This window comes from Petromyzon marinus, chromosome 25 (genome assembly GCF_048934315.1).
Source record: "Petromyzon marinus isolate PM22_M1 ecotype Great Lakes invasive population chromosome 25, UKy_Petmar_22M1.pri1.0, whole genome shotgun sequence".
Classification (NCBI taxonomy): Eukaryota; Metazoa; Chordata; class Hyperoartia; order Petromyzontiformes; family Petromyzontidae; genus Petromyzon; species Petromyzon marinus.
The window spans coordinates 2,002,610-2,290,967 of record NC_133691.1 but is presented as its reverse complement, the minus strand read 5'-3'; the positions used below and the strand labels follow the sequence as shown (position 1 = coordinate 2,290,967).

The 288,358-nt window shown below is 44.8% G+C and overlaps 1 protein-coding gene and 2 long non-coding RNA genes across 8 annotated transcripts; 1 reads left to right on the top strand and 2 right to left on the bottom strand.

Annotated features, from left to right (window-relative positions):
* Positions 1 to 91,026: 91,026 nt before the first annotated feature.
* LOC142929126 (uncharacterized) lies at positions 91,027 to 145,740 on the bottom strand. The gene is made up of 2 exons (XR_012945287.1): positions 144,716 to 145,740; positions 91,027 to 94,930 (listed from the first exon to the last, which is right to left on the bottom strand). It is a non-coding gene; the product is annotated as an uncharacterized LOC142929126 (long non-coding RNA).
* Positions 141,585 to 247,841, top strand: TSHZ1 (teashirt zinc finger homeobox 1). 4 transcript variants are annotated; one of them, XM_076069621.1, is made up of 6 exons: positions 141,585 to 142,826; positions 143,746 to 144,358; positions 147,385 to 147,483; positions 157,068 to 157,192; positions 197,047 to 200,698; positions 232,462 to 235,462. In XM_076069621.1, the coding sequence occupies exons 4-5, from the start codon at positions 157,153 to 157,155 to the stop codon at positions 200,691 to 200,693; spliced, it is 3,687 nt and encodes a 1,228-aa protein (XP_075925736.1). In that variant the 5' UTR covers positions 141,585 to 142,826; positions 143,746 to 144,358; positions 147,385 to 147,483; positions 157,068 to 157,152; the 3' UTR covers positions 200,694 to 200,698; positions 232,462 to 235,462. The 4 variants fall into 4 exon arrangements, 3 of the variants coding, with proteins under 3 accessions (XP_075925736.1, XP_032816631.2, XP_032816630.2); XM_032960740.2 differs by lacking the exon at positions 143,746 to 144,358; XM_032960739.2 differs by lacking the exons at positions 141,585 to 142,826; positions 143,746 to 144,358 and adding an exon at positions 145,869 to 146,566.
* A 3,540-nt stretch (positions 247,842 to 251,381) lies between these two features.
* Positions 251,382 to 273,242, bottom strand: LOC116945989 (uncharacterized). 3 transcript variants are annotated; one of them, XR_012945285.1, is made up of 5 exons: positions 271,899 to 273,242; positions 265,411 to 267,280; positions 263,461 to 264,951; positions 262,777 to 262,881; positions 251,382 to 254,395 (listed from the first exon to the last, which is right to left on the bottom strand). It is a non-coding gene; the product is annotated as an uncharacterized LOC116945989 (long non-coding RNA). The 3 variants fall into 3 exon arrangements; XR_012945286.1 differs by lacking the exon at positions 271,899 to 273,242 and adding an exon at positions 271,678 to 271,881; XR_012945284.1 differs by lacking the exon at positions 271,899 to 273,242 and adding an exon at positions 269,801 to 271,659.
* Between the last annotated feature and the right edge of the window lie 15,116 nt (positions 273,243 to 288,358).

Genomic DNA, 288,358 nt, shown 5'->3' with positions numbered 1-288,358 from the left:
TAATTCCTGCATTGCCCATAACGCCGCTGCCATCTCCGCCGTAGCATCATTACTGTTCGTTTGTAAATATCCTTTGTCCTTGAAATTGGCATTTCCTTCAGTTGAAATCAGTCTCTGTCAGTGAAGATCTATCTGGGGTCTGCTTGTCCCACGCCTGGGACAATGAACCGATAAATCTCTGTCACTGCCTTTTGTGTACAGTTTGCTCCTCCTTTTGTGCTGTGCTGCACACCGAGCATACACAAAGTGTTGGAGTAAAAAAAAAAGAGAAACTTGTAATAATTAAAGCTGTTTTTTTTGTCATTGTGGCATTCATTACATTAAGAGTTGGTTGCTTCAAGTCCCCACCCCTCCACCTTCAGTTTCTAAGAAATGCAACCATATGTGAAATACCTGAATAAAATTATCCTACTATAATTTAATGTATTTTTTCCCCTCTCCTTTTTAAAATGTTCAATTTAATTTTATTGAGGTCTCCACAAGACCTTCATTGTTTTTTTTTATTTTTTGCCGAAACTAAAATTGTTTGCAAAACGATATTGCCCTAATTTTTGCCAACATTCCTCCCAGAAGACTGTGGCTTTCATCAGAGTAAACACATGCCATACGTTTGATTAAGTGCAGCTTTGTCTTTTGCATTGCCGGGCCCCGGGATAATGTGCAGCAATTACGAGACCACACAACCGCGCTCAAACTTTCCAGCCAAGACCGCAATTCCGCGCCGTCCTGCGCTCCTTCAAGTGACTTTGAGGCCAGGCGGTTGAGGGGACGAGGTTTGTGCCTCGCCGCCAGAGTGAGAGAGATGAGGCTGTCAGGAGACAGCAAGCAGTGGCCGGTCGTTGAAAAACCCCCAGCAGAAGAGCCAACCGTACACCCCACTGCGTCGACCGTGATGTATCGTCATCCCACACATTTTTGGTTATCTAATCATACAAAAGTGCGGTCTCTTTAGTAAATAAATAAATACGCCGGAAAGGACTCTTGAGTTTATAAATAATGACGCAGATTTTTTGGAGTATTGCTTTAAAAAAATGATGTATAAAATACAGCGCCTATCTACCCCCTAAATGATGACCATGGTGTAACTCGCAGCTACTTTCAGCTGGACGGAAAGGTCACGCTCGCCACACCGATGGTGCTCCTTCAATTCCATTTTTGCAAGAGCCCTAATGCATCTCATCTGGCATGGAGGGCCACCTCTCTGCAACGTGCAGCCACAGTGCCGCATGTAGTCATTCCGAAGACGACCTATTTTACGTGCCTTCTGTGTTAAAACTGAACATTTGCATATGCCCCACGAAAATTGTAGTTTCAGTTTCTCACCCTGTGTGTTTTGCACGAGCACCGCATGATACTATACATTGGGTCGCCACGGTGCCGAGATGTTAACTACCTCGCCTGGTATACAAGAGGTCGTGGGTTCGATTCCAACCCTGAAGCCTGGTGTATATTTGGAGTTTGCGTGTCTCTCTCCCCATGGTCATGTGGATTTTTCTCCGGGTCCTCCAGTTTTTCCCTCCACATTTGAAATCAACATCACGTGTTTAGAGTATTGGGTTGCTATACATTTCTACGTGATAAGCCACTTCGTTGAGCTATCATTTGTGGCCAGGTCGCTTCTGAAGAAGAACTGTACAGCTCAGTGGGCCTTACCTGGTAAAATAAAAATCGTCGTTTTTCATCAGAATGGTGTTCATTCTAAGCTAACTGAATTGAGCAAGATAAAGGGATGAGTTGGGATGTGGTTTAGGGCATGGGGGGAGGGTTGGTTATATATTTAAATCATATTTATCTGTTGAAACCCCGAAATGAGTTAAAATGAAACTATTCCCAGCACTTTACTCGGCAGTGCATCACTTACAGCGGGAAGTGTCACGTCAGCAAACGCGTGGATGGAAATGATGGAGGGAAAGTGGATGATGGAGAGGGGGTGCCTCCTCTCCTACATCTGCTTGCTTGGACGTGAAGACAATCGTTATCGTTCGCAACGCCGCAGCACCGCCGCAAACAGGTGTAGATCACGTCTGTGCCACGCTGCGGAGAGATTTTCAGCGGGCTCTTCTGTCGGACGCCAAAATAGTCCTGCGCCATCTGGAGTCTGCCGCTCCTTGCCAGATCCTCACGTCGCCGAAGAGAAGAGAGAGAGAGACACACACACACGAAAAAAGTCCTCAGTCAAATGTAAATTAATTCTCCAAGACACGTCCATTAACGCTCTTGTACGCCGCGGAAGTTGTCAAAGAGCGAGGCTTGGCCCCCTTTATTTTTTACTCACAATAATTGTTTTCTCTCCCCTGCACTGCGAGACAGCAAAAGTGCAGTAAAGTGCAAAACTTTGGTGGGCCTCCGAGATCGGCGGTGAATGTAAGGGTCAGAAGATGGGAAGAGACAAGAAGGGGTTGGCGTGGGAAGAAGTGTTCCACGTTGTGAGAAATGTGATTCCTGGAAGGGAATTAGGGCAGGGTCCCCAACGAATCCCGCTGTCAGGTTTCATTCAATCCCACCTCCGTCGTAAAATGTTGAGAGGTCCTTTCTCCTACAGTTGTTGTGTGCGGGGCCCGATTTCTCACTTATGGAGGCTACCATTTTCATCATTATTTCCAAGCTGGCCGCTGAGTAATTCAACACCTTTTGGCATGATTAATCCAAATATCATTCACCCTAATTAATCATATCATCCTAATCAGCATGCAGCCAGTCTCTGCAGAGCACAGCTGGTTTAGTCTTGCAACGTCTCCTCAGTCTAAGGGAATACCCTTTGGGCTGCTTTGCTTTGAAAATCATGTTGTTTAAGTGAGCGGAGCCAAGCACTGAAAATATATATTTGAAAGTTTCATCAATATTGTACTTTGCAGTTTTAAAGTTGTTAAGCATTAAACACGGTTCAATTAGCAATTATCTGCAGTTGGTCCAATGTAGTATGGCGTACGGTATTGATATTGATATCAATAGGTGTCAAGAATTTAATAATGTGGTCTGCTTGGGATTTTTTTCTTTCTGATGCAGTTCAAATTGCTAAATGCAGAACGAGAAGCCTCTCTACCTGCTCTCTCACTGACACATCAACCCGCAACATTGGAGCTTTCGTTTTCCAGAATCGTCGAAAACATTTTAAACGCATCCGGCGGTTAAGAAAACAAAGCAATTGCAGAGGTCGGTGGGTTAAACGCATGAACACACTCCTCCTGTGTGGCTGCGTTTTGAGCACGGCGGACTTGAGGGCTAGCGATAGACTCACGCCGGTATCCACTTTCCCACGGGGGACTGTGTGCCCCCTTTTGTCTAGCCAGATGTTGGCAGTTACCCTCAGTTAGCAGGGGGCAAACTCGGGGTCTGTCACAGGCACCGAGTGTGAACATACTCGGCATTAGATCCACATGATCACCAAACCGCTCCTGCCCTCTCGTCAGTCCACGAGGGAATTGCGCTGCTTCGTTGCGTATCCACGACCGCCTGTGCAGCGGCGGCACTGTACAAACACCTTTGTTTGGCTCAAGTCTGTTTTTTTAGCATTGCGGTTGCATTCCGCGCAAAAGGTTGGGCCACCTAATCCAGAATTACACCGCTCGTCGATGTTAATTATCGTTAATATCGCGGCACAGACAGATGACCTTTTTGTGTGAGAAACACCGATTTCTTTTAAAGGCCTACAATTTTCCTAGAATTACAGGAGAAACGAAGATTGTTTCATTATATCTTTAAAATTTTTAACGTGCTTTTCTAGCACTGAATTATCAGAGTGTTTACACGCAGGCTTTGCAAATGTTTTCATTGTGCAGAGCGACGCGTCATTTTTCACGTGTGTTTGTGTGCGTTGTGGGCCTGTGTTTGGCAGCTGCGGTCGCAATTAAACAGCCAGGCAGCTTCAAACGGGGCAATCAATCACGCTGCTGGCTAATTTTCAAAAGGTCTGAGATTGAAATTATAAATCACACAACGTGAGCCAAGCAGGGCCGGTCGGCCTTCCACACAACCCACGGCAGAGCGACGTTTTTACAGGATCTGGCCGACAATACGAGAGTCTGTCGTCGTACCAGGAACGCAGCTGGTTAAAATGTGCCATATGGTAATTGTGAGATTTTGTATCCTTGCCAATTATGTGCGTTAGCATGCAAGGTAAATTACCGTAACTACATCTTCAGTCAAGAGCGGAGAGATCACGAAATCTGCCACGCTACTTAACAGCATCAGAGGCATGCTATCTTTAAGGAGCGTAGCGCAGGATTTTTATCTTGAAAAAGGGAAAATGAAACAGTACATTGCAATGCAAAAAAAAGAGGAAGGCAAATGTATAAACATATTTTGATAATTTATTTTCTCGATCAAACTTTGATTATGAGCCAAATATTTTAGGGTAAGGAAGTTATTCATAGTCCTCCTGAAAATGAGCTAACGATGCTGCTTGACGTGTGTGATTTTTGTCTTTTATTTTAATATAAATACAAATGTCATGAGCGTCGTCATGAAGTCCATCTGAAAACCTGCCCGCCAGCCTGTCTATCCGCATGTCTACTTGCCTGCCTGGCCCGCCTGGCCCGCCTGCCCTGCCTGGCCCGCCTGGCCTACCTGGCCCGCCTGCCCTGCCTGCCCGCCTAGTCTGCCTGGCCCGCCTAGTCTGCCTGGCCCGCCTAGTCTACCTGGCCCGCCTAGTCTGCCTGGCCCGCCTAGTCTGCCTGGCCCGCCTAGTCTGCCTGGCCCGCCTAGTCTGCCTTGGCCCGCCTGCCCTGTCTGCCTGCATGGGCCGCCTGCCCTGCCTACCCTGCCCGTGCGATCGCTGCGTCTCGCAACATGTGGAAATGGAAGCGTGCGGCGCTGAGACAGCACGGCAATCGAGTCAAGCCTCCAACTCAAAACCAGGAGGGACGTTCCATTTCATTTGGAGGTTTAGACATGCTAAATAAATAAAAGCAACATTAAAAAAAAATAAGAGAGGAGAGGAGGCCACGATACAGTTGACACACCAAAGTAATGAATAATCCAAGCGAATCCTCAGAAGAGTAACCAATATCAATCTGATAAAGCATTTTAAGTTATTTTCCCCAGGTCTCTGAGCCTGCCCGTGTTTGAGCGTGACACAGAGCGACAACGATGTCAGGGGAAATCTGTGCTGTCAGCCCAATGGTGTGTATGTCGGACTTGCGGTTGTAACGCGACATGACGGGACGTGGGACAGGCAGAGCTTAGTGTAAATATGTTTCTGATTTTGTGTCGCTCATGGGTTTTCGGGGCTCGGGGAAGGAGCGAGGAGGTTGAACTGTGTGGATTCTGTCACGCACACTCCTTTTGCCGTGTGTGTGTGTTTTGCCACACGGTTGCTAGGATCACTCATATTTTCGCGACGGCTGCAGTCGCTCGTTCTTAAATAAATATATTTTGGATTGTTTATGGGTGATATATAACCAAAGAGAAGTTGAGCTGCAGAAATAAACTTTTATTCCGAGTACTATTTTTGATTCCTGTTAGAATCGTTGTTTACGGAACTTGGCTTTCCAATGCAGGATATTTCTGATTTTACACGCATTTTTCTTAATAAGAATCAACTTGTCCAAACAAAGACTTTAAATTCTGCCAAACTACGGCAAAAACAAAAGCAATTAGTTGTTGCAATTGGAACGAGCCTTGTGTATGTGTGGTATTTTTAAAAAAAGACAATTCAAATAACGACTTAATACTTTTTCCGACGATACAAATGTGTGCAACGCGATCCCGTGACCCACCATATAGCAGGGGGGGGGGGGGTGGCAGTGACGCTTGAAACATCAAAATGGATTGGGGAGAGGAGCACAATTTGATGACAATGTCGACTGCGTATGGAGATAAGGAGGGGACTAAAGCAATTCCCGTGCGGCGCCAGCTGCCGCTAGCACACACGTGAGCTGAGCCCCATGCCCACCACCATCCAGTGTGTGGCACTGCTTCTTTTGCCCACCCCCCCCCCCCATAACTCGCTCCCCACCCACCCCCAATCTTCAAGCTCACGATGCCCACCGCTCCCCCCTCACCACCCGCTCCGCCCCCCTCCTCGACACGGGTAGACCGAGGGAACACGTGGCAGCCTCCTCCTGCCGGCCGGCTGACTCCAATCGCGTCTCCCACTGCCGATGAGGCGATAATGGCCTCGTTTGTGCAGCAATAGCGGGCGGAGTGGCCCTTCCCCATGTCGCCAACGCGCACACACCCCGACACTCACACAAAGACAAAGGTCACCCGTGTAGCCTTCACACACTTTTGGGGCAAGCGCTGTTAGCGAGCACCTCTGAAGGCCGGAACGGCACACGAGGGGGTGGGTGGCCAGCACCGCGCCCGACCGCCTTTGTCTCACCAGTGGCGATGTTTACACACCGCACCAGGTACTCATTTGAGGCCGAGTCGACCTAGGGGAGGCCCAGGACCGGTTCAGATAATCGTCACTTGTGTTGGCCGTAGAGCGGGAATTGAACCCGGGTCGCCGGGTTCGTAGCACAGCGTAGCGCTAACCGCTACACTATAGCTCCCCACTACACACGCACACACACCCACACACACACGCACCCACACACACACACACGCACCCACACGCACACACACGCACTCCATCCACCACGAAGCCAGCCGCTCTGCTCAACGTGCATAGTTGAGCTGCCGTTTCCCTAACCACTGTGGCTGCGCCTCAGCAATATATTTAAATGCGTTGAATTGTTTTTTAGCGTACAAACCACAATCGCGGGACCACCACCAAACTCGGCTGCGGCCCCGAGGTGCGGTGGTATATCGTAATAATATAAAGCTTAGCGTTGCGAACGGTTCTTTGGCCCGTTTCCACGAGGTGGTTACCCACGCATCGTGGAGGATGATTAAGCTCGGGAAATTGCGCTATGAGCACTGTATATTATTGATGTGTGTCTGGTTTATTTATCTCGTGAATGTTTTCAATGAGAAACAGGAACGCCTTTGAAGCTGGTGCCAACCGAGTTTGTACAAGCCGACCACGCCTTATTCTTGCTTCTCTCGGTAAAGTCACTTAGAAGGGAAAAAAATATAAAACAATCAAATAATAAGAAATATAAAACAATATTTTTATTATTTTATTGTTTTATATTTTTTTATTGTTTCCTTTCTACGTAATAAAAAATATTGTTTTATATTTTTATTATTTTATTGTTTCCCTTCTACGTGACTTTACCGAATGAACCAAGAATATGAATCCCTGCAGTCACGAAAGCCTTAAATCAAAATTCAACCACACCTTATTTTACAATCCTGCTTACGTGCTCATTATTATCACAAAAATGATTTGGCCATAATTAAGGAGCGTATGCTGCATTCGTAATGTATTATGCGCGTCGCTTGCTGATTTTTAGGCAACAAAACATGCACTGCAGGTAACAACAACGACAACAACAACGACGACAACAACAACGACAACGTTCGGTGATTGCAACATGAATTCAGTAATAAGTCGCTCTGATCTTTGCGCCAACAAATATCGCCGTGGTTTACGCGGAGACGGCGTTCGCGAACCGCAAATGTTGTCATGAAAAGTCTTTTTTTTTCCTTTCCCCATTTTACAAAAATCAATACACGGAACCACCACCCCAACGCTTGCCATGCCGTCACGGCAACGCTAAAGTCTTGACAGATGCGCTGCGATTTCCACAGCACTGAAACAGAACCCGGATAATTGCAATAATTAGAAGTTAATTCGATTACATCAAAGCAATCTTGTACAGTCATTCTCGGCTGTTGCAAGTTAATTATCCTTTGCAGTCCAGAGTTGCTTCAGCCCCTCTCCGTTTTCAAAAGTCTACTGCCACAGAGCGCTTCGCCTAGCAAAATTGGACTGCCTATGGTGAAAGCAATACGAATAGTAATTTTCAGCGCGTATTACCTTTTGGTCATCAGTATAGGTTACCCTATTATTTGTAACATAAAGTTTACTTATAAATCATTAAAACTGAGCCACGGGGTGCAGCGTTTGGCGGCTGACGGCTGAGCCAGGCAAGCCGTGCGTTCTACGCGAGTGTGTTCAGCATTACGTATAGTGTAAATGAAATGCAATGCATTGATACAATGGTCCTCTAAATTCCAGCGTGTAATGACGTGCGTGCAGAGAAGAAAATCTGGTAGCGTTTCCAGCCGCTGTGTGTGTGTGTTATAGAATTGGCACCAATTTTATCGCGCGGTCTTTGGACCATCACAATTCATGGAAAAGCAGAGCTCAGTCTTTCTTTTAATTTCGGCTTCATGTAAAGGCCCCGGCTTTGAGCTTTATCTGTCATGGTGATGAATCATATCTAGACCCCACCTTGGGTTATTTGCAATCTTCCAAAACATAATCTTCCGTTCCCCCTTTCACATCCTCCCCGCCTTCCCCCTCCTCCTCTTCCTCCTCATGTAAACTCCTGGCTTTTCCCACTGTGCTGATGAAGTGGATTGTACCAGTAATACATTCGCAGAGCCTTGATGCAGTTATTTGCGCACTGCACGATTACACTGGCGAGCTGAATTCGATTACCCAGCCATGGCTAATATCGGTCCTGGGCTCCTTCTTCACAAACCGATACTGACCAGCATGGTGAACTATGGTCCAACAACCCCCATGACCAAAAGGTATGGGAAGGCCTTCACCCACCAGTGGTTGTAAAAAAGTGTACGTACGTACGTTTAACATCTTTCGCACCATACGAAGCCAACCGTGCTAATCGGAGGTGCGGGGGAAGGATAGACAAACTAAACACAAAAAGCAGTGCTGAAGAAATTAGTTTTCGATTTATAAAAGTGGTGGAATTTATTATTGTTTATAAACTCTTACACATAGAAACATCGATGGGAAAAGAAGCTGCTTCACCAAGCTGCAGTGTGTACATTTCTTTGGCACGTGTCGTGACGGGTACTGCAAGATCCGACCGTGTCCATCCAGTGGTCGTTGAGCTGCATTGGCTTACGGTTGTCGAACGAATACGTGAAAGGTCGCACTCATTGCACACAAAGTGCTTGCCACAGATGAACCACAATACCTTGGTGATCTCGTCAAGGAACACAAACCATCACGCAAACTGCGGTCATCCTCGCAGCGGCTTTTGGCTATCCATTGGATAAAGACGGTCAGTGCATCGTGCGCTTTCAGATGCACTTCTGCGGCCGCCTGGAACGATCTTCATTCTGATATTAGGAAGCCACTGGAGCTACACACTTTTACATATAGATTGAAAACTCATTTATTTAGAACTGCTTTTTGTGTTTAGCTTGTTGTCGCATGGTTGGCTACGTATGGTGCGAAAGAAGTTCAACATACGAGCTATCTATGGGGAATGAAGCTATCATCGTTCCCTTAGTGGCCGCGGTTTATTTCTGGACGTCCATCACTTCCCACACAGTGGGCGCAATTTACGTAGCTTGTGTGGCCTTCGCTCTGACAACACTTGTTGGACAATATTGCAAATTCCACTTCTTGAAGTTTTGCGTGCGTAAACCGGCGCTCGTCGCGCCAATGTTCGCCCCATGACTGCGGATTGGCCCAGAGCGGTTGGGGTTAGACCGCGGCCTACGATGGTGGAAAGTCGCCGCAATTGTGCGGAGGTGTTCTGCCATTTGCTCGTCAATCACGAACCTGAGCGTGGCTTGTGCAGTGGGGCATTGACGGGGCATGGCAGACCAATCCTATACTCCGCACAAATTATCGCGGCTGTATTGACACCTCCCATGTACAAACTTTATTATCGCAATTTTCTCTTGGAGGATGGTTTCTATTTTTGGTAGTCTCAACGTTTCTTTGTAAAGTTGACAATTGGAGGCTCACACGCGCACGAAGATGACTGACATAACGTGATTGGAAGGCTGTGTCCGTTGGCGGGGCGAGCGTGCTGACATCATCACGTATGGCTGATCTTCCGGTTGGGCCTCCCTTGGCTACCGATTGGCTGTGAGATTTTCAGGGGGAATTGGGCCCCATCCATTCTGCATGGACGAATTGGAACTAAATCCTATGGAATCGCTCATGCCACAATTCCGCAAATGTGTGAAAACAAACTCCAAATGAGTTGAGCTCAATGTCTAGAAAAACACGTATCGAGAAACGGAGATAGGTGATGCTGTGAGTGTACACAGGATGTATTAGAACATAAACCATTACATCTCTTCCGCAACCCCCATTGACAGGTATGTAATTTTGCCGAGGCTACAATGGTGATCGTTTAACGCAGCTTGGTATGAAATAATATCGCACTCTGTGCAATAGTCTTATTAACAAATAAGAAGGTTTTGGGGAGTATAATCTGTTTTTGTTTGTTTGTTGTTAGTTGACCAATAAAGAAGAGACAATTTGGTTACAATCCTGCTGGGAGGAATCTGATACAGGATCAACAGTGCCACGTTATGTGACCTATTTTATATCTGGGCATTGATCCGTTTTTTTAATATTTTTATTTAAATCATTAGTTATCATGAAAAATGGTTGTGATATCCACGGAATTATTATTTTTTTCTCCATCGCCTTTTTCTTATTAATTTTTCAAATGAAATAAACCGTCTGCACGCCGAAGCTTGCACGGCGATGGTTTCATGGGTTTGGTAATGATACGGATTGTGCTCTGCGGTAGTGTGTTTGTGCACTGAGTGCAAAGCAGTTTGGGGAGCCAAGCAACGTTGTATTGAATTAAAAACAAACAAATAAGGAAAGCAAAACGTTTGTGTGAAAAAGACTGCGGAAAAATAAACGTCATTTGTCTTCGTTCTTTGAGTCCTATTGAGCACATCAAACATTGCACTCTAAGCCAGCACGATATTCCACGACTCAGATGATAAAGAAGGTTATGTTTAATAATTGGCAATTATAATGCCTCGCCCACTGCACTGTCGTAGGGTGCACCATGTGGTGTTCGATTGCTACGTTATATATATTTATATTTTTTCAGTCATCCTTCGCAAGATCCGTTGAATAATGTACGGACGTTTTATTTATGAATTTTTTTTTGACACGAGGCCACTTCCTGAAAAGTTGCGTTTGTAAGTAGAGAGCACTTTACGGGGTGAGCTGCCTTTGAAGGTGGCACCGCTGTAGAGACCGTGCACATGTCCCACCGTCACAGGTCATGCAACACGACTCGTCACCGGGACGGCGTCATCGTTAACCCTGGAAAAATATAATTCTCAGCGTCATTGGGTTGTTGTTGTTTTTTTGTTTCAGGACAAAAAAATACCAGCAAATAATCTACATTCAGGAGGTAGGCGTGTAGGTGGGTAGGTGGCGCGGTTGGGGGAGCAGGTAGCTGTGTGGTAGGAAGTTGGGTGGGTGTGTAGGTGGGTAGGTAGGTTGGTACATATATGTATGCAGGTAGGTAAATGGGTAGACAGACAGGCAGACAATCAGATACATGGGTAGTTGGGTTGGTTGGTGGCTAGGTTGGTATATATATACATGGGTATCCTTTATTTAACCACGTGAGGGACTCATTTGAGACATGTCTCATTTGTACCACACATTGTGGGTGTGATTCAGAGTTTATTCAAGGGGTTAAGACATCTACTACCTTCCCGTGCGCGACATGGCTTTCGTGATGGAGGGCATCTGCTTTGCAATGCCGAATGCATCTGTGCCATGCCTGAACATGCCATGTATCTTCGGCTGACATGCAGCTTATCAGAGAAGGCGGTCATCAGCACGCAGGGAATGCTGGCCACGCACAGCGTCCTCAAGATGTCAAGAGCTGGGTCACTTCTTCTCGCAGCGCTGGCCTTGTTAATGATCATGTCCACTTTCCAAAGGCAATTCGCGTGGTCCCAATTTGCGTAGCCTGTCTTTGAGTTCGTGTCGACTGATTTTTTTGTGTGTGCAGGTCCTTCAAGGAGACTTGAAATTCGACGTGGTTTGCATCTGCCGTGGTAATAATAATGATGCCCTTTATATATCTAGGGAATTATCATTTATTTGTTTTGTCAGGAAAGTCCTACAATGGGATGTGAGGCCAATGCCATGAAAATTGTTTAGCATGTGGGAAGAATGACCCTCCAAGATCCGTACAGACGGCTTTCAAAAAACAACTTGTACTGCCACCTCCTGCTCCCCCCCCCCCCCCCCCCCCATTACGACCTGCTGCATGGCTGTGGAGTTTAATGACCATCTTACAAATGTGAACATAACGCTTCTTCAGCGGTCGACTCAATGGCCACGTCTGGTCATGATGCCATGTAACGTTTTAACGTCTAGTACACGTGACACTGTGATTTCACATGGCCCAGCACCAGTACATTAATCAATATTGTACAGCCCGCCACAAAATATATTTGAAGAACCCTGGTGTAAATTGTTGCCAATGTGCAGATATCGATAATGCAATGTCCCTCCATTCTTCTGAGTTCCAGGACTGGTCCAGCTGGAGACCCTTGCGATTGAAGGTTGTACATCACTGGGCTAGAAGGTTCTCAGAAAATTAATGAGTTTAATTGCTAGTGTTGTTCATCTGTTCAATAAACGTCATCAGCGGCAGGCATTGTCAATCCACTGCTAGACGAATGCCTGCTCACACCTTGCCCGTCACATGTGTAGTTTTTGATGATACTTCACCGCTGTTGGTAATTGGCGGTTCAGCTATTACTTACAGTATATATCACCACTGAGCGATATTCGCTATGGTTAACATCGCTCAGATATCACACACCACTCAGTTCATCGCATAGTGTGCTCAACACTGAGCACCTGTTCTATCCCAGTTATTCCAAATTGCTGACATTTATTTATTTGATCACTACGTATATATGAAGCGCAGCATTGACGTTTGTTGGTGATATCGTGTAATCCATATTTGTGTTTGGGATACACCTGATTATGCTAGAAAATAATACTTATTTTTCATTTAGCGTGTACTATCACGTTAGATCATTGTGTTGGCCTATGAAAACCTTTGTTTTAAGCTAATATTATACGTGAAAATTTAGACTAGTGCGTACATTTTCCTGTAAAATCGGGATTTCCCGTTGATCAAGACGGCATTTTAATAGGTGAAATATCTTTGTAACGCTATGAATCATATTACCTGATTATGCTACGAACTAATACAGATTTTTGTTACATTGTGGAAAAGTTTAACCTTTACGCATATGATGTGTGTGTGTGTATATATACGCACACACACATACGATGTACATGTATATACACGTGTACAGTATCCAAGTGTAAATTTACTATCTGCATCCTAAACATTCAAGAAACTTTGGTTATTTAATATTTATTAAGCTGTCTTGGCTTCAGCTAAAGAAACATCCACAGAAAAGTAACTTCTTTCAATTAAGAGTAAAGGGTGGCAGATAAACGCATTGATCACCTTTTTGGCTCACGTGAAAGACTACACCGTTTCAAAATTATTCTGCCGTTCCAAATAATCTAGGTCAGCATTGGCTGGCAATGCCATGCATCTGTAGCACATTTTGTAAGATAACCCCCGAAATTCGTGGCACGATGGTGACCAATTAAAATCTATCACGCAATTTTCTATCATCCCAAAAATAGGAATTACCATGTATTGTAAAATAATATCCATTGGGGGGAGGGGGGTGGGGGAAGGAGGTCATTTGCAGGCATGCCATCGCAAAACACGTACACGTTGCGAGGCCATTTAAAATCATTCGACATCAATATAACGCTTTCTTGGAAGTTATTTTTATTACTTTATTATACATAAAGAATGAGCACTCCCTTTTAAAGCCGTAACATTAACATTATTGGACAGTTTAACAGTTCTTTTCCCTAAATTGAAGTTAAAACGCTTAATACCAGTGTAACAGTTTCTCACATCATTATAAATTCAGATGCACCTGATGCAGCACTGCCTTCATTTACTTTGGCCTTTACAATACAATTAATTGTCTTCACTGCATTCTGCATAATCTCTCTAATGAAACGGCATGATTTTAAGCACAAATGGCACCGGTCTGGCCGCTCTAACAGTAAGGCAATTGCACTGAAGCTCTATAAATTAAATAAGAGATTCCCTGTCTAATGCATTAGTCACTTGCGGTTATTCTGAATGCTAATGTCAACACTTTTACTTCTGCGGATAGCTTGCGACTTATTTTTTAATCCATTATTTCCACCCTCTCCCCCCAAAAAAGCCAAATGTTTGTTATATTGTTCACTTTTTACACCAACTTTAACAATAAGGTGCATTATTTTTTTCCTTGCCTTACGCCCAGTGTATCCGAGACAATGTCAGTTCTTCTTTTCCCTAATTGGATGGTTGTGACGGTGCGCCTTTGTCAAAAGATTCCCGCGTTTGACCAAGTAAAATATATACGTACCTGTATTTGACCTTGATTTTTTTTTTTAGCGAACGCGTTAGTTTTGCACAAGACAGCACCATCGTCAGCTGCATAACTGAATACCATAACTAAACGATGGCCTTAAAATCATTCTCACTTCACCAGGTAGGCAGAACTAATTGTGTTGGTTGGTGGGAGAGAAAACGAAATTAAACAAACCCTTGGTCCACGAAATTTGAGGTGAAAAAAATCTAAAATTTATTTCTAATTGACTTCAAGTTTTGTCAACAATTTCCGAGCAAATTCTCAATATTGTAAAACAAATTGTACAGGGGAAGGGGAACAACTGTCCACCTGTTATCATAATTAGCCACTTAATAACCTTGCCAATTGCTTTATTTTATATCATCAATAACTCATACGTAGGCTGCATGTGCGTGCGTGTGGGAAAGAAATAACATTATACGGCGAAATAAAACTCCGGTTATTGTTTTCGTGAAGTCTTATTAATCATTGTACGGACACCCAAACAAAAAAGCACTCAAGGTTTCATGCATTATTTAGAGGCTGTGCTGTTTCTCCAGATCTCGCTCAGGAGGCACACGGGCCCAGATACGCACTCGCCGGGGCACCACAATGGACAGAGCGCTCCCCTTTACGTTTACTTGTCGCGACTCACGCCAAGCCAAACTACGGGAAAGGAGACGTTTTGCGGTATGCGGTCGGACAGTCGCAGCCGAGCATCGCCGCATTCGTCCGTACGCATGCGTACAGGAGAACTCCCGGCAACAGTGATCGGAGGTGATGGCTTCCCAGCCAACTGCTCGGGCCTATCGTAGGACTTGTCACGCACGTTTACGGGCCGCCCTCTAATTCCACGTCCGTTCTAAGTGAGCGGCACGGGGACGCGGGAGTGGGTAATAGGTGTGGATTTATGACAAAAGGTATCTGTGCCCCAAGTACATGGGGGCTTCTACGGCCGCAACGCTTTGCGCTGCCAGCCGGAATTTTGGGTATTCTGAAGTTTTTCAATTGTTTGGACGTTTTAATCGTGTAACTTTGAGTTTTTGGAGTATATCTGAGAGGGAAGAAACTTATAACGGTTGGAATATACACTTATTCGAAGGTGATGGGGAATGAATCCTCCTGAAATATACGAAAATGTAATCCGTATTTATCTAATTATTTAATTAATTGATTTGAAAGATGTCTTTAATTATTCTTATCGGTCTATGGTTAGAAACCGAAGGATTCATATGCATTCCTATGCCAAGTTGGATTGATTTGAAAGAATTCCATTTTCGAATTGAACGGGCCAATCTGCTTCAATATTAATTTTGAATCAGAAATTAATCTCGCAGCATGTTTTTGTTGTTCGGTAAAAAAGTAAAAGTGAAAAAGAAACAATCTCCTCCCCCCCCCCCCCCCCTCTGCAATTGTGCAATAAGCTAGATTTAATATTCCTAAAGCCCTTTCTAAATGACTTTTATGAGATTTGTGTTAAGTTAGCTTGGGGCATTCTTCGGAAATTATTGGTATCTCCAAAAATTAAATACCTAAATCCCTGGAATTAAAGGGGCTGGAGGATTAACATATCGTGGAAGCTGACCTTTCCATCACAGCCTTCAAGGCAAGGTTTAATGAGATCATTCATTTAATTGTCATCTGTGTCTTCAAGGGAGCCTTCCCTAATGCTGAACATTATGCTATATTGATTGATTGATGGTTTAATATATTAATTTTCTCAAATTTGATTCTTCGAGATATTTTTTTAATACAATGATATGAAAGGAATATTTTTATGAATAAATGACACGCGTACAATTATACATTCAGTGGGCAGGGTTGCGGGTGGATTATTATCCCTTTTCCCGGCATCTTGCTGTGGCGTGCACGCATGTAACACAATGTTCCGCTTTACATGATGGTGCGTGGTCATTTTTATTCATTTCTGCTTACCATTATTAATCTCCACTGTCCCACGAAGCTCAGTTCACTCTCTTCAATCTATACACGTTTACGTGCAACCGACACTGTGAGCGGAATTTTCTTACGCAATTTATTCCTCCGGTGTTCAAACGAAAGACGGAGGAGGACAAAAACAGCAACAACCCCTAAACTCAAATTACTCCTAAAATAATAATAATCATATGCGGCTGATTACATTCATCATTTCGTGTTGCGCACATGCTCTAAACAATGACAACAAGACCTCAGACATAGTTTTGCTTTTGTTTTGACACGAAGCTCGGTTTTACTGGCACTGCTGTATGACCTGCAGGTCGCCACCAAACAAGTGATTGTGTGCGAGCCTTTACAACGATTTGCTATCAATCACGGCCGGTTCCTGCCAGCGTCCACGCTTGCTGTTGTGCCCTATTTGAAAAGGACGATCTCAGGGAACCATTGAACAAAGGAGATGCAGCAGCAGCTATAGAAGTAGTAATAATAATACGTAAATCACCATTCACTTTTGGGGGGGGTCCCTGCCTAACAGGGGTCAGCCGAACTATTATAAAGACTGCTGCTCAATCATTAAGTTCACGTGCATTCTGGTCCCCCTGCATGAGCAGGATTACACGCCCTAACGAGCACTCTATTGAGGCGACGCGATGGCGAGATTTTAACGTCCTCGCCCGGTACACAGCAGGTCGTGGGTTCGATCCCGACCTTGACGCCTGTCTGTTTGGAATTTGCGTGTCTCTCTCCCCGTTAGTCGTGTGGATTATTTGTTAACCTCCACTTTTAGGAACATGCGTTTAGAGAGTATTTGGCTGCAATAACTTTCTACATGATGATAAGCCACTTCGTTGAGCTATCAATTGTGGCCAAGTCGCTTCTGGAAAAGAGCTGTATAGCTCAGTGGGCCTTACCTGGTAAAATAAAACTTAGTTTAGTTTGTAGTTATAGTTTAATAGACGCCAGGTCGTCCATTACGCTGTAGTCACGATAACGTCAAACCTCACATCGCAAACTGAAGCCAGGTCGCCAATTTGCAATCACGGCGGCCGCAGCACTGTTCATAGGTTTGGCGCAATTTTCTAAATCAGCCGTCGGGTTTTTGTCAGAGAGTTCCCCGCGGTCTCAGATTCCCAGAGCCGCGATGCAACGAGAGGGCTCCGCTGGAAAACGCCGCGGTCATTCACAGGGGCCCTCTTGATTGGAATATTGAGCCCGGGCTGAGATCCTGCAGTGGCGCCGCCCCTTACCGGTGCTTAAGCGCGAGCAATCGAGCGTGAAGCTGTCCCTCTGCTCACCACTCGCGTCTCCTCGCGAGGTAGCGGATTTGTTCTGGACCGCGGCTATATTTTACCACCGGCGCGGCTCGCAAGCGATCGCCAGCCGCAAGCATTCGCCGGCTGAGCCGTGCCCTCGCTGTCTCCTCGCAGGCACCACGGTGCTCGGGAGTGCGTGCCCACGGCTTCCGAATGCGCCCGCAACTGGTGAAATAAATGAATGAAGTGCTTGCCTTTCTTCCACGGTCGTGATTAAACAATGTACGTTCGAGCAACATAGCAGCAGTGTGTTTGAGGCGGTGGGTTGGGTGGGTGGGGGGGTAGAAATGTTTCTCGTAACGTGACAATGCAAAAACTGGCAGAATAAGAGGCACCATCTGCTTCTCTGAAGAAAGAAATGCCTTTGATTTAAAGCTTTCGTGACTGCAGGGATTCATATTCTTGGTTCTTTCGGTAAAGTCACGTAGAAGGGAAAACAATAAAATAATAAAAATATAAAAATAAAATTATCACGATGTTTCGACTGCAACGCAAGCAATCATCATCAGGTGTGAAAACCACGGCAAGAAAATTTGAAAAAAGTGGCGCTTATTTTTAACGTTAGCACAACGGAGAGCGATTTGGCAGTTATTCAGATGGACGAGTCCATCTATGTTCGGAAAAGAGGAGGTGGGAGACGAAAATAATGGATGAGGTCTGAAAGCCACCATAAGCGTGAACAATCAATTAGGACCCGAAATGGTTTATCAAATCCTTCCAATGATTGCTAAGCCAGAATCTATCTCGATTGAAATTGTCTCTGTGTTTGTATATGTGGATAGCCTCATGAACGAATCTCTCATGGTAGCCAGATGGCTTGCAGAGAACCTCTGTCTTGGAGAAGTCAATATCATGTGAGCCTACTGAATTATAACAGTGATCTGCCACGGCCGAGGTGTTTGTCCTACCGTGTTTAAGGTCTGCTTTGTGTTCATGAATGCGGTCCGAGACATGTCGTTTGGTTTCTCCAATGTAACTACTACGACAGAGGCAACTTAGTTTGTAGACGCCAGGGTAATGTATGTCCGGAATCACATCTTTTACAGACGGAACCAGATCATGGATTTTATGTAATGTGTTGAATCGGACTTGGATCTTGTGTTTATTCAAGATTTTGGAGATCTTTTTTGTGATCCCCGCAATGTAGGGTAAAGTGATGGTTTCGAAAGGCTCCTCAAGAGGGTCCTTCTTCATAGTTGGAGTGATAGCTTTGCGGATTGTGTAGTCGGAGTAACCATTAGCCTTAAGAGCTTGGTGTACGTGCTTGAGTTCACTGGCTATGTGACAAGCTAAAATCAACTCCCCCACCTACAAACTGGCTCGTTTTCTGTCTGAAATCCTGCGGCCTTTCACTGGAAAAACTACCTCTGCGGTACAAAATTCTACTCACCTGGTATCGACAATCAAGGGTATTTCCCTGTCCCCAGACGACCTGCTTGTCAGTTTTGATGTAGTTCCCTTATTCACCAAAGTTCCTGTACCTGACACTATCGCAATCATTGAAGACAAGGACTAAACACTGAGGTACCCCCCTGGTGAGACACTGCTTAACTAATACATGCTTCACTTGGAATGGAACTTTCTACAAACAAACTGAGGGCACCCAATGGGCTCCCCCCTATCTCCAGTTATAGCTAACATTTTCATGGAGAAATTTGAGACTGACGCCATCCAGTCTGCCACTCTACGCCCAACCTTATGGAAGAGGTACGTGGATGACACTTTTGTCATCTGGCCACATGGCCGGCCTGCTCTAGACCAATTCTTCGACCACATCAATTCCATACACCCAGCCATCAGATTTACCATGGAAGTGGAAAAACATGGCAAGCTACCTTTTTTGGATGTCCTAATAAAAAAGAGACCTGATGGTTCAATGAGCCACTCTGTCTACAGGAAAGCTACCCATACGGATGCTTACCTGAAACCGGATTCCCACCACCATCCATCACAGAAGAATTCTCTCATCAAGACTCTGTATCATAGAGCCCAATGCATATCCGACCAGGAACACATAGGCAGTGAACTCAATCACGTACACTAAGCTCTTAAGGCTAATGGTTACTCCAACTACACAATCCGCAAAGCTATCACTCCAACCATGAAGAAGGACCCTCTTGAGGAGCCTTTCAAAACCATCACTTTACCCTACATTGCAGGGATCACACAAAAAATCTCCAAAATCTTGAATAAGCACAAGATCCAGGTCCGATTCAACACATTACATAAAATCCATGATCTGGTTCCGTCTGTAAAAGATGTGATTTCGGACATACAGTACCCTGGCGTCTACAAACTAAGTTGCCTCTGTCGTAGTAGTTACATTGGAGAAACCAAACGACATGTCTCGGACCGCATTCGTGAACACAAAGCAGACCTTAAACACGGTAGGACCAACACCTCGACCGTGGGAGATCACTGTTATAATTCAGTAGGCTCACATGACATTGACTTCTCTAAGACAGAGGTTATTTGCAAGCCATCTGGCTACCATGAGAGATTCGTTCATGAGGCTATCCACATATACAAACACAGAGACAATTTCAACCGAGAAGATGGATTCTGGCTTAGCAATCATTGGTAGGATTTGATAAACTATTTCGGGTCTTAATTGATTGTTCACGCTTACGGTGGCTTTCAGACCGCATCCATTGTTTTCGTCTCCCCATCCTCTTTTCCGAACATAGATGGACTCGTCCATCTGAATAAACTGCCAAATCGCTCTCCGTGGTGCTAACGTCAAAAATAACCGCCACTTTTTTAAAATTTTCTTGCTGTGGTTTTCACACCTGATGATGATTGCTTGCGTTGCAGTAGAAACGTCGTGAGAATTTTATTGTTTTATATTTTTATTATTTTATTGTTTTACCTTCTACGTGACTTCACCGAAAGAACCAAGAATATAAAAGAAATACCTCCAAAGCAGTGTTGAAAAGATGTTTTTTTCGCGAGGAGCTGCCGTGTGTAAAGGTTAGCGTGCCACGCGGCGAACTCAGCGACCCGACTTCGATTCCCGCTCACGGTCAACATTGGTGAGGAGCATCTGAACCAGTTCTGGCTATCCCCAAGGTTGACTCATCCTTAAATGAGTAAGCATCAGCACTGTTGTGCTGGCCACCCCCCTCCCCCCTCGTTTGTCCTGTTGGAATTATTACGTGCTCGCTAATAGCACTTGCTCCAACAGTCTGTGCAGGCTACGTGGGAGAATCTTTCTCTTTGTTGAGCACTTGCAGTAAGATGGTGCCTAACAATTTCCACGTGCATTACAGACTCCTTGCTGGGAGTGTAACGGCTGTTATCAGGCTCTGGCCATATTTAACTTTGCATTACCACTTTAATATAGTGCAAAAAACATATCATTAGAGCAAAATATGGAGACGTAAACTATTCAAAGTACCCCAGTAATGAAGATTCCAATTAGGGTTTGATCTATAACTAGTACGTGCACCCAAACTCATTATAATTGTATTTCTTCCTCTGATAGTGTTTACTTTTGATGGTAAACAAACCGCAGCACAAGTATTGCGTTTATTTTGCAATATGGTCCATCAACATAACAAGCGAAGAGATTTACCAAAGCCCGCAACTCACTACGTCCTATGCACGTTTCCACAATGCACAGTCGACTAAATTTTTACGTAACTAAAAGCAGCAAACACAAATGACTTAAGTTTAAAGATTGAAAGTTTAACGGACCAATATCCATTGATCATTGCATTATCTAGTTGTGTAAAAATGGCAGCTAAACCAGTGATGTTTATCACTATCCGATGCCTTATGTGTATGTGAGCCTTATGAAATATTAAACAATCTCAAATGATTTTTTTCTCTCTCCCCTCCTGCGTTATAGTATGACTGTACTCGCTGACTGCAAGGGGCATAATTAGTGTCCAAATGGCTTGCTTGATCAATGACCTGGCAAAAATACGTAGCTTTGCAGACAGGTGGACTTGGATTTTAATTAGACTCATTCATCCAATATGAACACACACACACACGAAGGGGGGGGGGGGGAAAGAAAAAAAATCCCCACAGCAAAAGAAATCTGCCCATTTCTTGAGACGAACTCCGGAGAAGAGAATTTGTAAAAGTGTATGTGTGTTTGTTAGCATTAACCGACGAGAGAGAGAGAGCCCAGCAGAGACAACACAAAAATCCATGCTCTGCACCAAACTGAGATTTTATTACACAAGGATTTATTTCCATGCGGCATACAGTTCAGATGATTACTTTTCTCCTACCCCCCCCCCCGCCGCCGTCCGCCTCCCCACGTGTAAAAAAAAAATCAATGTGCATTTTTCCTTGAGTCAAAAAAAAGTTTGTTTTCCACCATTCAATACCGTTATCGAATGCATTTCCTAAAAGAAAATTTTCTTCGTTTTTTTTTTGCCAAAAATAATTCGTGAATAAAAAACCTTTGGACGTGGCAGGAGAAAGGTGTAAACAATAAAAAGGTGCGGCCCTTGCAATTGCCTGCCCACGCCTCTGCTGGCGGAAGGGAGTCTCCCCAGTAGAGGGAGTTCCAGAGAGAGCCCCCTCTCTCGAGCCACGTACTTTGGCCTTCTCTTCCACACCGGCCAGATGTCTTTGAAGAGTTGGGAGTAAAAGCCGGCACTTCGCTCCACCACAAGCGACATTACCGATCGACCAATCTGTGACGTGCTGCTCGGGGGAACAGAGGTGGGGGAGACGTGGCAAGTGTGAAGGATTGGATGTCTTTGCCGTGGCGATGCCGTCCGTTGTTTTTTAAACGAAACCCTTTTGCCTAAACGTGGGATTATCATTAAACTGAAGTCGGAATAGATGCCATTAAGCAAATCACTTCAATGGCTGAACTTCAAACTGAGTTTTCTGCACATTTAATGGCGTTTAGCATCGCCTGGGTATTAAGTGAGGATGGAGGTGGCACGTGAGAGAACATAAACACGGCAGGAACGCTGCAAAGGAAATTGTGACATTACCGCGTTATTAGCTAAAGACCGGGGACAAGTTGTTTAATGGGTGGGCTTAATCGCGATTGTGTGGAGTCATTTCAAGGTCTCGGAAGAACACAGAGGCTGCGACATGCCAGTCTCAATTAGCCCTCCCCGCAGAGAGAAGGCAAAGCATGTTTAGTCTTTTGTGGGCCCCAGCCGTGCGATCTCATTTACCTACAACAACAAAAAGTATCCCCACGCATCGGTTCGCCAAGATCGCCCGCACACCCCCAGAGTTTCGGAGCAACCCCGGTCACACGCCACCGTAAAGCCCTCTCTCCACGGACCCACTCTCACTTGCGATTTGAGCGAGATTAGTGTGTGTGTGTGCGCGCGTATGTTCGTATTGTTCACTCCTTGATTATCACCATCGGCCGTGGTCAATCCACTGCTCGATGAAGACCTAATGCAAGCTGGGGCCATCTCTCACGACTTTTTCGATGGTGAACGTAAACCTGATTTCGTTGCTCCATCTCCACGGTGGACGTGGGGGCCGACGCTGCGAGATCGGACGCGCTTATGGCGATATGCGAGTAGGCACGTAGTGTGAAAATGATGCGCAAATGTAACATTTGGGCTAATGAGGCACGCATGAAAATGTACAAACGAGACGAAAAAAGAAAGACGTGAAAAAAGATTTCAACCGCACGAGAGGGTTAAAAAAAACACAACAGAGCAACCAAGAGGATCTTAAATCGATCGCATCCCCGGATTGTGACAATCGAATCCATCGGGGTGTGGGTGTGGTGCCGGTGTGTGGGCAGCGGTTTGTGGGCGACGAGGGACAAGTCCGTTGCGTGCACAATCTCAATACACGCGTGGATTCGAGAACATGGTCAGGTTGAATACATCTTCACGACTGTTCGGGAAAAGTAAGTTGGATTGGGCATAACGCGTCGTGAGAAGAGGTTGATGGCCGATGGTCAAAGAATAATGAGGGGGTCGTAAATAAAATAAGTCGGAAGAGCAATTTCTTGTCAGTCCAGTTCATGGAGACCAATTGATGGCGCTTGTGGGAGGCACCGTTTAGCTGCTCCGTTGAACTATCGGGAAAACGTCTAATGAGGAGACGGAGTGATGAAATCAGCTCGCAGGCACGAGCTAGTTGGATTATTGCCGTGCAGGACCATCAAAGATGACGGTGGATTGGAGAGGCCTTTATCCAGCAGCGGATTCATCACGGCTGATGACTGTGATGACTCCTGCACGGAATTAAAGTGTCTCCGCATCGCTCTCTCTCACAATCCTTTCACTGGGTCGACGCTGTTCTACGAACACATTGAAAATTGACACGTGCAAAGCATATATTGTTAGATGAAAAATGTAAACAATATCTCGAACATTTGCGCTTGCTTTCACGATTTTAAATCACTTTTTTTTAGAAAAAGGTTTATTTTTGATGTTTAACGTCACGACCAACTTAGACAAACTGACAATTATCCAAAAAATATTTATATAAGCACGCAGTGCAGCATATCAGAAATGCTGAAAATTTTATTTGGTTTGACTGGTTTACATCAAATTTTGCATTATTGTTTAAACTCTCGCTAATTTTAGTAAATTGTTACATGAAACGATTGCGATGCAGGCATACTTTCGAACTGCACCAATTTTTACAAAGCTTTAAGTATATGTATTTACTCAGCATGCCTACATACATACTACTTTTGTGTTCCCAATTTTCAAATGAATATGGCGTGCACACAAAATCAGGGGTTTGTTAACATTTAGGATGATTGGAATGCATATTTCGTTTCGGATTGATCTGGAAATGGCATCGCGTATTTTGTAATGTTGGTGCTTGACCCTTGACCCCCCCCTCCACCCCCGCACAAAAATCACACCGCCTGGCATCGGGTGACATGAACTCTGGCAGCAACGAAGACACGTGACGTCGTCACGCAATGCAAATTGTCACAAAAAAATCCAAAGAATAGCTCTGCGATCGTGCTTAAACGTACACAGATAAAAAAAAAATTCGGAATGTTTTATGTTATTTGATAACGCGTCCTCGATTAATGTCCCATTACATCAAGTTGAGTTGGTGGCAGACTAACTTGCAGGCCTGCAGTGTGTAAAAACACACACGTGACCAGTGGCAGCCTCTAACCAAATCTTACTCCACGTCATTATAATCCAACTCCGGTAGAACTGGAGAAGACGAGGGTGGAAAAAATTTAGTTACAGTGAAAATTTTAATGAAAGCGTGCAATGCAATTTCACGTGGTACTTAATTTCCAAACTAAACAACTGATACGATATTAACAACTTGCATAACCGTAATTACCACCCTCAAACCCACCCACGGAATAAATGCAATTATTTTGACCATGGATATAATGGACTGTTTCAATATAGATTTTGCACAATTAAACAAGGTCAAGAGGCTTTGCATATTAAGGAATTTTCAATTACATAAGGCTAACGGATCACTTACATGAATTTAGATCTACTGTATTTAACTACATTGAAATGTAAAAAAAGTAGACGTTGCAAAATTAACCCTTCACGGACTGCACTGTGGTCTGCGCTGAGTAACCGGAGGGCCTTGACACCAACAAATGTCAAGGATTATCTGCTTGTTATCCATTTGCCCTGGCTGACTGTTTAAGGTATTTTAGACTTTGAGAAAATACATTATTTATATCAAAAGCCCCAAGGCTATGATGTTTTCTATTAATGCACAGCTTAGACCCAGAGCTCTATTACAGTACCACACCATGACTTCCTAAATTTAATTGTTTCATTAGCATGTAATTTCTAATCTGCATGCTTATTGCCTAATCCATTTCCCACGTATAGCCAGATGATAGAGGAATTCAGGAGCGTGGTCTCTTGACTAATGCCTCCTCCTGCTGCTGCTGCTCCTCCCTTGCTCAGCTGTTGTCCCGCGAGCGAACGACAACTCCTGAAGAGCCCCCCCCCCTCTGCCCCCCTGGCCCCCCCTGCCCCCCCCCAATCTAAACCTCCCCGCTCGGTTTTCAGCGGCGACTTGTTAAGTACGGGCGGGGGTGCGGTGCTCACCGTGGGAGCCAAATTAACGGGTCAAAGATAAATTAACCAAAACCCTATTTATTTACCGCATGCCATAAATTAATAATTTTCCCCTAGCTAATTAGCTGCAAATGAATACAGCGCTCAATCCAATTAGCTCACGGCGGAGAAATTCGCGGGCGGCTTCCAGCGGTGCGGCGTCTCGCCGTGCTTTGCAGCGACTGCAAATGAGAAGCGAGCGTCAGGGCTGATGGCAAACGGCGTACGCGCAAAGCCTCCCCCTTTTGGGATTGTGAACTTGTTCTGCTGCCGACCGTATTGCACTCGGATACATCATTAGCGGAGCAAATATGTCGTAAATACCACTTAGTGTTACAAATTTGTTGTTGCGGATTGTCAACAACAACAACAAATGCGCACGTGAATACAAATAATGCAGCCGACTCCGATCCGCGTTCAGATCGGGGACGCGTTTCGCTGGTGAGTTTGGTCTCGCGGTTTTGGTTTTTTGCTCGCGCGTTGTCTCGCTCCCTCTCTCTCTCTGCGCAAAGCTCAGAGGCGGCAATCCAGGCGCAGTCTTACACCGGGTTCGGGCATTCACCGCACAATTAGCGGCGCTTTAGGAAACTGCTCCGGGGAGTATTGCCGAAAAGCCACGTGACCTGTGCAGTTAAACGCGAGGAAGAAAAATCGTGCACGCGCACGGCATGGATTACGTAACGCTTCCCCATGCGCGTTTATCCTCGGAGGTGTTTTTTTTAAACTATTCAATTATCAGCGCGGAAGCCGATGGGCAGTGGTCAGGGGGGGGAGGAACCACGTATTTTGCTTATTTTCAAAGAGTCCCGCTTGCTTTGCTTTGCCTTTCCAAGCTTTTGGGCAACACTTTAGTGAATCCGGCCTGTTTTGTCGAGGTTAAGTCCGTAAGCAGCGACACAACTTAACGCTAAAACTTCCGTTCGTATCGGATCATCATTACGCGAACAATTGTGACGCCACGTTACTGGCAGGCAGCCGGGCGGGCGGTCGTGCGGGCGGGCGGGCATTCGGACGGACGGACGGAGCTAATGCACGGACGCTTTGGACCTTAATTGGAAAGTGTTCGACGTAAACAAAACAACAATTGTTGCGAAACGTTTGAGAACTTGGCAAACGAGACTGCCGGCACCGCTTTTGTGGTCCTGCCGGCGAGAGCGAGCGAGGGCCCTCCCTCCCGCTTGCGCATGACACCACGACCCATCGCAGCGTCTCCGGCCATGCAGATGAAATAAGCATTATTATCTGCACCGCAACTTGCGGCAAATTCGTAAAACGCTACGGATGCTAATCCCGAGCTAATGTTGTTTACACCATATTGGTTTATTATGCATCCAATGTGTAATCAAACGACTTAACAATTATTGCGCAATTAGCGGCACTATAAAGCCGAACTAATATCGTCGGGCCAATACTGCACGCGCGAAAAGGGGGCCCGCTTTTGGCCCGTTTAATACATTCATATAAGTTTGTGCGCGCAGTTGTAAATCTAAACTATTGATGTATCGATTGAACTAATGCCAAGGCATATGACTTGTGGTTTACTGATACATCTCTGGGTCATTGTTAATGTGATGCTGCTAAAGGGCCTTCCGAGTAAAGTTTCGAATGAGCGAGTGATGAATGACTTGCAAGTAAATTTTCTAAATGAAAGCACGCGGTATGGGCACACGTGGACGACCAGACCAGTAATATGGGACAAAGTGGTTATTGTCTTCTTCCTCCTTCTCGAAACGATCATCGAGTCGAATGTCAACCCATACGCCGCTAACGCCAGGCAACTTTGTATAGTTTAATCGCAGGTGGGGGCTTATCAAATAGGAAATAGGAAACACGATGACGCATTGATTTATTGATCAGTGTCATTTATTGAATCTCGTGTACGTGCATCAAATAGTCAGTCGAAATGTATTCTTTATGAGGTCGGCCATATTTACGGTGATTTGACCATAGGTATATAATATCCACAATGTATATGGCGATGCTACATTTTGGCGATACAAAGCGAGTGAAACTGTACAAACAAGACGAAATGTGAGAAAATAAGAATGTAAGAATATAGTCTTTGGGTCTTTTGCTAAATAAAATAACAAAAAATAACAGAAAAACTACGACATTTCGATCGCAACACAAGCGGTCGTCATCAGGAAGAGGGGATTAGCTTCTAAGCTAAGAGGGGGTTTCTAAATCGTGTTGGTAGTGCTACAAAAAATACTCATTAACATAGTGGTAGTAGTGATACACTAGTATACTCATTGACCTAGTGGTGGTAGTGATACAATAGTAAACTAATTAAACCTAGTGGTAGTAGTGATACACTAGTATACTCATTAACTTAGTGGTAGTAGTGATACACTAGTAAACTCGTTAACCTAGTGGTGGTAGTGATACACTAGTATACTCATTAACCTAGTGGTGGTAGTGATACACTAGTATACTCATTAACCTAGTGGTAGTAGTGATACAGTAGTATACTCATTAACCTAGTGGTAGTAGTGATACACTAGTATACTCGTTAACCTAGTGGTGGTAGTGATACACTAGTATACTCATTAACCTAGTGGTGGTAGTGATACACTAGTATACTCATTAACCTAGTGGTAGTAGTGATACACTAGTATACTAATTAACCTAGTGGGAGTAGTGATACACTAGTATACTCATTAACCTAGTGGTAGTAGTGATACACTAGTATACTAATTAACCTAGTGGTAGTAGTGATACACTAGTATACGCAATAACCTAGTGGTAGTAGTGATACACTAGTATACTCATTTACCTAGTGGTAGTAGTGATACAATAGTATACTCATTAACCTAGTGGTGGTAGGATACACTAGTATACTCATTGACCTAGTGGTAGTAGTGATCCACTAGTATACTCATTGACCTAGTGGTAGTAGTGATCCACTAGTATACTTATTGACCTAGTGGTAGTAGTGATACACTAGTATAATCATTAACCTAGTGGTAGTAGTGATATACTAGTACACTCATTAACCCAGTGATAGTAGCCATACACTAGTATACTCATTAACCTAGTGGTAGTAGTGATACACTAGTATAATCATTAACCTAGTGGTAGTAGTGATATACTAGTATACTCATTAACCTAGTGGTAGTAGTGATACACTAGTATACTTATTGACCTAGTGGTAGTAGTGATACACTAGTATAATCATTAACCTAGTGGTAGTAGTGATATACTAGTATACTCATTAACCCAGTGATAGTAGTCATACACTAGTATACTCATTAACCTAGTGGTAATAGTGATACACTAGCATACTCATTAACCTAGTGGTAGTAGTGATACACTAGCATACTTATTAACCTAGTGGTAGTAGTGATACACTAGTATACTCATTAACCTAGTGGTGGTAGTGATATACTAGTATACTCATTAACCTAGTGGTGGTAGTGATACGCAAAAAAATACTCATTAACCTAGCGGTAGTAGTGATACACTAGTATATGCATTAACCTAGTGGTAGTAGGGATACACTAGTATACTCATTAACCTAGTGGTGGTAGTGATACACTAGAATACTCATTAACCTAGTGGTATTGGTGACACCCTAGTATACTCATTAACCTGATTGTGGTAGTTATACACTAGTATACTCATTGACCTAGTGGTAGTAGTGATACACTAGTATAATCATTGACCTAGTGGTAGTAGTGATATACTAGTATACTCATTAACCTAGTGATAGTAGTCATACACTAGTATACCCATTAACCTAGTGGTGGTAGTGATACATTAGTATACTCATTAACCTAGTGGTGGTAGTGATAGACTAGTAAACTCATTAACCTAGTGGTAGTAGTGATACACTAGTATACTCATTAACCTAGTGGTAGTAGTGATACAATATTCTACTCATTAACCTAGTGGTGGTAGTGATACACTAGTATACTCATTAACCTAGTTGTAGTAGTGATACACTAGTATACTCATTAACGTAGTTGTAGTAGTGATACACTAGTATACTCATTAACCTAGTGGTAGTAGTACTACACTAGTATACTCATTAACCTAGTGGTAGTAGTGATACACTAGTATACTCATTAACCTAGTGGTAGTAGTGATACACTAGTATACTCATTAACCTAGTGGTAGTAGTGATACACTAGTATACTCATTAACCTAGTGGTGGTAGTGATACACTAGTATACTCATTAACCTAGTGGTAGTAGTGATTCACTAGTATACTCATTAACCTAGTGGTGGTAGTGATACACTAGTATACTCGTTAACCTATTGGTAGTAGTGATACACTAGCATACTTATTAACCTAGTGGTAGTAGTGTTACACTAGTATACTCATTAACCTAGTGGTAGTAGTGATACACTAGTATACTCATTATCCTTGTGGTAGTAATTATATACTAGTATACTCATTAAACTAGTGGTAGTAATGATACACTAGTATACTCATTAACCTAGTGGCGTTAGTGATACACTAGTATACCCGTTAACCTAGTGGCGGTTGTGATACACTAGTATACTCATTAACCTATTGGTGGTAGTGATACACTAGTATACTCATTAACCTAGTGGTAGTAGTGATACACTAGTATACTCATTAACCTAGTGGTAGTAGTGATACACTAGTATACTCATTAACCTAGTGGTGGTAGTGATACACTAGTATACTCATGAACCTAGTGGTAGTAGTGATACACTAGTATACTCATTAACCTAGTGGTAGTAGTGATACACTAGTATACTCATTAACCTAGTGGTAGTAGTGATTCACTAGTATACTCATTAACCTAGTGGTGGTAGTGATACACTAGTATACTCGTTAACCTATTGGTAGCAGTGATACACTAGTTTACTCATTTTCCTAGTGGTAGTAGTGATACACTAGTATACTCATTAACCTAGTGGTAGTAGTGATACACTAGTATACTCATTAACCTAGTGGTAGTAGTGATACACTAGTATGCTCATTAACCTAGTGGTGGTAGTGATAGACTAGTATACTCGTTAACCTAGTGGCGTTAGTGATACACTAGTATACCCGTTAACCTAGTGGCGGTTGTGATACAATAGTATACTCGTTAACCTAGTGGTGGCAGTGATACACTAGTATGCTCGTTAACTTAGTAGTGGTAGTGATAGACTAGTATACTCGTTAACCTATTGGCGGTAGTGATACACTAGTATACTCGTTAACCTAGTGGCAGTAGTGATACACTAGTATACTCGTTAACCTAGTGGTAGTAGTGATAAACTAGAATACTCATTAACCTAGTGGTGGTAGTGATACCCCAGTATACTCGTTAACCTAGTGGTAGTAGTGATACACTAGTATACTCGTTAACCTAGAGGCAGTAGTGATACACTAGTATACTCATTAACCTAGTGGTAGTAGTGATACACTATACTCGTTAGCCTAGTGGTGGAAGTGATACACTAGTATTCTCATTAACCTAGTGGTAGTAGTGATACACTAGTATACTCATTAAACTAGTGGTGGTAGTGATACACTAGTATACTCTATGATTGAAATCTTTCGTGACTGCAGGGATTCATATTCTTGGTTCTTTCGGTAAGTCACGTAGAAGGGAAACAATAAAATAATAAATATATAAAACAATAAAATGATCACGACGTTTCGACTGCAACACAAGCAATTTTCATCAGGTGTGAAAACCACAACAAGAAAATTTGAAAAAAGTGGCAGTTATTTTTAACATTAGCACCACGGAGAGCGATTTGACAGTTTGTTCAGATGGATGAGTCCATCTATGTTCGGAAAAGAGGAGGGGGGAGACGAAAAATAATGGATGTGGTCTGAAAACTACCGTAAACGTGATCAATCAATTAAGACCCGAAATGGTTTATCAAACCCTTCCAATGATTGCTAAGCAAGAATCCATCTTCTCGGTTGAATTTGTCTCTGTGTTTGTATATGTGGATAGCCTCATGAACGAATGTCTCATGGTAGCCAGATGGCTTGCAAAGAACCTCTGTCTTGGAGAAGTCAATGTCATGTGAGCCTACTGAATTATAACAGTGATCTCCCACGGTCGAGGTGTTGGTCCTACCGTGTTTCAGGTCTGCTTTGTGTTCACGAATGCGGTCCGAGACATGTCATTTGGTTTCTCCAATGTAACTACTACCACAGAGGCAACTTAGGTTGTAGACGCCAGGGTACTGTATGTCCGGAATCACATATTTTACAGACGGAACCAGATCACGGATTTTACGTAATGTGTTGAATCGGACCTGGATCTTGTGTTTATTCAAGATTTTGGAGATATTTTTTGGGATCCCTGCAATGTAGGGTAAAGTGATGGTTTCGAAAGGCTCCTCAAGAGGGTCCTTCTTCATGGTTGGAGTGATAGCTTTGTGGATTGTGTAGTCGGAATAACCATTAGCCTTAAGAGCTTGGTGTACGTGCTTGAGTTCACTGGCTATGTGTTCCTGGTCGGATATGCATTGGGCTCTATGGTGCAGAGTGTTGATGAGGGAATTCTTCTGGGATGGATGGTGGTGGGAATCCGGTTTCAGATAAGTATCCGTATGGGTAGCTTTCCTGTAGACAGAGTGGCTCATTGAACCATCAGGTCTCTTTTTAATTAGGACATCCAAAAAAGGTAGCTTGGCATCTTTTTCGACTTCCATGATAAATCTGATGGCTGGGTGTATGGAATTGATGTGGTCGAAGAATTGGTCTAGAGCAGGCCGGCCATGTGGCCAGATGACAAAAGTGTCATCCACGTACCTCTTCCATAAGGTTGGGCGTAGAGTGGCAGTCTGGATGGCGTCAGTCTCAAATTTCTCCATGAAAATGTTGACTACAACCGGAGATAGGGGGGAGCCCATTGGGGTGTCCTCAGTTTGTTTGTAGAAAGTTCCATTCTAAGTGAAGTATGTATTGGTTAAGCAGTGTCTTACCAGGGGGGGGGGGGGGGTTCCTCAGTTTTTAATCCTTGATGAACCAAGTCTTCAATGATTGCGATGGTGTCAGGTACAGGAACATTGGTGAATAAGGAAACGAAATCAAAACTGACAAGCAGGTCGTCTGGGGACAGGGAAATACCCTTGATTGTCGATACCCGGTGAGTAGAATTTTGTACCGCAGAGGTGGTTTTTCCAGTGAAAGGCCGCATGATTTCAGACAGAAAACGAGCCAGTTTGTAGGTGGGGGAGTTGATAGTAGAGACGATGGGACGAAGGGGTGGATCTACTTTATGTGTTTTTGGTAAGCTGTATAATCTTGGTGGCCTGGCTGCAGAAGGTTTCAACGAGAACTGTTTGGTTTCATCAATTAATGCGGTTGAATCAGAATGATGTCGTTGGTTTTTATGACGAGGCTGTTGGTGGGATCTCTTTTTATTTTTGTATAGCTGCCATCATTGAGTAATTCTTGAATCTTGTTGTTACATTCTATTTTATCCATGATGACAGTGGCATTGCCCTTGTTGGCTGAGAGGATGACAATATCATCCCTCTTTTTAATTTATATAATTCAAAACGCTCATCTTTGCTGAGGTTGCTAGCTGGCATCTTAGCGTTTTTAAGGGTTGCAGCGATTTCAGATCTTGCTGTGTCTGCAGCGATGTGACCCAGGCCCATGAGAGCCACGTCTACTTGTGCAATGATATAATTAACTGCTATGTATTTAGGTGTGACTGCAAAGTTTAGCCCTTTAGCTAAAACGGATTTCAGACCATCGGAAATAGAACTGTTACTGCGATTAATTACGACTTTGTTAACATCTAGCTTTTTGGTGTGTGGGTCTGGTCTTTTGTTTGACAGGAGATTAAATTTGGAAATCAGGTTATCCTTACATTTGGTCGACATAGTGGCAGCTGAAGAGGCAGTCATATTGTCTACATGTTCCCAATCCGATGTGGACATTGTTGCCGTCAATAATAAGTGTGATTTGTAGAGTGTCTTGTCTAACTGATCTAGTTTGGTGCGTATAAGTCAAATTTTCTCTGAGATAATAGCTAAGCTAGTTCTGGAAATAATTCGTTTCGCATTAGGAGAAGGTACAGCAGCAGAGGTCAGTGTAAATGCGATTGGTATTACCCCAGAGTCGCGTCACCTCTTCAGAAAGGTGAGAGACTCGATCAGCTGAGCCTTCTTATCCCGGAGTTTGTTGAAGGATCTCAAAGTTATGTGGAAACCCTGCCCGTAGAGGCGGTTAAATTTTGATTTGAAGCTTTCGTGACGGCAGGGATTCATATTATTGGTTCTTTCGGTAAAGTCACGTAGAAGGGAAACAATAAAATAATAAAAATATAAAACAATAAGATTATCAGGACGTTTCGACTGCAACACAAGCAATCATCATCAGGTGACTTTACCGAAAGAACCAAGAATACTAGTAAACTCGTTAACCTAGTGGTGGTAGTGATACACTAGTATAATCATTGACCTAGTGGTGGTAGTGATACACTAGTATACTCATTAACCTAGTGGTGGTAGTGATACACTAGTATACTCATTAACCTAGTGGTAGTAGTGATACACTAGTATACTCATTAACCTAGTGGTAGTAGTGATATACTAGTATACTCATTAACCTAGTGGTAGTAGTGATACACTAGTATACTCGTTAACCTAGTGGTGGTAGTGATACACTAGTATACTCATTAACGTAGTGGTTTTAGTGATACACTAGTATACGCATTAACCTAGTGGTGGTAGTGATACACTAGTATACTCATTAACTTAGTGGTAGTAATGATACACTTGTTTACTCGTTAACCTAGTGGTAGTAGTGATACACTAGTATACTCATTAACCTAGTGGTAGTAGTGATGCACTAGTATACTCATTAACCTAGTGGTAGTAGTGATACACTAGTATACTCATTAACCTAGTGGTAGTAGTGATACACTAGTAAACTCATTAACCTAGTGGTAGTAGTGATACACTACTATACTCATTAACCTAGTTGTAGTAGTGATACACTAGTATACTCATTAACCTAGTGGTGGTAGTGATACACTAGTATACTCATTAACCTAGTGGTGGTAGTGATACACTAGTATACTCATTAACCTAGTGTTAGTAGTGATACACTAGTATACTCATTAACCTAGTGGTGGTAGTGATACACTAGTATACTCGTGAACCTAGTGGTGGTAGTGATACACTAGTATACTCATTAACCTAGTGGTGGTAGTGATACACTAGTATACTCATTAACCTAGTGGTAGTAGTGATACACTAGTATACTCATTAACCTAGTAGTGGTAGTTATACACTAGTATACTCGTTGATTTAGTGGCAGTAGTGATACACTAGTATACTCATTAACCTAGTGGTAGTAGTTATACACTAGTATACTCATTAACCTAGTGGTCGTAGTGCTACACTAGTATACTCGTTAACCTAGTGGCGTTAGTGATACACTAGTATACTCAGTAACCTAGTAGTGGTAGTGATATACTAGTATACTCATTAACCTAGTGGTGGTAGTGATACACTAGTATACTCGTTAACCTAGTGGCGTTAGTGATACACTAGTATACTCATTAACCTAGTGGTGGTAGTGATATACTAGTATACTCGTTAACCTAGTGGTGGTAGTGATACACTAGTATATTCATTAACCTAGTGTTAGTAGTGATACACTAGTATGCTCATTAACATAGTGGTGGTAGTTATACACTAGTATACTCGTTGACTTAGTGGCAGTAGTGATACACTAGTATACTCATTAACCTAGTGGTAGTAGTGATACACTAGTATACTCGTTAACCTAGTGGTGGTAGTGATACACTAGTATACTCATTAACCTAGTGGTAGTAGTGATATACTAGTATACTCGTTAACCTAGTGGTAGTATTGATACACTAGTATGCTCATTAACATAGTGGTGGTAGTTATACACTAGTATACTCATTAACCTAGTGGTAGTAGTGATACACTAGTATACTCATTCTCCTAGTGGTAGTTGTGATACACTAGTTTACTCATTAACCTAATGGTAATAGTGATACACTAGTATACTCATTAACCTAGTGGTGGTAGTGATACACTAGTATACTCGTTAACCTGGTGGTGGTAGTGATACACTAGTATACTCATTAACCTAGTGGTAGTAGTGATACACTAGTATACTCATTAACCTAGTGGTCGTAGTGCTACACTAGTATACTCATTAACCTAGTGGTAGTAGTGATACACTAGTATACTCATTAACCTAGTGGTGGTAGTGATACACTAGTATACTCATTAACCTAGTGGTGGTAGTGATATACTAGTATACTCGTTAACCTAGTGGTGGTAGTGATACACTAGTATATTCATTAACCTAGTGGTAGTAGTCATACACTAGTATGCTCATTAACATAGTGGTGGTAGTTATACACTAGTATACTCGTTGACTTAGTGGCAGTAGTGATACACTAGTATACTCATTAACCTAGTGGTAGTAGTGATACACTAGTATACTCGTTAACCTAGTGGTGGTAGTGATACACTAGTATACTCATTAACCTAGTGGTAGTAGTGATATACTAGTATACTCGTTAACCTAGTGGTAGTATTGATACACTAGTATGCTCATTAACATAGTGGTGGTAGTTATACACTAGTATACTCATTAACCTAGTGGTAGTAGTGATACACTAGTATACTCATTCTCCTAGTGGTAGTTGTGATACACTAGTTTACTCATTAACCTAATGGTAATAGTGATACACTAGTATACTCATTAACCTAGTGGTGGTAGTGATACACTAGTATACTCGTTAACCTGGTGGTGGTAGTGATACACTAGTATACTCATTAACCTAGTGGTAGTAGTGATACACTAGTATACTCATTAACCTAGTGGTCGTAGTGCTACACTAGTATACTCATTAACCTAGTGGTAGTAGTGATACACTAGTATACTCATTAACCTAGTGGTGGTAGTGATACACTAGTATACTCATTAACCTAGTGGTAGTAGTGATATACTAGTATACTCATTAACCTAGTGGTGGTAGTGATACACTAGTATACTCATTAACCTAGTGGTAGTAGTGATACACTAGTATACTCGTTAACCTAGTGGTGGTAGTGATACACTAGTATACTCATTAACCTAGTGGTAGTAGTGCTACATAAGCATGCTTACAAAAACAAATCATAACTTGGCCGCTAAGCATGTATGTAAGTATGTTGAGCTTAAATTTCGATTTAAAGCTTTGGTGACTGCAAGGATTCATCTTCTTTGTCGTCCCGACAGGTCTGTTCCTTTCACCTGAAGACGGCCTCTTGCGTTGCGGCCGAAACGTCGTGAGAACTTTATTGTGTCATTTTATTATTTCATTCTCATTCTACGTGACTTTACCGAAAGAACGAAAGAAGATGTATGTTGAGCTTCTTTTGCGCCGTATGCAGCCAACCGTGTTAATTGAAGGTGCGGGAACGTAGGTTGAAGCCTGGTTAGTCTTTGGATGTGTGACCGCCACGGCCTGCGAAGTTTTTGTTGTAGATGTGCGGCTGGATGTTATAGCCAGGAGATAGCAGCGCTATAGATGTCACCCTCTCGTTTTGGGTGGTGGGTTTTCTCCAGGTTTTCCGATCAACCGAAATGCTCACTGATGGAATTGGCCAAAACATCCCAGTGCAGACCCCTGAAAAGGTCCTGAGACTCAACTCATTAAAGCATCTTTGTGCGTATATCTGGCAACATTATGATTATTATTATCATCATTGCTAGTGGACCATCCGTTGTTATGCAAAGGAAAATAAGAGACAGCTGTAACATCCATGCTCTTCTCACGATGCTGTACTGGGAGCGCGAACAATAATTTGCTTGTTTAATTAAAACAAATGTACGAAGATAATTTGCATTGTAAGGTTTTTTTAAAGTACATTTTCTAGGATTTGAAAAACATTCTGGCAAGATAATTACATTAATATTGCCCGTGTCAATCTTCTGAGTCCGTTAATCTAGCCTCTTCGTGTCACTATCTATTAAATGTCTTCCGACATTCTTCTGCCGTTTCAACCCAATGTCAGATGTATTCGTTACAAAGAAAAATACCATTTAGCCAGTTACCCAGCTAGATTCGGTGGCAACAGCCCGCAGCCTTTAACAATAGAGTTGTTGATGAGCTGGACAGGAGCCCAGCCAGCAATCAGCCAGGAAGTTCGAGGCATAGATTATGTCCAACAGGAGTATGGATTATTATTTGGAGCGTGGCCACAAATAATGCACACGACTTGAAAAACACGCGCGGTCACTTTTTGTTCGGTGATTCTTCATCACACAATAAACTCTTGTTGATTACTCTTTTTTAAGGCAGTGCTAATGATAACCGTTTAACAGTCGTAGGGTATTTTCAGCCCATGCATGACATATTTGTCTATGCGAAATGACGTACTGCGCTTCCATCAAGTCAGTGTGCTCCTCACCCTTTAGTGAGGTGTAAAATACGTTTTTAATCGAGGCATTTAACCTCTTTTGTCGCGACAAAATATAGGTTTTTCGTTGGGTTTTTCTTATTTTGACGGGGACATCCAATAAGACAAAAGTTCCTGTCTTGAAAGCAAGTGCCTTCACAAGAACAGCTAATCTTAGAGTTCTATCATCTATTGCATCTTTAATGCTACTTTGCAAATGTGGAACGTAAAGTTTCCGCTTTATCTAAAAATAAAGGTTACTGACCAGATAACCCTAATGCAGAGTGAAAACGATGGCTGAAAGCCATTAAACATTTTAAAGCTCGCAAAAAGTATTTCTGCCTTCCCTCTGTGAGTAGAGTAAGGGGTTTTTTCCCCTCATGTTGCCAAGGGTCTCTGTATCAACAGAGGAATTAAACTTTGAAATAATCAAAGTCGAAATAATTTATTGCTCAAATGAGCATTGAGAAGGTACTTATCTCACTTTTACAGCCCTGAGCCGGTGGGGGAAATTCCATATTCCTATGGCGGAGGGTAATTATTTTCATTGGACAACTATTGTTGAATTCCCACGAAGCAGTACTAATTTTATTGACCAAGAAAGATGATGTCCTGAGTCAAACCCCAACCAGGATTTGAACTCGCAACTTATCGATTGCGGGCTGTTCGTTCTACTGCTGAGCTACTCTGCCGGTTTTTGATAATAATATCTGATGAAGTGTTCAATAGTTATTTCAAAGGACATTTTCAATGCTTATGGATATGATTTTAAATCAAACGATCATTATTGTAATTGTCGTTATTATACAGTCGCCCTCCCCTCTATTAAATTAGTGAATACACACAGTGATGTTCACTCAATCTGTGCACGCGTTTACAAAACATGATGTGCTAAAATTAAAGCTACATGAATGCTTTGAAGTGTAAATTAAAATGTATCTCCCTAAGAGGCCATCTCCATGGAGCTCACGCGTGCTCTCTCTCTCTCGACGTCAGGTAGCTCAGCTGTCAGGGTGATTAAACAGGGCCGCTCAAACGGGGCCACTCAACCGCTGGGCGGAGCGCTTGCCACCGGGCGAGAACCGTCCCGAAGTGGAGCGAGGATTTGGCAAATCTCCAAGCCACGCAAAGTGTCCGCCCGTGTCGCGCGATCTTGGCCCGCGCCGTGGGGTGTCGCCATGCACAGCCGCGCTGCCACGTGCGAGCGAGCGCACAGGACACCCGCTCAAGCTGCCGCGATTGTGCCGCACGGCTCTCCGATGTGTATTGTTTGGTTTTTTTAACGGCGAGGAGTCCGACGTTTCGCTCCGCGTGCCGGGAGCTCACTCCTTGACGGTGGCCATACGAGCGAAATAAAACCCGAAAAGCACAGCAGAGTGCCCCGCCGCTTGTTCGTCGGTTCCACCGACGCGATGTTGGACTCGGATCGTCCTGGTCGGGACTGCTCTCGCCCGTCAGTGAGGGTCACAGTTGGTGGGGGTCTCCGTAGCCATCAGGGGGCCCCGCGTGATGCCCAGGGCTACGTTGAAACACTTCTCAAAGGTGGCAGGCAGGAAGCGACCCATCACCGGATCAACGTGGAGCCGCGTGGGAGGTCCTTTGAGTCACTCCTGGTCCCTAATGTTACTGGGGGATAAACAACTTTTTCAAAAAGGTCCAATAGGTTGCATAATGCAATTGCATTTAATTTTGTTCAAACATTTATGAAAAAAAGATCACGACGGATGAATAGAGGTGTGGACGCTTTGATGTGTAAATGTTCACGCTGGCTGGTGGCAATGTTGCAGTACTGTTTGGAGTCAAGAGAGTGCAGCACGCTCTTTGAGAATGTGTCCAGGAACAGTGAGTAAACTTCAGGGACACACAGGCAACTGAGTGAACACTTTGTCCTTTATAAACCAACGTGGAATCATTGTCATGGGCGAACGCATTTACATTGAGATGCAAAACCAAGTCGGTGAATTCCTGCTAGAATTAGCGTTGAGACAGTGCTCATCTCCCGTTTACAGCCCAGAGCCACTGGTGTAAATTCCACATTCCTATGGCAGGGGTAAGGGTTTTTTTTCCACAGAACAACCACTGTTGACTTCCCGACAAAGTGGTACCCAATGTAATGACCCCGAAAGGATGATGGGCTGAGTCCTCCCCTAACTAGAATTGTAACTCGCAGCCTTCCCATTGCGAGCCGCTCTCTCGTGTTATACAGATAGCAGTCATTCATTTTCATTATTATTTTATAACAATACATTTAACTTCCAGATACACTTATGCCCACAGCATAAAACTTCAACGTGATATTGTGTGTATTACCGTGTATCATCTAAACATGCAATTATAGATTGCATTTTCTCATAATACTAATTCCTTTCCCCTCGATGCATGCAACACTTTGTGAATATACGAATCCATTACTTACAATGTACCCCACAATTGCATGCAAACAATGTTCTAATATTACACAAATTATTTGGCGATGCTGCGTTGGCAGCGGTTGCACAAGCACAGACAATTAAAAAAAACCTCAACACATTAATCAATAAGCCTGTGGCCTTAAAAGGAAAGGCGTATAATAGGCGATGGGCTCGGCCTGTTGACCTGCTTCATAGCGCATGTTACATCCAAGATAATGGAGTGAACGAAATTGTATGAATCAGATAGAAAATGTATAAACAATACAAATGAAACGGCAGAATTAACCAATACTTAAATTGAATCATGACCCCTGAATTGTGATCATTCATCACTTTGCTAGGTAAGTAAAACGAGTTTATGCGTAGAAAGGTCGTGTCCATCATAGGGGTTATTTGACCATACTTTACCACACTGCTCAGGGATAGGGGCAGGGATGATGGAAGGGTCGCCACTGATGTTCAGATATTACTCGCCACTGATGTTCAGATATCACTCGCCACTGATGTCCAGATGTCACTCGCCACTGATGTCCAGATGTCACTCGCCACTGATGTTCAGATATCACTCGCCACTGATGTTCAGATGTCACTCACCACTGATGTCCAGATGTCACTCGCCACTGATGTTCAGATAGCGCTCATCACTGGTAGTTATCTGTAGCCGGGAATTGAACTTAGGTTGAGTGGGTTCATGGTGACATGCCTAGCAAGCAACCAAATATATATATTTCTCAGGCCTCGCTTGTTAACGGGACGAGTTATTTCAGTGGGCTCTCGCGTGGCTTAGAGGATTGGATCAATTGATAGATCTGGACAATGACCAGTTAATTGAAAATATACACGATATGCCACGGCGAGGTTTGTCCTGTACGCTTTATTTACCTTCATTGATCAGTCGAGTACGGCTGTTCATTTGGAGAGCACCACCACTCGTTACGTAGCTGCTATCCCATCAATGTCCTCGCTGCTCCGCGTAATTCACCGTGCAAACGACACACGACTGAAGTGTAAATAAAGGGTACATTAGCGGTGGTGGTGGTGGTGGACACGAGCTAACGACCATTAGCAAAGTAAAGTTACAACGCGGTGCAACGTTGCGTATCCTACTCGCTAAGGACCAATTGTGAGAGGCGGATATGTGGAAAGGTCAGATATGTGAGCATCTATAGAAAATGACAGTTTTACCGTGCACAAACACTGCATTGAGTGTGGGGGGGGGTTAATTGGTTATGGCGGATATGCGACATTGTACTCTGATAATAATAATAACAGCAATAATATGCCAATTACTTACTCAGCAGAGCCTGACGGACTTCTTAATACTTCCTTTCAGGTGGTGCCCGTGTTGGGATGTTTGACCAACGGCATTCGTGAATGTTTGATATGCAACAACCCCGACATCGCCTACCACGAATACAACCAAATGAAACTCAAAGCCCCGCACAGACGGATTTTCAATGCACGGCCCCACTCCAGCGAGCGGATTAAAATCTACGTGTGGCCCGAACCCACAGATGTGCGAGGTCACGTCCTGACACGTCCTGACATCTCCATCCCTCGCAGACCCGGGCACTCAATGACGCGTGCTGTGCACCAGTGGTCCACTCATTCGGGCACTGACCAGGCTCCACGTTTTCATCCCCTGCTTAGCTGCTGAGATATGACAAGATCGCTTGCACCTCCAGGTCAATCCGGTCGTTGTTCATTGAGCATAGTTGATCGCAGATAAGCAAAATGTAATGACTGTGCTACAAACTAATTTGAAGCCAACTCTGAGCAGAATGCAACGCTGCTGTTTACACCGATTCCGTCTACCTCCGTACAGTCCACTATTAAAGCACCTAAGCATTGCTATCGGATTAACGGGGCATTCGTTTTCACCGTGCTCACGCTATTTCAATGAAGCCATTTGTATATGTTAGCGGACGCCATTGTGTTTCAATTGGTAAAATAATGAAATAGTCATGAAACACTTTGTAATAACAGTGCTTGTAACAATGGGCTCATCCTGCATGGATGCGCACACAGGCGCGCGCGCGCGCATGCACGAACGAACGCGCGCGCGCGCGTGCGTTCGTTCGTTTTTGACTGCGGAGAAACCTAGAATTTAAAATAAGTAGCTCTGTCAGGATTGCCGCTAACACACCCGGCCGTGAATGTTTAGGTGAAAGTGCAGACGTGAGTGATCCACGATATGTGTCTCTGTGAAAACCACGCTCAGGCCGGGGGGGGGGGGGGGGGGGGGGAGGGTGCCTGCGAGCACCCGAAACAGCGTCCGTGGTAGTGCGTGAGGTTTCCACCCCCGTACGCTTTACGGCACTCCGAGTTCATCTTCTGGGTCCGATTACGTCACGCACGTGCTGGGAGAGCTTTGAGGTTTTTTTTAAATAAACCAATTCTTTAAAAAAAAAACCATTCTATTTAAACAAAAGATGTTTCTCACCTACCACCACATCACACTAAATGCACCTCATCTTATCAGATTCTCCGACGCTGAGTGGGTTTAAGCCCGGTTAGTACTTGCATGGGAGGCTGTCTAGGAATAGCAGGTGCTGAAAACTTCGGCTGCCACGTGGCCAGGCGACGGCTGGTACAGCAGTGGATTATTGAATACATCTGTGCAAAGCTTTGAGTGTTATCCCCTCCTCCACGTACTTCCGAATTGGCACAAACATCCCCAATGCAAGACCCTTCTGAAAAAGTCTTGAGACTCAGTCACATATTTTCACGTCAATAAGGCAATAAAGCGTGTGACCGAATCACCCGTAAGGAGCCCGATTCGGGCAGATCTCTACAGCTAAGCAGGTTTAAGCCTGGAGAGTAATTAGATTGGGTGGTGACCACAGTGCACAGATTGTCTTTGGGATTCGGGTTACGTTGTAGGAAGCACAACAGGGCAATACGGCGACATCCAAAAAGCGTACTGTACTTCTACGCTTCCACATATGAGCTTCCCTCCCTCACCAACCCGCACTGACCAGCGTGGTGAAGCATGGCAGAGTAATCCCCCTTGACCCGCACGGCTTGGGCAGGCCTTCGTCCAGCAGCCGATTGACCTATCAAAGGTGTGTGGTGCGTGAGTCTGTACAATATGACGAAACATAACACCATTTGTGTGAAAAGGGCAGCACGCCAAATCCCAAAGACATCATTGTTTTCATCATCATCATCAATGTTTACCTTCTCTGAGTGAGCAATGCCGCAATGCTGAGTTATCGAGATGCTCTGATTCGCAGTCTTTTATTATTTTGCCACGAGAATGCTCATCCCAAAGAGAGCATAGGAACGTCAGTTAAAAAACAGCATGGTCACTCGTGCCTACCGTACAAATCTACACCTACCTGTCCCAGCCGCTCCATATGAACCTCAGCAGGTGAATGTTATAACATTGGGCAAAATAACTAAAAACTTAACCAAAACTAACCTATTTTTAATGTTACCAGGTAAGGCCCACTGAGCTACATAGCTTTTTTCAGACGCGACCTGGCCACAAATGATAGCTCAATGAAGTGGCTTATCGTGTGGAAATTTATAGCAGCCAAATACTTAAAACGCGTGTTTCTAAATAAGTAGGGAAAACAGGAGGACACGGAGAAAAATCCACACGACCACGGGGAAAACACGCAAACTTCAAATATAACCCACGACCTGCTGTATACCAGGCGATGTCGTTAACATCTCACCACCCTTGGTACGCACAGCAAAAGGAATGGTGAAGCCATCAAAGCATATAAACTATACAAGTGCATTCCTCTACCCGCATGCTCTGCATCGCAAAATAAAATGTAATGTCCTATTTAAAATAAATTAATAAATTCATAATGCACCCGTGTTGATTTTTATTCCTGAGCGCATTCGAGGGTGGCCCAGTTGGGTGTTAATGTGTCTGATCTCTTAACCCCAACACCAGAGAAATGGAGAAAAAGACATCACCATCACACCATGCTGCCTCCATTTCACTCTAAATATGTTAGACTTTTCCCAGAGTGATGGAATGGTTGTGGGTATTGAATTTGTACACAACATGCCAATTTATTGTTATTCAGATTGGGTTGAAAACCTGGTGGATTGTTATGTTTTTTCTAGTTCTCGAATTCACCACTGGTAATTTCAGGGGTCCCTAACAATAATTATTTGCATTGCCACGATTCAGACATAAAGAATCTGTCAAAAAAAATGTTTTTTTTTTAATCATCTCATTCGTATTGTTTTTCACTGCTTTGTCTCATTCAATTCGTAACGCCCATACTTTCCGTCAAGCGCTATTGCTGAGCGAATGCCGCTAATGCCGATTCCCAGGCAGTGCCTGTGCTTACTTGCACAGTGTGTGTAGTTTGTCAGTTATCCTAAAACTAGCATTGTGCCTGTAGAAATTCGCGCACCCGGTGATTCAACGAATTGTCACAATATGGAGCGGTGAATTGGTTCAAGACTCGGCCCTTTTCTGTTGAGTTATTTTTCTCCCTGTCTAATTTGAATTGTTCATAATGTTTTCGCCTGATTTGTATTGTGTTGTTATGAACATAAATGCAATGATTTACATATACGTTGCATAAATTATACGTCATTGAATCTCGCCAGCATGATTTGATGCATTTATAATGTCCGAAAATGTTTTAATCGACGAGTTGATATACGCCTAATAAATGGGTATGTTTTTGTGATGTAAAACCATCCCAATAATTAACACCTTTCCAACATATGTTTGCCTGAATTTTGATGTTATTTTAAATGGCTGCATTTCAGTATCTCTGAAACTGATTATTTAAAAAATAACAAAATGGGGCCTCGTCTCTCATGAATATATTCTGATATTTTTCCTAAAGTTTCACACACATGCAGGTTAGCACAAACACCTACTAAACATATTTTAACAAAAGCCAGTTATATATAAGCGATAACTCCCATCGCAGCGATATCTGGCAGAATGGCCTCGACCAGATGTATCTCTCAGATGGCCCTTCTAGATGGTATTTTGACCCTGCTTCTCGACGCTGGAAGAACACCCACACTTTAGCCCACCACACGTGGCCTGCAAATCCACTAACTGCCATTCCCATTTATACTGCAGGATAGAGGTGGGGGGGGCGGGGGGGGATTTAGGAAACCTGCCCCCCCCCTCCCCCCCCCATTGTTTCAGCTGCCGCGCTGGGAGATCGCCGAACAGGCGAAGTCTGGATTGTGAATCGCGTGTGCCGATCGTTAAACGATGGCAGCCCTCCCAGCCACTGGTACACGTGGGGTATTTCAGTCGGTCCAGGGCAAGGGCTTTTTGTTTGTGGGGTTCATTAAGATTCAGTCAAAGTGATCCAAGGCGGGTTTTTTTTTCTTCTTCCTATTTAATTTTTTAAACACCAACGTCAGATGGGGGCCAACAGAGGTGAATGAATAGTGGCCGCATGACTCGGTATTTACACTAAGTGATTTATATTACATGGTGGGGTTACATTTGTCTAGGTCAACATGCGCCTCTATATAATTAAAACAATCACAACCCGGGGTTCAGATGGCCCCCCAGTGAAACACTTTCGGCTGCATTGGTGCATGCGTTTAAAAACTAAAAAAAAGATCATCAAGTCAGGTTCCATAACCATAACGGTTACTCTGACAAATAGCATGCGAATGTAAACCCAACCCAATTATATCTTGGTTCTTCCTGCACGCACAAATAGTAATGTTTGTTCCGTGCCAGTAGCACTTATCATACAGGCTGTCCATAAAGGCATCATCCATTATGAAATAAGTACAAATAAGGCTGCAGTTTGACCGGCATAGTTATTTTTTTTGTCCCCTGAACAATTTGAGTGATCTTCAACAACCCATAAACAGAACCATTGGAAACGATCACATCTTAGATCCTTATGAACACCGGGTATTCTCTGAAATCTCGAAATGACACATCTCACCAGCGCCGTGGCAGACGCCCGGTTCTTTTTCCGGAGCGAAAGTCATCCCATAAAACCCTTTGCAATACTAAACGTAAGTGCATATTTAGTTGTATTAAGCTAGCTTGAAATTACCGTTTAACCATAATTCTTTCATGGTGAACGATACCTTTAGGGACAGCCTGTAACGAAATCGTCTTTGCGAATTTTTTTTATAACAAAGCACCAGGTGTGTGTGCTGTGACCAAAATGGGGAGCGGTGGTGTAGCGGTTAGCGCTACGCTGCGATCCGAGTTCGATTCCCGCTCACGACCAACACCAGTGACGATTATCTGAACCGGTCCTGTGCCTCCCCTAGGTCGGCACAGCCTCAAATGAGTACCTGGTGCGGTGTGTAAACATCGCCACTGGGGAGACAAAGGCGGCCGGGCGTGGTGCTGGCCACCCACCGCTTCGTGTGCCGTTCCAACCTTCATATGGTGCTACTCGCTGACAGCGCTTGCCCCAACAGTTCGCCGAGGCTACACGGGGGATCTTTCCCTTGTCGTGGTGCGACCACGATAATGTCGCAACGCGAACATTCCCCGCTCGTTCGCCCGCGTGCGTCCCGCGCGCGACACCCCCGCGTCCCAGTGCGGCTCTCGATCCCAATGCGTCCTTGCTCACCCGTGCACGCGATGGCACGACGGGCGCTGCACGACGCCGCCGCCACACATTTTGCGACCGCCGTTTGGTGGAGGGAGCCCCCCCCAACCCCCCCCAACCCCCCCCCCCCCCCCACGTGACGTCGCGTCGCGAGCCACCGACCGTCTCGCATGAATATTTCAAAATCCGCGCATATTTATTTTCACAGAAGTCATATATACTCATTAACCTCCCCAACCCCCTCCGCCACCGCCACAAAATGTATATTTTAAGCCAATTTGCAGGAAGGTAATTTTTTCCTTAATACTAGCATTGAAAATGAAAATTTCGTGAGCTAATTACTCATGTTTGATGTGAGTCAAATATGAAAAATAACACAATATATCATGGCACACTTAATACTAATTTAGATATCTGTGTTGTGATCTGCATTGTTTAGTGCCTGCATTTATGATAGATTTAGCAAATATATCTCATAGTTTGCATTGATAATAATAATACTGTCATATGAGATCCAAAGTATTAATAATATCACTTGGAAAAGAAAAAAGTTAATTCGACAAGTGTCTATTATATTTTAGTCGAGGGAGATTCGAGACAGATCTGTGACTGAAAATGTTCCCACTTTGTTTCCATTACGCAAGCACGCACATACGTTCGTATTTTTCTTTCATCGTGGTATTCTTGATGGGGTGGAGTGGTGACGCAGTGGTTAGAGTACCCTGATGAGAACCGGATTTCTGGCCACAGCTGACACCAGCGGCAAAGGATATCTGAACCAGTCCTGGACCCCACCTTCGCCAATCTGCAATGACCAGCATGGTGAAGTATGGTCAAACAACTCCCGTGACTGACATGGCCTTCTTCTAGTAGGGGATTGACAAATGGCTGAAACTTTTTGTTGATGACTAATGCAATTAACGGGCTTAAATTTCAAAATATGTTTATATTTACAAAACAACAATTGCTTTTTGGCGAAAATGAATAACGACAATTGTTAATTCGTTATATGATTAAACATTTCATAATAGTTTAATAAAATATAGAATTAATATAACCTAATATTAAAAACGATATAATACTTGCAGTCGCTTGCAATGTATGCTTTTATATACATTATATGCGTACACGCATAAACGCGTATATTTCTCCTGCTTTATAATGCATTCACCATTACAAAAAAAAAACAAAGACCTTTTAATTAAATTGCTTCAAAATAAACGTAACATTGCAGTAGCCGGTCCGGTATAATCAGACATTTTTTTTCTTCATGAAAGCATTTGCATGGACTTGTGCAACCCAAACGTAAGTGCATTTACTTTATGCGCAAGGCAGACTTAATTTGTGATGACAGCGAAATGCGCCTGCCCCCTTTAATTTGGCACTCAGAAAACACGTTGAGAATTCTTAATAATCTGTCGCTGCCAGGACGCGGTCGGTGAGATTGCCGCGAGGCACGAGGCCACGGGCGCATGGTCCGCTCTGACGCCCCATCTGTATTGCGGGAGTGTAATAAGCCCACCTATCTCCTGCCTACCACACCTTTTAAACGACAAAAAAATAGATGCCAATACCGCTGTAATGTAACGGATCGCACAATTAGAATAGAAATTCAGAGGCTGCCGGTTCGATTCCGATCTCCCGGCCAGGCAGTTTTAACAATGGGGCACGATTCTTACATGTCCCTTCGTTGACCCATAAGTAGAATTGGGTGCACCGCGTTTAGCCAATCGACAGGTTCGCGTGAGATGGGGTAGAGTTTGGGTACTACAACAACAACAACCGCCGTTCGCCACTATGTGGCGGTAATGTCACCAAGGCGCTTATGCCAAGCTAGGTGCGCCTTGAGGACGCGAGAAGTGTCGAACGCTTGCTGGCAGGAGGTCACTGGACAGACCCAGGTGCCATGGGTTGGCTAACCGAGATCACTGACAAAGTACGGTTACTCCCACCTCTTGAAAACTATCTGACCAGTTAAGATAAATAGACCAAAATGCCCTCTAGAGGGGATGTCTATAGCTCCCTCTAGGGCTGACTTTGCGAGAAGAATTCCAGGGCTGCGTCCCTCTTACCTTTTTTTAAAAATAGAGTAATCACCCTGCCACACCTTTTTAAAAAAAATCTACCAATGCTGCTGTCTTGTATTCTTAACTCAGAAAGGGCGGGCACGTGCTTTAGATTTCCAGCGGCCGCACGTAACGTTGTGAATTTAGAAATGACTTTTACCGATCACTTCTGCTCCATCTAAAAGTGAAATTTAAACTCTGACCAGGCCTTAGGCACTCCTCTTAAGGAAAATGTGGCATGTGGCATCGTTGCTGTATGTCTTGTGAAAGTAATCTTTGTGTGAATATAAAAAGTTCCAAAAACCCTCTTTCCCATCGTAGAATTGTCGTCAATTTGATAATCACGAACGAGGGGACATTTGCTTCTATCTTGAGGGAACATTTCAAACGATCATTCTAGTTAATTTGTACGATGGTAGAAAATCAAAGCTTATATTGGTACTATTAACGTTACTGTGGCATTTTGAAAGGAAAACAATGGTAAACCTAATTATTTTCACCTCAAAACGTATTTACCCAGCATAATTTTGTTTTCCCACCAATGAAACAACTCTTCAGATTGATTCAATGGCGATAAGTTTCATTGCAATGTGCAACAAAACAGAACGTCCTACTTTTGTTTTAATCATAGCATTAATTATCCACAGTGCAGCCCAAACAATAAGAAACGCATTTAAAATAATGCGGTATTCCTTTTTTTTTTGCACACCGCTGCGTTACAGACTGATTTGCCAGCTTTATGCCTTTTCAAATCAACCTATTCAATTTCTTACATCAACGAAAGATAAAATCAATGGGACATCCCTTAGCCTGCGTAATAAAAGAAAAATAATTTTTTGCTAGCGTGCAATAAAAACTGATAGGAAACCTAGCAGGCGGTACGGATGAATAGCTCTCATTGAGCAGAGTAACCGCACATGAAGGGCAGTCTATGACCAGCTGTTTGGAGGAGGAGGTCACCAGGTATCCCTGCGCTGGCACGCGGGACACCTGGCACGACCCTAGGATAATCGCGCCACCAGGTTGCCTCGGCGGGCTACCGCAAATTAACGCGTTTGATCGCACTTCATAAGCAGGGGGGGGCGGGGGGGGTGTACAGCAATGACATTTTTGGAAGTGGCGACTTGAAGGCAATCCATTTGCTGCAAGGAGAAGGTGTCGCTAATAAAGGTAGCCGGGATGAAGATGACAAAGTCGCCGGCGGCCTAACAATGCACACCGTTGCGACTTTGCTGTCTCGTCCATGTAAACAAGGGCTTTAAGTGCTTTTCATTAGAGGATATACAACATACCGTGGCAGCTAATAGCCAGAGAGCATCATCCACTAAGTGATGGTTGGCAGGCACGTCCACTTGTTAAGTGCTGTTGGGAAAGGCAGCTGCATTAAATTCCTAAAGCCCAAAATAATGTATGGCGACATCACGGCGACACATCTATGGGCCCAGACACAATATTTGACTTTTTAGGTGACACCTGTGATGGGAAAAAAACACACGTGGGATATACCAACATCTTTTAATCGAGAATCAAGTTCAATTATGCGATTGTCGCATTTAACAAGTGTGTTTTCACGTGATCCCCTCGTACGAACTACCTGCAGAAAATGGTATCACCAAATGTTTGAGAGCATTACACAGTCGCAAAGTCTGTGCTGACCCCTGAACTATCGGGGGCTTATAGCGAACGATGAGGAAAGTGTGCAAAGCAATTCTCGTGTAAATTAGTTCAATTTGCGTTCATTAGGCACAACTGTAGAGACCACAAACTGACTCTATTAGCCATCGCAGTTATTGGCATTGAGCTGCCATTGGGAGCGTGCGCATTAATGAGGGGTTAGCCTTGGAACGGTTCGTAACACGGATTCCACGCGGAGGTAGGAACAAGATCTGTTACTGAGGTCAAAAGCTAACAAAACCCCTTTAGGAAAATGGACCACATAACTCTTTATTGCTTACACATGTACATCTTAATAAAAAATTTAAAAAAACCCCGTGCGTGGCATAAAATTGGATTTTTTTTCTGCAAATACTACAGAACGGCGAATCTTTCCGTGGTGGCAATTCAACGTCTGGGCCCTCTCCTCTCTCCAAGTCTGGGCCCTCTCCAAGTCTGGGCCCTCTCCAAGGCTGGCTCACGGGGGGGGCAAGAGCGCAGAGAAGCCGTGGGATCACGAAACCCCCTCGTTAAAAACAAATGGTAGGGCCCACAATTAATGTCCTGCACCTGTGCCTCTTGGTGAGAAGTCCGTCGTGGCTCGCGCAGGTGTCGACACGCTGTGCGTCGTTACGCTCTCTCTGTTGCTGGAGATGTTTCTATTTTGTCCCATTCGTAGCCCCGCGACTTGCCCATGACTCCACTGCGGAAAAAAATAGTTTCAGCTGGGTATTGATGGACCCTTATGTGGTAGTAATAATAATAAACATAATAACTGGGGTATGAGACCCCCTTGTCGGATGATTTATCTCAGGTTGCAGACTATGGGTGTGTGCGTGTGCATCACTCTCTCTTGAGCGCTCAGGATACTCAAAGTTCAGGTTACTGCCCCAACTGGAAGTTGGGTGATAAAATCAAATGGACATTGGTTTAAAGTTGCAGGCACAAAGTTACTGTGTCGAAAAAGCTATGCAATGAACAAAAAATCAATTAAAAGTGATGACATTTTTGTGACTGTCACTGGGATAAAAGGAAGATTTTGATATTCATGCCAAATGTCCTTCTTCCTGAAATATTGATATTTGTGGAAGTATTGAACATCCTGGGGGGAAATGTGTGGCTTTGGGTGGGATGATGCCCAGTTTGCATTGTTTACACTGTGAACTCGTTCCACATCAGTGAGACGATTCAGTTGTTATTAATAAGTTAATAATAATTATAGATGCGGCCCTTTGTAAATCCACTGCTGGATTAAGTCGTCCCCACATCATGACAGTCATGGGGGGGGGGGGGGTTGACCATACTTCACCACACTGGACCGTGTGATGTATTCACGTGACATGTGAATAATTCAGGCAGCAACAGCCACCACCACTCTGCTTACAATTAGTGCTGTATCAACAGTGAGCACAGTGATTCACTCCTCACGGCGATTCAATGAATTCTCATACATTGTGTTCACAACTTGATTCAAGAATAGATTTTCGTCTGATTTTGACTGCCTTGTTTGTATCATTACTCTGTTTTTTCTGCCACGTTACTCAAATGTAACATTAGCGAGTAATTTCCACACATAATGTGCATAATTCTTAAGTAATCCATCATCACACATACAATCCAATGGATGTATTTTGAGCGTAAAAATAAATTTCATTGTTCTAAATCGATGCGTTATTGGACGCCAAAGCACACGCAATGCTCCGGAACACGGAATATTCTTCGTCACGCTTGCTGAAGAAGTCTAGAGAGCTTCCATTCTTCTCGGTGACATTTAAAATCCCTGTTCATCATCATCAACAGCAGCCACAGTCAGTCCGCAGCTGGATGAAGGCATCCGCAAGGCAGCCGCAAGTCACCAACGATGCCCGTTATATTGTTTCAATCAGCCTCGTTTTCTATTAATAGCCAGAGCCACGTGTTGTTGGTTTTTCTTCATAACGCACGTGCGAGTGGAATGGTTACACTATAGTTGGCACACTACGATCCGACCCACTAGTGATTCGATTCCTCGCCACAGGGTTGATATCAGCGGTGAACGATATATGAACGAGTCCTGGGTCACTCCCTCCCACCCCCAACAGCATCAACCGACCCTGACCAGCGCCACGACGTCCGGTCAAACGACCTCCGGGGTCAGGGGAGGCCTTAATCCAGCAGTGGCTTGATAGAAGGCCTGTCAATTATGTACGATGTATTATTCACATCGGTGATGTGTACAGGCCTCTGGGTCTCAACCGTCATCGTCTATGCTCTCGCACACACACGCGTGGAATGATGAAGACATTATACCCAGGGACACGCACCGGACACTTTGCATGCATGAGGCACAGCTGTATGGTGCATGTAAATGGCTACTACTCAGTAATAGCTGTTACATTATGATGTTGGTATATCATTTTGGCATCATGAGCTAATAATGAAATGCCGTGATGATGGTCTCCAATTCTTTGGAAAAGGAAAGTGCCGGAGTGGTTCTTACGTGCGTTTGCATGCTCGTGCGTATGTGCCTAAAGTATAAGGTGATCACTAACATCACTTTCCCCAACAGTCTGTTCAGGCTATACGGGGGATCTTTGTCTTTGCCTAAATTATAGAAAATTTCGAAAGAAGTTACGCTAAAATATCCACTTTTATTTTACAAATATGGTTACGTACCGTGCCGTGTCGTTTGCTTCAGTGTTTTATGTTAGATATCATTACATCATGAAGTTCGATCAACAAGTACAAATAATTGTTTGAGGCGATACAAATGCGAAACAGGGAAAAAAAAGTATACCTATGGAAATTTACTGCAGGCATTATTATTGGGATCTAATTATGAAATGAAAATGTGAGCAAGAGCAGAACAGCATATTTGTGGAAAATATAATTGAACGTAACATATCACTGTCCCTGGAGAAGAAATGCCTCAATCGGTGCGCATCGCCCGTTGCTACACAGATCAGAAACAAGGGCACTGACAGAGAAAATGGAACGCACTTTGGAAAGTGTGAACACAAGCATTTAGGGGTGCAAGTATGAGGGAACGAAAGCGAATGAAAGACATCAACTTGCCTGTCAAGGGAAGTCAGTGGACCTGGGCCAGGGTTTATGGTCAGCGTATGAGACTGGCGATGGTCTGGCGGCCGAAAGAGAGAACTCCTCTGAAAGGTTTACCACTGCAGAGACGGGAGTGACTAAATAAGCGCAAGTGTGGCAGTGCCATGGATCAAAGCAATCGCAATACCACAATGAATAGCAGTGTTGTTAAGATTTTATTTTATCCAGCAGTAGATAATGGTCGTTGTAGACGATGGTGATTTATAAATCTGCGACGTTGTACAACCAAACACGACCACCAGGAAGACACTTCAAGTTAAGTGTTGAATGTGCATGGTGCAGCCAAGGAATGGAACGTGTCCAAGAGAGCACTACACGGAGGAGATGGAGCGGTGAAATTTCCTCGTATGCAGGTTGCTAGGTGGTTGTTACATCACAGTATCGTGAGAGATAGCAGCAGCTAGAGGAGACCTTCATTCAGCAGTAGATCGACCATGGCTGATGATGATCATTATGATATCCAAAGTGCATTCAGGTTCAGAATAAAGTTACACGTGGATCTTCTTTGGTTCTTTCGGTAAAGTCACGTAGAATGAGAATAAAATAATAAATTGATAAAATAAAATAACACAATAATATTCTCACGACGTTTCGGCCACAACACAAGCGGCCTTCATCAGGTGAAGGGACGAGACTGTCTGGTAGCGCTGGTAGCGCTGTCCTACCAGACAGTCTCGTCCCTTCACCTGATGAAGGCCGCTTGTGTTGTGGCCGAAACGTCGTGAGAATATTATTGTGTTATTTTATTTTATCAATTTATTATTTTATTCTCATTCTATGTGACTTTACCGAAAGAACCAAAGAAGATGAATCATTGCAGTCACGAAAGCTTTAAATCGAAAAATTACACGTGGATTTTCAATTCTGCCAGGTTCCATATTGAACTATATGGCTATATATATAGAGCTACATATCTCTGTTTCAGAAGCGACTTGGCCACTAATGATAGCTTAACGAAGTGGCTTACCATGTGGAAATGTATAGCAACCACATACTCTAAAGGCATCTTTCTAGATGTGGAGGGAAACACCGAAGGTCCCGGAGAAAGATCCACACGATCACGGGGAGAACACGCAAACTTCACATGTACAGGCGTCAGGGTTGGGATCGAACTCATGACCTCCTGAATACTATTAAACTATTTTAAAATAGTTTATTTTTTTATTGTTTACAGGTAAGGCTCACTGAGCTATATATCACTTTTTCAGAAGCGATTGGCAACAAATAATAGCTCAACAAAGTGGATAAGCATGTCCAAATTTATAGCAGCCAAATACTCTCAATGCAGGTTTCTTAATGTGAAGGGGAAAAACCGGACGACCCGGAGAAAAATCCATGCTACCACAGAGAGAGACACACGAACTCCAAATATACAGCAGGCGTCAGGGTCAGGATCGAACCCACGACCTCCTGTATACCAGGCTATGTAGTTAACATCTCGCAACTCATTACGATGCAGAAACCCAGCTCTGCCTGGAAGCTCACAAGAACGCAGCTTCAAGGCTTAGCCCCCCTCTCCCGCCCCCCACCCCAATACCCCTCGCTAGCCCTCATCCCCCGAGGGCCCGATTAACATCAAGTGGCCGTGAGCCAACGTGCTGGGACTCAAAAGAAAAAAACGGAGAGAAAAGTTAAAAATGCATCCTTACCTGTTGTTAATGGCCGAGGGAAATAAAATAGCGAGAGGATTTTTTTTATACTGAAACAAAAAAACTTCCCTACCCCCCACCCCTCCCACCACTTTAAAATGATTTCCTCTAATCTGGGCTCATTAAATGGCGAGCGTATTAATTAACATTCAGACCGTTATTATTTATAGGGCTACCGCAGGAAACTGATGTCTAAATAATGAGATTTCAGGAAGTCGGCCACTTGCGTGAGGGTGATTAAGAGGCAGCACCTGCGTCAAATCACGGGGACATTGAAACAAGCGAACACCGTGGCCAGTCAGTAGGTCTCCTGAGTTGGGTCACACTCCGAATGCGTCCCCATCCAAGCCCCTCCCACCCTCCTCCCATCCCCCTCCCAACCCCTCCAACTCCCCTACTACCCACCTCCCACTCCCCTCCACCCCCTCCAAGCCCCTCCAACCCCCCTCCAACCCCCCTCCCACCCCCTCCAACCCCCCTCCAACCCCCCACCCACCCCCTCCCTCCCCCTCCAACCCCCCTCCAACCCCCCTCCAACCCCCCTCCCACCCCCTCCCTCCCCTCCCACCCCCTCCAACCCCCCTCCCACCCCCTCCCTCCCCCTCCAACCCCTCTCCAACCCCCCTCCCACCCCCTCCCATCCCCTCCCACCCCCTCCCTCCCCCTCCAACCCCCTCCAACCCCCCTCCCACCCCCTTCCACCCCTCCCACCCCCTCCAACCCCCTCCAACCCCCCTCCAACCACCCTCCCACTCCCTCCCACCCCCTCCCACACCCCTCGCACTCCCCTCCACCCCCCGTCCTACCCCCTCCCTCCAACCCCCCTCTCAACCCCTTCCCACCCCCTCCCACCCCCCTCCACCCCCTCCCACTCCCACCAACCCCCTCCAACCACCCTCCCACTCCCTCCCTCCCTCCCACTCCAACCCCCCTCCCACCCCCCTCCAATCCCCTCCAATCCCTCTCCCACCCCTCTCTCCCCCTCTAATCCCCCTCCCACCCCCTCCCTCCATCCCCCCTCCCACCCCCTCCAACTCCCCTCCTACCCCCTCCCACCCCCTCCAATCCCCCTCCCACCCCCCTCCCACCCCCTCCCTCCAACCCCCCTCCCACCCCCTCCCTCACTCTCCAACTCCCTCCAACCCCCCTCCCACCCCCCTCCCACCCTCTCCAATCCCCCTCCCACCCCCTCCCTCACTCTCCAACTCCCTCCAACCCCCCTCCCACCCCCCTCCCACCCCCTCCAATCCCCCTCCCACCTCCCTCCCACCCCCCTCCCACCCCCTCCCTCCAACCCCCCTCCCACCCCCTCCCTCACTCTCCAACTCCCTCCCACCCCCTCCCACCCTCTCCAATCCCCCTCCCACCCCCTCCAATCCCACTCCCACCCCCCTCCCACCCCCTCCCACCCCCTCCCACCCCCCTTCCACCCCCTTCCACCCCCTCCCACCCCCTCCCACCGCCAACCCCCTTAGCCCGAAGATGCAGCCGGCAAATCCTCGTCACGTTTCCCGTGGTCGGGCCGTAGAAGAGCCGTGCAAGCAATAATTTATACTTGCTGCAAAATACTATTTTTATCTGTTTCGCAAAAAAAGATGATTTGTTATTCAATAAATGCGGGAGATGGACATCTTAAAAAAGTGAACATTCACCTGTAGTCGAGGGTACAAAGAGAGGTTTGCCGTGGTGTATGTATGTATGTTGAACTTCTTTCACTCCGTACGTAGCCAACCGTGGTCAAAGGAGGTGCCGGGGAAGGACAACAAACTGAACACAAAAAGCACTTCTAAAAGTAATTTCTCAATCTAGATTGAAAAGTGCGTAGCTCTCGTGGCTTGCGAATATCCGAAGGAAGAGCGTTCCAGATGGTCGCAGAAGCGCATCTGAAAGCGCATCTGAAAGCGCACGATGCAGTGACCGTGTGATGGTTTATGCTCCTTGATTAAACTATATTCGGTCATGCAAGAGCCTGTAAAGTACAGTACTAGATAGCAAAGACATCTTGCCACATCTCTTTGGACCCAAGGCTGCACGTTCTGGTTAATTTAGTCCTGGGCAGTTCTGCGAGCTACTGCTATTCGTCCAAGGTCCGCTGCTCTTCATCCTTTCACAGAAAATGCTTATGCAAACTATTAATTCTACTTTTCTTATTTCTGGGTGGTATTGAGCTTCATTCTGGCCCAAATGGAAATAGCTCGTATAATTCTGTAGATTTTTCTGGCAGGAAAGGTGTTGGTGTTCTACATGTCAACATCAGAGGGCTTATGATTAAATTAAGTCAACTAAAACTAGAAGTGGCAAATCTTGACCCGGACATTTTTTGCCTAACAGAAACATTTCTCACTCCTGCCGTCAATGACTTGCAGATTGCGATTGACAACTACAACCTTTTTCGGCTTGACCGAGGATCTTAAAGAGGTGGAATTGCAATCTATGTTCGTAATACTATTGCATGTTCACTAGCTCACTCCTTGTTTAAAAATGTTGCTTTGAAGGTCTGGCTCTCAAAATAACTCTCCCAAATAATCAACAGATATTGGTAGTGTGCTGCTATCGACCGCCTAGTGGAAAGGATGTTGAAGCTGCATCTGCACTGAGAGAGCTTTTTGGGGGCCTCCCTAAAGGTGAAATAGTTTTAGTGGGTGAGCTAAATTGGAATTGGCTAAACCCGCCGGCCGTGGCCACAAATTTTGCAGATGAATTTAATCTGTTTCAATTAATAAATGTCCCCACAAGACCAAACCTCAAGTTAGGACGTCAAGCAGAGTCATCTCTGCTTGACGTCCTATTGACAAATGCCCCTCACAATTTCACACTGACTGGTGTTCTGGGTAATAACCTTAGTGATCACTCCTTAATTTTTGGGGTGAGATCATCAGCCAGACCCAAGCCCCCCCTAAATTGGTTGAGAAGCACTCTATGAGACACTTCAGCACTCAGGCATTTACTAATGATGTGCTTCACTCGGATATTGACAAGGTCTGTGATATCTCCAACCTGACTATGGCTTGGGAGACCTTCAGGTACACGTTTTTCCAATTCTTAACAAACATGCTCAGGTTTTTTTATTTAAAACTAAAGGCAACCGCCCACCATGGTTTGATCCTTTGATTACAAAGCTCATGAAAGCTAGGGACAAGGCTTGGGCATGTGCTCAGAAAAGTAATTTGGTCAATGACTGGCTAGAATACAGGATTTTAAGGAATAGATGCGTCAAAAAAATACGGCATGCAAAAAAATGCCTACTTTTCCTCCACTCTCCTGGAATCACATGTAAATGCCAGGATTTTCTGAAAAACAATCAAATGTATCGAAAAGGCATCCAAAACAGAAAATCTGCCCGTTGAGCCTAATCGAAATGGGGAATATTTTTCAGATCCCAAAAAAATAGTTGACAATTTGAACCTTCATTTTTCTGAAACTGGTAATATTTTTGATAATGTATTGGGAGTCACCCCTGCTCATGCAAATTCCTACACCCCTGTCCAAACATTAAACGAATTTAGTTTCCAGCCAATCCACGAAAGTAATGTTCTGAAACAACTGTCCTACCTCAAATGGTCCTCCTCTACTGGAGCATATAGTAGTCCCGTCTTTGCTCTACAAACTGTTGGTCACCTAATATACAAACCTATAGCAAATATTTCCAACCTGTCCATCAAAGAAGCATCAGTTCCTCTAGAATGGAAACATTCCTATGTCCGTCCACCTCACAAAGGAGGCCCTAAAGATGATCCAAATAACTACCGACCTATCTCAATTTTGTACCCGTTGATGAAATTTTTAAAAAAATTATTGACCTACCAAATTAGCAGTTTCCTGTCCACCAACAATCTACTAAATCCAAAACAATCTGGGTTCCGAAAAAAATACAGCACCACATCTGCTGCATTAGACTCTCTGAATCACATTTACAGTAGCCTTGATAATAAGCAGTACTGTGCCTGTCTTTTTCTAGACCTGTCCAAAGCTTTTGATACAGTAGACCACAACACCGAAAACGCAGTAAAATGGTTACAAAATTACCTCTTTTCTCGCACCCAAACTGTATTCACAGATGGTTGGAGGTCAAACAGTCTTAAGATATGTTTTTTTGTATTCTTAGCTCTTTCGGTAAAGTCACGTTAAAAGGAAACAATAAAATAATAAAATATATATAAAACAATTAAAATTCTCACGACGTTTCGACCATAACACAAACGGTCGTCATCAGGTGATGACGACCGTTTGTGTTATGGTCGAAACGTAGTTTGTTATGATCAAAACGTCGTTTGTGTTATGGTCGAAACATCGTGAGAATTTGTATGGTTTAATATATATTTTATTATTTTATTGTTTCCCTTCAACGTGACTTTACCGAAAGAGCTAAGAATATGAATTACTGCAGTCACGGAAGCTTTAAATCAAAATTTAAGTCTTAAGATAACAAAACGGGTTCCACAGGGTTCCATTCTCGGCCCCCTTTTGTTCTCTATTTATGTCAATGACTTGGGCACTGACCTGGATCATTCCAGGGTAAATCTTTTTGCAGATGACACGATACTGATAACTGCTGGTCGCTCTCCGGATGACGTGATTGCTAAGCTACAGGGTGATTTCAACAAACTACAACATCAGCTAGTTGCTCTTAAACTAGTCCTGAATACCTCCAAAACCAAGGCTTCTCACCAGGACTAAAGCAGGAAGTTATTTTTCCCCAATTACATTCCTTAAATAATGATCAAATAGAGCAAGTCAAGATCTATAAGTATATTGGGGTCATTCTGGATTAAAAACTGAATTTTGAAGATGACATTGATTATATTGGTAAAAAGACAAAAAATTAATTGGTTTCCTGTATCGACACAAGCACTGCTTCCCCCCAATGTTCCGTTTGGAATTGATAAAATCTACCATACTGCCTCTACTTGACTACTGTGACATCGTGTATAAATCAGCCCCAAGTACTGTACTGAAGAAGCTTGATTCCATCTGTCACTCGGCCTTAAGATTTACATTGAACTGCCCATATAGGACTCACCACTGTGATCTCTACATTGGGTAAAACTTAACATATCTTAATGTTCGACGGCTTGTGCACCAGATCTTATTTATTCACGATGTACTTACAAAAAAATCCGCAGACTACCTGCTGGATCTCCTCTCTGTTTCAAAGAACAAATTTGACCTCAGGTCTTCGCTCATTTACCAGCTTCACATTCCCTATTGCCGTACAAAAACTGGAGGAAGGGCCTTTGCCATTGATGCCCCCAGGGTCTGGAATGCTATTGCCAATAAACTGCAACTTGAATCGCTACCAATGAGATCTTCTCTCAAAACTGCTCTAGAGGAGTTGTACACCCCTAGCTGCCACTGCTATTCATTGGCGTAAAATTAAATAAAATGTTTCGCTCCGGATGACGCTGCAAAGTATTATCTGTATTTTGATTTAGCGTGCTGATGTTAAAGGTGCTTTGAAAAATTTGATACTCCGACTGATGCTTCTGTGGAGTAACTCATGCAGCCAGCTATGGCTCTAGGATTTGGTGTTACATGTTATTTATGTAGTTTATTGTAAAAATCCGGTCACAGTCCCTGTGATCACTGTTACGTTGCAATTATGGCTTTATTTTTGGTGATTTCGAAAAGATTTTTGGTTTGGACATTTTGTTTTGTTGTAGTACGGAGTTAGACTGAAGGCCTTAATCTAAGTTTTCTTGTGGTTGTTGTTGTTGTTGTTTGACATGCATCCCACTGGGATTTTTTGCACACAGCGTTGGTGTACGGTGCTTTTTTCAGGAATATTTTGCTGGTTTTTTTCATGGATTTTCTGTTTGCACAGTCACATAGTCACTTTAAGATGTTTTTCTTGTTCGTGTTTTTGTTTTTTTTGTTTGTTGTGGTTGCACCCGATTCAAGAGCCGAATGGCTTACAGGGCTATATCTTAATAAATAAATTTTTAAAAACCTGTGATTTCGGAAGTGGATTTATAACGTTTTCATCAAAGCTGGGATGGTGTTGATGTATTGAGTTTCATAAGTGAGCCATATTTTCTAAAACTACAGATAATTATCTTCAAAATAATACCCCATATGTATTATTAGGGTGAGTTTAAATGTTTATCATGTGAGACCAACTGAAAATTACTATTTGAGTTGAGTTTCAGTTTATTTGATTTGGTAGTCAGTTGCTCAGCTATTTTACAAGGGAGATCCGTGGTGCATGACCACAGCACCAACACAACAAAGACATCAACATTGCATGGATGAGGAGTTACGACACTAATGTACAACAGCACTTTGACAGTTTAACACGTAGTAGGACTTTCGCGACCAATATTAACAGTTATGAAAGGTTTTTGGGTTAGATCGCGTTCACGACACATGTGTATTTAAGCAATCTAACCCCAAAAAATATTTTATGACGGAGGACTTTGATAATCTACAACTTCAACCTAATGCCCTAAAACTGGTCCTCAACACAATAAGACCGACGTTTCGTTACGATCCAGCTGTCCCTAAACCTGTCTCACCAACTGTTCACGTTGTGTCTCTGGCCATCACGCCCTCGTGAGCAGGTTGATGACTTTAAGCATCGAGGCATTATCCTGGACTCGAAACTGTCCTTCAATGACCACATGGCCAACAAAATACAGAAACAAACGCTGTATTCTACCTCGACTCCATGTGAATAGAGTTAAAGCCACCACCCTGCCCATTTTTTTATTATTGTGACACCATCTACCGTTGACCTTCTGAATTAAAATGTATCATTCCATTATGCCACTCCGCTCTCCGTTTTGCTCTTGACACCCCCTGTAGAACTCATCTTCTCGACCTGTACATCAACAACTCAAATATTATGTCCCCCCTGGAAATCCAGAGAGACCATCACTGAGCTGTCTTCATCCTAAAGGTCCTCTTAATCAAATCTGCCAATTACCTAAAGTGCCACTCAGTCCCTTTAAGTCCCTCCCCTGGCTTCAGAAGTGTCTCCTTATTCCTACAAAAATGTCGATTTACTAAAACTACGTTTGGTTAAACAAAAAAGTATTTCCGCATTGCTGCTCCATGTTTTCGGAATTCCCTTGCCACTCATCTACAGCTCTCCCGTTTTACTTCCCCATTTAAACCAAAACACGGAGCATACGTGCGCCTATATCTAACTTTCGTCTGGCACCTCTTGCTCTCACATGTTTGCACCGGTTTTGTTTTTCGATTTGCATGTGTTTACGCCACGCTTAGACTTTACTATTGGGCTTCCTTTCACGTGTAACTAACTTTCCCTGGAACATCTTGCACTGTTGTTGCATTGGCGTGCGTTTTGTTTACGACATTAAATATTTAGTTTGTTGTGCAATATTACTTAAGGATCCTGTACTCATTATCTGCATTGATCATGTTGTTGTCTTTGTTGTGTTGCTGCTGTGATCACGAACCACGGATCTCCTTTGGAAAATAGACGGGCAACTGGCTAAACGGGATCATGCGTGGAACAACTAAAATTCGCTTAAACTTAAACAAAGAGGTATTTTACGGTTGTTAACGAAACACAAGCAAATAAAAAAAAATCAGTGCAAATATAATATGAGTGAGAGGCGCCATAAAAAGTTAGGTACTGCTGCAAGTAAGCTTTACATTTTTACCTAACAGTGACATAAACGTACGCGAATCGAAACGTGCCCAGAGTAAAAGTATTTGAAATCGAACGCGTTCTGTAAATGATGAGAAACTCCACCACAGCAGGAGAAAGCGTGCAGGCTCCAAGCAAACAGAAACAACAACGCGCACACGTGTGCTACTCGTAGAGAGTGGGTATGCATGGCTCCCACCATGCCTCGTACGCACGCCATGTGAACGCCACATTGAATGTACATTACACGTGCAATAAACTCAGACTTGTCTGTTCCACTGCTGCCTGAAGGGACGGCCACGCTTGTAACACTTCTGAGTTGGTGGTCTGAAACAATCACATGGCTCTAGGAAGCTGGTTGTCTGGACAAGGCTGAGCGCATTGTCCATACAATTTGGTAAACATGAATTGCGCGCAAGGCACGATGGAATTCGTGCCTTCCTGCTGTTCGTGCAGCACGCATTTGTGTGCCGCTCTTCCTGCTGTGCAAGCGAGTGTAAGGCAGTGTTGTGATAAGGCATTAGCAGCAGACCTCGCTTGGAAATAGCGCTTGACGGAAAGTCTCCGTATCGTCAGTTGAATCAGCACTCTGTTACTTGTAAGTTGCTATCACCAAGTCAGGAGGGGGAAAAATTCGTGTAATTGAAGATTACACGTATGCCCTGTATTGGGTTTGTGCGGGGAAGGCAATGACCTCTTACAAAGCTGATCACTACTGTCCACATTCGTGGCACATTCGCGAGCCCTGCGTTAAATTTAAGCTGTATTCTGCTCATTTCAAAATATGCTTTCTTAATTGCCCTTAATAGTTAAGAAACATATAATTTGATCTCTTTAAAATATTTTTTTTGTTTAACAATACTTATGGACATAAGATTTGGGAAACTATATGATGGGCCACGACAAGGAATTTAGATTTATTTTAAGTCTAACTTTGTTCGCTATGATAAATATTGTTTTTTTGTATTAATTTGTCAAACATTAACCAAATTAGGAAATCTTCTTGGTTCTTTCGGTAAAGTCATGTAGAAGGGAAATAATAAAATAATACAAAGAAAACATAATAAATCGAAAATTAGGAAATGTTCGGAACAGCGACACAGAGGTCGAAAGGGTTTAATTATTGACAATAAACCATTTTTGTTATAATTTACATCTTTAACAAAAAAATGACAAGTACTAAAATAATTTCGCCTGTATAAACTTGGCAATGATTGTGAGAAATACTTGAAATTCATTGAGGCGCAGTTTCTCTCAGGTTTGATGCTTATATTAGACTGCATGCAACATTTCAAATAACGTACTTTTCACAGTTCATAAAATATTGCTTTTTTTTTTTAGTGAACTATACACGATAGAAGAAATAATTTTGTGTATATATACTCTCTATGTAATGTTATTAAGTTGCTGCTTCAGTCAACTTATGCATAAACTCATACATTAATTATAGTGATAATTAATTTACTCCCCTTTGTCAATCCACTGCTTGATGAAGGCTTCCCAATGCCACGCGTGTCATGAGAGTTATTTGACCATACAACACCACAATGGTTAGTGCGGGTTGGTGAAGGTGATGCCCAGGACCAGTTCAGATATCACTCACCACCAATATTAACCATGGCTGGGAATTAAACTCAGGTCGCCGTGTTAATAGTGCAGTGTGATATCCATCGCTCAACCTCCTGAATATATAACAGATTTAATAAAAAAATATATTAATAGGGCTTTCTTTTCAACTGTATTCAGTATTTACTGCAGAAGGCCAGTCAAGAAAAAATGCCAATATAATCCATTCCTCTGAATGACAATACAATAAATTTTATTCTGTCTTTTTAAACTTAACCTGTTATATATATTACAGATATTTTTTGTTCATCTAAAGAACTCGCCTATAGTGTCGGTAGTATATCGGGAAGAACCTCTTAACCCCATGTGTAATGATGGAGCAATGATGACCCGATATGACCTAACTGTGTAATGGCACATTTATCGGCCGTCCTAACGTAAATGTGCATATTGTTTAGGTCATCACAGGTTCTGTGAAATATTATATTGCCAAAGATCTCACGAGCGAAGAAGCAGTAATATTAGTCTTTGCAGGGTCATCCAAAATTCGCCTTCAAGATCAGGATGTGTCTGCAACAAAGCATGAGTTATGGAGGGCATTTCAGACCCTTTGGCCTAGCGTCACTGCCTCATTGTCCACTTATCTCCAAGCTTGACCCTCAATGTGCCCTACATTACAGTAGTCCTGCAATACAATATCAACACCGCTCATTCAAACGGCACTACGAAATGCCCATTTGCTCAAATAAAGCAGGCTTCGGTTTTGTCTATGAAACCCATCAAGGGCTGCACGTTGCTGAACTTTTGAAGGCAAATTGATATTTAAAAATGAAATAAAGTCAAGGCCTTTCTTACTGGAGTCATCCACGGAGTGGTCATTGTAATAATAATACGGTGCAATAATATCATCATACTTAGCGTTTTGTGCTCGAAAGCCAGCCCGTGTAAAAGGAACTTGCAGGGGATTGTGCTTCGAAGGATAAATAAATAAAACGTCCGTGTAAATAAATAAATATAACATAAAAGACATCAACTTTAAAATTGATGCGAATCAATTTAGGTTTTACCCGGAGAAAATGTGACATGTAATACAACACAATACCCCCAGGGGTAGCGTTTGCAGGGCTGGTGGTGGTGGTGGTGGGTGGGGGGTTGCGGGTGTGGCAGGCGGATGAGATGGGGGGGAGGGGAGGAGGGAGTGGAGGGAGGGAGGGAGGGGGTCGAGGAGGCGAGCTCGGGGTGAAGGGTGGTCTCTGTGGTGGTGGGGGGGATGCAGTGGTGTGAACATTGTGGCATAGATACAGAACCGTGCCCTGCCTGCTGACCCCAGACAAGTGGTAAACAAAGCTACATTTGTGCGGAAAAGAGCAGAATAAAAAAATATATATCTGAGCAGCTATCAAACGATTGGCAGTACTATACAAACTCATTACAGCACATTGCTTTCTGCGTTGCAAAGGGCCCCATAGTTTAGATGGAACGCTCTTGCCAATAACATCTGGTGACCCAACAGTTTTTGTTTCAAAAGCCTGACTGCTGATGAGATTCAAAGAACCAGTCAAGACTGGTCGAGAGTTTGCGCCCTTAATAAATGTTGTTAGATAATATTGGTCTGGAAAGTCAATAAGCCAATGGGCTAAAATAATATTTTTATTATAAAAAAAGTGTGTAGACAAAACAAGATTTCTGCTTATATATGCAGTGTGATAGTTCTTGTGGCAGAATGCAGTTCTATTTAGGATTGTAGTACCAAAGTTGTTAACATTTTAGCAATTAAGCTCGGCTGTCTTTATGCTTCGTTTTGGTTAACATAATGGCCCATTGTAGATGCCCTTTTATTGCTGTGTTTTGACTCTCAAGTCTCTCTGGTCTTTTAGGACAATTCATGTCCATTTTCTTTTATGGTCAATTTTGCCACCAGTAACCAGTTCTATATCTCCCACAGGAACCTCTCTGCTTCCCCATTACTCCCCACCACTGCTCCAGCCAACAAGGTGTTTCTTGTTTGGGCATGCTGGAGTGTGCATACATAGCATTCATTAATTACTGTCGTTTATTTGACACTGTGTGGCCGGGATGTGGGCGGGCGGGCGGGCGGGTGGGCGCTTTCACCCCTTGAACAATTCCAACTTGTTGGCTTGTGGCTGCGTCTGTAACACAAAAATATGCAGCTGTCTGCTGCATCAATTTATTTCCGTGCGTTTTTTACCTTAAACCACCAGGGAAGGTCAACCTGTGTAGGCCCCACCCCTTCCTCTTCATGCCCTACCCTCTTATTCCTTAGGCCCCAGCCCTTCCTGATTCAACCCCATTGTCTCTTCGTCTTTCGGATCTGCGCCTTTCCTGTTCAGGAACCGCCCCTTCTTATTTAGGCCACGCCTCTTGTTGTATAGGCACCACCCCTCCTTCGGACACAGGGTGGCGCTGGTTTTGGTATGTACCGTGTGTATGTTGAACTTCCTTCGCACCGTACGCAGCCAACCGTGCTAATCGGAGGTGCTGGTAGTGGTGGCGGTCGTGGAAGGTGGGGAGAGCGTCGTGCTGAGCGGCGGCAGTAGGTAGGGTTGGGGCGACTTCACAACGAACAGAATCCCTCTTGCAGCTAAATATTAATTTCAATTGTGAGACAATTAATTCATTTGGAAATCTCACAGAGTAATGCACCCCCCCCCCCCCCCACCCCGTATCAGATCATGGCTACAGGAGAGATATTTCACGAAACTCGTCCAAAAAAATCCTTCAGGTCGAATCTTTCTCGATTACACAGTGAGGGTAACAAGTTTCCATAACTCTGAAATGGGATTGTTTGTTGCATGACAGTTGAACTCATAGTTAAATTAGTTCAAATATATATTAATGATGGGGGTTTTGTGCATTTATACTGGATTCTCCAATATAAATAAATATTCAGATTCGGACTTAGAACCTTGCGTAATTATGGGTGGCTGCAACCTGGATTCAAACCCAGGATCTCAGCGATGCTGGCTTTCCACTCTGAAATCTGGCCACATCATTATACATATTTTGAAAAACAGTTGCTGAATACAAGCCCAAATCCTGCAATGATACGCGGCAAGAAATGAAAATTACTTTTAACCAAATACAGCTTTCCAGCATAATCATTGGCCCCACAGAAACCACATTGCCGAGAAATGGAGCTTGAGTTGAGAACATAGATTTAGAGCACTTTCCCGCAACCTCAATCAGACATCCACACAGGGCACAGCCCTTTCGAGTCGCCTGTAGAAGGAGCAGTGTCATAGCCGTCAAGTGTGCTTGTGGTGCATCTACAACGGGGCCCATGGGCCAGAGAGGCCTGGTGACTGGAATGACGAGAGGGAGTCGTGGTGACGAGACGTTAACTAACTCGCCTGGTACACAGGAGGTCGTAGGTTCCATCCCAACCCTGACGCCTCCTGTATATTTGGAGTTTGCATGTTCTCCCCGTGGTCATGTGGAATTTTCACCAGGTCCTCTGGTATTTTCCTCCACATTTAGAAACACCCCTTCATTGTATTTGGCTGCTGTAAATGTCCACGTGATGATAAGCCATTTCGTTGAGCTGTCAATTGTGGCCAGGTTGCTTCTGAAAAAAAAGTGCGCCTTACCTGGTAAATTAAAAAATAGTTTAGTTTTAGAATGTGAATGGAGGTGGGGGGATGCCCCCATTTAATTCCGCGTACCATGGCCCATACAAACCACCTCCGATGAGCACTGTTGCCAACGTCGGGTGCTAAAAAAGTTCAACATACATACATATAACCACGGCACGCCACTTAGTAGGAGGCAGTTGTTGTCCCCTGGGATGCATCAATACAAGACATATTTTCTTTGACACCTTTCACCCATCTAACTGTACACAAATTAACTACGATAGACAAACTATTGGGCTGCACGTTGTGAAACGTTATTGATCACATTCTCACATTGACCAGAGATGGGCACATGCGCATTTACGGTTAGAAAATCATGAGTGCCACATACATAAAAGCAAATGATGATGAAGTTCCGTAAATTAGAGCACGGTTGACTACGTACGATCTGAAAAAAAGTTAAACATACATACGTGGTGGCTTGATCAGCTTGATGCCAATAAATCTCACGTTTTTTGTGTTTGTGTGTTGGCTTGGGGAGGTCTCGATCCAGCAGTAGATTTACCATGGCTGATAATGATGATGATGAGGCTATTTTATTGTACGGGTACAATTTAAAAAATACCTACAATGCATTCTGGAACATAACGTAATCATCTTATATATGATAGCAATGCAGCACAAATCAACTCGATTATCCATAAGGAAGAGATGACCAAGACAAAACCGATACGTGGGTAATACAAAACATACGTGAATTCGTCTATAAAGCGTATTTATGTTTGTTTATTTTTTGTATCTAGATAGAGGTGGTGTGAAGATGCATAGATTGCGTCATCTTGTCCCATGGCTTATTTCAAGTCATCAGTGCCCTTGCCGCTGACTCTCGATGAGCGAGTAGCAGCTACTAATGTCGCTAAACAGTTCAACAGGGAGGGCAACCATGGTTATATCGCAACCTGGAGACACCGGACTTCTCAACCATTTATTAAGTCAACGAAAGTGCACGTGCCACATAATCATTGACGGCGCCGCTGTACGTTGGTACGGAGCCAATCGTCGCGTCCCCCTGGTCTTTCAAGCAGACCGCTTACAGCTAAAAACAGAGCTGACTCGATCAATATTGTGGTAAGAGAATATATTTTAACAAAAATCCCACGCCTGTTTATTTTCTAAGGAGAAGATAATTATACCGATGCATTTGGCTCACTCCCTTTCCATGAAGCTGTATTGTTTGCAATCGCAGTAGACGCAGCATTCACTTCTCAATCGGAAATGGCTTCCTTCAGCCCTTCAGCCGCATGAACCCAGCGTCCTGCCATCGTCAGGCCCCTCGTATCGGCAAACAAAACGTTATCGAACGATCGCAACGTATTAATGCTTGCTTATTGACAGTTGTGGTGAGACCTCATATTTCTATCCTCCTAACCCTCCCCCTTCTCCTCCCCACCCCCTCCTCCTCCTCCTCCGACGTCAGGGTTGTGCCGGGTGTCTCCCCAATTGCACGCTTCGAGGATGATGATGATGATGATTTTGTTTTTGGAAATCAAAGTCCAGGGGACCCCGCCCAACTATGCCATCAGCTCATGGACGGCCTTAGAGAAAGGTGTCTTGCGCATTGGGGCCAAAGAGCAGCAATCGTGAGCTGATGGTGGTTGGTGGGAGGGGGGGGTGGGGTGATGTAGTCACAGGGATGAAGGGAGGAGGTTGCGGAGATGGGTGGGTGCAGGGGGGTGGGTGCAGGGGGGCAGGAGACTGGAAAGCACACGGTTGGGGAGGCGAGAGTTGTCCGGCCATAAAACGAATGACTCCAGCCCGGACCAGACAGCCAAATCAATGACTGGCCCCCTGCCACCCAAACAGAGTCCCCCTCTCCGGCGTGCACTCTCACTCGCGCGTCTCGTGGGCGGGAATGTGGTGTAGTGAGCGCGGATCACGAAACGCAACATTGTCATTTTGAGGTCACGGGCTTCGAACGTCTTATCACTGTGCCGCGTTGCTGCACTTCTCGCGTGAGATTTTTTGTCGTCGCTGTTTGTTGCCTGCAACTTCTTTTTTTTCGAGCCCTACGTAGGCACGTGTCTGCTGGCCCATGCGTGCCCTCGCCTTTCTGGTCAGGATATAAGAGAAATGAAATCAAGGAATACGAAATGTGCGTTCAATATTTTTTAATGTAATACAAACAGGCTTTTTGGGGTCAAGTGTTGTTAGCGAGCACCTATGAAGGACGGCAACGGCAGACGAGGGGGTGGGTGGCCAGCAACACGCCCGGACGCCTTTGTCTCCCCACTTACGATGTCTACACATCGCACCAGGTACCCGTTTGAGGCTAAGTCGACCTAGGGTTGGCACAGGACCTGTTCAGATAATCGTCACTGGTGTTGACCGTGAGCGGGTATCGAACTCGAGTGGCCGTGTTTGTAGCGCAGCGTAGCTCTGTGTGCCTGTTACTGCAATGTAACAGGCACACACACACAACACAGATGGTTTACAGGCGGTGGCACAGTGGTTGGCGGACTGCACCGTGAACGCAGTGATCTGGCCACGACTTACATCAGTGGCGAATAATATATGTGAACCATTCCCTGGCCGGTGCCCCCTTCACCAACCCGGACTGATGAAGTATGGTCAAACAAACCACATGACTGACACAGCCTTAGAGGGGCTGTACGTGTATATATTTTAAACATTATTAGTTACACCGCTTTGTTAAGCCGCAGCAAAATGAGGGCCTCCCCACTCACCATGCCCGTCATGAGGATTGCTTGACCATACCTGGCCACGCTGGTCAACGTGGGTCGACTTAGCGGGCTGTACGCACGCATATTCGTCGTATTTTTTTTGTTGTTGTTGACAATTAAGCGACGATACACCCGTGCAGCAGTGCCGGTGATTTTTCGATGTTTCGTTGTTTTTTCTTCTTCACAATAAGTCAACGCGGACAGCACGGTGATCGGGTGATCAGCGACGTGGCCGGGGAAGGCGTCGCTTTGGCTCGCACGCGGCTCTCCTAGAGACGTTCCAGCACCAGAGCAGCAGCAGCAGCAGCATCCTGATGATGCTGCTGCTGCTGCTGTGCATCAGTGAGATTAGCGCGGTGTAAAAAAAAAATAAACAGCTGGGGGAACATGTGGGAACATCAGCTTCACACAGCAGGTGGCTCGACGGGAGGAGGAGGTGAGAGTAGGAGGGGGGGGGGGGGGAAAGAAGTGGGCAAGCTCCCTAACGGAGGGAGAGAGAGGGGGGGCACCCCCCCCCATCCCACCCATATACAGTGTATGTGAGAGAATTAGAATTTTGGAAGAGAGAGGGTGGATCTTGGCTAATTTCCGACATAACCAGCAGCTGTTAACGCAGCTGCCACATTCCAAATCTGCAGTCATTAAGCCCTATGGGTTTGTTATGAACCCACTGTTATATATATTAAGAAAGTATGCGTGCGTGCCTGTGTGTGTAAGTGGGGAGCGGTGGTGTAGCGGTTAGATCGCTGCACCACGAGCCAGGCGACCCGAGTTCGATTCCCGCTCACGGCCAACACCGGTGATGGTTATCTGAACCTGTCATGGGCCTCCCCCTAGGTCGACTCAGTTTCAAATAAGTACCTGGTGTGGTGTGTAAACATCACCACTGGGGAGACAAAGGCGGTCAGGCGTGGCGCTGGCCACTCACACCCTTGTGTGCCGTGCCGGCCTTCATCGGTGCTCGCTAACAGCACTTGCCCCAACATTCTGTTAGGCTTTCCGGGAGATCTTTGTTTGTGTAAGTGTGGGAGCGGTAGTGCCGGGCACTTGCACTACGGAACCAGGCAACGTGAGTTAGATTCCCGTTAAGGGCCAACGTCAGTGACAAATATCTGAACCAGTTCTGGGCCTCCCCTAGGTCGACTCAGACGAGTTCCAATTGTGGTGTGTAAACATTAGCACTGGGGAGACAAAGGGGGTCGGTCGTGGTATTATGGTCATATTATCCAATAGAGTGGTGCGCTGACCTTATTATGTGCTCGTGAACAGAATTTGCTCCAACAGCCTCTAGGCTATGCAGGGAATATTTGCCATTGTATGTTATGGATATGTATGTTAATACATATGGTATATCATCTACAAAAGCTAAAAGGCAACTATGCATTGGTTGTACGACTAATCACTCACGTTTTAGTTTTAGTGGGAACACTTCCAGTGCATGATATAGAAGGATTTCCACGACGCATTCCACATACACAACTTGCTCCTTTCATGGCTACATCTAAAAACTGTGGCACAAATATATTTGCACCATTATCTAGAGAAAGTACGCCTACTTCAGTATGTACGAAATATTATTCCAGTAAACATTCGTGTACTTACTTTACAATTAGCGTCTTATCTCACCCCCTGCCTTTAAATTCATCCGAATATCCTCACCCAAGTCCTTCTAAAATTAATATCCATTACATCTTTATGAAATCCACCCACATGGTCCTATAACAATTGAAAAGCCTAGAGCAAGCTGTTTAATTTTTATTATTTACATACACCAGGCTGCCACGAGACATTTGAACTCAGTTTTACACAGTAGGAAACACAATCTGCTGAGGTCGAACAAAGTAGTGCTCAGCATAATGACGTTTCATTCCAATTCTCTTAACTGTGTAGCACGATGTAATTATGGTTAATGGTGCTTCCGATCTAATCAAAAGCATTAGCTCTGATGGAATTTCTGTAGTTATTACAGACATGTTTAAATGAGGCCATTTGGATGAAAAATCACGCTGCGGTGTAAATTCCAGTCGCTGCGGTTTAATGATTTGTGGAGCTCGAGGAATTGTCTCCTTCCCACCAGGTTCAACATCACACAAACCACAACATCACGGCGAGAAGAAGAGCTTAATGCTCTTTTTTTTAAAGCTTGCATCTGTCTGTTAAGCAAGATCAATTAAAACTACTGGAGTGATTTTAATCAAATTTGCTTTGTAAAAGTTCTCCTCCGCAGCTACGAACCATCAAAGAAATGTAAATCACCTTATGTGAAGTCTACAATGAAGTTTAATTTTAAACAAATTCAGACTTTTAAAATAATAAAAAAAAACACAGGAACTGTTTTTAGTCCGTATGTGCTCCTGCACGCACACACACACACACACGGTGAATTTTTCTCTTCAGGAAACGGATTTTCCCCTCAAATCACATAGCATCCCGATTTGCAAACTATAAACGACTTGAACAATCTCTCTCTTTTTTCATGAAATTCAAACATAATAGCCACATTTTATGTTTACATTTCAATAACAATGTTGTTTAGCCGGCCAAGACGACTGAGCTCTAAGCTATTTTTCACGTGACAGCTCATCGAAGTGGCTTCTATCATCATAGCACGTGGGAATTTCTAGGAGCAGCCACAGCACGTCAACGGCGCACCCGGAGAGAAATCTAAGCGAACGCGTGGAAGAACTTGCAGAACTCCAAATATCAAAAAAAATGGCATCGTCAGGGTCGGGATCGAACCCGCGAGATTCCCTCCTGCATAGCAGGAGGGAGATACGGTCGTGAGTTTGGGCTGTTCATTGAAGTAGTTATCGAGAGTCACACGGCGTTCGTTTTACTTCGGGCGGCGAGCGGGGGGGGTTGGTGGTTGTCAACGAGAGTGCACGCAACCACATGGCACGCGCACGTGCTCAATTAAATACTTCCTCTCATGGAAACAGGGCAATTAAATGTGTGCATAACCACTGTACCCAAGCGCGCAGTGTACAGAGGAGCCAAGAGGGCTGGGAAAGTGCTGCGGGGAGAAGGTGTAACACGCGGCAGTGGCGATGATAATGATGATGAAGTCGGGGAGGTGCCCAGGGAAGGATCGGGAAAGGTGGCTGGAGAAAAAAAAAGGTAAGCAAATAGACCCTTTTGAGGAGTCGCTCTCAAGGGGAATGCAACCTCAGTTCGATTCCCAGCCATGGCTAACACGAGTGAGCGAGCGATACCTGAACCGGTCCCGTCCTCTCCTTTGTCTCCCTCCCCCACGTTTACAGCCCTTGCGTGACTGACCACGTGCATGGGGAGGTCTTCATCCAGCAGTGGTTTGACGGCGTCCTGTAAACTATGAGTAATCATTAAGGGAAGCGTTTATTTTTTATATATAAATGAACCTCAACAGCGGGTAATTGAGCTGTTGCACAATCATCAGAAGAACCCAGCAGACATTATGCATGCGCGCGTGTAGTGCATGAATTCAATTCTATTTTCTGTGAACGTGCAAATGATTGCGCCCGTACAATAAATAACAATAAAGCGAAACGTCGTAATCTCGCTGCAGGGCGGCGGTGGGGGTGGAGAGAAAAAAATAAACAGCGTGTCTTTGTGCTAAATGTCCATAAGGTGATATTGATTTTCGTTAGGAATCGTTAATAGCCCAGACTAAATTCAAGTGGACAGTTCTGCCCTCGAACCGAGAAAGGCGTGACCTAATAAAGGACTGCCCGGGAGCGGGGCTTGGCTGTTCCCCGTTGACGGCTGATTGGTGGCGCTTCCGTGAAATAAATGAGTCAGCGAGTGTTGCCTAATCACTCACTCTCATGCAAACACTCGCGCGTGCGTGCGCGCGCGCGTTGGAGGGACCGCGACGACACGGGCCAGCCATGCCCTCCCTCTCTCCCACGTCACACGCCGCCGGGCATTTGCATGCCGTCAGGCTGATTAATATTAGAAAACAAACAGCAAGGCTGATATTACATGTGCGCACGCGTGTGTGTGCGCGCGCGCGTAAGAGATGTGTATTTCTGTTGTTTTGGAAGGAGGCGTGGGGGGTGTATGTTGCCGTGTTATTTAACCCGTTGTTAATAACTAACAGATAGCCGCAGAGAAACATATCACGTGGATTTTTTTTTGTGTCTTATGCCACTACGTGTATGTGGATGGACGATGCCTGCCGCGGTGGTGTAAATGGTTATCACACGGGACTCGCAATACAAAGAGGTCACCGCCGGTTCGATCTCCCTGTGTGGCAGTTTCAAACGATGGACAGGTTTCTGACATTCCCCACCGCCATCCTGCCGCCTCTGGCACCCAGCAGTATAAACGGACACATCACACATTCGCACGATCGATCGGCAGGTGGCATATGGTTTGGGTACCCAACCTCGTCTAAAGTGTGTACGTCCGGCCAGCGTGGAAGAGGAGAACGCAATCTCCTCCAGAGGGGTTCTCGAGCTCCCATCAGTAGGGAACCTTTTAGGGGACCTTCTGCCCTGCTGTGGCGTGAGCAAGGAGATTCAGGACCGCACTTTGACGTCGAATATCTGCAATGTACTAACACGTGGACGTGCGTGTTCATGTGTGTGTGGCGGTGGTGGCCGTGCCACCCCCTCGTGCGCTGTGCCTGAATTAATAGATAATCACGAACTGCACTTGCTCCAAGAGTCTCTGTAGGCTCCCGTGGGGAATAATTGCCTGTATGTGTACGTAGCATTCAGTGTTAGTTGTAGGCACTTCAGGCCAGGTTCTCCAACGTCCTTGGGTGTTGCGCCAAAATAAGAGCTGTGCTAAATGTCAACTTTATGGAGATATGGTCAACATAAAAAAAAACATTCTGAACTCATTACACCGGCTTCTAACAGACGCGCACAAAGAGAGGATTGCTGGTGCCAGGGCTTAATTTATCACTAAATAGTTTCCGGGGTCATCGCTGGACTGGAGTAGGAACGTGACTAGCGGACACAGCCATAGGTATTGTGGACGTGGCGTGCCCTGTTCACAAATGTTTTCTGTGTCACGAGACCCAGAGCGACCCTGGTTGAAATTATTAACCATGACTCACGTAATTGTTATTTATATTTTTATATATTTAAACTGTGACGTACTTTTAAATGTGGGACGTGGCCTGCGAAAATGTCTGCCGGCTCTTGCCAGCAATGTCACAGCGTCTTCAGAATCCAGATCGGAGTGAACAAAAATCCATTGGAAATCCTCTGACAGGCGTCCACGGAGAGGAGGAGGGAGGTTCTAACCATTGCTCCTGTGCAAATTGGCTCAGTGGCAAGGACACACACTGTGCGATGGCGTTTGGATCGGAAACATTGACACGGACCAAAAGGATGGAACAAACACGCTGGGCTGAAATAAAAAAAAACGTGCAAAGAATCGCGTGAATTATGCGCACGCCTTGGAATTGCACGGAGCCGCAGAAAAAGAAACACGTGGGATCGGAGAACATTACGCAAGCTAGACAACTCGTATTGACCTCGGGAAAAGTGAGTGGGATTTGGCAGAAGAGGTCACGAGAACGGATAATGGCCACAGGAGTTCGAGACTAACAATAGGGGTGACAGTCTGAAGGAGTTCAACATTCCCGGAAAGGATTGTGCAGCAGAGATGAAGCTATGAGATGAGCTCGTGGACAGGAAGTTCCACGGCATTAGTAGGACTTCATTGGCTGATTATGGTATGTATGTTGAACTTCTTTCGCACCGTACGTAGCCAACCGTGCTAATGATGATGATGTGTGTGTGCATGCGCAACGCAGAAGGGATATATACACGTTTTAGTTCACTCTGTTTAAAACAAACATATCACCTCTAGAGTATGGGGGCATCTACAATGTCACAGTTTTTGTTTTTCGCTACTTCACTGTCTCCGTTTGGACAGATTTGAGTTTTGGCTGTCGACGGGGCCGGGGGAAGAAGAAAAAAAATCTGAAAGCTTTCCAAAAATAATAGGGAAGAAACCCACAGCAAGCGATGTTTTTTCCTGAGGTCTGACTGTTTAAAGCGGCATTCCCTTCGCGACGTTTATTCTCTTGCCCGAAAGTACTGTACGGTAATAGCTAATTGTTTTGATTCTATGAAATGGAGGAAGGAAAAAGTTAATCTGGAACAAAGCTCATGCAAGAGCAGCCTCCAAAGTTATTTGCCCTCAAGGCAATGCATTTGGTCATGCACTGTCTCAGCGTGGTTCTGATTAGTACGGAAACAGTAAATTATCGTTTCTTAAAGAAAGCCGGCAAAACGGTTTCAATTCCACGATTTTTGTCCTACATGTGCCTGTTGTTTTAATACCGCGGTTTAATAAATAAATATACGACCGCACAAAGGGAAAAAATAAATAAATGCAAAAGCCACAATCGTGTAACGGGGAGACATCTGCAACATACACGTTGACTGACACATCCGTCACAAGCGAGGCCTGTGCATCACTACCCGTTCCTCGCCACGTTTTTGTTTGAACATGAAAGCCCCGGTTCTTCTTCTTCACCTTTGTAGTTGTTGTTGTTGTCGTCTTATTATTCATATTTTGTTTTGAAATTTCAGAAACCTTTTGTCAGCATCATCACGACGCCTGCCTGGCGCGAGTGAGACGCGTTAGTGTCTCCGTGTCAGCCTATTGATCATTGTCCCCAATCTTTCCCCGTGTGCTGTTTACCCCTCTGGCCCTAAAGATTATTGCGGCAAATTATCCCTTGATGCAATGGCTTTTTACAAGGTCGTGTTTTGGTAAGAAGTGGGGGGGGGGTTTCTGTAATGAGGTGACTAAAGCTGCTATGCGAGAAACTGTCGCGTTCAGTTGGGGCACTTCCACACTGTAATTTGCGGTGCTTCCTCCTTCGACTCCTCCCCCATTTGTTTTAAACCACGAGAGAGAAAAATGACACCTTGTGTTGAAAGAACAAAGACAAAGATCCCCCGTACAGCCTGAACAGACTGTTGGGGCAAGTGCTGTTAGCGAACACCTTATGAAGGCCGGCACGGCACACGAGCGGATGGGTGGGTGGCCAGCACCACGGCCGGCGCACCAGGTACTCGTTTGAGGCTGAGTCGAACTAGGGGAGGCCCAGGACCGGTTTAGATAGTCGTCACTGGTGTTGGCCGTGAGCAGCAATCCACCTCGGGTCGCCAGGTTCGTAGCGCAGCTCGCTAACCGCTACACTACCGCTTGAAAGAACGCACACGCGCGCACACACACACGCACCAGCTCATTGTCTACTTTTCCAAACGAGGATAATCTTATCTTCGAGTCCAATAATGTTCATTGGGCTCTTTTGAGGTGTAAAATAAGGGTCTCACGGAATGTTGGCAGAAATTTACCATTTAATTGATGCAACAGCAGTAAAAGTCCTAACAAATCGGATCAGAATAAGAGGCCGAAATAAATGTATCAACTTTCGAAGGTCTACAGTGTAATACAACGTCATTTACAATTAGAATTGGATCGCGCTTTGTGCACCATTTCAAACGAAAATTTGTAGCTTTGCTGCGCGACGCTCGTTTACCATAATCATTATTTTTTTCAAATGTACAGCCCCCTGTCCATCCACTACTGGATGAAGGCCTCCCCACCACCGTGATGCTCGTGATTGCGTGCCTATACTTTGGCAGGCTGATCATGGCATCTCTTTTACATCCTTATAACAGCTACCAAAGATAACAAGGGAGAGCCAATGGTGGTATGATGGGTTACACGCACGCATCTAAAAAACGCGTTCGCTTGATTCTCCAATCGCAAGCGGTGTCCCGGCAAAGCTTCTTGAGCGCAGTGAAGAAAGCGGAGCGGTGGACCTAGAGGGTTTGCCTTTCCGAAGTTTGATTAGCCGTTCGGTATGAAAGTAAGTCTACTCAAGTGCCGTAAGTTATTGAATAACCTCTCGCCCGCTACTCCGGTGTCGTCTCGTTTCTCCACCACTTACCCTGCCCATCAGACGGCGCCGACTGCAAAGCCATCCCAAACTCGCCCACACCTCCCCCGGTGGGACCCATACAGATTTATTCTGAACCCAAATGGAAAGTCAGAGACATGAAATATGGTGGCGAGTGGAGTGACAGTGATAAAGTGGCCCAACCTTAAATTAATCTGGCCGAGTTGAGAGCTGTCAGGGGCAGGGAGACTATAACTAATGTTGCATGTTGTGCTCGCCTCCCCGGTCCTGTCAAAGACGCCGTCCTTTTCGGGGGCTCCTCGCTGCGCCTCCATCCCAGGACGTGATCACACAATGCACGCGGTGCGTGTGTGGGGGGGTCTCGCGCACGCTGTGCAGGCCGTGTGCCTTCAACAGAGGACGGCCGAGAAACTGAACGGCAACAACTTTCATAAATCTCAACGCGCGCCCCTAAAAGAGTTTTTCGTCTGCCACGAACGCTTGGGCAGCTGCGGATTTTCTCATTCGCGGCGGCTCACGACAGCAAAGAACAACGTTGGGTTGTTGTTGTTGTTGTTGACGCCTACACACCAACAAAGAACAACGTTGGGTTGTTGTTGTTGTTCCCTTGCTCTGTCCACCGTGTGGGACAATAGCGGGACAGACTTTTCTTGTTGAAAGCATGTTTAACAAACAAACAAACAAAAACCCACACAGCTTGTGGACACAACATCAACATTCTAATTAAGTGCAGCTTTAATATTTTTTGAATGGTTTCAATTTCACCCCCCCCCCACGCCCCCTCCCCCCACTGTACTCCGCTGCTGTTTCCCATCAGCGTTCGTCCCGCCGCTGTCTGATGTCGTGCGGCATGCAGCAAGGTGGGGAGGGAACGGGATCAGCGTTTCCCAAGTAACGCGAGAGAGTCTGAAGCAGCGCGAACGTCTCGCCAGGCAGGGGCGTCGCTTAAGGCCATCACAACACTCACGGACTGCCACGTGTCCGCGCGCTGGCGTGCGGTGGCCAATTTGAAGGGCTCGCTCGCGCGAGTCACGGCATAACGAAACATCGTAGCCAAATGTTTGCTTTACTTTACAGGCCACACACGGGACACAGGCAGTCTGAAAAAAAAATACATTAATGCAAGTAGCTAATGAGCTCTGCAATCAGTCCCTGATGTGTTATATTTTCCCTGATATCCTGCGCAGGCTATTAGCGGTACAGTTCCTCAGCTCATGAAAACGGAACAAGTTTCAGCAATGACTTTAATTGCTGAGGGGTTCAGCCTTTACTCCCTACCCCCCCGTACTAATCACTTAAATTCAATTCCAATTACCTGTATGAGGTTGAAAACAAGTCGGAGTGTTCTTTACCTCCCCCACTTCGTGTAAAATTGTCTTCCCCATTTACAAACAAACGCAGGGCTCAGAAGCAGCCTCTCACACGAGACGAAATAATGATTGGAAGTAAAACAAAAGTGATGCCAGTGGACGAATGTTCCGGTCGTCCACTCACTGTGGGAGTTTACGTGTCAGCCGAAACCCTTTTAAAAGCCTATAAAAATTGATAGCCGGGCTTGCATGGTCATGAACTCAAATACTGTATATAATTTGATTTTGCTGAGAATGGGGCAAGGTTTGAATGCATTGCCATTCCTTTATCAGCTTAAGGTCAAGACCGAGAAAGATAAAAAAAACTCCTTCCTTTTACTCCCCCCTCCCCTCGATCCGCGAACCAGAAAACAACAACCCACCACCACCGCCACCACCACCACCGCCACCACCACCACCGCCACCACCACCGCCACCACCACCGCCACCACCACCGCCACCACCACCTCCACCACCACCACCACCACCACCACCCGCTCAGATGTGCACAAATCCTACATCTGGCGTTTTGAGCAGAGCCGCGTTATTACAGGGGGATTTATGTTTCAGCCCGACGTGATTAAATCACATTTATGACATGCCAGGGTGGGGCACCATATGCACTCCCAGGGCTTCGGGATCTCAGAAACAAGCAACCGACTCAGTTCCCATCTGGAGATGGGCTGCCCTGCCAGTTTCCCCTCCCTCACCACGCTGCTCCCCCCCCCCCCCACCGCGAGCTGTTAGCTACCTCGCCTGGTATACAGGAGGTCGTGGGTTTGATCCTGACCTTGGCGTCTGCTGCTGTATATTTGGAGTTTGCGTGTCACTCTCTCTCCCCGTGGTCGCATGGATGTTTCTCCGGGTCCTCCGGTCTTTCCCCTCCACAGTTTTTGAATCAACGCGCTTTCAGAGTATTTGGCTGCAGCAAACGTCCACGTGGTGATAAGCCACTTCGTTGAGCTATCATTTGTGATGGCCAGGTCGCTTCTGAAAAAGAGCTACATAGCTCAGTGGGCCTTGCCTGGTAAAATAAAAATAGTAGGAAGTTAAATCCTTTGCCCCCCCCACCTTCACGCATCGTTCGAGTGCAAATTCTGCCCGCTATCGCCCTTGTCAAATGCCCCATTAACATTGTTTAGTTTTACAAATATGCATCCCAATTTCGAAAAAATAATAGCAATAATAATGCATTTTTTGTTTTGTGCCGCGCGCGTGTGCATGCGTGCGTGTGTATTGTCTGTGTGCGTGCCTCGCTTTGTTTTCGTTTGTAGGTATTTACTGTGACCTCTGCAAGGTCAAGTTGCACTGCCTTGTTCCAAAATGGTTTTAATTCCTGTCGACAGTTAGTTTTTTTTTGTGTTATTTTGAAGAAGTGCTGTGTAATGCGAATGGACGCAATCTAACATTTGCAAACGTTTCCCAAACGCACTGTGTAGGTGAAGGTGGGTTTTCTGTGGGCACTACGAACTTCCTCCACACACTAAACCACCCACCCCCCCTCCCAAAAGGGAAATGGTCACGTATTATAATCAACATGACTCTCCTGATATATATCAATATCACGGGACTAAACCATACGAAATGTACCAAATGTTGTCAGATCTCGGAAGCTAAGCTTGTTTGAGCCTGGTTCATTCTTTCGGGGACCTGCCAGGGCTTGCCATACGTTGTAGACGTGGGGCTGTGAGGCGTGGCCAGGGGATGGTTGTGCTGACTGTCACCTCTCGGTCACATTTCTCTGGCTCCTCTAGACTCCTCTTTACATCCGTACGTGTGTACGTTGAACTTCTTTCGCACCGTGCGTAGCCAACCACGCTAATCGGAGGTGCGGATTTATATAACGATTCCACTCACTAACAGTATTAGTTAATCATCTCGATGCAGGACCCTCATAAAAAATATGTTTAAGACTCTCCAGTAAGGCTTTCGTGCGTACGTAATTGACATGATTCTCATGATAATTACCGTGAGGCCTTCCTGGGTAAGCAAACAAGTTTTTATTCATCAACATAACCAACGGTGACGATCAATCCCCCCGCCGAAGGAAGTCTTGCCCATGTCGTCGCCATCCCCCACACTCTTTGCAATCCGTCTCGCGCGTGCACGTGAGATAATCCCATCGCTCCATCTCCTCGGTATTTATCCTCACAGCCATGCGCCCTCCTTCGTCTGCCATTCAATCGCCAGTCTCACCCATCAGCCATCATCACTATTAGCCATGTGTCCTGCTTAGGCGCACTTACATTTCTGAACACAAATGAGTAATGATGAGTTTACATCGACAGCATTGTTGTACGTGTGCACGTTCAACAGTTTTGCGATGAAAACAACGGGAACATTCCTTGCGTAGGACATACAAGACTGCCGAGACCGCTGCTGCTTCAAACAAGTCGCACGGTATACAGATTTGTCCAAGCGGTGATGTTATCGGCTGACCCATTTGATTCTATCCCAGCCGCTCGCTCCAGCGAGCAAGGAATTCCAACAAATCGCCCCCAGGGCCCACTCTCCAGCAGCCCTCCTTCTTTTATATCGATGGCACGGCACTTATCGGCATCTTGGAAACTCCGAAAGGAGCATACGCAATGTTCTCAACATCAGCGACAACCGTGGTATCTTTTATGTCCGAGTACCGATCGTCCGATGCATGATAGAGGGAAAAGTAACTCGGAATGTAATGTTTGCCTGTTCAAGATGAAGGGAAACATAATTCTGCCTGATTAATAGATCTACATTTTTTTGCGACACAGCCTATTTGCAGCCCCGTCTGGCTTGAGTGGCATGCACCCACTGAAAATCCATTTGTTAATCCACTGCTGGATGAAGACTTAGCCACTTAGTCTCAGTCGTAGGGGTTGTTTGACCATACTTTACCACTCTGGTCAGTGCTGGTTGGTTGAAGTGAGGATAAGGGCAGAGGACTGATTCAGATATCACACGGAACTTATCTTAGCCGTGGCTGGGAATTGAACTCGGGTCGCTGTGTTTATAGCGCAGTTCGCACGCACACACACACACACCTATAGCATAACACATCCTCATAGGCAGGACAATTGGTGAAAGTGGAAAATAACGCCTTTATGTAAACACAAGTGTTTATGGGTAAATAATTAAGTTGACGTGCATGTCAGGGTGTTTGTTTATTTCTGAGTCTGCCCACAGTGGCGGACGGCTTGAGAATTCAAGAAGACATTTTAACGGTATTTAGCAACGAGATACAGGCAGATCAAATCTACCCGGAGACGACGCTTTCACAAACACCCTGTGGGATCCCCATGGAAACTCGTGGCAATTTGGGAAAATGACAATGGAAAATTGTTCAATTCACTGCGGGGCACCATGGGACATTTATTTAAAGGCGTATACGGGGTCAAAAGGTAACGTGTCAAGGTTGACAAAATATCGTTTTTTTTTTAAGGCAATGAAGTGTATATACGCATTCAATTGTTTTTAGCTATACATTTGAAAATGCTTGCAGGATTTGTATACATTTATATTTTAAACCCCCGATAAATATATACGTTCCTTTTTTTACTATAGTACAAGATCTGGCTTAAGTTTGTGCATGTAGTAAAAAAAATCACAGGAGTTGTAAATAATATTATACTTGTTCTTTAAGTTAATTTTATTTCAAAAATATGTATGGAAAAAATACAAAACGATTCCATGACTGGCAATTAAATGTAAATGAAAACAGACATTTGTGACTGACGCAATGTAATATAAAATAGGGGCGGGGGGGGCGTTTGGAAGTCGGCGGGGGGGGGGGGTCGGGGAGTGTGGGGGGGGCAGATGGAGTGGGGGGATGGGGGGCGGGGGGTTGCCCTTTGTAGCAATAAATCTTGGAATTGAAATGGCCAGTAAATGAAATAAACGTATATCAAATAGAGCCACACATGCATCAGCACGCACTGTGTGTACGTGCTCGCCGGAGAACCACGTTACACATGTTCATCGCTTCCTCTCTCCGGGATACCCTGAAGCGTTGCTCTGGGAGCATTAGGCAAGGAAAGGGCATCATTATGCATTACAGAGCCGTACGACTAAGGGGAAGTGACATCATCGCTTGCTAAACAACTCTGTAGACCCTGGGAGATTCCCAGAGCTCTTTCTGCATACTTCCCAAGCACAGGCAAAGGGGTTTAAAAAAAAAACAATTGGCTAAAGCGTAAAAAAATACCGCTCGCAATTCGCTTCGGGAGCGATTGCGCGTGAATGCAGTGTATTGCGATTATACGTGTATATCTGGGTCTATTATCATGCAGTCGTACATCATGTGTTTCACCATATGAGAATGATAGGTTTGTGTGAATGATAGCTATTCATATTCATCGGAAACATCCCCTATTCACCGCATGCAAATATACGAATGCACACGCACCGTAACATTAAGGTACACAAATAACAAATATTATTTTCTCATGAGTATATGTATAGAAATATAATTCTACCTTTATTAACACGTAGTCTTTCGTGACCAATATCATCCGTAAAACAGTTTTTTCGGGTTAGATGGCGTGTTTACGTGTATTTACGCGATCTCACCCAAAAACGTGCATTATGGATAATTGTACCTGTTCCACAGTAGGTAATGGCAATGTCAATCTACTGCTGGATGAAGGACTCCCCACTCTTACCGGTCGTGGGGGTTGTTTGACCATACTTCACCACGCTGATCAAGAGGGTACCCAGGACTAAGTTCAGATGTCACTCCCCCACTGATATTAGCAGTGGCTGAGAATCAAATTCAGGTCACCAGGGTCAGAACACGGTGTGCTAAGCACTGCACCGCCACTCCGCCCCTGTTCGAGTGCATTGTAATGAAGCTGCATCATCTGTGGTCATGCATTTATCTCATTTGAGCTCATTCCTCACGACTTCAAAAGGCTAATGACTCAACGCCAGAGGTCTAAAAAAAAAACCGTACATATATACGAAACGTACACTTTTACCGCATTTGGCTCCATCTTCAGGTGCAATAATTGATTCGTCGGGAATTGAGTTGCCAACAGAGGTTTGACAGAAACAGACTTTTCATTGCCCACAAGAGACGCCACAGATGGTACGCGAGACTGGCGTGTACTGTGGGTCTGGCAATGGATGTTGTGCAGTCTGGCCGAACGCGCTTGGTGCCACGCTTTCACACGAATCCATAGTCGGCTCGCGCTGCCGTGATAATGTAGCGCTATGCGTGATGTCGGTGCTTTATTTTTTTTCTACTTGGAGGATGCGGCTTTTGTGCAGATGCTTGAGAGGGCCCTTTATTCATCTTATGCTTGACGGCAGTCCCACTCGAGCAGAATAAACTGGAATGAAAGTCCAACTAAATACACCACGATTACCATGCAAACAGTGTGGCTGGCTTTCGGAATTCGCGACACGTGACTTAAAGAGGTTGGAACGTGACATTGTACCCTCTCCTGAAGGTAGACGTACAGGTGGAGCACCGCAATTCCCCGCCTGCGCACTGTTGACAGAAGGGTTTTCGCTGAGGCTCGACAGCCCCTACAGAGGCTATTTTGGCCTACTCTTCCACGCTGACTAGAGGTCTTGAGAGAGGTGGGAGTGCCCACATTTGACCCCCGCCACACGCGACCTTCCAATGCGATTCACTGTGGTTGTACCCACTGATATCGCCGAGTCGATAGAGGCTGGGGTGTGAGCCAGGAAACGGGGGGGGGGGGGGGAGTTTGATAAACGTAACCACGGTTTGCGACCACCGTGCCGGGAGATCGAACCAGCGACCGCTGGATTGCAAGTCGAGCGTGGTGACCGCTACCTACTATACCCTCGGCTATGTTTTTTTGCAAATAAAGGAAGGGGAAAACAACTCTGATGAAAGGTTTATTGAAAAGGAAAATTCCAACCGATTTAGTGCCGATGCAACATTCCCACTCCACTCATTTTAATGTTCAATTTTTGGCTAAGCAGATTTCCATCTCCTGCATTTAAAGGAGGCATTTGTTACAGTCGAAAAAAGAATATCAGGGGAACGATTGTTATATGATATGTTAAACCGTATCACAGATTAGCACACACAATTCATCTCTCTGTCGCCCACGCTCTGCAGTGAGTGCTGGGAGTCTCCCGAACGCGTGCATGTCTTTTTGGGATCCGTAGCGCATCTCCCAGATTTATGGGGTGAAGGATGTGGTCCGACAACCCTCGCAGTGGGAGAGAGAAAGGGGACAGAGTTACAGCGAATGCACAGCCGCCTCCCCTATCCCAGATGCATCACTTCCCCTGGTTCTCAGCAGGTACAGACTTACGACGGTTCTTAGTGCTTCCCGGCTTTGCATCCAGATCCGTCATTTTCATGTAGTCTCTGCGGGGGAGCAACAACACTGGGCCCTTTTTTGTCCCTGGCCGTACACATCGTCGCAGCTAGTGACATGTCATAAAGGAGAAGACAAAACTGAGCCACCTACGGTCCGGAAAGGCCATCCTTTAGACCAACCAGGGGCAGACAATTTGACCACAGAACTCATAAGTGTAATTTAGCACCCTGTCTGGCCAAAATACACCGGCAAACAAAATAAAAACAAAACTAAATATATAACCTTTAAAAAGTGTGTTTCTATCGAGAGAAAAAAATATCCTCATGCTCTGAAACAACTACCTTTCAGCACAGATCGGATCAGCAAATATTTCTTTCCACTTCCTATGTATGTATGCACGTATGTGTTTGTGCGGAGCAGCGGTGGCGTAGTGTGGTGAGTGCAGCTGTGGCGTGAATCTGAGTTCAATTCCTGGCTACGGCTAACGTTAGTTGGCGAGTAATATATTAACTATTATTTAGACCTCAGCTAGGTTGACTCAGCCTTCAAAGAGTATCCGGTGCAATGCGTAACCTCAGCACCGAGGACATGAAGGTAGTCGAGTGTGGTGCTAGCCATACCATCCCCTTAATTAGGGGCTTGCAAACAACGCATGCCCCGTCAGTCTGTGAAGGCTTTGCGGATATCTGAATGCATATGTATACATGTGGGGAGCTGTGGCTTTGTGTACTGCTCTATAAGAACGCGGCCACCTGAGCATATTCCCCGGCCGTGGCTAACATCAGTGGCGAGTGATCTTTGAACCGTAGGTCGGCTCAGCCTTAAATGAGTACCTGGTGGCTGTGTGCAAAAACGTGAGCTCTGGGAATAAAAAGGCAGTCAGGCGTGGTGCTGTCCATCACCACTCAATCAGCTGACATGTCAGCCCTAACACGCGCTCGCTAACAACACTTGCTCTGGCAAGTGCCGTATGGCTGGCTACAGGGCTGGTCATTGACTCACTGTGTGTGTGTGTATATATATGTAAATGCGTGTAAATCCGCACGTTTATTTAATTATTTATTCCGCGTATTCTGTTGCACCAAAGGTGATGCTGACACAAAGTTAGAGCACAAAATAAGAGCTCCCGGGAGTTGTCCATGAATGATTGATCCGAAGTTGAGTGGTCGTGCTGCGTTCCATCGTTCCTCTCGCTGCTCAGTCCGCTGCGTGAAGCGTAGAGCGGATCTGGGGTTACCTGTGCCTCACATTTTGCCGCACCTTGGTGGCGATGGAACTGAGTCCCCCCTTTTAATGGCAAGAGACACCACTCGACTGGGAAGGGTGGGGGAGGGGGATGTCGCGCGCGTGTTTGTATCTCTCGAGTACGGACGTGAAGAGTGGGGAGCGGCAGCGTCGTGGTCAGCGTGCCGCGCTACGAACCAGCGGAACAGAGTTACCGACCACAGTTAACGTCAGTGGCGAATATTTGAACCGGTCATGAGCCTTCAGTGAGTGCTTGGCGTGGTGTGTGAACATACGTGAAGACAGGCGGTCGGGCGCTGGGGCTGGCCACACCACCCCTCAAGCTCCGAGACGGCCTTAATAGGTGCTCGCTAACAACACCAGCCCCGGAAGTCGTCGTGTATATACGTGAAGGACAGCCAACAGGTTCTGAGGCCGTTCATGTTAAAAGCACCGATACTTTTACGCTGCCGATGATAAAACCCAAGCAACCACGAACATCATTCGACTCACATTCTTAGAAATTAAGCAGGTGCATCTCCTTCATGCTAAATCGTTCTTTCAAAAACACGTTTTAGAGTATCACTCACACATACCGTACGTACAATTATCAACGTTTAAAGGGCTGGGGGATGGGGCATTGTGATATTTAATTAGTCCCTGTAGTCTCCCTCTAATAGCCACCCTCTGGTTAGGACACACATTGGTTAGGACACACATTGGTTAGGACACATTGGTTAGGACACATTGGTTAGGACACACATTGGTTAGGACACATTGGTTAAGACACATTGCTAGGACACATTGGTTAGGACACACATTGGTTAGGACACATTGGTTAGGACACATTGGTTAGGACACATTGGTTAGGACACATTGGTTAGGACACATTGTTCAGGACACACATTGGTTAGGACACTCATTGTTTAGAACACACATTGGTTAAGACACATTGTTTAGGACACATTGGTTAGGACACACATTGGTTAGGACACTCATTGTTTAGAACACACATTGGTTAAGACACATTGGTTAGGACACACATTGGTTAAGACACATTGGTTAGGACACACATTAGTTAGGACACACATTGGTTAAGACACATTGGTTAGGACACACATTAGTTAGGACACACATTGGTTAGGACACACATTGGTTAGGACACACATTGGTTAGGACACTCATTGTTTGGAACACACATTGGTTAAGACACATTGGTTAGGACACATTAGTTAGGACACACATTGGTTAGGACACATTGGTTAGGACACACATTGGTTAGGACACATTGGTTAGAGCAGATTGGTTAAGACACATTTGTTAGGACACATTAGTTGGCTGTTACAGTGGATAGCAGTCACACCGATGGTGACATAGTGCCGACAGCAACGGACCGAGAGTTGGAACCAAGATGCACCTGGAGAGAACACCAAGCCTCGTGTTTTTTTTTTCAAATCGAAGGGGGGGGGGGCCCTTCCGTTGAAGACTCTCAGTACGCGGGCCTCTGGCTGTGGGCTTCCCACACCTCTCGTGTGTCCGCACGGTCTCGAAGACAGTGCACACGCGACAATCGCTGCGAGGCACTAATACATCATTACAGAGACACCTTGTGCTCTCTTAAGACGGCTCTGGGTTTGCCTCGCCTTCCGCGACGTTTCCTTTGTTCATGCACTTTTCTGTCGTGAGAACGAGTTGTTGTTGTTGTTAATGACACAGAGATAGAGAGAGAGAGCGCTTGCTGACTTGATGTTACCTTGTGTTGTGTCCGAGACAAATTATTTAAACACAGCAGCAATTAGTTTTAATTAATTGTATATATGTATAAAAAATATAATAGTCTTTAAATGTTTCTTATCAATCTATTCCTGCGGTTATAGATTAATAAAACATTGGCAATTAATCCATGTAACCTTCGGATACTTTCACAATGCAAGCTGATATGGCTTAGCATCAGACGCAACTTGACACGCCTGTACATCTTGTAGGCATGCGTATTTCACCGCATTTGTACAATACACGAGACCGTTTTACAATAGACATGTTTTGAATGTACAGCAGTAATAGTATTGGGGATAATTGGTGGCATATTGGTCTCTGAACCCGGTGACCCGAGTGGAATTCCCGACCACAGCTAACATTAGTGGTGAGCGATATTTGAGCTAGTGCTAGCCCTGTCTTTACCAGTGCTGACCAGCATGGTCAAGTATGGTCACACAACCCCTGTGACTGCTGTGCTGTGACGAGGCCTTCATCCAACAGTGGATAGGAATAGGGTTGGAAGTTATCATTATTGATGAGTCTGTTTGTACACGTCATGAATCAAATATTTGGAAGGGTACAGTTTGAAAAGGATGTGAGAATACTTCCATCTTCATGGTGGTCAACCTTGCCGGTGCTTTCCCTCCTTTGGCTGGCATTCTGTCACAAAAGAGAGCAGAGATATTGTCAGCTGTCTAAACCCTTTCCCCTTCGGAGACGTCTGTAAGGTTCCAGAGAGGGGTGTCCCGTCCACAGCTGAATCTCGGAACGTGCAAGCGGTTAGCGTTAATGTCATTTGGAGAGGCGTCGCAGCGCCATTGTTTTTTAAAAACATTGCACTCACCGCAGAGAACTGTAGCGACACGACCGCATTCTGTGATAGCTGCTGCCAAGCTGTGCCACACGCCCTGCTCCTACGTGGGTTCTTTGTGTAAACTTCAGTTTTTGTTCAAGTTTATTTTATGTGGGGGTGGGGGGGGGGAGCATCGGGGGTCAAAATTGAGCGACAAAAATCATCTCACGTGTAGGAGAGATATGGATTGTAGCATCGATGGCGACGGCTTGGTGGGACCGTCACACTGAAGTAGATAGATCAGGGAAGATGATGATAATTTTGTTAAATAATGACAATGGATGTAATGGCATGCTGCCACGACATCAGGGGTCAGCACACTGAACTTGCAATCTTCAGGTCTCCGGCATTGAAACAATGCACAAGTTTATTAAATCACCCACCCCCTACTGCCCCTTACCTACAGTTAATTGATGGGCAGGTGACGCTGTGGTCGGGTAAAGTGTGGGGCATTCCCACCTCTTCCAAAGATGTCTGGCCCGTGCATTTGGTCTACACGTGGAAGTGTGGGCCCTATAGAGTGGCTCTCAAGCACTCTTCTTAGTCGAGGCCCTTCCAGCAAGCAGTAGCGTGAGCAGGCAATTGCAGGGCTGCACCTTTACCCAATGGACATAATCACATGGAAGTGACTTACGTGGGGCACACATGTCACGTAAGCGCTTTGTTTTGAACGGGAACGTGATAAACTCAACAGGTGTGTGGGTCAATCTTGATTTGAAGCTTTCGTGACTGCAGGAATCCATACTCGGTAAAGTCACGTAGGTATAAAATAAAATTACGTATTATTTTATACCTACGTGACTTTACCGAAAGAACCAAAGAGTATGTATGCGGGTGTCTCGTATGAAGTATAGAGGAACATGACATTCGCTCACGAGGAGTAGTTCAAAGTTTCTGTTTTATTATTATTTTGGTTTATTTATTTTTTACACCAAGAAAATGCACTCTCCCCTGAGGCAGGCTGGTAATCTATCTAGTGAACCAAACAATGTCAAGGTTATTGGCAAAAGAGACTCATAATGTCAGCATTTTCTTTACTTTTTTCTCATAAACACTTGAGTGGGTGGCTGTTTGCCTCCTGACAAATACGCGGTACTTGTATTTCATTATCTCGTGAGCACTTTCTAATCATTTCAATGTAGCACATTTGTCTGTACTGTTAAACATTTGTTTATAAATGTATTTAATTGGGTATTTATTTAATATTTTCTAGCTGCCTACAATAACGTAGTTTCATTTCAAAATGGGCACACAGTAATACATAAAGTTCCCAGAAATTGTGCGACAAGAGCAGAGCATTTGTTTTGCTTAGGGATGCTGGTCAAAAGGTAAGAAAACGCTGCCGTTATGTCAAATATTGTTGAAAAAAAAATACTCCATCCTTCTTCATATCAAATAAATCACGGAACACATACAGCAGCAATATGCATTAGTGTAGAGCAATTGTTATTAGGTTTGGCAGAAGGGAATGATTGATATACACTTATACATCATACAACAGAAAACAGGGGTAAGAGAGGACAGGCAGCAGACCAAAGGCACCATCTTATAAGTCCTATCAGAACAAGGTGCCTTTCTAGAATTTCATTTATTCAAGAACGCCAAATGCCTAAATGAGTTGCTGATTAAAACGAAAAGAACGTGCCGAATTGTGTGCCTCGGGATTATGTATAACTACACATATGTTGTATGTAATTACATCCGGGTAGACCAGTAAATTTGATTGTGTGTAGTTGATTCTTGAGCTGGCTGAGTGCTGAGTTGTGCAACTGCTGAGATCCTGCGTTAAAATCAAGTCAGCCATCCGTGATTAAACCAGGTGCTCAGGTGTAACAAGCTGATGGTCTCAGCCTTGTTACCAATTACTGCACACACACAACACTTCAGATAATTATATTTGGTTTTGCACTTTGCTTAAATTCCATCTCTGAAAATGACAAATATCCATTTGACTGCCATGTAACAAATTATCTCATAGCAGAGTGTGTGAGAAAGTGCGACCACCCCCTTCTATCAGGTATAACATGGCCACTGGAAATACTTTTCAGAAGTCCTGTGAAAAATATTTTCCGTATTAATTTTCTGACACACAGTGTGCGCGTAAACTGCCGTGCAAGATTTCCCCATGGATTATATCGTTTTTGTTCCTCAGGACGTGACGCTGATAGCACAATTGGAATAACTTTGGGAATAACAAAAAAAATTACCCAAATGTTGTTTTAATGAATTCTGGTCACCTGCATTAGTATTGGCAATGACTCAGTGCAAAGTGTTTGGAACATGCGGGCGTGCACGCAAGGCTCAGCAATATGTTACCATTGGATATCAGCTAGTTTACAAGAGAGGGCATGCAAAATGTTTTGCCTCTATCCTTGCACCGTGCGCACATTTTGGAATGCTGCGCCCAAACAGAGGCATTCTCAGTCACGAGTGAGTCGTCTGATTTCTGTGCTACACAAACAGGCTCCCACACATACCAGTCTTAATGGCTTAACTGTTTTACAAACTTAAATATAATCACTTTGTTAATAGCCGTAGATAGCGCTCGTTTGAGAGTTGTTCTGGGGTTGTTGTTTTTTTGTTTTTGTTTGAAACTCAGAAGGCACAATGCACTTTGAAACGAGTCGAAGACATGGGTGACGCTGGAGTGAGCTGGCTTCAACCTTGCGTAGAAAGGCAAATGGGGCTGCAATTGATCGCGCTCGAACAATGTGACGCCTGGTGCTGTGATTTCCTTCTCAAGCGGAGAGGGGGGAGAGGGGAACGAAAGCATCGTCTCAATTGTGGCCGTGGTAAAGAACGATCTCCGTTCATCCTATAAGGGCCCACTGCCCGTTGTACGCATACACACAGCAGGTACGGATGCAACGCATCAGGCAACTCCTGATACCATCGAATGGATTACCAGACTCAACATACAGCTAGAAAGTAGTGCCAGTTGCTTTTCGAAGCCATACGAAGGAAAGAAAGAAATGCACGTAGCCACGAGGATATATTCAAGAACAACCACCGCCGTTACCAATACGTACATTTACATTTTAATGTACATGACCTTAACCAGACATTTGTTTTAATTTTAATTATGATTTCTAGTTTTGGTGTGTATAAATATTTAGTTGATTCTCATTATATTCACCTCCAGCTTTAAATCACTGAATAATAATAAATCACGGTCATTTGTAAAACCACTCCTGGACAAAGGCCTCTCTGTGCCATGTTGGTCACGGGGGTTGTTTGACCATGCTTTACCAAGCTGTTCGATGCAATTTGGTGAAGGATGGGTGGCACTCAGGACCAATTCATCGTACGTGGCCGTAGAGGAGTGTACAGTACGTCTGGGTTTGGGCATGAGGACACATTGCTAAGAGCTGTTGATGTCTCCTGCTCTGTTGGTGATGAAACGTTTAGCCAAAGGAGGGAACATCTCCCTGGAGGATGACCATCGCAGAGATGGAATATTCTCATTTCCTTTTCAAACTACACTATTCCATCTAATTACACATAACAGGACAATATAATTTGTATGTATGAAGTGTAGAAATAAACGTATTAATAATAATTTACACCCCTATGGCAATCCACTGCTGGGAATTGCAGGATTTGGGAAGGCCGAGTGGGCTGTGACCGATTCAGGCATCGTTCACCACTGATGTTAACTGTGGCTGGAAATCATCGGGTTCATAGTGCATTGTGCAAACTGGTGCTACTGAAATTATATGCAGTCTTTTATTCAACTTTGATTGAAAGACAGAAATCGAACATTTACACTCCAGATAAACCGGTGGGAGGAAAAAAATGGGTTAATACCACAGTTGTACAAATGTATCCATGATATTTTAACATATTTAGGCATCCAAATGTTACGTTGCATTGGCACGGCCAATATTTTCCATTAGTGTGCATTTACCGAGGTGATGGAGAGTCATAATTATCAGAAATCGTATGACCGTTGTAAATTTTTACAAGAATTGTAATTGTTATGCATTAATATCAATTAGAATTGAAATATATTTGTTTAAAGAGGGAGGGGCAGTAAAGTGTGTGTGCGTTAAAGAGCAGCGTGGGACAGATAGCAGATAAAGGGGGTCTTTTTGAAGAAAAGATCCTCACGCAAAAATTGTCGAGCATATTTAAAAGCATTATTCATGGCCACATTCTATTGTATTACTGTTACGTGCGGCTAAGTTTTGACAGTGCAAAGTCCCGATCGTTACAACTTAGCGCAGAGCTGTTTATGCTTCCCCAGAAGCATGCGTGCCGATACCACCACAGCTAGCCCCTGTACCCCAACAAATGTGAAAGGGTTTATTACGTGAACAGCTTCACGACTTTACTGAACATTATCGCGGCATATATGAAACGCAGGCATGTCACCATTGTATGTTATGCGTTTATAAAAAAAAAAATTTGACGTGAGCACGTGCGCGTGTGTGATTATAGACACACGCACGTGCTCACGTGTTGTATATCACATCCTCTCATAACGAGAACATTTTCACTTGTGATTAAGTTTTCCGCAGGAGGAAAATAAAAAGGCATTTGTTTTCAAACGTCTGGGCTGACAGTTCTGGAATCGGGTGATGGCAAAATATTGACTGCTATTAGGGCCGTTCTGCTCGTAACAAACGCAATAATTTAATGCGATTCAGGAATTTCATTATCAGGAATCCCATCCGTAATGGCAACGGTCGTCGTTGGCAGTTGTGGGGGTCACCGCACGTTTTGTTTCCCGCTCAGCAAAGCCGAGCGCCGACTTTCGCCGCACTCGTTCCACCCGGTGTTGCCTGGAAAGGGAAAATGTATCCCACTGTTATTCCTCTCCCTCTCTCTCCTTCTTCTCTCCTGCCGTCGATGGCCGGGGCTCTCTTGCCATTGTCAGCCTTGCCTCTCTCTTCGCAGTCAATAGACTCGATAAGCAGCTGGCCCACCCCAGAGATTTATCGGCATCAAACGGATTTTATATCAACAGCCATTATTGCGCCCGTCGCGTTTTGAAATGCAAATTTTCTCGTGCCCGGCTGCGGCGGCTGTGGCAAGAGAGGCTCCTTGCTTGAAACACCGAGTAATGCAGAGACATAAATACGTGTGTAAATAATTCCATATTATGCATGCTTACAGGGAGTGTGTGGGGGGCAGGAAGAGCGACGGTGGGGGGGGGAGCCAGATGCTGCCTTCAGCGCGGTGCGAGATAGATTTAAAGCCGAACTTGTTTATCAGCCATTCCATCAAAAATAACCGTGAACGAGGTGAGAGATTAAACCAAAACAGCTTTTTGACTCAGGCGAATGCCCATATTAGGTCAATTGATTTTTTTTGTGTGTGCATTGTTTTTCAGCGACAGTGCCTTGATGCCCGTGGCTGGCAGTGCCTATTTACGTATTTCTGCTTTTTTTTGTTTTTTTTGCATTGTGTCTCGCAGGATAAAATTAATTGTGTTTCATTACGAGCGCGCACGTGATTGGTGCATTATGGAACAGTCTATGGTTTCAGCCTTAAAAGGTCATTACGGGGGATTAAATGTCTCGTGCTGAAAGAGCACACAATACAACACACTGCATTTTACACAATGAAATTCATAATATGTATTACACGCCTACCTCATCATCATCAATATCATAACCTATTTTACCAGCAAACGGTGTGCAGGGAATAACAGATGCTCCTTATAACTACTGTGTGTTTATGGCAATGGATCCCTTTCACTCTGCGCCTCTTACGCTTGTTCGAAACGCCTCCTCTTGCTTGTACGAGCTCAGATAATTCCCCCTTGCAAGATCTTTTTTTGTTTGTATTTGCTTTCCGTAGTGACCTCGTTCCTGTGTCTCTATAAGCTCGGGGGTTTGCAATGTCTATTCGCAACATGCCACACGCACGGGCGTCATCCTTTAAGAATGTTATCAATGTGCTTTGCGAGCACAAATTGTCCAAGCGACCGAACCTAGTTATCTATTTGTACGCCGACTCGCCGACGTGCAACGTATTCGCGGTGAATTTCGCTGAAGAATTGATGGTTGAGGAATTCTTATTAATTTTTCTCTCCCCTCGGTGATTCGGCCCCACGTCAATATTAATGGGAGAGAGTGGTTGAGTACCAACAACACGAACACGATGTTCTTAAATTATTGGCTTAAAGCTTTTCGTGACCGCGGGAATTCATATACCTTGGGTCTTTCGGTAAAGTCACGAGGATAATAGGTTCAAAGAAAATAGCAAACAAAAAAACTACGACGTTCGATCGCAATACAAGCGGTCTTCATCAGGAATTCTTCATGATGACGCCCTTTTGTGTTGCGATCGAAACGTCGTAGTTTTGTTATTTTTCTTGTACCGAAAGACCCAAAGAACACGATGTCCTTGCCAAGTTACGCCCCGTCCGCCGCTGCAGAGGCTGGCAATTAAAATCTAATTTGAGGCGATCGCCTCTTAACGAAGCGTCGAGCCACAAGGTGGCACTGTTCGCTGTTTGCCGCGAGCTGTCGCCTCGAAACTACAACGGCACGAGAGAGTTAGAGGAGGAGTTAGAGAGAGTGAGTTAGAGAGAGTGAGAGTGTGAGAGTGAGAGAGTTAGAGAGAGAGAGAGTTAGAGAGAGTGAGCGTGTGAGAGTGAGAGAGTTAGAGAGAGAGTTAGAGAGAGTGTTAGAGAGAGAGTTAGAGAGAGAGTTAGAGAGAGAGTTAGAGAGAGTGAGAGTGTGAGAAAGAGTTAGAGAGAGTTAGAGAGTGTGAGGGAGAGTAAGAGAGAGTTAGAAAGAGAGTTAGAGAGAGTGAGGGAGAGTAAGAGAGAGTGAGAGAGAGTGAGGGAGAGTAAGAGAGAGTGAGAGAGAGTGAGGGAGAGTAAGAGAGAGTAAGAGAGAGTAAGAGAGAGTGAGAGAATAAGAGAGAGAGTTAGAGAGAGTTAGAGAGAGTTAGAGAGTTAGAGAGAGTGAGGGAGAGTAAGAGAGAGTTAGAGAGAGAGAGTTAGAGAGAGAGAGTGAGGGAGTGAGGGAGAGTAAGAGAGAGTTAGAGAGAGAGAGAGTGAGAGTGAGGGAGAGAGAGGGAGAGTGTTAGAGAGAGTGAGGGAGAGTGAGAGAGAGTGAGGGAGAGTGAGGGAGAGAGTGAGGGAGTGAGTGAGGGAGAGTGAGAGAGTGAGGGAGGGAGAGAGTGTGGGAGAGAGTGAGGGAGAGTAAGAGAGAGTTAGAGAAAGAAAGTTAGAGAGAGAGTGAGAGAGAGAGTGAGAGTGAGGGAGAGAGAGGGAGAGAGTGAGGGGAGAGTGAGGGAGAGTGAGAGAGAGTGAGAGTGAGGGAGAGAGAAAGAGAGTGAGGGAGAGAGAGTGAGGGAGAGTGAGAGAGAGAGTGAGGGAGAGTGAGGGAGAGAGTGAGGGAGAGAGGGAGAGAGTGAGGGAGAGAGAGAGAGTGAGGGAGAGTGAGAGAGAGAGAGAGTGAGAGAGAAGAGTGAGGGAGATTGAGAGAGAGTGAGGGAGAGTGAGGGAGAGAGTGAGGGAGAGAGAGTGAGGGAGAGTGAGGGAGAGAGTGAGAGAGAGTGAGTGAGAGTGAGGGAGAGTGAGAGAGAGGGAGAGTAAGAGAGAGTTAGAGAGAGAGAGAGTGAGAGTGAGGAGAGAGAGAGGGAGAGTGTTAGAGAGAGTGAGGGAGAGTGAAAGAGAGTGAGGGAGAGTGAGGGAGAGAGTGAGGGAGTGAGTGAGGGAGAGTGAGAGAGTGAGGGAGGGAGAGAGTGTGGGAGAGAGTGAGGGAGAGTAAGAGAGAGTTAGAGAAAGAAAGTTAGAGAGAGAGTGAGAGAGAGAGTGAGAGTGAGGGAGAGAGAGGGAGAGTGTTAGAGAGAGTGAGGGAGAGTGAGAGAGAGAGGGAGAGTGAGGGAGAGAGTGAGCGAGGGAGTGAGGGAGAATGAGAGAGTGAGGGAGGGAGAGAGAGTGGGAGAGAGTGAGGGAGAGTGAGAGAGTGATTGAGAGAGTGATTGAGAGAGTGAGAGAGAGTGAGGGAGAGTGAGAGAGAGTGAGAGAGAGTGAGAGAGGGTGAGGGGGAGAGTGAGGGAGAGTGAGAGAGAGTGAGAGAGAGAGTGAGGGAGAGAGAAAGAGAGTGAGGGAGAGAGAGTGAGGGAGAGTGAGAGAGAGAGTGAGGGAGAGTGAGGGAGAGAGTGAGGGAGAGAGGGAGAGAGTGAGGGAGAGAGAGAGAGTGAGGGAGAATGAGAGAGAGAGAGTGAGAGAGAGTGAGGGAGAGTGAGAGAGAGTGAGGGAGAGTGAGGGAGAGAGTGAGGGAGAGAGAGTGAGGGAGAGAGTGAGAGAGAGTGAGAGAGAGTGAGGGAGAGTGAGAGAGAGTGAGGAACAGAGAGAGTGAGGGAGAGTGAGAGAGAGAAAGTGAGGGAGAGAGTGAGGGAGAGAGTGAGGGGGAGAGTGAGGGAGAGAGTGAGGGAGAGAGTGAGGGAGTGAGTGAGAGAGATAGAGAGTGAGGGAGAGTGAGGGAGAGTGAGAGAGAGAGTGATGGAGAGAGTGAGAGAGAGTGCAGTCGCTCCGGGTGGCTGCCTGGATCCTGGCCGAAGCCAAGGGGGCCTTCTCAGCGGCAGCGGGGAGAACGCCCCCCATCGGCGTTGGAGATGACGAGGCCCCTCTCGGTCCCCCTCCACCGGAACTCTCAGTCATGCCACTGCATCGCCAATGCCGACAAACGAAGGCGGATCACAACCTGTGTCGGCTGGAAGACATTGCGGAGGTGGTGTTCGCAAATGTAAAGTGGAAGGTGCTCTACTCCTACATGGTCCGGTTCCACCAACAGGACACCCTGAGGAGCCACAAGGACCATGCCTGGAGGAGAGCCCTGCCCTGCGTCTCTCCGGAGAGGCCTCGCTGGAGGCAACTCCACTCCAGCCCCACGTACAACCGCATCGGCGACCTCGGCTGGAGCATCGCCCACGGCACCGTCACCACCAACGCCTCTCTGGCGCGCTTCACCGACACGTCCTCAGAGTGCCGGTTCTGCGGTAAAGTGGAGACGGTGGCGCACCAATACGTGGAGTGCAAGAGCCTGGACTCGCTGTTCAAGGTCCTGAGAAACATCCTGCTAAGGTTCAGCCTCCACTTCTCCCCGACGGTCCTCATCTTTGGATACCCGAAGGGCGACGGACCCCAACATCTTCAGGGGCTGGTCAACGTGCTCTTCGGCTACGCCAAGCTCGCCATATACAGGGCAAGGAAGGTGGCCCTGGAGGGGCAACGTCCGGCCAGCATCCTGGGCATCTTCCGCGCTCTGGTCGGAGCCAGGGTGTGTGGGCCGGAGTTCCGCCACGCGCGGCTGACCCACGCCGTGCCGGCCTTCAAGGAGCAGTGGGCGCTGGAGGAGGCCGTGGGCTCAGTGGAAGATGACGGAGAGCTCTGCATGCAGATCTAAGCTACCCGCCGTCGGAGGCCGTTTGACTGTGGGAAGGGCTGCGTGCAGATGCAGCACTTGTCGTTTAAAAGAAAACATTTAGTTGGGTCTTTCATAAAAATGGGGATTACATAAAGCAAAGCATTAAAAACCCGAAATGATGAACGAAGCAAAGTGCCGACTACACCGAGCATCTTCTTGTTTCCTCTGATCGTTAAAACAGAGAGAGTGAGGGAGAGTGAGGGGGTGAGGGGGAGAGTGAGAGAGTTAGGGAGAGAGTGAGGGGGAGAGTGAGGGGGAGTGTGAGGGGGAGAGGGAGAGAGAGAGGGGGAGAGTGAGGGGGAGAGTGAGGGGGAGAGTGAGGGGGTGAGGGGGAGAGTGAGAGAGTGAGGGAGAGAGTGAGGGGGAGAGTGAGGGGGAGAGTGAGGGAGAGAGTGAGGGAGAGAGTGAGGGGGAGAGAGAGAGGGAGAGTGAGGGAGAGAGTGAGGGAGAGAGTGAGGGGGAGAGTGAGAGAGTGAGGGGGAGAGTGAGGGAGAGAGTGAGGGGGAGAGTGAGGGGGAGAGGGAGAGAGAGAGGGGGAGAGTGAGGGGGAGAATGAGGGGGAGAGTGAGGGAGAGAGTGAGGGAGAGAGAGAGTGAGAGAGTGAGGGGGAGAGTGAGGGAGAGAGTGAGGGGGAGAGTGAGGGGGAGAGTGAGGGGGAGAGTGAGGGAGAGAGTGAGGGAGAGAGTGAGGGGGAGAGTGAGGGGGAGAGTGAGGGGGAGAGTGAGGGAGAGAGTGAGGGAGAGAGTGAGGGGGAGAGGGAGAGAGAGAGTGAGGGAGAGAGGGAGAGAGAGAGGGAGAGAGAGAGTGAGAGAGTGAGGGGGAGAGTGAGGGGGAGAGTGAGGGAGAGAGTGAGGGGGAGAGTGAGGGGGAGAGGGAGAGAGTGAGGGGGAGAGTGAGGGGGAGAGTGAGGGAGAGAGTGAGAGTGTGAGAGGGAGAGAGAGAGTGAGAGAGTGAGGGAGAGAGTGAGGGGGAGAGGGAGGGAGAGAGAGAGGGAGAGAGTGAGGGAGAGAGAGTGTGAGGGAGAGTGTGAGGGAGAGTGTGAGGGAGAGTGAGAGAGAGTGAGGGAGAGAGTGAGGGAGTGAGAAAGTGAGAGAGAGAGAGTGAATGAGGGAGCCATCGCAACGAAGAACTTTTCAGTTGTTCGCCATCGATGCATCGCGGCACAACGCATTTAAAATTCCGCGCGCTTCGTAAGGAAATGTACACGGCACCTTTTTAAGGTATCGTCAAAGCCTCAAGGAAAGCACGTTTTATGTTGATTTTTTTTATTGTACGTCCTTAATAAATAAAGCGAACACAGTAATAATGCATTTTTTTTGTTTTAACACAGAAGCCAAATATGCATTGAATATGTGCATATTGGGGGCACGGATACAAGCTTTGAGAACAAAATACTAAACATACGCGCACCCATTACCTTTATTTTCTTACCTCGGTGTGGTGACCTCCTTTATCTGTGTGGTAGCCTTCATCTGTCTACCATTCCCTCTGTTATGTAATTACCGCACAGATTACCGTGACCTATTAGCATCGCGTTTTCACTAATCGAGCCGCCCGTCATACACAATGCACGCGCGTGTGTCTTTATAATTAGTAATAAACAACTATTTTGGGTAGAGGTAACACAACCGCGAAGGCATGGCCATTCCACACCTAATGCGTCTCCAATGAGACACGTGTACACATCAAAACGTCACTTACAAACCAAGACCGCTGTGTCTGGAGACACGCACGGCCACACGTCTAAGGACAAAGATATCAACATGTTCTCACTTCTCTTGACAGGTGACAGCTCCTCACTCTTAGCAGAAGCCTTGGAACACGCGCTCCCTTCAGACATCCAATCCATTAGGCCGCTAATAGTAAGCTCAAGCACACGGATTCTTTCTTTGTACCATAAAACAACTCGCAAATACGACTAAAAGGATCACGGTTTGTAATGGATATCTGAGAGCACCCGAAGACAGTGTTAGGGCTACAACAGGAGCTGTATCTATCATAGGCGTTTATATCCTGTATATACACACACATATATAAATACATGCACGGTATATCTCAATGTCCTTTATACAAATGAGCACACGTTGACATGCATAATCTCTCATCCAAGTTAATCCCTGGCAACTGTAGTTATGCAGGTACTGGTGTGTGCTTTTTTTTCGTTGCTTTTTTTTGTCGTGTATGATATTTTTTTATGCGGTAGTTGAAGTGCCGGTAACACACTGGTCCTGCTCTTGCAAAATCAGTGGCACCGGTTTCTGAGTGTCCACTTTGTCGCAGACGCATGTCCGCACAGAAATTACCACACTGTGGCAGAAATCAAATAGTCGACTCTGCATGCTTGGTCCAGTGGCAAGTGCACTAACCATTAGGCTATCCAGTCACCTAATATATAGTGATTTCTGCTATATAGACAAGTTTGCCCTCTAGAACAATGTGTTTCTTGCAAGCAACACACACAAAACCACATGAAGCTTTTTTTTTAGGCGGCCTTCACAATTGCATGGTCATGTCGGCACGGAACCACGCGGTCTGCCGTCATCATAATAATCGTCGTTATCATTTTCTACGAAATAGCAATGATACAGTCTGTGTCTGGTTTAAGTCGACGGTGCCGTCTGCTCCATTGCTCAGGCATGGCGAATTGAATATACGTGAAAGCAGAATTCTATACGTGAAATCATTAGTCGCTTTAATAATAATGATGATGTTGTTCTTTGCACTTGAAAGCCTCAGTGAGCAATAGGGCCTAATAAATAATACACACGTGTATTCACGTTGAACTTCTTTCGCACCGTACGTAGCTAACCGTGCAAGGGATTACTCTCAATGTCCCACCCAGACACATCTCAATAATCTACTGCTGTACTGCCACTTCTGCGGGCCACCCCACGGCCCAGGCATACAACACGTGGTATTCCCAGGTGGTCTCCCATCCAAGTATTAATCAGACTCGACCCGGCTTAGCCTTCGAAGATCTGACGAGTTCTGGCACATTCAGGCTGACTTAACTGGCCCTGCCTAATAAAGGTTATAAGCAATCACTAGTAAGGACAGCATTGTTTTCACAAGTCAGAACTGTGTCTCACTACAGTGATTCGGAAATTACTCCTGTTCACTACTGGAGCAGCTCCAGGATTTCGCACGCACATTGTAAAGATGTGGGCAATCATTGGTGTAATCATAAAGTAAGTGGCTCGTACTTGGGCGGCATAGTATATGAACCAATTAGGACTTTAATTAAGATAGAAATAATTTGTCCACCTTTCTTGATAAGGGAGAAATGCTCGTAAAATTATACCGTATCGGATGTATTCAGACAAACGGACTATTTCAAAAACGTTCGGAGGGCGATGGTGCATTCAGCCTCGTGTATGTGTCAAACCGTTTCGTTATTCAACAGGCTGAATGTTGGCACAGTGGTAACACTCGTGCCCCACAAGAGCCTGGGTTTGATTTCTGACTACGGCGCCCGTCAATGTGGAGTTGGTATGTTCTCCCCATGTTTTGCACGGGTTTCCTCTGGGTTCTCTCGTTTCCTCGAGATTAAAAAAACTCATGCAAAATATAACTGGTATTGGCCAAACATTCCGATGCTGAAAAATCTCTTGCAAATTACTCAATTGAGATGACACATATACCAACATTGCCCGCTACTGTGAATGCTTGCACCACTTTCCCGAAATGAAGTCTTGAGACTCGCTGAAGCTCTTCTGGGTAAGCAAGTATAATCAGAATAATATTCATTAAATGAGCAATAATTTCTAAAACTATACTTACATTTAAAATTACATTTTAGATACCTTCTTTTTTGCTGATTTTGACTGCGAGGTTGCCTTGTTTGTAGAACCTCCCTGCGATAGAACAGGGCCATTTTCACTCCTATTACCTGCAACTACAGCCGTGCCAATATTCTTCTGCAAGAACCGTACGATGTACGCTTTTCTAGAAAGGCTGTCGATCATTGAACAATCGAGTGATATCAACTAATTCTAGATTTAAAGCTTTCGTGACTGCAAGGGTCCATACTCTTTGGTTCTATTCGGTAAAGTCACGTAGGTAAAAAATAAAACAACAAAAATCACGACTTTCGGCCACAACACAACTAAAGTTTCGCGTGCACATCTGAATCGGATGAATGTCGCGTGGCTGTAGAGGGAAGCGACCTAAGAACCTGCACTCGGATTTCTGGTACAAGTTACATCTGTCCATTCAGCGATGAATCAAACTGTAGCAGGTGGAGGAATCACAATGACCTGCCGCTTATATATGTATGTATGTTAAACGTCTTTCTCACCGCACGTAGCCAACCGTGCAAGGGGAAGTTGATACTTCATCTAACACCGGGTTTGGCCAGTGGATGTAACCAGACTGTGCAAGTATGTTACTGCGAGGAGATTGTTGCGACTGACCGGTGCATTCTAGGGTGACCCTCCATAGTTACTGCAACGACAAAACGCTACTCCCTACCAAAAGACGCCTTCGCCAATGCTCTTTGAGCTATTCCCGCGAGCACTCCATGCATTCATAAGGGAAAGGGCACACAAGCACACAACTGAACGGTGGTGGTGGTGGTAACAACAAAAAAACCGCGGGGCGATGTTTTTACGTCTCCCTCACTTGCTGCGCTAGGGAGAGAGACGTGCGGCAAAGGGGAAACATCAGCTCAGCGCCGTGCGCGTGCGTGTTCGTGCGCACGTGTGCATGTGTGTCCACAACAATTCGCTCTATAGCATCACCCTGTCGCCATTATGAGGCGGCTGTGGCCCACATCTCATAGTGTGAATGCTGTGGCAACGTTGAAGACCGCATCAATTATGGTCTTTAATGACAAAAGTGCTATTTGCAGCAGTTTGATGAAAACCTACTGAGCACTTAGCACAAGAGGTGCATGTAGGTCAGCGATAATCATGGAGGCAATTGCAGGGGTCCATGCGATCTCGTGGTGTGGCACATCTCTCCTTGAACCCAAAGGTCAAGGGTTTGAGGCTTTGCGGTGGTTAAAGGTTGACCAGCATGTTCTATCGGAGGGAGGTGAGGAAAGGGGGGTGGGGTACATAAAAAAAATACAAAAATTCAACAGCAAAAAAAATTGGCTTCACATGTCCACTCCACTGCTGCTGCCGCCTACTGTGATGTGGCCAAGAGCGCCTGTCATGCAAACAACGCACGCAGTTTGCCGTGACCGTGCCCTTTTTAAACTAAAACTAAACTATGAGGCCCATTGAGCTATACAGCTCTTTCTCAGAAGCGAGCTGGCCACTAATGATAGCACGGTTGGCTATTTACGATGCAAAATAAGTTCAACATACATACAGACAATTGGCTTATCATGTGTAAATGTATAGCAGCCAGATACTCCCAATGCATTTTTTTTTAAATATGTAGGGAAAAACTGGAGGACCCCGAGAAAAATCCACGCAAACACGGTTAGAACATGCAAACTCCAAATATACAGCAGACGTCGGGGTCGGGATCGAACCCACGATCTCCTCCATAGCAGGCGAGGTAGTTAACATCTCACGACATTGCCTTTTTACAAAATCCTTCCGCACACTCACGCGCACGCATCTCGCTCGCAGTCGGGCAATCACTTAGATAACAAAATGTCCCGTAATGGATGGGTGGGATCCTCAAATATCGAGCAACTTGAACAATCTACAGCGGTCTGCTGCCAACTTGGACAGTCGCGAACTTTAATCTGAAATGCTTACCCGTAACACAGCCCAGCTTTAGGTCACTTACTACGGATTGGTATTTCTCAAACCGCCGCCCTGTCTTCGTTTAACAAGGAGCAATTTATGAGCAACCCTCCTTCTTCTGCCGCGCGAGCCAAGCCGCGTTGGTTGTTTGGAGCGCCTCGCTTTCTTTTGGTCTTGAAAACCAGAAGTATTGCTCATTCTGTTGGACGACACTGAGACAGCGCTACTAAAGATTGGTAAATGGCATTAGACCTTTAAAAAAAAACAACAACAACGGTGCAGTGGGACCTTTTTGGGTATTTCAGTTTCAAAATGTTATATGGGCAATAGGATTTCTTTTTCCTTGCTCTTTTGGGAGAGTGGGGAGGGTGGTGTGATGGAAAGAGTAGTCATCTTGCTTGCCAGAGCTCTGCCTGCCTTTCCAATCGGGTAAGTGGATGGATTGGATTTATGGACGAACAGATATCGAGACATACGTGCATACAAGCTGTACCCTAGTGTGTAGGTGAGTGCGTACATGTGGGCACGGGGAGCGGTGGTGCAGTGGTTACGCAACCTGCGACCCGAGTTCGAATCCCAACCGCGTCTAACGTCAGTGGTGAGCGATATCTGAACCGGTCCTGGTCCTCGATGTGGTCGGCTCAGCCTTTAATGAGTACCCTGTGCGATGTGGATGAATCAGCACTGGGGAGGTGAAGGTGGCCGAGCGTGATGCTGGCCACACCTCAACCGCCACCTCGTGCACTGTGCCAGCCTTAATAGGTGCTCGCTAACAGTACCCTCCGCAACAGTCTGTAAAAAAAGGGTATCTGTCATGATATATTGGCGGTGATGGTATAGTAGAAGCGAGTGCATTGCAATACAATGCCGTGTTCAATTCCTGGCAATGCACATCACCAATGGCAATTGGTGTTTGAACTCGCTCTTGACCTTCTTTGGATTTACTTTGCCTAAAATAAGCATCTCTGCATCAGCGCCGAGGACACACAGAGAGAGATAGAGAGCTTGGCATGGCTCTTCGCATGCTCCTCCGGCCTTAATAGGTGCTCACCAACAGCCCTCGGCAGTTTATAACACGAAAGCCAGGTCTTCGACGCGTGTACACACACCGTTAAATACAACAATGTGTTCACTTGCTTCAAATAAAAAAAATAGCAAATAGAGCGAGAATCGAGTCGTTTGTTTAATAGTCTCGTGTGTGCTTGTCTGAGAGCGCTAATGGTGCAGTGTTTGCATTTGCTCGAAGCCGGTCAGCCGCGGGGGTCATGCTGGGAGGAACAGCTGGAAGAGTGGCCTCTGAATTGCGGGACGCCTCTCCGCCTTCGCACCTGCACGCCGTAGCAAGAACTGGGGCCACACGCCGCTGTGGGCGTCTGAATACCGACACCGACAGTCGTACACACGGCCAAGAGACGCTCACTCAATGTTGTGCCCCTGGCCAGCACACACACACACACATTCGTACAGCACACGTGCAAGTCATTCACACAGTCGGCACACGTGCACTCATTCACACAGTCGGCACACGTGGATTCATTCACACAGTCGGCACACGTGGATTCATTCACACAGTCGGCACACGTGGATTAATTCACACAGTCGACACACGTGGATTAATTCACACAGTCGGCACACGTGCACTCATTCACACAGCCGGCAAAACGTGGATTCATTCACACAGCCGGCAAACGTGGATTCATTCACACAGTCGGCACACGTGGATTCATTCACACAGTCGGCACACGTGGATTCATTCACACAGTCGGCACACGTGGATTCATTCACACAGTCGGCAAACGTGCATTCATTCACACAGTCGGCACACGTGGATTCATTCAAACAGTCGGCAAACATGCATTCATTCACACAGCCGGCACACGTGGATTCATTCACACAGTCAGCACACGTAGATTCATTTACACAGTCGGCAAATGTGCATTCATTCACACAGTCGGCACACGTGGATTCATTCACACAATCGGCACACGTGGATTCATTCACACAGTCGGCACACGTGCATTCATTCACACAGTCGGCAAAACGTGGATTCATTCACACAGTCGGCACACGTGGATTCATTCATACAGTCGGCACACGTGGATTCATTCACACAGTCGGCACACGTGGATTCATTCACACAGTCGGCAAACGTGCATTCATTCACACAGCCGGCACACGTGGATTCATCCACACAGTCAGCACACGTAGATTCATTCACACAGTCGGCACACGTGCACTCATTCACACAGTCGGCACACGTGGATTCATTCACACAGTCGGCACACGTGGATTCATTCACACAGTCGGCACACGTGGATTAATTCACACAGTCGGCACACGTGCACTCATTCACACAGCCGGCAAAACGTGGATTCATTCACACAGCCGGCAAACGTGGATTCATTCACACAGTCGGCACACGTGGATTCATTCACACAGCCGGCACACGTGCATTCATTCACACAGCCGGCACACGTGCATTCATTCACACAGCCGGCACACGTTGATTCATTCACACAGTCGGCAAACGTGCATTCATTCACACAGTCGGCACACGTGCATTCATTCACACAGCCGGCAAACGTGGATTCATTCACACAGTCGGCAAACATGCAATCATTTACATCGTCGACACACAGACATTCACACAGTTTGCACTCATGCACCCTTCACACGACACGCACACGGTACGCACACACAGCGCATACACACGCACACACACTTACACACGCACACACATACACACACACATACACACACACACACTTACACACACATACGCACACACACCGCATACACACGCACACACACTTACACACGCACACACATACACACACACATACACACACACACTTACACACACATACGCACACACACACGCACACACACATACACACGCACACACACTTACACATGCACACACACTTACACACGCACACACACTTACACACACGCACACACATATACACACACACGTGTCGGATATCCCTAGCGTCCACTGTGCGGCAGCGACCCTGCCGAGCGGTCAGTGGGGAAACAAGGCGTGGATTCGTGGATTCAAATCTATTGTTACGTTCACTGCTCACCCGAATATTCGTGCATTTGAGAAAGATTTGCATTGGGGACATTACGTGCAAAGTTCATGCCGAAGTTATGTTTGTGGTGATGATAATAATAAGTAATTGACAGCTGTTACATTGAACCGACAATGCACTGGTAGATGCTGGCCTTCCCACACCGTGTCGAAGATGGGGTTTGTTTGGCCATACTTCACCACGCTGGTGAGTTTGTCTTGGTGTACGGAGTGCCCAGGAATGGTGCGGTTATTACTCGCCACCTAAGTTAGCTATGGCTGGGAATCCAGAACAGGTCACCAGGCTCACAGCGAAGCGCACTAACCAAAGCGCCACCACTCTCGCTAAACTTTTGTAAGAATTCACAGAAAAAAGGTGCTAGTATCACCAGTGCTGACTGCAGGTGGCACACTGTGATAAACAAACATCAACCTATTATTGGTTCTTTCGGTAAAGTCACGTCGAAGGGAAACAATGAAATAATAAAAATATAAAACAATAAAATTCTCACGACGTTTCGACTGCAACACAAGCAATCATCATCAGGTGTGAAAACCACAGCAATACATTTTCAAGTCACCTGATGTGACTTTACCGAAATAACCAAGAATATGAATCCTTGCAGTCACGAAAGTTTCAAATCAAAATTTAAACATCAAACTATTAAACAACTGGCCTTTGATTTAATCATACCCAATTAAAATAATAATAATACTGCCACCCCACAGTTGTGTATTGATGTATACCTAAAACTTAGTTTCCCATTGTTGTGACATCATTAAAACACACTTTTGGTTTACACAATGTACATGCAAAATGAGAGAGAGGGAAAAACAATACTAACAGACGGTAATTTTTTTACTGAATTAATGGATACTTGAATCGAGGCGTGACTCAAAATCGCGACACTGCTCAGTCACTGGGTGGGAGGGGGTGAGGAGTGAATCATTGCATCCGTGTATTTATTTATTTATGTATTTCCCCACCTCTTTGACGATCACCGTATTTACTTGCTCAGCATCTTCGTGCGAGGCAGCTGCTGTCAAGCGTCGTGCGTGCGCTCAACAAGAGAGTCTTACTTTTAGTTGGCCGCGGTCTAATTGGACGGAACAAACTCTGCCTGACCCCCCCCCTGTCTCTGCACATTTACCTGAACTAAACGCTGCGCACCTGCCGCACGCGCCAGGTGCGCAGCGTTCGGTTTGAATGAATCCGCAAAGACAAGGGTGTCCGCAGCAGCGCACTTTCTCCCAATCGGGGCGCAGAGGGAGATTGGAGCCTCTGCAGTGGTTGGGCCAGTGCACAAGCACGCGTGGGGAAGGGAGCCCAGGGGCTGTCCAGGTCTCGGTGGGGTGTTTACCATATCCAATTGGACAAGACAACCATCTCGAACCGATTGCGTACCCCCACAGGATGCCAGCGCAAGGAGTTGGGGGGGGGAGTTCAAATCGTGAACCTTGAGACTCGGCAGGCCAAGCGCAACTGCTTGGCTCACAAAACCACGCTGCGAAATGTTAAGGAAGCGGAATACGTACGTGGTCGAGTGTGTGTTGAACTTCTTTCGCACTGTACGTAGCTAACCGTGCTCATCGGAGGCCCATGGTCGCATGGACTTTGTGTTTGGGGTGAAACGGCGGCGCGGCGGTTAGCAACGCACTGCTCTCTACGTATCTGGTGGAATTATTTGAGTACTCAGCCACGGCTTACATCGCGAGCATCTGAAATTTGATGCGCTCCCAGGCGCCCCCTCCCCCACCCACTCCTCAACTTTCACCAGCCAGCACTGACCAGCGTGGTAAAGTATGGTTTAACAAAAGCCATGATCGACATGGTGTGAAGGAAGATTTCATCCAGCTATGTAGCATCTATGTTTATGACGTTAATTTCTATTGGGCGTGTTATTATCACGATGTATTGTTGAGCGTGTGACGTGAATATTAGAATAACATATTCGTTTTTCGTTCTACTCCAGGCTCAGTGCGATGACCTCATGGTCATCGCCTGCTTAAGAAGTCTTTGAAGCGGATGTTTCTGTTTATGTTTTAACATTTTACATTAGGATACAATTAACATCATAACGGGCGCGCCATCTCCATTCCTTCGCGACCTATTATTAAATGCCTGTAATTAAGCATATAACAGCGATCTTTCTTACTTGGGAGAATATATATGATTATTGCATTAATCGAGTTGATTTGCCAATTTGTTGTATTGATCCTCACAAAACCCTTTGCACCCAATAATTGGCCTTACATTACCAAGCGAGGCGATCAGTAATGCTCAATAAAGCGACACGAAACAAACTAATTTCAGGGACAAATCTCCATTTGGCCGTCGACTACATTAATTGAATTAAGCAACAAAGAAACAAGTAACAACAACAACAACTAAAACCCCACAGCACCGCAATTTTTCTTTGGCCACCGAATCCGACTGCGAATCACTTGGTCGAGGGTCGCCCCTTTGCGGTTCTCAAGGAAGCGGAGTGGACCAGGGGGGGCGTACCGCTCACCTCTCGACCCACGTGTCCGAGTCGGCGTGCCGGTGACTCCACGCTACGTGGCCGCCTGCCCGCTCCGCGCTGGGAGTGTTAGCGGGAGACAGCCCCCCCTCCCCCACCCACTCCCCCCCCAAAAAAAACATTTTTAGTTGACGTGTCCGAGTGCTAATCAAATTTTTTTTTATTTTTTTGTAGTTCCTGGAAAAAAAGAAGCGTTGTCTGAATAACCGCAACTGTATGATGCTCCTGCCGGGACTTACAGTGCACAAATCTAGCCGTGCACTGTTGTAGCAGAGGACATGAGACTGATTAAATTAGCTGATATTAGCGTGAAAAATATCTCTTAAAAACCTTGTTATGGGGCTAGGACACGCCCGCACTTAATCCGAAACAGCGAAACAATTTTACCGTATAAGTAGTTGCTTTGACAAGCTGTTTACATTAGGGGCATATGCAACCCTGTTTGGTTGCTTAGTTATTTCATTTTATCTCTTTTTTTTTACAATCCGTTTGGCACATTCTACAAAGTAGCATAGTCTGCTTTAAGATGGCACGTTTATATTAATGCTTCGCGATTTCTATGCTAAAAGACTAGATTTCTTTTCATTTTTAATGTACCGGATTGAGAGGTGTCTTCAAGCTCAGCGATCCGTTAATGGCCGTGTCACTCTCACCCGGCGACAAATAAGGGGAGAAATTAACAGCTGTCACAGCGTGATGTGTTAATTTCCTGCCAGGTTCACACCGGCCAATTACATGTCTGGTTAAAAAAAAAAGTCGCGTGGCTTTGAGTAATTAGGCACGAGAGAGTGGGGAGAGAAACAAGGAGAGGGATGAGCCCGGCTGAGAGGGAGCAATCGAGAGATAGCAGAAGAGGGAAAAAAATTGAATCGTGCAAAAGGATGTAAGTTTCACACACACACACAAAACACAAATGAGAATACACGGGGAAGAGGAATTGGGTAACGTGTGAGAGGGATGCAAAAGATGGCATCAGCTTTCAGCGCATACACAGGACAGAGAAGAAAATGCGCAGCCTCTGATGAGATGGCCTTTACTTTAATTTCACTAAATTAAAAATGCATATTAACACGGGCACCGGAGGAGCCGTTCAACGTTTGACCCCTAATTTATATTTTCTCATAAAGGATGGCCGCGCTTTGGCAAAATGGCCTCGCTAAGCCGTTTCCTCCTACCGTCTGTAATCTAATAATAATGCCTTTGTTTTACCAGTGTCAATAGTCATTTATCACAGCCCCCCTCCGAGAGATGTGGCTCGAGGCCCAGGATGAGCCCCGGCTCAAGGAAGCCGCAAAGAAGAAATTCCGCCCGGTCCTCCTCGTCACCTCGTTACAGAGGACGCCCCACAGGTTACCGACGCGGGCTTGGAAGCAAAGCGGCTGAGCACGAGGGGCAGAGCCTCCCCAGCCTGGGAAGAAGCCCCCCCCCCCCGCCCCCCCACAAGGGAGTTCGTGGGGGACGCGGCTGCTGCTGCTGCTGCTGCGTTCTCTGCCCTACCTCCCCACCCGTCTCCCTCGCCTTGCCTTATCTCTGTTGATGCTGGTAGCTGTGTCTTACATTACAAGCGTGAACCCACGGGTCTCGCTCTACACTCACAGCTCCTCTCCAAAATTCTGGCAGATCATACCCTAGGGGGGGAAAGGACTACTGTAAACTTGAGGACTCTCGGTGTCAGCGCATTTCACTTAGACATTTTTTCTTCTTTCCTGCTGTATAATAAATGGTACGGCAAGCAGAGAAAATAAAACTGTGGCGGAGCTGAGAAATGACGAATAATTTGAGGTACAATTTTTTTTTTATATATGAAGGAAAATAATCCAGAAACTGATAGATCACTTGGAACTCGGACAACCAAACAATGCGTCTAATTTGCGCTCGCATGCCTTCACCATTCTCACCTGCGACGTCCACGAGAGCCACAGACCTGTGAGAGAATGCCGCTATCTACTCGGAGTGTGCGCTGGGCTACATTTGTCCAGCCTCGGAGGCATCTTCACTGCAGGTTATTCCTACAGGGCTTCTTCACACACACCACACACCACACCGGTTGTTACGTTCGCCGTACTGCTTTCCTCTCGGGTCAATGGGAAGAAACGCCCACTGCGCATTTAGAGGGCCAGATAAGGAATAGTCGCGTGGCATTAATATATAACAATTTGGAATGTCCAGTCGATAAAGGAAACACAAATATAGTTTTCGTGCACATTATTATCCAGCGTTTGAATTGCTAAACCAGCGCAGCAAAATTATAATTAAACACAAAAGGACATTAATACAATATTTATTAAATATATTTTTTTACAAATGCTGGAGTTTTTTTCATGAGGGATGGGTGGAGGGGGCAATGTAGCGGTTAATGAGCTGCGCTACGAACCCGGCGACCCGAGTTCCATTCCCGCTCACGGCCAACACCAGTGACGACTATCTGAACCTGTCCCGGATACTCCCCTAGGTCGACTCAGCCTCAAATGAGTACCTGGTGCGGTGTGTAAACATTGCCACAAGGGAGACAAAGGCGGTCGGGCGTGGTGCTGGCCACCCACTCCGTCGCGTGCCGTTCTGGCCTTCACAGGGTGCTACTCGCTAACAGCACTTGCCCCAATAGTCTGTTGAGGCTGCACGGGGGACCTTTGTCTCTGGGGAAAGGGGTGCGAGGGCCGGGGGTGGCAAGGGGTGAACGGGGGACAGGGTGTGGAAGGGAGGCAAAGTGGAGGGGTGGTTTGTGACCGTGAGCATTAATAAAACAGTTGTGGAAATGATCAATTTGTCTTTGTTTACCCCAAGTGGACGTTAAAACCTGCATGTGGTGTTTGGGTTAGTCTGTGCCCACTGACCTTTCTGACTGGTGAACCGTAAGTAGAACAAGCCGGGTAAAGTAACTAATGAAACGTGCCCCTGTGGCATCTTGCTGTAATAAATTTTTCATAAAATGTTGCCTGGAGCGACTCAGCCGAAGCAACACATGTAGTGCTGGCCGATGACTGCAGCCAAGTCTGAGACGGCAGGAGGGTTGAAGGAGGAAGGAGCGCGTGCGGGTGGGAGGGGGTTTGGCTGGCTGGGGAGAGAACAAGACAAAGGGAGGGGGGTGGGGGGGGGCAGGAGGGGGGCGGGGCTTGATTGGGGGGGGGCACTTTTTATAGCAGTTCCAACTTGCAGCTTTCCTAAATGTTTCTCCCTTCTTGCAGGTGTTTTTTTTATTCATACATGCCAAAATAATTTGCCTTCCAAAGTCAAGCGCCTCTCATGTGGCTAACATAATCAGCGTCCACAATCAATAGGATAGTATTTCATTATTTCGCTAACTACACTTAAGCTGGGCTTAAACTTAAAATTTTTGTTTGGGCAATCCATGCTGCAAATGAAATTTGTGAATGGCAGAATTTGTACTCCGGATTACTTTCGACTACATTGCGATGCTTGTAAAGGGTAGCAGCAGCCGTTCAAAAAATTGGCCTAGCGTACAACATATGGGTTGTGTGTGGACTAAGGACCTTTATTAACCTGCCGGTCCAAAATCTGCCAAATTTCAATATCCTCGGGGCATTTCTACTCTGATTCGGAGAATCATTCAATGAAAAAAAGTGCAACATGCCATATTTCATAACTGGAATTTCCTGAAAAAGTGGTCTGCGACCTTTTACAGATGTGAATAAAACATAACTTGTGGGCGTGCGTGAATGTATGGGTATGTTTTGTTGTGATGCGCAGGGAAAATTTGCATTGTATTGAATTGCGTTCGAGGTATAACCGTTCAATTCATGAGCCATTAGCCATGAAGCGAACACGCTGTCAATGAGATGTTTCATCAGAGCTGTGTGTCGTGTGTGAACGTTTTAAACAAACAAATACACATAATAAACATGCTAATGCCAAGCGTTGCATGGTAGCTTTATGCAGACATGGTCGGTTTGAGTTATAATTTTGTTGGCTAACGCAACACTTGCTAGGCTTGGCTACCACGTCACGCGTTGAGGCACGTAGGGGAAGCATGCATTATAAGCATGCGCGATGACGGTGATATTCGATAACGCGACTGTGGAACAGAGTAACCAATCCATACCGTGGCTACGCGCAGTGTGCTGCACAATAGTGCCGCCCCGTACCGAAGCGATCTGCGACTTGAGGAATTGGTGTTTTCTAAGCCGCATCGGAAATCCACGTCGCGATTCGCTGCATTCGTGAACGCCGCGGTGTGGATTTTTTTTGGTTGGGCCCACACCCCACGAAAAACAGAGAGAGAGAGAGAGGTGCTGAACAACCGTCTGATGGCCACACTGCCGGGGACGTGGAGTTTTGAGTCGCGTCTGAGCCAGTGGCCCTCCCTTCCCGGCAAGCCACCCTGAAAGGTTACAGTGCTCCCGGTACTCTGCTCCTCTGCCGTTCCCAATGCCCGTTGCGGGGAAAGGGAAAAAAAATAGCCGCCCAGTGCCTTTTTTTGTTTGGTCTGTCAGGCAGCCTTCGTGATTAATGGGTTTGACAAACCCGCGCTCACGGGATATTATCTGGTCGTCAGCGAGCCAGGAGGCAGCACTCGGCGCATTCGCTGTGTACATTTTACGCCCCAAACTAAATCACTCACACAAAAGGGAGGGCTTTAATTGAAACCGGTGGATTTAAGCCCCAAGCTAAAACGCCTGCAGCTAGACACGTTTTATTTTTTTTAATTAAACGATGTTCGCAATTTACAACTCATCTCTATCGGGTTGCGAGTGACCAAACCGAGCCGAAGTCAAACTTTGTGAGCGTTAACAAGCAATATAACAATATATAGTGAGCAATAGAGCTTATACACGGAGTGTATGTGCACTAGCTTATCATTATGAATCGCTTTATGGACCACCAACTTAGTGACTTGCTTACGACTCGGCGTTACCCCCCCCCCCCCACGGCGCGATCCTAAACGTATCGTCGTATTCAAACGTGGCGCTGCATTGGTAATTCGGCGTTGTGCTGCAATGCAAATTAAGCGTCGTACGCAGAAAGTGACAGCCGTGTGGACCGATGCACGACAGGCAAACATCGCCCAAAAAAACTGGTTGCATGTTAAATACAGGGCAACATTTGTTTAGCTTAAGCGTCACTGAAGTCCATAATGATGCATGCATTTCCGGACAAAGATGTGTTTTTTTTTCTCTCCATTATTATTCATGGTTATGTAAATATGTATAATAGTAATTATAATTACGTACATGGCCTTTGTCAATGCACTGCTGATTTAAGGCCTCCCACGATGAAGACGTATCTGTGTTCTTTTGCTCTCTACAACATTGGCTATCTGTACCAAATAAGAATAATACTGAATTAAAGATAACGCTATTACTTAGCCGACAGCAGTAAACGCAACACGCAATTTGATTGAACAATAAACGCGCCCCGTGTCATCCCAGGCACCATGTTTGTTGTTGTTGTTGTGTGCCGTTATTTATTTACTTCTTCCCAAAGACTATTTCCTCAACAACTATGGGGGTAATGCCAGCGTTTAATAGAAACGGGTCAGACCCAGGTAGGCCCATTTTGTCATGTTTATCTGTTTATACGGCATGGTGTTTGGATAGAGGCAAGCAGTTTCGCATTGCATCCCGACGCCAAGAGACAGGGCGCGGGAAGATTTATAACGCTGACCGCTTCTCCGTGGTGGAAGCTAATGACACAGACAGTAATATCATTGATTTGTACGAGTAGCCCGCACCGGCCATTTATCACAATTTATGCTGGGAGTTTGGTGCGTGAGGAGGGAAACGTCCAGCGGGGCGGAGATTGATTGGGAAGTGCGCGGCGCGCGCGCGCTTTCACCGCGCGCGCGGGCGTGCGGCGGGATGGCAGCCTGCAGAGCTGTAATGGGGCAGTCCCTATCAGGGGCACGGAGATGGATGGAGTGTCAGGTGGCGAGGAACGGGGCAAAACAGCGACGGGTCTATCATAAACCAGCCCCCCCCCCCCGAATCCCGCCCCCACTCTGTCTCACAACTGCGCCCCCCCCCTTCCCGCCCATCGGCCACCTCCTTGAGGACAGCAAACTGGGTTCCTTTCCTTGAGTGTACAGTGTGGGGTTGCCACCTGCCCAGGTTGCCCCAGGATTCTCCTCTTTTGGTGGTAATACAAATGGGGGGGGGGGGGGGCATGTGATACTCCTGCGTTGGCGGTGCTGAGAACTATTAACAAAAAAACGCTTCTCATCGGTCATTAACACTGCCCTCAAAGTATTCCAGTAAAACCTTGGATTGCGAGTAACTTGGTCTGCGAGTGTTTTGCAAGACGAGCAAAATTTTTAAATGAGTATTCATTTGATAAACGAGCGAGTTCTTGCAATACGAGTAGTACGTATACGCTTTGTCTGCCGAGCGTCACGTGATCACAACTGATATACGAGTGCTTTGATATACGAGTGCTTTGGATTACAAACACGTTTCCGGAACGAATTATGCTCGCAATCCAAGGTTTTACTGTATATATGAACTCGGGGTTGTTCCATAGTTCCATTAATTTAGGAATAGCCCTGTGAACCATTCGGCTCTTGAATCGGGTGCAACCGCAACAAACAAAAACACAAAAACATGAACAAGAGAACATCTTAAAGAGTTCGGGGGTGCCTGCGGCGCCCCTCACAACCATTTGCGGCCTTCGGCCAGGAAAGTCACAAAAACATTGCACACGAACGAAGCGTTCACGCAAGCACCCGATGCCCCGTTTTTAAGTCTTAAAATGAAACATCTTTGAATTGTATTATGTTTTGAATTAGATAATTGCATTTCTTCATTAAAAGCTTATATAATTGAAAAGGACATTTCGTGTGAATTTTCTCTCGTCGTTAAGTAGATGGCCTTGCTGTGGGGGTTCGGTTCGATGCGGACTTTCACCTGTTTGGGATTGCGGGATCGAGATAATGCGACACAGAGCAGCCGGCCGTGCGAGAAGACCGCCGTCTGCAGATCGATTCCAACGTCATCGAACGTCTGACCCTGCGCCTACGTCGTTCATGCAGGGGGAGCGTGTAGGTTTGCAGCGCCCCCTGCATGAAAACGACTGAAAGTGCAGCGTTCATCACAGATAGATAAAGTTGCGCGCTTATATAAGAGTATGATAATAGGTGACGTTCCATGTAATGGCCCTTCGTGCTGTGCAGAAAGGTCACATCTGTTCTTGGTAAGGTAGCCCATCCAGGGAAATCTGTAAGTCCCTCCCAGGACATTAAAAGTCCCAGTTTTTTTTCCAGTTGTGCAATAATACATCGCTCAAAATATGCGTTTGCTTATAGTTCTCCCCATCTTCTGGTGCTGTGAGATAGTATTGTTCTTCTCCGCATGATATGTCCCGTGGTTGTGGTTGTTGTTGTTGCACGCCGGACATGGTGACGCTAAAAGTATCCTAGTTGCGCAGAGCAAACGTTGGAGACCGCGGGACGACGGAGGCAGCGAGCGCAGCAACGCCATTGCCGCAATGACGCCCGTGGCGTGGAGCTCTGAGAAGCCCTCCCCGAAGAAGCTGCCATATTCTCGGGAGCGCAACGGAACAACCGACCGGCCCAACAACGGTAAACTAACCACCGGTGGCACGCTCGAAGGTCCACGAGGAATCGCGTGCGAAAAAATGAACCCAGCGAGCGTCTTAGAGTTTGGTCACAGCAAACAGCCAGATTGTGATCGGAACCACATCGAAGTCACCTTACACCATAGCTGGTCGCTCGAACAACAACAACAACAAGGGCTTTTGTTGGTACGAGGCGCAATTTTTATTTGTTGTGTTTGACCCAGGGGAGCAGTCGGCTGGCACAGAACGGCCTTTTCAAGCAGTCTGAAATGCTGTCCATTGACAGTGGAATGAAGTGTGGCTCAGTGGCACCAAAAGCACCGTGGACCAGGCGGTGCAACACCCTCTCGCCCGCCAAAGTGACACTCGGGCATATGCACAGCACATGCAAATTCTCACATTTTGTCCGCGACGGAATTGCTTTACCTGCAGGCAGGAATGTGTACGGCGTCTATGGAGCTAAGCGCGGCAATTTCGTAGCTACAGCTGGAGACGCGATGGGATGGCAATGTGGACTGAGAGGAGCGCGATTTATTCATTTGTTGCTTCAATGTCGAGATACGGATTAGGCGCCGGTTTGTAAGAAGGGACGAGGAAAAATTCGACACCTTTCATAAAAGCCTCGTCGTCATCGCGTTCTTAAATTCAAATGCCAGGAACACGTTTCAAGCGATGAGCTATGTAATAGATCAGAACGGACACCACTTAGTGCAATAATTCAGAGGGGCCGACTTTGTTGGGTAGGTCGTGTCTCTGGAATTCAGATAAAAGGCTCTTGAAGGTCGCATTGGTCAGTGAACTAGAAGAAAGGGGGGGGGGGGGGGGGTAGTGTGGCTCGCAGTGTGAATGTGATGTTCTCATGATGATGAGTTGAGAAAACGGAGCTTGTCTTTTAAGTGATTTTTTTTCAAACTATACACGTTATATAAGCACAACCAGTCGTGATTAGTTCTAACACACTCTCACTTCAAGCAGTCGCTAAGTTGCAGTTATAAGAATGCAGTTATAATGTTCATGGTGATAACGATCGTCATGGTGATTACGATGATATTTCAGCTTAAAGAGTCTATAGTGGTGTATACGTTGTACCGGTAAAGGGCAAAAGTTCGAAAGTCAGAAAAGGTGCAACCAGGGATGTTACAGGGGTTCCTATCTTTGTACGAAGACAGCCACGGGATCGAGTGAAGCATGCTTAAATGTATTCCACTATGAATGACGGCACAACAGACACAATCCAGAGGGCAATGCTGTGGGCAGCGCCTGCTGTCGTTGATGAAAAAACAGATGGGCTTTCAGTGCATGAGAACCATTCAGCAAAGAAATGGTTCTGTCTAGCTTGTACCCTGACCACCAATGCACGTTTGGAAATGTGGATGTGATGATTATTTGCCAACATGTATTATTGTACCCCTTACAAAAGCCCCAGATTCCATTCAAGAGGGCAACAGCATTATGACGGTTTATAGCAACCTTCCATCCGAAGACACATGATGTAGTACAGTGTTACAATCAATATCTTTTTGTGCCGCATTTTTGTTGACATTGCATGATTTTTTTTTAATTCCATGACAAGCATTATCATCCATTGTTCACGGCATCAATAGTTTTACCCATGTTCGGTTTATGAAAAAATGTGTGCATTAAAATCAAGTTGCGTTATTAATTTATAATTTCACTAACAGCCCATCACAACCAATCTGTGCAACTGCAAAAAATATATATATTGGGATGCATATATTACTGTTCGGTGTTATGACAGCATGTGAAACACATGTCTTTGCAGTTATTCTGCATGGAAAGTTGTTAGAGCAATTATTCGTTATTGCTTAACTGTGTCTAATTAACACTGTGAGGTCATGGCTAGGTCAGCACTAATAGTGAACTAACATGACACCCAACACAATCACACGCTAATGCTTGTACTTTATAAGGTCAGGGGAAATATAAAACTCGGCGGATACAAAGTGTATCACTAGAAAACACGGCATCATTAATATGCCCATTTCGCACATCATCTGCATTTTGCCGTTTGTAATGGTAAACAGCATGAGGCTTGTTTTATGTTCTCTGGCAACTGTCCTATGGTGTCATGCAGTCGGAGGGTGCTCAATAGAAACACATCCGAAACGTGAGAACACAAAATTAAAACAAGAAGTGTAAAAATTAGCAAATAGCATGCACCAGTCGTATATTGTGGTTCAGATGATTAATGCCTAATGGTTATATTACTACGATTCAATACCATGGACCTGTTAACACCACTGAAAGGTTGAGTGGTTAAACAAAATATAAAGAATTAAATACATGTAAAAAAATGAAATTAAAAGTCTTAATTAAAAATTGTACCCATTTAATAATTTCCACTTGTAATTTTCTGACGAATAATCTCACCATTCTTGCGTGTGTGCCTCCTTGGTAAGGTATTTGAAATAGCCAATAAGAAAATGTTAAAATATATTAAATGGATGTAACCTGAGCATTAAGATGTAATGGTCGGAATCTTTCCTTTAAGACTGCTGAATATCTGCTCCTCTTGTTTTTGTTCCGTACGGTGCCACAGGCATGCCATTTATATGCTGTCAAATTGTGGGGCTGCATACAATTGACATTACTGAATGAGCCCTGTTGTGTGAAATCTGGTTAGAAGCTTGGGAGGCTGGCAATTATAATTTCCAGCTATATTAAAAAAGGCGATAACTCTCAACACAAGCAGGTGGCCAGCTATTATCCTACTTTTATCACAACTTCTGCTCCTCTGGTGCAGAGTGTCACGATGTGGGACAATTTTTTTACCAAATTGCTTTAAGCACATGGGTGATAATGACGAAGTTGCATGACAAGAGCATGGCTCCAGGTATGCGAATACGACTGAGGGCAGTGTCATCATTGCGCATTGCCAGAAGCAAACGAAGGTATGGGACATGATTTTTTTTTCAATTTGAATATCATCATAAGTCATGGTCAATCCACTGCTGGATGAAGGCCTGCAAAGGCTGCCACCAACTCACACAATCCTATCATCCAACAATCCACCTGGCATCTGCTCACGAACCGATTTCATTGGTCCACCTCTCTCGGCAGACGTCCTTTTTCATTTTCTGCTAATCATTACTGTTGTTATATTAGACAGAAAAAACACATGTAGATTAGGGTATATATATAAAAACATACCAAAACATATATTAATCACGATTTCCATGAAGCAACCCAAGATATACCTGCCGTACTGACAATCAATCGAGTAACGGATGAAAACAAAACGCCGCTTTGTTGAGAATTATCCGCGTTTGCATGTAGCAGGAAGCCTAATGTTGTTCCAATTTAACAAGGGGCTCTTCTCTTTAAATGGGCCACACACACACGATGTATATATATAAGCAGAGCTCACTGACTTCCTCCCACCGCCTCTCTTGCCTCGTACCCTTTCTAGTGGAAATTTCCAGTCCAAAGTTAGAGAACATCCCTATCAATCTTCGTGTCGTCTATCTCAGCAGGTTCTTTCGAGCATCGCAATTTGCAGTTAGCGCCGCGCGTCCAATTTGCATACGAAGGAGATCCGGCCGTGGCATTTCTGGAGTGCGAGGGATCGACAGAGATGGAGGGGCAACGAGAGAGAGGGGGGGGGGATGGACTAGAGGGGGGGGGGGTGGAGGAGGAGGAGGGGGAAAAGTTGACCCGAAAAGTTGCAAATCAGCAGTAGGAAGCATGAGCTAATGAGCTAATGGCAGACATGAGTGGTCAAAGCATTTGCAATCATTTTAATTTATGAGATATCGCCACCCGCTTCGACTTCATTTCTCTCCCTTTCCCCGTGACTGCAGCTTGCAGTAAATTAACACGCACCCGGTTATTGTGGGCCTCGCTCCTGCTCTCGCAAGAGGGGGGGGGGTTTTCCAGCATGATGCCCTGGACAGGGCTCGTATTTCACGCCGACATTTATTTGTCCACAAAATGGCCGGGATTTATTGGCAAAATCTTTGAAAAATTCCACATGACCTGATGCATTAATTACTGGCTAGTAAAGAGTTTTGCATGGCTGGGAAAGGCAGCGAGGGATCGTTTGAAATGCACTGGAAACTAAACTGCAGATAAGAAAGTCATAAAATCAATACATCAGCGCTTAAGAGGACTGTATATATATCTGCAGCCCTAAAATTGCTAAGTGCTTCTTCATAACTGGTTTGCCATAAAATTCAACATAAAGTACAATGTCTTTTTTTACATTATTTCAAAAATCAAAATTTACAGACCAATGCATTTACCATAAGTAAGTGTCACAGTTTAAATCATGGGGCATACAAATGTAATTTAAATTCATGTCGTTGCTTGCAACTTTCTTTGATTAAATTTACATCTGACAAAAGAATATCTAAAGATATGCCTGCAACCCGAAACAATATCTCTTTGTAAAAAGTTGAAGTTGAAATTTGATTAAACGCACGTGAAAACATAATGTTGTCTTCAGGCTACAATTTGTTGCTCATCTCAACAGAAACTCGAATATTATTATTGAAGCAAACAGTTTAATGTTCATTTTAAGGAATAAACTACGTGATTTATCAACACATATGAATATTTCAAAAGTGAATCATGTACGTATAAAGCCGGTATCTTGTGCACATATGCATAATCGTATATACTTGTTACCCGGAGACTCTTGGAAGTTTAATATTTTTAGGGACTGTAAAAGTTTGTAAATCTAGAGGAAGCGATTTGCCTGTGACTTGCCCGTTTAAAGAATTCTAAGAGAAGTGGAAAAAAAATGCACTTAAGTAAGCGTGTTATATCAGGACGTAGTCACGAACACCCACTCTAAATAAAGACCCAGTCACTCAGAGCGATTCAATCTAACAATCATAGGTGCACAGATTTGTCCGCGGCACAGCGCACCGTATTGAATGAGCACGAGGTCGCGTCTAAGAGACGTCGTGGAGGATAGAGGAGAGAAGATTACGGCAACATTTTTAGCGCTCCTACGTCACCGTTACAAAATCCCACGAAGGTGAATTCCTGCCGAGATTAAATATCCCGAAAACACGTTTGGTGACACAGCGAGACGAAGTTGTACATCAGCTAACCGGCGTGAAGTTAAAGCATTTCAATTTCACTCGTGCTCTCAAATTGAGCTCAATTCTGCTCTGTGCTCGTGACGAGGCAGCGGCGAGTCCGTCTCGCGGTATGCTCACCAATTACGATCCCGATTACTCTAAACAGAGAACGCTGTGCTACACATTATCCCGGATAAACAACATACGACCGTGTCATGAAAATCCACGCACCGACCGTGCTCGTAACACACGCTCTGTGTATTTTATCAAGCATCATAGCATCTTCTTGAAAATTAGCAGTGAGCGACATTCATGGAACGCATACAAACTATTACAGATAAGCACAACCAGCTTCTGGATATATGTGATATATATACATACACACTAATAAAATCGGTCCTTAATAGTCACCTAATGGGAGATGGTAGAGTGTGTTTGAAAAGCTGTTGATGGTATGTTTAAGTAAGGGCCATCAGTAACAAGATAATCCTGGCTCGCCTTCCAAACAAGAAAGCTGCAATACCACCGCATATGACAGCTTGTATTGTTATAAAGTCTTTTTCACATCTCACATTAGTTATTACCTAACATCTTTTGTGTAACAGTATTACAGTGTAAGCATCCATAATTTTTTTCCCCTTCATCTTTGAACCGAAGCAGCCACTTCAATATATTGTTCAAACGGTATCATTAACATTACAGTAGGTGATTATTTTTAAGCTTGTGTAGGGACCTGTAATTTGGTTGTTAATTCTGACAGAATTTTAACATTTAATGTTCCTGCTTATTGTTTAAAGTGAGATTTCTAGGTTCAATAAGAGCTGTTTCCGAATACATATATTTTTTTTGCATAAAAAATACAAAGAATACAGCTTGGGTTACTCGCATGCATGCTGGGGATTATTTTTTTCATCAGAAAATATCCATAATTATTTCAAGAAGGTAAAAACCTTTGCCTGTCTAGCACTATAAACACCACCACCACTCCCTTCTCCTACCCTCGTCTTCACCTCGCCAACATCAACCACGGGGTTCTTTCCTCCAAATGACCCGATCTCTGAATGTTTCTGATGAAGAAAAAAGGCAATTGTGGAAGCTCTCCTCCTTTGCCATTATGGCTTTTGATCTAAATTGTCAGTGTAAAAAAAAATGTGAAGGATAGCATCATAATAATGAATTAATAATGAATTAAAAGTAGCAAAAAATTTAGAGAAATGTTAATGTGCTTCTGGGGTGGCTGAATTATCTCAGGGTGTGCTCGTGCTCCAGCTGAATTTGTTTAATAGTCTGATGCCTGTTCAGCCACCAACAACAGTACCCCCAGTGATGCACGCATCTTCTTTACGACATTCCTAACAAAAGTTGGGATGTCACAAAAGTTATGGGGAGTGGTGGCACATTGGCTAGTGCACTGCACTATAAAACCACCAGTCTGAGTAAAATTTCGTGCCACAGCTCTTGACAGTGGCGAGTGATATCTTGATATCCAAGCCTAATATCAAATCTATTTATTTTTTGTGACTTGCAATATCTTTTCTCTATTTTGCAGTCGCATCGTTTATTGTTGTAACATTCTGACCCGCCCCTACTGGACATCTATGAAAAAGAGCTTTATAGCTCATCGGATTACTCATCCAGTCTAAATAAAGATTCTGATTCTGAAGCACGTCCTTTGGTCCCCCCCCCCACCCCTCGTTGCAACCCCACCACATTGAGCAGCATGATGAAGTATGGTCAAACATCCCCCACGACCGATAGAGCACAGGGAGGCCTTGGTCCAGCAGCGGGTTGATAAAGACATTATCTGTTCTCGGCCTTTGTTACTCCCGATGTACAACACGTGTTTAAAATAGCGTTCATTTAAATTAAACGGCTGAAAATTTGCGGAAAGGTATGCCCGGGTAGATTTCCCCGAAATGTTTTTTAAATAACGTCTTGCCGATGGGTCGCACAAGCCGAGCGTGAGAATTCACGTTGATCAGCCAAGGCTACGTAAACAAATGGTTGCCTTGATGGCCCTGGGTCTTGGCGTGTAGCGGGCGAGTGGCCAGACAATCGCAGAGCCGGACCTTTGTTCTATTATCACCTTACACGTGTGTGTGTGTGTCCTGTATACATATCAGTGTGTGAAAAGGTCTCAGACACGGGCCGTTGGGCAGTGGCCTGTGACATTTCATTGTGCACCGATGGAAAAAAAGATGTGCAACATCAGCATGTAACAAGTTAGCCAAGACGGAGGGCCTTGCGAAAAGCTGAAACGTTTGGCACTACTGTGCGTTTTTTAAGGATACTATCTTGTTTTGATTTGGTGCGGGCACGCATTTAATAAACCTGTTTAAGGCACAAAAGCGGTCCATTGAAAGATGTGTATATATTTCTTAAATTAAAACAAGATGCTTTTGCCTACTTTACATGTATTGCCATATATCAATTTTCTGAAATGTTTGCATTGATAAAATATGTTTCTTTGAACATATATATTACTTTATTATTTTACATTGTGCTTCATTGGTACAATATATATTACAGTGGCCCAGGCTGGCTGTATAAATATATTAACTTCTGTATAAGTTTGAGCGAATCTGCGCTCAACATTTCTAAATATATTTAGTTAATTGCAGCTCTAGACATGGCTACTCACCAACATCCCACTGTACGCTAGTGAGCTCCAATTTCCGGATAGTTACATACTGCCATATAATACCTACTGTAAACAACCGCAAAGGAAGTTTTAATTTAAAAAATGCCACAATCATAGTATAACCCACAAGATGCATTTCCTTTTAGACAGTACGAGGTAATGACAGCTACAGATTTTATGCCCTCCGGACTGTATAAAAAGTCAGCCTTAGCAGCGATACCCATCATGCAACACAGAGATAGCAACACAGAGAAGCATTTACCCTGATTTCTAAATGTTTACGTTCCCCCCCCCCCCCCCCATTGATTTAATTAAAAAGATTGCCATGAAAACAAAGCATGTTTCCTTAATATATATTTCAAATGTTAGCTAAACGTGTTTATTGTGGTGGAGTTGCCTTTATATTTGTGGCTTAATTTTTGTTCTTTGATAGAGGCAATCAACGGATAGGTTTCAGACACAAAAAAATCATCAAAGACATTGTGTGTGTAATTAAGATATTATTATTGAATATATTAACTTTGATGTTGAATTAGCTAAAGTTAAAAGGAGTAATGTTAATTGCTTAAGGCTTGAGGCAAAACTACTGGCAATGTGGAGTTATGAAGAGAAGGCCCAAAGAGACGAGGCAGTGTCCGCACAACTTATTCCGGTGTTCCACACCATGTTACAGAGACGTTTCGACATTTGCATGAAGTTGTTTGTTACTAATGGTGGGGTTGGTTCCCCACCACCCGCGCCCCACAATGTATTTTTTCAAAATGTGGCATTTCCGCTCCGTTTGAGGCAAAGCGTTATCAATGTATTACTTATTCCTGAACTCCGCTCTCCGATTTTTTTTTAATATATCTCGCTCATCCTCTGCCATTTCGTCGATCGGCAGGGGTCATGTGTGTGTGCGCGTGCGTGCGTGCGGTGGGAGTCAGGGTGGCGTAGTTGTGGCCAATTCCCAGCGCGCTCTCCTGCGATGTGAGGAGGGCCCCTTTGCCATCAGCAATGGCCACGAGAAAGCAAGATTTGCAGGCCTGCACCTTTGCCTTTTTTACCGCATGCTCTTTTGACAAAATGTGGCATTTCCGTTCCATTTGATGGCAACGCATTATATATTTATTTGATTGTTATCATGAACTTGTTTTTTATATAACTCCTCTGCCCAGTGTCTCAATTGTACAATGTCTTGTTTGTCATGAATCACATGTGTTCCTCTAGTCTGTTTAGCTCATGTCAAGGGTGCTTACAAAAATATGATTACTGTGACCGTGTCTTTTTTCATATGCGCAGATGTAGGTTGGCATGCACCAGCGTCACCGCGGTGGGTCGTGGTTAGTGAGATAAGTGTACGACACTATACACCCCAGTCACCTGAGTTTAATTCTCGTCCACGGCTAACACCAGTGGCGAGCGATATCTGAACCGGTCCTGGAACCCTCTTTCACCAGCCCGCACTTATCAATCAGAATCAGAATATTTATTTATACTGGAGGAATCCGATGAGCTATCAAGCACTTTTTCACAGATGTCCAGTTCGGGGCGGGTTAGAACGTTACAACGACAAACAGGACAAAAACACGATAGGAGTGCAAAGTATAGAAAAGATAAACAAATAGCTTTGGAAAAATATATACAAATAAAACTAAACAATTTTTTTTTATCTTACCAGGTAAAGGCCACTGAGGTATTAACTTACGTTTCAGGAGTGACCTGGCCACAAATGGTAGCATAGCAAAGTGGCGTATCACGTGGTAATTTACAGCAGCAGAATCGTCTCAACGCATGTTTCTAAATGTGGAGGGAAACCCCGGAGGGCCTGGAGGACAAAATCGACGCGACCACGGGGAAGGCACAGCGAAGTATGGCCAAACAACCCACGTGACCGAGAGGTGTGGGGGAGACCTTCATCCAGCAAGTGCTCTCTCTGTGTGCTGTGAAGAAGGGTCATTGCCTGAAACGTCGCCTGTTGTCCACTTGTTTCTCTTTTTCAGACAGTGCTATCGACGAATGTGTTGATCTTCATTTGGTGTTGTTTGTGCACTACTGCCAATGCAGTAGCAGCACGAAATAATTCATTTAACACCGAGCATGAATGTAGGCTACATTGTGGGTGGATTTGACCACATGTCACATGTTGCCTCTGTAATGCAGTTCATCGGAACCAGAAGCGCGTATAATTCATCATATGGAATGCGGAGCTCAAAAAAGATATCATGTTTAAAAAGAATCCCAGTTCTGTACATTGTTATAAAATGTCAAATATGCACCCCTTTTAAGGTTAACTCTCTGGTCCCGTTATACATTAAACAACAGGGAATACATGATTTCCTGTATAACAAGGGGAAAGAATGGGAATACTTTGTAGAACGTCAGTTCTTACTGTTCGCTTTAAGTCCCTGGTTGGTGAGGAGCATTGCACCTAGGCACATTTAAGACACGTTACTTACAGATACGAGAGAGAAAGGATGGCTCGTTTTCTACACGCGGTCCACCTCTCTGCAAATCAGGTTGAGCACTGGCTTTGTGCAAAGACTTTGACTTCCGAATTCTTAAGTTTCATCCGCGAGCATGTAACTTGGTGTGCGAGCGATCGGACTTCATTTCCACGCGAGTTCTGTCCCCGCTCTGCTCTCAAGTGCGACTTTATGTGCACGAAAATTTGCGGTTTTGGGTGAAAGAAAACTCGTCGGAGGAGACCAGGCGGCACAGAGATTGAAGTGCTAAGCGGACCCCACTGAGAATCCTAGGTTGAAAATCCAGAAAATCCACCGATGCCTACACCGGGTCCTCACAAGCCTCGTGAGTCGATGGTCACAGGCCAGACAACAATGGTTGCTTACACACACACAAAATCACGTTGATTTAGGTTATGCTTTTAATTTGGACAAATTCCAACTCTGAAGAGTAATAAATACGGTATTGGTTTGACTCTCATGCGAAGAACATTACTCTGAGTGGCAGAATGGATGGGAAAGTGCTGCCCCCTCACCGTGTGGAACAGAGGTCACACTTGGAGGTAGAATGCAGAGCTGGATCGGTGATTTCCACTTATCTGGGAAGGGTCGGGGTGCTCTGTGAGCGTTCTCAAAGGACGCGTCTCATGACATGACACCGGACAAAGGCGGTCACCGCATCGCGCTGCGCTTTCAGATGCGCTTCTGCGGCCGTCTGGAACGCTCTTCCTTCCGATATTAGGAAGCCATGGGAGCTATGCACTTTTAAATCTAGATTGAAAACTAATTTATTTAAAACTGCTTTTTTGTGTTTAGTTTGTTGCCCTTCCCACGCACCTCCGATTAGGACGGCTGGCTGCGTACCGTGCGAAAGAAGTTCAACAAAGATAGACTGAAAGTACAATTGGAATAACACTTGGAGAGATTAAAATCTCTTCAAAGCGCCCACGTAAATCTCCACACTTAAACATTCTCAGCATTTGCTGTTTGCTAATATTTAGTTTCTTTGTTCTTTTTTTCCCAATTATGATTGCATTCAAACCTCCTCCTGGGCACGAGAGGCCTTTCTTGGTGTTGTTGCTGCAAGTCGCGCGTGTACGTCGCTGAACTTGATCACGAATCCCATTCACAGGCGCGCATTTGCGCTGTACAATGGCGGGCGATAACGCGCGCGCATTTCACGATCACGGCGACGACGAGGTGACGATGATGACGGCCGAGGTGACGATGTTGACGAGAGCGCCGGCGGAGAGAGTCCTCAGGGCCCGCACGCACGTGCACATCTCTGCGATAGCACCGATTATATTGGGCCGTAGTATAACAACCGCCAATCCCAGTGCAATAATCGGAGCGCCCGTGCATAAAATTATAATAGTTTTAATTTAAAGAACACTTCAGATTCTGCACTGTTTAATATTTAGACAGCCTTTCTGCAGTTTGAGCCGACTTAACCTTGATGGCAGAATCCTGGTAAAAGTGTGACTGAAAATGTTGGGGGAGGGGGTGAAATAAAACCTCTCAAGATGAAATCAAAAGCACAGCTCATTTAGTCTAACGAGAGCAGAATATAATTAGTGATACAAATGTTGAATCTAAGTACCATACTGAACACATGCATTAAATGGCGCATCTATAAAAACACACACAATGACGAAGAAGAAGCATCCTGCGTACAGAGACTGTGAGGCCATGTGGCTTTCATGAGCACCGATGAATGTCGGCACAACCAACGTGCAGGAGCGGTATGGCCAACACCATGCCCGGGGCCACCTTTGTCTCCCCTGTGCTGACGTTTATACATCCCGCACCCTGTTAAGGCCGAATCGACCGAGGGGAGTCCCAGAACCGGCGATGTTAGCCGTGGAATCAAACTGGCGTATCGCTGGGTTTGCAGAGCAGTGGCGCTAAGCACCCACCACACCGGCACTCCCCACAAAGATGCCCCGTGCAGCTTGCACGGCCCGTTGTGGCAAGTGCCATCAGGGAGCTCCCCACGGAACACACAACACGCACAGACATCATTATCAATGCTACCTGCCGTAAACCCTATGAAGCAATGACAATGGGGCACTTTGGGGGTGGCGGTTTCTTAAACTGGGTAACCCGGGGGGGGGGGGGTGCCTCTGATTTTCAAACAATGCGTCGCAATATTGCGAATCAAAGAACGGCTGAGTGTCGAGTGTTGTGGACATTCAGGCGAGGCCCGTTTCAATTTGCGAGGCGTGTTGTGCTTCACCATGTCGGCTGTTTACATTTTTCGGCTAAAGGAGGGAAACCGCGAGACAAAAACATCTTCCCCAAACACCGAGAAGAGCCGAGTGCGCGAGGACTGACACCAACCTTGACAATAATGACTCCGTTGGGGGTCTATGCCCATAATAAATGAGGCACACTGCTGGCAAAGCATCGACGGACATCTAGTGTCCTTGTGTACGTTGTACAGTGTCCTATCCTGCGTACGTGTATGTAAACTATTTTAGCGGTTTGCGTACCGTAATGCGATCTTAGCGACCTAAGGCTGGATTTCTAGCCAAGATGCACAGCGCCACGTGGCAAGTGATATGTAAAACTGACTTCATACATCTGCTACGGTTGATACGTCCTCGAAGGACAGCATGGTGCTGAAAATCGGCAATCCCGATTAAGAGACAAACCAGCAGCGTGTGCGCACATTTTGAGAACATGGTTTTTACAAATTTCCGACCAAGTGAGTGCTTAATCAGTGTTATCTGGTTCCATTATTTCAACAAGGTGGGAATCTTATCAGCACGATGTCTTTATGGAGGGTACCTCCATTGCCCCATCTGAGAATTTACAGAACAATAGCCCCGATGGAGGTAATTGCACCAAAGCAGGAGGATGACAGAGACCTTGGGGCTCATGTGGCCACTACCGTAAATGTATCGCCAATTGCAATGATTATGATTGGGTTATCGTAGAGAATGCAATTGACACTAAAAGGAGCGCCTCTAAAATCAACAGTAAAATATATGCATCTATGTTTTTTTGTGACCAACACTATTAATATACGTAACTCAATGGTCACCGGAAAGACACTGTCCAGTGCAGCAAACCTTTTGATGTAGCATTCAAACGAGCGCTTTCATGAGTCTAAGATGTTCTCTGGAAGCATTGTCGGTCTTTGGGGGAAACATTGCATTACATTTTTACCTTAAGTGCGCGATAACGGGTTTTTTTTTTGCACGTGAGTATTTTAGCATGCATAGATTGTAACACGCAGATGGGTTGTTTTGTATTTTCACACACGGAAAACTTCATGGAAATAATAAAATCATATAAATGCATACTCAAGCATATGCACAGGATTGACTGCATGTGTAACCGTGTTGCAGCCTGTATACACAGCATCTCGCGCGCGCACACAAGCACGCAAGCATGCAATTCACTGTTAGCCGTTCGAAATTAAGTAGTTACGGTGGATACATTGTTTACATCCGCACTTTCATTGCAGCATACTGCATCCTTTGTTGTAACTTTTTAAACACTCCATTAAGGCATGTAGTTTCCATTACCATAAGCGGCAGCATTCCCATTAACTCCGTTAACAAGCGATACCGCATTCTACAATGGGCAATATCAATTACAATAAACAATTAGACCCTAATTACCTGATGTCAGCATCGCAGGCTTGGTAAACAAACACGCTGCCACACATGCCACGCACCAAAACTGGGGAAGGCCACTTAATTAAATATAAGAGAGAAGCGTTTTAATGAGCGATGCAGAGCCACCGCTAAGCCCGGAGACGTGATTTTTTCAGCGGCGGTGATGTTCATTCGTACACAAGCGCCGCCGTGATGACTAGGCAGGAGTAAATGAGGTATTTTTTTTTATGTAGATTTAAAGTTATGTCGCTCACGTTTGGATAATTGTGCCGTTGATTTCTCTTGGAAATGCCAGGGTGTCAACCCAGCATAATTAGGCACTGGCTGCAGACTTGCTGCTTCTTAATGGCGGATGGAAATTAGTGCTCTGCATCATCCTTAAAACTCATTAAAAAAGAGCGATTTCGGCCGAAATTCAACGCCCGATTCGTTAAAAAAAAAGAAACGTAATAAACTTTAAAATGAATGCCGATCTTAATTAAAGCAATCAAATATGCCAGGTTTTTTTTTTGGTTAAAAAGGGGCTCAGAGGGTTTTCCGATGCGAGTTGCCTTTCTCCACCTCGAAGATTTCGCCACAGCAATAAAGGCTCCAAATCACAAGGGATGTTGTTAGTGTTCAGAAGCCATTATTAAAATGAAGCCAAATTTATGGATGACACTTTGCAACAATTAATCAGAAAGTGTTGATTAATGAAGTTACTTCATTATCCTGGGCGAAGCTCAGGAGCTGGGAGAGCCATCCAACGGATTATTAGGATGTTTGTCTTGATTAATGTGCTGAGGATGCGCCTGACGCACGCGAAACTTCTTCATTATGCAAAGAAATCATAAATTTTGAATGAGTCCACAGCACAGATAACTTTCCCCCCACCCCTATATATATTTTTAAAGGGGATAGTACATGAGGGAGGAAGAGAAAGGTTCTGCATCACAGGTTAACTAAACATATTGGAGGATTTGCAATCAAGAAGGTGGGGAACGGGGATTTGAGAAGTGACCCCATCATTTGCATTATGCGGCTGGGTGATTAATTAGTTTGTTCTGGGGCTCAATTAAAAGGTTCGGAGTCAGGCTTGTGGATTGCGGAGTGGGGCCACATGGCTACAGTGAGACAAATAGACGTATAAACCCCAATCTTGTGAAATGTGCTCACACACATTGCTGCACTCCGTACGGATGGTTTCATTTGTTTCATTTGCCTGTAAATGGACACAAGGCAGTTCCTCCCTCCGCCGTTGTTAAATTAGATATTTTCTTGCAAAATATATTTCAATTTATCAGCATTATTTCCTGAAAGAAATTCCAATTAGCGATGTGTTCTTTAACAACCGCAATGGGCTTGTTCGTGCGCACAGGCCGCGGGTTTATAATTTTCGTAACGCAAGTTATTTGATGCTTATTCAGAGTGCAGTTAATGCGAAATATAAACTAGAGAGCACTGACCAAACATTAAAATGAATGTTGTTGTAGAAAGCACACTTTAATTGTGCATAGTACATTGCAGATAATCAATTGTTGCGTTATACTTGAATAATGCCAAATGCACGTTCGTTATTTTTTTCTCTCTCTCTCTGTATTTGGTGGTGCGCTTATTACACTACATTGGAAAATATACACAGTGCATTTTTTACATTATTCCGAGTGAATAGTGTTTTGTTATGAATACATTGCCGTGTATATTTTAGCAAAATGCCATTGTTTTATATGTAGTAAAATAAAATAATCTTTTTTTACTAATTAGACGAATATGTTAAATACGTTAAGTAAAAATATTTCTGATTACAAAAAACCGCCACTTTCTTTTGAGAACACCTTGACATTTTCCATTTTTAAATTTTCATTTTCGTAAAAAATAGATGTAAAAATAATTTGAAGCGGCAGAAACACACCAACGGGCATTTCGCCCTAAAAACGTGGCAAAAGACCTTCTGTAAAGGAAGAGGTTTATACCTCTCCGTGCCACACAGCTGAATCGTACAGTACACACCACAAATATTTTTTTAAAGCGGGTTGCGTAGTTTTCCACAACCGCTGCAACAAATACAGTAATTTTAATTTGGCCCCATGTTGCTGATTAGCCTTAGGGCAAGGACCGTTTCCCAAACATTCCTAGTAAGGCGGAAAGCCACGTACATTTTGTGTAATGTTCTGGAACTGCCCATTGCCTCCCCATTACTTTTGCACACTGTACTTGACCAAATCATTGCTTTCATTCAACAAAACAAGGTCAACACGCAAGCGTATGTTGGAAGAATGAAGAAAAGAAGGAATTAAAAAAAAAACGACAGCTCGCAGTCATTGTGAAATTTCCCAAAAATATATTTATCCATATACTCGTGTTGTGTTGCGTAAAATACAACAATTGATTATTTGCTTCACATGCCATCTTGGCTTATCGAATCGCAGCGTGTCGGCGTGCGTGCACGTGCGTGGGTGATAATGGTCACGTTTGGAGTGTCGTTGAGCAGCCCCTATTAAACAACATCGCTCTACGATTCCCACTGGCAATCGGCGGTGCCCTTGTAGCTGATGTGCCCCACCATAAACTATAAATGGGCATACAATGAGCACCTGTAATGGTGTTCCCGACACGAGCGGTCGGGCTACAGAGACGCACACCCGGGCACGATGGCGGATGCAACGCCAACGCTTCGTGTTTTTCTTGGCTGGAGTGCATGTTCGCTGCAACCTAACAAGTATCTGATGGAACACTCCAACTAAGTTGAAAGACAATATCCAGTAAACATGGAAGGATGGGCCAATGCGAGGCCACAACTCACAATTATCCTGGGTTATGGGGGCAGGGGGTTGGTCCCGTATGAAACACAAATTCAGATCATGCAAAACATCTACATTTGACTTAAACCATTTATTGTTGACCTAGAACAGGGGCGAAGATGAATGCGTATGTGTTTATTGTCTCTCTTCCCTTAGGTTTCTGGTCACAAAGTCACATTTTGGTCTTGAGAGTACTTCAGTACTCATTTGGTACATCCTAAACCTTCATCCAACTGGTTTCTGGCCCTTAAAGGAACTTTTCTTGCGTATCTGGATTCTAAATAATGACAATGCCTAACAGGTGGGCCTCTAAGAGGCTGCCATCTCTGACGCTGAAGCCCTCACGTGGCTAGCAGACCTTGACATTGGCATTTAGCTACTGAACATATCGCCATACGCAACTGAATAAAATTGTCTCTTTTAAAATGATCAATTTACTTACCAACTCGTTTGCTGTTATTGTGACATGGAGTCACTGACTCTCTACAAGTGAGGAGCAGCTAATATTTATGAGCGAGCACGGTTAATCCACAACTCGGATAATTCACTTATGGATTGTCGTGAGTTCGATGCATATGATGCGTTCAGTCCAACAACGTAGTTACGGCTTTGAAATAAAATTAATTATATATTTCTAATTATTTTAATTCATTCCTATGCTCCTTCTTCCATTAAACCTGCATCGCTTAAACAAATTCCATCAAAGCAATTTCTTTTACCACAAAACATTATTGCAATAATGAAATATTAATAATGCATTTGACTGTTTAAAATTCACTTCCCACAAAAAAATTACATATATATGTTTTGATGAAAAAGCACTATCTGAGCCGAGTAAAGAGCTGCTTTTTACAGGGCCTTTTTAACGTTTCCCAAGGCTGTAGTTCCCCATCTGGTCTCACATTCCAGAAGGCTGGGCCGAGCGCAGTTATTTTAATTGTAACAGATTTTCCCTCCAACGCTACGCCACAGCCACAGGAGAGAGGACAGCTGGAGGCCTACACAACACAAGTACCAGAAGCCCAACGTGGAGGCCGTACCGCCTGGCCTAATGGCCGCCGGCGACTTGGGAGATTCAATTTCGAAACGACGTCTCTCGCAGCATGAAACCCCAACGCAAACCACGGCTCACTTGCCCTTCGTTCTTTTGCGCGAGCGTCGACCGACGACGCCAGTGCTGGCATCGCGTGCCCACTTAGTAGCACAAAATGTCATGGGCAGAATTGAACGACGGTGGCCAACCTCGCGTGGCCACGTACCAGATCTTGGTTTCCCCCCCCCCCCTTCCTCCACGACAGTAATGCTCCAAAACTAAATGCTCCGTGAATTTGTGCCACAATATTTAATTCCGTGGCCTACTAATTACAATGATAAATAAACAACATCTACAGAAATGTAGCATATGCTTCTTCATTAACACAACAAACACATTTTTTTCACTTGGGAGGGTTTTGTTTAGAGTGCTGTAATTCTTTTGACTCTACGCTTAATTGTTATTTTCTTTTGCTGAAAAAAAATCTGAGATGTGAAGCCATAAATGTAAAAAAAATACTGAGATATTTTTTTTACACTTATGGCTTCACATATGCATGCATTTGCGTGCGATTTCCGCGTAAACCTACACAAAATGACTATTTTATCCTAAAAAGACTGAAACGATGTGCGGTGCACCACCGACACGATAATGTTCATCGGTGCGCGCGACGTTAAGCGGCTTCACACGCGACCCTCTCCATGAGACGACAAAATGATTTCATCACCAATGACGACGTTCCCCTTGCAGGGGTCCCACACACACATTTTTTTTTACACATTTTTGGCCGTAAATTGTGACTGCGGGTTAGCTCGACCATTTGGGCAGACTGGAAAGATATCAAAGAACCCCTGTGAATGTGTAAAGTTAAAACGATGGGCCATGAAACGGCAGGGTTCTGACGCCAGTGGTGGGGACGGTGAGGTTTTATACATTTTTCGAGGGGTGGAACCGTGGAGGTGGCGGTGTGTGCTTAAGAGGGGACTGTGGGAGCAGTGAGAACACGGGTAAAATAGCACTCCGATGTATAAAGCACACAAATAAGCGTCACCGATTTCCTAGCTAAAATGAGGCGGCGCATAGCTCCTGTTTAGGGCGCAGAGTCAGCGGCAGAGACATTGCACATCCGTGTAGCGGCAACGATTCTATCCGTAGATTAACCAACGCCAAGTTCCCCACAAAGCGGTACCCATCTTATGGAACCCAGGGGCATGATGGGCTGAGTTGATCCTCAACCAGGGTTTTACCTTGCAGCCTTTAAATTGCAAGCCACTTGCTCTACCGCTGAGCCACCAGGCCCGTGTGTCCATCCACTTTTCTATGAAAGCCATGCTGTGCTGGTTACGGCAAGTTGTTGATAATTATATTAGGACGGCTGGCTACGTACGGTGCGAAGGAAGTTCAACGTACGTATCCACATACAGTCGGTGCGGTTTGGTGAAGGGGACGGCCAGGAAAGGTTCGGATATGACACGCCACCGATGTTAGCCTTGACCGGGAATCGAAATCAGGTCGCTTAGGTTCACGGCGCAGGGCGATAACCATTGTGCCGCCGCGATGAAAATTCTGGCATTGCACGGCGGCAAGCTGTGCTTACAGTGGAAACATTATACGACGCATTGCAATGGGTGCTCAGGTGCAGCGCCGTTCGTAAACTCTCTTTGGGCCCAAAGGTGTGATCTGCCACCCTCTTTTTTCTCGTTAATTCCATTCACCAGATGGCACCAACACAGGTAATTGAAAAGTGTCCTTATACCTTTGTATTGGCAATTATGTCATCGTTGTTCATCTAAACTTAGTCCACGAGTGACCATTCTCAGATATCATTAATTGCAGGATGATCACGGATAAATACAATAAATATAGATGATCATAAATGAGTGGCTGATGACATTCCTAATTGTGTTTAAGAATGGCTATGAAGCCCTTCTACGGTCAGGTATATGTTTATCACGAGAAAAATATGAAACCCACAAGTAAAATATACCGGGCCCCCGTAAAAAGAGGTTGATTGGTATTACTCTTAGGGTTGGCTCAGCTTAATGTTCTAAATTGTATTTAATCCTGTGATAAACACTTTCGACTATAAATACAAACAAATTACCTCCCATGGAATGCAACGCTGAAGCCAATTGAAAGTAGGCAAACACACTACCAGTTACTATTGCATAGAGTATACATTTTTTGGTCATGTTAGCATATTTTCATGCCATATGCTTCAACACATTTATTATTCAGACGTAAAAGTTGGTGCCATTTGGTAACTTTGCAGAATTATCGGAATACGGAGCCGTTGCTGCGCTGAAGTGGAGAGAGTGTGGAAACATTAACGGATCAAACATTCCATAAGTTTGAGATGCATGTGTGACTGTACTCCACCAATAACATATATACAGTGTTCTTCACTGATTTTCAGAGGGGGGCAACTTTCGCCGATAAGACATCATCAGTGTGAGGGCCGCTACACCGTCTGTAAAGGGGGTTCTCACATTTGTGATTTGTTGGGGGGCCGCACTAAAGGCCATCAGGGGCTGCCAGTGGCCCGCGGGCCTTGCCATGAAGAACGCCGCTCTGTTCTGTGATGCACCTGGCAGCATATCTTCTGAAAGTCCTTGAAAGCTTTTTAAGGAAACTTGCATCGCTGACCTCCAGTAAAAAGGTAAAACTGTAGTCCTACTTTTACTTGATTATGCCACTGCTGGAAAAATGGCCTACACTCGAGAAAGCGCTCGAGAGTATTTGGTCTCCTCTTCTACATTGACCAGGCATCTTATGAAACAAGTCTCACTCTGTGGATGAGATGCAGAAAGTCAAAACCGAAACAGAATTTCCTTGCTTAAACCCATTTCTGCTTAATATTATTGGCTTGGAAAGCCAATGACAGATAAACTATATTTTTTATTTATTTAGGTTAAACATTTGCATTTATATGTGGAGAGACCGAATAGAGTCCTGCTTCTATTGTGTAAGGGTAGAGGCATTGGCACAAATAAACAGAGGCTGGAAAACTCTTGAGTGGCGACTTTAGTTGCAAGTACCTGCGGACGTACCTGAACATCCAGGATTGGATCATTGTACATGGCTCTGTGTGTCTGCATGTAAGTTTCTTTGTAAGAATATTGATCTGTAGGCGAGTCTGTGTGCTACAATGTTTGTCTCTGGGGGGGAGGGGGGGGTCTCAATATGGGTTGGTGACCCTGGCCCTGCGGTAGCCCGTTCGCCACTTGTTGCAGAGGTTCGCAGTTCAAACTTGACAGGCTGCGCCGGTGGTTAGTACTGTCGATGTATTAACCATCGCTAAATGTTCTGAACGCTTCACAGTGGACGTTATTGATCACCTGAGATCGTCAAAAATGTATACAATATATAATTGCGTGCCGGCATCATGATCCTAATTGACCAAATTCAAAACAATACCTACAAAATACTCAGCTACAAATCGCGACATCATCCATCCACTGCGAGACTGCTGCAGATGGCGTCCGTGAAACGCAACGCCTTTGCGATAAAAGAACGAAACGGATACCAAATGTATGATTTATAATTATTTGAGTGTAGTGGTGACTTCACTTGTGGTGTGTGTATGTATGCTGAACTTCTGTTGAACTTCTTTCGCACCATACTTAGCCAACTGTGCTAGTCGGAGATGGGGTGTGTGCATGTCACTACATATCTAAGATTGATCTAAAACTATCAACCAAACTATTTTTTTTTTCATTTTACCAGATAAGGCCCACTGAGCTATATAGCTCTTTTGCAGAAATGACCTGGCCACAAATGATATCTCAACGAAGTGGATTATCACGTGGAAATGTATAGCAGTCAAATACTCGAAACGCGTGTTTCTAAATTAGGAGGGAAAAACCGGAGGACCCGGAGAAAAATCCACGCGACCACGGGGGGAGAGACACGCAAACTCCAAATATACAGCAGGCGTCAGGGTCGGAATCGGACCCACGACCTCCTGTATACCAGGCGAGGTAGTTAACATCTTGCCACCGTGGCGAGGACTGTTCTTGCTCGTGTACCCCATCGCCACCAGATCCTTAAACTCTTTTGCTTCTCTGTTAACTCTGTTGTTGGCCTTGACAAAGAGCTGCTTGGCTCAATGGATCTTATCCGACATAAACGGACGGACTGATTTGTACATCACAGTAATGCGAGATTCCACTTTCATAAGAGGTTATCAAAAAGTTTCAGAGTACGGTATGTAAACATAAAAACCGCACATGTTACATTATAATTTTAGGAAGTAAATAGTAACACGTGTCCAGGTATTATTCCGTTCCTCGATTTGAACACAGAGATGGGGGATTCAGGGTAGCCCAAACGTCAAAGTTGGTTCAACTTGTATTTTTAATCTCATTCACTGTAACGTTTTGTACATCTTTGATATACAAGCCAAAGTTTTTTTTTCAATCTTATTCCCACTGGACTAACGCACTGACTTTGATAAGCAATGGCTAATTATAAAGGTCTTGGTCTCAATTAGAATTTTCACCTAATAACTCATGAATCTTTTGACCTATCTTTGCCCCCCTCCCCCCCCCCGTTGCCTGCCCCCCATCCCACAATTGTGAATGTAAAAAATAAACAACATGCGTAGATCTGATTGCTGTTGCACCATTGGACGAGACACCACTTTGGGTGAGTGTCCCAATGACACTCCACTCCGTCGGTGTTTCACTGCAGTTGCTCTTCAATAGAGGCTCTGAATTGTGACTGTTTTGCCCGTGTGTTAAGTTATTTAAAACAATTATATTCTTTCAGATAATTTGTTTATGTAAATATATATGCTAAATAAATGGCTTCCCTACGTGTCGATGCGGTGCAAATGTTGTGCACCTTGTTACACAGCGCCGACATTCGTCGTGCCGCTCAAGTCGTGTGTGTGAAGCGAGATTCATTGACTTGCTGCTAATGTACCCGTTATTGCCGTTATGCACTTGATATGTAAAATAATATACAGTATATATATACACTTGCAATGTTTTAAAACATGTAATCATAACACACACGCACACTTTTTTTGTGTTTAACGCTGATACTAAAAATCCCACAATGGGGACCTCTAGATATAAATTCGCCGCATTTACAATTCGGGTTGTGCATCGAGACCAAGTTGTGTTGATGTAACTGCGTACTGTATCTCCAATCAGCTACCGTGTACACTAATTAGGAGAGCGGCTACTGCCCGACACAGACTTGTTTGATGTATACAAAGCAAGCCAATGTGAGCTGCCTATTGTGATCATTACTTTTCCGTTCGACACTTTTACACAGCTAGCAAATTAGGATTTGCTTAAATAACTTGATTGTAGGCCTTTGGTTTATTGAAACAAAGTTGATCTGTGAGAGCACTAAGAGACGTTGCCTGTCCTTAACGTACATAGGGCAGCCCGGCCAAGTAATTTGAAATGTAATTAATGGAATTGTTTCATGTATGGTGCCGCTATGATAATCGAGTGAGACAATTTGAGATGTATTGGTCAGCACTATCTATTACCCATTACCATCAACATTACTCCCGTTATCATGGCCGTCGTGACTTCATCATCATCATCTTTAGTACAACCATCATTAACCATTAATCTACCAACGTTACTATCTCCACTCTCGTCATCTCTGTTATCATAACCACACTCATCAGCATTGCTATCGTCCCAATTACCTGTGTCATTAACGATACAATCACCGCCGTTATTACAATCGCCAAATTAAAACGCATTATCTTTGGGCACCATCGTCGTTATCGCCATGGCCATCGTTAACCAGAGACGCTACCACGTTTTTCACGAGTGAAATCGCGTGTGTTGCTATACACTCTGTACATACCACCGTTTAGATTCAGACTGTTTTGTGTTGCTGTTACATTGTAATGTATTCACGATATTGTACTGTGTATATGCACCCCACCGGCAGTACATTCAGATATGCCCGTGCACTCAAGACGACTGAGCGGGTGCCGCGTGCGTAACAGCGTTCCTAGGCGGGACGCGGTCGCGCGCGAGACGAATCGTGCGGCATCATCTCGTGAAAGGTGTCGGTGATGAACTCCCGCAGCTGCGGCAGTCGACGTGCCCCTAACACGACCGCACAATGAACCATTCGCCTGCGTTTCTTACCTGCAATGTGTCGAACGGGCGGCGACGACATTGCGAAGAAGCGTTACGATGCCAGCTATTGCCATCACGGCGAATGTTAAGTGGACTCGTTTATAACAAGGCGGTGGAACTCTCGCCCAGTAAGTCACTCTACACGCCACCGCATACGGAGAGTTAGCAGGCTGCGGGATATCGCGTGAATGTCGGTGCTAATAACGTTGTTCGAAAGCGTGGCATATTGTCCGACTCCCCTTCTAAATCCGTATTCCGGTGCTGTCGGCTTGGGGAGGCCTTCACCCGGCAGTGGATCGACCCTGGGCCGAGAGATCGTGATGATGAAAACGATTGACGCTTGGAGATGATTGACGCCAAAGCGTCATCGCGATACGGGGCTCGGGTGGTGGGTGACGACTGCGGTCACCACCTGTGTGCCGCCTCGAACTTCCACCGCGGAGATGGGAAGAGAGGTCCGGTGCGCGGGCGGGGGCGAGCGATGCAGGTGGCAACACAAACATCTCTGCCAACGGATTCTTGTGGGCAGAGGCGACAATTCCACCGCGCACCATTGCGACCTCACGGCGTGCGAGCGCGCGCGCGCGCGCAAAGCCTGGCGGGTCACGCTTTGCGCTGACAAGAGCCGTCGACTTTCTCAGAGCGCCGGCGCACGTGGTTCAGTTCAGTTCATCTGTTAGGTATAGCCCTGTGAGCCATTCGGCTCTCGACTCGGGTGCAACAGCAACAAACAAAAAACATGAACAAGGAACATCTTAAAGTGACTACGGACAAAAGTGAGTGGTGTCCCCCCCCCCCCCCCCACGTCTCTCTCTCTCTCTACCAGGTTAGACAAAAGCGTCGTGACCGTTCGTCGCTACGCCGTACTGTTTGATTGACGCATCGCATAGTGTGTGAAGAGGAAGCAAAAGTTAGTTTTTTTTTGTTACGTATATGCATCATTTCGTATGGGTTTGTTGTTGTAGCTCATCTTGGCGAATATATTTGCGGAAGGATTTACGATCGTAAGTGCAAAAGGAATAGTAAGGAATAACAATTATTTAAGGCGTTATCGCAGTAATCTGTGATAGTCTGTCGTCAATCCACTGCTTGATGAAGGTCCCCCCCTCGCCGTGTCGGTCATGTGGGTGTTGTTTAGCCATACATCACCTCGCTGGTCACTGTGGCTTGGTGAAGGGGGCTGCCAGAATACAGGATGAGTTATCGCTCGGCACGGATGTTAATTATCCGTGGACGGGAATCGAACCCAGTTTGCTGGGTTCATAGCGCAACGCCGCCCTAATTAGTTGCACGCGTGTAAGCAAATACACGCGCGCGTAATGCATTATTCAGGGCGATAACGAGTAATTACCGTGTGCGTCACGTTTTCATCTGGTTTAGATACTGGCAGGTGAGGAATGCACATTTTTAAAGAAAGGTTCGGTGCGTGAAACGTCTCAAGACTGGTCGTGGCAAGGGCTCGGTACGCGGCGCGCGTGTTACAAACAAGCGCGCGGGCCAGTCGCGGAGAACACATGCTGAATGGCACCCGGAACCCACACGCAGCCTCGAAACTTCACGAAAATCCGCGGAGGATGTTGACAACTCCCTCGATTTTCATTGTGGGTCCGCGGTTGGCCCTATTTCATCGTCAGGTTCGATCGTTAATGCCTTCTTTGTGCTTTTGATAATTACGTGAAATGTGTTTTTTTGTAGATCTTTGCTTGCAACTCCCAAGACCAAGTTGAGCTTTATATTACACCATGGCGCGCGCGTGCGTGCTGTTAAAAGTCGGATCTATCACAAGCGGTACGGAGGAGTGCGGAAGAGCAATTCACTAAGGAGCAAGATATTCACTTAGTACACATTACGAACCCGAGGTCCCCGCGTGTGTGTGTATATATATAGATGCACAGCCGACAGTCTACTGCTTTGAAAATAAAACTATGACTCCAAACGCGCGGTACCGCGCAAAAAAAATAAAAGCAAAGAACGCCGCATGCCCCCTAGGTACGTGTGTTTCCATCACGGGGCGGTGGAGCAGCATTGCGTGATCAGATGTCACGTTTCCAGTCCGCCCTTCAGCAATAGCGCAGCAATAGAGCACATGCGTTTACATGTAGCTTTTGACCTCAGGTCAAGTGTCAACTGCGTCTTGTGTGTTTCTCCCGCAGTGGCGGCGCTTTGATTATATTAAGCGGTTAGGGGGGGGGGAGTGCGCCCATACCGCGTGCATTGAGAGGAGCAAAGGCTGCTTGCTGGAAAGCCGAGCGCTGCTGGAGCTATACGAGGAAGGGGGTTTGAGATGTTTTGGATTTACGAAAGTCAGGTGCGTTGGTTGATTGGTTGTTGCTTGCGTGTGCAATGTATTTTTTCGCACTTATACGAGTGTTGTTGTTGCTGCCCTATCGTGGTAAAGTTTGAGCGGTATGTACTTAATTAGTGCAGGTTCACGATGACATTTTCCTCTCTCACATTATGCGAGTGTTCGCGGATTTATATTAAACACACATAGGCACGAAAAGACGCAATTGATACGGTGGTTATTTATTTACACAAATAAAACCTTAAGTTACGCATAGCGAGCAAATTACATTTGCATAGCAGTTGTGACAATTATTTTTCCAAAAATATATATGTATATAACATTTCGCGTTCCAAATTGTTTGCAAATAACTTTACTTACCGGAATCCAACAATGAAGGCGGCTCATCATTACGGGATGCGCATTGTCCGCGTCGCGGGTATAATTGTGCATTAATTACGCTCGAAGGTTGCCTTTTTTTACGGTGAAAACAACAGCAGAAAAACGAGCTAATTTCCAAACGCCTAATGATCTGAAATTCTAAAATTGCTCTCCGCATGAGTGTAATCTTACAAGCATTTAAAACAAAAAAAAACGGACGTGCGTTCCTGTGTGCGTCCTGTTAACGTGCAACGGCATCTACCGAACGCGGCGCTTGCCACGGGGATGTCCCCTGTGCGGATGTCGCGTTGCCGGACAATTGTGGGCCTGGGTGGAGGAGAGAAAAAAACATCTTCAAACGCAACTCGTCACCGAATGATATTTCGCGGACAGCCAGGCATCTCTCGAGTTAATCTTTCCTAAGACTCGTGCCTTTTTGCAGCAGCAGCCTACTTCAAGCGAAATGATCAAAGATCGAGGTTGCGTTCGTGCGCAATTCTTTGACGCATTTTTTGTCGTTGTTTGTTGTTTACAAGGGGAACGGTAAAAAGTGGTAGGGGGGAAAAAAATAAGCGCCCGATAAAACTTGTTTCTGAACGTCGGGGATTACCATTAAAATGCGTGTTCTCCCAGGCTGCTCACTCGCGGAATTGTCGATGACCCGGGCTATTGATTGAACCCGAATGAATAATGTGTGTGTGGGGGGTAAGCGTGTTAGTGGTGGTATTCGTGAAATGCAAGACGCAGCGTTAACAATGTATATACCGTTATGGGCGTTTAGACACCACCAAAAAAGGATTACAGTACAATGTTTTAAAAGTACGGTGTTAATCGTTAATCCTTACGAAACTTCTAATAATTCTTATTGAGTACCGGGAAAGTCGCGACGCCACGAAGCAGCTGCACACATTTTTTTTGTTTGTTAAGCACCGATGCTCAGGGTAAGTCGACGTTCCTGCACCATGCAGTGATTGTAACGGTACCTGCAAGGCACTTCATCCGTGCGGTCCGACTGCAGGAGCGACTGAAATCCCAACAACGTCGCTAAGTACACAATTGCACACTTCCCAACGTTGCCGCAAACGTTTACGCAAACAATGATGAAAAGCGTGAATGAATGAAGGAAACTAAATCAAAGCAATATTTGGGGCGCTACCGTGCCACTCTCCCGCCCCTCCCTCCTTACACCCTCCCCGCCCCCTACAATGAAAATAGACTGCGTAAGACATCATTTGCATATCATATTCACATACCTTTAAACTATTTTGCCCGCTGTTTTAAAACAAACTTCTACGTGTATGATATTGTATTAACGTTTTAGTGTAATGCATGTAAAACAAACAAACAACAACAACAACCACGCACCCATATGCTGCAGATATTCCTTACGCGCTATTCCAAAGCAAGCAGGATGTTTAGACTCGCGCCGATGTCGCTCTTAAAACTCGCGTAGAGAGAGAGAGAAAATAACAATGACGCATTCAAGTTGTTATCTCTGTTAACACGTGCACCCCGTTTCGACTTCAAGCGCCGCATTAAAACTGTCCCTGGAAAACAAAGAACTCAGGAAAGAGCAACACGTTCTGGAGACCCGTGGGCCATTCAGTTCGCGAGCTTAACCCTGCTTTAAAAGTCATTTGCTGGAAAAGAAGAAGAAAAAACGCACACACGGGGGTGGGGGGGGGCAAGTGAAATTAATTCGATGCCTTCATTTAAAAAAAGCAAGCGAAGATAGGAGGGTGTGTGACACAGGTGTGGTGATTAGGGCTGGGGTAGGAAACACATCTCCGCCCGGTCCACTCGGAGACACACTTCGTAGCGGAGGCGCGCGGCTGACCTCCGCTCGGCACGGTGAGTGCCGAGACCCCCCCTCCCTCCCTCCCTTGCTCCCTGGGCTCAAATGGGCGCGTCGGTTCCTGTGTGAGATGGATGGATGGACACATGTTTCAACCCCCCCACCACACCACCACCACCACACCACCACCACCTCTCTCGCCACCTCCCTCCACCTCCACCACCCCTCCACCGCCGCCGCCGCCCCCACCACAACCCCGACTCGCCCCCGCCTCTCATCCCCTCTCTACCGTCCCCCAGCCATCGCCGGTGCCGACGTCTTAGTCGGCCGTCGTCGTCGTCTTCTTCTTCATCTTCTTGTTTCTTGCGAGCCCAACAACTGTCGGGCGTGAAGCGCAGCCGCCGGACCCAGCAGCAGCGGCGGCGGCAGCGGCGTCGGCAGCGTCGAGCGCACGGCACGCGCGGAGTTCGCAGCTCCCCGTCGTCGGCGCTGCGCTAACAGACAGCGCGCGCAACGCCGCTCCTCGCACGGAACGCTTTAAATAATAATAATTAATAGTAGCTGTAGTAGCGGCAGTAGCGGCGGCAGTAGTAGTCGTAATAGTAATAGGAGTAGCTGGGGGGAAGAGGAGGAGGGGGGGGAAACCCGGGGCGATCAACGGCAGCACTTTGCGTCTGAAGAATCCAAAGTTATTTCCTCTCTCCGCCGCGTTCTGTTGCTTTGATTGAGGTGGTGGTGGTGGGTAGCGCTGTTGTTGGAGGAGGAGGAGGAGGTGGTGGGGGTGGTAGCATTCTTTTTTGTTGTTGTTGTTGGTCACCCTTCTCTCGACACCCTCCGCTCTCGACGCCTGGGCTCACGGCGTGGCTCTCGCCAGGCATGTTGAGCTGTAAGGTCACAGCGACTGCTGCCGCGAGCGCGCAAGTGGAGGCCGCCTGCACGTCCGTCGCGACTCCCGTCGCCTCTTCACCCTAAGGTATAACACGAGACCTTCCTGACTCTCCTCCTTCTCCTTCTTGTCCCTGTTCGTCTTCTTAATTCGGGCGATACGCTTCGATGTACTGCTCGTGCAACCAGCCGGCCCGGTCGCTCAGCCGGTCGGTCGGTCAGTCGGCGTGCCGGTCAGCCGGTCGGTCGGTCAGTCGGCTTGCTGGACGGTCGGTCGGTCGGTCAGCCAGCCAGTCGGTCAGCCAGCCGGTCAGCCGGTCAGTCGATCAGCCAGTCAGCCGGTCAGTCGATCAGCCAGTCAGCCGGTCAGACAACGAAAGAGGCGTTGATCGGTTACTCAACCAACCAGACAGTCGCTGTCGGCCGGTCAGCCGGTCGATTGATCCCAGCCAGCCAAGCTCGCCGACTGGCCAGTCCGCTTGCTTGCGAGTGCACGAGCAGCGCCGTTGGTGCAGTATTGTTGTTGTTATTGTTGTTGTTATTGTTGTTGTTATATACCCCGCGCTGCAACGACTTGCAAAGTGGGGTGCAGCGTGCGGTGGCGAAGCGTGCTCCGAACTTGGCTGTTCTGCAGGCGCGTGTGTGTGTGTACGTATGTGTGTGTACGTGTGCGTGTACGTGTGTGTGTGTACGTGTGTGTACGTGTGTGTGTACGTGTGCGTGTACGTGTGTGTACGTGTGTGTGTACGTGTGTGTACGTGTGTGTGTACTGTGTACGTATGTGTACGTGCTGTGTATGTCCTGACGTAGGTTTCGAATAGCCATACTTCAGTGAGTAGGGATGATATAGCCTATGTTGGTGTTGGTGCTTGGGATATCCTGAGCACTTACAAAACATCAACCGCTACGATATCTTCCACATTCGAGTAGTCAAAATATATCTTGGCGATCACGCGAGTTTCCGTAGAGTACACAGACTCATAGAGTACACAGACTCATAGAGCCTCGCTGCATCGCACATTCTCTTCTTACTCTCAGCCGATTCGGAACAAGGCAATGCCGAATGATAGTGATGAGACGCTCCATCCGCATAGCGGCATATCCGTGCGTACCTTCATGTTGCCGTCTCGCTGCTGTTAGTATTTAGTAATTAGCTATCATTATACTCGCGCTTACGTGTCCCATACGCACGTCCGCCGGGGAGACGGAACGATGAGATCAGCTTGCGTCCACGTGCTTGGTGAATTGTCGGTAACAGCTTGGGGAGGACTTCCTCCAGCAGTGGATTCATCATGCCTACTGCTGCTGCTGCTGACGATGAACCAAAAACGTGAGAGATAGAACACCCGAATACCAGCTCCATAGGTTAACATACAAGTTTTATCGCCGTTCAGTACTCATTGATGTTTTAAGAACAGCCCACACTGCATTAGTGGGTAGGAAGGGCAATCAATGGTCTACACACGAGATGATGCTACGCCAGGGCTCGCTGGCAATCGCAGCGAGCCAGTTGCGTGCGTACCGTGCCCCCTTGCATGGTCAGAGATCGTCATCATCGTCACCACCACCATCATCATCAACAAGGGCTATTGTCAATACACTGTCGGATGAAGGCCTTCCCAAGCGCTCGTCATTTCTCACGAGCCCACGACGTAGACAATCCACCTAATAACACTCAAACCGAGCAGATTTCATCGCCATACAGCAATTCGGTGGGCGTCTTATCTCGGACAAGCTCCATTCCTGGACTGCCATTCCGCAGTGAAACTCGGCCATCGTCCCTCTTCCAGGTGACGTTCGTCAGGCCAAGGCCACTTCACCTTTCTCAACAGTTGAGGATAATGTGCGGGGACTTGGCACGTGAACATAGCATCAGTCGCATTCGCTCGGCGGTAATAAATTAGCGGAGAGGATTGCGTATTTCTTAAAAAGCACAGAGCGCTGCTTCCAATTGCGAGAATTGCGCACCACCTTGCCAGCGTGCGCTGGCAACGATCGTAATCGCGTACAGATGTCCGTAATGTCCGAGGTAAGCGCAAGGCGAGTTTATTTCCCCCCCGGTCTCGTTACAATTGTACGGTGCCCTTTAACCAAGGCCAGTTGTAGTGACTTAAGGGACGAGTGGAAATCCGCCTCCACCGTGAAGTTTAAACACAAGCGTTCCCGCACTTCCAAAACACCTGAAAACCGCGCACAATGCATGCGCCACGCCGATATGGGCCCTTTTGGTAGACACCGCTCCACCACAAGCGGCCCCCATTGACCAGCTGATAATTATTAATCTTTAATTGTGAAACGGCATTGTCATGCTAATTAGCCTAACAACTGGGGGGGGGGGTCCATTGAACCAAAAAACCCATTCATTAAAATCGCGATACTCCTACAACTACGTGCCCCAAGAAGCGTGCCCCGAAAGAACGATGAATAAATTGAATTATTACGAGCGTTTGTTGCGCTTTAATCTACGCACAGAGCAAGGGCTATTTAACCTGAACATTAAGACTTTCTTTTAGCGAACGTTATGCTGTGTTGTCTGTGTGCAATATATTTAATTGTTACGCGGTATAATTTGGCGTTCTCTTAAAAGTTGTTATTGATATGCCGCGTTTAATTGATTATTAGGCTATAATTAAATCCGTATTTTGTCGAAACAAGTGTGGTAGTTGCTGCTGCCGTGCATGATCGTATACAGCGGCGACGCATAAATTACATTAATGGGATTTTATCGCACGTTCATAATTACGCCGGGCATGTTTACCAACTTTTAATTCATTGCAAATATAATTTGGCACATTGTGATATAGAGAATTGCCTACGCTAATTTAGGGGCTTACACAATTCAGCCTGTACAAATTCGTCTTAAGATCCGCTATAATTCCCTTCCACCGTTATCCATCCCAGGGACAACCGCGCATTCGCAAATGTCCAATTAATGTCGATTTGATCGCGTATTGAATGACTCGAGGAATATCCACACGTGTACATATCCGACGTGCGTTGTAGTAATACGTCTACACGTTTCAAGAGGCGCATCCTTCCGCTAATTATCACTGGCACACATTGTTGACCATACAGTTAGTTAGCAAAGCCTGGCACAGGAAGGTGTGCCTTATAAAGTCATGAAATACGTTATATTGATGGACCTGGTAAACGCCAGGATAACCCAGAGGCTTCACCGGACTCTGAGCGTCTTTAAAGTGTTGCATTTAAAAAAATTACGCAATGAACGGAAAATCCGCAAGTGTTACTGGAGTTGAGACGTCATATAGCGATTTATATTATTAGGGATGTTTAAGGTCGGTAGTTAGCGTGTGTGTACTTAAGGGTACGAGTACATTGGACTTAATACACACCTTTTAGACAAGCAATAACGAACTGCTGTAAGGAACCGTTTCTGTTGTTATTATTATCATTTACAATTTTAATAAGATAGTAATTTACATTGAACAAGTCAGATTCGGTCACGTGTATGTCGGTGAGTCATTTTGAATGAGCTCACATACCAGCTAATTGGCGTATTAAAAGTTACACACCGCATATATAAAATAGTCCTTGACGTATCGGTAAAGTTACATTTATAGGCAATTTAGCTATGTACAATTTAAATGCCGAGAAAGCTTCACCAATGTATAATGCAGTATTTATAAAATCTGTTGCAACTTCAACTAACTCGTCTTAAGGATGATCGGACATGTAGGCCTTAACTAGATTTTTTGAAAAACACAACAGTGGGGTGGGAAAAAAACCAACAACAGTTGTTTAGCAATTACATTCGCGTTCGGAACTTTAGGCATGGGTAGCAATTGTTCATAAGAGTCAGTTAACAGGTGAGTTTCGCAGCAGGCGAGCGAGTGATTTGACATCAACACCTGAACTCCATGTGCACGTGCGTGCGTGCTCATTGAAGTTCGTTCTTGTTTGTCCGTGCGTGTTGTGTGTTGTGTGCTTTGATCTCAAAACCGCATTTTCCTAAAACCTTAGACCCTACATCAAAAATTGATTTTGTATACCGTAAGGCAATGTTCATTACCAACGGAGTGCGTTGGGTTTTAAAAACATAAATACTCCGGGCTTGCAGACAACTGGCATCCAAATAATTACATTAAACTGTTGTTATTGTTTAATTGTGTACACTTGTGTGCTGTGATTACGCGTGTTGGCTCGTTATTTTCATTATTGCTCACGTTACACAGTGCCCTGCGCACGATGCTTCGACTTTACATGCCCTGGCGTGTTAGCGTGTCTGCACCTCTTGGTTGTGCGCGTTCATGTGTGTTCATGCGTGTATTCCCAGGGATGTCATGTACTAATGAACACATTACGGCTCGTGCACTGTATTCCACGCACATGTACACGTGCGTTCAATAAACGTAGCGACGCCTCGCATCCCGCTGATGACAATTGCACGCATATACGGACAGGCTCAGGTCACACACACACACAACACACACGCTGAAGAACGACCGATCAGAGCCACACATACTTTCTAAAACGAGCACCGCCATATTTCTCAAAAAATACAAAGCTGTGTACACGCATGCCACTTCGATACATGCATTTATATGACGTACAAATCGATACATACCACGCACACGTGTCTACCTAGACACACCGGAGGAACGTGCATATATGTCATCACTGAATACATAGCAAACCCCCCACCCCACCACCACTCACACACATGCAAGAATAGCTACGTGTGTATACGCAGGGATGACAGGCAAAGACCACCCGTATAGGCAACCAAACCCATGAATCTCAAGTGTTGTTAGCGAGCACCTATTAAGGCAGCTACGGCACACACCGCACCAGTCAGGGAGCATTCGACCGAAGGGAGAAAGAGGAATCCCTGAGCCGTTCGGATACCACCGCCACTGCCGTGGTCCAGAATCGAACCCTGAGAGGTCTGGTTCTCAGCGCACAACACACACTATTGACACACAACACACACTACACACACAACACACTATAGACACATAACACACACTATAGACACACAACACACACTATAGACACACAACACACTATAAACACACACTATAGACACACAACACACTATAGACACATAACACACTACACTATAGACACACAACACACACTATAGACAAACACACACTATAGAGACACAACACACTATAGACACACACAACACACTATAGACACAACACACACTACACACACACACTATAGACACACACAACACACACTATAGACACACAACACACTATAGACACACACAACACACTATAGACACAACACACACTACACACACACAACACACACTATAGACACACACAACACACACTATAGACACACAACACACACTACACATACACAACACACTATAGACACACAACACACACTATAGACACACAACACACTCTATAGACACACAACACACACTACACACAACACACACTATAGACACACAACACACACTACACACACACTATAGACACACAACACACACTACACACACACAACACGCACTATAGATACACACAACACACACTACATACACACAACACACACTACATACACACAACACACACTATAGACACAACACACTATAGACACACAACACACTCTATAGACACACAACACACACTACACACACACAACACACTATAGACACATAACACACACTACACACACACAACACACACTATAGAGACACAACACACACTATAGACTCACAACACACACTATAGACACACAACACACACTATAGACACACAACACACACTACACACACAACACACACTATAGACACACAACACACACTACACACACACAACACACACTATAGACAAACAACACACTACACACACACACAACACGCACTATAGACACACACAACACGCACTATAGACACACAACACACACTATAGACACATAACACACACTACACACACAACACACACTATAGACACACAACACACACTATAGACACACAACACACACAACACACACTATAGACACACAACACACACTACACACACACAACACACACTACACACCCACAACACACACTATAGACACACAACGTACACTACACACACACAACGTACACTATAGACACACAACACACACTATAGACACACAACACACACTATAGACACAACACACACTATAGACACACAACACACACTATAGACACACAACACACACTATAGACACACAGCTCACACTACACACACACAACACACACTATAGACACACAACACACACTATAGACACAACACACACTATAGACACACAGCACACACACAACACACACTATAGACACACAACACACACTATAGACACACAACACACACTATAGACGCAACACACACAACACACACTATAGACACACACTATAGACACACAACGTACACTATAGACACACAGCGTACACTATAGACACACAACACACACTATAGACACACAACACACTATAGACACACAACACACACTACAGACACACAACACACACTATAGACACACAACACACTATAGACACACAACGTACACTACACACACACAACACACTATAGACACACAACACACACTATAGACACACAACATACACTACACACACACAACGTACACTATAGACACACAACACACTATAGACATACAACACACACTATAGACACACAACACACACTATAGACACACAACACACACTATAGACACAACACACACTATAGACACACACCGCACACTATAGACACACACCGTACACTATAGACACGCAACACACACTATAGACACACAACACACACTATAGACACACAATGCACACTATAGACACACAACACACACTATAGACACAACGTACACTATAGACACACAACACACACTATAGACACAACGTACACTATAGACACACAACACACACTATAGACACACAACACACACTATAGACACACAACACACTATAGACACAACACACACTACAGACACACAACACACACACAGACACACAACACACTATAGACACAACAAACACTACAGACACACAACACACACTATAGACACACAACGCACACTATAGACACAACGCACTATAGACACAACACACACTACAGACACACAGCACACACTATAGACACAACACACACACTATAGACACACAACACACACTATAAACACACAACACACACTATAGACACACAACACACACTACAGACACACAACACACACTATAGACACACAACACACACTATAGACACACAACGTACACTATAGACACAACACACACTACAGACACAACGCACACTATAGACACAACGCACACTACAGACACACACTATAGATACAACACACACTATAGACACAACACACACTATAGACACAACACACTATAGACACAACGCACACTATAGACACACAACACACACTATAGACACAACACACACTATAGACACACAACACACTATAGACACAACACACACTTTAGACATAACACACACTATAGACACAACACACACTATAGACAACACACTATAGACACACAACACACACTATAGACAACACACACTATAGACACACAACACACACTATAGGCACACAACACACACTATAGACACACAACACACACTATAGACACACAACACACACTATAGACACACAACACACACTATAGACACACAACACACACTATAGACATAACACACACTATAGACACAACACACTATAGACACACAACACACACTATAGACACAACACACACTATAGACACAACACACTATAGACACACAACACACACTATAGACAACGCAAATTCATTGCCTTGTATTATAACGCATACACAGCCAACGCACACAACATACACTACAGAATATACAACAAACATCACACACACATTGTGGCTATAACGTGAATAAAAAACGCAACACACTGGAAACACTACATACATACCCCAGACACAAAATAGCCCAGTATTAATTGTAACTATCACATGACCAAAACAACACAATACGATACACATCAACACACACACCAACGTGCACTAACAAACACAAGACGTACTGTATTATCACGCGTACACAAAACACACACTCAACGCACATCACATAGACACCATACTATAGACACAACACGGTACGCATTAGCACATGTACACAACAAACCACAGCACGCACACACACACGCACACGACAGACACAAATACTCTTCTCTGGCGCGCGTGCGTGCGTGCGTGCGTCCGTCACTGCCACCATCACCATCACATTGCCCCATCACCACCACCACCTCCACTCTCTCTCTCTCCCCACCCTCCTCCTCCCCCCACCGCTCCTCCTCCTCCTCCCTCCCTCCACACACGAACCATGACGATGATCTCGCAGCTCGGCTACTCGCTCCTGGGCCGCGTCTGCCCCCGGGTTGCGAGCGTCGCGGCGTTGGGGAACCGAGAGGCGCTCGGGACGCATCGCGCACGCCGCTTCGACACACACGCACACACACACGCCGCTTCGACACACACACACGCCGCTTCGACACACACACACGCCGCTTCGACACGCACACACGCCGCTTCGACACACACGCACACACACACCCGCCGCTTCGACACACACACACGCCGCTTCGACACACACACGCCGCTTCGACACACACACGCCGCTTCGACACACACACACTTCGATACACACGCTTCGACACACACACGCCGCTTCGACACACACACACGCACCTTGACACACACACGCACCTTGACACACACACGCGCGCCTCGCTCTCTCTCTCTCGCACTCCACACTCACTCTCGGCACTCTCTCACACTCGCTCGCTCACTCACTCCTTCTTCCTCGCTGCCTGTCTTCTTGCACCACTCTACGCTGTACAAGTGTTTCCATCCGCCTCTACCGTGTGTGTGTGTGTGTGTCTTGTACACGTGTGTGTCTTGTACACGTGCGCGCTACACCGCCTCTTCTGTGTGTGCGCGTGTGCCTCTTGACTAGCACACAGACCAGATACCTGCTCGTCCTCTTTTTTTTGATAGACGACAAGACACGACTCTGACATAAATAACACGCATACGGGACGGACGTGAATGGTGTGTAACACTACCTAACGTGCACGGTACAGACACGTAGATACACACACACACACACGCGCACACACGCGTACCTACACACACAGCACGCACGTCCGAACAAACACACATGACACACACGCACGCACGCGTTCATACGCGGCGCGTGTGTACTGTACACCTGCTCACATATACACATTGACACACGCATGTAGGCACGCACACGCGTACTGACACACCGACGGAAGGCTACACACACACACCACCATACACAGACGCGCACACATCATTGACATTATTACAGTCGTAACACGCGGGCACAGGGAACGGACAAGGGTGGGCAGGGGGGGGGGGGGTTAAGAGGACATCGCTCCGCTGGCTTTTATTTTGTTCTCTCATCATCCTTCCTGCTCCTCTCTTACGTCCGTGTTGCTCTTTATTTGTTTGTTTTGCTTCTTGCTGGCTTGGCTGCGTTTGTTGACTGCGGCGGCGGCGGCGGTGGCGGGGGGGGTGGACGGGACGGGTGTCGCTCCGACTCGGTGCGGGGTTGGATTTTTTGGGGGGGCCATTGGGGAGCAGGAGGAGGTGTGGGGGGGTGCCGGCTGCCCCTGTTGTCGCACGCCTTCCTGGAGCCCCTCTGTATGCAGACGGGGAGAGCGGGAGGCAGGGAGTGCTGCTCCTCGTTCGGCCTCCGTGGCTGCTCTTCTTCTTCCTCCGACACTTTCGCCCACGATGCCGCGCCGCAAGCAGCAAGCGCCCCGCCGTGTAGCAGGTACAGCGCTCCTGCCACACCACATCACGGCCTCACCACCCTTCTCTTCACCCCCCTTCTCTTCACCCCCCCACTATAGTCTCATTCTTCTGTACACACACACACACAGCCGTCATCACGAGCCAACCCGCCCAGTGCACTCTGAACGTCCTCCTTCGTCTTTGCCCCCCCCCCCCCCATACAACACACAGACACTACATAGCCAGCATTGGTCGCCAGCACCTCCTACCCCCCCTCCCATCTCAATACATAAACACTCCCAAGCGCCACCCCCCCCCCCCCCCAATCAACACAACTTTCTCATCCTCCTCCTCCCCCCTCTTGGTTCCCACTGCTGTTAGCCCCCCTCCTCTCTTCTTCTATTCTTCCTTAACACCCCCCCCCCCCCCCCCACATTGTATCTCTCCCCCCTACCACCCTCCCAACTTGTTCATAGATACGCACACACATTACATAGATACTTACGTTACATAGATACATACATTATATAGATACACACATACATTCGATAGGCATTAATGGTAGCCCCCCTCCAAATTTAATTTATCCCAGGAGGCCCCCCCCAGCCCCACTAAATCGACACATCCCTGCACCTCCTCCTCGCCTTAGCCCCTCACCTCGATCTTGATTACCCACCTCATCTCTCCCACCCTCCTCCAATGCCTCATGCACACCCACATACATTACATAACCATCATTAACACCCCCCCCCCCCCCAATCTAAATGTTTCCTTTCAGCCCCCCAGCCTCCCTTTCACCATCTCTCCTCCAATCTGCCCAACTCTGCACCTCGTCGCGTTGTGTTTGCACGTTTCACTGTTGAGTAGTAGCCCAGCACGTGAACGTAGGCACCACGTTCATGTGGTATACTCTGTTGCAGTGTTGCACACCGCGAGTGTGAACACCACGACACTTTATGTGGATAGCACAGTTGGGACGAGTATGCAGGATTGTTGTATGTGTGTGTGTGCGTGTGAACATTGTGTGCGTATAATTACATGCATGTGTAATAGGCGTGCAATATATGCGTGTTTCGTGTGCATATTAATACCGTCTATAGCATTTGTCTATGATAGTACAAATGCACAATTTAGTGTGTGTGTGCAGTAGAGTCTCGCATATGGGGATATATATGAGACATAGAATTAATTTATTATTTTCTCAAACAGTTACATAATTTTCTGTTCTCTTCTGCTTTGGGAGTGCAATATTACGGCTATTGTTGTCGTCGTCGTCCTCACGATATAATTACTTTAAACCGCCCTCTCAGGCCGGATGTATTAAAAGCAAGGGCAAAAGAAGATTTTTTTTTATTTAAAAAAATGTCAGGTCGTCTGTCACAGTCGATTACTTTCTGCCTTGTTTGAACGCGCCTTCGTGGTTTCTCTGCTCCTTTTATATTTAGGGGAAAAGTGTAAGCTTTATATTATTCTTATTTGTGGTGGGGGGTGGGGTGGTTGATGCCAGGGTGAGATGGTGGGGAAGCAAGGCCGGAGTGATGGGGGAGAGAGCCCCGGAGAAGTCTAAAAAATAGGGGGCAGTGTTTTTAAACCGTGTGCAGCTGCCGCTTGGAACGGGCTTTTATAGACAATTGCCATCCTTGATTTGATGCGTGATTGATTGCCTGTCATCTGGCGAGCTTTGATCTATTCATTCCTGATAAACATCAATAAATCACTCGCCATGGCAACGCACATTGCCGTGACGTCACCCCCCAGGCCCTCTATCCCCCGTGCCGCAAAAAACTCACTTTGTGGGTCCGGCCGCCGCTTGCTTCACAGTCTGCCTCTCACATCTCGTGCTCAAACACAAAACTTAATGCCGCCTTAATAGAGGGAAACGGGGACCTGCCCGCTCGGAGAAAATAAGCCCGTCACAACGACTTTGTCTCAATTCTGATTTAATTGTCCGCCGTCTGACAGGCACATTCATCAACAGCTTAATGGTCAATCAAAAGTTGGCAGACTGAGTGTTCTCATTCTTTTCCCATGGACTGATTTGGCATACTTTATCAAAATGCCTCCGTGCTTAATGGGCGTGAGGACTTGACGGCTGACTGATCAGCTATTTTGCAAAGATAAAAATTAACAGATTCCCCCCACCACCTCGCACCCACTCCCCCCCCGACACACACACCTCCTTGTTGCATGCTATAGTTTGCTGAACCATGAACTTAAAGCAGTTATTTATGAAAAGCTGGGCAAACCACTGGATATAATAAAATTGGAGTGACTTTCTGTGGAATGTCAACTTTTTTTTATGCCTTTTGCATTTCTCTCACCCACCCACAGCTGCAATGTGTAACATTTATGACTGAAGCTTTGACTGTTCGGAGTGATGACACATTGATTGCTTGGCAGCAGCAAATGGTGGGGGAAGCTAGAAGAGAGAAAGATAGGCTGTCAACTAACAGACAAAGACCAGGCTTGTCAAAGAAACCTTTTAAAAATCCTAATTAAGCACAATTTGTTTCCTCTTGGTTTATAAACCACTGCATCGTGTTCCGTGCGTGAGTAATTAAATACACTATATGCATGGTATATAATTAAAATAAGAAGGGAGGAAGAGAGAGAGAGAGAGAAATGGTGGGTTATGACTGACAGAATGACCACAGAGTGGTTGTGGAGACTACCTCATTAGAGCTTGCCTAATTAGCCGCTTGTATGATGGATTTGTGATGGGCGCGGGAGCGATGGCGGATAGGTCCAGCGGGCTGTCACACGGCAGAATTAGTTTTGCAGCCAGTTTGATGTAATCAAGTTGATATTATGCAGTCTCGGCGGGCCAGAGTGGCGCATTAACTTGATTTTCCAGTGCAGGTGACAAATGAGCTCGTGTACCTGGGTAATCGTGTCAGAGGGGACAGTATTGGCGCCGTGGCTTTTAAAAAACACAGCAGCGACGAAAACCGCTCAAATAATATTGTCAAAAACAAGAAATGGGTTCAACCATCACCAGTGGTCTGGCTTTGGTGTGTGTGGTTTTTTTTTACACGTCTCAGATTTTCGTGCAAGATGTTTAAAACTTTAAATACCTCGTGCGTGAAACCATTAAAGTGTGGCGGGCTGGGGGGGGCTCTCTAAATCGAGGACACTGTGAAGTGCTTGTACTCTGCTGCCCGTCTCGTCCGGGCTGTGTTGTGTCTCTGTGCTCGTCAAAAGAATGTGTGTTTTTGTGAAGGCCTGCGAACACGCCGCGGCAACAGAAACACTCTCGCTGCCGGGCCCCCCCCCCCCGAGTTAAAATCCGTACTATCAGCATCGGCCGGCGATGTTCTGCTGAGTGGGCAGACTCGGGTCAAGACTCGCTGACCGTGCCCCCCCCCACCACCACCACTCATTGTGAGACACATCTCGGTGGCCAGTGCCAGAATGACCAATATTAATATTGTACGTGCTTTTTCGCTGGTTCCCCCTCTCCTCCTCCTCCAGTCCTGTATCAATTGTTCTGCCATGAAAGAGAAAAGAAGGGAAAGCTGTGTAAACATGTTCTAACAAGTGTTGTGCACTGTGGAGGCTTTTCTTTCTTTAACATGCTTTCAGACATTTATTTTTGCCAATGTTTTTATTTTATTTTGGTGACATTTTTTTTAAGTTTCATAATAAGACTGCGGCTGTCCTGTGTGCAACATGGGCTGGATGAAGAAAAAAACATGATTAACATTTATGTGAGCAAACTAAAAATGGTAGGGGGCCACTTATTTTAATAAAAGCATTGGAATTACTGATTTAAAACTGTTTAGACAATGAGGGGAGTTTGGTTACACAAATGCACATGCATGTCAGTCTCCTCAGCAAACATACTTTATTTATATATTTCGGCATTAATAACATGTTTGTAATAAGTAACATGCCGAAAGGAACCTTGTGGCTATTAAGCAAGGACATTTTAACATATGGCAATTTATTTCATCAATCATTTAATTAGTGATGTATGACATTTTAAAACTATTTTATCGAACGGGCAAATTTTATATTTATATATTATAGATATTTACTTAGACCTCAAACAATTATACTGCCATGCATTTATAATGATTGCCAGCTCAAAGTAAAGTATAATTGTGTAGACCAAGTGGATGGCAATTGTCAAAGCCCCATAACTTTCTAGTGAACAATGTACAATTAAAAATAGGGGATTTTGTTGTCTAAGTAGTATATAAGTTGAAGGTACATTCAAAGGCCCTTCTGAAGTGTTCCTGGCCATTGGCCCAAAACAGTGGGTGCTAAATAGTCGTCTTTTGCCATCAACAATGACGTTTTTTGGTCCGCAAAAAAACAAAATTTATCCAAATAAACTATCCCCAACGTTTCTTTCGTGGCTAGTCACACGGTCAAACAATCCCCATGACTGACACGGTACGACGAGGCCTTCCATCTCGCAGGGCTCTAAACTACTGTTTGTTATTGGGAATCTTGTGTTCCCGTAGCATTCAACTCCTAAATGTTTTGAGGCGGGCCCATAAGCCTGTGTATGCATAAGTGCATCGCCAAATTGTGTTCACGCTGCAGGCAGATCTCTCATTGTGAACCTTTACACTGGAGCACACTGTCAGACAAAGTTAGAAGGGGGAAAAAAGAAACAAGAGTCGTTGATGTGGCAACAGATCTCGTCTCAAACCATTTTATTAAACTCTGCTGACTCCACTCCTGATCCCCTTTCCACAGTTAAACTTGGTCACGGAGATGGCTCGCCCAGGCAGATGTCTGACAACATGATTAGTTATGGCCTCTCTCAGCTTCTGTACCAGCCGCCACTTTTTTGGCTGTACACAAGGAAAAAAAAGAAAAAGTTCAGCATTTTGGCCGTTTTCTTGCGATACATCAAACGCCGCGCATTTTCTAAAGGGGGCCCTCTCGCTTAGCAGCTGCGCATTGCTTACGTAAGCCTGACAGATGTCAATTAAGAGCAAAGGCTGGTTTTTATCTGGCGCTGCAGATGTCAGGGAGCCAATGAAATAACACTTTACCCTTGTCATTCCACGCAGGCTTTGTCCCCCAAAGCAGTAATACGTGCAGGCGCAAGGAAAATCGATAGCTGATATACGAGCAATTATTTTGGCCATTGATTTATGAATCTGAAATGTTCTTCCCTTTATGATCGTTTGATACTGATTAAAGGCGGCCAAGGCTGTCAGGACCGCACAGCAGCTTTGTGCGCCGCGTAGACTTGCACTTGAGCTATGGGCAGAGACGCTCACACAAAGGAAACACGGAGGGTCAATGGCAACAGAGAGAGGGAGGGAGGGGGAGAAAAACCGATCATCTCAGCCGCAGTAACAATACGGGGACGTGTCGGGTACAGTACAGCAACAGGCTCGCCGTGTAACTGATTCAGGGGGTTTCTTCCCTCCCCAAAGCACCGCCTGTGATCTGGGGTTTGTTTTATTAAGTGGGAGGCAGGGCTGTGTGAGAGTGCCTCACCAAACAACTCCCTTTCATGTGTGATTATGAATAATTAATCTGCATTGTCCGTGTGCATGTTATCAATTATGAGGCTCTGAGCTAGTCACCTGCACCAGCTGTTTTCGGTGGGATGGAGGGAGAGAGGAGAGGGGGAGGCTGGGATGAAGATGGAAGTCGCCGTTATCTCAACTGCTGGGATCAATGCTTGTTGTTTAAGCCTTGTGAGCACGCTGAGACAAAACAAGTGCACGCAATTTTTGTGGCAATTAACATTTTTGGTTCGGTAATTTTTTAAATAAGTTAATTCTTTCCCGTTCGTGGCGGGGTAACTGGTAATGCGGCATGCATGTATACATTGCCTCTGTTCATTCATATGCCGTATGTATACTTGAAATCGATGGGGTTTTGGAGATCGATAATGAACTAAAACCGTGATGTATTGAAATGTATTGATTACAGTTTGTACAGTGGTCTCCATTGTGAAATACTTAATAATAATATAGTTACCTGGTGCGTTTTAATTGGAAGTAAATGTACGTATTCGATGCTAAGTCAAAACGAAGGAAACCCTGTAAGTCCGTTTAGCGTACATTTTTTTAAATTTGTAACGGCGACGTACTTTACGGCAATTTAAGAATGGGAAAGAAAAAAAACAATTGGACATTATACAAAATCATATTTTAGGAAGTGTTATTGCCAGCTGAGCTTTAACCTGCCGCAATGTACGATTTCCGGCAGCGATTCACCATTTTGGAAATTTCATTGGTCCACACGTGGTGCATTGAGCCTAAATTAAAACTAATAAAAGAGGGCACTAATTTTAGTTGCGACGTTTAAACATGATGTGTTCCGTAGTGCCCGCATGCATATATGCATTATGCATCATAATAAAGGGTGCCGTATTGCCGGAGTACTGGATATAAACCCGCCAACAGTTTTACCTATCAATAATTAACACTTAGCTTGATTTATTTTTAGTAATATCAGTGTAATTTGATATTACTATGATATTGTTTGTTGTCCTTCCCCCGCACCTCCAATTAGCACGGTGCAAACAAAAAAGTTTCAACATATATGCAACGTACAAATGTAATCATTAGGTTCTATCCCTGATAAATACTCTAGAAGCAGCGGCGGCTGTCTCATTGAACTTGGCACAGGATAATTGCAGCATATATTATACGACATGCATGTTGCTTGCTATGACATTTGGATCAGAAACGTGGACACTGACAAAGAATATGGAACAAAATCTGAAAAGTGTGCAATAACATTATGGAGAGGTGCATGCTTGGAATTCTGCTGAGAGAGGGAAGAGCAACGCATAGTTTAGGGAACAAATGCAATTTATGAGTGGCATGTGTCTTATGCAAAAATACATTTTCACTACCACAGTGCAGCTTTCTAAACATTTAAAGCACGTTTTCAGAGTTAGGGCCTAAAGTAGGCCCAAAGAATGAACTTTTAGACAGGCACAACAAGATGCCCTGTACATTTTTCTTTCGAATGCATTGGATCAAATTATCATGACCGATTATAATAATTATTATCCTACCAATAGCTCTGCCTTGTGTTTCAACAATTTCATTTCTTTAAAAGTACACTTTTCCTATAAATTGACCAGGCTCAGACCGCCAACAACCTATCCTGCCGTAAACTCGAGATTGAATCACATTCCCTTAAATTGTTTTCCCCTTTCTTCCTTGAAAACAGTTATTGTACAGTCCTACAGCTGTGGACACGTCCTCCGTTCTATTAATCTCTCATTTAATTCGACGATCAACATTTCTTCCATCGTGGTTGCCTAAAATGTTCAAAGCCCTTAGTTCTGACATTGTTTGTGCCACCATGGCCATTGCTTCACTAACCGATCCGTAGGGTTCAACCGGTGCACATTTATCACGTAGGGTTTTCACAGCTGCTCGTGATCCAATTCTCATCTTCCGGGGTTAGCCATATCTTTTCTCGAGGTTCTTGCCACGCACTACTGGTGGGCATGTTCAGGAGTTGATGAGCGAAATATCGTGGCGCTTTAACGTTACACGCCACTGACGTCATTGTGCGGTGGCGGCGCGTTCGCCACTCGTTGCAGAGGTTTGTGGGTTCGAATCTAGCGGCCGCCCCCCAATTTAATATCACGGGCGTTAAAGATCTCCTGACTACCCCCCTCCCCCCGCCTTCTTGTTACGTGATCGGTGCTCTGTACCAGGCTCGTGTTGAGTTGAAATACAAAAAAACTATCCCCTGCCGTTATCCGCACGAGTAGGTTGTATGCCTGCGTCAGGGTCCAAATATATAAAATAAAACTACATGCAAATTACTCAATTGGGATTATACATAGCATTAATTACCCCCTCATGGGAGACTAATACCCTAGGTCACTCTTGCAAATAAACCAATCCTGGTCTCTTTGAGTTCTCACCTGGTTAACCAAAATAAACGTGAAACTTAATTTAGGCATTGGTGGTCAGAACATTTCGGGGAGAGTAAAGTGGGTAAGGGCACAGGACACACTGCGGACAGCAATGGTGGTCGATGTCCAAGACCGGTGATGAAATGGCAGCTGAAAGAGAGAACGTGCTCAAAAGGCTGGCCACCACAGAGATGGAGTCGTGAGATCCGTTGTTGCGCAGAAGTGAGATGTATTATGGCATTACAGTACCGTGAGAGATGGCGATGGTGTGGGGAGGTCTACCTCTAACAGTGGATGGACGGTGGCTGATGGTGGTGGTGGTGATGATGACAGAACATAGGTATGATCAGTTGTACCCGAAAGAAGTCTAACCAGCTGAAATGTTTACTGCTACCATTCTTCTTCTCGTGATGTTTTTTTAAAATCTGTTTACATTCGTGTCATACACACATAGTGGGTTACCTATTAAGGGTAATGTTTGAAAGATTCCCTGAGCATTATTTTAACGTTCACATCAGCACTGTTGACGGTCTGACTCTCGTTGGCTGTAGGAAATGTGGTATCGGCACCGGTTTGCTTCGCCGAAGCCGAGAACATTTACATTGATCTCCACACGACAGTCCCCATTTACAGTACCTCAAACTGTAATGTTAATACCGAGATTAGGGGCTTCTATAGTCATTTTTCGAGACATGCAAGAATCACTTATGGATTTTATTGAGCATTACCTGGTGTTCAAAAGGGCTGTTATCTTGTCATAGCCGGGTAATGAGCTCACCATTGCATCCCATGCTGTGTTGATAATAAAAGCTAATTTATAAATAGTAAAAATGACTTATAATTCCCATTCTGCTCATCATCATTTCTGAGGCCAGGCATGGCCTCATGAGGCAGTGACCACCTGCTGTGGGCAGCACTCGTGCTCTTCAACCTGAGCGCCTTTCATTTTTTGAACTTACCAGGGCTTCCTATTTTCATGAATATTTGAATATTAACACTTGTTTTAATAATTTAATGATTTTTTTTGGGTTGCACTTTGTTGCCAAAGAATCTACACTCTGGCACTTACACCTACATATGAAACATTTTTTTTGTGTGTGTCAGGAATCTGTTGATAATGTGGATTACTTTTCAGTGCATAAAAAATAACACATTTTTTTTTGACATTGTAAATGTAGTGTACACCTAACGCGGCTTAAAAGCAACTTGACACATGCAACAAGCGACTGCCAAAAAGGTCATGTAGACCTGACCAAATGTAGAAAGTGATACCTTGTAAAATTCAAACGTTTTTGTGGAGTTCGTTACGCCAGTATCGCCCGCACCGGTTCATGTAATGTATATAAATGTGTCTGATGTACCGAAGAAGTGTTGTTTACACCTTCAATTTAGATGAGAGTTGCCTTTTTTTCTCTCGTTCTCTTGATAATATCGATCTGGCTTGTGTTTGCATCTTTCTGGACTCATTTCTATTTTGAGAGCATACAAATAAAATATCCTTTCACAGTGAGGCCGTTATCGGCAGCTGATTTAATATGCTGCCTTCTGTATTAATGCCACTGAGCTCTCATATCCTCTTCTCCCCACATGGCATCCCATAAGCCCCCCTGTTTATCCCCATCTCTTTGGCATGTCCGCTGTTGGCAAGAAAACTTAGGCTAGTAAGGGACCGGATGGGAGGGGGGGCATGCTTGTGATGAGACACTGAAGGGTGGGAATAAGCCAGAAAGCCTTAGCCACGTCAATTAATCAGCGTAATCACTGACAGCTGGTAATGGCCGTTGAATCATTAACTGAGCAGCACATATAACAACCCTTTGGTGCAATCCAGCTTGGGTTGTTTTGCCCTGTGCGCTACTGCCGAAAAAAACAAACGTTTTTTTTTAAACAATGCAGCCATAACAAAAGTTTTGTTATGTCGATGGTCGAAAAATAATTCGAAGCGATGTACACACGTCGAAATTCGATGGAAGATCGCATTCACCATTTATGTTTTTGTTTAATTTATGTTTATTTATTTTATTATTTTTCTCCCTCCCTTTTGCCTTTGTGTGGATTAAAGATTTATCATGCCCTCGCTGAGAGCCAGGAATGCAGCCTAGGGCGAGTTTTAGTAAGAATGGCACCCATCCATCATCCGGAAGAGACATGTTTTTGATGGCACAAGAAGGGGGGGGGGGAGCCATGACAGCTAGTTTTTACACGCAACGAGGCAGACTCAGTTAACGCCCTTCAAAACATGCACCTCCATTAAACGGCCTTTTCCCAAGCAGATTTGTGTGTGTGTTTCACTCTAAATACCAAACTTTGGCCCGACCTTTTATTTCAAGAGCAACTGATCTCAGTCCAGTAGGCGCTGTCATTGGTGATGAATGTTTTTGATCGTTAGGTCTGATAAACATGTGCTTAATGAGATTTTCTTGGCCTCCATATTTGGCCAGATTGTGAAGCCTTTGCTGCAATTATTGACAGATGTCTTTTCTTTGCCGCACGGATTATTTCGCAAATCTCCCCTCTAGTTGGAGAACAGCTGCTTCCCACAATAGTAAGCTACAGTGAAAAGGAGATTTTAGTTACACAGGACGTGCCAGCTTAAAGCAGCGCTTACAAAGAAACCATCCTTTATGATTTTTGGTCTCGACACAGCCCATACTGGTGAACACGAGTACAGCAAAAAAGCTTAGGTCCTGTTTGACACAGTTCTCATTGCATTAGGAGAATGAACACACCGATACGTTGAACTGCTTGTAATATATTTCTATCCATCTGTCCCTGCATGTGTACAGTATATATTATTAATATATTAAACGTTTAGTGCAGTGTTTCTTTGGCCAATGTGCGTGCATGAGTGCTTGCTACCATCCATCTATATTCCAAAAGCAGATGAAGAATTAGAAAGTTTACAGTTGACAGTAAAAAAAAGTCCCACAGCCTTCCCAGACCCTCTGCATAGAAATCCCCCCATAATTCCTTTCTCAGGGACTCGTGAAAAGTGGTTCCTGATGGAGGTTGGGCTCGTTCCTTTTTCTGTGCCAAACAGTCTGTTTCCTTTTCAGCCAAGTAATTTATCAAGCGACCCGCCCGTCTCCACTGTCTCTTCCTGACAGAATGACGCGTGTCATTTATCAAACTGGTCCCCGGCACAGTTTCGACATGAAAAGCCAGCGCGAGTCACGGAATGTTCTGGCTGCGACTTTACCCCCACCTTGCGACCCCCCCCCCCCACTCCACACACATTTTCGGCCCCCACCCACCTACCCAAAGCAGCTAGGCCCTTTCCACTCCAACTTCTGTTTGGTGTCAGAAGCTTGTTTTGGTAGGGGGTGGCCAGAGGGATGGAGGGAGTGGTTTCGAAGTGTGTGTGTGGGGGGGGGGGGTCTGCCTGGTTAGTTGTGGTGGTGAAGGGGGGGGGGGTACACGGTGGAGCTTGCGTGCTTTGGGTAATAAAAAAACCCCGATCTGTCATCCGTCGCAAACGTCTCTCAGGAAGTTGGGTGGGAGATGACATGTATCATTCACAGGCGGGGTTCACTTTAAGGAGGGGGAGGGGAGGGCTTTGTCGGTGGGAGGATGGGGGGGGGGGTGCAAATGAGCGGCCTAGCCTTTCAGTATCGCATGGTCTGAATCAACATTATCGAAGATGGATGTGTCTTAAAAAAGGGCTCGATGATGGATATCAGCCGTATGGCGCCATTTATCATCCTGAACATTATTTAGACTTATTGTATAAAGCTGTAACTTGAGATTTGGATGAGCTGGGGAGAGCTGGGTAGTGGAGTAAGGGGAGGGGGAGCGGCGGGTACTGGGGGTGGACGTTCAAACTGTGATGAATGGGCACGCATTCTGTGCATTAGTTACCGGATGGCGATTGGCTACTTCCCCGCCAACTTATTCCAAGAAAAACAATGTTGTACTCTTTCGTGGTACATTACCAGCAGTGGGTTGTTTTTTTTTTGCGTGTAAGCGACTCGCCCCGTTCACGGCCACTCTGCGTTCATAACGGACACAACGCGCTCGGTTTGACTCCCGCCGGTGATGAAAAATTGCCAACGCCCCAGACGCGATTGCAATTTGAAATGCGAGACTCATAGCGATGATTTAGCTGACAACAACAACGACAACAACGGTAGCAGCAACGTTACAGTGCGCCGACCCAGCGCGTCGCGCCCGACGTTAGACTTAACACGACGTCTGATTTATCATTATAATTTTGTTGTTGTAGAAATCTCGCTTTCGAGCAGATAAAGTGTGGTTCCCCCCCCCTTTGTCATTTCGAAACACCTTGTTGAAATAGCAACCGTAGGGCATGATATTTAGAAATCAAAAGCACATTGTTTGGTGCAGCCGGGTTTGTGATGGTAGGATCCAGGTTTTTTTTATATATATGCTCGTCCGCTCGAGTAGAGAAGAGGCCCCGTTGATTTATGGTGGCCATCCGTCTTTGCGGCTCATCCATCAGGCCGTGGTTGCTAAGCGATCACGGCAGCAGCTGTTTGCTTTGAGTCTGGCAAGAGAAGTTGTCAGTCATCGGGAGCAGGTGAAAAGCATTCAAAAACCACCCTATTGTCAGTGGGAATAATTAATCAAAAGGACGAAAGATAATTAAAAAGATATGACCTCAGGAAGTGTTTGTTCTGGGGGGTTTCTCGCAGAGAACAAAGTCTGCGCGAGGGTTTTTTTTTGCCACTCGAATGATTCGGGCTGATGAAATGCACACCGGGGATCAGTTTTATTATTATCAAAATAATGAAAGTACTGCCACTGGAGCTGAGTTACCTGTGGATGGCCAGCCTAATTTTTATTCATGACCTGACGGATCTAAATTTAGCAAATAGTCTATTTTTTTCCTGATCCCCCCGTACCCTTCCAGGAGTGTGTACGTACAAATAAAACATTTATGACTTCATTTTTTGTTCTTCTTAAATGTCTCACCCAGGTACGCTGTCCACAGATGTTGTAATTGCGCAAACAACTGTGATTAGTCTCATGTCACTGCCGATCGCGAAATAAATAATGTAAGCGGCTGGCTGGCTGGCGGGCGACGGCTTCTGCGTGTGTTGCTCACAAATTTCCCGCTTTCGGCCCCATCGGAATCGGCAGCCCGGTGTCCTCCTTGATGAATGACCAGCGTGGATCAGGAGGACCCAGGAGTGGGGAGAGAGTCCCTGTCCACAGTGGTAACTCCTTTGCGTGATCACGGTCCTAACAGTACCAGTGTAACATCACCTGCGCCACTGACTGCCGAGGCAGTGACAAATGAAACCGGGGTGCTCGCTCCCTGCAGTTGAGACCTTGAGGAAACTTTACACTATGTCACATCAAATTTGAGTCTAGAAAATTGTTTCCCCCCTACCCCTACCCTTACCCACCCACCGGAGCCAATGTTCTGCGTTAATGTTTGAACAACAATAAACGCGTGACAATCGGCGTATTGTAATTTGCATCGGTAATTGCAGTCGGTAAGAAAGCATGTTGAAGATATACATTAATAATATGTTTTAAACCCATGGCAATAGCCATTATAACGTGGGCACACTGTCCCCCCCCCTCCGTCAAATATTAATTACTTCAATCTATCAATTAGCGTTTAAGATTAATTCCGTGATCTGAACATTTGGATCTCTTTGACGACTCATTTTTATGCAAGTACAAATTGTGCAGGATTTTCGCTGTCTGAAACCCAAACTCAAGATGCTCAAAAACCTACGCATTCCTCAAAGCGTCTTTCCAGTTCAGTACAGATGTGATATTGTTATTATTATTTTTATTATTTTGTTAGCGTTGGTTCAATGTGTCAGGTTAAGGCACATGAGCGGGCGTGGCAGCTGTGTGTGGGGCGCTCCCAGAGTGCCGTGTATTCCCTCCCTCCCTCCACTCGCTCCCTCCCTCTGTGCGTCCCTCCGTGTGTGTCCGTCCCCTCTATCCCTCGCTCCGCCGTGCCGGCTTGGCTGTCTCAGCCCGGGAGCCCAGCTCCACCACCGAGGGCCCGTCCGTGCCAGCACTGACACACCCCGGCACTAGTGAGCAGCTCCTCCTCCCTTGCATCCCTTGCTGCTCCTCCTCTCTTCCTTTTCAGTAAATTGTGCGACGGTTCACATTTGGCTACCGAGCTTCGCGATGATGCAAACTTTGCAACAAAAAAAATCAAACGAATCCATAACGCGCGCACATTACGGAGAGGCATGCATTGTGTTTCCGTCACACGTTTGCTTCATTTAAATTATTTCTTTTGAGACGTTGGTTTATATATATTTTTAAAAAAACGGATGGGCATTAAAAAGGAAGTGGCAGTATTTATTGGATTTGCTCTGCACCAAACTTGGCTGGAATGGTGCTGTTTGCTGCCATATTTCAGCGTTGCTCAGCGCACGGTTTCCCACATCTAGCCTTCTGGTTGCTTCATCTTCTGTGAAAAGTTCATATACAATTGGCGAATCCACACGAAAGCAATTGTGTTGAAAAAGATCTGTCGAAAATTGGGATTTTTTTCTTCCCCAAAAAAGTGAGCCCCCCCCCCCCGTTTGTGTTCTCTCCTATTAACTTGGTATTTTTGGTTTTGTTTTTCGAATATATTGTAGACATTCGTACCATCGTGGTCTTTTACTGTCAGAGTTAATTATACACTCTGATGTAGGATTCTGTGCTCCGCAATGTCGTATTGCTCCGCCGCGGGCGTCCCAACTGCGGATCTGCCATCGTTTTAACGTTGTCACTGAAATTCGCCGAGACTGCTGCGGTGCCTTTTCCCCCTTCTCCCTCTGAAGCCACATGACATACTCTGCTTTTCCGCCGGACAGCCTGCTTTATTATTTGACATCACAGCTGACTAGACCGTGTACCCCTTGTATTCACGTTCGTTATTCGATTAGACTGATCTGTCTCGTGTTTTCCTGCAGTGTTAAGGGAAAATTTAGGTGACCGTGCCCCAGAGTTTCCCGTCTAAATATTTGATTTGTAGGACACGCTTCTCGTTGAACTTGGGGTTTGATCCGTGTATTTCCTTAAAAAAAAAACTTAACCTGAAAGGTCATTAACCTGTTTATTATTATTGGAGCTGTGCACACTGCTGGTGCGCGTTTGCGGTCTCTAAAGGGTTCAGCACCATTACTGCCAAGCTGCACAAAACCTCCAGGTTGCAGCTAATGTATTTTTACGGACATGTAGCAGCCAACTTAATTTCAGCGTTTTCTAAACCCTTTCAATTATTCCATACCTCGCTAATGCTCGTATTTTTTTTCTCAACCCGCATTTGTGCAATGCTTTAAAGCATAGAGCACGTCTGTTATTATTACCATAATCAATTTGGCCAATCAAGTGATAGCGGGAGAAATAGCCGTGGTCTCAACCTGTACCGCGGATTAAAGAAATAAATCATGTCTCCCAATCACAGATATTGTGCATGTTTTATTGGTTTGCATTTAAAACCCTTAATTACTTTCCTATAACCTTTTCTGCGAAATAATATGTTTGCTTGGCAAAAAAAAACCCCAACCCGCGTGCATACATTCACCAGGAATTTTTGCCCAAAATGAAGCGTGCACAAAGCCATACGCCAAGTGGATGAAAACCCCAGTCATCACGCAGTGCGGACAGAACGTGAAGCCCATGACTTTTTCCATGACACGCTGCACATTAACATAATTGGCTCTCCTGGATGATAGGACGGAAAAATAATAATGTCATTTTATTTACAGTGGGGTGTCTCTCCACGAGACTTCGACAAGTTTCTGCCAAGCTGAGTAGGTCAAATGACATCTTTTGATCAGGGCTGTCCAAAGGGATCAAAGAAGACTGGCAGGTAATGGATATCTAGTGACAAACCAAATCTAAAAGAGAAATGGGGCTGCCAGTTACCCATTAAGCGCTACGCTAACTGGCCAGGGCTTTCCGACACTACGAAGGGCCCCTGTTGTCCACCTAAATGAAAAAGGGCATCACTAAGAAAATTGTGAATTATTGCTGGAAATGGTTACCTGGCCCTTGCCAGCGGCCCGCTAGATTATAAGTGACTTTTTGCGGGTTTGTGTTTCCTGCGTTATTTCTTCCCCCCTTTTTTTCCCAACCCACCCATCAGCGCCCCCCCCCCCCCACCTCACCACCACGCCACCCCCTCCTCCGCCATCTCCCGCTGCCGCATGCCGTCTTCTCGTTAAATGAGTTTATTTCTTTGAAGAAGCTGCGGCAGTGCAATTGCGTGTGGCGTGTGGAATCGGGGGGGGGGGGGGGGGTGGTGGTGGGTGGGGAGGTGAGCAGCATCCCTGGTGCAGACTGGGACGGCACTGCCTCGCCGCAAAGTAGCGTCCACTGTGCGACCGTCTTTGTGCTGCCACCCTCGTCTGTTGCGGATGCTTGAACTAATTTTAATAATCATACATATTTTTGTTACAACAAAAATTCACGCCACAGACCGCACAGCAAAATGTATCAAAGTAATGATTTGACGTGTGAATGAGCATTATGCTCAAATGGGAATTTTGAAAAATTAATGCACGTCAATTGATATGCAGTAATTGGTCACTGTAAATTACGCTCACGTTCATGGCACGTGCACGCGTGTCTGTATATTGGAGTATGTGCATGAATGCGATGCACGTTTTGCGTATGATATTTAATAAACGTGGTGTATTATTGTCAAACTGTTTTAGTTGCAATTGGGCTCTCTTCGAGGCCTTTGATGTTGTTACGCCTTAAAATTCTCAAATATGGTTAACCTTTCCACAGTGATGTTGCCTGACATGTTTCAAAACAAAGTGAATTTTCCAACCGCAAAATGGAGTGGCGTAATTTTGTGGAGTAGGCAGCAGTTACATCAGTAGGAAACCTAAAACTATACAGCTATACATAGTAACAGTACGCTTGGATGTGGCTAAGTGCCAAATTTTATGCTCTTTCAGTTTAGTGGATTCTTTTAGTTTTATATATATACATTTCTACTACATTTTTATATAATTTCACATCTTCGAGTACTGTTTTACAAGCACCAAATGTAATTTGTGTAAGGCCTATGGCCTCCGATAATGTATTACCAGAGGAGTATATAGTAAATAGTTTCCGCACTGTCAGTTTTAAAAACGGGGTTCAGTGGAGTGTGTGTGCATAAACAAAGATCCGTGTTTCGGTGGAGGCACGGAAATTCTGCTCACCTTCATAAATAGCGCAATGCATTGCTTTCAACGCGGCAATTACTGCCCCCTTTGTGCCACTGTTTTAGAGCCCCCGCGGTAAAGATTGCCGATGCCTCGTCCTCGGTTGTAACGGCGGCGGCGCCGGTGTTGTGATAGCGGATGTACCGCTATTGTCCACCCTTCTCCCGCGTGGCAGGCGTTAACCGCGGATGCTCACAGTGCCCCTTCAGAGAGCCGCGTCTCTCCCGCTCAGACTCGGTCTCCTAAGACTCGTCGGGCTGTCTTCAGACACGTAACAATAACGGTCATTACAGCGGCGCCCTCCGCCCTCCGCGCTCGCACACGTCGCTCGTTGTGCACGTTGCATATTCAACGATAGCCGCGTTCCGGGATGGAGCCCAGACCGCGTTAAACGTGTTTTCAACATCTATTTCACGAAACACGCGTGTTTGTACGGTCAATGATGGCCGCAGCTCTGTGTCACTTCAAAATAAACTACGATGCACAAAAGCAGAGGGGGGGGGGGGGGGGTCGCCTCCCGTGAATCTCATGTGAGTATTAATAGCCATATATATACTTCACATAATAGTCAGCTGATAAAAAAAATAGAGCGATGTGGTCTTATTTGTAAATGTCTCGTTTGCAGAACATTTAAAACAACAAAAAACACCGTTTGTGAAGCCCGTGCAATCACGAATGCACACGTGTGATTGGCCGCATGCCCCCTCCGTGCATCTCCAAAGCGCCCGTTCGTAAGTGAGCCACAGTGAAGCCCAGGGCAGTAACACTATATGTAAAGTGATTGCACAATGCATTGTGGGTTTGCATTGGGCCACTGGGTATAGTATGTCGCACAGCAGTGGGTAAAGATGGTGAGAAAATCCTCGCGTCTTTCCGCTTGCAGGCATGCCGCCAGAATTCTGCGATCTGAGTTTTCTTGGGAGATGCCAAAATAATTGCGCACGACTAAGTGCAATGGAAAGGGTAGGGCCGGTCGACTCAACTCTGTGTGTGTACACTGTCCAATCGTGGGATCCTTTTATGGAATCAACATGTAAGTGCAGGCACGTGCTCACTTAAACAAATGCTGCTGGATATTATTGGTCTCTAAAGCCAATAGGCCAAAGGTCTAAACATTTGTTTCATTTAAATGTGGGGGGGGGGGGGCAAAGAATGGCGTTCCGCTATATTTGCATTTTGCGGAAAGCAGCGGAAAATAAAATTGAAGAAATGGATCCACAGGAACCTGTGTGTACCCAGCGACAGACATGTCTAAAAATTGTAACCCCTTTATACGTCAGAGACGGGCAAAGCATTAAGAGCTCGGGTTCAGCATTTATAGCTTTGGAAGCCTTTCGTCGACATCAAGATGTTGATCCTGTTTAATCCAAGCTATTAATACTTTGCTGTTTGCATTGTCCTTGTACTGCTCACCTTTTGGCAGCCTTTTGGTCTAGCATTGGTGAGATGATGCCATAAAAGAGGCTATCTCTGGTGCAGGCCAATCAGTTTCAAGGACAGTGCGAAGATAATCAAAGCATGTTTGTTCGCGTTTTTTTGTTGTGCCACAAGTATGTGTGGTTACGCAGACATGACATCTTGCAATTGGTGTTTATTTGCTGTTTAAACATCCTAATACCTTTATTTAAGCCTTTTTTTCCTCCATACTGGTCAGAATGGGTCCCATCACTTCCCAAGGACGGCGTTTTGTCTGACGACACGACATTTGAAAGCGTTCATCAGAATATTGAGACATTTCAGAATATTGAGACATTTCAGAATATTGAGACATTTCAGAATATTGAGACATGCCACGGTGGCTCAGAGAAGACGAGTGGCCAACCCGATGCAGGAACGGGCCGCGGGTTTTTGGAGTTTACGCTGCAAAGGGAACATTTGGGCTCCGTTGTTTGCTCCTCGGACATTGTGTGAGCGTACGGAATACTGAAGCTCACATTATCAGGGGGTTTCTGTATTAGGATTAAGTGGAAATGCCTAAGACCTAATGGATTGCCACATATAAATCAATGCTCTAGCTTGCTAGGAGAGGTCCTGCAATCCCTCAGTACTTTGCTTTGCAGATGTTCACACATGTTACTCCCAGACCGATGGTGCCTATAATAAGGGGCTCTTTTTAACATATCGATAACATGCAACTAACATGCACAATGAAGTAACTGACAGCGTATGACTAACTGCGCCATGATGTGTCCTTCATAAGTGCTTTTTTAGCCATGATGTCATCTCCAGTCCCCTGTCTGGCCTGTATAATTCTACCCAGCTTTCCCTGCTGTGTATAAAAATAGGAAATGCCCCCAACACATCTCTCTAGGTAGTGGGCACGCTTCCCTTATTTTCACAGCATATTCAGTGGGGCGGTCGCATTTGGACGCTTTCTAATGTCATTTCCGTTGTACCGTGTAAGTAGCGACCTTATGTTTTTTTTTTCAAAAGAAGGGAGGAGGGGGGGGAGAGGTGCACAATTGGTGTGTAACCCAAAACATAGCCTTACAGTCGGCATTGTCCGCTCATAACTATCCAGTAACAAACTCGTGCTGACAATTTTTTTTGTCTGTGCAAATTGGGGCCAACCGCCTTTTTTGAGCTTCTCGCGCCGGACACGGCTCGGGGGCCGCGGTGCGTTTCATGTAAGGAGCTATCGACACGCCACCGACCCACCGGCCGATGCACAGGCGCCCGCGTCCGCCGTGCGCCTGTGCCGCTTGGATCTCGGGCGGTTGCATGCGGTGGCGTTCCGAGTCCGGCCCTTTGGTACGCCGCCAATGCACATAGTTTGCTCTGTTAACTTAATAATCCCTATCATAATTAAAAAACGAGGTTTATAAAAGAGAACGGGGGGGGGGGGGTTGGGGGTGGGGGATCTTTATTGATACTTTACGCATGCTAATTACAGCATCGCGACCGTAGTGTTTAATGGGTTTTTTTTTCTCCCTCTCGCGCCTTGCCGCAGATGAATGCGTTTTCGCAAATGCACGCCCGTAGATGCCTTTTAACTGCAATTGTAGAAACCGCTTTAAATCAGATTTAAAATAAATATATAATCGGTGTAATTATTTACTTTTTGAATTCAAGTCAATAATAAATATAACTTACTGATAATATTATGCATCTCCGTCGTATTGTTGTATGCGGCGTGCTAGGTTCCTTTAAAAAAGTAAAAACAAATAAACTATTGCCATTTTATCTTCTTTGGTTCTTTCGGTAAAGTCACGCAGAATGAGAATAAAATAATAAATTGATAAAATAAAATAACACAATAAAATTTTCACGACGTTTCGGCCACAACACAAGCGGCCTTCATCAGGTGAAGGGACGAGACTGTCTATGTTCACTTTTAAAATATAATCCTCAATCTATAAAGATGATTACACGCCCATAAATTATGACCCTTTGATTTTGCGTTCACTGACAACTTCATTAATGATTGCACCATTAAGGAAACGAGTACAGCAATTGCACAGTGACTAAGCTGCTTATTTTCTTATAACGGTGAAAACATTGTAATCACAGTGGGTATTTGTGTACCTGTTTGGTGATTCCAAGCAAATTAATCCCCGAATTAGTTACAATTCATGTGCTTATAATTGTCGGAGTTCTTTTAACGTATATGCACCAATGTAATATTTCTTTGTTGCATTGCTTACAAAAAGAATATACATAGGCGTATTTTACAGGACAATACCGCACCCCCCCCCCCCCCCATACGAGAATATCTGTACAATCTTCACAATAGCAATACAAATATCAATAGGAACCTAAGCCTGATTGGCTCTAATTCCTATGGGAATAACAACAACAAAAATCTGTGAAGTCAATGTGAAAATTCATACACGTGTTAACTGCCCTAAATGAATCGATCTGTATGGAAATGGATTGGGAGGCCTTCTCTTGCACAATTTAGCCTCATTTTGCCAGCTGTCGTTCCCGCTCCATTTCACTTCTGCTGTTAAAATTAACGCGCGATGTGTTGGTCGGAAAGTTTTTAGAAGGGATTATCAATTTAAAGTCCGAACCGACGTACAAATTTAGTGACTTCGTTCTTTCCCTGTAAATGTTGTAGCACGCTGTGCTGCAGCAGGGTATGAATAAGTACGCAAGGATGGGATTTAAAAACAAGTATAATTTGAGTTTGGAATCACTTGTCTTTTTTTACTGTCGCACTTTAAAAAAAAAACCTCTTCACTGGCTTCTCTACATTAGGAAACACAACTTTGGCACGTTATACAAGTGCATGATCACTGTGGTGCCGGATTAAACAAACGTTGTATCTCATTCCAATGTTTTTCTCAATTTTGTACTATCAGCAACAGCAGCCACCGGGGAATATGTTTCGTACAGCTTGAAGAGCATATTGCAAACTATCAAATATGTATCATGTAAAAAAAAAATGGCAACATGTATTGACCAGTCGATGTTTTTGAGGAATGCATTTAATTTCAATTGTAATTTAATTCAAGACAAATGCCTTGCATGATATTGCAGGAACTGATGACGCATCGGTGCTGAATATGGTAGAGAATATGGTACACAATTGGCATAAAAATAAACGCTGAATTATCCACCAAAGATGATACCAAGCACATAGAAAGGTGCGTCGAGAAAGCAAAACGTTGATCAGAGGCCGTTCTCCGTCATAATCGGTGCTTTATTTGTCATATCCAGGTAAGAGCAGAAATAGTAATACATTGCTTCGAGGACATACGCGTGTCAATGACATCGTTAACACCATCGAGAAAAGGACGCGCGTGCATGGGCAGGACAGTAGCCAGAAGCGATGGTCGCGCAGCGGTCAAGAAGAATGACCGAGTGGCGGCCAAGGGAATTGAAAATATCCGAGGGTGTGCTCACTGAGGAGATGGAGCGATGGAATCGGCTCGTGTGCGAGTGACGTGTGGGTGACTATGTAGCTGGATTGTGAACGATGACAAGGGCCTGGCAGTGCCTTCGTCCAGAAGTGGATCGATCATGGCTTTATGATGGTGATGAGGGATGGCCCGTTGAGAGTTAAAAAGACTCGTTATCAAGGGAGACCTGGGTTTTCCAAGTCTCCGCATCAGCTCTGATTCAAGTTGCGGTGCATTTTCTTAAAATCTCATTGTGCGAAGTCACAGATCACCGTGGGTAGTAAAATGAATAAACAGCATGGTGTGTATAGTTTGTGCATACTTAAACAAATGCTGCTGGATAACATTAGTCTGTAAGGCCAAGAGGCTAATGGACAAATGTTTTTTTGTGTAGAGAGGGGTGCAAGTCTGCTCATTTAATCTGTTATTTACAAAACACTAGTTAACCTCGATGCAGCTGTAGCTTCATGTATGTTAAGTAACAACACTTTCATAACATTTGTATTAACAATATATATTAGTTCCTATATACATATACGTACGTACAACACATTGTATGTAGATGTATGCACAATGTTGGCTGTCTGGACCAGCTAGTACCGAGGCCCCCTCGTATGACTGATCTGTTCCGACTCTCAAATTACGCGTCGCTTACTCTACCTCCTCTGGTATCTGGCTTTTGTGCGTACCAAGTCAATGACTTGGTACATTTTGTACACACCGCACCGCCTGCTGCTGATAATCTGCAGCTTGTCTTCGGCCGTTAGTGTGACAAGTTTGTTCCGACTCTTCGACTCGTGCGTGTTGGCTGTAAAAATGTTAATTTGGACGCGCGGAAACCGAAACTCCGCTCGCCTCGATGATTCGGTCGCCCGTCCGTTTGCCCGCGGTGAACTCCCCAACTCGGGCAGTACGGTGTAGTTGCAATTTGGAAGGCAAACCATCGTCAGAAGTGGTGGCGGTTCTGCATAGTACCCCAGAGAGGCATGCGTAGCAATAAGAAGGGCCCTTGGCATATATACTGTTTTTTAATATGTATATATAAAAGTGTAGAGGTGTGAGCCCGTTGAGATATAGCTGTATATCTTTTGCAAGGGACACCTGGGTATTACAAAAACATCCAGACGCTTTATGAATTAAAAAAAATACATAATCTCTTTTTTTGTGTCGCTGCGGTGCAGGCGGGCGTTCCCAGCCTCTGTAGGTGAGGGTGTAGGCAATATTTACAGCTTCTCCTGGAGGTGGTGCGTGTGCGCGCGCGCGCGCGCGTGCGCTTTTCCGCCGTGATTTGTCGGCAGAGCATTCCAGGTGCGGCGACCGGCAGCCACAGACAGACGAGCGGCGCGCAGAGCGGTCCGGCTGGCCTCGACGCTAACGGGGCTAATGGGCCGTGGCGTGACATCACCACTGCTTCCAAAGCAGCAGCCAGCGTTTGCGCGGGGGGGGGGGGGTTTGAGGCGTTCAGGATTCAAGCGAGCCTGCCTATTTAAATCTTTTTTTTTAGCCAATTGCAAATACATTGATTTGTGAACCAAATAATGTCTTTATCGTGAAAAAGACGCGTGAGTGGCTCTTCTTCTTGATGTTAGTGTATGATTTTTTTGTGGGGGGGGGGTGGGGATTTTTTTGTCCCGGTTATGCGTTCTTTGCCGGCGTTCCGGTAAGCTTTGCCGCTCGTCGGTGGCGGGCACTGGGTAGGCGCGGGCTCGTTTCGGATGCCCGCGCTGAGGCCCTGGGACAGGTTTAGTGAGCACAAGGGCAGCCTGGGCAGTGAAGCGAGCAGATCGCGGCCAATCACGTGCCTCCCGGGCAGCTTCAGGCCGGTTCGCTCTGCAAAACGAATGGGCCCTTAATGCAAAATCAGGCATTTCACATGTGATTCTTTTAGTAACCAGCGCCTGTTATTTTTCACTGATTTAAGTCAATTAGTCGCCGTATATTTTACACACGACGTACACGGGGGGGGGGAAATGACTGAAAATAGCGATGTAACCTTAGATGAAATGCACGAAGGCTTGCGCTAGGATAGGATGTTTCAATATACAATATACCATACTGCAGGGGTAATAAATACACTTGAGAAGTACGTATAGGCTTACACACATAATTATTGCATTTTATTTTTAAGTCACTCGCCAGCTTGCACGATCTCAATTATCATATCGCGGAATATATATTAGGCCTAATTATTGAAATAAAATTAGGTTTTAAAAACTTTATATCAAGCTCAAAACTTTTTGACCACTGTCGCGTATAAACCAAATGGTCGTTTGGTTTATACGCCGGAAAATAAGATGTCAATTCGAAATGCATACATTTTTTACAAATCGTGCTGTCATGCAGTAAACAAATGATAGGACCGTTATAAAGTAGCATAGCCACTATTTAATCATGGACCCAATTATCAAGCATGATGAGAACTGGCCAATTAGGAAGCATCTTTGTTTTTGTAAGATTGTGCTAACCACTTTAATGATTATTTGGACAGTCGATGGATTTTGTATACTTTTTTAGAATTTTCTATAAATTAGAGAGCTATACTTTTATAAATGTTATCATCCTACGAGTATTTTGGTCACTTTAGCAGCAAATGGGGTAATTTAGGATATGTATGATATATTTTTTCTTACATTTGAATAAACGAACGTTTGATACCCTTGGCACGATATTGGGATGTGCTACTGCCACTCCAGAATAATAATAATCCAGCACCTTGAGGGATACTCCGTGCAAGTATCCTTTAGGCCGGGCCACCATAGCCCACATGACCATCCGCTGGGCATTGTGATATCATCTCGTGGTTTTGTGGCACTGGACTGACTGACTGTGACACTTTTTTTTGTCAATACAGTATTGCGCAAACCGTTCAAGAGACATTTCAGCTGCAATCGCGAAGGAATTAGAGTTATTGGGGGACATTTTGACCTTCAATTTTTTTACCCGAAAAAAAGTGTGACGTTGGACATTTTTTTTATTTGTTATACAGCCATGCAAACTATGCAGTTTTTGTCAATCAGTTTAAAAGTAAGATTTACATGTACTGCTGTTAAAGGCAGGGAGATCTATTACTTGTATATATGTTTGCCTTAGGTGGGGAAAACAATAATAATACAAGTTGTAATCGGGTTTAATTGTTTGATTAATTAATATTGTTATATATTTTTTCCAATATAACTAATCTTTCAGTTAACCACTGAACAATATAAAGGCAAAATTTTGATTTAAAGCTTTCGTGACTGCAGGGATTCATATTCTTGGTTCTTTCGGTAAAGTCGCGTAGAAGGGAAACAATAAAATAATAAAAATAGAATTTTATTGTTTTATATTTTTATTATTTAAAAAAATATTATTTTATATTTTTATTATTTTATTGCTTCCCTTCTACGTGACTTTACCGAAAGAACCAAGAATATAATATAAAGGCTGTTGTAGCAATACATTTAAACTATTAAACGAAGAGGGTGGATTACACAGAAGCACTCGTATAACCAATGCATACGGTGAATTACCAAATACAATACAAATGTATGCCAATAATTTAAATATCAACAAACTTTTAAAATAAAGTCTGGAACATTAAATCGTTGCATCGCCATTATACCAATGAGATAATTTTTGTTTTGCTTAATCGTTTGATGGTTTTGTTAAAAATGAAATGTTTGCATAATTTGGATATTTTTATGTCAAGTACAATATTCGCAGAGTTGTACTTATAAAAAATACATATAATCTAAGCATCGTGCATTTGTTTGAGCAGTGTGTGATGCAAGTAAAGCAAATAAAGACTGTCAAGTGCATGCAAATTCAGCATTTATTAGAGCCCAATATGAATACGTGCGAGCATATTACACATTTGAGCATTCCAAAGAGAGTTGCATATGCATATAGGAAGGTGAACGGTTTCCCCTCGCTCATTCTATGATGTACCCAGAGTGCAATCTCTCATGGGGTCCCCTAAACCCTCCCCACCCATAACTCTCCGACCAGCGGGAGGGTGGGGGGTGGGGGTTATTTTCTAGAGCTCAGCCCTGGACAGATCTGGCCAAAATTAAGCCCTATGCTGCGCCAATCAAAAAACATCGGTGCACTGCATTAATGGTGACAGCAATGCCAGCAGGCCAATCATACAAGCTAATGTTGAATAGAACGGTGACATCTGGATTTTACATACTCTTAATTGCAGGTAGATTTTTTTTTTGCACTAAAGGTGTTACGCTTGAAGTGTACTTCATTAAATAAGAAATGAATAATTTTCCCTTTGTCAATTCACTGTTGGATGAAGGCCTCTGCCACTCAGTGTCAAGCCGTGACCCTGAGTGGGGGGGGGGCTTGACATTGTTTGAGATTTCACCCACCACTGATGAGTGAAATCACCACTGATTTCACCCATCACTGATGTTAGCCATGGCCAGCAATTTAACTCGAGTACGCTGGGTTTATCGCATAGTCTGCTAAGCAGTATGGCATCGCTACACTTAATTGGATTTATCATCATAATAATCACCAGCCATGATCCATCCACTGCTGTTACAATGGGACTGTTATTAATGTGCATGCTTCATAGAAGGCTTCCTTTTCTCGCATGTGGCAGCCCCCTTTTCAGCACGGCGCATGTTGGCAGTGTTCTGCAGGGAGATGTGAACTTGCTAATGGTGGCCAAATATCAGCGGAATAGGTTCATGAGTGTTTTGTGAGAATACAGAGGCCATTTCTTGAAAAGGTCGTGGAATCAAAGAGTGTCTGCAAAAAAAACTATCGTGACATCTGCAAAAAAAAATCTGAAATGTTTATGGTGTATTCATGCAACCAATTATAACTGAATAATTGTCACATACCTTCATATACTGTGTGCTGGTGATGGCAAGGCAACATGCGAGTCACTTATCGCGGGGGAGCAGTGATTACAATATTGGTGTCGGTTGTCGTTATATTATGTCGTCAAAGAGATTGCCATCTGCAGCAGCAGTAGCGGTGCATTGTGGAATCGCGTGCATTTTACCCACTGTGCCCGGCGCCCAAAGATTCATCCTGCAGTTTCAACACGACTCACTCGGCAATTTAACGGTCCTCTGATCGTTTGTCGACTTTTTTGTACCGCAAGGTAGACGTATATAAGTTCTACACAGCACAATGCTGTAATAGCATTGTGACATTGGTATGCATAAGGGTACATAACACTATATTATGTCGATACTTATTTGTTCTTCGTGCTTAACGGAGCTTCGTATAAATTGTTCTGTGTACACGTCGCGTGCGTCTGCGTGTGTGTGTGCATGTCTTTGTACGTTCATATTTTACATGGTACAGCCATGTGTGTGGTTGTTGCTGTGCATGTGTTTATGTTATTTGCACGAGTGATCCGGTGCCGTTGTCTTGATGCTTGTTCACATATTCGCTGGCTTGTTCTGCTTTCCCACTCTTACCCTCATCTTATAAGAACCCCCAGCATGTTGCTATACAATCATCAGGGGAATCACATTTGGAGAAGGCTATAGATCGTATGATCAAAGGATATGCAGATTGTATGTATGTACAGTACACACTATTTGGACACGTGTGCGTATATATATTGCACTCGACGTAAATATGTATTCGGCCGTGGCTTTTTAATCATGACATGTGTTGCATTGGACTTTCACAAGCATGCTAACAATGCGTAAAACCAAAAATTAAATATTTCTGTGATACTAACATGGCTGAAATTGTTTTATTCACGTTATATAAATTGCGAAGAAATTTTGACCAGCGTGTAATATCATAAAGCGGCGTAACGTGTGCCAATTTATTTTTTTTGACAGAAACAAGGTCATTGCATTGATCTTATGTTTCTGTAGGGCTTCTCATATTTCAGTGAATCTCTGAACCCAACCATTATAATTATTCGGCTGATTTTGGCAACTTGGGGTAATATTAGCATACCTTTAAATTTATACGAAGCCCATACATACAGTATGTCACATTAGCCACAGATGCGTGCATGCATATGTCACATTAAACATGTCACAGTCTCGTCTCAATTATATTATTGTTATGCAAGCTTACTGTGCAGTCCTTGGAGATGGTGTATTATGGATGCATTCGTGTTCATGGGGATGTCTTTTTTTAACACAATGCTTTTAAATCTCCATATCTCCCACAACCTTGGGGATAGGGTTATATTATTTTTTTCTCATTTTCTTGAGATTTTAGCAATCGCCTAAACAAAATTAATTTAATCAACACGGGAAGACTCATTGTCAAAGGTGACACGTAGGCATGTGTAAGAATCTACAACCATTTTCGTTACCCTTATACAGTGAGGGAAAAAAGTATTTGATCCCCTGCTGATTTTGTACGTCTGCCCACTGACAAAGAAATGATCAGTCTATCATTTTAATGGTAGGTTTATTTGAACAGTGAGAGACAGAATAACAACAACAAAATCCAGAAAAACGCATGTCAAAAATGTTATAAATTGATTTGCATTTTAATGAGGGAAATAAGTATTTGACCCCCTCTCAATCAGAAAGATTTCTGGCTCCCAGGTGTCTTTTATACAGGTAACGAGCTGAGATTAGGAGCACACTCTTAAAGGGAGTGCTCCTAATCTCAGCTTGTTACCTGTATAAAAGACACCTGTCCACAGAAGCAAGCAATCAATCAATCAGATTCCAAACTCTCTACCATGGCCAAGACCAAAGAGCTCTGCAAGGATGTCAGGGACAAGATTGTAGACCTACACAAGGCTGGAATGGGCTACAAGACCATTGCCAAGCAGCTTGGTGAGAAGGTGACAACAGTTGGTGCGATTATTCGCAAATGGAAGAAAGACAAAAGAACTGTCAATCTCCCTCAGCCTGGGGCTCCATGCAAGATCTCCCCTCGTGGAGTTGCAATGATCATGAGAACGGTGAGGAATCAGCCCAGAACTACACGGGAGGATCTTGTCAATGATCTCAAGGCAGCTGGGACCATAGTCACCAAGAAAACAATTGGTAACACACTACGCCGTGAAGGACTGAAATCCTGCAGCACCCGCAAGGTCCCCCTGCTCAAGAAAGCACATATACATGCCCGTCTGAAGTTTGCCATTGAACATCTGAATGATTCAGAGGATAACTGGGTGAGAGTGTTGTGGTCAGATGAGACCAAAATGGAGCTCTTTGGCATCAACTCAACTCGCCGTGTTTGGAGGAGGAGGAATGCTGCCTATGACCCCAAGAACACCATCCCCATTGTCAAACATGGAGGTGAAAACATTATGCTTTGGGGGTGTTTTTCTGCTAAGGGGACAGGACAACTTCACCGCATCAGAGGGACGATGGACGGGGCCATGTACCGTCAAATCTTGGGTGAGAACCTCCTTCCCTCAGCCAGGGCATTGAAAATGGGTCGTGGATGGGTATTCCAGCATGACAATGACCCAAAACACACGGCCAAGGCAACAAAGGAGTGGCTCCAGAAGAAGCACATTAAGGTCCTGGAGTGGCCTAGCCAGTCTCCAGACCTTAATCCCATAGAAAATCTGTGGAGGGAGCTGAAGGTTCGAGTTGCCAAACGTCAGCCTCGAAACCTTAATGACTTGGAGAAGATCTGCAAAGAGGAGTGGGACAAAATCCCTCCTGAGATGTGTGCAAACCTGGTGGCCAACTACAAGAAACGTCTGACATCTGTGATTGCCAACAAGGGTTTTGCCACCAAGTACTAAGTCATGTTTTGCAGAGGGGTCAAATACTTATTTCCCTCATTAAAATGCAAATCAATTTATAACATTTTTGACATGCGTTTTTCTGGATTTTGTTGTTGTTATTCTGTCTCTCACTGTTCAAATAAACCTACCATTAAAATGATAGACTGATCATTTCTTTGTCAGTGGGCAAACGTACAATATCAGCAGTTGATCAAATACTTTTTTCCCTCACTGTTCTTAATTACAGGCAGCTCTGCATGCATAGCCGTGGTTTATATTTTCCATAACCTAAGACTGATGGGTGGATTTAGGGTAATGTGGAAAATAAATTCAGAAGGGCCTTGGTTCTATCTGTTTGTTGAACTTTGTTCTAACACTTGCAGTTTTCATTTCCCAGGGGAATCATTAAAATATACACATTTTGCTCCTCATTGACTTTCGTAACCACTTGCTTTTTTCATTAAAAAAAAAACTTTCATTTCTTTTTTTCCCATCAAAATTGGTTGATTCACATCATTGCAAAGAGATATAACTTATTAATGGCATAATTTTAAATTTGATTTGAGGGCTTTAACAAAATAAAGGACAGCTGCTTTAATCTTTTTTTCATCCAACTGGTGTGGCGCCGGTTTGATATACAACACACGGGGTGCTGTATAATTTCTCACCAGTCATGTGATTTTTAAATCCATTCCACCCACCCTTTTTCCCCCCCCCCCAATGCAAATTATTCAACTCATTATGTAAATTTAAATATTAATGGTTCTGCCCGCATAAGAATATTACAGCTCAGGATGAACTGCGAAGCCACTCGGAGAATGTGCTTGCAATTTACCATGTCTGATGATGTAGCGCAGTGCTGATTTGGTTGGGTCAGATGCATGTAAATCTGTTTGTCGTGTGTTTTGCTTTTTAATTGCTTGTGTGAGGCAAATGCACCATATATCATTTCTTTATCTATAGTGTATTATATTTTTTTTCTAGAAATTAACTAATTTGTTTTTCTTTACCCCCTTTTTTGTTACCGTATCTTTAATATTTTTCAAATGTATTAACACGCAATGTTCTTAGTTTGAGCAACATAAAATAAAAATGTAACCATTGCTATTTTTTAACAAGTTAGCGGTGGAGCTGCAAGCTTCGCAGAAGCATATCTGCACTTAATACAGTTGAATCTGGGTCATCGTAAAATTGTAAATAAGAATAAACTTTAGCGTAAAAAAATACTTTTTTTTCTTTTCTCAGCCCAGGCAGTAGTTTGTCGTGAATGCAAGATGGTTATAATTTTCAAAACGATGACATATTTTGACTTGATTTGACAGGTTGTAATATCGTGTGCAACTGAATGCTTCTCATTCCATATCTAATAGTAGCATTAAATAAAAATTACATGTACTAAGTTTTTTTTTTTACCATATGCTATAGTTTGAGATGCTAGTAAATTGTAGATAAGCACTCCTTTTCATGCAGTTATCTCTCGCCGAGTGATTTCTCCCCCTTGTGCCAACATACGAAGAATTTTTTTTGCATTGCATAAAAATCTACTTAAAATTTTAAGGATTGGGCGAATCTCGTTGTCTTTGGGAATCATATCACGAGATGTTCTTCATCCAATTTGATAACATTTCACGTGTTCACAAATCATTCGTGATTTTTATACTCGCCAAAAAAACAAAGGCCTAAAACCGTAGGCCTACTTCAGAGTAGACGACGTTTGGATTATGGGTGTAGTTTTATGCCGGATTTAAATTATAGAGAAAATAAAATTGTTAAATAATATAGTCTCTAGATACTTAAGTCAGTGTTAGGCTAGCAGGCTGCGATGTCATTTTGATCCATTCCATCTGTATGGGAAAGAGTTCCCGCCTTTACTTTGTCTCTTTTAATGGGACGGGCAGGGGGAGGTATACAGAACTCATAGTGTTTTTTTAAATCTCCTTGGATTTTTGACCAAATACAGTTCAGTGGGTTTAAGGATTGGCACACAATACACTACTTGATATGTTCAAATATCAGGCCATGGTAAACTCTTTGGGCCACTGCTGTAATCCTATAGGGAGTGCCATCTGTACATTCAACACATGGTGGAAATGACATGTCCAATCGCTGCCAAAGTACTATCAATCCATTTATGATAGTTCTGTTCTTTTTTTCAGTGCCCAACTAAAACATGTTATGGCAAAATCTAAATCGAATAATTATGATCCACAGGTATTACTCACATCTTAGAAAGACTATTGGTGACCTAGTCTTATTTTAATTACTACAAGTAGGGTAATAAGCTAAATTTCTTTGATTCGTACATTGACCAAATTTAACCATTCCACATTTTTGTTAATAATTGGCACCAATAATTGCGCACCATATACCGCATGTCACAAGTATTAGGTTCGTTTATTGTCAACAACGGGCCTAAGGAATATTTTGATGGCTTGCATTTTTATTTGTATTCCTCGACAGCACTTTAATTATCTTTCAATTATCTTGTTGCTGTTAAGAAGCGCCACATCGTGACTTGATGTCGTGTACAGGTTGTGCTTGTTGCTCATAGCACAGTACTTTATGAGGAAAGTTCGAACCTTCCCGCCCCTCGAATAACTCAGTGCACCACATGCAGTCGTGCTGAAAGGCTCAAACACATGGCAGGCAAGTCCTTGTTACTGAAATATCAGGTTGCCGCTTGCATAATGGCACCGTAAACTATGATTGTGCATTACTTTTGTAATGCCACGAGCATTTGGGTTGCAGCCCAGCTCCGTAAACAAGCTTGAATATAACAGCGAGAAGTTCCATGGGCATTGCGTGTGAATATCAGCACGCTGGCTTGTTCGTGTTTCTAAATAACACCAAAGCACGCTTTTAGCAGTACATGCGTTTTAATTATATAATTATAGGACCGTCATCCCGGCGATACTCGTCAATCACACAGAAAATGTTACACCGCGTTGTTGAGGTTAAACACAAATACACGGAGACAATCCCAAAAAACGTTAGCTTTTTTTCCCCTGCGATTGGGAAACAATGTTTCCTTTCCTTCTCGCGTTGGCGCTATCCTCATAACCCTGGGCCGCGTGTCTAGAAATAAAGTACAGTTGCCATCCCTGACCAGCTGTGGCAACGCGTAATATTTACGCCTCTGATCTTCGAGCCGACTCTTCCACGCTGACAGTGGAAATGTGTTCTTATGAGACTAATTATCCCGGCTTGATTAGGCTTGGATGCAGTGGGGCATTGTCAAAGTGATCTGCAACCGAGCTCCTGTGACTGCGCCGCCGATAACAAACCCCCTTACTGCATCGCGACAGGCGTACACCACCCCGGACCTGCTTAACCTCTCTCAGGTCTTACCTAACCCTCGCTCGTGTGAGCGGAGCCTGCAATGAGTGTAGAGAAGTAGATTCGCGGCCAAAGTCAACAGATGGATTAAATTTCTATCCCATTAGTCCTGCGGGAAAAAAAAGGTAAACAGAAATGAGCCCTGAGCTCTCATTGCCACAGAAACATTTGGGTGTAGCGTTAAAGGGTTTTGATGTTAGGTCGGTGACTGCACAAGAGGGCAATGTATACGAAGCACGTCGGCTTGACCGGTTTCAGGTTGGTTTGCTGTGTCTGTTTAAGATTAATGGTGGTTTTATGCTCCTGATTTTTGCTGTGAAATGTAAGATGTAATTCATTAGCACACAAATGTCGGGAGTGTTTTAATAATGGACGTGTAATTTATCAAAGTGTGGCGCTTAGATTTAGAATCTTAAATTCCATTATTAAATGGCAGGCCTAGCCCACACCGATTGCTTGACGTCTATAATATTTTTACAGCGAACGTCCTGTAGTTTAATAATTTAAAATGCGGAATATCAGATGTTTATAACTAAATAGAAGCGTGGCGGTGATTAATCAATTAAAATTATATCATTTTTTTATTAGTAGTAATCGTCATTTATAAATTTGAATATAATTTTCTGGAGATAAAGGTAATGTAAATAAACTGCCTCACCCAATGATGTAAAGCAGTTCAAATCATTGTACCCTTCTATTATTAGTGTGGTATGAAAGGCCATTGAAGGCAGCGAGCAATTTTTTTGTTAACATCAAAGATGTTAAAGGTGAAGGTAAAAATATGACAAAATTGCTTAATTCCTGTATAAGCATGTATGCTCTTAATATTGCTTATGCTTGACTTAAAGCTTTCGTGACTGCAGGAATTCATATTCTTTGGGTCTTTCGGTAAAGTCACGTAGATAGGTTCAAAGAAAATAACAAAAAACTACGACGTTTCGATCGCAACACAAGCGTTGTGACGACGACCGCTTGTGTCGCGATCGAAACGTCGTAGTTTTTTGTTATTTTCTTTGAACCTATCTATGTGACTTTACCGAAAGACCCAAAGAATATTGCTTGTACTCCTTACCATGTCCAGAGGGTTATAGAGTATTGGCATAATCCACCATGTCCAGGGGGCTATAGAGGCATAATCCAGTCCCAGGCACTCTGGGTGTGGATTATATTTAACATAAAAAGGTCAAAGGTCAACACCACTATTCTCCCCAAGTCTGTTGCAGATAAAGACACTCCATAATACAGGATTTTTTGGGTTAGATCGCGTAAATATAAATGTGTCGTTAAACCCGCCACCACCCGACACAGCCAATCAGTAACATAAACCGAACATGCCAATTCGTTACTGGTACATCACACCGGTGTGTTGGAGAGTAAATTCGCAACATTTACAATCTGAGTACGACGTTTCGCCAGTAATTACAACTTGCATGATGCAAGTTGATGATGTTGTGGATTTACTCTCCAACACACCGGTGTGCTGTACAAGTAATGAATTGGCATGTTCTGTTTACGTAACAAACCTTACTAATTGGCTGTGGCGGGTTTAACGACACATTTATATTTACTCGATCTAACCCAAGAAAACCTGTATTATGGATGATATTGGTCACGGAAGTCTACATGTTAAACAGATAAAGACATTGTCATGTTTTTATATACTGAACGTATCTGTCATGGCCATTATTCACTCTAATTTATTTATGACTAGCCAAGCGACTCAGCAGTCTCACGAGCCGTTTGCAATCTGGAAAGTTGTGAGTTCAAATTCTGGTTGGGGTGTTCACTGAGCTCATCATCCCTCTGGGGGTCGATACAATTGACACCACTTTGTGGGGAAGTCAGCAGAGGTTGTCGTATGGATTATCTTGCCCCGGTATAGGAATGTGGAATTTCCACCACTGGATCACGGACTGTCAAAAGAAGATGAGCACTTCCTCAATGCTCAAGAAATCACTTTGACTTTTTAATGTACATATGTTGACTTAAAACCAAGGGGATCTTCCTTCTCATGGTCCCCGAGGGCTGGAGTTGGAAATCCTGTACTTTTTTAGTTCCTGATTATTTTCCCTTGCTTGTTGAACCGTTACTGTGTGCTGTTACCACAGTGTGTGTGTTGTAAAAGAATCACGTGTGGGTAATGGATGGCAAAACTATTTCCAAGCTTAAAACAGCATGTGTGTGATGGGCTAACATTAATATTTTAGTACGTGGGAAATGACGCAGGGTGTTAAAAATATTCAATGCTCAAATCCGTTAAAGTAATCTATTACTTTGTTGACATTTCTGCAGAGTGTACACTTACTACCTTTTTTTTTTTAAACCACTGCTGTTTCAGGGCTTCCCCCATGCCCCGTGGGTCTTGGGAGTTATTGGACCACACTTCCACCGTGATTCGCCAGTGAGGGTTTTTGTGAAGGTGGGGGAGCAAAAATTGCGGTGGCATACAACCGTGATTTTGCTGCACTGCCACCTGCTGACGGCGACCACCACCACCACAGAGCACAGCACCACGGCGGTCTATGGCAACCTGGCCCCAACTATGGGATGGCTTTCCCAAGACGTGACAATATCGGGTGCATTTTGGGTGAATTATTCGTTGGCCAAATTCATATTTATTGACCGCCCCCTGTTGTGTGATCACGTGAAATAAATTCCTGTAAGGCTCGGCGTCAATATAAGCCGGAAACTCGGTTCGCCTGACCTTAAGATTAAGTCTCCTTCCCACAACAGTTTGACCTGCTGCCTTGCATGTATGCAGCCTCGTCTTTGATTTGTTAGTAAACGGATCTTGAAAAATCACACCTGGCGTGCATTTTTTGGGGGGTGGGGGGGGGCCTGCTTGATTCTTTTTGGGGCCCACTTTTAACTGACTTTGTGTCGAGTTCTTTTTTGTTTACATTGGTGTAGAAATCTGCTTTAAAATGTCAAACTCCCAAAACATTTTGTTTTTCTTTCCTGCACCACATGTGTACTCAGGCCTCTGGTTCGGCATTCTTGAGTGTTTTGCCATCTCCTCCTCCGCCTCATACCAATCATGCATCATTATCATACAGTAAGACACAGCGCTCTGACAGCAACTATTGCCACATGGCTGGTTAGTTGATGCTGTTGGTGCTGGTGGTGCTGCTGGTAGTGCTGCTGGTGCTGGTGGTGGTCTGGTTTCTGTGCATCTTGGTTGTAAAATAGTTGGTCTCTCTTGAAAACAGTGTGCCCATTGGCACTTTGTCTATAACTATAGTTGAGTTAAAGTTTTATGGTGTTTTCATTGTGTTTTTGGTTAATAATTAAGACGTTGTGGGTTTTTGAATCATTAACTTTTTTCAAACAGGATAACAATCAAGAAGGGAAAAAATGCAAATAATGAGTGAAGAGATGGTTAAATTGGCATGGGTTTTTTACCAAGATAATTTCTTGTTACAATTTAAACCTTCAGCCATCTCACATCAGTCGTAACTTATTTACCTGGTGGTGAGTGTCGTGTTCACTGCTGACGAAATGCTGCTTGAGAATATTGGTGTGGAATGCCAATAATTTGTATGTGTGTATGTTGAACTCATTTCGGATCGTACCGTAGCCAGCCGTGCTAATCGGAAGTGTGGGGAAAGGACAACAAACTAAACACAAAAGCACTTGTAAACAAATGAGTTTTCAATCTAGATGATTTAAAAGTGCATAGCTCCAGTGGCTTCCTAATATCGGAAGGAAGGGCGTTCCAGACGGCCGCAGAAGCGCATCCGAAAGCGCGCAATGCTGCGACCGTCTGTGTTCGGTGGTTAGCCAAAAGCCGCTGCGTGGATGATCGGAGTTTGCGTGGTGGTTCAAAATAACGTGTTTTATCTTTATGTGGGGACTCACGTTGGAGTTCCGCTTATATTGGTTTTTACCCATAATGCTCCATGGAAACGTATAATGAGATTGTGTATAGTGTTGCTTTTTTGGGTTGGACGGATTGCATTATTTTACATGGAGTGCCCTCGCCAATAACATCTGGTAATCCAGCAGCATTTTGTTTAACAAGCCTGGGCTTTGCTGAAGAGAGCGAGAGGGCTCGGAACTCCATTCCAGACGTTGCTTTATTAAACAAATGCTTAACAAAAAAAATCTGTCACAAAGTGATTTGTTGCCCATAAAAGTATTCAGACAGTGGCCATCTCAGATGAGTCAACGGTGTAAATTCCACGTGACTATGACAGAGGCGAGGGCTCTACATTAGGATAACTGTTCTTCACTTCCCCACAAACTATTACTCATGTTGACCCAGAGGGATGATGGGCTGAGTCAGCAGAATATTTATTTATACTGGAGGAATCCGATGAGCTGTAAAGCTCGTTTTCACACATGTCCAGAAGGAGGAGCAAGTCAGAACATGAAAATAGGTTTTTCCTCTTTTTTTTCTGGCAACAAAACAGGTGTTAAGTTGTTAAACGCCAAACTGTAAACTTTTACATGGAAACATGTCTGCATTAACCACAATACTTGTGGTCAGAATGCAAACAAAAAACATACTCTGATAATATATGTTATTGTCCTTGAAACTGATTGGTCCACACCAGAGACAGCTTTCTTTTGAGCCTCGTCTTGTTACAACAACAAACAATATAAAAACACGATAGGAGTCCAAAGTATAGGACATCTCCTTTCTTGAAGAGGATAAACTCTGCACTGTGGTAAAAGTCGATCTTTAGAGCAAACTGCTGCACTAACATTTTCCAGGCCATACATTTTAATTACTGGGGTATTGTAAGACCATTTTTTTTATGTAAAGCCTAAAATACCCAAGTGGAAATTGGTGAAACTATAATCAAGGACATTAAAACAAAAACGTACAAATTGGTGCAAAGCAGGAAGATTCTCTGTACACGTCTTGAAAGTCTCTTGTAAAGATACGAACAATAAGTTTGCAAAGACAAGGTTCTCTTGTACAACTAATTGGACATTGATTGCGCATCTATTATAGGTAAGTCAATTTGGCAGTTGGCTTCTTACAGTATTGCGGTCACCGACCCTTGATTTTTACTTTTATGAAAGTAATAACTTGTCTTTTGTTATTTAATTCCATTGTTAAGACTCGTGTTACTAACGGTTTATATTGTTATAAAAAAAGATCATTTTCTCCAGATATTCTTTTCACCCCCTCTTCACAATTCACGTTTAATTTGCTGTCCATTCTGCTATTATACCCGAGGTCCCTTTTTTGTTGCTAAAGCGATATTCCGACTCGTGGGTTCTCACTTGGCTTTATTACAACACGCATCGCATGTTCCTGCACCGCAGTAAACCACAAAGAGTTAACTTCACAAAGAGTCGTCGCTGAGCACTGCGTCGGCCACATCATTGTGTGGACGTTTTGAATCCAGTTTCTGTTGGCGTTTCTTTCAAAAGTTTAGGTTAATATGCAAATAATCGAAATATGGCAATAATTAAAGTGTATGTTTATAAGACAGCAGTGCTTGCGGGCATTTGCTTGCAATATCTCGCAAGCCATGGGGAAATTAAGGTGCCCAGAAATATGGAAACGAGATTTGCGAAACAAAAATAGAAAGGGAGATTGGTTGTCAGATGAGAGTTTTGTCACGTGAGCAAGTTCAAGGCTTCTTGCCACTGCGGAGAAAGCAGTGTGCAACAAATGACTGCCACCGAATCATTGACTGCGACAAAATTGTATTGACAAAAATAATCTTGGCTATTAGTTGCGCAAATTGGTTCGCCTCTTTCCGCCCGTGATGATGCAGTATTTTGTAGGGTACTTTTTTTTTTCCCAAGAAAGCGTTTCCTTTCGGTGTCCCGGCATGAAAACGCATTCACGCACACGCATTCACGCACACGCATTCACGCACACGCATTCACGCACACGCATTCACGCACACGCATTCACGCACACGCATTCACGCACACGCACGCCACGCCACGCGAGAATTCGCGGCGAGCCGCAGAAGCAGGCGAGCCGCGCGGATTTTATTTTTTTTGCCTTTTCGAACAGTGGCGTGAGCAATACCACTGAGAACCTGTCTATTTGACACTTAAATGACCTCTGCGCAGGGACAGGCAGTGACCAGCCCAGGGCAGATTAGCAGGCAGGCCTCTCTATGCACACCCCACTGCCCTGCTGAATGCTTCATCATTAGTGAATAATTGACAGAGTGAGAGCTCAGCATTACCTGACAGTTCCTTGATCAGATTTTTTAGTGACAAATGCTCCTTCAAGGTCTGTGTAATTAAATTGTGGATACTGGGGCGGATTGGAAGATCTCTTCAATTGAACATAAAACATTTGTAATTTGATATGTACTTTTCTTAACTCTTTGTAATGTTTTAACCTCTTTACCTTTAAACCCAGCTGCAGTTACATAATGCGTTGCTCCAAACACTGGAACCACGCCTGAACACTTCCATTGCTCTGCACTTGTAACCTTTGGTCATTTACGTACACGTGTATGTTGAACTTCTTTGGCACCGTATGTAGCCAACCGCGCCAATCAGAGCTGCGGCGGGGGGGAAGGACAACAAACTCAACGCAAAAAGCAGTTCTAAAGAAATTAGTTTTCACTCTAGATTTAAAGGTGCATAGCTCCAGTGTCTTCCTAATATCTGAAGGAGGAGCTGTAGAAGCGCATCTGAAAGCGCACGATGCAGTGATCATCATGTTCGATGGCCAGCCAAATTCCGCTGAGAGGATGACTGGAGTTTGCGTGATGGTTTATGCTCCTTGATGAAATCAGCGAGGGATTGTGGCTCATTTGTGACTCATTTGTGGCAATCACTTTGTGCGTGATGAGTGCGACCTTATAACGTATTCGTTCGGAAACCAGAAGCCAATGCAGCTCGGCGAGCACTGGAGGGACGTGGTCTGATCTTGCAGTACCCGTCACGACATGCGCCAAACATTGATAATTTGCAAGAGGAATTCTCATTTACTATCGTGCTTTATAGTGATTGTAAATATATACGCGTGATATTTCTTGCAGAAACGATGTTGGTACGTTAACTTACGTTCCAACTTGGCCCGTTTAAACGTGTGCGTGCGTGTGTCGTTCGCAGCGTACCTTTCTGAAGAGGACCTCAAGTCCGGGGAGTTCGAGAGGGAGGAGGGCGATGGGGCCGACACGGAAGACGGATCGGCCAGCGACTACCAGTGCACGGACGAGGAGATGAAGGAGGAGCTCGGCGAGGAAGACGCCGGCGAGGAACTCAAGGAGCAGCGGCGCGACAAGGAGCGCGACGATCCGCAGCTCCGCGAGGAGTCTGGCGAGCGGGCGGACGACTCGCGCAAAGAGGAGCTCCGGGAGGACCGCAAGGAGGAAGCCAAGGACCACCCGCAGCCGCCCCCCTGCCAGGACCCGAGCAGAGCGGAGACGTCCAGCCGCGATGCCGACAGCGAGTCGCAGTTCAGCGAGTCCAGCGACAGGTTGGCCGACTTCGAGAGCGGCGCCGCCAAGGAGGAGCCGAAGAAGAAGGAGAACGGGGTGCCCGTCGGCCACGCCACCGACAGCCTCGCGCAGATGAAGGCGGCGTACGCCAGCCTCCTCGCCAACCCCTACTGGTCGGCGCTGAGCTACAGCTTGAACCAGCCCATCGCCGCCACCGTCGCCTCCACCGCGACGGCGGCGGCGGCGGCGGCGGCGGCGGCGCCGACGACCGTGAACACGGACAGCAGCACGACGAGCAGCACGACGAGCAGCACGACGAGCGCCAGCAACGCCGCGAACCACCGGTTCGACTGGCACCAGGCGGCGCTGGCGAAGTCCCTGCAGCAGACGATGCCCGTCGCCATGTCGCACCAGCACAACGAGCCGAGCCTCTTCAGCACCGTGCAGCTGTACCGGCAGAGCGGCAAGATCTACGGCTCCATCTTCACGGGCGCCAGCAAGTTCCGCTGCAAGGACTGCAGCGCGGCGTACGACACGCTCGTCGAGCTGACAGTGCACATGAACGAGACGGGGCACTACAGGGACGACAACCACGACAAGGACAGCAGCAGCACCCGGCGCTGGTCCAAGCCACGCAAGCGCTCCCTCATGGAGATGGAGGGCAAGGAGGAGGCGCAGAAGGTGCTCAAGTGCATGTACTGCGGCCACTCCTTCGAGTCGCTGCAGGACCTCAGCGTGCACATGATTAAGACCAAGCACTACCAGAAGGTTCCGCTCAAGGAGCCCGTGTCGGCCGTGACGTCGTCCAAGCTGACGCCGGCCATGAAGAAGAGGCCTTACATGGACCCGCTCCTCGCGAGCACGCCCGACACGCGGGGTGGCCACGCCAACATGGTCACCGGCTCGTCCGACTCGGCCGCGGGGATGTCTCAGAAGTCCTCCAACCCTTACGTGACGCCCAACAATCGGTACGGCTACCAAAACGGCGCCAGCTACGCTTGGCAGTTCGAGGCGAAAAAGTCACAGATTCTGAAGTGCATGGAGTGCGGCAGCTCCCACGACACGCTGCAGCAGCTCACCGCCCACATGATGGTGACGGGACACTTCATGAAAGTCACCAACTCCAACATTAAGAAGGGAAAGCACGTGATCTTTGACCCGCTGGCGGAGGTGAAGATCCAGTCTGTCCCGTTGCCCCCGACCAACATCTCGCACGCTCACATAACCCCGGCGAATTCCCCGGCCAAGCCGCTCTCCTCCCCGTCCAGCACTTCGTCCAAACCGCTTCTCTCCCCGTCCAGGACGAGCGCGCAGCCCGTGATGTCGCCTCCCGGCGCGAGCGGCCGGCACGCGCCGTGCCCCGCTGACTCTCCACCGAAGCTGGCGCTGTCCCCGCCGAGCTCGCCCGTCAAGCCGTTGGCATCTCCGGCGAGGTCACCCCCGCCCTCCGCCGTGTCGCCGGTGAACTCGTCGGAGAAGCTCTCCATGGAGGAGCTGAAGATCGAGGACAAGGAGCTCAAAATGGAGGTGGAGCAGCAGCAGCAGCAGCAGCAGCAGGAGGAGGAGGAGAAGAAGGAAGAGAAGGAGAAAAGCGACAAGGAGAAAAAGGAGAAAAGGGAGAGGAAGGACTACGACCTCTCGTCTCAGTATCTCCGGGAGGAGGATCTCGAGGACACATCCGCGACGGGCTTGGACATCCTGAAGTCGCTGGAGAACACCGTGGCTTCGGCCATCAACAAGGCGCAGAATGGCACGCCGACCTGGGGCGGCTACCCCAGCATCCACGCCGCGTACCAGCTGCCGGGGGCCGTGAAGTCCGTCATTCAAAACCCGGCGCAGGAAACTCCGCTGAAGCCGGCGTACGGGGCCAACGTGAAGCCGCTCGCGCCCAAGGCCGGCTCGGCGGCGCCCGTCTCGTGCAGCCGGACGCCGCCCGCCGGCTCGCCGCCACCGCTCAAGAACAACGTCCACGCGATGGAGGAGCTCGTCAAGAAGGTTTCCGAGAACCTCAAGAAGGTGGAGGGCAAGAAAATCAAGACGGAGGTGAAGTCTCCGTCCTCGGTTTCGGAAGCCTCCTCGCCGTGCCGGAGCGACGACAGCCACGACTCGAAGAGGGAGCTCCGGCAGCAGATCGCGAGCAAAAAACCCGCGGAGAAGGTTTCGGCGAACGGCAGCGCCAGAAACGAACTCTTTAAAAACGGGACGAATGTGAAGAAGGAGATCGCGGTGGAGAAGAGCAGCAGCTTGAACATCATCACTGACCACCCTTCGGAGGAGTCTCTCGTCAACCCGCTGAGCGCGCTGCAGTCGATAATGAACCTCCACTTGGGGAAGATATCGAAGCCGCCGCTGCCCGTCCCGGACCCGATGGCGATGCTGTACAAGATGAGCAGCGGCATGCTGGACAAGCTGGTGTCGGCGCCCGCCTTGCAGAGCAGAAACTCGGACCAGGTCGAGAGGTGCTACTACCAGACGAACCTCGATCAGCCCATCGACCTGACCAAGTCCAAGAAGGTGCCAAAGAGCCCGAAGCCGGCACCGGGGGTGCTGATGTCGCCGTCCGCGTCGGGGGAGAACGCGCTCTCGGACATGTCGGACATGGTGAAGAACCTGACCGGGCGGCTGACTCCCAAGCCGCCCACCCCGGCGAGCACCACCTCGGAGCGCTCGGAAACGGACGCTAGCAGCAGCACGCTGGAGGAGGTGGAGGAGGTATCCTCCACGCACAAACGCAAGGGCCGCCAGTCCAACTGGAACCCGCAGCACCTGCTCATCCTGCAGGCGCAGTTCGTCGCCTGCCTCCACCAGACGCCTGAGGGCAAGTACGTCATCTCGGACCTCAGCCCGCAGGACCGGGCGCACATCAGCAAGTTCACGGGGCTCGGCATGACCACCATCAGCCACTGGCTGGCCAACGTCAAGTACCAGCTGCGGAGGACCGGCGGCACCAAGTTCCTGAAGCACATGGACACTGGCCACCCGGTGTTCTACTGCAACGACTGTGCTTCTCAGTTCAGGACTCCTTCGACGTACGTCAGCCACCTGGAGACCCACCTGGGCTTTCACCTGAGGGACCTGTCGAGGATCTCGGCGGACCAGATCTGCGAGCAGATGATGCTTCCGAAGCTGCCGCTGGCGCGGTCCCCGTCGCTGCTGGCGGGCGGCTCGGAGGAGGACGTGACGGGGGTGACGCTGCAGTGCAAGCTGTGCAGTCGCAGCTTTGCGAGCCGCCACGCCGTCAAGCTTCACCTGAGCAAGGCTCACGGCAAGTCCCCCGAGGATCACCTGCTGTACGTGACCGAGCTCGAGAAACCGTAGCACAGGTGAGCGTCCGTAAGGTTTGACGGGGCGAGCGCGGTGGGCGAGTGCGGCCAGCGAAAAAAGCTTTTTTGTTGACTAAACGTTTAAATTACCTTTCGCAAAACTTGGATAGAATAAACTTACATTTGTACCCATATTTCAATTTGTATTTGGCTCAATTAGGCCTCAAATAGCACGTGAATAACTGTACAAACGCTCTTTTTTTTTTACTCTTTGTGTTCAGGATAAAAGCGCTAAGTGCATTGGGGCTGCACGCGCAGGGTAAATCTCGCTACTCCGCTAACTGTGATCATTACGAGCATTGAAACCCACCACAAATCGCCGCTTTTCCTCGTAAGCCTGAATAAGTAGCGTGCGGTTGCAATTAAGCACGGGGACAATTGAATGGACATGCAGTTTTGAAGGAGGTTAACAACCTCTGGGCTATTGGTGCCGCACAGAGCCCACCCTGGGCTCACGTCACCTCTCACCTGCCCCGCCACGCAGGGACAAACCACGAAAACAAATTCACTTAAAGCATCGCTAAATTCGTTTTAGGGGATTTTGTTGTTGTTTTTACCCTCTTGTAAATGTAGCAAAAAAAAAAACTTGAATTATTTTACAAACTCGCTTACACTTGCTGCTGCTGCCTTAGATTATATCTCCCTTTGATTATGTGACGCAAGAAAAAAATTGTCGAGGATTTAATAATTTGTTTAAGTCATTTTCATATCGGGTGTCATCTGTTATCAAAGGGAAATGGGTGGCCTCCACCCCAGAACTTGACTTTGCGTGCACCCCGCTAAATTGTTATAATGGCAGGAGGTGTACATTGTGGGGATTTTTGATTCCGGTATTTTATGCTGCGTGCCTTGACCCCACCACCGCCCACATTTCCACGTTTTACCAATCTCCCCTGATCAAATGCATATTAAGTTGTTGCACGCTGCATGAACCTGATGAATAGTAAACACTTTCCACGTGATGTATAGCGCTGCTTGCTTCAAATTAAGATCGAGATCTTGCGCGCCTGTGTGCGTACGTGCATTTACGCGCGTGTACGTGCATTTGCGTGCGTGTACGCACGTTAACGTGCGTACACGTTAACGTGCGTACACGTGCGTGTTTGTGTGTATTAGCGCTGATTAAAATGAAACAAAATTGTCGTACACGCATTGGGAGTGGCACGTGAGCACAAGCAACAAACTCTATGCATTCGTCGATATTGCTCTTCCCGCTCTGCCGTGAGCAAGGCCCATTGCCTGGAACGTTAACCTATTATGTGTATAATTTACTTTTAGGGCAGTGTTATTGACGAATGCGTGTGGCGAGTTTTTTTGTTCGTAATTAAGATCGTCTGTCTTCATTTGCGTCGCGGTGGGACGTGTTTACCGGTCGCCTGGCGCGTCCGAACACTTGGGCGGAGACGATTGGTGAACATGGACATGCGAATCAGCGAGGGTCAAGAGGACCGAATCGGACGAATCGGAAGTGTAAAGCCCATTGAGCTATCTTGTACAAGGGTGACTCGACCGGCAGATACACACATTCAAGGATTTAAAAATTTTTTTTATGTTCATCAGGACTCCTACGGTGTAAAGTGCAGTTTCCGGCTCTTAGCCACTATCCCTCTGGACTTTCTATTCATGTGCCATGAAAGAAGGGCCATTGTCCTAAACGTTACCTATTTTATATATATTGTTTTCCTTTAAAGGCACTGTTATTGAGGAATGTGTTCAGTTATTTATGTCATACTGCCAATGCAGCATCACCAAATAATTAGGATAATCGAGAGTTTCTGTTGATGTTAGGAGACTACAATGAACCCCAGATTATTAATTGAAACATCACTGCCATATTGTGGCAATGCACAGAGAGATATATATTGAGAGCGCCAAATGCCCAGGTGGTGCAGCGATAGAGCGAGCGGCTTGCAAACAGAGAAGGCTGTGATTTAAAATCCTGTCTAGTGGTTGACATGGGCCCATCATCCCTCCAGTGTGATTAAAAGAGGTGCCAATTTGTGGGGAAATCAACACTGGTTGTCCTATGGATAGCCTCGCCCCCACCATAGGAATGAGAAATTTCCACCATCGCCTTTATTGCTCATTTAATCCAGAAATCATTTAGACCTTTTATACATCCAGTGCACGTCACAATTAAAAATACTGTACAGATAAAATACAGAACTGATTTTTGCTAGAAATTTTCCCTGTAATATATTTTTTTAAATCAAAGCTGCATTAAATACTTTAAATGTGAAACCTTGCAGAGCAGGTGGTATAGTTTTATACAAATAGAATGGTGTCTCTAATGTGGTTGTTAAAACTAAATTGCGTGATCTTTCCACGTGAAAAAAAAATTGGTTTAATTCGTTTCTTTCATTATTTTATCGCTAGCACTTTACAACACTGTATGCAGGGCTCAACAAAAGGTTGTTGTGTACCCGCTTGACAGTAAATAAACAAGAGAAAAAGTAGAATATAATATAGTACCTTCCCAATTTACATAATCAGAATATTAGGTTTTCCGAAATGCTTGCAAATTTCCTTAAAATGCATTGGTCTGGAGCCAGATTGCTTGGGTTGTAATTCCATGGTTAGGCAAAAAAGAGCTCTCTCGTGACAAGTTCAGTATCATCGGTATGATTTGACAATTTTTCTTCACATTTTATGCACCAATGACTTAAAAGGAACGATTTAACACATCAAGAGTAAGTGGTATTTGTCAGTTTTAAATACCAGTCAGAGGTAATTTGCATCATCTTTGAAATCCTGTGTGAATGAATAGCTTCATGAAAAACATCCATAAACACTTCAAGTCTCAAGCCCAGCATCCAATAATTATCAAGGACATCTGTGCTACAAAAAAAATGTTAACATCTTTCAGCAGTTTATGGTTCAAGTTCCTTTTGATCTCTTAACTCCCTTATCTGTTAACCATCTCGCCGTGTTACTGTTTTTTGTAGAACAAAAAAAAAGACTTACGAACAAATGCATGCTCACGTGCTCACACACACAGATGTGTCCCGTCGGCTTAAAAAATGCCGTGAGTGTATGTGCGCAATAATGACTTTTCTATAAGACAGTGTCTTGTATATATGGATGTTAAAGTTTTAAAGTGATTATCTTTAATAGCTAGTAGCTTAGTGACAATTACTGGTGTGATGCACCAATTATAATTAAAACATTGAAATTGTAGACAGTTAATTTTACAACATTTGGTTACTAAATGGGTTGCCTCCAGTGAGAGATATTGTATATTAAAACAAGCAATTTAGTTAGAAAATGAGCTTAAGTACCTTCATATAAAACCCAGGCTTTTTAGATCAAATTGCTAAATTGGATTCTCAGAGCTCTTGTATACCTTAAGTACATTTAGACTAATATGAAATAAACAAGATTAGGTAATGTATTACCGATGTGTTTTTTCTTTAGCCTAATTAAAATAAACCTCGTTTCAAAATACAAATTTAATTTAAAACAAAACGCATTTGCATGCCTAAAGTTTGTGCCCTTTCAAGTGGCAAAGTTGTATTTATTTTTACCGCAACCCCCACGAATGAGAGAATGAAAAAAACGAGGCATGGATCGTCTTGTCACGTTGGAAGAAGGATTAAAAAAAAAACATCCGGTCGTTCGAATTAAGCACCAACACCCGGTTTGGATCCTTAAGCATTTACACAGGAGGGTGACCCAGTCTAACAAGGGGTTAATGCTCCAGCAAATCAATTTGGATCCGTTAGCGTGTTTACCCTGTAATGTTAGTGTATCTGAGCTGTGAAATACACCTGCTATTGAGGCGAGCTTCATTTTGGGCAGATATGAAATTGGGCGAGGGCTACAGAAGTTAACCACAAATCAGCCGGCTCTATTAAACGAGGACGTTGCTTACTCTGGACTAATGGCCAGCGCCGCAGACGAAAGCTGTCAGATCAGTTCGTCACTTCCTCCTAACCTCCGGAGTGCCTGACCCCTTCCCCCCCCCCCGCACCGACCGCCCCTCCCCACGGCTCGCCCGTCCGCCTGCATGCGCAGTGTGACAGCGCTGTCGAGCTGTGCCCGCTCGCAGCCTCATCCGACCAATTTCTAAGTTATTGTCAGTGTTAATTGACAACCGACTGAGAACTCACGCCATGCAGAAAGATCAAGCGCAAATGGCGCACTCAGTATTCTAATGAGCTGACACCATCTCCCCCTGCCTTCTGCCGCTGCAAATGAGGAGTCATCATCATTGCTCATCACGCAGGCATAAAATATTCCACAATAATTTCTTTTTTGCATTGATAATTTGGTCGGCAGAGCGTTCGCAGCTCGCTGAACATATTAAAATCATCAATTATGCATGACCAGGCAGTGCCTCGGAAAGTTTATTGTGCTGTCACGGAGTATTTTTTTTGCATGTCTGCGGTTGCATTATCGGAAAGAGATAATCACAGTGCTGGAAGCCACATCGCGGTTAACACCTTTCGCACACACTGCAACAAGCAGCAGGTGCTGACATTAGAAGCCTTTTGCATTTTGAGTCCATTTGAATTCAGCCGATCGGCCATATATAGTTTAGAGTAAAAGTGCAATTTGCCTAATTTATTGCCCTCGATTTGGAGTGGGAGAGCACAAGATTGAAATCTCTGATGGAGCTTGTGAAGTGGACTCTGAGCAAGGAGTGGGGGGAGGGTGGACTTGGTGGCAATGGGGGTTAGGGTCTGGATCGATATGTGACAAGCTAATGAGGTTATCAACCGTAGGATAACAGTGTATAAGCGGTAATAGGCTTATCCCCTTACAAAGGAAGAGCCTTCTATAGCAGTTGATATTAACTAGATTCAATGTTAAGGCAAGGACTTTTTCATCATCTGTATGGGTTCTTATTTAAGTCAGGATCGCACGTGATGGGCTTGTGTTCGCGCGCGTTAGCACCGCTGACAGTTTCTCGTGCGGTCCTCCCTTGCACGTCTTCTGACACTTTGCATCAGCTGCTTAACGGCGGCAGCGCCATGTTTAACAAACAGTGGAAGAAGAAGAACCCACAAAAGGACACGATGATCGTATTGGCCGATCAATTAATTAAACGGCGGTCTGATACGGGGAGCTGGCAGTTTGAGGCACATGGGAATGGCTGGAGACATTGGGCACTATCCCGTTCCAGCCCGCTGGTCACTTATCGTGTAACATCTCAGTATCACCCAAGGGCTAGGGGGTGGTTGAACGAATATCTTCAGTATTGACATTTCATCGGTGTCCTAAAGTCAACACCGAATAGTGTTGTTTAAATGTATCGCTTTCGGCCAGTCCTGTCAAAAAATCTCCGTTGAAATATTTAAATATTAAATTACAATTTGCAAATGGAAAAAGAAAATTCCAAGCTCGTTAACAAAAAAAATCTCTTCATTTGCTGGGAGCCAATGTGGCAGCGTCCGACGAGGCCACATTTATCGTCCTTCCGATCTTCGTTTCTTTTTTTTTCTTTCCCCTTTTTGCGAGGCAGAACACAAAGATGAATCAGGCCGGTCCAGACGGGAAAGGGTTTTGTGGATAAATAAAAGAGGAAGATCACGCACAACTCATCATGTCTTGTCAGTGCGGAGCACAACATGCATGAATGGCCACGGCAGCCAGGCTTGCATGCAGACAGAGTGGCCTCTAGCAGAGCTCGCACACAAGCCTACTGTCAGCCTTGTAATGAACATCATTTAAAATTCCATGTGTAGTTTTTCACCGCTGATGGCTTCTTAATTCCTGCATGTTTTTGTATTATTATTGTGGGCCCGTGAGCACATCGCGATTATTCGGAGTTTTATTGACAGGAAGCAGGCAAACAGTGGGGAAAGTGGAGGGAGGGGGGGAAAAGCCTTGGCAGCTCAAGGAAACGGACGTGACAGGATGAGTTTGATCTCCCGCGTTGTCCACACGTTGTCACATTGTTGCACTGCGGAAAGTTGTCTGCCAGGTACACGCGACTGGTATTAAGAAATTCGGTTGTTGGAGTGTATTTGATTTGACTAAAGACCACGAGATCTAACAAGTGATTGTGCATCTTCTGTGTTCGACGGATCTGGGGGGGGGGGGGGGGGGGGGTGGAGGGGGCGAGTGATGTCAAAGAAAAAATGCCTGTGCCTTCTTGGCAAACATCCTTCAGCTTTCTATAATTCAAAGGACTCTGCTAGTACTGGTTTTGAGGACAAGCAGGTTGGGGGGGGTGACAGTAGATTAAAGTTGTGGGGAAAGGGGGGAGAGAAATCCTGTACCCCCCTACCCCCCCCCCCCCCCCCCGTATCGAGGTGCAAGTGACGCGAGCTGTTGACCCAAACAAAGCAGACGGGCCGCCGCTTCCCGAGAGCGCTCAGCGACGACCGCTCCATGGCAGCTTTGGCTCCGGCGAGTCGGAACTCGTGGCGGGGAGAAGAGTTTCCCGCCGCGATTGACCGGTGCGCACCACTTGCCAAGACGGTAGTCTCCAAGTGTTCAATTAAGCGCTGACAAGTTCAGAAGAAGGCAGACAGTTTGCAGCATCCGAGGCTGCCAGTCACACCGCCGAAAATAGAATAGCTTACGACAAATCTGCCTATTAGCCGCAAGAGCCATAGATTGGCCCCGGAGGCGGTAAAGAGATGGGGGGGGAGAAAGCAATAAAAAAAACTGCTGAAAAGCCCTGGGATCTTTCCACCGCACGAAATACTGCCCCACAGGGAAAGCAGATTCCGCAAAGCACTTTCTAACTTGGGACACTTTTTTTTTGTTTGGGTTCAATTGATGCGCAGTACAACATCCCTAATACGCCCGACCATTATCCGGGCATTATCGGTATAATGCAGAGTTATTTGGGACGCACACTGTCCCGTTGTTGACGCCCGCAGTTGTTAGCCGTTGAAATTGAGCTCTTGAAGACAGCTGGTTGTTACTGTAATTACAAGGTGCATAAATATTGCATGGCTGTGTTACTATAATTGATTTCCGACTTTGACATAATGTTCAGCTTACAGCACATGTTGCCGTTTTTACAATGCTCCAAAGGCCACTTCAGGGTTAAATGTTCTGAGGTTCAGTTAAACTCGCTGTATAATGCAGCAGCAGTGGGGGGAAAAAGATGGGTGCACATCACAGTTCCGGTAATGCTCAAGCTTGAATGAAATTATAAGGGACGGAAAGTAACTTGGAATTCACCTTAATGCAACCGTTTTAAGCGCATGAATACGTTAAAAGTTGGTGCGAATCGACGGCACGTAACCATTCGCCTACCAAAAAATGCCCGCCGTTACACAACCACGATGGACCTTTATTCATTTGTTTTTTTTTTATTAAGTAGGTTATGAAAGGTAGTGAGCATTATTCGCCTATAGCGCTGTTAATAATTTAGCAAGCAATGCTTTTTGCCACGTTTATCTTTTTTGGGTGAACCCAGAAAATAAAAGGAAGACGGGTACTTACAAGGAGCGAACACTCCCAACTCGGGTTTGTTCAAATTGCAGACGTACGGTCCGCACCGGCTGCTTGCTGGTTTTGTTTTACGGCACACGAAATGTATGCGATTACGGAAATGATCACAGCCGGTACGATACATTACCTGCGGACCGCTGAGTGGAAAAGACTTGTGGAGGACCTCTGTGCTATGCAAGACGACACAAGAGGGTATAGAGTAACAGAAAATGGGCTTTGAGTGAAAGAATTATGAATCGTGCTTGTCAGTCAGATTGTGCTAAAATAAATTCAAGGAATCTTTCTGCACTCATTCTCCCCACATTGCATGTTTGAGCAAAATTGTGACGGGTTGGGATCCATACGTCCCTTGCACTGGGAGCTGACACGCACGCACGCACGCGCACATGCAGAGCAGGGCATAAAAATTCACTGTGAAAAGGCATTTATTTTTTTGGATTCATATCACACTTGAGATGTTGAAAAACATGCCTGAAATCTTTCTGCTAAACTCACTTCAGATAGGAGGCCAATGTGGCTTAGATGCAATCAGATTCGTATGTTTTTGTTGGTAACATTTACCTCGAGAGCATTTCAGTCGGTTACTGAAGCTAATTACCCCCCCCCCCTCCCCAATCATGTTTAGAAAAATAGAAAGTTAAGTTACGGATAGCGTGCACATTTTTTTTTGCCATTAATGTGTGACAAAAGATGTGGAAGATACGTTTTGTTGTAACGTATATCAATAGCGATCGGCAACTGCTATTTTGCAAGTCTGTTAGCGGGCCATTTTTCGCGGCGGTGTTTGAAATATGAATATGATTTAAAATACATAAATATCCTTCGCGTTTTGAGCGGTGATTTGTTTAGATTACTGACTGTAGACCCCCCCCCCCCCCCCCCATGGCAGAGATTGAAAGCGCGGCAGCTGCAGCGCCTTCCACCGACTCGTGCCTTTTATGTTCACAAAACGCGACGGTTGGGAAAGGCTTTATGAATAGAGATTACTTTTTGATAACTATCAGAGGATAAACATTTATTGTATTAATAAGCAGCTTGACTTTAATAGTGCGACGGGTGACTTTTGATCGGGGAAAAAAAAAAGATAAAAGTTTCATGAAGCATATGAATCCAGTACCAAATGTTATAAGGCCTAATGCTATGTTTATGTAGAGGGATGTGATGCTGCACACGATATAAGGAATGCTCTCAATTCCGATGATTTAACACAGGTTATTCAATCCAATTGCAGTGCAACGCCGTCCCACTATTTTTGCCATTTGGCTGCACTCGGCTTGTAACCCCGATCAATCCTCAACAATATTCTCACTTTTGCCGTTGGTGACGATGCCTTTTGTCCGGCGGTGTTTGAACGCCATCGTAGGGAGGGCCGCAGAGAGGCCGTAGAAAGTCGCCTCTCTGGGACACGGCGGCTTGATGCACTCTGCCATGCCTACGGAATGCCATCGCGGGCCTTCCAGTCGAGCCCCGGTGCCTCGCGCTATTCAGACGGGATGTTTAACCCACGATCCCGTCTGCTTTGGGGACTTTAAATATCCCACGACACCCCCTTGAGGAGAAGTGGACTGTTGTTAACGACGGAATGGCCAAATTAACCGTGCTTGCCATAATGTCATATTCCCCACCACTTCCATCTCCGTTGTTGCCCCCCTCCCCCGCCCCCCTTTCTCTCCTGGCCGGGCCATCGTTTTGGCTGCATTGCCCCCAATGGCGCAGATGCCAAGCAGCCTTTGATCAGCCCAACCCCTTAACGCTATTGTAAGTGATCGCTGCAAAGCAGGACTAATGTGACCGTAGCTGTTTGATGAAAGTATTTTAATGCCCTACCCCCCCATTTTTTTGGGGAGAGCCTTTTGGCAGTTTCCCACTTGTTGTGATGTATTCATTTTCCTGTTAAGTCTTCATTTTAACGCACTAAGTGCGCTCGCCCGTGTGAACGAGCGGGCGCACTTAGTGCCGTGCGCCCGCTCCCCTCTGGGGTCGACGACAGTCGACGTCGATTTCCGACATCGCTCGTTGTAACACATTTCAATCGGCGAGCTAAACTTTTGAGGTGGACCCCTTTTCGCACGAGGTAATCAAGGAAGACAACCCGTTTAGTTGTTTTTAGGATCGGCTAGGTTTTAACCACCACACTTTAATTGCGGACCATTAAACAGGAAGCGCTGTTTATTGGAGTTAATTTTTCGATGAGCCAGTGTGCACCCCCGGTACCCTTTCTTATAATCCCTGCAGCCCTTTGCTCGGTGCGCGAGGTTAAGCCTGTAGTTGGGAGGAGAGGGGGGGGGTCAAACAAAGTTCAGCATGGAAATGAATAACTGTAGCCGCACTGGTGACGATGGGTGTTAGCGAGCCCGAGGGCTGGTCGGCCAGTCGGTGAGCTCCTCCTGCTTTCCGTAACACGAGGCTCAGCGGTAGCCTCCCGTGACGGATCGCTTTGCTATTCCGAGGGAGGGCAATGAGGGGGGTGGGGGTGGAGGGGGTATGGAGAAGCGGGACAGGGTGGGGTTGGGCAGTTCAGGACAGAGTAGGTGGGGAGGTAGTCGTTGAAGGACCTGGTGGGGTGTGTGTGGGCTGCTGGTGGAAGGGGTGGTCAGAGTCTAGTGTTGGGGCCGCTCAAATTTGTTCGCAATACAGCTGTGGGGAGGGGAACGAGTATGCTACTGGGGAATGGACTCCAATTGACCTAATCATGTCTGCTGCAACATGCTGGAGCGAAGCTAGACGCGGAGGCTTTCCCGTGGTTATTGTTACTGGAAGTGATTTAAATTCTTCACGTTCACGTTGTTGAGAAATCGTGAAAATCTGAGCTGATTTTTTTTTTAAAAATGACGATTAAAGGGTTAGAAGCATCTTGCAGTGGACAGAATATAGCAACAGCAACAAACAGGGACCGTGCATCAAACTGACGAGTTTGTGTTTTGTGCAGTTAAATTTATTTCACAGTGTTCGCCTCCAACCCCTATAGATTAGAAGGGTGTTGCTATTTCTTCCGACACCATAATAGCGATGGCAATGATTTACCAAAAACAATATAAAATCTATACGCTGTGTACCAAAGTTATCGCGCAAAAATCTGGAGAACGTAATTCCATCTAGGGAGACATAATTACAAGAAAAGGTTTTGACATTTCCAGGCATAATGCACTTTATTAAACCATCCTTTAAACGCTTTCCCCACCCTTCTGTTGATTTCACAATTTATTAACACAGCTAAATCTTCATTACGTCTCTAGTACTCCCCACACCCACTCCGGCCTTCATTGCCTCCCAGGAACACACAGAGAGAGAGAACACCCTGCCTTTCGCTGCCTTTCGTTTTCATTCTGGCTGCTGGGAAAAGGTTGTCAGGGATACGAGACAAAGGAGCCAGTCACTGGCTGTCAGATATTACCTGCAAGTGACCTGGAACCGGTTAATTTGTTAAAGGAATGCTGCTGTATACTTTTTGGCAGTGGTTCCCCACAGGGCTGAGTCTCATTGTCAATAGCAAAGCACTTGTTGCACGCGGAGGCAGCAAGAAGTGGGGGGAGTGGGACCAACACCCCTCCCCCCCCACCTTGTAACCCTAGAAACTCCCCTTTTGCGGGGTGTTTTGATATTAGCACTGCTCCAGATACGTTGTGTGCGGCTGTAATGTAACCAGATATATGTGGTAATAACTGGCTGCCAATGCGGACTGGAAATCCTGCTTGACAGCCTAACAATGCGTGGAGAGTGAAATTTTGCTAACGCTGTTTTGTCTGTGGTTAAGAGTAGTTTATTTAGACCTTACAGTCGCCGAAGTTTGGCATGGAAGTATTACTCAGAAGCTAAAGTCTTGGGTGAAAATTGCGTGTGTGGTTGTTGTGGTTATTTTTGTTTTTAAATAACAGAAGAATGTATCTCCTAATCTAAAGCCAAATAGAAGCCACCCAGAAAATGAATTTTGTTTTGAAAAATCTGCCATCGTTGTTGGCATTCTTGGCTGTCACACTTCGGAAGTCGACTCGCTGGCGTATCATGCGGGTCCCGGATCTCCTCTCTGACGGCGGTTTGGATATTCATGTAGACGTTCGAGGTTTGGCAATTCTGCATGGGCGCCGTAATGCTCAGAAGAAATAAGGCCAATCATTGGAATAATGAGCAAGGTAATATCCCCCAGGAGGGCCTGATTTGCTCATCTTCGTTGCTGCCATTCTGTCCTTTCTGGCCAACTTTATGTGCACACCACCTTTTATCCTCCCTGGAGCTCACTACTCGTTAGCACTGTTAACCCTTTTCGCATACACGGCAGTATTTCTGCATTGCAACCGTGGCGGAGGGTTTTTATCTCTCTCTCTTTTGTACCGAACGTTTAGAGGACCGGGTGGGCGAGAGAGAGAGAGAGAGGAACAAGCGTTTCCCGGTCCCCGGGGCGAGCGGCCCTCCGAGCATCGCTCACTCGCCGCCGCACGGTTCGCGAACGCGTCGCACGACTGCCAGTCGCCACCGCGCGTCTGCCCCCCCCCCCCTTCCCTGCCCCCCCCCTCAACATTCCCAGCCCCCCACCCACATACTCACCACAATAAATAATACGAATGCACAGCTTCAACAAAAAAAAAGTGACCGGCTGAACGAGAGGGCAAGCCCCACGTGTTAAAGGTGTCACGTACAAAAGGGTTAAAATGGTGCTGTTTTGCAGCGGGTTGTTAGGGTTTTTTGCTAAGTGATGTGCGCTGCGTTTGTGCACCACAGCGTCACATGGCTAAGCCTGCTGTTGGTGGTGGGGGACGGGGGCTTGGGGGGGCGGCGTGTGGGGGGGTTAGTCTGACAGTGTAGCTTTGTGCACGGATGGGGAATCACAAGCTGTCTCTTTTCCCCATAACCCTTTTGCCAGGGATTTCATCTGTGAACCAGAATGCACTTCCTTAATGAAATACATAATTAACATATTATAATTGTGCAGGAGATGGTTTTGACAGGACTCATTTTCCATGTCTAATAGTATGCTAATTAAATCTGTTTCCCCACTCCCCGACACGACCCTACGTGATTAAGTTTGGTGCGATGGCGTCGGCTGATTGATTGGTTGGACGTGCCTGGGCCTCTGTGAGGATTGGCTGCAAAGCCGACTTTGCCCGCCGTGGCGTGAATAGCTCCCCGAGTGCGTATACACCGAGATCATTCTCCCCCACCTCCCCCCCCCCATCGTCTTCATGACTTTTGAGGGAATTTTCATCAGGGAAAATTTAGATCTACCCACCCATCTGCCAGACTCGAAGGTTGTTCTGAGCCAATGTTCCAATTTGAGAGGAAATTAGGAAATATATAAAAAGAAACGTTGTGAAAAAAATTGAATTCACAAACACCGTCCCTCCCCCGCCCCTCTCCGCGCGCGCTGTTTGATCTGGTTTCGTGACTCGGAAGCGCGTTTTTTTTGGGGCTGAAAATATAACGAACAATTTGTCTACGTGAACAATTGTATGGAATTGAGAAACGTTTTCAGAGACACCGGTGGCACGGTGATGAGGGTTCTGTGCTGTGAACCCGGCGACCTGAGTTTGATCCCCGATCTCGGCGAATTCCGGCGGAGAGTGATGTCCGAACCGTCCCTGGGTGTAATACCTCTTGAACACCGCCCGCATCGACTAGCATGGTGAAGTATGGTCGACAAATCCACATGACTGACAGCAAATTGACAACAGCGCGCCGTGATTATTTGTTTATCTATATTTGATCGGATACCGTGCATTCCCCGAATTTAAAAGTCTGCCCCCCCTCCTTTTGCTAAGATTTTTTTTTTCTTTCACAAAACCGTTAGACTGAAGCAATTTAAACAAGTTCAGGTTAAGTTTTATTTCGTGAAAATGTGTTCCCCTCGCATTTATTTTCCTTGAAAAAGTCGCGACTCGCCCACAGCTCCCTCGTACTCCTAACGAGGGAAGAGAGGGAGTTGTGGGGGGCGAGGGGCGGGGGGCACGGGGCGCTGCCGGGGAGGTCGCTCGCGCCAGCCCGTGCAGTCCCACACTCGATGTTGGGCGGTGGCTGGGAGCTCGAGATGGGGGTGGCAGATGGTATAAGAGGAGCCCACCTGACCCCAGCCCAGCCTCCCTGTGTGGTGTGTCAGAGCTGTCAGCCCCGTCCAAACACGAAGGGCCGCCCGCCATTAAACCCCGCCACGTTTTTATTTGCCAAAAGGCCAACTTCACCCTTTCGTCAAGATGCTGGGAAAAGTTGTAAGTTTTTTTTGCTCATATAATTTTACTTTGATTTTAATTACAGCCACGGTAATGTGAACGGTCAACGAAAAGTTGACGGTTTTCAGATCGATTCTTTGTTCGTCTAGTTCGGGGCCTTGCCCCAGGATGACATCAAATTAAGGGTTCACAAATGAATGGAACATTTGCGCTGAGCCTCACCTGCCTTTCAAACAAAAAAGTGTCGCTTAACAGTGCGTTCACCCGATACAATGCGTATTCCTACTCGGGCTGTGTGTAACTAAAAGATAAAATATAATTTGTTTTGAAGCTTTCAACTGTTTTAAACATGGATACGTTTATGGCATAGATATATGAGCGCTGCGCTACAGTACACCGAAAAAAAGGTAGGAATAGTAAAATATTTAACGGTGCATTCTTTTAAAAGTACATTAGTTTTTCACTCGTAGACCCACTTGATTCATGTATTACAGGCATGAGAATCCATTGTTGGAACAGGAGTGATCTTTGCCAGACACAGGCATATTAGCAGTAGAATACTACAGCGTTTTGTTCAGTGCCAGTTGGCAGAAACGATGCAAACATTGTTTATACAAAGCTGAGCATTAATCAGACAGGCTCGGGCTTTTTTTTTTACAACTTGTGAAAATGTTAAACTAAGACAACTCCAAATTGAGAATCGTTTTAAAACCAGGTTAGTCCGCAAAAAGAGTGACCTCTCATCGGCAGGAATGTAGCCACAAAGCCGTACCAACAAGCAAGGCAGCCCTTCTACTCGCCAGCGCGTAAGTTTATAAGGCGACTGAGAACGAGCACGCAGCGGTGACGCCGAGGCCTTTCTCAGCCGGTACATGAACTTGAGCTGAATTCTTTCCTTCTCTGGTTTGTTATGGATTGAATGACAAGTGTACATGAACACTCTTCCAACTGCCAATAAATCACAAGCCGCCAGTAACAAGTCTGGCCCCCTAGGGGTAGAAGGGAGGGGAAGGGGTGGAGGGGGGAACTGCATTGCATCAGGTCCCCAGATATCGGACATGAGGAAAACAAGCTTTCATGCCAAAAATGCGCCGCGGATGAAATACACGTCTGCTGTTTGCAGCTGCGTTTTACCACGGCTGACGAGAGTGATAGAAGAGATGTCACGATTCTTTCATGGAGCCCTGACTGTGTCCCGTCTCTCCCCCCCCCCTACCCCGCCCCACACACAACGGTCTGCTGAGGCTTTCACAAGGCAAAGCGGCCTTTTCCCCAACCCCGGCATCGATTTATTATCCTCCTGTCTCACTTACACAACTGTCAGCCCTATGGTATTTTGAATTGAGTATGCTTCATGGGGGAAGGTAAAAAAAAAATTCCGTATCAAATTAGGTTTCACCATCATATGCCGGGAAACAAGTTTTGTCTCGCTGTGTATAGACTTTTGAGGCCGTAGATCCAGAAATAGATAACAAAATTCTTACTGATCGAACCGTTCTGTTATTGTGTAGCTTAGTTCCAATCCCACCCCCCCGCCCGCTCGCCAGGCCCACCGTTTTAGTGAAGCATTCCTTTGAATGTACTTTTCGGGGATTTTAGAAAGCTCAACATGCCACGTTATTCAAAAGTCAAAAGACAAATTCTTGGCATGTTGTATTTCGCGCAGTAAATGAATCTCTCTGTGTCCAGCACTTGGCCCGACCCCGAGCGCATGAAGGTTTTTTTTAGGGGGGTGGGTGGGGGGGACAGGGGGGTGGTGCGGGTGGGTGGGGGGCTTTCGTTCAGCTCGGCGATCTAACGAGCACTGTGGTGGCGGCTGCAGTGATATGAGTGAGATGCGTCATGCATACGGCCGTGCCCACCTTGGGGGCTCGGCAGGCTGACAGCTGTCAGCGATACGGGAAGATGTTCCAATCTGTCAGCTGTCCGGTCCTGCCAGTGTCGGCTCCCAGGGCGGCCCCGGCAAGCCCCGCGGCCTCCGCGCTGCTGACACACATCAGATACGTCTTCCCGTCGTTCCCGGTCCCGACGCCCGCCCGTCGCCCACGACGCTCGCCCCTGCGTCGCCACTGCCCCCCGCGGCGTGGGACCGGGCCGATCCGCTGCCCCCCCCCCACCACCACCACCAACGCCACCCAACCCCCGTTACCCATCTCGTGCCACGCTAACCTTTTTAATGAAGGATAATGCAGCTTGGGTGATTGAGCTTGTTGATTTGATTGCTCATCCGTCCATTGATTAATGCATTTTTCCCACAGTGTTAATACGGAACAATTTATAGTTTTCCATACACTTGTTTTTACGCGCTTAAATAATTGACGGCAGGAAAGAGAAATGATATTGTCCTGTCCGCCGTCTTTCAATAAGCACGGATGAAAGGCAAAGGAGCTGCCTTGCAAATGCTTGCTTTACACCACTGATGCCGCAAAGGCCTCCTGTCGAGGGAGCTCGAGCGTATCCGTCTCCAGGGTATTTAGGTCCAGACATCTTGAAAGAGGCGAGATTACCAACACGTTACCCCTCCAGGAAACCGACGGCACGGCAACCATTCATACTGCGGGGTGGACAGCAGCGAACGAACTCTGCAGAAAAGCGAGTCATGAGATAGCCCCTGCAGTTCCGTCATTTGTAGCACGCTGTACAGAAGTATTAATTTACTGCACATTTTTAAATATTTGTGTGTTTTGTAACCTCTTTGGAAATCAGTGGCGAGGCATTTAATATTTCCGAGAGCTTTGTGTCATTAAATGTGATTAATATGACCCAAACACAACATTTCTTTAGTTTTGGAGGGACGGTGTAAGCAATATTTTTTTTTTTGGGGGGGGGGGTTTGTATGTAATGGATTGTGCAAACATTTATCATTGCATCACAGCCGCAAATAAATAAATCCAACACATTGTGGGCTACTTACATCATGGCAATTAATCTTACGAATCAGCGTGGAAGCATGAATCCAGTCGGAAAGCTTTTTTTTGCCCACTTTTGTAAAAACTGTGTGATCGGTGTTCGATGTTTACACCTTAACGGTGACATGCAAACAACCGTGGAATCGAGCAGCAGAGAGCAGGGCACGCCGTGTTCGTGAGAGAGTCTGCTTTTTGAGAGCCACGGTTCCACAGGATGTCTCTCCTGTTCATCTGCGTCTGACATCTGGCACTCTCACCTCCCCCCGTAAATAATATCCAGGCCCCCGTACCGCCCACGGTCTGTTTGGCTCAGCCGCGGACACTGTCCCTCTCTCTGCTCTTGCGGCTAAAGATGCCCCCCACTTTTTCGCACTGTGTAACCTACCAGATTTACATTAATGTTACGTGAACAGAAGAAGAAGAAGAAGAAAAAACTACCAACAGACGGTTGTGTGCACAGCACTTCCTCGCCTGATGTTTTTGGACAAAAAAGTTAAGGGCCAGAAATAGGCGAGCCACATTGGTAAAATAAACCGGGGCACCAGAAAAGAGTGGGTTTCATAAGCACCGGCTTGGGATTTGCTGATGTCAGTCAATAAATCAGCGCTGGATTAACCGTTGGGCATGTGACAGATGAGTCATGGCAGGCACTGTTGGTGGGGTAGAGGAATTTCTCCCCAGCCCCGGCTTTGAAAAAAAAACCCGGTCGGAAGAGGCGAGCGCAGCTTGTTAAAGCAGCATATCTCGCAAAGACTGATTTTTACGGCCAAATTCAGAGGGAGGCTGCCCGATTTCCGCGAACCTCGTCGCCTTACAGCCCCTGTGCGCTTTGTGACATTCGCGAACCGAGCAATGAGCAGAAATGTTAGCGCGGAGGTCCCAAAGACCACGGCCATCCATCTCCTCTCAGAAAACAGTGCGTCGGGTCACCGGCTACCATTTTCACGTGCGTTGGTTAATTAAACACAACTTCAGTGCTGTAACCTCAAACGCGAGGCATGGTCTTTAGCCACGGGTAAAGTAAGGCTGAGTTTCTTGACGTCTCCCGAGTAATGCAAGGCATAGTTTTAGGGAGGTAAAGTTGAAATCTGTAAGCCTGAGTTTTCCCTTTGGGTTTTTGCACTGCTGCATCGCAGTCTGATTTGCATTACGAACACGACATACATCTTTATTTACGCTGACATTTCATCTTGTTTAACCGCAACTGTTGGCCCTTTGCTACTAACAGCACATGAAAATCATTGACAGCTACCTTGCATCTTCTGGAAATAGGTGGTTATATACTCTGCCTGCTAGAGGTGTCAGAAGTGTAAGAGTCAACATGAAGACCATCTCCCTTGTGGGCGCGCTGTCTGGGCGGGGGGGTTTAAGGAGGCGGTTGAGAATGAAATATCCATATCAATTTCAGCGCCTTTTTTTCAGCTTAACTGCATAAAAAATATAGAGTAGCGCTGATCAAAAATCACACCGGAAAAATAAAGGCTTAAATACTATCTTGACATTTTATGCAACTATTGGGTTATACCGGTAATGTATTGGTTTGAATCTTGCGTCGCATGTAGTAATAGCATACTGGCACTTATTGATTAAACAATTCATGGCTGTATAGCTAGCTAGCACCTGACCCTTGTTTTAGATGCATTGCTTTGGCAAAGCCCTCATGTCGCACGCAGATATATACATGTTTAAACATGTAAATGAGCGTAAGTGTATTACCTTGTTTTAACCGTTTGCATAAATGTTGGCTGTGGATACAACTGCGCTTCAGCGCACGGTTTGGTTTGGCCGATATACTTGCAACTTGCAACAAAAAAAAGTCCGTCTTTCGGCGTCGCGCAACGCGCCGTGTAGTTTTTGTGGTAATTGCGTGTAGTTGCTGGCAGATGTCTGGTGGCAAAGCATCAAGCAGGTAGCTGTTTACTGCCTGTCCCGTCGTCCCAACTGCGGCACAGACACTCGATTAGTCAGCCTTAATTAGCATTTATAACAGCCAGAATCTCATTTGCATTTTGGCTTTAAAGCTGGGCTACGGAAGGTCAGAAAACATTAAGTCTGTCGCTCAGCGTGATTGATAGGGTCAGATCTTTGCTTAATATGCTCGGGGAAACAATACAAACAATATTAATTCGTCCTCCCTTCTAAACAGCCTTCTTAATCTGCCGTAATGGGTGGTTAATATGCAGGCTGTTTAAATGCCACCACTGTGCGTGTGATGCGTGTCAGACAATGGAACCAAAATTACTAAGTGATAAATGTCACTCTGCGTCTGGAATTTTTATAACTAATTATTCAAGCCCTCTATGCTCTGAGACCAATTGTGCATTGTGCAAATTGTGATTGGAAATATATATATAATACGGCAATAGGATTATAAATTGTCAATACGACTAATCATTTTTTTCTGGTTCATTCAACAGGACTGTCCAGTGTGTTGCACATTCGGGAAAGGAGAGAATTTGGCGAGCGATATACATTTGTACCAGTGTTATTGCGTGATCACGCAGGTAGCGCTGATAGCAAGTTCATTCTTAAATGTCCGGGGCCACTCTGTGGCCCTCTCAAGCAGAGGTCCGAGACATCTACATTTTCACTGCTGGTGTATCGCGCCAGATGTTGATTATATGTCTCCGCCCATTCATAGTTGCCATGCAAGCCCCACGACAATGGATATTGTGAGCAACAGGACCCAGCGCAGCCTCCTGGGACTAAATTTGCCTATTTTGCTTCGACTGCGATGACTTGCTGCAGTCCCTGCTCCTAAATAACACTTCCCAAAGCTCTCGGTGATGTCCGCTTAGGCCACAATATTGCTCCCCGAAGGCAATGCGGCAATATAAAAAAATAAGTGCACATTTTTTTTCTCTCACCAAAACCCCGCCATATTCCTCTCAGCGTGCAATTAAATTGTAAAATTATGGGGCCGTATACCTTTGCCATTTTTTTTCTGGGGCCTAACACCAATGGAATTTTCCATCTCTGTTTTTTTGTTGCTTACGGTCTGGGTAGCTCTGTTGGTAATGCTCATCTCTTTACTGCGGACCCTTTTACCGCTTGTGCAAGTGTCCGGCTGGCGTTGTTTTTCTCGGAGAGTCCAATGCCGAAGGGAGAGCGGGGCTTCGCTAAGGCTCGCGCTAGGCCGCAATCAAGGCGGCTCGCATTCTTAGCCCCGCGACGATGGACCGCGTAATTGACGGCGATATTTCTGGAACGTGTCGCCCGCGCGTGCGCTCACAGATGCGGTTGTCGCGACAGTGTTGGCAATTATTTCGGCTAATTTTAAAGTCACACCGAAAGGAAAGTTTCCACCTCCGCAATTGGGAGTGGTTCGCATTTTTACAAATGGTGCAATGTGGAGGGGGGGGGGGACGTAAGAGGAGTTACGTGCCCTAAGGTGATGTCACATACACAATGATATCACCGTGTTTAATAATATGTCTGCAGCTAAACCGCAAGAACATGATCGCATGTTCCCCACAAAGTGGTCAATACATGCCCATCCTGTAAAAGCTGTGGTCACTTTTAGAACAAGCAGGATTTTTTTGTTATTTAAAGCCTTAATGATAATTCGTTTACTCGCGTTTAATGTTGAAGAAATGCGTTAGACAGTTGATGAACTTTATCAATTAAAAACGTGTTCAAAGATGTGCTTTTTTTACTGTATTTTACTGTTATCAAAATAGCTTTCAAATTATTTAAAGATTACCAGGACTAATTATTGAAAGTTTATAGCAAGTTTAGAATTTTTTAATATAATTAGCACTTGTAAGACTTATTGTTAATAAATGTACATAATTTCATTGGTTATCTGCTCACAATGTAGTTTTGATGCTCATTCGACGTTAACATTTACTGTCAATAGAGAGCTTCAAATCTCACAAATAATATGAAACATATATGATGATGACAACGTACCGCCCCTTTGTCAATCCACTGCTGGTTTAAGGCCGTGCCAATTGTGAGGAGGGTTCATGACATCAGGGGTCACGATGGGTTCAGATATCATTTGCCACGAAATTTAGTCATGGCTGGGAATCAAACTCAGGCCATCGGGATCAGTGTGCAGGGTGCTAACCACTGTTTCTCCACTGCACTCCATGATGTGAAGATAATAATATGAATGTTGCTGTATTTTAAGAAGTACTTAACTATCTCATCATAAATATTATTATATTAATATAAGTACTTAACTAGTTTGTTTCTATGTGTTTGTTTTTTTAATCTTAGAAAGCATAACAGAACACAAGCAGGTTTCAGAGCTCTGTACAGTTTAACAAAACTTTTAATTATGGTTACAAAAACACACGAGGAAGAAAAAAACATGCGACAATATATCAGTGACACACGAATCAAAAAGCACCGCTCCCAAACTAAAAATAAAAGAATCTACCCAATTTTTTTTCCAAAATGATGCTCATAATTGCACGTACTGTATCCTAATACGATTGAAGTTATTGGTCAAGAGGTAGCTGGGTAGCTCACGAGCCAGAGCATTGAGCAGCCAATGCTGAGAACCTCGGTTTGAATCTAGATCTCTGCCACTTGTGGTTAAACCGGGTTTTCAAGAGCAGCGAGGTGAAGGGCTCAGCCCAGTCACCAATTATTGCAACAAGAACAAAAACCCTGTCGTGAAATTTGATTCTTCGCTTTGGAAGAACATTTAATTTATGAGCTATATATAGAATATGCATTTTAACTGAAATGCGACAAACATCTCGGTTGAGTATGGCACGTACGACTATGCAGCATCCGTTAGTGTGGGTTAGAGGTCACATGAAGGGACAGCACCGGTGGGCCATTCTCAAACGCACAGGGTGATGCAATGCTCTCTGAACGTTCCACATGGACACTTGGGCACAAGACTTGATTATGATGGGACAATTGCAATACAATTGTCGGGGGGCAAGGACAAACAGTACCATTATCTATCCACTGATGGATGAAGGTCTCTCCCACACCACCTCTCGTTGTTTCGCGATGCAGCAACCCACCTAGCTCCGGCACATGAGCTCGTTTCATCGCTCCTTCTCAATGGTGCTTTCCATCCTTTGGCTGCCGCTCTGTCATTAGTCTCAACCGCCGGCCCACCATCACTTCTGCCCAAGCCCGCTTACTTTTCAAAGCAGCCAATATGATGTGATGATATAATTTACCTTCCGCAATGGTGGTCCAGTCTGGAGCATGCACATGCACTGTGGTCTGTTTTAGGTGAACGGATAAACTGCTAATGTACTCACCACCTAATGTACTCACCACCTAATGTACTCACCACCTAATGTACTCACCACCTAATGTACTCACCACCTAATGTACTCACCACCTAATGTACTCACCACCTAATGTACTCACCACCTAATGTACTCACCACCTAATGTACTCACCACCTAATGTACTCACCACCTAATGTACTCACCACCTAATGTACTCACCACCTAATGTACTCACCACCTAATGTACTCACCACCTAATGTACTCACCACCTAATGTACTCACCACCTAATGTACTCACCACCTAATGTACTCACCACCTAATGTACTCACCACCTAATGTACTCACCACCTAATGTACTCACCACCTAATGTACTCACCACCTAATGTACTCACCACCTAATGTACTCACCACCTAATGTACTCACCACCTAATGTACTCACCACCTAATGTACTCACCACCTAATGTACTCACCACCTAATGTACTCACCACCTAATGTACTCACCACCTAATGTACTCACCACCTAATGTACTCACCACCTAATGTACTCACCACCTAATGTACTCACCACCTAATGTACTCACCACCTAATGTACTCACCACCTAATGTACTCACCACCTAATGTACTCACCACCTAATGTACTCACCACCTAATGTACTCACCACCTAATGTACTCACCACCTAATGTACTCACCACCTAATGTACTCACCACCTAAGTTATCGTTTACACCGGGGGGGGGGTGGTGGCTGCATTGGACCAGTCGCCCAAAAATACCGATACATTGCAACCAAAGCTTGCATGCCTTTCAGTTAAGTTGGGACGGTGAGGAGCTCGTGACATTTATTTACAAGACTACACCGTGTCTGAATCCCAAAGCTTAACATTGAGCCAACGGTGTTATAAAAACAAAACCATCTCCTGATGCTGCGCTCACGTCCTCCGTGTGTAGCAAGATCATGGCTCTCAGACCGTTACCTTGCTTATCTCGTGGAATTTAATATACATGTGTCTTTTATATGCATCGGTCTTTTATTTTACAAAAATGCACACGACAATACAGTAATCGCATCAAAGAAAAGGCAGTCAAAAAAGCACACCATAAATATGAAGCATTAAGTAAAGCCGACTTGTGCCAAACACAAGCAGAACAATCTAGCACTGACCGGTGTACTGAGATTGCTGTTTGATGCCAGGCCATCTGTCACCCCTGCCTGGAGGCTTCATAGTTCTGGTAAGGACCACAAATACTTGGAGCCTTATGGTGGCATTTAGGTCGTGCATAGTTTGCATAGCTATGCGTGTGTTTTTATTTTATTTTAAATACGCTGACAAAACCTGAAAACTCAATCAAAACCAATTGTCCTGCCAACACGTACGGTTTCATGACATAAAAGTAAACGAACTTCAATGAGCAGTTCTTTCTAATCCCCCACCGTCCCCCTGCCACCCCACGACACCGCCACTTTAGAGTCTGCAGTAATTCTAAAGAAGAAAATAGGACCATCAGTTAAATATTGGCTAATGCATATGTGCTTGGGGAAAAATGAAGACGTGTAAACACACGCGCATTACTACCAGTGAAATGTGTATGCGCTTATATGCTATTAACAGCTTTGCAAAAAGTAGGTAGACAAATTAATTGAGATGAAATAACACGTCTGTCGCTTCTGAAATGGTTCTGGAATGTTTCTTGTCTACTTATCATGAACAGTAAAATATATTACGGTGAAAAATGTTATACATTTCTTTAATTTAGCAAATTATAATTTTATCATGTTAAAAACACTTCACTTTTGTGGCAGTTACATGTTTAATTCAGTGACTTCTAAACCATACACTGATGTGTTAAAATAATAATTTGCAGTATTAAAAATTATTCATATTTTCAGTCGTTTTTTTTTTCATTCAAGTTCAGAATGCACGAATGTTTAGTTTCATTGCCGTTATTGCTTTTGAGAGATTGCTACGGATAAGGGGGTTTGTGTTGGTCCGGCATGTTGTAGCTACACACACACACACGCACGGTCTTCTGGGACACCCCACGGCTGCGAGATTGTGGGACAGGGGCTCTGGCATTTACGGAGACCCGGCGAGCAGGAGAAGGGGTATCTCGAATTAAATGGGTTGGAGTCTGCCTCACCGAGTCCTTAAATCAGTGGAAATTGAATTTGCAGATCACTAAACCAGTAATGATGGGGGTGATGATGTGAGGATATTACCGACATCAACAGAGAATTCATAAGGAGATCACACCAGCGGTAAAGTTTCAAGGAATGTATCACTGTTATACCATCGATTTGCAATTGTGTGCGTTGGACGGGGGTGGAGGGGGTGGTGGTGGGGGGGGCATGCTCCAGATGCATGGCGCTAAAGTGCTTGTGGTGCTAAGACACAAGAGAAAAAATATCCTAATTAAAGTTGACTACACAAATAAAGCGAATTTAAACCTGTTTGTCTCTACCCAAGATGCTTCACTATGCATAAATCGTAGATACTTCTTTGCGCAGTGCATTACTTGTTGTGAGGCTCTGCGGTGCTACATCGTTGGGCTATTTTGTTAATAAGAATGTAAAAATCAGGGGGCAATTGAATTGTTTCAAATGTATTCATTTTTCATCTGAAGAATGTTCCTATTGTAAAGTAGGCGCGTTTCCCTCTGACGCCAGCGGTGCGGTATCCTTATTGCATGTCAAACACCAGCGTGTCAAGTAGCTAACGGAAAAACATGGTGCATAAGCTCTCCTCTTCTCTGGCAGACGACAGAAGAAACAGTGCTGACAAAAATGAAACCCCCCCACCCACCCCCACCGTGAACAAATTAAGCCAACAACAGAATACGTAGGTTCGTGCAAAATATTGCATCGTGAAATATATGCAAAAAATGGTCCGCCCTTCTTCTTGTGAAATTTTGCGTAGCGTTGGTTTAGCGTGCTTCGCTGTGAACCCGAGTACCCCGGTTCGATTCCCGGCCATGGCTAACATCAGTGGCAAGTAATATCTGAACTGGTACATACCCTCCCCCGCCACTTTCACCAAGCCGCACTAACCATCGGGGTGAAGTATGGTTAAACTAAACAACGCAGCAGGCCTTCTCCACTGGTGGGATTGAGGATGGCTAGAAGTTGTTTTGCAACGTGCCCATTTGGATCAATTTTGCATTTATAACGAAGGAGGAACAAATGTAAGAAAAGCATTTTTTTAAAATGTGTAGTACCATTGCTTTTTTTTGTAGTCACTGCAACATTGTTGTAGTACTTTCGCTTTAGGCCCTGTGCCTGGAGTCTTAAAATGAACCGTGACATTAATCCAACAGGGTGAAACAGCAGATCTCCCATTTTTGGGATCCCATTTGTTTGGTAACTTGCGGGAACCCAAAAACATTGTTTTTTGCTCTTGTAGTTTTTTTTTTTGTATTCATATTGCACGCTGGGATGGAGTGGTAGCACAGTGGTTAGTGTGCTGTGTTATCATCCCAGTTTCTCAAATTCCATTTTAAGCCAGGCACTGATCGTAGGCCCCCTTCCTTCACGAACCAGCATCGTGAAGTTTGGTAAAAAAAAATCCCAATGACTAAATCGTGTAGGGAGAACATCATCCAGCAATTGATGGAAAAAGGGTTGAAAATTATCTATACGTATTATTGTATATCAGATAATAGAAGTCAAAAGCGGTTATCCCTTATATGCGCACTTCCCCATTGTGGGAATGTTAATTTTCCACAATTGGCACAGCACTCCACTGTGCAGTAGAACACATCCCAACGTCTATTTTGATCTCGCGCAGTCTCGATTCCTCTCGCCACTCTCAACATGGCCAGCGCGGTGAAGTACGGTCAAATAACCCCCACAACAACCCTCGCAGCGGGATGCCTCTCATCCAGTAATGGATTGACACAAAGGACCGTACCTTGGTGTGTAATTTACTGGACAGAATATCAGCTTATGCTTGAAATAAAGTGTTATCGTTAGCGTTCATACAAACCTCACTCATTGTCTATCCTGTACGATGCATTTGGGATTCTTGTCAGGGCAAGGTTGACGCTCATATGCGCCTTTAAGATCTCGGATCGAGGTCCAAGTGTGTTTAAACGGTGATGGTAAAAGTGCACCTTTGTCTACCGTCAATCGAACAAATTAAAGTTTTTTTTAGATGTGTCAATCCTCTGTCGAAAGAAGGCCTCCCTACACCGTGTTGGTCATGTCGGTTGTTTGACCATACTTCACCATGCTAGTCAGTGTGTTTTGTGGTGAAGGGGGTGAAACACCCAGGGCCCAACCTCGAGATTACTCGCCACTGACGTTAGCAGTGGCCGAGAATCAAAATCGGGTCGCCAGGTTCATAGCACAGTCTGCCATTCATTGCGCTATCGCGCTACATAATATTACTACATAACATTGTAAGTGTAATAAATGGTCTTCCTACTTTGTGAAACAGAAAATGTCGAGTGCCCCCACATTCAAGAGATACACACGGCCGTTGATACACAACCTGACATACCAATCAACGTTTTATAATATATATAATGAACACTTGTGATTGTGATGTGTCCCGCCCAATTTATTATGCACGCTCAAAGTTTTTTTTATACTCGTAATAAATGAACCAGCGACCACGCTCGTGTGCATTTGCACTTAATTTGATCAACATGTTTAATCATCGCGAGTTGCGTCTCTAACTAAGGTACCACCCCAGAAAACCCGATAATGCGTGCGTTTCACACGTCTGTTGTGCCGCGAGACGCGTTCCAACGGGCTCCGGACGAGAGTGCGTACATCACGGAAGCTCAAATGGCGTTTGGCAGGGCCGGAGATTTCAATACCAACTCTGTTATGACTGTCACTGAAGAAAGTTGTGCCATATAGGCGAGGCCGAATCAATCAGCGGCGGTGGCCGCCCAACCACCATTAGAGGCGGCCATGGGGGCGCGGGGGGGGCTGTGAAGCCTGTTAATTTCTCCTGGGCTTGGGTTCTCTCTGCGCTGCAGGCTGGATGGGGATTAGTCACTGTCACGGGCTCGCGGCACGTCGATTGTATCCCCGACACCACGCTCGGCACCCGCTCTCATTGCCGAGCGCAATTATCTGCGCACAGGTACATCATGGCCTGTGAGACGGGGGGGGGGGGGGGGGGGGATGTTTACTTTTTTCGATAGTGAGATTTTTTTTTGCTCTGTAAATTAAAACGGGGGGGGGGTCTCTTCAGTGTTTTGGAGAGCGAGAGAGAGAGAGGTTGGCGAGGAATTTATACAACAACAAAAAAACAACGGAAGGAGGAAATGCACTTCCACGCGAAATTGTAGTGGCTGCCGCGCGCGAACGAAACCTGTCGTGCTAATTTTAACTACATGAGACAGAGTGATGTATCGCCGCTGCAATAGCGAGATCGTGTCTGGACTAAATGGGGGAAAAAAATCCCAGCAAAATAAAAATGTAAATGGCATTAGGCCATAACCACATAAACATGCAATACTTGTACTGGATTCAGTTTGATAGTAGCACCAGCAGTTGCCCATGTATAATACATTTCATTTAATATATAATGAATGAGTGCTAAAGACAACAAAGGAATGGAACATTTCTGCTACGTTTCGTCTTCTCAAATATTTAAGGAAGCTTTAAGGATGCAAAATGTAGATTTCAAAGTTGGCTGAAATGAAAACAAAATGTATAGTGTTCAGCGATGACAGAGGGAAGGCCTCGTGTTTTATTTGTGCACGGTTTTCACCCTGGCAATGAGCAGCGTCTTTGTTTGGCGTGCATTTTTTTAACCTGTGGGCTAACAACCAGAATGATTCGCCGCACAACTTGCTTGGAACGTGCAATAGTTTGTGAATAGCATTTGAAATTAAGTTTTAGTTTGCAAGACAATTAAAATCCAATAAACTTCCGGTCAGAATGTGCTGGGTATACATTTTGCCAAGAAAAATAAAAAAAAATCCCTCCATTATAGGTAGCGTAAAATAGATTGAGGAAACATGACGGTCAAAACAGCATTGATCGGCTGTTCTGGAAACAATTCAAAAGCCCAGGGCCTGAAGTTTAAATTAACCATAGCAATGGGATCCCTAGCTATCTATTTATCTACCAAAATGCAATTGATATTGACCCCCTTTTATGGTAGAAAACTCTCTGCAGGGATATAAATTGATTGCTATACTGATGTGATGCATAATATGAGGCTGTTGCCTGTAGGGGTAACAGGACATTACCGCCAAATGGCAAACAAACCAAAAAAGCCTGTAACTGAGTGTACTTTGATAACTTTAATTATAGAAAAATGCATTCGAAGCCCATGCTGTAAAATTGACGATGAGAAATTACTTGTGTTGAGCAACAAATACCCGCCGTTTGTACTTTTTCATTTAAAATTCTTAAATATTTACACCAATAAAAGGGGGGGGGCATATTTTCTCTGTCGGGTATTTATGAATTTAACTCAAGGTGTACTTTTAAAAACGATATTCTTATAGATGCAATAATGCTACAGAAAATTATTCGCAACATAGAGATGAATAAAGATACAACAAACAAAGCGGTGGTGGAAACGTGAGTGGGAACGGCCTGTCACTCATCCACGGGCATGTCGGAGAGTCGCAGCAAAGGTAAGGAATCCAAGTGCGTATGTCCAGTGCGGTGTGCGGAAAGTGTGCCTCCTTATTGTCCTTCCCCCGCACCTCTGATTAGCACGGTTGGCTACGTACGGTGCGAAAGAAGTTCAACATACGTACATACATGAGTTTGCGTGTGTGGCGATTGCGCACGCGTGCATGGCATTAGGAAGCCACTGGAGCGATACACTTTTAAACCTAGATTGAAAACTCGTTTCTTTAGAACTGCTTTTTGCCTTTTAGCTTGTTGTCCTTGCCCCACACCTCCGATTAAGCACGGTTGGCTACGTACGGTGCGAAAGAAGTTCAACGTACGTACATACATGAGCGTGCGTGCGTTTGTGAGCGTGCGAACTCCGCGCCGTCGCCCCTGAAAGGGGGAGGCGGCGGCGGTGCGAGCGAGCGAGCGAGAGTTCCGTTCGTTCGCCGTAATTGGATTTTAGTAGAGTCAGGCTTCCACGACCGGCAGCGCCTAACGGCATTGACACCTTCTGTCGTGTTATTCAAACCTAATAAACTGTGCCGGGGCCACCGCAACTGCACCGCTGCGTGCCGTGCCGTGCGCAACAGACCCGCCGCGGTGTACGAGCGCGGTGCACGAGCGCGGCACAGACGGGGCCGCGTCTTCGGCGCCCGCTCGCGAGGTGCCGACGACGCGGCCGCTGCCCCATCACGGACGGGCGAACACGCAAAATAACGCGGCTGATGTAAATCGGCCATCGTATCAGAAGATTAGACGGTCCAAAAATAATAATCATCATGATGCACCTGAATAAAGCATGTAAGGATTATTTATATATATACACATATATCTATTCCTTGAATTGTATCAGAAATAAGGGCCAGATGTTGCTTGATTGGATTAATAGCAAAATGAATATCATACAAAGCATATGTGTGTGATGTAACTTGTGGATGCTACCTCATCGGAGGTGAGTAAAAGCCATTGGGTTTTCTTTTACAAATAGTTTCATTCAATATTTTGGTATTGGTGTAAAAGAGAACAAAAATACCACTGATGAGTTATTGTTTTGGTCATATTTAATTTTGTTAAATAGACCAGTATGATCAGATTGAACTCTTGCGATCATAAGAGTGAAAAGTGTTCATGGATGATTTGGTGATTTGAGTGTTGTCCATTGCTCATTAAAATGCCTTTAGGGCACATAGACGAAAAACCACTGCATGCATAACCTTAATATTCACTCCAATTTGGATACAAACCAAGCCGATCTTTCGTTGCGCAAAGATCAAAGATTCCGCGCTTTATTGAGCAGCGTCGTGCGCTTTGTGAACGAGGGCTGGCACGGCTTCATGGTTGACCTGTTATCCACAATGATAATTGGCTGAAACGGGTTGCGTCCCGATTGTTTCTAATAAATGACTGTGCCCCGTGTAAGCTTTAAGCAAAATAACCGCACCACTGTAATGATGAACATGTGGATCTTAGAGGTTCCCAATTGCTGGCCTGGCCACGGAGGCTGCTGCTGCTGCTTGGGAGCGCAGGCTAACCATCATTACTGTGCAAGGGGGTGCTAATAACGAGCGAGCGGATGAAACGACTGGGAGGTGCTATTCTTCCCCACTGCTCATTGTCTCGTAATGAAGGCGGCTCGACAAGACATTAGATTGCCTCATCTCAACAGCATATTAAACTCAAATCAGTCACATGCAATTAACAGAAATGAAGGAAAGTAATTGGAGCAGAGCGAAGGCTTTAATGAAATGTATGATGCATTTTCAGACTACTTTTCTTTTTAGCCGTGCTGATGGAAGGAGTTTAAAAGGCCTGGCCTAATTGGACATTCCGGCGTTGGGGCTATGTAATTAGTCAGTGTATGGCTATATGCAAACCGCCGGCTCTAAATGTCAGGGTCTTGGCCGGAAACGCCGCAGTGGCAATTTATCAGAGAGCTGCACTGCAAAAATCAAAAACATATTTTTCCATGTGGGAATAAACACACGTGTTTAAAACAGAAAGTCCTGGAGGAAAAAAAAACGTAGATGAGTGGAAAGTAAGTTGAGATGAATTTGCAGGGCAATTTGAAAATGGCCCAAAATTAAGAATGCACATTTTTGGCAATTTTCGTCACTGTCGGTCGGGTTTATTTGCAAAGTAAAATGAAGGTCGCAATAAGATGCGGAAAAAGGACCACATAATGAAGCTGATGTTTTATTGTGACCAATTGCACTCATGGCCGCTAATGCACTTGCTCATTGATCAGACGTGGGATTATGCATATTCTCATTCGATAGTCTGCTTTGCATATTTTGCTATTATTTAACTTTTCCTGCAAAAAAAAATTAAAACGAAGAAATCAAGACAAGTGAGATTTAATATATGTAATATGTGTGTGTGTGTTTAACTGGCTGTGTTTTAAGCATTTTAATGAGTCTACAGGAGAAAGACTGAAAAATGGTTTATTGTAAAAAATATAAGAATGTTTTCAAAATGCAATAATATGCCATTTTTGCTGGGAAGGTAATACGAAAAAAATACACTGCCCACCTGCTTGTATTTTGCCACCACGGCCACCACCACCACCACCACTTGTGTCTGAGCATTTGGTTTCCAGCGTTTATCAACCTCATTCTCAGCACAAAGAAGGCAAGCAGCATGGAAATTATCCAAGCTTAAAATGATTGGATAACATAACACAATGGTTAAGTTTCTGGATTTAGAAGACAATCCTGAATCCCGGTGAAATAAAATCCATATCCATTGAAAGCATAGGAAGGGTTCCGTACTTGGAAAGCACACATTAGTATCCGATTTCAGGTGTAGAAATTAAAAAAGTGCTTGTTAAAATAATTTGTACTTTCTTTGTGAGCAAGTTTCGTGTTTACTCCTTACAAAAGTACGACCGGAGTTTTTTTTTTTACATCAAGGAGCTTTTATGTTTGATTTGGTGTAAAATGTCACGCTTCAGGAGTTGAAGCCCTTATAGCATGAGCATTCATGTAACATCAGACACAAAAATATGCTGTTGAATTCAGACCCAATTAGCTTTGTTGAACAGTCGAGTATTTGTTCTTTGTGTTTTTTTTTAGTTTCCGCAGAATGCGTTCTTGCTTAGCCTTTTTGTCCAGGTGGCAGCACAGTGGATGGCGCAGATACCGTCCTTGTTGGCAAGGGTACAGCGGCTCGAAAATGTTACATGTGGCGTGGGTCACAGCAGTCGGATCGCTCAGGGTGAAATACGGCTGTTAATCAGGTTTAGAGCCCTCCCTGATGAGAAACTGAACAAGAGCTTATCAGTGATGTGGACATCATGCAGACCAATCTAAACCGCATCTATAAATTCACCTGAAAAAAAGGTAAAAAAAAACTAAAAAAAAACTTTCTTCCCAGCAATCTTGCGCACTTTGATTCCTCTGTCTGATTGATTGTTCTCCATGAAGCAGAAATCGACAGTTACTTTCATTTTCTTTCCTCCTCTCCCCCCCCTTTTTCCTTTCAAGGTCAGAGCGTAAGGGTGCGAGAGTCGCAGCCGTCTGGCCCTTCCCGCCCTTCCGCGGCCTCACGGCCATGAATCACTTCGTCTCCAGATTGAACCGCCCGACGCTTCGGCCTCCCAGATCAGCCAGACTTTGGCAATTTTTCTTCATTCCCGCTAACAATTTGGTAATGAAATATTGATTTTTAGTTAGATGGAAATAGCAGTTATTAAGTTTGCATTGATAAATCGTTCCTTTCCGCGGGCTGGAAGTGCTTCAGTCAAACGCCTAACTGCGCCTTCATGGCCTCTGATGTATTAATTTGACAAATTTGCAGTGCTGCTGCAGGATAGGGAGAGAGCGCGCAATATCCAGCTCCATATATCAGTAATACTGTCCAGACTGAAGTGTAATTTTTTACCGGCCTTATGAAGCTTTCTTTTCCCGAGGAAATTTATTTGTGTTATATGACCACTTGTTCCGGGACACAATCAACCTTACATTGCAACATGTCGGAGAGGGAGTGGACCCGCATCAAAAAGGGCTCAATCATTCGCATGCAGCAGCCGCCGCCGTGATTGATCATCGCAAGGTGTTTAAAATGCTTATTTGAACAGAATCAATCGATGTATAAGTGGAAACAGAGAATATATCGCAGCTTAAAACGTTCCACACCGAGGTACAAGTGACCTCTTTTAGCAGATCTCTGTCTGAATGAAGAATAGAACAAAGGCTGCAAGTTCGAGGCGCATCCACGGCGCTGATTTCAAGGACATTCAAGCCGGCGGGAGGTCAGTAACGCGCTGATTGTGGGGACGGCAAAAACCACTGGCGGTTCTGCCTCACACTTAGCGGAGGCCTATGAACCTTTCAGATGTACGGGACAAGCAGGTGACACCCACATGAAGAAGAAAAAAAAATAACTGTCAGCTGCCTCTGTGTATTTATTTATTTTTTTCCACATCCACCCGCCCGCTCCCCACCGCCAGCTTCTGCAAGCTTGGACGTGCAGGTGTTTCAGGTGGCATAAAACAGATTTGTGGCTTGTTTTTTTTAGCCTTACAGGTGTCCTTCACCTTGCCCATCAGTCTTCGCATCTCGTGTGGCGGATTTAGTGGAGATGGAACGGGGCGGCCCAGACTGAAAGGCTTGAGCTCTTTGTCACTCCGCGGAAACGCGACAAGATGGTGCAGATTGCAGACACCCTTTTGCTGTTTGTTGCCAAGAAGCCGAGCACAAATTCCTGTGTTTCTTTACATCGCTGCATCCCGGAGAAATGTTTCATCCTTTCAGCGCAGACACACATACAAAGAGAGAGAGGGCAAATAAATAAATAAATGGGGGGGGGGGGGGGAGAAGAATTGATGCTTTGCCATTAGTGTGTAATGAGGCATGTGAAAATATATACCTTTTGTGCCACCTGATACGGATTCTCCAAGGTAGCACGCCAGCAGCCTTTGTGTTTGTCACCGTCCATCAATCACCCCTCTGAATGCAGACGGTGCAGACGTGAGCTCTGCCTGCAAGGATCGAGGATGGGCTTTGACGTACAGGTGTTGTGCAATCCTTACAAGAGCGCGACAACGGTGGCGTGAGGGGTGGTGGTGGTGGTGGGGAGGGCACCCCAACAAGAGATATGATGCTGTTCCTTCGAAGTCAAATCAGCAGCAGATGAGGGCGAATGTCATTTAGATTATTTTGTGAAATGATGGTTATCAGAGGACACGGCGGCAGCTGTGTCCCTCGCAGCCACGTTAGTGATGAATGCATAAACACCCGTGACAGCATTTACTGTGAACAATGAAGGCTACACCAATTTGTCATTTTGTTTAACATCAAAAAAAGGCCATTATATATACTAAAACAAACAAGGAGAAAAAAAAAAGACTCTCTTAAGAGCAGTTTAGTGTACAGATCTGTTCATTTGTAAAAAAATAAAATACTTTCAATGTATGTACCTTACTGTACTGTATGTGTGCACTTCAAAACTGAGCCTTGCTGATCTCCATTTGTGGCCAAATTAAAAGGGAAGGGAAGTTAATGAAAGCCACTGGCGTGGGGCATGAACCATGTTTCAACATGTTCCAAAAAATGCACTGCCACAAATGATGGTGGACAATTTTCATAAGGCCTTGTAACTTCTTTTGTAGATAGAATTAAGCTGTTAATTAAAAGGCATGTTTTCATACCGGTACAAAAAAAAAATCTCTCTGCATTTGCCGATATTTTATAATTCTATTCGATTTTTGCACAAATGGATGCCTGCTTCGTGTAGCGTACTTTTATCCAATAGATGTACCATGCTGTCAGTCATCTGCAGTAAATTGAGACTTTGCTAATGTGATCGAGTTAAGCCCTGGTATGCAGTAGGCTTGATTGTATGAAGTGTATGGCTAGAGATGTAGTCAGGCTGTGTGATACGTACGGTAGTTAACTGATGTCACAAAATGCTGTACTCCTGTGGTTATCAGTTCAAACTTGCATGGTAAAATGTTCAGCTTTTATGTTCAAGAGATCTACTGTAATATTACTGGTTAACAATGTACGCCCTCGTTTGGGCTTTTTAATGAAGGGAAATTAAAATATATATATTAAAAAAACGAAAAAAATAAAAGCAAAAAAAATGCCACATATTGCTTTTGACATAAAAAATAGGCCACATTTTGCAGGTTTGGGATTTCAGAACATTCCATGTAACTGTAAGTAAGGATGTTTATTGCCCCAACTTATTTTCATGCAGTTACTGTATATTTGCCGCCATTGTTTTAAAAAAACTGCAGTTACTGATGTTGAATGAGTAAAATGGCTTCCAATGATTGATTAGGCCAGAACATGTACACAGTCTTAATCTGCACTTATTTAAAAAAAACACAAAATGAATGGATCATTTATATGAATATATTATATTTAGACTTTTTTCAAGCACAACTCTAAAAAAAATGTTCTTTTTATGTTATGTAAAGACTGTATTGTTATCAACCCTTTTTTGCTACATCGGCTAATAAACTGAGAATGTTTACTGGCATGCTATGTTTTGTCTTCTTTTCGTAGGCTCTTCGTTAGATTCTGTCCTTGGGAAACAAAACATGACATCAGAAGCCAGGGGCTTTTTCTTTTGTAGCTTATGTGGTATTTTCAAGGGATAACGTATCTCCCGAATTAATTTGCACGTGCGTGTTTTCGAAACAACATTTCCTATAATTTGATATTCACGGTTCTCTCCCGAGCTAAGCTGAGTGATATATTTAAAACACTTTCACCATCGCCACAATTGTACCTTGGCTGGTGGGAGTCTGCAGCAAAGTGTTATGGCACCAGCCAGCCTTGATGATCACAAAGGGCAGCTTCTAACCAGGATGAATTGAAGGTCACAGGTGCGCTGGCACTGTGCCTCGGCCCAGAAAAAACCCGCACAACTCATGATCTACAAAAAGCAAGTGCATTATGGAAGCAAAGCACACACGTGTAACCTCTATATTTCTTGCAGCCATTATTCTGTCCTTCACTCTGTCCAGAGGCCTTTTAATCAGAACGCAGATCTTGAGGGAAAGTTGAAGAAAGCTCTGAGCTTCTGAACAAAAAGACACAACCCACCACCATCACTCCCGCCCCCTGATCCCAACCATCGCTCCGCTTCTCTCTCTCCTTCCTCACCCTCAGCAACATAGTGGTGCCCGGAATGTAGCGCTTCGCTTACACATGTGACAGGGAGGGGACAATAAGTTGAAACAGAAGGAGATGGAGAATAATGAGATCACAGAGAGCGCTGCACCATGCCACAGATTACATTCTGAGAAGGTGAGCCTTTGACACAGTGAGGCATTTCAAAATATCTTCCGTATTGACACTCTTTGATTAGTTGAGTCAGAGCAAGGCTGAAACGTGTCAGTTGTCAGATTCCCAGCTGCTCTCCCGTGGCTAGCCGACTGATTGATGGGAGATGAGCCTGAACTGGGAGAGATGAGGGTTGGCAGGCATTTGATAATAAACCTTTTTATCCCGTCAGACGTTCTGGAACGGTCCCAGCTCGGTTAGACTAAACTACAGCGATTGGAAAAGAAACGCGGTGTTGTAGCAAGCCACAGGTTTTATCCTCCACATGACATTCCTGCTGAAGTGCAACAAATATGCACGCCACTGGAATGTAATTCCACTGTGTAATCTAATACCAGTATTTAATATAAAAATTTTGTACACTAACTGTTACCATTCTGCGGCATTTTTTTTGTCATAACATAAACGTTAATCTTTCAGAAGCACGGAGGCCTTACTTTGGATTACAAATATTAAAACTTGCGATGTGATGTATTTTTTTTAATGCATCTGCCAGTTTTTTTGGATCGCACGTAAGAATGCATAAAATACGCTTCAATGCATTAATCAAACAAATAAGCAGTGCATATTGACTGCGGCTCGTCATAAATAGTGAGCCCTGGCGCTCTCAGATTTTGAGTCATTATTGTTCCCATGCCATACTGTGTGGCATCGATTTCTACAAACCAATCAGATAAATTGAGATTTTTGATTAGTTTTCACTTCAAAGCAGCTCCACCATTGAGCTGTTTGGAAGATTGGGATTTTCTTGTAAAGCTGCAGATGAGACGCAGTCATGGAATGTCAATCAGCTATGAGTGATGCACACAAAGAGGGAAAACACAGACCAATTTTACAAATCGCCCGTGGAGTTTCGTCACTAGGATGCCAGCGTGACTGCGGAGGAAAGTGTGGCCACTTTCTCAGCAATGCCAAGTGTGGCTGTTTCTTTCAGCGATGCACCCCCCCCCCAGCCTGCTCGGCGAGGCTGGAAGCTGCCTCTCCGTTGGGGGTCATCACGATACCACTCACCACCCACCCCGTCTATATCAAGTGGAGACCCCCTCCCCATGCTTTACTCTGTCGTGTGATGCCCCACCGCTATTGTCCTCGAATGTTTATTTAAATTGACAAAGTCCCCTGACCCAGTGTTGTGACATTGACGTGTAGGTTCGAAAGATGGTTGAAAAGTGTTGGATGCGGGACACAAGCCAAATGCCCGTTTGTGGAATCGTACAAACAACAAACATTACAATGCAGGACCCTCATTAAGAATACTTTTTTCTATCTCCCCCCCTCCCCCTAATTATATTCCAATTGTGATTTTGGTGTGTAATGAGATGAATCCGTTCAGATCTCTGGCCACAGCCCACACGAATCAGAGACCACAGAACCACTTCTGAGATCACTTCAAGTGACCTGTGGTACACACAGCAGGGGACAGCAGAGAGACAGTGATATTTCGTTCAATCGACGTTAATTCCCAGAGCTAAAATTAGCCAAGCTAAGCATAGAACCACATTTAACGTGATCCTTTTTTTGTGCAGCCATTGGTAACCAGGCTGTGCTCATCAAATCTCTGCACCTGAGAACCCAGTTTAATAACAGATGGCTGCCTGGATTTGAACCCACGTTTTCTCAGTGGTGCCAGCTAAGCACTCTGACTACTGAGCCACCTGCCCACCTGAACAATAACAGTGAGACTCAGCGAGGCTTTCCTGGGTGGATAACGGTTCTAATTTGTTTTAACATCTTGTTTTCAAAAATGTTTGGCCTACCTCTCACGTTGAGAGGCACGAGTTACAACGATAGGAGTGCAGATGATCAATATGGATGTGTGCAACATTAAACAATTCAGTAAAAACGAGAGGCAGTCAAATATTTAGGAGATATATATTTTAAATGCCCAAATTTACTGTGTAAGCTCCATGTGCGCTTATGCACTATTTATATACTAAAATATTTGATGTGAAAACAATTACGAATGAGCACGCTGAAAACTGCAATGGTGAACGTGCATCTTAACACATAGCTTTAAAATAATTTAATAAATAATGCGGCACAGTCCTTGGTCAATCCACTGTTGGACGAAGCTACTCCCAATTCCATGTCGCTTACTCATGGGGGGCTGTTTGACCATACTTCCTAAACTATTAAACTTTTTTTGCCAGGTAAGGCCCACTGAGAGATATATATAGCTCTTTTTCACAAGTGGCCTAGCTACAAATGATAGCTCAACGAAGTGGCTTATAATTTTACGGAAATGTATAGCAGCCAAATACTCTAAACGCGTGTTTCTAAATGTGGAGGGAAACCCCGGAGGACCCGGAGATAAATCCACGCGACCACGGGAAGAGAGAGACACGCAAACTCCAAGTATACAGCAGGCGTCAGGTTCAGGATCGAACCCACGACCTCCTGTACACCTAGCGAGGGAGTTAACATCTAGCCACCGTGGCGCTCCTCACCATGGCAGCCAGAAGTGTGAGTGAAACAGAGGCCCACGAGCGGTTCAGATATCACTTGCCACCTATGCTATCCGCGGCCAGGAATCTAACTCGGGTCTCTGATTTCACAGTGCAGTGAGCTAACCACTGTGCCTCCGCTTCTGGTTGCACCTGTGGTCGCCTATTCATTCTCCAAATGATTCGAATATGTTGTGTGTGTGTATATGTGGGAAGTGGTGGTGCAGTGACTAGGACAATGTGCAACAAACCCGGTGACCTTGTTTCGATTCTTGGCCACGGCTCGGATCAAGAGTGATATCAAAACTTATCCTCCCTCTAAGTTGACTCAGCCTTAGATGACTACCTCGTGCGATGTATAAACATTGCCGTTGTGGATGGGAGGGGGGGCATGATGCTGGCGACACTACCCCGTCATCGCGCTGTGCCAACCATAATAGCTGCTCGCTAACAGCACATCCCATTGGTCTACATATCTAAGCGGTGGGGGCCTGCGGCTTCATATATGAATATATATGCATTGCTGTACAAATACACACATCATGGCTTTTTCTTTCTCGAATCCACGCACGCGTGTGTTACGCGTGCACAGGCACAGCAGATGTCCTGTAGCCCTTCGGTGCTAGCGCCTTGAGAAGTTCGCAGCCGACGTGAGCGAGCAAGACGCGCCAGACGGAGCCGCGAACCAGCTTGTGAACTTTGATTTGTTTGACAGGACAGAAGAATGAAGGCTTCTCAAGCCGCGTCCGCCTGACTGACGGCTCCTAACAGCTGGGTGAGCCACGGGTAGATGGGATGGTTTGTGCAGGGATAGGGGAGGGTTGGTGGTGGTGGTGGGGAGATCGCAGAGGAGGGAGGCGGTCGGGCCCGTTTGGGGAAGCGCTTGGCCAAGTGTTCTGAGAGCACGGTCGAGGGGATATTGTATCAGGAAAACGGAAGGAGCCTAATTTGCTAGCCACCCACAAAACATCATAGCCGCGTTTTTTTTTAGATCGCCGTGATTACCGTGGGCACCCCCCCCCCACTCGGAGCTCCTGTCGCAAAGGGGCATTGCTGCAGCCTCACCTGGAAGTCCAAACGCCGTCCAGACGCCGCCGACGCTGGCAATGCCGCGTGTTTACATGGACACCGTTATTTGAACACAACTGTGCTTTTGAGTTGACAAGAACGTGCCACCTGTGTGCCGTGTGAGCGTGCCCCGGTCGCCTCCACATTTCCTCCTTGCCACTCTCTTTGGCAAGCTGTAACGCTTTCATTATGAAGTGCTTACAAGAACGCATGAACACTGAAATGTCCACTTTATGCAGAAATGTGTGATCAAAAAAATGTGTGATCAAATTTTTTTTTTTTACCAATGTGCAGCGCACTTTGTATACTGCACACGGCGGCGTGTGATGTGTTCGTTAGGTCTTGTTACTGCTCTTGAGCTGGGGTTGGTGGATCACGCGGAGGTTATCAAGGACGCAAGACACCCATTGCCATGCTGTTGTGTGTGTGTGTGGTGTACAAATGTGGAATCCCCATTTCACTGAGGACAGCCAAAGTAGTCTCCCTCCATTTCCGTGTCTCTCCACATGTCTATATTTCCATCCCTCTCTCTGTCTGTCTCGACATGCCTCTCCCCGTGCCTCTCTCAGACCTGTCTGGAGACAGTCACCAGTATGGGTAATGGGAAGCAGTACAGAAAATAGGTGGCTGACCTATCGACTCAGGTATTTGAATGTCGTCATCTTATTTACAGCCTATGACCAAATCACCCAGCATGTGCCCAATCTCATCAGATTTGATAAGGTAAGCAACGTTTAGCCTGGCTCATAATAATGATACATTTTTAAAGCACCTTTCACCTGGGGGTCACAAGCTTTATATCTAGATGGGTGACCACCATGCACAAGCAGATTGTTAGAGCTACTAAACTTTTATTTTTATTTTACCAGGTAAGGCCCACTGAGCTGTGTAGCTCTCTTTCAGAAGCGACCTGGCCACAAATGATAACAAAGCGGCTTATCACGTGGAAAGTTATAGCAGCCAAATACTCTAAACGCATGTGGATTTGAAATGTGGAGGGAAAAACAGACGGACATGGAGTAAAATCCACATGACCACGGAGAGAACTTGCAAACATGCAGGCGTCAGGGTAAGGAACGAACCCACAACCTGCATAGAAGGCGAGGGAGATAACATCTCGTGGGCTGGGAAGTAGAGGGAATTGCATCAAAATCATAATGATAATATTTATTTATACTGGAGGAATCTGATGAGCCATCAAGCTCTTTTTCACAGATGTCCGTTGTTGTTGTTCACTGCTACGAGCCAACATCTATGCTCGCCGCATTCACCAACCTGGACTGACCAGCATGGTGAAGTTTTGTTAAATAACCTCCACGGTCATCAAGAGCACGAGGAGGTCCATCATCCAGCAGTGGATTAACGAAAGGCTACATATGTACAGGTTGTTTACATGGATTTTCTCCAGAACTCTGGTTTCCTCTGACGTGCAATGGCATTCAAAACACATTGTCCAAACATCCCAAGAAAGCCATTATCCCCAAGAAAGGCAATGCTTGAAGGGAATTCTGAGACTTTTCTGCTAGAGGTCTCTTTACCACTTAGATATAATGAATATTATTTAAAGACATTAGAACATGGGGGTTGGGGTGGTAGTGAGTGTTTAGCTGACTGCAATGAACCTATGAAGCACGGTGGTCATCCATCAAGGCAAATATTAAGGCTCAACCCTGCGCTTTAGCTTCCAATATCGGACAACATCGGGCACATCCTGAGTGGTTTTTGCCATTCGGAAATGCTGCCGTGGATGCACAACAGAATCGCCATGCCTTGTTGCAGGGAGGTCGTTAGAGATTCACGGGATGAACTCATCCTGTGCGGCTGGCTCACGGCGCCACGGTGATCCCCGGTTTCGCCACCGTCACCGCTGTAGTCTGGCGCTCGCATAAAACACCCGGCGGAACGGCCCCCAAGTGGAGAGGCCACAAAACGTGGCGTTTTGAGTGTGGATTGACCCCGTCCTCTTTAGTGCCGTTATTTTGGTTTATAAGCACGGCACATACAATAAAAGCCACCGCGCGTGGGAAATACAGGCACGATTGACGCCACTGTGGCAATTAGTCCGGAGGGCTCCGGCTGACTCCGGGGGACTCTGCCAGAAAACTCGCGAGCCTCGCACGTCCACCCAGCCATTCCCACAACGCTATGCAGGCCGATGATGCTGCCGCTTGCGGCAAAAGTATCGGACTGTGCGATTGGCCGGTTTACGGACCGCTGGATGTGTCCGAACGTTTGATTTCGCGGCACTTAATTGCCACAATCATGTCCGTTATGGTCATCCCAGGGCAGAGATCCTTAATCACGCAGGTTGTGCTTAAAAAAGAGGAAGATACCGTGGTAAACGGTGCAGATCAATGTAAAATTATTCACATTGATTTTTCGGAAGCTTTAATCAATTTCAAACTATTCTAATTGATCTCGAGAAATTTTGCTCAATTATAATTTATGAGCAGCAATCAAACCCAACATGTACACACACAGAGAAATGTGGCTCGATACTGTTAAATGGAATCCACGAGAACTGAAAGACATTTACCATTCTGTATGCAGCACGTGTATAAACGAATTTGTGCCATATTGAATTGAGTTAAAGTATTTGAATTTGATGTGGAATCTACAGTGAATTCGTGTTCGTTTGTGTTCAACTGTTCAGTGATCCTGTTCAAAACGTTCGAGGAATTAATTTATGCTTTTATTCATTTTCAGATTGAAAATTACCAAATGAGCTTTGGAGAAATGGGTGGAAACGAGATCAGAAAAGTGCAGCATCTCCTCTGTCCCTAAGCACTAGGCCCAGAGCCCCACACGTTTCAAATGGCATGGCCAGAAATTAATTAAGGGCACCTTATTTAACTTTGTGGTTATAATGCTACCAAAGGTTGTCTGCTGACTTTATCTTACGTATTCTCTACCCCCAAACCTGTGAAGTAGCAGTATCAATAAGAATGCTATTATGTTCATATCAAGACAAAGATCCCCCTTAAAGAAAGCCTTAACAGACTTTTGGAGCACGTGCTGTAAGCGAGCACCTATTAAGGTCGGCACGGTAAGTGAGGGGGTCGGTGTCCAGCACCACACCCGACCGCCTTCGTCTCCCCAGTTGGCGATGTTTACACACCGCACCAGGTACTCATTTGGGACTCAGTCGGCTGAGGGAAGGCCGAAAACCACTTCACACAATCGTCACTCGTGTTGGCCATGAGCAGGAATAGAACTCTGGTCGCCAAGTTCGTAGCGCAGCGCTCTTGCCGCTGCACTACCGTTCATATCAAACACACACACAAACACTATATTATTCATGTGTCAATGATTAATGCCTTTCATTAATGGATACATTTTTATTCTATTTTAGCAAAGACATCACTGACTTTGATCTGTCATGCTCATTTCCTTACGTTGTAGAGCAGAGAATGCATCGCCGCCTGTATATGTATGTACGTTGAACTTCTTTCGCACCGTACGTTGTCAACCGTGCAAATCATCACGTCAGAATCTCGTGTAGATGTCCTTGTTTTGTATCAACAAGATTAGCAACATTTTGGTTTATGTTAAAATGTGTAATTATTAAAGTCTTATCGAGTAATGCAATATTGTACATATTCGTGTTAATATAAAATATTAACAAACGATGCGTGTTGCATATATGTGGGGTGCGCATATACTGCACAAAAGCCACATGCATTGTCCTGTGTATTGTTGTATATACGTGTATTTATTTACAATGATTGGTGTTGAAATAGTCGAGTGTTAAATGCATTCTGTGAATGTGACGAACAACAACACTGCATGCTGGAATTATTTTAAGTACAACACACTGTTCAATTATATTTGTGCTGAATATCGTGTGCAGGTTGTCATTCAAACATTGCTAATACACATTTGATGAGGAGGCAATATTAAATTCATTCCAGAGAATCATATCTGAAAAATGACCGGGGTGGAGTTACGCCACAGGATTGTACTTTATTGCATATCTCACTTAATGGCTTCTGCGGTTCTTATTACTTTCTTTAAAGAGTAAAAGTCTTGTGAAATTATATAGACACATGTTGTCCATGACAACCACATTTCTGGCAATATACTGACCTTGTGAGGATGGTTAATTGCAGAACAGAACATTACATTTTTTCTGGGTTACAAGATAAATGGGTATACAAGCTTAACTGCCATTATATATCGCAGCATCACGTGCGCCGAAGTATTCAAATAATACATGAGTACTTGGTTTTAAATTGGTTGCCGTGGGTCCATTGCAGGAGCATGTTTGTGCACGCCGTTTTATTTATTTATTTTCTCTGTAGCCAGAGAGACGTTCCAGGATCCAGTCCAGCCATATTGATCGCTCAATCGGCACCTAACACAGGGACATTATTCACTCCTCGAGGTGTGTGCTCGGCTCTCGGCGTGAGCTACGAAGCGGTCCCGGTGCAGAGGCGGTAGAATACTGGTGGGCGGGGAGGTGGCGGGGGAAGAGAAGTTGGAGGAGGAAGAGGTGTGTGTGCCAAACCCATGGGCTGCAGTGGTGGCACCACTGCCACCACCATGCTCATTCTGTACCCAGCTCCCCAACCCGTGTGATTCCCCCCACCCGACCCACCCCCCCCACCCCCAACACTCTCCTGATTAATAACCTGTCTGATGAGCCCTCATTCATCTTGTTCACTTGCACTGCAGATGGATTCGGAGAAAAGGGAGACAAGAATCCATGGAGTTTTCTGGAAGCCACATCTGTGACATCCCCCCCCCCGCTGCCGCCAATGCAAGGCCAAAAATGTGTGCACCCTTCACAAGCAGTCATCTCGACACCACCCCTTCTGGAGGCCTGTAACAGGTTTTGTTACGTCCTGTGTCATGATTGATGGTCGTCGCTCGGTGATTTCTGTATTTATATTTCTAAGCGGAGGCCACTCGCGCGTGCACGCCGTCTGTTAATTGCGTTGTTTTTACACGCGTGCACACGCGCACGCACACACGCACACTGCATATGTAAAGCCCACTTAACTTTGTATTGTTCAAATATCAAATTGTGATTGATGCAACGTTTTTAAGTCAAGCATACGCACCTTAATATTTCATAATTAGTATAAAAAGCTGAACACTGATGTAAACGTACTTTAGTACAAATAAATTAATCCACCATTTGCGGAGCTGCCGTTTTACTGGCAATGACCAAACCAGCAGCATTTCACCCCATCTCATCAGATCTCAGAAGCTAAGCAGGGCAAATATTACTAATTTACACTTGAAAGGCGCATTTCATCCAGTGATCCGAATGCCGAGCCTGAATAGTCCTGGAACGGGCGAGCGACATGCATAAAATGTTGTGGTGATAATTCTTTTTATTATTTTACCGTACTTATATACCGTAAAATCAATGCTCTCCACCTTTACCCATCTGTACTTATCAGTATGGTAAAATAACCCCCACAACCCACATGACATGGGGAGGCCCTCATCCAGGAGTGAATTGGCAAAAGGGCTGTACATGTGCGTGCAATTTTGTAACTAGTCTAGATAAATTGTTGACTGTTCAATGAAGACTCTTCCACCACCAAGACCAGTCCTGTGGGGGACGGTGCTATGCAAGGTGCTGTCTCTAGGATGGGAAGTTAAACCGAGGTCTCTTCGACTCGGTGGACATTAAAGATCCCGAGGCGCTCTTCGATAAAGAGCAGGGACATTAACCCCATTGCCCCGGCTGAAATCCAACTGCGGGTCAATAAGATCTCTGGCCTGGCCAATTTTCCCCAACCATTTTCAAAATTTTAAACTAAATTAATTGAGCACCCACTGTGTACATGATAGTGGAGTGTTGTCGGCAGTGCAACGGTTAGCGATCTGCGCGACGAGCCCGGCAACCTGAGTTCGACTTCCACTCACGGCCAACACCAGTGACGATTACCTGAACCAGTGCCAGGCCTCAAATGAGTACCGGGAGATAAAGGCGGCCAAGGAGTGGTGCTGGCCACCAACTCCCTCGTGTGCCATGCTGGCCTTCATAGGTGCTCGCTAACAGCACTTGACCCTACAGTCTGTAAGGCTGTACGGGGGATCTTTATCTTTTGGAGTGGTGGCACAGCGGTTGTCACGCTGCTTTATGAACCCCGACATTTGAGTAGAATTCCTAACCACGGTTTGATATTGTTCATTCGTAATATCTGAACGAGTCCCAGACGCCCCCGCCCCCCCCCCCCTATCCTAACCCCCACTGACCAGCCTGGTGAAGTATGGCCATACAACTCTAATGACTGACATGTTGTAGAAGATGCCTTCGTCCAGTCGTGGATTGACATAGGGCTGTGGATTATTAATGTCATTATTTACATAATACAACAAATACCTGTGGGTCAACGGTTGTAAATCTGCTGATTGTTTCAAGTGTTATGCGTATAAAAAAAAAAAAACTTCATATATCATTGTATTCTGATATTTATTCTGAAATGACAATAGCAATTGTGTGTCTCTAAATACATTTCATATAATATTTTAAACATGTTTAGAATTTGTGGCTCAGACCGTAAGGGGGTCACAATGATCCAAAAGGAGCATTCGGGGGTCGCCAAAGGTCACCGTTTGAACTGGAACCACCATGATTTGAAATTGATGTAGATAATTTGGTATATTGATATTTAAAATTGAACTGACATCAATAGATTTAACCGTTTCAATTTTGAAAAAAATACAAACGTGTGGGATTAAAGCTCACACATAATACAATGCTGTCTTGTGACCTATAAACGTGTAATACTACATTGTATGAAAATGTCCTCGTGGAATATAACCTATTATTATCTGAATTCACAATACCGTACGGTATTACTACAATTGTTGATTTCACCTGGATAAAAATGTCCAGTTAGAATGACTTATTTCATTTTTTTGGGTGAAAAAGTTTGTACAACTGCCCAAATATGTTTGCCGATCAGTGACATATATATCAAACTTGCAAATGTGCCAATTTGTAAAAATGTGGTCATCCAGGGTTGAGCAGTGTGAGTGCCGCTTATCACAGGGTTATGACCTGTGAGACATTTGAAGTACGCGTATACACAAAAAGGGAACGGAAAAAAATCTCTATTTTTCATGCTGGCTCGCAAGCGTGCACCCTAAAAACGTGGGTTGGAAGTGATGGATCGATGTGTCGAGCTTTTCATAAGGGCCATGGGCCCTGCTCTGATACTGCTATTGTCTACACCCTTCTCCTAAGGGCAATCAATTGTTACCAGGACATGGGCCCTTCCCTTAACCCTCTTGCCTCTTCTGGTCGTCTCCGTTTTTTAAAAAAAACTACCGCATGTATAAAATAATCAAATAAATACGTTTTTTTTTTACTGCAGGAAAAAGTGAAACAAAGTGCGTGGCGTGTTTATCCTGTGCACGTTACGGAAACGGCGCTTGCTCCCTTTGGACAGGAGTTGACTTCTTCGGCTTTAACCGAGAGAGGGGGGGGGTAACTTGCGACCGTCGCGAAGGAAAAGCGGGCGTGCAAATCCAGGGCGCGATTTAATTTCGTACAGTCTCTACGAAGAGTGTCCACTAAATGGGTTAACTGCCGCGCTGTACAGAGCAGAAACGCACCCTTCCCCTTTTCCCTCTTCCCATCTATTTTTCAGCGGTTGCCTGCTGCTTTATCTATTACTGTCGCGGGGCGAATGAGATGGTACAAATTTTGTACAATAAAGCGCCACCTTATAATAAACCTAAAACTAGTCGTCGTAGGCCATAACAGCTCACCGGAACAGCAATATTGTTCATAAATACTTAGAGATATTTTTTAAATGGCTTACGGTTATTTCAAACTGCAAAAGCGATTGGATATAAAATGCTACTGTATGTTTTACCACTGCACAAACTTTTTAAAATATTAAATTAGGCAGTAGTTTTGCCATTACTGGACGAGTGTAATCGTCTATTGCAGCTTCTACAGATACAAAAAACCCTTCAAATGCCATGATTCATATACTTTTCTGCAATTGTGTTGTGTGTAATAGATCTATGTATATGACAGAGGTACTTTTAGTTTTTTGCATCTTGAATAAACATTGCACTCAAGCGCAATCCATCTTGCCCGATTTCTCATTTACTACGGACACATTTTCTCAAAATATATAATTAAGCCCGGGGAGCTGAGTTGAATTCCCAGCCATGGCGAAAAACATTGATCTGTGATATCTCGTAATGTGAATACGTATTGACACTGGAGGAATACGATGAGCTATAAAGCTCTTTTTCACAGATGTCCAGCAGATTTCAACCGGTCCTGCCCACCCCACTGCTCTTCAACGAACGTGCACTAACCAGTGTGGTGAAGTATGATCAAACAACCCCCATGAGCACTATATGGCTTTGGAGGCCTTCACCCAATCGTGGAGTAAATAAAGAAACTAGTTTTTTTCTCCATGGAAGTGAAGGAAATAATATATGGATAACCAGCTGGTCTTCTTCATAGCATGCAAGCGGGTTTAGTGCATATATATGTCCACAAGCCGGTTTCGCAAAACGTTACCCAATCCGAGGCTAATTAGGAAAAAGTGGGCAGTTGTGTGTTTCAGGAACAGAAAGAGAGTTGGGGGAGAATGGCAGCATTTGAGACAATGGGACAGGATAAATGCCTGTGCCGCACAATAGTAATGAAGTAGTCATCATTTAAATAACAGGAAGGCTTCCACGGGCATGTCAATTTTCATAGCGTTTTAATTACAGCTATTGTGCAGTCAATAAACATGTTGCGCAGATGTTTACATACATTTGTGCATCCAGATACGAACTTTCTGCGTTTTCAAAATGCAACAAGATACATCTAATTCTCTTGTCAGCCTGCACGTGTGTGTGTGTGTGTGCAACGTGGTTAGCAGGTGATATCATTTGCAAAAGAGCTGGCCATTATGTGCCAGTCACATGGCAATAGTGTTCAAAATTGGACCTTTACAATGCCGGCTATTACTTCAATGTGAAGCGTATGCCTTGTTTCATCCTCTTATCCCATGCCCGATTGCGCTTGGAAGGTTTGCCAACTTTGCTGTTGTACTTCAATCCTTTCAAATACTGTATACACAGAGGTCGGTGGTCTGTGTTATACTGTATTGGAATAATCAAGTATTGTTAACTCGGTGGTGAATGCACTGAACTTTGAACCCAGCGACCTGAGTGATATTTTGGATGGGATCTGGGCCACTCCATCAACCTGTACCCCACCAGCATTTGAAGTATGGTCACGTGGCTCCAGTGACCGAGATGTCTTGGGGGAGATCTTCATCCCAGCAGTTGATCGGTAAGGGTCTGAAACTTATTTTATTATCTCTATTGTATAATTACGCTTCAGACTGAGACTGACATAGATTACAATCTTAGCGCAGAAGATTGGTTCAGACCACCCTTCAGTATAAATGGATATACCACGATTAAGTCAATCGACAGGTCTGTGCATGGTGGGATAAAGTGTGGGTGCACCCACCTCTTCCAATAACACCTGGCCAGCGTTGAAGCGTAGGCCAGCATCTCTCTGGAGTTCCCTATATGTGGAGACGCATCTGCCAGCAATGGTGTGAGCAAGAAGTTTCAGTGTTGCACATTTACCTTTTCTACGTGAATTATGATGAGGTTGCCTTGAGCTATCTGCCCAAAAGCAGATTCCTGTCCTGTGACAGTGTAACATTGGGCGAATGTAGCACAATAAGCTACACACGCAACATGGGAAACAAAATGGAATGAGAAACAATAGCGATAAGAAACAATACAATCGAGATGGTGAATACGAGATGAAAGGCAATCGTTTCTTTGCATTAAAAAATCACCTTTGAATTTGGAGACTTTGTCAAATCATTGGTGGAGGGGGGGGGGTCATTCCTTGCTTGTTAAAATAATACAGAATGATTGGGCAGTGTTGATAAGGGAATAATTGAGTGTTGATATCGAAATTGTATTATCTCACTTAATAATGAGACTCACACCGGCTCTAGTATGTTTTAAACTCTTGAGCTTCGAACATCAATGCACTTCTTCCATCCTGATTGTGTTAGGTTTGGTTACATTTGCTAACGTCACTTCTTCAAAACTTGACTGCTCTGCTTGAGTTTTTTTTCTCTTTCATTATAAGTGTTCACATTTTTACATTATACGCTCCTTAAGACTGAACAAAACTGATGTGCTAACATTCGTCGGGATCTGTTCATTATGCATTCTCATTTTTCTCAGCTGGAGCAGTCAGTTTACCAGCTCAAACGGCGTGCCCGGTTTGTGTGATGGCACGTGGAATAATGTTGTTAATCTACTTCCAAATAGCGTGGATGTACATATATAGCCATGACAGAGAGAAATCATCCGTCAGGAAATCAAAACATTAACCACGCGTGCAGGTGCTGTATTTTACGACTCCCGAAAAAATTCGTGACAAGAGACTTCGAGATTTTCCATTGAAATTTCAGGCCAAAAAAGAAATACCAAACAGGTAAGATGTGCGTTTTCTTTCTCTTCACAAAGGTATGACGAGTTTTTATTTCACGCCATAGTCGCTCTGCCTTGAGTTTAGTTTTACATTTGTTTGAAATGGCATAAAAAAATATTTCCTGACATTTCCAGGCATTTCAAAAGAGGCATCAGTAAATGCCATCAGGTGATTAAAGACTGTCACAAAATGTGGCCCCCGCTTTCATAACGGTGTGCGACATGGAATCCATTTCAGGACATCATCGGGAAGGAGCAGTGCCAGATTAAGCTAGTGCGGGGCCTGCAGAATATGTTACAAAGGGGCCCTAAATTAAAAAAAAAACACACAAATATTAAAACACATTTTTAACTTGCGTTGGAAAGTAATGGTATTTTTTCACTTGCTATACTCCAGATAATACGACAAATCGCTAACCTTAAACACACAATCGTTCATAAAAGTTGAAGGCAGTATAGTACTATAGGAATAGAGTAAGTGCAGAATCACTGCACCGTGGGGCCCTTGAAAGTGCGGGACCCGTAGCATATGTAGCTACTTTTGCTACTAGGAAAATACGGCACTGGGAAGGAGTTCAGGAGTCCCCATCAGTGGAAGCAAGGCATGAAAATGTAAAGGCATAACAAGCCCTCGCGAAACAGGTACCTCAATGTAAATATCTCTCCAAGCTGCTTTCAGTACAAATTAATCTAGATGAACCCTGTCTCTCTTTTTTGTTTTGTTACGGCTTGGTTTGCACCCACACTCATGACATCGGGAACGAGTCAAATGATGAAAGGTGCGAGGATATCAACATCAAACTCGAATGTGAGAAATGGCAATAGAAACTGGTGGCAAGTCCTACGATATTGAATTAACCCTTTTTGTACAAAACCCATTGCCTTCTAATATTTTCAATTTTGCAGGCCTGCGGTGCCTGCAGTGTCGTTTCAAAATGAATAATGGTGCAGTAATTTAAACAAGGCACTCTTGTATTTAAAATCTGCCTGGCAGGAAAAGAGTGTAGTGGGGTTGGAGGGATGGGGTGGGGGCTAGGGGAGAAAGTCATAAGTGACATTATGAAGGAAAATATTTATTGTTTCAACAATCCAAACTAGCCTCAATACATCTTTTTGACAGATGACGCAAAAACGAAATCACTTCTGAACAAATAGTTTTCAAGCCGAAGGCAATGGTGCAATTTATTTAAACAAAATGTAACAGTGCTCATTCCACAGACCAGTCAATGGCAACACCTTCCTTGCCAACGACAAATATAATACACACCCTGTGGTCGCGAAGGTACTACAATTAGTACAAAATAAATATGTAAACTGGAACGCGCAAAATGTAAAGATGGACCATAACAATGAATTACCACGTTACATTCGGAACAAACCGGAAAACCTTATACTGTATATATAAAACTGCTATCACGTTGTGTCCAGATCAATAATGAAATTGCTTTCTTATTGTGTAGAAGGAAACAAATAGGCGAGAATTGCAGTCTCGCCAATTACAACACGAGTAGCTGTTGAACGCGTTCCAGCAGAGAAGGCTACTTTATTAATGCATGGGCAAATTATAATGCTCAGCCCCTTAAGAAATGCAAATCATCTCAATGACGCGTTTCATAGATGAACAGTCATTACGCAGTGTTGACATGCGGAATAAAATTATTTAGATGTGACTGTAGTTAAATTGGGAGTGCATGTGGAAGACATGGAGCTGACCTTTCAAGCAATGATCCACATTGCAAATAAATCTCACGGAATTTCAGCATGCGAAAACATGTTTTCGCATGCGTAAATTTCCCACTTTTTAATTTTGTACATGAATGTCTGCAAGCAGATGGAGAATGCTTTAATATTTATTGAAATCTTTATACATTTTCCAGACTACCAGGACAGAACCACTTCATGCAAATGACAGCGCAAGAAAATAACCTTTGTTCCTGTATTCAATTTCACAGGTATGTGTTAAGGCCTTGTTTACAGATTTTGCGTGCGGTACGTTTTATATGCATCCTGTTGAAAGCTTCAGTCGATTCCTCTGAATATGATGAATGTCCTCTCGTATAAGCAAATGTCCTTTACTCATTGTATCACAGATGGGGGGCGTTGGTTTAAGAGTATTATTATCGGTGTACCATAATGGAAGTATTATGATTATTCATATGGGATTACCAAATGATATATTTTAAATATAATATTTACGTAGGGCCCTTATTCACTGAACACAGGAATTTGTATATGGCTTTTCACAGAAGGCTCTGGCTATGAGGGTGATGAAAATAAAAAAATGCCAACAAAGTAATTTCCCCTTAACTCGAGTCGCACAAAACGAGAACCTTGCAGAAACTTTGCCAAAGCCTGCCTATCATCTCAGGTGTGCTGGGTATGTTTAATGGGGTGTTACAAACGCTTACCTAACCACCTGTGTGTTCACAAGCTTGCTAAGACAATAATAGCAAGAGCTGCTAGCTCGCCAATGCGGCAACTTGCATTTCGCTGTTTAGACAAAAGATGAGAAAGCCCACCTGCCCGTGAACGCACGGTGCTATTGGATTCCCTGAGATTATTTATACACAATGGTAGGCAGTGACAAAGTCCCCTGGCTCACTTCACACTAACATGTGGTACAGTGCATTGTACACGCACGGTTACGCGCTTTTCCACAACTTACGTAAACACCTCGCCGCAGCAGAAACCGTGTGGGCTCCTGAGCATGGCGATTCAAATAAATCAACCACGAGGTTTGCACGATTAATGCTTACTTAGCAGGGTCCGTAATCAAGAATATGGCAGCAGCTTGAGTTCTGTCAATTTAAAACCAGACGTGTTTACTGACAATCCATACCCGGAGTACGCACACAGATATAGTTTTACAGGCGATGCATTCCATACAATTTGCAATGCGCCATTGAAATGTGTGGTTCCTTTAATGCATTTTAATCCATTATTCAACACTGACAAACCCACAAAGTAATTCCCTGTCTTGAAAGGATGCAACTTTTGTTATCCAAACCACTATGGGCTCCCACGATACGATTCGTACACGTTGCATCCAATAGTGACTAATGTTGGAACAAAACCGGAAAAAATTATGATCATCTGTACACGATGAGAACATTAAATTAGAAATGTTTCACAGTTGGGGAGGACATTGCCGAATTGTGGCGCAATTCACCAGGGTAGTCTACTTAATCATTGTAGAAGATGGCAAATGTCACATTTGTCACCCGTAAAATAATTGTGAATGGTTGCAGCAAGCTCAAGGAACCCAATCTGGATACGTTATTACATTCACTGAATGCACAGGTAGGAGGCCAACCGCTGCCATACCCCATTCGAGATCATTCACATTCAGTAGCACCTTTTTAAAATGTGCACCATCTAAAGTGCCAAAGAAGGTCGGTGCTCTTCCTTGCCAATATTTACAGCAAGTCGGGGGGGGAGGGGGGTTGTTACTGCCGCTAACCCTGAGCCAAAGTCCTCGCGGCCCGGCTTCTGGGTGCGTTTGCACAGCGTCTCCATCTAGAGGTGAAACAGCAGCCACACCTTTTGCAAATAAATCTTTGTCTTGGATTTATCCAAAAAACGATAGCCACAGACCACACCGCGCACGCAACAATAATATTACTACGTACAAAAAATACTAATAAATTAGGACTGTTTGAAAGTCCATCACCTTTAAAGGTGCCGTCACCAGAAACACATTTGAAAATCAAGGTAACATATAAACACTGCAAGTACAAAGAAAATATTACTCTTAAATGTCATATTTTTTCAACTAAGTTTTTTTTTTATTAATCATTTATGAAATAATTTGTATACAAAGAAAAACAAATACAGCAACAAACCTATTCTTAAACCAGTAAATGTGACTACTTTTCATCACAGAAATATTTGTGCACACAAAGGGCTGCACACTTGTGTTCATCAATACACGTGGCACTAGGCCTCAGGATGAACTAGATAATTGTCGAGTTCTCCACGTGCATCACGCGCGCTCCAAATCCGGAGTTATGACGCTGCCTCAGTGTCCAACCGACTCCTCCTCTTGCTGGGGCTGTCAGAGTACTCTGTGTTATCGAAGGGCAGGTGGTGAATCCTCAGGACATGCTTTTTGAGGTTCACCCTCTGCGTTGCTCCGTATGGGCAGTAACTGCACCGAAAGGACTTCTCGCCTGGAACACAAGGCGTCCGCCACTGAGCACACCAACGCAATTCCATCATTTATCTCTCACCACGTTGTCTCTACACATATATATCGAGATGTTTGCAGACCCCAGGCCCAAAAAGGCTCAAAATACCAAGTGGCCAGCAACAAACAACATAAAAACGATATAAAAAAAATTCTGAAAAATACCAGAGGTACTTAAGTGTTGGACTGAATGTGAAGCCCCCATCATTATGCACTCCTGCTTCTTCTTCTGATGGCTGTGCAACTATAATCTTACTATGAGGTGGTGGAGCCACATCATCCGCATACATGCAATGAATTATGGCCTAATGACCTGTCATAGAACGAGTACATGTGGGTGCAAGTTATGCTTTAGTACACTGAAAAGGAAAGAACAGTGATACAAATTAGTTGGTCCTCACATTTAACAACATATTCGCAGAACTAACCGACTTGTTGGAATTAAATACTACTCAATCTTGATTTGAAGCTTTCATGACTGCAGGAATCCATCTTCACCTGAATACGGTTGCTTGTGTGGCGATCGAAACGTCATGATCTATTATTATTTTTGTACCTACGTGACTTTACCGAAAGAACCAAAGAGTATAATACTCATCATCAATTTACTCATCATCAGGGAAAACCTATTCTCATAATACTCATCAGTTAATATTATTTTCTACTCCAACACAGAGATTGCTACTAGGGACACTTTAACATCAATAGTGATTCACCCCTATCTGAGAGTTACGTTTCCGATACTAATAACTCTAATGAAAGTAAATGCATTGTTACTTTAAGGAATACAGGATGGAAGGCCTGCCCCACATGGTGCGAGCCATGTGTGGGGTTTCTTGGACATACTTCACCACGCTGGTCAGTGAGGGTTAGTGGGGGGGGGGGGTCAAGGACTGTGTCAGATTTCGCCCCAACTGGACATCTGTGAAAAAGATCTTTATCGCTCGTCGGATTCCTCAAGTATAAAATAAATATTCTGATTCACTCCACCCATGTTAGCAATGAGCGGGAATCCCGACTCAGGTCGCCAGGTACACAATGCAGCGGGCTAAACCACAGCACCACATGGAATTACAAGTGAGTGACAGTTAAAAAGTTTGCCCTATAAATGCAGCCTCCTATTAAATGTCCACGTTGATGCTCGGACTGTGAGCTGCTTCCAGAATACACAGCATTTTAATGTTGCTTTCATGCTATTTGGCCAAGAGCACAACAATGAGTTTCTTTTTTTTCTATTTTGGAACATTCCATTCAGTCATGAGCAGGAATGTGCGAGTTGTCCGTCTCGAGTGTAACTCATCACTGAACATTGCTCCATTCGGCCGCTAAGGCTTTGCCTTCATTCATCACATAATTGTAACTGATATTCCAAAGCCCGTAACAATGCGGCGGTAGGAAGAGGAATTGTCTCATGGTAAATCAATCTTTAGCATGGCGACGTTAAAATATTATTTAAGTCAAATCTACTTTATATCACACTCGTTTCATTGAAATCAAGCTCGCGGAAAAACACGACATCTGAAGGCATGCGCAACTGGATACGGGAAGAACATTTCGATGAGGGTTTCAATTTGCAAAGAGCATTGTGCGTATATCAAGAGTGAAAGAGGTGAGGGCGTGGTGAGGTGAGGGAAGTGAATCTGCCAGTTAATCAGAGGCTACATTCAAATGCGAGTCCCAGGGGTTAGAGGAGGTTAAAAAATGTAGGTTCATTCGTTCGGTGCTTTATGGAGCCAATTGAGAAGAATTTGTTTAAATTACTTTAACTTTATGCTGCCATGGTGTGATGGTTAGCATAGTGGACTTGCAATCCAGAGGTCGCTGCTTTGATCTCCCGGTATGGCAATTGAGATGGGATAGCTTCTTAAATCCTGACTTCCCAGACCCTCCCCACCCCTCCCAGCTTCTCTTTACCCAGCAGTATAAATTGGTATACCAGCTAGTCGTTCGGTAGTTCACATATGGTGAGTGATGCGAGCAAGCAATTTCAGGGCTACAACTCGACCCTTACACAACCTGTAACTTTATATTTGTCTCGATGCAGACTTTCAGATACAAAAAAGCCACGATATTAAAGCACATTTTCCCCATTGCGGTAGTGTCCTGAGTGGCCCAAACTTTTCAATTTGGGCTGTGCCTGAGGAGCGCTATTTTGGCTCTGTCCGCCGAGTGGACCAGCAAGTGCTTTTCAGCAAGGCCCGCACAGCCAGGACGTGTGACTGGCGCCAAAACAAGCAAAAGGCTGAGCCACAAATCACTGTCTCCAATTTCCTTCCTGTTCAGGACACCCTGGTCGCTGCAGCAGCTGCTGCATTTGAACCAGGTCACACACTGCCAGGACCTATCACACCCACTCTACCTGGGAGGCAGGGTTGTGTGTGTGGGTAATGTTTTCAGAAACGCACACAAACACACCCTTTCTTGCTCCTCAGTCATGTCCGTCAATGTCGCTGACCCTCTTTATGCATTAAAACTAACATTAACATATAATTCTAGATTTGAAGCTTTCGTGACTGCAAGGATTCATACTCTTTGTTTTTTTCGGTAAAGTCACGTAGGTAAAATAAAACAATTAAATCACGACGTTTCGGAGGCAACACAAGCTTCCGTCTTCAGGTGGAGATTGCTTGATGCAGCGATCTTGCTCTGACTGTTCCACCTGAAGACGGAAGCTTGTGTTGCCTCCGAAACGTCGTGATTTAATTGTTTTATTGTATTTTACCTACGTGACTTTACCGAAAAAAACAAAGAGTATTAACATATAAACATTAAAAGTTCTGCTACGTGTCTAATGTCGTAAGTACCCAACTTAAGATAGGTAATTTGGCCAAATGATTACAAAGCGTGCGGTTACATGTGTACCGTTACCTACTTTATTTACATGTGTTATGCATTCAACGAGGACATAAATATACAGGGGCTTTTCATACTTTGTGTCAACACATCAGCTCAAAATCCCATTTCCTGTTTAAAAAAAAAAGGTCCCGCTCCGCTCCGATGTGTCTGCTCAGTTCTGGAAAATCTGACATTTGGGATGAGGCGCTAATCCTGCCCTCACACAGCTTGGTGTGTGTCCAGACCGCCGGCGACGCCGCCCGCTTGACGCAGTGATGGCACGTAAAGCAGACGTTCCGCCAGGAATGCCAGGATGCCCCCACAACACAATCACCCACTCCTTAATCTCCAGTGCAGATCCCGCCTCCGCTCCCACCCCAAAATACACACACACACAAATACCCCCAGCCGCCCATAATACACACAAACACACACAATTCCCCCCGCCCTGCTCCCATCCCATAATACACACAAACACACACACAAAAATACCCCAGCTGCCCATAATAGACACAAACACACACAAATACCCCCACCCTGCTCCCATCCCATAATACACACACACATAAATACCCCCAGCTGCCCATAATACACACAAACACACACACAAAAATACCCCAGCTGCCCATAATAGACACACACACACACACGCCCATAATACACACAAACACACACAATTCCCCCCGCCCTGCTCCCATCCCATAATACACACAAACACACACACAAAAATACCCCAGCTGCCCATAATAGACACAAACACACACAAATACCCCACCCTGCTCCCATCCCATAATACACACACACATAAATACCCCCAGCTGCCCATAATACACACAAACACACACACAAAAATACCCCAGCTGCCCATAATAGACACACACACACACACGCCCATAATACACACAAACACACACAATTCCCCCCGCCCTGCTCCCATCCCATAATACACACAAACACACACACAAAAATACCCCAGCTGCCCATAATAGACACAAACACACACAAATACCCCACCCTGCTCCCATCCCATAATACACACACATAAATACCCCCAGCTGCCCATAATACACACAAACACACACACAAAAATACCCCAGCTGCCCATAATAGACACACACACACACAAATACCCCCAGCCGCCCATAATACACACAAACACACTTTGCCCCCCCACCCCTCCAACCAGTCAAGCCCTCCCTACATTTCAGCCAACACTGTTACCCGGAGCCCGCATAGACGCCCTCTTTGAAAGTGCAGCTAAATTCCTTCACTTTACAAGTGGTCTGCGATGCGGTCATCCTCTGATTACATAACACTGTAACGGTGTTAAAGCGACTGCTTAAAGAGTAATGCTGCCTGGTAGTTGTGAATAATAGAGCATGTGGGCTTTGGAGGAGGATGCTCTGTTGTAGGGAGAAGTGGTGGGGGGTAGCTTTTGCAAAAGAAACCCCTATGGGTGTGTGTGTGTGCGTGCGTGTGTGGGCGCTCGCACACACACACACACACGCGTGTGTTTAGAGACCCACTCCTGGGTTCAACTTGGTACCTGTCCAATCCAAAAACATTACAGACATAAGCCACTGTAAGCCGCATCTGCACAGATTAAAAGTGTTATTCCTGCCACTGCACACTCCATCACCATTAAAGTATAACATGCGAGTTTGAACTTCTGGAAGCTGGGGAGGATGCGGGGCGGGTTTGGTTACACCGGTATGTGCCGCTTGTCTCTTTTCTCCAACATTGCCAGGCACTTAAACGACTCTACTGCATGCGGCACCATTGAGTATTTACTTTTATGGTTCAATTTCACTGTAGATGAAGGCAAGATGTCTCGAACTGTGTGGGACATTGCAGTATCGTTTACGTCGTCCGAGGTGACTTTCGCTGCTACGTTTGCGAACCGCGCCCAAGTATTGTAATGCAACTCAATCGTGGGGGGGGCTCACTTGTCCGCGTGGTGACGTTAAAGATCCCATGCCGATATCTTCCCGTGGAAGGCCACGGTGTGCCAAAAATGTGGCCATATGAAGCTCAATTTATATTAAAAGTAATATATTCCCAGTGTATAAAAGGTTCCCCCTTAAGTGAAAGCTATACGATGGAGTATTCTTCATCTTAATGCATGAAATTTCATAAATATGTGATTAAATAAAATGTAAGCTATGATTACAAAGTGTTGTCCACGATTTTTAATGAGACATTCACATTTTTGTTTTGCCACGTTGCGAAAACGTGTTCGCTCTGGATCAGGCTGTACATTTTTAAGGCCATCAATATTGAGTTTACCGCTTGTGCACATTTTAACTATTAATTTGCTGTAATTATATGCCTGGTCACCCGAAACAGCTGACTTGGGGCTACAAAAACGCCTTACGGCAGCATTCAAGTAGCCGGCCCCTCTCTCTTGCCGCTCATCTCTCCATAAACACCCAGCGCTGATCCCTACCACTCTCTTTCATTGCAGCGGATATTTATCTAGCCCCAGGATGATTTATCTTACACGGAGAGGCATGAAATTTCGGCAAGGAATAATGGGTGACTCAGGGAAAATAAGTTTCATTTATCAACAACAATGCACTAATGTAAGTAATATTTCACAATTACAGCAGACACGAGTAGGGGAGGGGCAATCAATCTCTCTTACAGCCAGTGACTGCCACGTCGCCAGATAGCAGGCAGCGGGCCTGACTCCTGTGGGGACAGGAGGCGCTCTGAAAGCGGTCACATGACGCGCCCGGGTGCCGGCCACCGGTTAAGCAGCTGGGCCGCAAGACGGCACTTTCAAGCGCTGACGTCCACCCCCCCCCCACTCTGCCCATTGGGCAAGATGCACGGCCCTAACTGTCCAGCAATGCGGTGGCAACTGTGGCTACATTATTTTATTCATGAAAGCGTTCCCCGCGTCCGGCAATTCGTATCGGCGGGGGGTGGCAGGGGGGGGAGGTGCAAATGCGCCAAAACGACGACGCTCTGTAAAGCGGATGTCCAGTGCCGGCATCTGTACAAATAGTTTAATCCGGTTTTGTTGAGACGTGCAGGGGGCGTAAAGCCTGTTTAGTGTTCACGTGCCAAAAGTAATGTGCGAGTTAAGCAGGTGAAAGTTAATCTGTGCTCAAAATTCTATTTCGTATTTTTTACACTGCAGTAATGCCTTTCTTTTTTAAAATAATGAAATTCACTGCAGCACGATTTGCTCTTCCCGTGCAACCACCTTATTATTGTTGCCAAAGTGATCAGGATCATTCTGTGCACTCGACCGCTTACATTACAAATACCGAGGTGCAGGGGCTCACCCCATTTTACATGAGGCATTTTCAATTTAAATTTCAATTTAATCTAAATGGGGCAGAACTTTATAAGTAAGGCAGGGTTAGAGCTAGGGTTGCTCGTGTTACAGACGAAATAAACCTTCTGTTTCAATGTCAAGTTACTGATCGTCGACAGCGAGAGGGCAAACAATCGCACGTATACACCCGCTGTATTTTAAGTGATGCATATCCACCGCTAGCCTCAGCTCCTTCCACAGCTACACCCACCCCACGTGCATTATAAAAGCAAGTGCTTAGCAATGTACTGCGCTAAAGCAAACAGGCAGGGCGGCTGACTGTGGTAACATCCTCCACACGGATGCAAAAAAAAAATATCGTCCAAAAGGGAGGGACGTGTTAAAAAAAATGGAATTCTTGTTTATGCGCATACAGTAGATTGTATAACGATAGTGTTAGCTCAGGCGTATGCTACGCTGACGGTATTCATAAACAAGTCATATCTGATGCGAGTGACCTTTTTTTTCAAGCTTTGTATAATGATACCATTGTCGATTATACATCCACGTCATCCTGCGCCCGTAATTTACCCTGGAAAATTATAAATAAGCTCTCGAGATTACCTTTTGCACTTAAAACAATAACGCATGATTTGTAAACATATGGTATTTGCCAGTAGGGTGAACTAAACAGTCACAACAATGAATTCTTGTTCATCGCATGCCTGAGTATACCGTGAGCTATACAGGAAAACTGTTGGAAAATATGTGGCCTATATAATGTAAATTAATTTAGCTGCCGATAACACAATCAAGTGACCCCCCATTTTTGTCTGTCCCTGAAGGCAACATAATAATTCAGTATGCAAGTAAATTTGGTTAGGCGTGTTACAAACATTGGCAAAAGTCCACTCTGCTCATTAAATTGAAAAGAAATGTTAATTTAAAAGTTAATAGTTACAAACCTCTCGTGACACACGAAAAAAGTTAAAACTATTCCAGGCAGTAAAGGTGTTAATTCAGTGTAGGGATCAACCAGTGCTCCTGAATGTCCAACTTTTCGACCAAAGAATGAAAATGTTTAATTAAAAGAACACGCTCACGCCATTTAATTACACCGCTGCGTATTACTATAGCAACCGTAAATGGACGACAGATAGGCTGTCGTCCATCCTCACATATATGATATGTGTTTTGTGTTTTTTTGTGCAAGGCCTTTTGAAAAGCCAAGACTCTACTATATCAACGAGAAGTATGTGACCATGTGCCATCACAAAGACCATTCTGTCAACTGTATGTTGCGTCTCCGTTGTTTTGCCGACACAATTTTATACAGACTACATTAAAAGCTCGGATGACGTATAAGTACTCCTGACAGATGGACTGGTAGACGTTGCAGACAGATATTTGGTGAGATAAAATTACAGACGGATAAGTCAAACAAGGATTAATGGCCAGTGGGGATAATATATAAGTTGAACAAATTTCACTGGACTTTATATTTTAACATGTAATAAAGGAGGTTAATGTAAATTCCATGAAGTAATAATCTACAGCCCTCTGTTCATCCACTGCTGATGACCATCTCACACAGTGTTGGTCGTGGGGGTTGTTTGACCATACTTCACCATGCTCCCTCGAACGGGTTGATGAAGGATGGGCCGAAAGAAGCAGTTCAGATACCGCTCGTCACTTTGATGCGAACTGTCGGTCGGGAATTAAATATCAGGATCGCCCGATTCAAAATGCAGTGCGCTAACCACTGCGCCGCCACTCCACCCAATGTTACGCGCATGTCATGACTGCTTTCAATCCACTAATCTCTTAAAACAAATGAACGTTCGTCTCCACAATGCACATTCAAGGAAATAGTTTCGCTCATAAACTACATATCTTAATTCGGAATAGCTTAATTTAACTTCAAAGACCACAGTGTGAGGAGACCCAGTTTTATGGCATAGAAGTATCAGTTATAGGATTGCTCAAGGTGCCTCGGGGTCAAGTATAATTAACATCATTTTCACGAGCGTACAAAGGGTACTGTTCCGGTTCGCTGCCTTCCTACCAAGGTGTAAGCCGCCTTAAAAAAAAATGATGGAATGTGTTATTGTGCCATCGTTTAGTATTGACTCTGAAACGCGTACAGGACACATTATCCTTAGCACGCTCGTGAAGTGGAAAAAAAAAGACAATTACGAATGACCGCCACGGTGTTCGCGACCTGCTCCATGCGCTTTCGCACACGCGGCGCGTTGGAGGCTAACCTGAGTGACTGTAGGAATGCCGATGCAGCTGTTGGGCTTGGCCGAACGCCACGCCACACTCTCCACACCTGTGCCTCTTTGGCTTAGGTTTGGCCCACCTGATTCCTAGAAACAATGGCAAATGATGAGTGTATTTAGGGGTTAGCGCCAGGATTATACAACGGTGCTATATTTCACAGACGGGTAGGGTCTACCCATAGGGGGCGATGTTGCCATGTGAGTTTACAATTTACTAATTTGCAAGTGGCTGTAACGAATTTCGCATAAAATATGTATTGCTCAGTTTTAATCGAAGAGTGCTATTTGCGTCATGCCATGAGTCTAAGTATCCACGTGGAACTCATGCAGAGCATTTCACCACGCTGTGAAGAGTAGTGCTCGTGGAAGGAGATATCATAGCACTGTTTCTGAAATCCCTGTGACCTTTCTATCCACTAGGGGGCATTGCACTTGAGAAGCCGGTTTAAATCATGGCCAGGTGGCTGAAATCCAGTTTAACCAAGGATCATTGCAGTTCCAGATCAGTTACATTGACCCTCTGAGCCACACAAGTCACCCATTGTAAGTATAAAATGTAGACGTTTTCAACAGTACGTACATGACTGCATTTGTGAAGGTATCCATTAAGTGCAGATAAAATGTATACAATGTATAAATGTAACGTGTGGGCATACTCGGACGTACTCAAAGGTGCCAGGTTCGGTTCATATGTCTTGGGGAGGCTCTGCTCCACACGGCACCAGCCTCTCGCTTCCGTGCAGTCCATTCTCTTGACGTCCGAAATCTGGCTGCTGCTGCAACTGCTTATGCTGCTATCGCTACAGCTCATGCTGTGGTCCGAGATATCTTTCATCTGTCCAACAGCAGAGTTCCAAGGCATGCATAGCTCTTTGCGCAGCGCTGATACGGCATCGTTTTCTCGCATCGCAGTTTTCGCACTGTCGGAATCACTTGTAGTAAAGGACGGATGAACTGTGTCCTCGATACGCAACTCCAGGCTCTCCCAGACGTCTCGGAGTACTTGCAGTGAAGTATCCACATTTTCCATTGGTTCTTGCTTAATGTACATTTGAGTCTCTGGCAAAACCGGACCTGGCTCCAACATGCTAGCATTACATTCAACTGGGTTTTCCAATTTGATGTGCTCTATTATTTGCTTTGCTACCACATCTATTCCAAAGTAATTTCTGTCTACCTCGAGCGCTTGCTGGAAGTCAATCAGCTGCACAAGGTCATTTTTTACATTTTTGTCTTCCATCTCAAATGCCAAATCTGTTTTTAAAAGATGCGTCTCGTGAAGACTCGCGGACGCTTGCACGGAGCTTACTATTGCCTGGCATGTTTTGCTTTGTCCACAGCGTTGCGCATATGGTTGAGCACGAGTTGAAAGATCCATTGGAGAATGTTGGATATACTTGGGTTCCATGTGATACAAAGGAAACTCAGTATTTTCACTGTAGTGACCTGTACGAGTGAAGAATGGCTCGTGTAATTCATTGTATTTGCTAGAAACATTATTGGATGTAGTTTGAATTGTTCCTAGTCTGCACTCCGAGCTCTCGTTCTTTGGAGTAATATCGGGGGGTCTGCTTGACATATGAGATTCAGATTGGGAGAGCTGACATTCGTGTGTTCGCACAACTGCAGGATTCCTTTGTTCAATGAGTGTACTGGCGCGTTGCATCAAGGACTTAACGGACAAATCCAGAGGTTCAAACTGGTCATGTTCTGCTATATTGCTCTTTGTAGCATCAGCGGATTTGGCAGCATCTGTTCTCCAAGTGGTCACGCATTGATCCGAGCGACTATTGGACGTGCAGTAAAACCCAGACTGCTCATTACTCGTTAAACTCATTTGGCTCAATTCCCCTGTGGCTCTGTTGAAAGATGTTAAACAGCCCTCTGGTCCATTGGCCTTTGTGTGACCTGAAGGATGAACCTGCATCAAGGCGCTTTTGCCAACAGACAGGGTTGAGCTATCAGTGTCAAACGTCAAGTAATTGCCCATGGGTACAGAAGTCATATTGGCCAAACAAGAGTTGATATTATCTTTCATATGGATGCTTGATTGCCGCAGTGCCGCTGCATCGGTAGGGATGTTCAATGTAATATTTTGCAAGGGTTTGGTCTCAACAGCTTGTCCAATAGCCAACTGCATCGTCACTGACTTTTTAGCTGGAAAAACAAAAAGAGAAAATTAATAGTGATATTTTACCATTCATACTTGAGCACGATCTTATTTTCATTGGCCTAAGAGAGAAAATATATATTATTAAACATTACATTTGACTGTGGCGAATTACATGACTTAAAATTCATTTACAGATACACATTTGTAACTTGGAACATTTTTTTCAAATTTTACAATATATAAGTTTGCATATCCTTTACCTGCAATGTTGAAAGGCAACAATTCCATGTATTATCAAACCAAATTAATACAACACTTATGGCATGGCAAAAACTGATTTAATAAAACAGAGCATTTTCAACAATGTTATTTTTAAAATGCCATATTAAATTTGAAGTAAAGTTGGTATATGCCATTACAAATAGCACTACGATATCCAATGTGAGAAAGTTTCTAATTTTTCTAAAAAAAAATTCCCAAATGTATAACAAAATAGTGCACACCTGCTGGAGAGATACTCTTCACAAATCCAAGTGGCTCTGTGTCTTCAGCTGGTACGGTGGGAACTTTAAATATCGTTGTAGTCTCCGAGCTACCAGGCGAGTGGTTAAGATCGCCATGCATGCACACATCACCACGCATGCCAACAAGGCCCTTCTTGCCTTTGTTGTGCACGCGAGAGTGAAGTATCATTTGACGGAACGTCTTGAAAACCTTTCCACAGTCTGGACACTCTTTGGGTCGCAGACATTCATTGGATGTGCCGCGCCTGTTCTGTTCCCGCAGGCTGACATCTACCTTTGAGGCATCTTGTGTAACCACAGTATTAATGGCTTTTTCAATAGCATCTGCACATACATCACCCACTGTACCAACTTGACTTTCATTGTTGTTCTGACAGGTTTTCTCAGTGACAGTCACCAAACAGGAGCCTTGGTTTTTACCTTCATCTCCCTTCCTTTTCTTACCACTTTGAGTCACTGTCAATGATGAGGAATCTGAGTCTTTGTTTTTACCCTTAAGCTTTGATTCGTTTGCATTGCCAATTATTTGCAATGACTCGCAAGACTGGGACGACGCCTCCTCCACATGTTGATATTGCCCCATTGGCTTAGTATTAAAGCTGGAATTTTGTATTCTAATTGGAGACAAAAAGGTGGTTTTGTCTTCATCCAAGTCCATGCGTTTTCTTCTGGATCTAGATCGCCATCTATTTTTCTTATTTTGCTGCAAGGACATCAAAACCTCAATGCTTGTAATAGGATCCAGAGCAGAGTATGGATTGTTCTTAATGATTGGGGAAACAGCTTCTCGATGCGTAACTAGGCCAACGCATTCAAGAAAATTGAGTTTTACATCATTTGTCTCAAATCCGCTAACTGATGTCAAAGTGTCATCATTTTTACAATGCGGTCTATCCAAGAACTGCGTGTGAAGACTTTCATGAGTTTTCAAGATTTCAATCGGACACAAAAATCCACACACTGAGCACATCTCATAGGGCAATGGTGTTATCAACACTGCGTTGGGAGGACTGCCATCCTTTACCATGGCAGGATACACTTTTTCAGCTGCAGCCCTTGAAGTGTATTTTTTCTCATGGGTCTTCATATGCATTCTGAGTGTCCAGGACTCCTTAAAGCGTCGAGTGCAGATGTTGCAGCTATGGTCAAAGGTTTTCTTGTGAGTTCTCATGTGGGATTTAAGGTACCACAACTGTTGGAAAGTTTTCCCACAGACTTCACAGGAAATGCTTGTTCTCGACCCAGCAGCTCCATCGTGGTCAGGTGGGGTCCAGATGGGCACAGGTGAAGCATGGTATTTCCCAATGTGTGCCTTCATTTCATGTGTGGTTATGGATGTAAATGTACAAAACGTGCATTGCTCAGGTGTGTGATAAACTTGGCAGTGGCATTTAAGCTCTCTCGCTCTTTTGAAACCAATTTTGCAAGTTTCACATTTGTACTTTGCATCAGCATTCAATACAGGTTGGATAAGAGGACTGACTTCATCACTCAGCGTCTTAACCATCCCACACAATTTCTTAGTTTTTTCAACGTCTTTCATCCAAGTGTAAGGTTCATTGCAATTTGACGTCTCCTCACGTAATGAATTTTCTATTTGACTCAGGTGACTCCCGGCCATCTGATACAGACAAAGCAGCGGGTTCATTTTTGGCAAGATTGGCCGCAGACACTGTGCTGATCCAGCAACGGCCGCGTTGCACGCAGGTGCGTCCTTTGCGCGAGGTAAGATTGTTTGGGACTGTGGTCCCTCACCAGCAGGACTCCATGAACCAAGGCTGCTGCCCATGTCGCCTGTGGCGAAGGCCATGCTTGCAGCACTACTTGCAGCTGTGTTGCTCTCACACATCTGAAACATAAGACAAAACGACATGCGCATTGCACCCCCGTGTCGCAATGTTACCATTCACAAAGCCACAAACGATGTGGTCGGTTGAATTTATACCAGGATAACTCTTATCCGGGGTAATATTGGGGACTAATATCTGAAGATACTATTATCCGTGACTTTACTCCGCATACACGGGGTACAAAATCATGCATAACGAGTGAATAAAAGGATGAATTTGCTGTGCAACTCCTGTTATCCGCCAAACAAAATCAGGGGTGATAGAAGTCTTTAAATAGCAATGTGTCTCCGTGTCTTGCCCTGTGTCTCCGTGTTTCCCTATCTCCGTTTCCGTGTGTGGGGAGCGGTAGTGCAACGGTAAGCATTGCTGATCTATGAACCCAGCAATCTGGGTTCGATTCCCGCTCACGGCCAACACCAGTGACGATTATCTGAACCGGTCCTGGGGCTCCCCTCGGTCGACTCAGCTTAAAATTAGTACCTGGTAATAGCCTTAATAATCTGCTCAGACTATACAGGGCATCTTTGTGTTTGTGTGTATACCAAGGCCGTAATTATAAAATAATTCGAATATGCTCAAAATGTCCCCCCCCCAATATATTACTATAAAATAGATTTCTGTTTATATGATTGTGGTTATGGTTGTACTTTATTAATCCCTAATCTCTGCCATTACATACAATGAAACAAGAAAAGGTAAAAAAGTAAAAACAGAGCAATGTAATACAATAACACTATTAGACATTATTGTTAAAAATAAATAAAAAGTCCATTCTATGTGTTAGTCAATTTTTTTTATATTTTAGGCAGGAAATTAGTTGTCAAATTTAGATATTTTTTCTATCCGGGGGAGGGACCCCCAAACCCCCTGGAAGATTTGGTTCCCCCCAATGTTGACTCCATGGACTACGGCCCTTGGTGTATACCCAACACATTTTATTCTGCTGTATGAAAATTAGCAGATATTTGAGCTGTATATGTAACCCTATTATTATTTTGCTCCGAGGGATTTTGGTCATGAAGCTGTCCCACACACGGACCCACCGCTGCTACCCACCACGCACATTCACGCCACCTCCACCAGTTTCCCACTCAACGCCCTCCCCTCTCACTCAAATCTCCTTGGCTTTAGCCCAGAGTTGCAAACAAGTTCTGTCTCATGGGAAATAAGTCATATTTAAAATACTTTTTTTTTAAAAACACGCTTTAATGAAATGTACCGTGCTAGTAATGAAAGAACTCCACGACTCCAGGAAGTGGTCCCGAAGTTTGCCACAACGTAAGGGACCGTGGCCAATTACAGTCAACGTCAGTGGACAATTAGACCCAAGCCGAAACATAACATATAAAAAATGAATGTTTAAAATACTTGTTTTGATTTCTTTTGATAGAATATGGTATTGTCATCAGTATCACATAAGCATACCGAGTTTGCAGTCGATACCACATTGGGAAGCGGGTTAAAATTGAGTTACAAGATTTGAGGCTACGACAACAACACAGACAGCGAGTTAAATAAAAGCGTGTAAAAGTAGAGGCCCCGCACTACACTGGCGTTTACAACACACAACTCCTGTCCAGCGGAAGATCCTGAAGAGAGAGAGTGGAAAGTCAGAGGAGCTGAAGTAAACCGAGAGGTCTGTGGGAAAACGAATCGTACAATTTTGCATAATCGGGAGCGCTGCGACCATAAAAAAGTGCGCTCGGATGTTCATTAAGCGACAATTATAGCTCAGGATCAAATATTGGGAGGTGCAAGCGGGCAGAAACAATGGTAATGCCGCAAAAAGCAGCCCGCTGGTCGTGTATTATTTTAGTATCGGGTTTTTTTTGACACACGTATAATTAGTGTAAACGTGCGCACGAACATAAATGTTCCAATCCCGACAGCGTGGTGAAGTTTGGTTAAACAACTCCCATGACCGGCAGAGTGTGGGAGAGGCCTCCATCAAACAGTGGAATGCCTAAGGGCTGCTAAATTACATCTTGATTAACGATGGAAGTTTCCCATGTAGGGTTAAGGCATTACCTTCGATTAGCACGGTTGGCTACGTACGGTGCGAAAGAAGTTCAACATACTCAAAAGTCTGTATAAATGTTGTCCATTTAGACGATACGGCATATATGTATATTTAATATTCTTGGTTCTTTCGGTAAAGTCACGTAGAAGGGAAACAACAAAACAATAAAATTCTCACGACGTTTCGACTGCAACACAAGCAATCACTGCAGTCACGAAAGCTTTAAATCAAAAATGTATATTTAATGTTAACGTGTTTGTATACTATACCCAACTGCATTGTCGCGTTAACACCTAAGAATAGTATTTCAAGAAGACATCTCAAGTTCAATATCGCCTTAAACACGGTAGTTCAAAACTGTAACACGCACAAACCGTTGCAACGAGTTATTAGTTATACAAAGTTATCCTCGTTTAACGACGTTATTTACTTACATCACTCAACTCACGGCACAATAAATAATCAATTAAATAGAGATATCAAATTAGGTGGTACGTACATTTAATGTTTTTTTTTAAACTGCAGCAGCAAGGGTGTTGCTTCGCTCAAGTCTTCGCCGCCTTCACGTCGTGAGATGCATTGACAAATGTCCATTGTAAAGCCACTCGATATATACTGCATTGTATACTGTACACCCCCCATGTGTCTGGCTGTTTCTACACGTGTCTTTGTGTGCGTCTCTCTGTGTGTCTATTCACATCCACCGTGTCTCTCTGTACGCGTGTCCCTACGAATGTGTATTCGTGTCTGCCTGGCATCTCCATCATTGGCGAGTGCCCGCCACTCCACGTGCTTTTGGCTACGGCGCGCATTGATTTTAGAAGGCAAAAACTAAAAATACATTTTGTAAAAATTATGGCGGATAACCCCGGAATTTGATACTTGTTTTTGTTTGTTTAACGAAAGATCGCGGACGATAGGAATCGCGGTGTGCTAGTAGGATCGCGGGGACGAGAGACCCTCATGGGTACGCGTGGCCACGTTGTTTCTAGTCGACTAAGCGATAGTTTATTTTAGTTTAGTTAGTTTATTTATTTTGGTATAGCCCTGTGAGCCATTCGGCTCTTGAATCGGGTGCAACCACAACAAACAAAAACACGAACAAGAAAAACATCTTAAAGTGACTATGTGTGACTGCAAATAGAAAATCCATGAAGAAAAAAACCCAGCAAAATATTCCTGAAAAAAGCACCGTACACCACCAACGCTGTGTGCAAAAAAATCCCAGTGGGATGCAAGTCAAACAACAACAACCACAAGAAAACTTAGATTAAGGCCATCAGTCTAACTCCGTACTACAACAAAACAAACATGTCCATACCAAAAAAACCGTTTTCGAAATCACCAAAAAATAAAGCCATAATTGCAACGTAACAGTGATCAATAAATAATAAACAACATAAATAGCATGTAACACCAAATCCTAGAGCCATAGCTGGCTGCATGAACTAGTGATTCCACAAGAACAGAAGCATCAGGATCATCACACAGCGACTAAACTTTGCAGTCTTCCCGTGAAAGTTATCAAACGCCGCCGACAAGTTTCCGCGTAAACGCCACGTGTGGGGCCCACACAACACTTGGCCAAAAAACAAAATCGTTGTGTCGGGCACAGTAGGATTGTGCAAAAAGTCCTCAAGTGTAACATTTATATCCGTACGAACATCCTCATGTAACCAACACACGGTGTATAATGCCGTAAAAAAACCTATGTGACATTTGAGTAAATATAACGCCGTTGATTATACATTCACAGACCGACTTTTATGGTACTATACGTTTGTGAAAAAAGCCATTAAATACTTTTAGCTTTTATTCGGTAAAGTCAAGTAGAAAATTTAAAATTAAATAATATAATAGAATACGACGTTTCGATTGCAACGCAAGCAATCGAAGCTCCAAATCAAACCTTTGCATAATCTGTTGCAGTGTAATCGTTTTGACTTTTGGGTTTGAGTCAGCACACGATGGGGGCAGGTTCGATCTCAATAGAATTCCTCCCCTAAAACATCATCACACCAAAGCGCATTGACCAGCGTGGTGAAGTATGGTTAAACAACTCACATGACGTGGAAGGAGGCCTCTATCAAACATTGGATTGATCAAAAGTTCCAAAATAACGTGAACGTGAATATAAGCTCAAGACCACGTACGTTAAGACATTTACAGTAGGTCAGCATTAACGTTGTCCGTTTAGACTTTAGAGTAATACATTTTGTACAACGTTCACGTTCATGCATTACATTTTTGAACACGCACAATTGTACAGTCGCATTTATGCTTAAAGCGAAGTGACTCTATGATATCACCAAGACGTAAAGTTACAAGCAACAGCCAGCAACTCAATCGCCGCACCTCCTCCGGTTGGCTACGTACGGTGCGAAAGAAGTCGAGCGCAGCAGCGACGTTAGACGACTACGTTAGACGACCACGTTAGACAACTACGTTAGACACGACGTTAGACAACGTTAGACGACGACAACGTGACACGAACACCCTCGCAACGACTTAGTCGGCGGTTTAGCCCACGTCGCCGCACGACGTCTAACAGACGTTCAGCGACACACACGTGAGTTCCAATGGGAGGCGGTACGTACGACGTTGATGGTGGCAAGGGCGTTGAGACTGTGTGCCGGCAGGAGCCGTGTCCACCTCTCTGTGTCTCTCTCCCTCCCAGGGTGGGGGGCTGGAGAAGTTCGCCTCTCCACTGGGGGGCACCCCCCCCCCCAAACTTCTTAGTTGCTGCCAGACGCGACGGGAGCGTGAGCCGACATCAGTAACCCCCCCGTGTCTACACCATCTTTGTGTGTCTCTCTGTGTGTGTCTCTGTGTCTTTGTGTGTCTCTGTCTTTGTGTGTCTCTGTGTCTTTGTGTGTCTACACCATCTTTGTGTGTGTCTGTCTGTGTGTGTCTCTGTCTTTGTGTGTCTCTGTGTCTTTGTGTGTCTACACCATCTTTGTGTGTGTCTGTCTGTGTGTGTCTCTGTCTTTGTGTGTCTCTGTGTCTTTGTGTGTCTACACCATCTGTGTGTGTCTGTCTTTGTGTGTGTCTCTGTCTTTGTGTGTCTCTGTGTCTTTGTGTGTCTCTGTCTTTGTGTGTGTCTGTCTTTGTGTGTGTCTCTGTCTTTGTGTGTGTCTCTGTCTTTGTGTGTGTCTGTGTCTTTGTGTGTGTGTCTGTCTTTGTGTGTGTCTCTGTCTTTGTGTGTCTCTGTCTTTGTGTGTCTGTTTTTGTGTGTGTCTCTGTCTCTGTGTGTCTCTGTCTTTGTGTGTCTCTGTGTCTTTGTGTGTGTTTCTGCGTCGTCTCGCGGTCAACGCAAATGCACTTGGCCGTGCATTTGCGTTGATGTCGGCGCATTGATTTGGTTTTCTTTTTTGTTAATTTTCTATCGCGGATCAACGCGGATTTTAGGAATGTTGCTGCTGGCAAAGCCAAAACCAATGGCGAGTTTTAGTGAAGCAGTTTCACGCATTACAGCAACCTAAGCCATTCAATATAAGTACTCTGCTGTGTATATACTCGATGAGTGTAGTAGTAGTACTCTATACTACTACTACAGTCGTGTATGTTAACACCGTAATGTGGTGGTGGTGGGGAGAGACTGGGACCTACGTGTCAGGTGAATGCCCTGGACGAGGTGGATGGTGTTGATTCAGGCCGTGCCATGGCAAAAAGTCTTCCAGCAATCCCGTCTGTCTCTCCCCCTCCCCCCTCCATTCAGAGCAGACCCAAATAATTATACATACATGCCAAAAAAAAGCACGTTAAAGCGTTCAGATTGTCACAATACCATTCTATATCACACCCACCACAATCTTTCATGTTACCACCCAAATAAGCGTTTTGTATACAAAACAACAATTCTTAAACTACCGCCGTTCCAATTGTACCAACGTGACACCTTTTCTCTCCGTGTTTTAAACACAAACAGCTGGCACCGACATCATGTTGGTGGCATCTCCTTTCCCGCATTCACAAGGGCCGTCTCCCCAACCCCCACCACGTAAGCCTGCAATAAATATAACTTCTTTACGAGGGTCCGTCAGAACGACGTTTTGAGAACCGACGACACTTATTTTGCCTCTTCCCGAAACGACAACATTGTTTTTGGTTACAAACGCAGTCGAGAAGAGTGTACAAATAAAAGCCACTCGCTTTCCTCCCGATATGAGGACTACACTGGAGCAATGCGTTTAACAAAACACAAAAAAAACAGATTGAAAACTAATTTCTTGACAACTGTGTTGAGTTTGGTGACCCTCCCCCGCGCCTACCCATTAGCACGGTTAGGCTACGTGCGGTGCGAAAGAAGTTCAACATGCATGCATAGAAGTGTACGCCGATGTAAATGATTTACCCCTTGAAGGGTCCAATTCTCATTGACATGGTTGGCAATTCCATTAATGAGTGCAAACCCGGAGAAACCCCACCTTGCATTTGGTGGGACAACGCAGCTCTGCACAGATAGATTCAATCTACACTCATTAAAGTTTTCCCTGCTTAAACAATGATCATCCCCCGTTATTTTTAAAGCCACAGTACTTTTGAGATGCATTAAGTGTACTTAAAGGTGTGTAATTTGTGCTATGAAGAAGAGCCATTGCCCCAAGACGTCGCCGAAGATATATTTTCCTTTTTAAGGCAATGTTAATGACAAATGTGTTGAGTGTTTTTGTGTGTGTGTTAATTGTGCTTGTGTAACGCTGTCAACGCAGCATCATCAAATAATTTAATCTTAAAGATGTGTTGTCAAACATGGGTTGTCAAAAGCCTTTTGAAACACAGCCCTCCGCCTGCCTTTGTTCAGTGAAACCGGTTTATCTGCACTGACTTAAACTTCACGTGTTTTGGGGCAATCATTTACCAAATGTCGTCAAGGGAATGATGATGCTCTTGATTTCTAAAGCAATTATTTTGTGTTTGTTTTGTTTTCTTGCAAATCTTTACGGTTTATACATCGCCTTGTAATAGTTACTAATGTTCACTTAGTGCAATTTACTAATTTAGGAATGTTCATGATCAAAGGGTGACCCGCGCTTCGAAGGGCAGGCAACACGCACGTTTGTACCCTACGAAAATTAGTGAAATTACGATTCTAATGGGCACCAGCATTACTCATTAAAAGAGTGCACCTAATTTCAGTTTTACCAATTAATAAACGAAATTACAGCCCTGCTTTTAAGCACGGATTCTATTTTGAATATATTACATTTCAGCTTGGGTTGCAGTGTTTTTTTTGGCATAATCTTAACAACTTATTCTGGTCCTGAAGCCACTTGGGAAGTGCAGTTTCCAGCTGCGCTTTGGACACCTTGCTGATACTAGTGCCACTAGTTCAGATGAAACATTCAATACAGTACCAGTTAATCGCTCGCACAGGTGCAGTGTTTGTTACATGGTGTAACTTCGTGTTCCGTAGATATTCACATATACATCATTTTTCGATTTAAAGCTTTCGTGACTGCAGGGATTCATATTTTTGGTTCTTTCGGTAAAGTCACGTAGAAGGGAAATCATAAAATAATAAAAAAAAACAATAAAATTATCATTCACATGTCCGACTATCATTCAATCCACAGCGAGTTGGATATTCAAAGTTGTCCTACAACTTTGAACAACAACAACAAAACGCAATAAAGTACTATACTTCCTTGAAGGGAAACATAAAACAGGCTAAGTGGTGGGTAATAGCACTTTTTTAAAGCAAATAGAGAAGCCAGAGTAGAGATAGTGTGAAGAAGTATAGTTGGGGATGGCACTTCACGCCATGGGGCCTGATGATGAAATGAAAAATATAATATGAATATTTATCTATTAGTAGATATTGAGTAACAAACACTTAAACAATACAAACACAATTCTAAACACTTTTGTGTTAAAAGTTAAATGGTAAAATATTGCGGCCACATTGCTTTATGGAATAGGTGGGGTCCACATTGTTGCTGTACCTACCGACCGAGTTTTGGCGATCCACGGAATAAGCACTTTGATGCACACGGTAAGGGAGTTTCATAACACGTGTGTGTGTGTGATACACCAACAGTCGGCTCCCACAGTGATGGTTTACAAGCTATATTATTTATATATGTGCCAATGTATTGATACAATTCTAACCAATAAATGTCACTTTTCACGACGTCGTATGAGGTTTGGCGCAAACTGCGTTGAGCTTCATCAGGTCGTGAACTCGCACTCGATTCCCACTATTTGCATTTGATGCCTTCATCCAGAATATTTTTTTAAAATAGCCCATCATATGCTTTTTGTGTGCTCAGTTAATTTGCAGGTGTACACATTGTATGCATTTTCAGCCCTTTGTAAATCTACTGGAGTTTGTTGTTGACCATACTTAATCTAGTGCGGACTTGGTGAATATAGCAGGGGAAGAGTTGTCTATAGAGCGAGTTCCTAAGAGCAATACAACTTTATATACTCTATTAGGTCATTGTTACGAGAGTTATTGTGACCCCCATCACGCTACAGGCAGACAGACTAAACCGACCGGCAGACGGAGAGAGCAAATGCATTAATGCTTTCAACCTTAGTTGGAAAGCGTTAATAAAACCTCCTATAGGGGGGAAATGTAGGGTCACTGCAATGTGGCATGTCATGCACAGTAATAATGCATACAAAGTGACGTGCCTAGGCACTTGACACCCAGCCTAGGGGGTGAGAATAGAGAGAACCTCGGCTCCTGTAATTGCTAATCCCGTTTTGCGTTCAGCAAAGGCTCTGTGTATGTGAGTGGGGGGGCAGGCAGTTATTCCATTAGCTCGTTTAGTTTCGATATCGACTGAACTGCGTTAAGGGTTTACTGTGTTTTTTAGACTGTACCAGGGATTTAGGCAAATTGCGTCTCATTGCAAAATAAATTATGGGTATAGGATACATTTCGGTATTAATACAGAATTTTAACAGCGGATGTACACAACCATTGTTTTGAGTGCGCGTGTACAGCGTCATAATAAATATTGTCTTGGGATTATCGCGGTCTTATTTAAGATTCCCTGTGTTCCACCATCGTTTGTTAAAGGGTACAACACGTTTCCAGAAATGTGTGTCGTTGTGCACTGGAATCGTGAGATGATGAAGGATTGGGGAGGCCTTTATCTAGCAGTGTATCGACCACGGCTACTTATGATGATGTCAATGTACTGGAAGCAATGGGGATATATTAAAAAGACTACGGCCAGAATATAAACACATTTTCAGTGCGGCATGTACTGCATTACCTTGCTTTCCTACATTCTTCTAGTTTTTGAGATGCTATGGGGCTTCATGATGGTTTTATTATTTAGCCAAGCAAGCCAGTCAGCCAGGGGGTTTTACAACAAATGCATGCAGCAGAGCAGAGATCCTAATTAAAACTAACAAAATCGGGCAGAACGCATCATCACCCTTCCAACACGCGCCGAGCAGCTGGTTACACACATTACAGCAGATGTGATGCTCCAAACCTGTGATCTCTCATTAACAATTTAAAAGAAATCAGGAAGGTCCGTAAATTATATATTAATGGAATTACATATTTATGCGAGGATATTTTAAAGTTTTATGCAGAACAGCTAGTCACATGGATGACAATAGCATCAGGAAAATGATTGAGCTTGCGTTTATGAGATATTTAAAAAATTAGTATGAAGTACGTGGTTTTAACATGCACTGAAAATGCAATTACAAAAATATGGCGGTACATCTTTATTGTGAGTGGAATGTACAGGCTTACTGCTGTATATATGAAACAAGTCCAAAGCAGGAGAGATTATATTTTGTACTGTTTTTCCTTTGTGGCCAATGTATTGGGTAATATATCACAGTATTTGCTACATACATTCCTGTATACCGTTTAAATCAGTTGATACGTGCCATTCTGATGAGTAAAAGCACAGTACGTATTGCATGCCAAACTACCTGGTTTTGGCAAAACAAGATGATCAGAATCATCATGTATCATTATCCACCGTTGGATAAAAGTCTCCCCACGTCGCCTCACAGTCGTGCAATGCCACGATCAATCTCGCTCCTATGCACGACCTGATCTCTTCATTGCGTTTCCACAATTGTCATCCTCTCAGACGTGCTCTCCTCTGGTGCCATTCTATTACGAGCCTCGTCCATCAGCTATCATCAAAGTGTCCTGCGCAAGCCCCTTCTTCTAAGGTCAACAAGATGTTTCTAGTTTACATTTGTTCTCTGATCCATGTCTTCTTTCTATCATTCATTGAAATTCCCAGCATGCAATCTCTCCATGCATCTTAGCAAACTTTTCAGGTTTGGTTCTTTGTGTGTTTTTTTGTCAAAGTCCATATTTCCAATTCATATCCTGGCAGATAATATGCACGGATTTAATACAGTATTATTGTGGCATAATGGTATGCAAATTTCTTTTCATTATATTTTCCAAATGCACGACATTGTTCTTATTTACCTCTGTTTCGTAATTATCACCTTGGTCCACCTTTAATAATCGCCCTCGATATAAAGTGTTCTTTTCCAGTTGTATTCCTTTAATAATCGCCCTCGATATAAAGTGTTCTTTTCCAGTTGTATTCCCCCAACAATTACATCCTTTTGTTCAGCAAATGTTTTATGTCACTTGTTTTCCTAATTTATCTACAGCCCCACTACGTAGCAGTCGTCGTTAATTTATTTAAACAATTTCCTGCAGTTGATTTCACTTATGTGTTATGACTAGAGTGTGTTATTGAGATGATGAATACTTTCAACTTGTATATGTCTTTTTTTCTCAAATCCAAATTCCAGACATTTTCGAGTGTCAATGTGAAGAGCCGTGGTCAGAGCGCATCTCTTTGCCCGACTTCCCATTTGATTTAGTAATTTATGCATTGTCAGTGTAGTTGTTCCACCCTTGGTTTCTAAGAACCTTTTAAAATTACATCATTTTCTACAAAAACGATTGCTCTGTTAGTATAGAAAAGCTAGATAATGGTATTAGATATTCATTTGACTTTACTAGATTCTGAAATGTCGTGCATACATGCTCAAAGGTAAGAAATACCTCTCAGGGTTTATTGGGCTCTAAACTTACCATTATTCACGTCGTGAATGTGTTATTCGAATCAGTTTTGCCTCCATTTGTTCATAGAAGAACCGGGTGTCGTACTCACAGTCCAACATGTTAGTAAATAGGTTCGATAATTTTTATCCAGAACCGGGGTTCGTCCAAAATCAAATTACTTCTCTCTTCTATATTCTCCGATTTGCCCCTCCATGTCTATATCTCTTCTCTAGACACCTTTTGAAAAATCTTTATGTCTTGTTGGTTACAAAATCTCGGAGGCGTCCCCTCTCGTTCCTCACTGCGAAAGCCAAAATTACCGCATCCTCTCATTTCTGCACTTTTTTGTACAAAAATCTTTACAATGACGTTGCCCCATCACGCTGTTCGAGTGTGTTTTGCCCTCATTTAGGTGAGGGTAAACCCCTTAAATAGCGGTAAATCATTAGCTATGGAGTGACATAATTAGTCTATGCAGGAATCACACGTAGAATTTTATGATGAAAGATTTTTTTCATGAACATTAGTTAAAGATCCAACGACAGTCCATAAATATATACATCATTACGTCAATGGTAATCCACAAAAATATACACGTGTAAGCAAGGATAACGGCAGATATAATCCATTCGTTTTACAGTATTTATTGATAGATAACAACGTACATAGACTTCATATTGATCTTAAGCTGCTTAGCTTATATATTTCAATAGACACGGGCTACACGACTGAACATTTTTAGAACTACATTACCCCATTTAGCTTTATACATTCCCCACAGAACACATGATTGCAAATAGCTTTTATTCGTTATTCATAAAAGCAAATCCGAACGTCTCATCACAGTCCAGCTTTTTCAAGCAGTCACTAAATGTAAGTAGCAACTTGTGATGGATTGTGCATTTCCTAATTTACATGTTAATGAAGATTTGTGCACATGCATTAAGTTAGACCATATAGTGCCCAAGGATTGCAGTTTGAGAAGTACAAAATATTCGTTTACATGTAATGCGAACATTGCAATGAACTTTAAGTGTGATTTGTTAAAATAGATTTGATGTATTTCAAAGAAGCCAATTATATAAATTGCTATTATAAGGGAGGAAAAAACGGGTGCAATTGGCTGTGTTCATTTTAACGAGTTTCTACTGTATGAGAAAACAGATGATTGCCACGTGCAGTTTTCTTTCGTTAATGCTCTGAGAATGTGGCCAGTGTATATGCAACCAAGTAGGGTTACACACTTCATACACAGCACTGCGACAAAAACCGTATACAGTACATACACAAACACTGTAATAAAACAATTTCATTATCAGGAAACGGCCCTATTTAACGTGTACAAACTCCTGGGTACTGTTGGGTAGTACTGATGGTAAAGCATAGTGTGTGGCTGCTGAGCAATCACGTTGAGTCTAGCTCATGTAATTTCAATGCTTTACTTGTAAACAATTAATTCCATCCCCCTAGCCACCTCAAGTTTGTTGTAAATCAGAGAAGTATATTAACTGTTATTCGTGTAATGTATGGCATTTCCTTAGTCATGCATTACGTGCTCAATGCAGCCACGTTGTAAATTTGGATGACCCACACATTTAATGCCAATGTCTGTTCATGACAATGTGCAATATAGTTTATTTAAAATAGCCTCTGTATGATATACTGCAATGCAGCCAATACATGAAGATAAAAACAATCATCATGTCACTACTAAATGGTCAGAAGTCTTTCAGTACCATTTATAATGTTCCTAGTATGTTATTATAAATAGCAATTACCAAACCAGATTACTGGAACAGTTGTGTCAATTATGTAAACTTATCACAGCAATTAGAAAAGATAAATCATTGACTTTTGTTATTTTCTCCAAACATTTTTTGGACAAAAATAATCCAAAATATATCATCATAGATATACAGTAAACATAACCCCAATCACATTAAAAATAACAAAGTGTTATTCTCAAAAACATCTTACTGATTCACAGTTTTTAAACGATTTTGAAATCTACATTGGTAAAATAATCACAGAAAATTTTAGAGTAAGAATACAGTATATTGCCACTTATTTAAAATGTGTAATGTTTGCAAATGCCTCCTCTGGGCATTATAAGAAATTGCTAACATGACGATTTTTAATTGTCAATCTATTACAGGTTATAAAACATTCTGCAAAATATTTCCTTGTCAGTAGAAAACCATGTGGGCATGATGAGGGTCATTAACAAGGCTGTCATCATGTATAGCTACCACCACATGTTTTTGATCGACCAGTTCATTTCTGTAGATGCAGGACTGTTTAAGGTAATCCTACGGGAATTGATCTGCATGTTATAGTTTGAAGAACAATGCTTATTACTTGCACTTGAAATCTGGATTTGACTTGATGTTAACATTTGAGATGATTGTGATGGGCATAACATCCAAAGTTTCCCTTAAAACCTGGTTTTATGGGAAGCAATTTGGGTTTAGGATGATATCAACCTGTCAGGTGATAGGCTGAACATGTACATATATTTCCACACAATTACAATTGTTAGGATTAGGGATATGCTTCTTAACATGGAAATGACACTTCTATGACAGCGAGGCATAGCCTCAAAGCTTCATTAGGAGCAGAACATGCACCCACAGTGCTTGACTCGGGTAACAGAATCATTGTTGCTGGGTAAAATACATGATCCTTTATTTAAACAATGAGACCACAACGAGATTACATTTCCCGAAAAAATACTCCGGCACGCAATCCATGCCTCCAGTCATAGCTAATCCGGCACCAAACCACCACCCAGCCTCTCTTAACACTTAGTTTGTTATATGGCTGTCATTGAGGCCCCTTGGTACAAGGCAACAATACCACACCACCATGTGAATTAAAAGAGTAAATCTTAATGTATGACATTTTATTTCAAACATTAGCCGACGCTGGTCAACGTTGTCACATGATCTGTAAAAGCCACTTTGCAGCAGGTGGCGCTGTTTGGAGAGTTTCGCCTTTGAGTTGTTTTACTCTCTCGACAAACTTTGCTCCTATATTACTACTATGAGCCAAGAATGTCTGTGTGTAACGCGTGTGACGTCACTCCACATGCCACACCCCCCCCATTATTAATATTCATGAGCAGGTGGATTTTTACACACACGCAAAAGGTCGAGCGGAAATATATTTTTCTTCCGCAAATTCGCTTTAAGTTTGACGTTTCTTTATTGAAAGCGAATCTAATTAATAATTCTACGCAGCAACAAAGTGGATTTGGTGTCTAGTTATTTCTTCAGCACTTGAGACAAAAGGTAAGTCTAATTTATGCTTCTACATTATGGTAAAATAGACATTTCTCGGTGATTTTCCAGATTTTGTATCGAATTCCAATTTATTTCAACCCCAGTGACCGAAAGCAGAAGATAATAAAGTATCAGAGCAGTGAATTTGAACAAATTGAAGGTCAGTTATATACAGTGCTACAGTGAAATGCAGTGAAGTGTTTTATGACGTAGTTTTGTGCAAGATTCACTCCCATTAATCAGAAAGGGGGTTTTATTCGCCATGTAAGTTCACACCGACACGGAATTTACTTTGGCAGGATGGTGCATACATTCAACATATAGGAATCTAAAATCTTAAATAAGTTTTAAACAAGTCTTACTATAATAAGGGTTAAAAGTCTAACACCAAGGGGCTGAAGTATATAAAATTAAATACATATCGAATATAAAATAGCTTTAAGATATAATTTAAAAATAAAAAATACAAATAGGGTAACATAGTTAATATCGGCAAGGTGTCGTTATGTAGATCAAATGTTAAAAACAGTGTTAGCCCTTGGCCTTGTTTAACAGGCCAGCAGCAGATGGGAAGAAACTGTTTTTATGGCGTGAGGTTTTGGTCCTGATGGACCGAAGCCTTCTGCCGGAGGGGAGTAGCTGAAACAGAGAGTGTCCAGGGTGGGAGAAATCGGCCATAATCTTCCTCGCTCGCCTCATGGACCTTGTCGTGTGCAGGTCCTCGAGGGTTGGTAGATTGCAGGCAATCACCTTCTCAGCAGTGTGGATGATACGCTGCAGTCTGCTCTTGTCCTTGGCAGTGGCAGCAGCGTACCAGACGGTTATGGAGGAGGTGAGGATGGATTCAATGATCGCTGTATAGAATTGCACCATCATTGTCTTTGGCAGGTTGAATTTCTTCAGCTGCCGTAGAAAGTACATCCTCTGTTGAGCTTTCTTGGTGAGGGAGCTGATGTTCAATTCCCACTTGAGGTCCCGGGAGAGAATAGTGCCCAGGAAGCGGAAGGACTCTACAATTTTTACTGGGGAGTCTAACAGGGTGATGGGGGTGAGTGGTGCTGTATTCTTCCTGAAGTCCACAACCATCTCAACTGTCTTTAGAGCATTTAGCTCTAAGTTGTTCTGGCTACACCAGGTCACCAGATTGTCAGCTTCCCACCTATAGTCAGACTCATCCCCACCAGAGATCAGCCCAATGAGGGTGGTGTCATCCGCAAACTTCAATAGTTTGACGGACAGATGATTGGAGGTGCAGCTGTTGGTATACAGGGAGAAGAGCAGAGGGGAAAGGACGCAGCCCTGAGGAGTTCCGGTGCTGATGGACCTGGAGCCAGAGACTTGTGTTCCCAGCTTAACGCACTGCTTCCTGTCAGACAGGAAGTCTGTGATCCATTTACAGGTGGTGTATGGCACGTTCAGCTGGAAGAGCTTGTCCTGAAGCAGGGCAGGGATGATGGTGTTGAAGGCAGAGCTGAAGTCCACAAACAGGATCCTGGCGTAGGATGCTGGGGCGTCCAGATGCTGTAGGGTGAAGTGGAGGGCCATGTTAACTGCATCGTCCACAGACCTGTTGGCTCTGTAGGCAAACTGAAGGGGGTCCAGGAGAGGGTCTGTGATGGCTTTGAGGTGTGCCAGGACCAGGCGCTCAAAAGACTTCATTACCACAGATGTAAGGGCGACCGGTCTGTAATCATTTAGTCCTGTTGGCCTTAGCTTTTTGGGCACAGGGATGATGGTGGAGGACTTGAGACAGGCTGGTACATGGCATGTCTCCAGGGAGGTGTTAAAGATGTTGGTGAACACCGGAGACAGCTGGTCAGCACAGTGCCTGAGGGTGGCTGGAGAGACAGAGTCCGGCCCGGCTGCTTTGCGTGGATTCTGCCTCTTGAAAAGTCTATTAACTTCTCCCTCCTGAAAGGAGATAGTCGTCTCTGTAGTATTGGTGGGGGATGGGGCCTCTTGGGTTGGAAGGGGTGGTTCAGGACAGTCCAATTGTCTTTCAAATCTACAGTAGAACTCGTTCAGGTCGTTGGCTAGGCGGGAGTCGTTAGTGGTGTGGTGGGCTCTGGGTTTGTAGTTGGTGATCTGCCTGAGCCCTCTCCAGACAGAAGCAGCGTCGTTTGTAGAGAACTGGTGTTTTAGTCTCTCTGAGTACAGTCGTTTAGCCTCTCTCACCGCTTTGCTAAACCTGTTCTTCGACTCCTTGAATCTGTCTCTATCTCCACTCCTAAACGCTTCCTCCTTCTCCAACCTCAACCTTCTGAGCTTTGCTGAGAACCAGGGCTTATTGTTGTTAAAGTTCACCCTGGTACGTGTTGGGATACAGCAGTCCTCACAGAAGCTGATGTAGGACGTCACAGCCTCTGTGAGTTCATCCAGACTATTGGTAGCAGTCGTGAACATATCCCAGTCAGTACAGTCTAAGCACGCCCGCAAATCTTCCACAGCCTCACTGGTCCACTGTTTAGATGTCCTCACAGCAGGTTTACAGAGTTTTAGTTTCTGCCTGTATGCAGGAATCAGGTGGACCATGGCATGGTCAGAGTGTCCTAGTGCTGCTCGGGGGACGGCGTGGTAGGCTCTACTGACTGTAGTGTAACAGTGATCCAGAGTGTTCCCTTCTCTGGTTGGGCATTTAATGAATTGTATGTATTTGGGGAGTTCGTGGCTGAGATTACCTTTGTTAAAGTCGCCAAGTACGATAACCAACGAATCTGGATTTGCTCGCTCCACACTCAGAATCTGATCGGCGAGCATGCGTTGGGCCTCTTTAACCTGAGGACAAGGCGGCAAATAAACTCCGACCAAAATGAGCGACGCGAACTCGCGAGGCGAGTAAAACGGTTTACAGGTTATAAAAATTGATTCAAGGAGTGGAGAACAATGTTGCAGAATCACTGTGACATCTACACACCAGCCACTGTTAATGTACAGTGAAATGCAGTGAAGTATTTGATATACTTTCATGCAAGATTCACTGCCATTAAATTTATAAAACATACAATTATACTCTGCTCAATTTTTTCGTTTGGCCATCCAAAATCAGTGATGAATATCTGAACTGGTTCTGGGTTTCCCTTTGGTCGACTCAGCCTTAAATATGTACCGTGTGCTGAATGTAAAAAAGATCAGCATTGGGGAGACAAAGGCGAACGGGCTTGGTGCTGGCCACCCACCCCCTCACACACCATGCTGGCCTTCATAGACGCTTGCTAATAGCCCCAACAGCCTGAGTAGGCTATATGGGAAATCTTTGTGTTTGCTCAGCAGTGAGAAAAGCAAAAAAAAATTCGTAGTTGATGACTGTGCTGCCATTAATAAGTAAGAAAAAATAAATGCAATACGTAAAGTATATTCTTTGGGTCTTTCGGTAAAGCCACGTAGATAGATCAAATAATAAAAAAATAATAAAAATAAAAACTATCACGTTTCGATCGCAACACAAGCAATGTCATCAGGTGAGAAATATCTTGGGAGAGCTCATATATTCCCAGCAGCTCGCCCGCGATATTTCTCACCTGATGACGATTGCTTGTGTTGCGATCAAAACGTGATATTGTTATTTTTTATTATTTTTTATTATTTGATCTGTCTACATGGCTTTACCGAAAGACCCAACGAATATGAATTCCTGCAGTCACGAAAGCTTTAAGTCAAGATTTCATACGTAAAGTGTTTTTTATAACTTGAGTAACTTATCACTGTTTAAAGAGCATGTATTTAATATCCACAACAGGTGTTGTATACAGTACTATCATTGTATCTGTTTTTAAAATAAGTTCTTAATTAGTAGTCTGTATTTGGACATAATGTACGTGTCGCTCAGACAGTCACCGACTTACGAGCGTGTTACGTTCCAGACCCATTTATAAGTCGATTTGTTAGTATCTCGGAACTCCATTTACGTGTGTTATAAAATGTATTACGGTTCAACAAAAAAAGGGAAGCATTGTTAAACTCATACTGCGCATCACGCGGGATGCCAGGACTCAGTACATCTCGCAGAGGATCACTTCACCGAGCAAAATAGTTCTGCGGTTCGGTTCATAAGTACGATGGAACGTTCGCAAGTCGGATGGTTCAAAATAATAAAATGTTATGGCGATTAATCCGTAAGTGCGGATGTTCATAAGTCGGACGTTCGTATCTCAGAGACTACCTGTATTCAGAATTAAATTGTATGCATTGCATTTGGCGCTTATTTGACAAATTATAATGGATGTATACATTTTTATATTGTTAACAGACATTTTTTTTAAAGGACGTATATAGTTTATTCTATATTATTTCCCCAAACTATATTCGATCAAATATCACTCATTTGAATACATTTTTAAAACCTTGTAAACATAGTAACTGCTGTGCCTGCATATTAGACAAGATTGTCACGTGGTGGTGCGAGACCATGGGGTGGTATCATGCTGCAGACCGTATGAATTCATAGCCTGTACACTGGCTACTGATTAATAGGCAATAATTTCAAGTGATGAATAGTTAAGAATATTTATTTTAGGGCTGAGACGTTTTAATAGGTCACCCGACAATACATTGTGTGGCAACTTACTTTAAAGACGATTTTTTCAGGGTGTTTTTTTTCTTTTTGGTTGTTTATTGAACAAACATAGTCACCATGATCCCCGTCACACTTTCCCTTTAACCCTTCCCTGCCTTTCCCCCTTCAACTCTGCCGGCCAATCCCCTTCCACCCTTGCTCCCGCTCCCCCCACTCAAGTGTGCGGGAGGTGATCCCGATAACCTCATTCCCCAATCCCTGATCTAATGCGGGTGGTGACGATGTTATCTGAGTTATGCACACGACTGGGCTTGTTTTATACTGTCGTTCCGCTCCCAGTGGTGTGTATTGGTGACCGCCAGACTGGTACGCCTGGTGGGTGATCTTATCGGCGTCTGTACCGAGCAATCCTTTGTCATGGAGAGACTCAGTGATTCAGGCAATTAACCATTATTTGTCCCTTTGATGAGGTTTGAATTATTAAATTTATTGTAAGAAGCTTTTTTCAATGTCCCTACATAAACATAATCACTATGGAGAAAACCGCAGCAAGACATTGTGCATACCACACCACCCATTTGTGTAGCTGTGCTGGCCTACATAGGTGCTAGTTAATAATTATTACCCCAATATCCTCTATATGCTCTAGGGGGGATCTTTGTATTTATCTATGTCTCGATATGCAATGTGATGCACGGGTAGCTGCTTCAGTAGTGGTGTGCAAGTTGCGAGTGGCCCCAGGCCACAGAGCAGTCTCAATACTAAGTGTGGTCCTTGCAGATGGCAGGAAACGGGGCCCCAGGGAGATACACAACGAGACCCAGAGAGAGAGAGAGAAGCACAAATATTTGGAAGCATAGAGAGCAGTACAGAGACAGACATGGAGACAGATACTTGGAGAAAGGCGACCACAACGTAGAAACGTTGAGACAAGCAGAGACATACAGACAAGAGGCACACGCAGTAGTACTCAAAGAATCAGACATGGACCCAAAGAGCCAGCCACAGGCATATATAAATTAACAGAGACATATAGGTGGGTGTTGTGGCTTGTAATACAACATTTTAGAGACGGGGATTTGTGGATAGTGTAGAGTTTAAGCTCCCAAGCCCACCAGGTTGCGAGGTTTCCAAGAGGTGGCACGTCAAGTGGGTTGGTGAGAATGTGTGCTCGTTCGGTCCATTGAACATTTTTCATCGGTGTACATGGATTTTGTTTGCACGTGCTCCGATTTCCTCACACATGAAAACGTACATTAAAAGGGATCTTGAGAATCAGGTTTGGGTTTTCCTTGTTAAATACAAAACAGTATTAGTATTGTGTTACTTGGGTTATTAGTATTACTTGGGTTATTGAAGGTAAACCTGCACTTTTAGTTGTCGAAAATGTGAAAGTTAAGTAAATGAAACGTACCCTATTTTTCCAGTTATCCCCCTGGAACATATACACATCTGCCCCATTGGTGTTGTAAGCCATTAATGTCAGAAGTAGAGAAGTGTTTAGGACATGTGTAGAGGAGTATTGTAAGTAACCAATGAGGGGGCGAGCGGGTTGAGAGCCAAGGATGACATAACGTCATGGGTTTACGCAAGGGGTTTTCGGAAAGCACTTTCGGGAACGTGGGCGGGGCCGAGCTGGGGAGAGGAGCCGCCCAAGGGGTTCTTAAGGGGGACCCCATGACGGAGGCGAGGTCGTCGTTGGGAGCCAGGGTAAGGACCGGCTGGAAGAGGGTCTCTCTCTCCTCTTCACGTAGTGGTGTTGGCCGATCCCCCGCTCCGGGCAGACGAGAGAGCCAAAGGGATAGCTGAGGGTAGGGTCCAAATAGTATTCAGGGACCGGGTGAAGGACCGCGGTAGAGTTCACCGACACTGGTGTAAGTGTAGGATGCCGAGTGTGAGAGTGTTTTAATGAACGGAAACAGCCCTTATAGTATTCCTCGTCTCCGCATGGTTGTCCTGCACAACACATGATTGCAGCCATTTTAGGATGTACGCTCTCATATTCCCATCACATTTTTCCCACTCATGTCTATTTTTAAACCTCTCGCCCCACTCAAACACACTTTTGCACAAGACGTGTATCACCAAACTGTATAGCTAACCTGTAAAACGTCAGCTGTTTTGATATTTTTCTCCACCAGACACTTTATTAAGCACTGCTGTTCCACAGCACATGAAACACAATCCACTGCCATCTTGGAAATACCCAGACCGCTTTGTGGAGCTGTGACATAATTTCACACAGCA

Bases quoted from the DNA above. Each gene is read 5' to 3' on its own strand.
- TSHZ1 (XM_032960740.2), top strand. From the start codon at position 157,153: ATGCCGCGCCGCAAGCAGCAAGCGCCCCGCCGTGTAGCAG. The intron at 157,193-197,046 runs GTACAGCGCTCC...TGTCGTTCGCAG, and splicing joins AGCGCCCCGCCGTGTAGCAG to CGTACCTTTCTGAAGAGGAC.